General features: G+C 35.0%; 20 protein-coding genes and 1 long non-coding RNA gene across 44 annotated transcripts; 10 read left to right on the top strand and 11 right to left on the bottom strand.

Annotated features, from left to right (window-relative positions):
• Window positions 1-637: 637 nt before the first annotated feature.
• Window positions 638-13,140, bottom strand: LOC106172373 (uncharacterized). 3 transcript variants are annotated; one of them, XM_087004334.1, is made up of 13 exons: window positions 12,973-13,140; window positions 11,623-11,897; window positions 11,094-11,207; window positions 10,441-10,495; window positions 8,752-8,858; window positions 7,807-7,933; window positions 6,533-6,605; window positions 5,907-5,973; window positions 5,393-5,570; window positions 4,902-5,037; window positions 4,282-4,376; window positions 3,754-3,780; window positions 638-2,720 (listed from the first exon to the last, which is right to left on the bottom strand). In XM_087004334.1, coding segments are annotated over exons 2-13 (1,053 nt in total). In that variant the 5' UTR covers window positions 11,696-11,897; window positions 12,973-13,140; the 3' UTR covers window positions 638-2,719. The 3 variants fall into 3 exon arrangements, with proteins under 3 accessions (XP_086860460.1, XP_013408496.1, XP_013408497.1); XM_013553042.2 differs by lacking the exon at window positions 3,754-3,780; XM_013553043.2 differs by lacking the exon at window positions 3,754-3,780 and having other exon boundaries at window positions 12,888-12,990.
• A 10-nt stretch (window positions 13,141-13,150) lies between these two features.
• On the top strand, window positions 13,151-25,429 carry LOC106172371 (epsin-2). Of its 2 annotated transcripts, XM_013553040.2 has the most exons (9): window positions 13,151-13,326; window positions 14,778-15,331; window positions 15,982-16,069; window positions 16,532-16,728; window positions 17,582-17,620; window positions 19,259-19,523; window positions 22,636-22,878; window positions 23,343-23,492; window positions 23,798-25,429. In XM_013553040.2, exons 2-9 carry the CDS (start codon window positions 14,837-14,839, stop codon window positions 24,031-24,033), a joined length of 1,713 nt encoding a protein of 570 aa, XP_013408494.1. In that variant the 5' UTR covers window positions 13,151-13,326; window positions 14,778-14,836; the 3' UTR covers window positions 24,034-25,429. The 2 variants fall into 2 exon arrangements, with proteins under 2 accessions (XP_013408494.1, XP_013408495.1); XM_013553041.2 differs by lacking the exon at window positions 17,582-17,620 and having other exon boundaries at window positions 13,154-13,326.
• Window positions 25,430-31,699: 6,270 nt separating this feature from the next.
• On the top strand, window positions 31,700-37,900 carry LOC106172410 (uncharacterized). Its single transcript, XR_001239423.2, has 3 exons — window positions 31,700-32,120; window positions 32,352-32,460; window positions 37,863-37,900. It is a non-coding gene; the product is annotated as an uncharacterized LOC106172410 (long non-coding RNA).
• A 1,739-nt stretch (window positions 37,901-39,639) lies between these two features.
• On the top strand, window positions 39,640-42,702 carry LOC106172409 (galactosylceramide sulfotransferase). 7 transcript variants are annotated; one of them, XM_087005295.1, is made up of 5 exons: window positions 39,640-39,788; window positions 39,935-40,006; window positions 40,589-40,677; window positions 40,926-41,108; window positions 41,366-42,702. In XM_087005295.1, exons 4-5 carry the CDS (start codon window positions 40,966-40,968, stop codon window positions 42,486-42,488), a joined length of 1,266 nt encoding a protein of 421 aa, XP_086861421.1. In that variant the 5' UTR covers window positions 39,640-39,788; window positions 39,935-40,006; window positions 40,589-40,677; window positions 40,926-40,965; the 3' UTR covers window positions 42,489-42,702. The 7 variants fall into 7 exon arrangements, with proteins under 7 accessions (XP_086861421.1, XP_013408562.1, XP_013408561.1 ...); XM_013553108.2 differs by lacking the exon at window positions 40,589-40,677; XM_013553107.2 differs by having other exon boundaries at window positions 39,935-40,677.
• Window positions 42,703-42,874: 172 nt separating this feature from the next.
• LOC106172345 (sarcoplasmic calcium-binding protein-like) lies at window positions 42,875-46,519 on the bottom strand. Its single transcript, XM_087005293.1, has 2 exons — window positions 46,412-46,519; window positions 42,875-44,407 (listed from the first exon to the last, which is right to left on the bottom strand). Exon 2 carries the CDS (start codon window positions 44,405-44,407, stop codon window positions 43,862-43,864), a length of 546 nt encoding a protein of 181 aa, XP_086861419.1. The 5' UTR covers window positions 46,412-46,519; the 3' UTR covers window positions 42,875-43,861.
• A 9,025-nt stretch (window positions 46,520-55,544) lies between these two features.
• On the bottom strand, window positions 55,545-56,679 carry LOC106172344 (sarcoplasmic calcium-binding protein-like). Its single transcript, XM_087005292.1, has 2 exons — window positions 56,541-56,679; window positions 55,545-56,246 (listed from the first exon to the last, which is right to left on the bottom strand). Exon 2 carries the CDS (start codon window positions 56,244-56,246, stop codon window positions 55,704-55,706), a length of 543 nt encoding a protein of 180 aa, XP_086861418.1. The 5' UTR covers window positions 56,541-56,679; the 3' UTR covers window positions 55,545-55,703.
• Window positions 56,680-57,945: 1,266 nt separating this feature from the next.
• LOC106172408 (transmembrane protein 163a) lies at window positions 57,946-66,854 on the bottom strand. 5 transcript variants are annotated; one of them, XM_013553103.2, is made up of 9 exons: window positions 66,437-66,853; window positions 65,347-65,493; window positions 64,666-64,791; window positions 63,725-63,768; window positions 62,680-62,774; window positions 62,422-62,518; window positions 60,554-60,668; window positions 59,058-59,199; window positions 57,946-58,699 (listed from the first exon to the last, which is right to left on the bottom strand). In XM_013553103.2, exons 2-9 carry the CDS (start codon window positions 65,474-65,476, stop codon window positions 58,648-58,650), a joined length of 801 nt encoding a protein of 266 aa, XP_013408557.1. In that variant the 5' UTR covers window positions 65,477-65,493; window positions 66,437-66,853; the 3' UTR covers window positions 57,946-58,647. The 5 variants fall into 5 exon arrangements, with proteins under 5 accessions (XP_013408557.1, XP_013408556.1, XP_086861417.1 ...); XM_013553102.2 differs by having other exon boundaries at window positions 65,347-65,576; window positions 66,437-66,851; XM_087005291.1 differs by lacking the exon at window positions 66,437-66,853 and adding an exon at window positions 66,225-66,374 and having other exon boundaries at window positions 65,347-65,576.
• Window positions 66,855-70,428: 3,574 nt separating this feature from the next.
• LOC106172375 (WD repeat domain phosphoinositide-interacting protein 2) lies at window positions 70,429-79,885 on the top strand. 2 transcript variants are annotated; one of them, XM_087004409.1, is made up of 10 exons: window positions 70,429-70,638; window positions 70,796-70,878; window positions 71,172-71,338; window positions 72,928-73,122; window positions 74,331-74,423; window positions 74,664-74,734; window positions 75,040-75,147; window positions 75,567-75,731; window positions 76,109-76,506; window positions 78,362-79,885. In XM_087004409.1, exons 1-10 carry the CDS (start codon window positions 70,568-70,570, stop codon window positions 78,484-78,486), a joined length of 1,476 nt encoding a protein of 491 aa, XP_086860535.1. In that variant the 5' UTR covers window positions 70,429-70,567; the 3' UTR covers window positions 78,487-79,885. The 2 variants fall into 2 exon arrangements, with proteins under 2 accessions (XP_086860535.1, XP_013408500.1); XM_013553046.2 differs by having other exon boundaries at window positions 70,431-70,638; window positions 76,109-76,368.
• A 185-nt stretch (window positions 79,886-80,070) lies between these two features.
• On the bottom strand, window positions 80,071-87,584 carry LOC106172374 (nuclear protein localization protein 4 homolog). Its single transcript, XM_013553045.2, has 15 exons — window positions 87,416-87,584; window positions 86,954-87,037; window positions 86,649-86,761; window positions 86,053-86,265; window positions 85,762-85,810; window positions 85,499-85,593; window positions 85,133-85,256; window positions 84,422-84,601; window positions 83,933-84,094; window positions 83,380-83,506; window positions 82,684-82,844; window positions 82,222-82,395; window positions 81,659-81,775; window positions 81,023-81,134; window positions 80,071-80,858 (listed from the first exon to the last, which is right to left on the bottom strand). Exons 1-15 carry the CDS (start codon window positions 87,428-87,430, stop codon window positions 80,704-80,706), a joined length of 1,881 nt encoding a protein of 626 aa, XP_013408499.1. The 5' UTR covers window positions 87,431-87,584; the 3' UTR covers window positions 80,071-80,703.
• A 5-nt stretch (window positions 87,585-87,589) lies between these two features.
• Window positions 87,590-92,573, top strand: LOC106172376 (uncharacterized). The gene is made up of 9 exons (XM_013553047.2): window positions 87,590-87,786; window positions 88,376-88,808; window positions 89,166-89,370; window positions 89,680-89,706; window positions 90,082-90,173; window positions 90,391-90,461; window positions 90,816-90,918; window positions 91,325-91,358; window positions 91,813-92,573. Exons 1-9 carry the CDS (start codon window positions 87,735-87,737, stop codon window positions 91,963-91,965), a joined length of 1,170 nt encoding a protein of 389 aa, XP_013408501.2. The 5' UTR covers window positions 87,590-87,734; the 3' UTR covers window positions 91,966-92,573.
• Window positions 91,364-94,496, bottom strand: LOC106160934 (uncharacterized). The gene is made up of 3 exons (XM_013537738.2): window positions 94,207-94,496; window positions 93,415-93,763; window positions 91,364-93,136 (listed from the first exon to the last, which is right to left on the bottom strand). The coding sequence occupies exons 1-3, from the start codon at window positions 94,318-94,320 to the stop codon at window positions 92,634-92,636; spliced, it is 966 nt and encodes a 321-aa protein (XP_013393192.2). The 5' UTR covers window positions 94,321-94,496; the 3' UTR covers window positions 91,364-92,633.
• Window positions 94,497-99,276: 4,780 nt separating this feature from the next.
• Window positions 99,277-103,187, bottom strand: LOC106172412 (uncharacterized). Of its 2 annotated transcripts, none has more exons than XM_024077868.2 (4): window positions 103,059-103,187; window positions 101,109-101,654; window positions 100,599-100,725; window positions 99,277-100,268 (listed from the first exon to the last, which is right to left on the bottom strand). In XM_024077868.2, the coding sequence occupies exons 2-4, from the start codon at window positions 101,643-101,645 to the stop codon at window positions 100,216-100,218; spliced, it is 717 nt and encodes a 238-aa protein (XP_023933636.2). In that variant the 5' UTR covers window positions 101,646-101,654; window positions 103,059-103,187; the 3' UTR covers window positions 99,277-100,215. The 2 variants fall into 2 exon arrangements, with proteins under 2 accessions (XP_023933636.2, XP_086862247.1); XM_087006121.1 differs by having other exon boundaries at window positions 99,277-100,265.
• Window positions 103,188-106,560: 3,373 nt separating this feature from the next.
• Window positions 106,561-130,249, top strand: LOC106172386 (netrin-1). Of its 6 annotated transcripts, none has more exons than XM_013553066.2 (7): window positions 106,561-108,207; window positions 118,198-118,386; window positions 122,720-122,869; window positions 126,193-126,231; window positions 127,076-127,111; window positions 127,281-127,364; window positions 127,910-130,249. In XM_013553066.2, the coding sequence occupies exons 1-7, from the start codon at window positions 107,157-107,159 to the stop codon at window positions 128,236-128,238; spliced, it is 1,878 nt and encodes a 625-aa protein (XP_013408520.2). In that variant the 5' UTR covers window positions 106,561-107,156; the 3' UTR covers window positions 128,239-130,249. The 6 variants fall into 6 exon arrangements, with proteins under 6 accessions (XP_013408520.2, XP_086862885.1, XP_013408521.2 ...); XM_013553067.3 differs by lacking the exon at window positions 118,198-118,386 and adding an exon at window positions 117,963-118,151 and having other exon boundaries at window positions 106,605-108,207; window positions 127,284-127,364; XM_013553065.2 differs by lacking the exon at window positions 118,198-118,386 and adding an exon at window positions 117,963-118,151 and having other exon boundaries at window positions 106,613-108,207.
• Window positions 130,250-131,327: 1,078 nt separating this feature from the next.
• LOC106172406 (syntaxin-8) lies at window positions 131,328-141,639 on the bottom strand. Its single transcript, XM_013553100.2, has 9 exons — window positions 141,519-141,639; window positions 140,615-140,714; window positions 140,144-140,235; window positions 139,768-139,878; window positions 139,276-139,403; window positions 138,872-138,964; window positions 138,340-138,441; window positions 133,802-133,908; window positions 131,328-132,645 (listed from the first exon to the last, which is right to left on the bottom strand). Exons 1-8 carry the CDS (start codon window positions 141,572-141,574, stop codon window positions 133,832-133,834), a joined length of 759 nt encoding a protein of 252 aa, XP_013408554.2. The 5' UTR covers window positions 141,575-141,639; the 3' UTR covers window positions 131,328-132,645; window positions 133,802-133,831.
• A 538-nt stretch (window positions 141,640-142,177) lies between these two features.
• Window positions 142,178-152,706, bottom strand: LOC106172402 (denticleless protein homolog). Its single transcript, XM_013553088.2, has 15 exons — window positions 152,575-152,706; window positions 152,328-152,416; window positions 151,939-151,972; window positions 151,568-151,663; window positions 150,924-151,106; window positions 150,591-150,656; window positions 150,162-150,265; window positions 149,729-149,802; window positions 146,215-146,318; window positions 145,943-146,047; window positions 145,502-145,614; window positions 145,100-145,189; window positions 144,756-144,870; window positions 143,374-144,254; window positions 142,178-143,136 (listed from the first exon to the last, which is right to left on the bottom strand). The coding sequence occupies exons 1-15, from the start codon at window positions 152,630-152,632 to the stop codon at window positions 143,080-143,082; spliced, it is 2,169 nt and encodes a 722-aa protein (XP_013408542.2). The 5' UTR covers window positions 152,633-152,706; the 3' UTR covers window positions 142,178-143,079.
• Window positions 152,707-152,802: 96 nt separating this feature from the next.
• LOC106172403 (T-complex protein 1 subunit delta) lies at window positions 152,803-160,811 on the top strand. Its single transcript, XM_013553089.2, has 14 exons — window positions 152,803-152,976; window positions 153,509-153,561; window positions 153,979-154,068; window positions 154,410-154,518; window positions 154,750-154,895; window positions 155,221-155,342; window positions 155,577-155,712; window positions 155,896-156,035; window positions 156,211-156,307; window positions 158,691-158,798; window positions 159,055-159,185; window positions 159,496-159,730; window positions 159,985-160,098; window positions 160,382-160,811. The coding sequence occupies exons 1-14, from the start codon at window positions 152,877-152,879 to the stop codon at window positions 160,394-160,396; spliced, it is 1,596 nt and encodes a 531-aa protein (XP_013408543.1). The 5' UTR covers window positions 152,803-152,876; the 3' UTR covers window positions 160,397-160,811.
• A 1,235-nt stretch (window positions 160,812-162,046) lies between these two features.
• On the bottom strand, window positions 162,047-165,291 carry LOC106172339 (uncharacterized). Of its 4 annotated transcripts, none has more exons than XM_013552989.2 (2): window positions 165,032-165,291; window positions 162,047-164,332 (listed from the first exon to the last, which is right to left on the bottom strand). In XM_013552989.2, the coding sequence occupies exon 2, from the start codon at window positions 164,243-164,245 to the stop codon at window positions 162,737-162,739; it is 1,509 nt and encodes a 502-aa protein (XP_013408443.1). In that variant the 5' UTR covers window positions 164,246-164,332; window positions 165,032-165,291; the 3' UTR covers window positions 162,047-162,736. The 4 variants fall into 4 exon arrangements, with proteins under 4 accessions (XP_013408443.1, XP_013408444.1, XP_013408445.1 ...); XM_013552990.2 differs by lacking the exon at window positions 165,032-165,291 and adding an exon at window positions 164,774-164,922; XM_013552991.2 differs by lacking the exon at window positions 165,032-165,291 and adding an exon at window positions 164,640-164,758.
• Window positions 165,292-166,735: 1,444 nt separating this feature from the next.
• Window positions 166,736-181,258, bottom strand: LOC106172400 (pinin). The gene is made up of 9 exons (XM_013553085.2): window positions 181,099-181,258; window positions 180,651-180,731; window positions 180,386-180,451; window positions 179,574-179,646; window positions 179,137-179,234; window positions 178,617-178,692; window positions 170,071-170,226; window positions 168,619-168,757; window positions 166,736-167,978 (listed from the first exon to the last, which is right to left on the bottom strand). Exons 1-9 carry the CDS (start codon window positions 181,218-181,220, stop codon window positions 167,440-167,442), a joined length of 1,350 nt encoding a protein of 449 aa, XP_013408539.2. The 5' UTR covers window positions 181,221-181,258; the 3' UTR covers window positions 166,736-167,439.
• Window positions 181,259-181,369: 111 nt separating this feature from the next.
• Window positions 181,370-189,779, top strand: LOC106172401 (trafficking protein particle complex subunit 6b). The gene is made up of 7 exons (XM_087003660.1): window positions 181,370-181,545; window positions 181,955-182,016; window positions 182,349-182,466; window positions 182,797-182,880; window positions 183,024-183,117; window positions 183,379-183,466; window positions 188,583-189,779. Exons 1-6 carry the CDS (start codon window positions 181,465-181,467, stop codon window positions 183,408-183,410), a joined length of 471 nt encoding a protein of 156 aa, XP_086859786.1. The 5' UTR covers window positions 181,370-181,464; the 3' UTR covers window positions 183,411-183,466; window positions 188,583-189,779.
• A 1,195-nt stretch (window positions 189,780-190,974) lies between these two features.
• Window positions 190,975-204,312, top strand: LOC106172404 (eukaryotic translation initiation factor 3 subunit B). Its single transcript, XM_013553090.2, has 17 exons — window positions 190,975-191,155; window positions 191,640-191,835; window positions 192,262-192,381; window positions 192,572-192,629; window positions 192,846-192,974; window positions 193,234-193,391; window positions 193,928-194,059; window positions 194,203-194,269; window positions 194,511-194,795; window positions 194,945-195,017; window positions 195,195-195,317; window positions 195,553-195,631; window positions 196,018-196,156; window positions 202,549-202,674; window positions 202,884-202,961; window positions 203,168-203,276; window positions 203,490-204,312. Exons 1-17 carry the CDS (start codon window positions 191,008-191,010, stop codon window positions 203,585-203,587), a joined length of 2,118 nt encoding a protein of 705 aa, XP_013408544.2. The 5' UTR covers window positions 190,975-191,007; the 3' UTR covers window positions 203,588-204,312.
• LOC147763368 (uncharacterized) lies at window positions 196,211-199,994 on the top strand. The gene is made up of 2 exons (XM_087003658.1): window positions 196,211-197,311; window positions 197,588-199,994. The coding sequence occupies exons 1-2, from the start codon at window positions 196,573-196,575 to the stop codon at window positions 199,213-199,215; spliced, it is 2,367 nt and encodes a 788-aa protein (XP_086859784.1). The 5' UTR covers window positions 196,211-196,572; the 3' UTR covers window positions 199,216-199,994.
• Window positions 204,313-204,521: the final 209 nt, after the last annotated feature.

The following is a 204,521-nucleotide window of genomic DNA, read 5'->3' as shown; positions in this document are numbered from 1 at the left end:
GTAAATTTCAACAGTAAGTGAAATTAGAAGGGGTTCAATCATAACCTTTAACATGGTTTTTGCCAAGTTAAGTAAAGAAAAAAAAGGTCTCAAAAACATACTTTTATGTAAAGTCAATAGGGTGATAGATAAGAAGTACTTTAAAATGTCAGAAAATGAAGAATAATTTTTTAGTAATTTTTCCACGCAAAATACTATGTACCGTCTCTTTAATGAAAAGGTTAATTTTTACGTGATTGGCTTGGATTGGAGTTTCTGGGGTTTATCTGATCTTGAAACCTAATGATTTTTCCACCTGCAATACACTGCGAACATGCTTACATCCCTGTTTTTATGGGTACAATGCACATGTATGATCCAATTTATGAAATTGCAAAAAACGTATTGTAGATTCAGGGAAATGGATTTCTTCAGGCACTCTGACAATTAGTAATGGTTTGACAGTAAAGCACTGGGCCTGTAGATGACCATTTAAATGACCTTTTTTGAAGTGACCATGCATTGAAACATATAGTGCAATATAATACTGTAGTAAGGGTTAAAGGTTGATAATCTTTGGTCAAAATATTGTATATGACCTTATCATCATTCTATTTGGAAAAAGGGCAAAAACTAAAAATAAAAACAAATAAAAACCTTTCAACTTTAATTATTTATTTTAATTCACATAGTTTATAGTTTTTCTTCATCAGTGCAAAGACAACCAATGTTTTCAACTCCAGGTGGCAGTAATCTATTGAGCACATATGGTAGCTTGTTAAATGATAAAAGGAAATAATTCCATATGGTACTCATTTATCACAGTCATCTCCATGCTAATAGCTGAAAGTTCGTGCTTTGTGCTTCAGTGTCCATTCATCATAAAACTAATCTTTATGACTACCATTTTATTTTGATTGCAATTGTAAAAGTAGAATCCTAAAATCACCAACAAAGTAACTGCTAGACATACTGCCATGTTAAAATTATATAAGTATTCAAATAAGACAGACTGCATTTTTTACAATAAATTGAATAATTCAAAACAAAAATACTTTCACCTGTTTAAAAAAAACTCACTCATGCAATGTGTAAAGATTTGCATTATGCTTGTGCACGTGCCCTTTGTTTTTATCAACACACTGCCCACATGAACACTTGAATGTAGAATTTATAAATAATCTCAATAGTTAAATATCCACATTTTAGTTTATGCTTTAAAACAAATGATACAATAAAAGTCAAACAATCTCATAGTGCCAGGAAAAAATACTAAAATTGTAGGCAAAATATTTTAGTATTTTCATCAGTTTCCCTCAATTTACAGTTTGGAATGTTCTGCATATAAGGCATGCGGCTAATACATATGCACTCAATTGTACATTTACAACAAAAATAAATAACCAGCCTTGTATTGCAAGCTGAAAAAGTCACATTCAGACCGTTGTATATTGCAAAGAAGAAATATTATTTAATATAAAAGAAGAATAATTTTAAAATATACCCATGTTGACTATGTCATATTACTAGTGTCATTGCAGTGACAATATTTGATATATATTGCAAGGCAGAAAAGATTATAAAATATACCCTAAGTTGACTCATTCATATCAAAGGTGTTATTAAAGTAGACATTTGTGCGACAAACATTTATAAAAAGTTTACATTTTGACAACCTATTTTATTTAATCTGAAATTATCAGATAATAAACTAAGCAATATAAGCAATTTCAGCTCAGTAATCTAAAGAATTACTAGCATGTTATAAAATACTAGTGGAATGTTTTCTAACTTCAACAATATATCTGTAAAATATATTTCCTGTAACCATTCTCTACTAAATAGGAGATTCATACCGCTACTATCAAGAAAAATCACACATCTACAGCATGTACAGAGTGACCCAAGAGTTATGAACAATACAACGTTCTGCACGTTTTCAAGGTAAGATTATAAACATTTAAAAAAATAAAATTTGTAAAACTCTTTTTTATGTACAACACTGTATTTCACATGGGGACTTAAAAACCCATATACTTCCATGCATATAGCATCCTGCAACCCACTTTGTATTGGATTCACAAACAAATGCACTTACAAACAACCTGGCTGAATGCAAGCTGTACATAACTCCAAGTCACCCTGTAGTGGCATTGGCAATACTTTTACAGTGGGATCTACTCTCTACATATCTACACATTTTAATGACTGAGACAAAAGATGTTTTTATTTCCAATAACTATCAAGAATCATACTTTTGAAGTTTAACCAAGCTGCAAAAACATTCAACACAGGCATGACAAATTAAAATAGGTTGTTCTTCTTTGTGATTTGTACTAAAAAGTGCTCATTGCATTTTAAAAACAACTGTGTCCTGCACAGCTTGTATCTCCAGCTCCAGTGCACGGTATCCATGTTTAATATCAACGAGCTTAAAGCTTATTTTATTTTTTCATAAACTACAAAACCATCCATTTGGCAAAGGGAAATGTGATCTAATCAATTTTGACCATTTTATCACTGATCTGATATACTGTGACAATTGATTATTTGGCTACAGCAGAATTTGTGCTAAAATGACCTGGGCCAGCTTTATCAACCAGAGCAGCTTGAAATGCTACACTTCAATAGGAGACGTAGTATCCTCCAGATTAATTGGAAACTGTCCTGAATAGTCTGACATCTCATCAGAGTCATGGGAGTTCCTGGAGGAGAGGGACAGATGCAGCTTGTTCAGAGATCTGAAAAAGACAAAATTGCACAGTGATGTAACTTCAAAAGGCTTTCTATTAAGTTCATCCCTACAAGTAATTAATATTCATTAGATTATACTGTAATAATAATATTGCATAAATTCAAGACAAAAGACTTGACTACTAAAATGCTTTTATATTACACAGTAAACTATATTGTCAAGTTAGCAAAACAAAGTATGATGTAGGAGCTAATGTTCTCCCACACATAAATCAAATACAAAATTGAACCATAACCCAAATAATCACTAAAGATCATGTCTCACCTACCAACCATCCACCAATATTCACAATTAGAAATGTTCTACCATCTAAGCACCCTGAGTTTCAGAGTCTACATTACCACTATTATGCCCAAGACAATCACACGAATTAAAATGATGATAGCACTGGATAGAAAGTCACTGTCAGTGTTCTGAAACTCAGGGTGCTATATTAATGACAGATACAAATTCAAATAGTAAGTTAAGAGGACAGTGTCAAACACAGAGTAGGAAATTGAAATAAGACCCAATATTTCCATAAATAGCTATTAAATAAACACACATCCCTGAATATTTTGACGACTGCATGATTACACTTTCATTCCAGTACTCTGAATATCTGTCATCTTCATCATTCTTTTGTAAAACAATCAAAACCATTTTATCTGTCTGCCATCCTATCCACCATTAATTTTGCCTGTCCCAACCCCAAAAAATCTAGATTTGCTATCAATTTTTTGAAAATCCATTCTTTCCATCGTCACCTCATTTGCTATACCTCCAAGCAGTCAATGATGTTCCATGTCGCACAAAAAGTATTTAATACATACTTTACAAATATTGTAAATCTGATATCCATTAAGATGATTTGTTGTTGGATCACTTAAAATACATAGCTTATATTTTACTGTCTCAAGAGAGCTACATAAAAAACACATTACACATTGTAAAAAAAAAAGTCAATTAAGGGCAAATTAAATGCTGTGACAACATCACCACCTTGAAGCAGGGCCTATTGGGGACACCTAAACACTTACCACAGTTCAGTAACTGGTATGCGCACCCTATTGTAACGATTCCATGAAGTTATAACAGCTTACAATCATTTATAACAAATAGTTTAAGAGGAAAAGCTCATACTACATAATGACTTAAATGCTGGGTAATTAATATGTGGAATTTAATTCATTATTGTAAATACTATTTTTCACATATACAGTGATGCCTGTGTGCTCAAATTGACCTAACTGAAAAGTGAAAGAGAAAATGGCAATAAAACTCCACTCAGACCAAGAAAACTGAAACTTGACACAAAATGCATCATCGCACCAAAAGATAAAAGAGGTTTTATATGATGCACTTTCAATTAACTTCAAATTTCAATATAGTTGAATTGAGAACTAAGTGTTACGTGCTTTAAAAGGAAAACCATGAGAACAAGGAAGAACGTGAAATAGTTTAAACAGGTAAGTGCTCTGTAACTGATTGATATAGAATGAAATCAGGCAAGAAATTAAATTGCATGCACAAGAAATAATTTTAGGGTGTACTTAATTGAAACGTACCCATCACTGTATCCAAAAGTTGTAAATACTGTACCATGTTCACTGGTGTCATCTGGATGCTGTTTTCCATTGTCTTTGGTGTTGTTATTCATAGCCTAATATTTCAAAGGAGTAAAAGTAAATTTAAATTGCTTTCTCTTTCTTCTAACACTGTTACAAAAGATAAAACATTAAAATAAGAGAAAATTACTCTAAATAAATACTTACCAAAGAGGTTTTGTTTTCATTACAAAGTATTTGCAGTCCATAATCAAGTCAAAGTATTTTAAAATGTGTAATCAAATGCTACATGATCTTGCCTTACTGGGAACACAATACAACTGGTTGCACTGCACTGCATAAAAATATCATCAAAATATATAGTAAGAAAACCCCTTATATTATCCAGAAAGGGTCAGCCTACAGAGGGTGATTAAAACCAATCCTTTTGCAGTTAATAAAATGTGAAATGAATCTGAGCATGGTCACTTGTTGGGCAGGGTTCTCCCCCCAAGAAAAGAGAAACAAGATATGTTTAAAGTTACACCAAAGCCCACAACAAAATTCAACATTAATACCTATAGGTACACAATGCTGACAGTATGACCTCACGATGAAAGTACGAATAAAGAAAATCTTACCCCTCTTATAGCCAGGTAGTGTTTGAGTGTTTTGTCTCCCCATTGTAGAAGTGATAGCCCATCAGCAGGCATTATAACATCACGTTCATGTTTGTTAAGTAATGTTAACACTCGACACAACTGGTGAATCACATTTCTGAAATAATCAGGAAAATATGACAGTTTGTATTTTTATACCAGAGGCAGGCAATGGCTAATAGAAATGTAAGCAGTTACTGACATTACAAAGACCCATCTTGGAGAAGGCTGCCATGAAATAAAAAACCTGCCAAAACTGATTAATGCACTGCCTGTATCAATGTACCTTGTCATTTTCATTTTTCTGGAACATTAACAATTTAAAGATATTTTTCATTTTATATTTGCTGAACACTATCAAAGTTCTAAACAAAAATATTCTTTGTTATTCTTTTTGTTAAGTAATGCAGAGTCCTATGTATTAAAAAACTCAAGGCTTCTGACCTAGAGAACTGAAAATATTAGGTGCTTACTTATAAACCAGGACTTTGGGATGAGTATGTTGAATGCTTCTGTATTTGATTCTAGCCTCATTCAACATGGCCAAAAATATGTCAGTCTTTGATTTCAAGTTGAGTAAGCGACACATAAATTCCTCTTTTTCTGCCTCACTGATCACCACTTCTTCAACTTCTTGAGGCTCATCATATTCTGTAATGAATAGGTGGAAGAAATTCCTTAATTACATTATTCTTTAAAAAATCAACTAATCAATTAGGCTCAAAGTTAGCAAACTAAAATACTGATACATTCATTGAATCCATGAAAACTAGTTTCATATTGGCTGTTTGTCATATTTTAGGAAATCTCGCTTTACTTGCATATTTTTAAATAAAAGAATAAATTAGAATTTTTTGTAACAGTGACAGAAAAAAGAATAAACAATACACTTGCAATAATAAAGGGACAAGCATATGCAAATGCAACAGGTGAAATTAGAAACAACACTATCTAGAATCAGAAATGAAATGTTGATTCACATCTTACCAAAGCCTGGGTTTTCAAACACAGCAACATTGGGCAAATGGGTTTCCTTCTTCTCAAGAGTATCAAGCTGCAGAAATAGAATAATGTTACATTTTGGGCATAATATTTTTGTTTTAGCCTAATGATTAATTTTCACCAAATTTACAATAATTTTGTAAAAACTAATCAAAATAATGTTTTCTTTTGCACATAAACTCTCTTTAGCAAACTGTATATGTCACTTTTGGTGTGACCCCAAGTTCCATTAAATATGGAAAGCTACCTTTAAAAGTTAATATGAAAAGCAGGCATTTTACTTTTGTCCTGCAAAAATTAGTTTCAGTTTTCATGTTTTTATAGACAATGACATTTAAATGAATAATAAAACATTTGACCTGAAAATTGTCCTTATCCTGACTGACATTACAGGCCCGTAGCCAGCAATTTCAGAAGGGGGGTTCGTTTTCTGAAAAAGTGGACCTTTTACTATAAAATCCTCAAGTACATATATCAAATTTTACCCAGAGTGGACCTTTTCCAGCAAAAAAGGTGGTTCTTTCAAACCCCCCGACCCCCCCTGGCTACGGGCCAGCATTATTTAATTCTGAAAAGATACAAAAAATAGAGAAAGGGAAAAAATGACTTACCTTTTTAATAAACCCATTTTGATGGACATTTCCCATCTCAATGCTGCGGGTGGTGTGGTAGCTGGTCTTGGTCCTGTTATTAGGAAAAATCATCAAAACTAAGGTCAGCATTACACATACCTACTGAGAGTCAAAATTTTAAGGATACAGATATGTCAGTGACCACAAACCCTTCATCAGCATCTTAAAATTGTCTCAATAAGTGCACAGAAATTGTGAATTTCCCTACTTTAATATATATTTACTGTCCAATCCGTCATATTGCTCAATATCTAACCAAAATTCTAAAAACATTAAATCTGCATTAAATCGAAGAATACATTGTGTAACAAAGGCAGTCAACCACCCCTAAATTGGATTAGTTCCCTTTTTACCATGATACTGGCTTCCATGCATCATAAAAACAGCCAATAATGTATACAAAGAAAAATCAAATACAACATACTTTCTAAACTGTGCAGCCTCTATACATCTATGTTTGACTTCACAACATAAATAGGAATTATGAAGTAATCAATAGATTTCTTTAACAAAAATAATATGTTGTCTGTTCAAAGGCTTCAAAGGATTGACTTGGAGTAGTAAACCTTTCAAGCTTAAGAGTTTCCTAATTATGAATATCATGTATTCTTTGTTAAAACATATTTCTAGGTAATTTAAACATCAATAAATTTCACACCTTGGTCTGGTTCAAATGGAATAAAGGACTAAAGGACTAGTTCATATGCTTTCAACTATGTCTACATAGCCATGGGATGGTTTTACACAGAACTTCAGACCAAAATTTGGTTTGGAAATTAAGACCAATTTTTTTTCTGCTACTTCAATTCTTAATCAAAATAAAGTCCTGGTAATCCACTAAAATAAAATAATTATTGGTCAAAACTTTGACCCTTTCTTTCATTCCAAAAGACAAGTGCAATACTTCATTTAAGTACACCACAACCGGTTATTCTTGGGTCAAAGTAGAGCAAAGATTGTTTAAATTTCTTTTGTGAAAATGACCCTAGCTTACATTGACTACTGGGAGTGGTGTTCAGGTGTCAAATGAATTGATATTAAATAAATTAATACAGTTAAATTCTGTAAACTCTAAACAAGTTATAAAAGTGCCAAGGTGTTAGAGTGTGGTTCCAAACTGAAACCTCACAGTACTTTTATAACTTTAAATCCAGAGTTTATAAAATTTACCACTGTTATCCATAAATTTACCTGGATAGATTCATTTTCATGAGTCTGTATTGATTATACAATTCTATAAATGTAATGCTCACCCCGTTCTCTGAGACCTCCAATAAAATAAGAACCCCAATACCAAGAGAAGCACAACACATACAGATACAATGATGATGATGATGAGATACAGCTGCGGGAGAGCCTGGCCCTGTCGTGCTCCCGTGTCTGGGGACAGAACAGATAAAACAAAACATGCATTTCATGTGTGTTAAAAAAGCAAACTGAAGAATTGCATCAGAACTAATGGAATAATTTATGACAAAACTCATGCATGCATCTGTCATGGCTCGTAATTCACAGGAAACTAGAGAGCAACGATCATTATACTTTCATTTATCATATGTTTTTTTTTTTTTTTTTCAAATAAATAATGAATATAAATATAATCAGGATATGGGATTTTTAGTTTAATGCGTGGATCCTGATATCCAGGTGTTTTTATACCAGGAATCAATTTTCCATTTGGGAATACCAGTATTATAAAGAATTCTGACAATTTTTTCTTATTGTGATATTTCAACATGCCTCATTCAAAGAATGGGAAAATACTGCATATACCATCAATCCCTTACCCACTTATAGACTAAAACCAGATATTTGTGAAATCTGCATGCAGCAAATGAGTACATAAAAAATTGATTTAAAACTGGCAAATAACATCAAGCGTAACAAAAATCAAAATCGATAAAACTTCAAAAGGAGAAATATATACTTCATATCATTGAAAGCATTTACAAGTATAAAACAAGTAATGTACCCTATTTAACACAATATCATTATGTAATATGGATTGACAGATTATAATATCTAAATTTTAATAAAATTTTATTGTAGAAACTGTATTATTGACTTTCAGCCCATTGACGGTTGTAGTGATTAGATAAAAACAAGTTATTCAAAAAGAAAAAGAAAATCTATACACATATTATTCAAAGTAATTTCACAATTAAGAAGAAAAGAACACACACTATACCCTCACTTACCTGAACATATATATCCCAGCTGATCCCCACTTAGTGACAATACTTGACTATCTAATGGACAAGAATCTATACACTGACTAGTAGTCCTGACTATGAAATCAACACATCTGAAATAGACCAAATACAACACTGCAAATATAAATGCATTCAGTCATACAAAGATTTCAAAAAGGGCCCCATCTAAAAGAAAGTTAAACTTCCTTTTTGGCCAGACAAAATTGATAAGTTGTTTAACAAGCGGCAACTCTGAAAACAAGGTAGGTTGACAAAATGCATTTTTTAACACTTTGTGATGTTGAACAAGCTAAATTTTAGGCTCATTAATTAATTAGCTTTACAGCAAGTTTACAAATTGAGCTCCAAAATGTTTCTTTCTGGCACTGCATTACCCTACAGTGATTTTTTAAATTGATCAACACAGGGATGATATACAATTTCCAAACAGTGAAAACCTCTATGTGCCAGCACAGTACCAGGAAGTAGCACTCAGTGATATGTCGCTGAATTATCATGGATGTTAAAGGGTAATTAAAGTTAAAAGTTCAGGACATTTTTAACACTTCAGGTAATGTACAACATTCAAAGCTTCTGTCAAAAAATGTCTGTTGGCTATCTTAAGCAAGGGTTTCTCCAGGATTAGGGGTGCAGGGAGTCAATAATGTGAATCTTAAATTTGGTCACCAATCTGTGGGGAGTCCAACCCAAACAAGTCCCCAAAATATGCCATAAGCAGGGGAGGGAGATAAATTTTAAAAATATAAAAATTAAATAAAAATTACTAAAATTAATAATATATATTATAAATAATAAATATTACTTATGTTACGTTTATAATATTTTACTTTAATAACAATAAATATTCTTTTTGGAATTTTATATATATATATATATATATATATATATATATATTTTTTTTTTCTTTTTTTTTTAACTTAATTAAATCAGACATTTTTAAATTTCCCATTTTTAGCACATTTCAAACAAAAATTTCCCTTACATCAATATCACTCTTGATCAGGTACAAATCAGCAATGCAATTGAAGTAATTCCTGCACTTTATTTTGAACTTTGAATAACATAGTCCTACAGCCATTAAGTAAAACAGCTTACAAAGTTTTGGGTTACATATTTGCAAAAACAACATTTCACCTACTAGATCTATCATTCCCAAAAGTTCCCAAGTTTCTAATTTAAATGGTCTTTGAGGAGATGAAATAAATTATACTAGATTGAAAAGCACTATGCTGTCTTGACAACAAACCAGTTTTAACCAGTCTAGTTGTTGCAGTACTGTAGCAGTTGTCTGACTGCTACAAAGCTGCCAACATATCTTATGGTTTCTAATGTGGTAGAAGTCTGTACTTTTTGTATGAGGGATTTTTATCTAATTAATATTCAGGTCATACTACAATGGATTTTTATTCAACTAGGACACAGTATACGAGCTGGGTAAATCAAATGCTTCTTGATAATTTACTAGGCTCTCCACAGACTGTTCTGATGAACCAACCCGGCATTTCCTACAAATTTATAAGCCGTCCAGCCGTCTTTGGAAATATAAGCCAACTTTTGATACCAGTGGCTGTCCAAATGACAACTGGGTGGCGCTTTGGGGGAAGCCTTAATCTTGACTCTTTCAATACAAAAATTTAACATACATGTTGACAATAGATAAAATGCTTGTCTTACCTTCTACACGTCTGGTTTGTATCACATTCTATGCACCTTGCATCACCACAAGAGGCTGTAAAGTAAAACAAAACATACCATTGACCATTTGAAGAACCATTCATGTTGTCTAGTCTAATTTGAAAATATATGATAAAGTGTTCTATTCTTGACAATTCCTTAAAATTTCAAACAAACAAGGATATTGTGAGTAGCCATCTTCTTGGTATTTGCCCCTACCCCCTTCCTCCCTGCTCTCTTTCTTTTCAAAAAGGACCCCTCCACCTCCCAAACAAGTAGGGAATTGGGGGATTTGGGAAGGGAGAGATCCCCCCTCTCCGCCTTGAAGTCCTCCATCTACCAGTGCTGTGCAATCAATAAGGTGTACACATTGACCTTAAATCTGAATAAATGGTTGTCCTCTTAAATCAACAGTTCAGCAGACAGTTTCAGGTAAAAAAATGACAAATGCTTTTATACCAATTGCTATTTCATTTTTGTTGACTACTGTTAATCTCATCCCAAATTGTAGTCTACCAAATTTTTTATCCTAATTTCTTTTGAGAAATTATTACCTGCAGGCCTTCAAGATTATAATCATTAACCATAGCCTGAATTTCTATATAATGCACATGTACAGCATTATACAGGATTCAGTGAATCTCTTAACTTACGGTCTGTACAATCTCTTCCATTTGAAGCTGTTTGGAAGTTCTGAATACATTGGCACTGGTTGCTGACACATTCATTATTCCATCCACAGTCATATTTTACATTACAGACTTTACCTAAACAAGAATTAAGAATATGTTTTTACATTGGTAAAATGACACATATTCCAATTTTCAAAAGACTTAAAATTATCGTAGATATTTCAAAATAAAAACAATCAAAACTTTCATACCACAATAAATTATCACAATATTCTACATATGTTTTAATATATGTCTTTATTTGTTTGTTCATGTGAAGTTTGTGCATGTACTGATTTTCAATAAATTTAAAAAGTAGCTTAACAGCTTTGTAATTAAGGTGTGTTTAGCTGACAAAAATAAACTACCATCAGAGCAATCAATATTGAACATCTGACAAGGTTATATACCATATTCAACATACATGTACACTTCTAAAATACCTCATCAAAAAAGCACTTGATATTAATACCTAAACAGAATAAGCAGATTGAATCAAAATCAAATTTACCTATCACAGTTGGATTATAAAATATAAAGAGTAATAAAATGCTGGAAGACAGCAGTTCTGCAGGATACCCCATGTTGACATACTCTCAGTATTCACCACTGCAGAAATAAAATCCTATGGATTTAGAAGTCCACTTCTGCAGAACAACACCTTTTTAAATCCCTATCTTAATTGTTATTGCCTCTGTATGTTAGCCCTTTGGTGTGATGTGGGCACTAGTTGAACAAAGTGTATGGTTCAACATTTATCTTTGTATGTCTTTCTATGGACTGGTTCTGAAAAGGACAAATTTACTCATTTAATATCTGAAAAGAATACATATCATTTATGTCCAACCTTGATTAACCGTTTCCTGGTCAGTAAGCCTGGAAAGGCCCAATTGGGGAGGGGGGGGGTCATGGTCAGAAGTCCCAAAAAGGTCTGTGAAAATTAAGTCATTAAGGTACATTTAAATATTTATAATTTTTTACAGATTATCTCAAAATTTATCAATTTAATGCAGGACAGTCATAGATAACATGAAAGACAAAACTGTGCTGGGTCAACTTATCTTAAGCTACAGAAATTTGGACAAAACTTTGCAGCAAAAATGATACTACTATTTAATTCTTTGTTCTTCAATTAGTTATATTGATAATTTTTTTATTATTTGAAAGATCATGATTTCTTCTATGGATATTAATGGGACTCCATGTAAATTTTAAGGTGATAATTTTGGGGAAAATGCAAAATTGAGGAATACACTAGTGGTATGACAACTAAATGTTGATTTTTTCCAAACAATTTTGGAGTATACCCACATTTACCTGGTTTCTATTAAAAGTGATCGAAAATTTCAGGCTATTAGGATGAAAAATAAATATGACCTTTTTGTAATATGCAACATTTTCAGTGTCCTTCTGCAGAATTAATAGGATTCCCCAGGTGATGACTTGACCAAATTTTGTGACCAGGAAAGGGAAAACTGTAAATGACATATACAATGTACATGTCATGTGCAAATCAATTGCTACCGGTTGTGGTCAAATGAGCAAGATCTAGTTAAGTTGGCATATTTATTACCCACCAAAACTTAAAAACAATTTGATACTTCTTTTTAATCAACAATAAGCATATGTCAAGCTTTCAGTTTCAATGACCACCATAGAAATATACACGACATTGTGTGAAACATAAACTGTCACCCTCAATAGTCAACCAAACATTATCCCATAACATCTTTACAATCCAAATACAAGCAGTTATTAAGAGCAAATAAAACTTACATTACAGCAATTATTAAGCACTGCATGTCAATTACTTTTCACCGCATTCGACGCTTTATCAATGTTAATTGCAATTATGTCTTACCTGTGTTCGGGTGTAAACAAGCTACTGTTCCTTTGAACATCCGGGTGTTTTAAGCTGTTCTGTTTATCAACATGCCCCTTGATTTCTTAAAATTTCCATACAATTTTTATGAATTACATCGATTTTTGTTCTTTTTTTCGGGTTCGTTATATTCAGAAATTTATTCAGAACCTGGGTGTCTTGGTCTCGAATCCTCTGACAGCAAGTAAAGCAAAGTTCTTACCAAAGCGGAAGTTTGTTGTTAAAACCCCCTCTTTTTCAAGCAAATCTGTAGTCGCCATATTGAACAAGGGCGATAAGTATTTCTGCTGCTTTACAAGATTTTACAGAAAAGTTATACAATACATTTCGCCGGTGAGTATATCCAGTATTAACTTTTAATGAGATGTAGGTCCAGTGTAAACAGAAACAGATAAACGTATGAAAAAAGACTTATTGAGAAGCGATGAACTTCGCATAATCTTGACACAGTCACATTTCCTGGTCTTGGCAATTATTTTTAAAATGACAGTGCAATTTCATTTTGCCAGTAACTAACTAACTAACTAACTAACTCTCTCTCTCTTCTCTCTCTCTCTCTCTCTCACACACACACACACACACACACACACACAAATATTTCACTCCTTTATTAATAAATATGCAGTTACAGTTTTTCACAGTTTCATTGTATGGTAAAGGTTTTTGAAGGTAAACTTTGAAAATGAAATGTCAGTTTGTGTATTTTTGACTTGTGGTAATGCTATCACTGATATTTATATTTCAATTTAATTTTGGTTTACTGTACATATATAGTTAGGGTGTTCTTTGTATATGGTTGTCATTTACTGTCTAACGATATCCTTATTTCATAACTGATGTTTAGAAATAGTGATAGCTATAAATACAATAAGAAGTATGACCTTTGTCAGTTCAAAATCCCTCTGGGCTAATGTGATTAGTTAATAGAATTTTGTGTTAACTTTCTTATTATGCTTCACAGTTGCTTTACCATAGTCAAGAATCACTTTAGCAACTTGTCAGATGATTAATAGCTGCTGCAGCTTGCCCTTATATTTGTTAATATATTTCATACTTCTTTTGTCAGCTTATTATAGTAGTTAACTCATTTCTCTACATTCATATTGGTTAAAATTTCAATGAAATTTTCCTGGGAATTGTGTGACAAAACCCTATTCTGGCACCTGTTAGGGCCTAACTGTTTGAAATTAGTCATAGTCTGGGCTTAGTGAATAAATATATGAAAATGGAACTTTCAATCCACACACCAATAAATTCCATGAAAAAGCTAAGATCAATACATCTGAGCATTATTCACTGGCTGGTATATTTTGTGTTTCACTTATCTGCCCAGGCTGTTTAGTTTTTAAATGGCCCATAATTGGTGTCTTTGCTTTAATAATAATAAAAATGTTGATTCAGAAGAATTCTGTCAAAAATATATTTACCATGTTTCCCCAAATAACTAATTCCAGTAAAATTGTTAGGAAAATTCAGAAAGTTTGATAAAAGATTTTCCCTTGAGTAAAGCTGTAGTTAATTGTGATAATAGATTGCTTTTATTTGATATTCTCAATGGGATCCAAACTTATATCACTGAATTCATCCTTGTAAAAAAACTTGTGCATTGTGTTGTTTTACCTTCCCCATGTGTTTTACTGCTCCCCCTTTATATCCCTTCTCATAATTCTTTCAAATGTTAAGTGACAATTAGTTGCAATTAACCAAATGCTGTTGGGAGTATTTTTTATACAATCACAGAACTCCCAGACTTATTACAATGTGTTGTTTCTATTCACATATAGATTGCGCCCTATGATGCTGCTCTGACTGTCCAGTGAAAAAATACAGCATAGGAATAAAAATGCCGCCAATCAGAAGAACAATAAAAAATGTGGTGAAGAACTTCTCAGATCCCCAGATCAAAGTGCGGGAGGCAACCTCTAACGACCCATGGGGACCATCAAGCACTTTGATGGGAGAAATTGCGGACTTGACTTACAATGTTGTAGCCTTTACAGAAATCATGCAGATGGTGTGGAAAAGACTGAACGATCATGGAAAAAACTGGCGCCATGTTTACAAATCATTAGTTCTCTTGGAATACATTATAAAGACTGGGAGTGAGAAAGTGGCACAACAATGTAAAGAAAATATATTTGCTATTCAAACACTGAAAGATTTTCAGTATGTAGAGGACAACAAGGATCAAGGAATGAATGTGCGTGAAAAAGCAAAGCAGCTTGTGGCTTTATTAAAAGATGATGAAAGACTGAAGAATGAAAGAGCCAAAGCATTAAAAGCTAAGGAGCGTTTTGCTCAGAATCCGTCAGGAATTGGAAGTCAGGGTGGACAACAGGTGAATAAGTAGACAACTTTTTATGTCCTTATTTACAGATATTAAAAAGATTATACTAAAACATTGCCTTCTTATGTGTTTGGATCAGCACAAAGTTGGGCCAGAAAAAGACTTGTTCAGCTCACCAGATGGTTCAGATCACAATGGAACCCTATCATATTCAAATTTTCAAATCCCATATTTTGTAATCGGACTATGTCATTTTGTCTATAATGCAGTTTGGCTAACTTCTTCTGTGAATATGTCTTTTGAAATGAAATTTTGACTTTAAGCACTTGAAGATAAATGTCCTCATATCTTGACATTTGTTAGTAAGAGCTTGGTTCTGTTGCAGTAATATCACTTCATTTACATATTAGAGTAACTTGAAATTAGTTAAATGATGAGCAGTGATCAAAAGTAGAGATTGATGTTTCTTGACAAGATCACATATTGGGTAATTGATGAATAGCTATTCCCATAGAATTGGCTATGGCTGCATCAATTAAGCCAGCAAAAATGTGAAAACCGCAAGCATTAAACATAATCTAGAAAGAAATGCAGTAATATTGTCATGTCGTGAATCCCATTATGATGAGTCACAGATACAGGCATTGAATCATTCATTATCTGCATTGTAATGGATATGCATTTCTTCTGTATTTATCCAGGTTCAGTTTGGTAAAGGTCCTGGAACTAGTCCCAAACTTGAGACCACTGCTGGGGGCTACTCGGATCCCTATGGGGGTGCAACTGGAGGTAGGGAGACCATGGAACCAAGGTTATAGTTGAAATAATTGTTAGAGAGCTGAAAGCCACCCAGAAAGCAGACAGTTCAGTCATGGAGCATGGATATATGACTGATCTCAGTTCTTTTATGTTGTAGCTAATCCCAGTGTCAAAAGCAGTGTTTTTGTTTACAATTATTGGAATTTATTGTAAGTTCTTTTGGGATTGATGTTTGGTATACTGGCAATTAAGATTATCTATATGAAAGATTACCATAATCCTTAATGAGGTCATGTTTTCAAATGAGCAACAAAGCAACTGAAGTCATTAAGATAATATTTCTGCAGTAATGTGTACTGTAACAATCACATTCACCTAGGGAAAAACAATGTAAATCTTCAGGATTTTTAACATTAATGGGCCCAATCACATTCACCTAGAAAAAAAAAGTTTTGATATGCAATAAAATGGTTAAATTTTCTTGTTTTCTAGCTGCCTCATCTCCCAGCAATGAGAGCAGACTTTCCACAGAAATTGAGGCTGCACGCCCCAGTACTGTGGGAGAGGAAGAACTGCAACTCCAACTGGCACTGGCAATGAGCAAGGAAGAACACGATGAGGAGGTGCGAAAGATGCGTGGAGATGATGTGCGGCTACAGTTGGCCATGGAGGAGAGTCAAAAAGAAGAGGTATAAAATGTTTGCTCTTGGGAGGGGTGGGGTGATGTTGTCACTGTGTGCAATATAGGTACATACTTTTATGTGCTACATAAATTTTTATCCTCATATTTCTTTTACAGCCATATGTTACAGGTAATTTTCCTTACATAGGTTTTATCATTTCTAGACATGCTCAAACTTCAACACACATGCCAGGGTGGATAGCTGACAAATTTTAGGGCTGTTCACAACAGGACTGATTTGTACTAAAAATTTATTCTCCTAAAATTGACAGTACCAGAAGACCAGAATGTTTCACCAGTATTTAGTCTTAAAGGGATGGTTTTGTAATCAGATCGTCTTTTGACATCAGTCCATCTTTCAGTAATCTTATACATTCTGATGTGTATATGCCCTATAGTCTGCTGAGAATCCATATTTTGAGCTCTTCTAGAATGCAGTCAAAGACACTTTGCCCCAATGTAGAGGCATTTAGTAATAATTTAGCTGTACACATGAAGGAACAACCTGACACTTGGCTTAGCATGTATTTGTCAGAACAACATCATTTATGTGAACATGGATTATAAACAGGCATGCTGCATAAGAATTACATCATATTTTTGCATACGAGTAAGAGGCAATGTATTTCATTTAGGAATTATTATTTTCAAAGGTTTTGACTATTTTTACTTCTACTTAAAATTAATCAAGATTCCATTTTCTTTCAACATTTTTACTTTTTGTCTCTCTTGAGTTATCTCTTATTGATAGTTCATCCGTATACTGGGTAGTTTTCTTTTAGAAACATTTCTGTCAACAGGCATTTTAGGCATAAAATAAGAGACCAAAGTCATACAGAAAAAGACCCTGTTTTTTACAGGAGAAGCGGAGACTACAAGACACAAAACCTAAAAGTAAAGTAAGGCTTTGAGAGCATCAGATTAATGATATCTATTTGTATGTCAAACAGACTTAGGAAATAATTTTCTTCTACATAAGTTGTTCTGACCTTAGTTATATTAAGCTTTACCTTTTTGTTTCAACCTAAGTGAAAGCACTTTATTCTTTTAAAATTAAACTATTACTATTATTTATTTTGAATTTTGAATTGACTGATTTATGATTAAAGATGAGTATTTTTCATTATGAAGAAGCTTATTTCTTTCTTGTTCACACCCACACAGTGCTTACTAACTGCTGTCTTGTTACCTTGAGATCTGTCCTCATTGCCTTGTTGAAAGTAAATTGTCTTGTATATAAAAACATGGGGGTCAGTGGTGTATAGTAATATAGCAGCATGCCCAGTTTGTTCTGTTTTCACTGATATTTGTGTGTGTTGTTGATTATGGCCAATGCAGCAGTGTTTTATTGCACAATAAAAAGCTACTGAAGGCTAAGTAAAGGAAATTGCACCAAGTAATTAATAGTATTGTCAAGACATTCCCAGAATCCATGTACTTCCCATCTAATAGAACTCATTGGCAGTTCACACATAAATGAAAAAAAACAACAACATTTAATACGTTAGAAATTAAAGCTGTTAAAATAACATCTGGTAATATAGATGTGCACTTAAAAGTTAAAATATGCAGAACAGAGTTCAGAGATTATTACTTCTACTGCTTCAGCTCTATGAAAAACTCTTTATTAAGACCAGGAGCACTTGACCCCCCTTCCCAAAGCTTCCCCAGATTTATATATATAACACATCCACAGCAGAATATTGTTACCTTTATTTTTAAAGAGCACACAATTTTCACCATAATTGTTACAGAAACCAGATTAAATATCTTAATTTTTTATCAGTTCCTTGTGGAAATAAACCTTGGAAAGGTTAGGTTTAATCACAGGATGATCACTTTTTTTGAAGGGATAGTTAATTATAGGTTTTTACAAGGATGGTTTTAAAAGAGATTTTATGATATATATACAATTTGAAAGTTGTTAACCTATAGAATGGTTAGTTTGGACTTTAGCAGAAAACTTAAATTGCTGTTTTAATGTCAGTTTCCATTTCACAGTTTTCAGTGTTTTAAGCATGACGGCATGATGCCAAGATAGCCTGTTCATTGTTTTTCTGCATGTTTGCATTTTAAGTTGTCAATTTTAAAAATGCACAACCATTTGTTGAAACTGCATATCATATGCTTCTAGTGATCATGTTATTAAAAGATAGTTTGATCCTCTTATGTGACGTAAATTGAAAAAATTGCTATTAGTTTGACATGTTGTCTTTGATTGTAGAGTTTACAGTTCTCCCCAGTTTACAAAGTTTACACATTTCCCATCTTATTGAACCAGTTTTGCATGCTTCTTAGCTATAGTATGTTATATGTGCAGTTAATGCTGTAATTTATCTCTTCATTGTTTTTGTTAATCCTTGGAAATACAACATACTGCAACTGTGTTTAATTTTTTTCATGTGAAGAGTTCTTGTGAATTCATTACTATCGTTAAGACTGTCGTTATTAAAACATTCATTTTTCTCATGGCATGGTTAGTGTATGTGATTTTTATATTCTTATCATTAATAACAAATGAAATTTACACTTTGTAGCCGGTACAGGAAGGAGGTCTCTTGGACATAATGGGTCATACCACTCCACAGCCCCAGAAGCAATCTGTAGATCCATGGGGAACGCCCATCCCACAACTTCCCAAGCCAGCAGAACGTGGGGGTAGCCCCTGGGGAGAACCACCACCATCACAGCCACAGCCTGTGGCTGATCCCTGGGGTTCTCCTGCTCCACCCCCAGCAGCAGCAGCTAGTGACCCCTGGGGCACATCTGGCTCCTCCAAGTCCACACCTGCACATACCCCCGGTAAGGGTTTAAATAGTGATGTTGTAACTTTAGTATGTCTTGTTATTGTACTTTTTATGTACAGACACAGATGTGTCTGTACATATTGCCATCACCTGCGTCTGTCGTCGCCGATGCCGATGCCGATGCCGATGCCGATGGCGATGCCGATGCCGATGCCGTCGCCGTGCACTTTCCTTGTAAACACGATAAGTGGAAGGCAGTTTTACTTTTTGGCTTTATATTTACAGAGCTGATGAATATTCATAAAACGCAGGTCAAGTTCGAAAATCAGCATGATCGGGCCATTATTGTAGAAGTTATGCTGTTTTTTCACTTTTCAGCATATTTTTCACATTTCCTCAGATTCAATTCTTAGGCATGTTAACAGTCTCATTATTAAACTAATAAGATACGTAAAAGTTTTTGTTTGACATTTCCTGCATCTTTACAACATTGTTAGTTGATTTTGTAAAAATGATGGTAAACTTGTTATCGTGTATTGTGTAATAAAGTGTCAAAAATGGAAATAAACTCATATCATTGCAGTTTGTCAGATTCAATCATTCACTATGTTCAGAATCTCAGAATGGAAGAAATTGGACATTTAACACTGCTCTATTGATATTTTTCCCATCTCATCAATTTTCTTAGTTGATCATATAAAAATTGCAGTAAACTGTTAATTTTGTTTTATGTTAAAAATTGTTAAAAATGGAAAAAAAAAACATTTCAGAACAGTGCCGTCTTGTTTACATTTTGGCATTTTCAAGTTGTGACTTAGAGGTTCCATGGGCCTGAAGACCTTTGCTAGTCACATTTTCTGAATATCCATGATACTAATATTTTATTATTAAAAATTGATGGTCATTATGCTGTTAAACATAATGTAATATTGCATCAAAATTTGAAAAAAACCTATTTTGGGCACTTCTCCCATGATGACCATTTAAGAAAAACCATGTCACTTACTGTTCTCAAACAGTACAGTAAATATATATATATATAGATGTGTCTGTACATATTGCCATCACCTGCGTCTGTCGTCGCCGTCATCGCCGTCGCCGGTGCCGTGCACTTTCATTGTAAACACGATAAGTGGAAGGCAGTTTTACTTTTGGGCTTTATATTTACAGAGCTGATGAATATTCATAAAACGCAGGTCAAGTTCGAAAATCAGCATGATTGGGCCATTTTTGTAGAAGTTATGCTTTTTTTTCACTTTTCAGCATATATGCAACACTGTAAACACATTCCAAAGAAAACCGATAGGCCTGTTGTCATGAAACTCACAGGAGTAATCTATCTTACTAAAATGCAGGTCAAGTTCGAAAATCGGCATGATCGGGCCACTATTTTAGTAGTTATGCTGTTTTTTCATTTTTCAGCATATATGCAACACTGTAAACACAATATAAGAAAAACAGATAGGCCAATTGTCATTAAACTCACAGGAGTGGTCAATCTTACTAAAACGCAGGTTGAGTTCGAAAATCAGCATAATCGGGCCATTATTTTAGAAGCAATGCTGTTTTTTCACATTTCCTCAGATTAAATTCTTAGGCATGTTAACAGTCTTATTGTTTTACTAATAAGATACATAAAAGTGTTTGTTTGACATTTCCTGCATCTTTACACCATTGTTAGTTGATTATGTAAAAATGATGGTAAACTTGTTATCGTGTATTGTGTAATAAAGTGTCAAAAATGGAAATAAACTCATATCATTGCAGTTTGTCAGATTCAATCATTAACTATGTTCAGAATCTCAGAATGGAGGAAATTGGACATTTAACACTATTCTATTGATATTTTTCCCATCTCATCAATTTTCTTAGTTGATCATATAAAAATTGTAGTAAACTGTTTATTTTGTTTTATGTTAAAAAAGTGTTAAAAATGGAAATAAACCCATGTCAGAACAGTGCTGTCTTGTTTCACATTTCCTCAGATTCAATTCTTAGGCATGTTAACAGTCTCATTATTTAACTAATAAGACATGTAAAAGTGTTTGGTTGACATTTCCTGCATCTTTACAACATTATTAGTTGATTATGTAAAAATGATGGTAAACTTGTTATCGTGTATTGTGTAATAAAGTGTCAAAAATGGAAATAAACTCATATCATTGCAGTTTGTGAGATTCAATCATTCACTATGTTCAGAATCTCAGAATGGAGGAAATTGGACATTTAACACTATTCTATTGATATTTTTCCCATCTCATCAATTTTCTTAGTTGATCATATAAAAATTGCAGTAAACTGTTTATTTTGTTTTATGTTAAAAAATTGTTAAAAATGAAAAAAAAAAAAACATTTCAGAACAGTGCCGTCTTTGTTTACATTTTGGCATTTTCAAGTTGTGACTTTGAAGTTCCATGGGCCTGAAGACCTTTGCTAGTCACATTTTCTGAATATCCATGAAACTAATATTTTATTATTAAAATTGATGGTCATTATGCTGTTAAACATTATGTAATATTGCATCAAAATTTAAAAAAAAAACTATTTTGGGCACTGCTCCCATGATGACCATTTAAGAAAAAGCATGTCACTTACTGTTCTCAAACTTACAGGAAAGAAACATGGGACTAAAATACAGCTTCAGTAGGCAATGCAGTCTGTTTGGTAATTCTTACTGCCAGTTAAACGGTTTCACATATTGGCATTTTCAAAGTGTGACTTTGAAGTTCCACGGGCTTGTTTATTATTGCATCAAAATTGGCAAAATGACCTCTTTTGCATCCTTTTTTCTGTTATTTTGTCTGTACATTTGACAGCTTTGCTGCCTTGTTAAATATTTACTTACTATGGAAAGGTAATGCGTCTTTATATCTTTGCAAGTGTTTGTGGTTTTTAATGTTTCTAGCCAGTAAAAAGTACACATACAACATACAGTTACTTCTGTAGCTTGTCAGTCATTGTAAATTTCACCACACTGCCAACATTGTTTAAAGAAAACAAGTGTACTAGTACTGGCATGAGCAATTTCTGTTTCAAATGTAGTATTATGAAGACCAACCCATGCAGTGTGCTTGAATTTACATCATATCCATCTTGTGATAAACAAAATGGTTTAAAACCACTAGTGTAAACAGAGGTTAAGTTCATTTGATTATTCATCCATTCAGCACATGACCCATGGGGTGCACCCATATCAACAGCCGCTGCCCCTGTGCCTGCATCCAAAGATATCTGGGGTGCTCCAGCTTCTCCCTCAAGTGGTGCTGGTGTGGATCCCTTTGGGAGTAGTGCCACACCCTCTCACACACTGGACGATGAGTTTGACATTCTTAGCTCTAGAACCACAGCTGCTCCATCTTCAGATACCACCACCACCAGCACCTCTCAAGCATCTGGGAGCTTGTTGGGAGGTAGGGATTATTTTGACAGGTTTTGGAAATTGGGTCTTTGTGGCTGTTATGTAAGATGAATATGTTTGACTGCAATGGTGGACAAATGCAGTGCTCAACACAGAAAAACAGTTATCATCATGAAACTTGTTTTGCTTGAGATTATGAATTATGTTCTCTCTAATTAAGTGAGAAATGAGTGAAATATAAACTTGTGATATCTTTTGACATGTTGTACAGGCCCACAAGGAATCAGATATGTAAAATGTATCTGTATAAACCTGTTCATCATGTCAACAAGCCATGTAATAATTCTTTTGTTTGATTTTGTAAGGGCATTCATTTCTACTTTTTGGTTGTAACGGTTGTAAGTTATGTATTCCATAAAGCTTAGGGGAAATGATAATTATATTCTTCTCATTTCACACTGTCAGAATGCTTGCTTGGTGTTACGTTGTTATGATTTTTATACATTTTCCTTTCAGATTCAGATGATCTGTTTAATTTAGGGAGCTTAAACTCAGCTCTACCACCACAACAAGATAAAAAGAAGAAACCAGAAGATTTTCTGGGTGCAAACTCGAGCTTGGTCAATCTTGATGCTTTGATAGCTAAGCCAGAGGGAAATCCCTATGGTAAGCAATGGCAACTGTTATTTTACCACACAATGATCATAAGTTCTTTTCAGTAGCCATTTTAGGAAATTGTCAGTGCTACTAAATATTTAAACAGTACACCCAAAAATTGAAAGGGGAGGTAGAACCATTTTTTAAAAAATGTCAAAATGAGAGAAAAAATTGTCTGAAACTGGTTTTAAACAACTCACATGGCATTTTAAGTAATATTGATCTTTACATTTTTCATAACAATTAAAAATTTGGTCTACTTATTCTTCTAGTCTTAATACACCATTTGAGAGATGGATTTCGCTCTCTTTCAGGCACAACCAACCCTTTTGCTACAAATGGAATTGGAGGAACTCCTGATCCATTTGGTGTGCATGCACCGCCAGTGAGGGTCCCAATGGGGCAAATGCAGACCTCCAACAGCATGGGCTTCACCCAGGCCACAAACTCTACCTTACTTCCCCAACCCCTGATGCCCATGGGAGGCCCCCCACCACAGCAACCTGTGGGAATGGGGATGCAGTCTCAAGGCTACAACCCATTTTTATGAGACCAGGCAAGGGGAGTGGGGCTGGAACAAAGGTGACAGAAAGGCGAAAAAACATCATTAAGTGGAGCTGTAGTCTTTGACTTACAAACCTTTCTTTTTAAAACAAGAATACACATATTTATAAACAAATCACAGCTTAGGACCTCAGTACATATAACTTGTTAATGTTACCATGAAGACTGTTTGCTTCATCTTTCTCATAACCAAAATTTTGAGTAACAATTTAAAAAGGATCTGTACTTGAGGTTTGAGTTGAAAATGCTGTGAACAGATTGTTTTAAAAAGAAAGAAAAATTCATTTGCCTTCATGCTTTATGTACCACAGAGAATATTTAAGTGTTCAAGGGAGGGAGACAGAGAGATTCACGTTGTAAGCAAGGCTTGCAATAAAAATAAGCACGGGCAGGGTTAGACATTCTTCTAGCTACTTCCGAAGATGGTAGGAATTTTCCTGTAGAGAAATAACACCAAATAGTCGATTTAAGTTCTGTATTGTCTGGAGGTTAGTCTGGAAAGAAAGTTGTCAAATTGGACAGCTGCATCTGCCCCTGATTGGCATGCCATAACCAAATTTAGGAAGTATGTCTACAACACTTATACTATATATTTTGTCACCTGATATTATTAATAGCATTATTTTTATCATTATTAATATTAATAGTATTATTCTTATTGTGAAAAAGGATAATGAGGTCAGTTAAACTGTCATTTTTTCATCTGCTAGGTGTATGTGCTCCAATCCATTGTATAGTTATCATCTCATTTTAAGCCATATATTATTATAAAACTTAACACATCTTAAGTACTAGCATAGCACAGATGTGCCGTTAATGTGTGCTTCTTTGTCTTAAAGTGTATACTTGTATAACAGTTACTGATAAAGATATTGTGAATTGTTGATGTAACAAATATAATAAGACTGAGTTAAGGGAAGGGGAAATGACATTGTATACAAATTCTTTTCATTTCACTAATATTTTAATATAATTATTGCAATGTGACTGAGTTTGGGAAGTGTTTTCTTATTTCTCCAAAGAAGATATGAATAGAGTAGGTAAAAAATATTCCATGCCATTCTCCAAAGAATATAGAAATAGAGTAGGTAAAAAATATTCCATGCCATATGTTTGTGTTGCAGTGTGGTTTAGTTTCATGAACAATTTTTTAAAAAGTGCCAGACAGTTTCTTCTGCTCTGGACAGAGATTAAAATTGAACTACTCCAAGACAAACTTGAAAACCTTCCCAAAATAAAGTATGTAGTTCTACAAGGTGTGCATAATGCTGGGCGACTGTTTAGTTGTCAAGTTTATTAGCTTCTTTCCAAGCGGGCACAATCTGAAGCATGAATTGGATACCAGTAATTTAGGAATAAAATATTTATCTGCTTTCATAGTACCTTTGGTGATTTTGTGTTTGTTTCTTAGAGCATATTCAGAACAGTGGGCTAACAGATCCCCAGATCAAATATGGCAACCCACAAAAAACTTGCTGCTTAATTCAGGATTAGACACTGAATTGATTTCCTGCAGGGATTACACAACAAGTATTCAAGTGGATCAGCCATATTTGACCCGATGATCTGATAGTCCCCTGTTCGCAATGAGGCCTCGGGGCTGATTTGGAGTTGAATCGATTTATGTATACATATGGTGTCTATGGGAATGGGGTCTAAACACAATGTGACAGTCACAAAAAATGATGTTAAATGATAAATCCAAGGCCCTATGACAAGTTGCACTCCAGGTGCCAACTAGGTAATCCAATATTAACCGTCATACAAGGTTAGAAAAAGGGGCGAGAATCCTAATGTTCACTTTGAACCAATAAAGGTAAAACTAGGCGTTAAGAATCCCGTTTCAGAAAGCTACGCAAAAGTGACGCACAAAACATGGTTATTTCGTACTGCTTTAATTTGCTTTTTTAAATGTCCCAAAGTAATATTTTGGCTAAATATCCTGCAAAGTTACTCATCTTTCCCAGTTCAAACCGTACAAGTGACATAAACAAAAGTGGACAGCGTTATCAAGGGGATAAATCAGCTTATCCAGAGGATACAGTTGTCCACTCAAAATAGGTGGGATAAATCTGCTATCATGCCGTTTACACAACCTTTGTCAAACACAAATTTATACAGAGAATAACTATCCAGAGGATACCATGGATAGTATTTATACATTGACGAAACCGGGCCCAGAAAGACATCCGATGTAAACTCTGTTAGCTTGTATTCTCCAGTCTGCCTTTATTTCTGATCTCACTCTTCTCCTTCACGCAAGTTATCATGCGGAATGCGGGAACTCTGTTTTACTTAATTCTTGCCTGGATACGTAACATGAACAGGGAAAGAGCAAACCAGTCTTAATAGCATGACTGTACATATTTCTACCGATAGATGTCAGACCCTGGTCAGTCAGTTACAGGATTTAGCCGACTGAGTAGTGATTCCCAAAGAATCTTTAAACACTGCGTCTCAAAAGTAAGCACAAAAGCTTTGCCAACTTTGAGTTTGGACAGTTTTAGCCTCCCACTGACAAAAGCCACCGTATATAATTATTGTATTGATATTCTGTATTAGTTCAACGAGTCAATATGTTGTGATAAGTTTCATTTCAGAACTGTTTTGACAATTACACACTATTGCTTAAACAAACAGGTTGTCACACCGTCCATAAACCATTTGCTCTGTATATGGGGGTATTTTACCCGTTTTCTCTCCTGTAGGATTCACTGACCATTTGGCATTACCTAGGTCAAATGTGAGCACATAATACTGGATGGTGGTTCTATAATAAAGGTGATAGTTTCGTTGCTGGGCGATATGATTGTCTTGTTCGCAATATTGAGCAAAAGTTCGTACTAGCTGACATTGTCTTGTCAGAAAATGATTTCTTCTGCAGAATGATTAAGAAACCGTGGCTGCCGGAAGTTGTACATTGGGAAGCATTTTGCTTCAATGCTGTCCACGTGTTGGGTCCGCTGATCCAAAACGTAATGTGCAGATACATCCTCCAAAACTATTTGGTACCATTCGGTCAAAGAATGCTCCAGAACAAATTCCATCTGCAACACGAGAACGCAACATCTCACTCTTCTCTCCAGTTGAGGGGTTTCATCCACCAGAACCACATTCTGCTCGTGGAACAAACATCTTAAACCCCAAATGTGAACCCCATAATGGGCAGGGCAGTCCAAAGAGGAGATCCAGCATCAACCAGTTTTCAGGAATTGGCTCAGGCCTTTACCCAAGCGTGGCCCAGAATACCCAAGAACAGTTTGGTTGTACTTGTGGACAGCATTGCCTGTTGCGTTGCAGACACTATTAATGTTGATGGCTGTACAAATGTGTTATCAAATTAATTTGTATAAACTTTTTTTAATTAATTGTGATCTCCAGTGGAAAGTTTAAAATTTTTTTTTTTTCAAATGCAATTGTGTATCTCTGTCTAGCCGGTTGTCAATTAGCTTGCATAAACTACAAATATATATGTGCTATCATCAGTTATACATATACGCAGTACTAATGCTACGTTCTGACGTACCTTTCTATATAAAAGGCAGACTACTGTTAACTTAATAAAACACGAATGGAAATATGTCTATTATCGATTACACTGAATGTCTCTTTTATTTGGGTCCCACTAATATAGTGCTAGGGTATAAATATCAGTTAAAGTATAGAATCAAGTGTAATGATACCTATCATTTTGAAAAAAAAAACAGCCGACATGATGACACACACAGAAACCTCAGATAGATTATAATTACCAAAGTCAGCAGCAATGTGCGAAGTTTAACACCAAAATGACAGTAGAATCTCAGTTACTCTAAATCAAAATAGGATAATATCTCACAATACCCATAATAAAATTTTTCTTATTTGACTTTGATTATCTTGTTTAAAACATATTTGCAGAAACATTAGCGATAACTACTGACAATGTCATGGAGATGGCAATGGACAAACGAGTCCCATGGGCCGGTAGACCATTTCTGCTGTACACCCAACATTGGTTGTACGATGTGAAATGTTTATTTAAAAAAGATAAGCACAACATGCAGAGGCGGATTCAAAGATGGTTGAGCAGGAGGGGGCGGAGTGCATTACTGCATGTAACAGATGTTAAAGGCACTGGTACAGATTACTGGAATATTTCTTAATTAAAAAATATGTGATTTTCCTTGGTCGTTATCTTATATCTATAATATATAATATATAATATTCTTATTATGTTGCTTATCTTGTACTGTTGTCTGTACCTTTGGCATTATTCTTGTTGACATTTGCATTGTGTCACGGGACACATTTTGAACATTTACCTAAAACAATTTAAACTTGTATGAACATATGTATTGGACGCAAACGGGAATATTTTGATCACAGCACTTTCCTTTTATTTGTTTCATGCTATCAAGCGATACGTGGCTGACCGAAGATACCAGTGTGAGATAGAATTGATTCTTTCATTTATTTATCTAGTTATTTATCTATTCAGATGCTTTTTCAGACCCATTTTTTCTGCTTTTGACTCATTACGCAATTAATTGAGCGCGCTTGCCTAACTGATTGCCCTCTAAATTGAGTCTCAGTCCCAGTAGGTTACGCTAATGTTGTCATTTCGTCGAGTCAGTCATTCATCAAATTGGTGAAATCAAGAGTAAGAATTCGAAATTGTGTTGTGGACTTCAGATATGTTATTGGTGACTTCTAGCATCGATTTTCTGTCGCTTTCTATTTGTCTCAGAGCGATGCCTTGCTGATATTCATGAAACTGTTCAGCAGAACAGAGACGATTTTTTCCTTTTTTTTCTCTCGTCAGCGCGTCTCTGCTACATGGTGCCGAGTACGAATGTCTTTCTTTATGTAATGTTGCAAGATTTTGTCATCATCATTCCTCCATACTCAAATAGGTACTTCCAAAATAAGCTTATAATTGCATGATTTCCACATTTATTTAAAATTTCATAACCGGAGGATTTTTTCTTTCTCCTTTTAGCATAAAATGAATGGTGAGCTGGACTTTCTCTGTATTTCTTTGCTAGTTTTGTTTGATAACAATCTATGAAGTCGATTTGTCGGTAAGATCAGGTGGTTATTTATCCTATGAAGTGGTAATATACCAAGAAGTATCTTAACAAACTTACATATAATTTAGTGCAGCAGCACAATTGTACGAGACAGTATAAAATTTAACTAGATGAGTGAAAGCACATAACAAGCAGCCAGCGAAGCAATATTTTGATCGAAATGTTAATGTAGAAATACTTCCTGTGACTTTCTGTGACATCTATTCCAATAGATTGCTTTCCGTCCGTCATCTACTGATATGGTAGCAATGCTGAATTGTTTTCAGAAAATCCATTAATATAATTACCCTGGTCTTATTGCGAAAACAAGTATCTAGTTTAGATCTGACAGCTGAAAAATATCACACATTTGAACAAGGTACAATTAAACACTCAGCATACTGTTACAACAGCAGCCTAATTAACTTCACCCACGTGCCACGTGTGGTGGCTCAGATATCATTGTCTGTCTGTCTTCGCTTTCTTAGGGTAAGGTGCATCGATCATAATTTTCTCTGAAATGAGTGTGAAAAGGTTACAGAACGGCAACGACATGTGAACATATCAAATAATGGTTTTGTTTTGTTTTGAGACGAGAAAGATAAAAATCTCGAACCGTTTTCATGTTCTGTGTTACTGCCGTACGTTGCTAGTTTTACTATTTATGGTAGCCTTGGAAGAAACAGTTTTTAAAGTTAAACGGGATCTCCAAACGGGATAACCAACATTAGCAGGCTTTTAGGGGAAGCGACTTCGCTAACTAATGTACTTATGTGATTCAGGTATTCTATTTCAACCTAAAAATATACATAAGAGATCTACACTAATGCGGTAGGTAAAAATCATCATCGGTCATTCTCTGTCTCCCTCTCTTTCCAATGTCGCGTTTCATTCAAAGGCAAATAAGCCATGGTGCATATAAAATGCATAAATGTCCACATTCAGAAAGAAAAAATGCATTTCCGTGAAAATTACTTTCGGTTTTAAGATCCCAGGGGTAGAAAACACAGCAGTTTTTTACATTAATGTCAAAAACAGTTTGTGCTTCTGATTGGGGTTGACTTTCATGTGAGCATGTTGAAAAATCACTCATTTAGGAAGACCATCAGCGTTATGAGAATTGCTGGTTTACACTATGGGCTGATTGGAGACTCGCGTTAGTTTTTTCTTTGTTTCTTGGAACACTGTTACTGATTCAAGACTTAAACAATTGCTTTTCTGAAAAGTAACCGTGCTTCTTTTCATTTCATTACAAAATCCAACGTGTTTGTTCCGGTTGGAATGACGTTAATTTCCTATATTCAACAAAGCTTCTCAAAGACTTTAATAAAGACTTGGCATGATTTTAAGACCCCAAGAGAATTCCTCACAAAATATCAATTATCTAAAATATGAGTTAATCGATCGGGGCGTGCTTAATAACACAATATGAAAAGACTCACGGACATCGTACGACATTTTCGCCCCCTAATGCCAAAGGAGTTCTTGTCCTGGTTTGCTTTGTGCGACCCACGCGCTGGAGCGTATTAATGACTGCATCCTTAACATGTCTGCTCTCTAGGAAGAAACTTCATATCCTCAATTCCCCAGATACACGTCAAACGCTGATTATTTCTCAGTTTAGATAGACCTTTTAGGAAAATTCGATTTTTCATTTACTTGCATTTTTTCTTTAATTTGTATTGATTGCATGTCGTTCTTAAAGGGATAATAACTCTTCATATGAGATATATATTTCACAATAAAAACATTATGAGTTATTCACAATGTTTTTATTGTGAAATATATATCTCATATATATATATATATATGAGATATATATTTCACAATAAAAACATTGTGAATAACTCATAGAAATATAATATATTCCATTTTACCACAAAAACGGCAGTTATAGCTATTATTCTGATATCTGAGCTTGTCTTTAGACCATGTGACCTCCATTGATGGATATACTCTGTTAAAATCTCTTAAGAGATTTTAACAAAAAACCAAACTTTTTAGAAAAAAACCAGGGACTAACTTTGAATGTAAAAATAGATTCATTTACCATTGGTAAGTATGAGAAAATTGTTGTTTACTCCAGGAAAATTCATTTTTTGGCCGAAACGAAGAGTTATTATCACTTTAACATACGGAATATTAAAATGAAGCAATCTTTTTTTTTTTTTTTTTTTTTTTTTTTTTTTTTTTTTTTTGCAATATTAAAGTAGCATTTTTGACGAGTTGGTCTATTATTTACTCACGCTGTGAAGCACGACATTTTATATTCAGTTCTTTTTGGATTCTGTATTTAGAGTTAAAGTGCAATGTGCCAAATGAATCAATCTGTTTAATGGTTCTGTCGTTTAAAATTATTTTGAGCTTGAGCGTCATGCAGCACGTCCAGGTGGTGTTTTTTTTTCGGAAAGATATAGGAAAGCGTCGATTGTCAACTTTTACTTCATATCTGAAGCCTATAGGAAATCGAGCGCTAACCTACTAAAATACTGAAAGTGACATTCAGACATTCTGGTAATGGTATTGCAATGAAAGTGTCTGGTCGCACAGAAATTTGATTTGAAACTGTCTCCTTTATGAAAAAGGAGTGGTACATCACTAGATTACTGATAAAGGCAGATAAGCACAGATGGACAGCCAGACGAACAAATTTTCGGATGGGTCGGATAAAGTAAATCTGAATGTATTGAAGGAGGCAAGGAATAATATAAGTAATGTACATGCATCTTCTGTTCACCTTTTTATGCTCTCTGTTCCACTCACTGACGCGCCACTGATTTTATCATAATTATTTTACAGACCACGTGAAAACTATCGAATAAGTTGTCAATCTGGCGCTTGTGACATCATCTGAAACACCCTCTGCCGTCTCGCTTAAGGATTCCCAGTATTGAGTATGTGACATGCTTCGCAAATAAGTATGCATGAGATTTTTCCGATTTGTTCATTTCGACTGCAGACCTGCGCAGATTCACGTTGGGTTGACAGAACAGAAAAGCGTTTGAAGCAGATACGAGCAAAGGTAAGATCAGCGTTGTATTGGAGTATTGGATTTTCTGGGAATCTTTTTGAGCCAATACACAAGGAGCTTTGATATTAATTTGTAATTCGTTTGAGTTAAAGATTTGATTGTTTTTTCCGATACAAGACTCTAGGCTAGTCCATGTCAACCTTTTGGTAATCTATGTCTATCCACCAATGCTTTTTATGCATCTCCTTTTAGTTTCGGATAATATAACAAAAACTTTTTCAGAAATTGATGCTTAGATATGGTGCCAATAAGAACTACCTGTGAAACACCAGCAACTTAAATAAAAATATGAAGAGAAAATAGAGAGCAGACATTTCCGTCATAACACATTGTAAGTGATGGTTGTAAAGCTATCAGCAGAATGCAAATCATACAATTACCTTTTCCTTTTTCCGAAGGTGATATTCTAAGTAGCGTAATTTTGAAATATTGGCACACGTTGATATAGAAAGACTGATATAGCATATGGAAACAAAGTTACCAAGTGTCGTATCACGCTGATGCTTGATTATAATAAACGAACTGTTTTATTTAGTAATCTGAAAGTCAAACATGACTAAGTGTTATCGTGGTTGCCAGGTACATGTTATTTAAAGGGATAACAACTCTATGAGATTTATATTTCACCCGATTTCACTCGATGACATTGTAACAGCACCTTAAACTGAAATTTTCACATAATATTAAAGGGATAAACACTCTTCATATGAGACTCAGAATTCCACAATAAGTACTTTGTAAACAACAAATAGAAATATAATTAATTCCATTTTACCATCAAAACCCGCAAAACGGCGGTTATTGTAATTATTCTGAATTTTGTGATTGCCATCGAACCACGTGAACCTTCATAGGTGGCTACCCTCCGTAATAATTTCTTAAGAGCTTATGTCAAAGAACATATTTAAAAAATATCGAAACGGATTCATTAACCATTGAAAAGTATGGGAAAATTAACCTTTAACTTCTGTCTGTTTTCATCGTATTTTACAATTGCATGTATTCTATCACATGAATCATAGTGAAGGAGAACCTGCTTCTTGAAAAATAAAAGTAAACTGATAAAAGTAACATTTGATTTGAACAGTATAAGTTACTAATATTTTTTGCTGTGGGCTCATATCTGTTCGCATAAGCTAAGCAGTTCAGTTCTCATAAAAAAGCATGTACCCGTTTCCCACGGAAAATGACATGATTGAATTCATTTTATTATTGACGTCAAAGTGTTGCTGTACATCTTCGTCTTAAATAAACCCCACGTTTCAACTCACATTTCATTTTATTTATCAAATAATTGTACTCAGACTGACGCATGAACTCACATGGATTCGCTTCGTTTAATAACATAATGTGTTTTGCCTTGGACCATTTCAAAGTTTTACCTTCAGCAAATAATTTTGCTTATTCTGTTAGGGAGAGTTAATAATTGGAGTAATTGCTATTTTCCTTTTTTATTTCTGATGGACATGAAGAAATGCAAAGATCACGGGAGGGTGGAAGATGAAAATGTAGTGGTGGTGGTGGTGGTGGTGGTGGGGAGAGGATTTTTGTTGCCAGAGTAGATTTGATAGATCAAATTTCATGGAGCATCCTAGTCAGGAATAGTTACTCTTTTAAAAAAAGAAATAACATCAAACGAATACATGAATAGCTAAAACAGTTATTGAGTTTTTATCGAGAAATGGATGACTTGCTTCCTTCTATTATAATGTAAATTATTTTTTTTGGTTTAACTTCTGGGCTGTTTGTTCTTTTTATATTTGTTAAATGTTTTACGGATAGGCCATTCTCGACCAGCAATGGTCTTGCGCAACCTACTTCTCCAACAATCCCTATCCTGAGCCAGTCTTGTGTCCTCTACCATACACAAACCACATAGTGTTTCCATCTCATCACAATAGCGCGTTTTAGCCCGCCCTTTTAAAAGAATAAAGTAGACTAAATGACAGGTCTTTCTGTAGCCGACTTTCTTATATTTTCAGTCAGTTTATTACTTCCTAGTTCACAGAAACTCATCAACAATGAGATGGGGTATCTCCCCAAAAATTATTGTCAAATTCCCTTGTCCGTGTAACAGTAAGTATCCAATTTATATGAAAAGTGGCTCTATGAATATATTTATAGGTTGAAGGCTTTTGGGGATGTTAGCAATAAACAACAATGCTCAACAAGTTTTGTTTCCATCTTTTATTTTCTGAACGTCAATATAGAAATGCTGCCACAGGTCTTTTTGCCTCATAAAATGCAGCAGGGACAAAAGGAAAAAGAACGAACAGTTTCATGACCAATATGGCAAAATAACTGTATAATTTCATGTGACGTGAGAAGTGCAAGTGAAGTAAAGCTGGGTAGCTTGTGATGTACTTTAAAACCTGCAGGGTTTTTGGAATCATACGAAACTACTAAGGGAGTGACAGAAATTTGATTACTTCAGTTATCAATATGCGGATGTTACAGACAAAAACACACTTAAAACAATTTTGTGGCATTCTTGCTCAGTGTTTTATGATTACTTTTGACAACTACAAAATAATCAAGATTACTCTTAGATTATTCTTATATAACTGTTTTTGTAAATGTCTCGAGAGCCGTTCATTACCGAGTGCTGATGTCACAGTAAATGGCTCCATTTTACTAAAGGGTTGTCAGCTGGAAACAATTCCTATGAGAGTTAATTTACATCTAGAAATAAATGGGCTGACAAACTGTGTCGTTATTCTGGATATGTCTATGAATAACTTCGAAATAATGGAGTATAATTTCCAAGATTTCTCATCCATAAGTCGGCTTCACTAGCAATTATAATCTTTTTTATTATGACTGAAGCATTCATCTCTCCGCGCTGAACATGCATCAGTTGATTTCCAAAATTATGAATACTAACTTTCACCATCAATGATTAAAATTTTGAAGTTGGACTGCAAAAAGGCTTTAGTATGATTTTTTAAGTATGATTGTTGTTACTTTGTCTAAACAAGGAAAAGAAAGTACATGACTTCCCTGGTTAAAGCTATCCGAGTTGTTATCTATTTTGGTCACTTGATATTCAGAACTTTTCATGCGTGGATCATGTTTCATGTTCAGACATTATATACAGGCGTACATAATATTTGACTGCAAACGCGCGCGCGCACACACACACACACACACACACACACACACACACACACACACACATATACATGTATAGTAAATTCCATCGCTCTGTCAAATCAGACACACAAAAACCATTTCCAATTCATTTTCTTGAATAACCACATAAAATTCCTTCTTCCTGAAAAATCACTCAATAAGTCACGAAAACTTATCCTTCACAATTACTTGAATAATAATAATCATGCTAGTAACATTAGAAATTTAAAGAAAAGTAGGATCATGGTCAAAATGCATAGCTTGGAAAGTTGTGTAGTGGTTTAAAAATATGACGCATTACGACCCTTCCTCAAACAATGTGCAATTCATCATGAGAAAGTAATTAAGATATGAAGCCTTGGAGAAGTCGTAAAATCAATCGAAATCGCAATTTAACGACATTGGTGGGATGAAGTGTGTTAATTCTAGACCTCATTACATTAGATTTAGTGATGTATGTGTTAATCTGTAATTCATTCTCTCTCTCTCTCTCTCTCTCTCTCTCTCTCTCTCTCTCTCTCAGAGACATGCATATTTTACGTTTGCATAACTCAAAAATACATGGAGTAGGCCTACTGAATGCAGGGGTAGTTTTATATCATGTCATATATAATATTAGTACCATAAGAGACATGTCGGACTTTTTGTTGTGCAGAAAACATGCCTTTGTATCCTTTAGTGGGTAACAGTTTGGATAACATCTGATTATACATGTATATTATAAAAGCCCTCTGTCTTTTCACTCTCGTCATCTAAATATGGCAAATGCTTTTATTTTAATGTCGACATCAAAATCCTAACGATGTTGTATTTTTCAGTTTACGTTATTTGGATGGAATGAATAACAAGTAAAAATAAAGACATTATATACAGGCGTACATAATATTTGACCGCAAACGCGCGCGCACACACACACACATGTTACATACACATACACATATACATGTATAGTAAATTCCATCGCTCTGTCAAATCTGTTAAAGTTGGACACTGAATATTCCAGACTAACTGTGTTGTCCCTCGAGTACTTACTGGGCATAAAGGAATAAAACTAATTCGACTGAAATCTCATTGATTTGCCCTTACTTGTCCCTTAGAGATCAATGTTCTTCAGGCTGTGTCGAGCAGTGATTACTTAGAATACAGCAGCAAATCTTATGATGCTTACAAGAAACCAACTGCTTTGAACACAGTTCCAAACGAGATTGAAACAGTTTTTGTTAACATAGTTAGGCAATGTATGTCCATTGTGCCCTAGGTGGTTCAGGCACGAATAGTAACTCGGCCATCAAATTTGTTTAGGTTTAACGAGCAATAAATCTGAAGACATGTCTGTTGCAAAGCTTATAATGCATGTTAAGACGGAAAAAACAAGGTGGCTGCTTTGCTTCATCAGGATAAGACCATTTCTCAGAAAAAAATATGTTAAAATATCATCAGTTGAATTCTCTCTTCAAAGACCAAGAGCAAAGGGCATGAAACATTTTATATAGTTGAAAGGGATAACAACTGTTTATTTTGACCAAAAAATGGATTTTCCTGAGGTAAATGCTATTCAAAGTTAGTCTCTGGGTTTTTTTTCTAAAAAGTTCTTTTTTTTTTAAATAATCTTGAAAGGGATTATAACAGAGCGTAGCCATTTTTGGGGGTCATGTGGTCCGATGGCAAGCACAGATTCCGGAATAATTGCGATCACCGCCGTTTAAGTGGTAAAATGGAATTTATCATGCGTGTGTGTGTGTGTGTGTGTGTGTGTGTGTGTGTTGGCTGTTTACAATGTATTAATTGTGAAATATGGATTTCATACAAAAAGTCATTATCCCTTTAATATCTTAAAATATGCAATATTTTTATATCTTAAAAGACCAGTAGTATGTGTAGAAAAAAACAGATTTACCGATTGCGTGTTGAACGATTCGAGCTTGATGAGCATTAAAGGATCAAGTCATGCCGTGTATTAACATAACATAAATGCTCCCTTGATTTGGCTCCCATAAACATTTCTCATAATTTGAAGCCCTCTTCCCTTCTGTGGTATATACTATATACGGCACTTCTCGTCACGCAATTAAGTGATCCTTCTCATTCTGTTAGAAGCAGTCGAGCGGGTCGTGGCAGTATAGTCCTTGCTCGATAATTATTGCGCTGATTATAGTCATAGCGATCAATGCAAACAAGTGTTTGTCCTGATATGCTTACTGGATTCTAAGAACCTTGCATTCCCTAGTTTAGTACAGAATTATGGCCAAAAAATTCCACTTTAACCAATTGATTTGAATTTTAGCTCAGTTTTAAGATATATCATTGTACATATCTTTAAATATCCTTTGTAAAATTATAAATATGGTATTCAAGTATAGCCTACATGTGGCAACGATTGTTGAATTCAGCCATTAGACTATTTGCCATGTCACCATAAGACCAAATTTTATATGGTTATTACAAAGCTAGGAAAACCTAGGCTTGTTTAAATGTACCAAGCTTAGCTTTCTTGAAGTTATGTCGGTAACAAACGTATTTCCCTTTTGAGTAAATTTCGTACTTGTGCTGCACCAGTTTTAGTTTAATCATGTATAATTATTTCTTTTCTTTCCTGTTTAGAAATGATTACTGACAACAAGACCGCCTACTAGCATTGTCCATCGATTAAGTCAAGAGGGAGAAAGAACCTGAGAAGAATCATGGTGCAGTTATTCTACTACGAGAATCGCGGCAAGTGTTATAAGAAACTTCTAAAGCACGATGGATTTCCCTGTCGCGTGCTCCTGTTCCCGTTTGAAGGTTGGGCAGAGGCTGCGCTTCTTAGTCATTGGGTGCTGAACCGAACAACATGGTGGCCGTGCAGGAAGAGGTGTAAAATTGTAGAATACACAGGCACACATAAGTTCTCGACGATGGCAAAGCTATTTGACAAGGGCAACGGAAATATGGTACTAAAAGGAAAATTCAAATCTTCGCCCAATCCAGATTTCGTCCTTCGTTTGTCAACGAATGTGGCATTTCCCGACTTCCAAAAAGGGTATAGCTTCACAGGAACGTTGGAACGGGGAAATAAGAGGAAAGGGAAGCTCCAGCTTACACATTTTGCCATGATCAAGCGAAAGGGATACTAGAACTTTGAGAAGAAATTTGGTCGTCGTATGTTATCAATCATTCTCAAAGAAAAAAGACCGAACATTATTGCACCTCCAACTGAGTAGTTTTTCGAAAAAAATAAAGCTATTAGTGTTTTTCTTTTTCTTTTTTACAAGTATTAAGAGAGAAATACAGTAACACGAATACTTGTGGATTTTAACTGCTCCAAGTCAAGGTATTCAAATACCAACTACAACATGAACTATGTTGCATTGCCATGTCCGCTTTAGCCAGCGTTCACTGACACTGTTAGCTAAGTTTTCGGTGTTCGCTCGTCCTCGGGTGATCCCAAATATTGGGATAGACCGAATGGTATCACCGGTTTGTATATACTATATCGCCATGATAGAAAGAAATGTGATATTCACAAAAAGGCTTGCGTTTTAACGACAACCGTTGCAACAGCCTGAACAAGCCATCGATTATTTTGAGAAATTGCGGGAAGTTCCTTAAGTTAATTATAATGATTTTGTGATGCTTTACATTTGTGTCATTGGAATGAAATTACATCTCAACGGGATGGAAAATTTCTATATGAGAAAAAAGGAACAATTTTAGTCTAAAACGAATTGCATTTTTGCTCTCATGGTGGCAGATCTTTTACATTCTGTTGCGATATTAATACTTGTAACTGGAGAGAGAAAGAGAAATGGAGTGAGGTATAGTGCTTATATTGCTCAAGTAGTTTATATACTGTTTATTCGGTTGTATATGTATATTTGCGTATTAGCGAAATATTGTATATTAAATATGTTATTGCTTAAATTAGCGACTGCAGTTTTCAATTTTTTATTTTTTAAATTTTATTCATTTTTTTAATTTAGCCCAGTGCTTGCCAAACCTCTTAGAAGACGACTGGGTAGCTGATTCTTCTATCATTATTTACGTATTTGTGTTACAAAAATAGCTTCGTCGAATAGCTTCACTGGTCCCTGTGATGTCCCTGCTCTCGCACAGTCATGTACCAGTGGGAGCATAACACCGATATGACGTTGCAACGATCTGGTATAGATGTTTTGCGCGTGCGTTACTTTCGTTCAACTTGCCTAATAGCAGACGATTCCAAAGATGCGCAGTTCAGAGCAGCAGCTGCTTGGTTATATTTTACCCTTTTATATGTCACATAGAGATGCTAGGATCTATACCTAAATAATCACATCTATGTCTTTTGAATGACCTGTCATTTTCCGTAGTATGAAATAAAGCCTAAATTCTTAATTTATTATTTCCCCTTTCTGTCGGCTTATTTGGGTCAAGTCGCTGCGTATGTCGCCACACGTAGTTCATCTGTAGCCCACAGCTCTAGAACCAGACTAAAACACTAATATTGTGACCAGCACCTACTTTAATTCAGGAGAAATCTGTAGTAGTCCACTATGCACTGACTATGAGGTAAGTATTGGTCTATAACATAAGCCCTTTTTGAAAGAACAGGCACAATATTTCAATTAAGTCGACTACTAATTACTCACTTGTCTTGGGCCAGAGTAACTAAATATTTCAGCCTTGGTCTAATTCTTTTGTGCAACCGGTCCCAGGTGCCGGTGACCTGCATTGCTAGCTGATGACTTGAGAGGTCAACTGGGGGCACGGCTCCAAACAGGTAACAGGTAAGCTCCAGGTACTGTCATGAACTCTCTCCCAGTAAGCAGAGCGAGACCAGTTTAAGAGATATTATTCACAGTGAACTAGGGTGCTCGGATTCAACTCATTTTTGTCAGAACGTCATGCTTTCAGAGCATAGAAATTACATCAAATTGGTTGTCAGATATAAGGAAAACTAGTCTAATTTTTGAACCAGTTAAATGTCTTATTCATAATATTCACCAATGGCGGATCGGACACAGCAGACATCTCCCCCTTGGCTTCTAGATATGCCTATATTCTCCCCGTGAAAATACAACGAACAATCTGACAAGAAAAAACTGCACATAATCTATCATATCTTCTAGGCTAATCGCTGTGCCCTACATAGCCTATTATTAGTGAAATTGTCATCGCCTACTGTTTTGTATTTGGCGAGTGAAGCAAGAAAAAAATTGGTCTTGTTAGAAAAACCAGGGATTGTCAGTAGCAAATTTGAAATAGGGCTTGACGAGTGTCATGGGAATGAGTTCCTCGAGGTCCATTTTGTGTCAGGACGCGATGGAAATTGATTATTTACTGAGTCAGCTATATCCTTGGTTTGCCAGCTAATTCGAAAAGGATGCCGCCCTGCTGATACCAGCCTCTGATACTGCAACTGAAAACGACGCCCGTTTTATTTTATCGTCTGCGACTTGTGAGTAATGCATTTGCTACATGTTTTAAGTGTACTTGTATCACAGACATGTGTCGTTAAAGAAGATGAGAAGAGATTAACAGAATCATGTAGATATTCACATGTTGACTGTCGAAAAGACTATACAATGTACATGTACATGTCTGGCATGTAGAATTACTGGATGAAGGGGACTCCCAGTTATATGTAGTATATTACACAAAGGTTTTGATGCTTCTTTTATTTCGTCAAAGCACTTGTATTTTCAGTGCAACAATTGGAAAAAAAAGAAAAAAATAACAACAAAGAATGGGAAGATTCAAACTTATTGGTGTCATAGTTGTCATCCTCGTTACTTGTTGTTCTTATCTTCTGGTAATGACAGATCAGGCATCATCAATACTCAGTGGAGAAGTTTTCCGTCCACTCACAGCGTCTTCCAAGACCAAAATGTAAGTAAAAAACCTTGGGTAAGTGTTCGCGAGAAAAAATTTTTAATGAGCTGAGATAAAGGTCGCATTATATATATATATATATGAGTACATAAGTACTTCTATTTACCTATGATGATGCCGCAAGATCTGCCAGAGAGAGAGAGAGAGAGAGAGAGAGAGAGAGAGAGAGAGAGAGAGTTCTAATGGCAGCTGAATAAAAAAGGACATAAATCAAAACTGACATATACCATATAGCACTGATATTTGTTTTTCAGCTCTGACACTAGAAGTCTAGCAGACGACTATAAGATGTCCCTAGTATATCGATCAAGCTCCGATATTGCCCCTGTTCCTGAGTACAAGTCATTCCAGGGCGCCACTTGGCCAGGGAGGTGCTCACCCCACAGGCACATAGTCTTTGTAAAAATCCCTAAAACCGGTTCCACCACCGTGTCCAATATACTTTTGAGGTACGCGTTTCAAAACGATTTACGAGTGGCCCTACCTGCTGCTGGAAGACACAATTTGACAATAAGAAACTCCAATTATGATCTCCATGCCGATCAGTTTGACAGTACAAGTAGAGCAAAGTATGATATAATGGCACATCATAGCAACTACAGCAGAGAGGCAGTAGCTAGAATCATGCCGGCGGATTCCGTGTATGTGGTAATGTTGAGAGAACCGTTAACTCACTTTGTGTCAGGTTTCAACTTCTTTAAAGTCGGAGAAAAACTTGGACTAGAGGGTAGAGGGCAGTTACACACGTTTCTCAGTTCAAGAGATCTTTATAAATCTAGAAAAGTCCCCAATCTGATAAACGTTATGATAAAATATTTGGGGTTTCCTACAAGTCCCAATAAAAATATTACCTCAGTGAACGATTTCCTTCGAATAATTGATAAAGAATTCGATTATGTTTTGATTCTAAAATATATAGACGAAGGTCTGGTGATGTTAAAGCGCAGGTTATGCTGGGACATAGCTGATATCATATACTTGAAAATCCACAAAATTAAAGCAACAGAGTACCAAGATCTAAAGAGAGAGGGAGAAGACCCAGCCGTGTCTCAGCTATTACACAAACTGAGCAAGAAAGATTATTTGTTATATCAATATTTTAAGAGAAAATTTGAAAAAACACTTTTAAAGCAGAATGATGATTTCTTTGAAGAAGTGAAATTTCTCAAAGAAACCAATGAAAAAGTTTCTACATTTTGCAAAGCACGTTCCAAAGATTCAACCCTTAATATCCGAGCATGCAACTGGACGCGAGGCTTCACTATCAGAAAACCGCATTGCAAATTGATGAAGTTAACTAATGTAAAATTCTCTGTTTTATTAAAGAATAAGTTTTCTAAAAGCGTAAGAAACGATGTCACTCGTCGTATATTGTAATTCATTTACCTACAGGACTCATGAAGTCAAACCATTTTGAATCATCTTAGCAACTCACTCTTTGCACGTACTTTCGAGAGTCTATTGTAATTTCATCACAAGAGTACTGGAATTCTTCTCGGCAAAAGCAATTATATAGTAACTCCGGATTCGACTTTTTAAATATTTCCACATATTTCTACGATTTGAAAGAAATAAAATGTTCAAAAACTAACTGTCAATTGTTTTGATTTGATAAGACCATGTTTGCGTGTATTTTGCATTTATATTTTTGTATGTTTCCTTTGTAAAATATTCTAAGATTTTAAGACATATGGACATTCGTAATAAATTATTCAGACACGTTCAAAAAAAAAGAAGAAGAAGAAGAAAAATGACGAACGCCATTAACCCCAACCATATTTATTGCCACCCAAATCAGCATTTACTATGTATTCAATTAATATTTTTGGATTTAAGTCTCCATTCCATTTCGTATATTATTATAACGGCTCATGGTTGAAAAAAGCCTCTGCTGACGTTCACATTTTCCAAAAGTTTAATATTGGAATAAGGAGTAAAATTAATAATATCATTAGAAAAGACCTCTACTTTGACACAGAAATATAAACTTAACAAGATGGGTCGATGAATGAATATATAACAGTCGAAGTAAAATGTTAAGTCCATTATAACATTAAATTTTTTTGGATTTAGCTTATATTTTAAAGCATGTCTAACAGTTACATAAAAGCAGGACGACTTATTTTCAGGTACTGGTTTATGGGTTGTTGAAATAACGCCCGTGGAATTGTGTCATCTGCATGACAATTGACTACATGTATACTGACATTAAGATTGCATATACGTTGTAGCATTCGGAATATACGATATAATGCAAGTTTCGGTAAAGATTCTATTTTTGCTTTGAGGTTATGGTCTTCGTGCGTGTCTCCATCATAGAAGTCACCGAGGATTATTATTATTATTTTTGGCAATTGAACTCCTGTCTTAATCGGCATAGATATAGACCCCAATTGATCTTTTGAACAGAAGTCGGATGCTAGCCTGATCTTAAATGACAAGCCCACCCCATCTGTGACGTTCTCGCCGTCAAAATGCGCCATATCTCCTCACACCTGTGTGCATCTGGGGACTTTATCTTAGCAGAAGTTTTTTTTTTTTTTCGTTCAAAACCATTGCCAGTTAATGCATTTGGCTGGGTGTTATTTCCTCTTCTGTGTTTAATATCTGTGGATCCAAGGTGTTTTAGGTACAATTAATGGTATGATTTACATTTTTTAAATCACGTCTTTGTTGTACGCATATGGAGGTCATAGTTATAGGCCAGGTAGTCATTTGCAATGTTTCATTTAAGGAAATGGTATGCGTGTTTAGCAGAGGAAAGGTCCCCAGAAGAGTTTTGACGGGTTATCATCTGTTGTAACAAAATAATCTCTCCCAGCATTCGTAAAATCTTCTCTGCTAATCAAACCGTCGTGATTTGTGTCCAGCGCCTGGAAAGATGGCGTCACCGATAGAGGATGGACGCCGTAGCACTTCAGGAAGTCAGAGTATTCCTGAAGGGTGATAAACTCGTCGCTGTTTGCATCCGCGCCGTCAAAGGTCAAGTTAAACCAATTCTTGCAGGTTTCGGCGAATTTTGGGTCTCTAAATGTGCGCGCGTGAGATTGCATCATTTCCTCGAAAGTGACAGAAACTTTCCCTTCTGGTCCTCCCCAAAACTCGTTCCACGCTGCGTTCCAATATTCTTTGTATTTCTCCTGTTTGTCCTTTGCCAGAAATGACTTGGTTCGTTCCAGCACCCAGTCCAAGTAGTCTTCTTTTCGGACGATTCCGTCCAGATCGCGATCAAAGAGAACGAAAAAGGAGCGTATTTTTCGCACCCAAAATTCCGGCAGTGGAGCGTGGTCAGACATCTAGAACGACAACACAGTTTTGTTTTGTTTGAATAAGTATGCATTTGTTTAATTAAGAAGGCAGCTGTCATTGCATGAAAAAGAAAGTTATTATTGGACAATTCTACTTTCATGAATTTTCACCTCTCTCTCTCTCTCTCTCTCTCACACACACACACACACACACATACACAAATTGACGCCCGTGACACGCACCAAACTCAGTACAAATAATATATTCTTTGTATTTCTCCTGTTTGCCCTTTTGTCATATATATATATATATATATATATATATATATATATATATATATATATATATATATATATATATATATATATATATATACAGACTTGACATTTAATATGGAATATTTCAGTTTTAAAGGTATACCTAGGTAAAAATGCGTTCTTTATTGAAAACACTCAGATCTCATATAAGATATCTGACTGGGGAAGTATGAAGAAAGGTGTGTCTCTACCAATTAACTGCTTACCAAGTCTGATGCACTGCTGCATTGTTAAATATGGATTGATTTAACTGGGTAGTGCTCCTTTGGGCTGGTCAAAGCTTGGCTTTGGCGAGGGATGGTTCTGTCAAAAAAGTATCCATATGTCGGCAACCACTGCATAGAAGAATTTGAAATTTTGCATGCAAGCGGTCGGTTTTGCAGTGCGTAAAATGAGTTAAGTATTGTTTTTCAAAATTGTTAAAATGTGCCAGAATGGCGCGAAAAAGAAAGACATTGCCAGACAGATTATTGCCCCAAAAGAAACGGTCCGCACAATTTCACAGACTTATGCCCAGGCTCATGTACCCACACAGACACCACGTCCAATGTATCGATATCTTACCACCAGAATACAGGACTCAATTTCCTTCAGGATATGCTGCTGCAATTAAACCAAAACCACCCAGTCCGTTTTAAATGAGGGGCAAATTGTCACTAAAGCGCGTTTTTCAAGTCTCTTAGCGAACACCAAACTGGTTTAAGCAGATTAAGATACCAGCCCACCTCTGAGGAGGCCACTGTAAACAGCAGAACAGCGTAGTCTGCTTCTCTAATGAATTGGGGACCATGACCGTTTCTGGGTAGAACATTGAAACCGCGTTGTTTTCTTTATTGAGGTCAGATTTCGCCTGTACCGCTAAATTGGTCAAAAAAGAGTTTACAGACATCTTCAAGAGGTCTACGACAAGGTGTGTGCCGCTTCTGAAGTGACTAGGGCCATTAACAGCGTCAGTATTTGGAGTTGATACCACACTGGTGCCAAAACACCAATGGAAGTCATTGACTAAAACCTGAACCAGATCAAATAAAGGAATAATCTGGGAACCACTTGACTATCATTTGATAGGGGACACCTTAGGAACAGTTTTAGGTTGCACGATCAGATTGCTGGTTCACACAGAGCACTTTTATTAGCAGATAACTTACAGAACCAAGGGAATGAGCAGCTACCTTGGTCATCAAAATCGCCATATTTGATTCACTTTGACAATATGTGGTTAGGTCAATAGTCGCCAAATCAACGGCCAGCATGTCCTACAACAAAATTGAACCAAATTGGACAAGCTTTAACCGTTGCCTGGACTTTTATTCCAGATTAAATTCTTAAAAAACTATCGCAAGAAATGCCTTGCCTCTTGAAAGCTCTGGTAGCAGAAGGATAAGGTCAGGCATAGCGGCGACCGTTACTGTGACTAGACACTGACATGAAGGTTCTTTGTGGGTCGTGTAACTCTTTTAAAGACGATAATTTGGAAAATATGGAGATCCAAAATACCGCTTTCAATGGTTGTCGTATGACTTAAGATTGGCAATGTAGTTTTGTTTGCTTCATTGGCGAAGTCAATTAAAGAACTGATGTCACAATGACATGGAACAGTTTATCATAAGTTATTAAAACACGATTTTGATCCTTATTTTCATTTATCAGTCTGCAAAATAGGAAAAAAACTGATGAATTATGATTTGGAAAAAATATTCCATATTAAATGTCAAGTCTGTATATATATCGTACCTTTCCTTCCTCTGGTGTTCAGGTGGAAAGCCAGCCAGTGAAGAACAGCGTTATTATTCCCTCGTCAGTTGGTTTTCTTTCCGTGAGACATTAACATAAACTGCTACGTTGCACAGCACTATCTTTTTAGGTCAAGGTGCGCTGTAGATCCTGAAAAGTACCTGAAATCCTATCTCTGTTGCATACAATGTTTTCCACATTGCTTGAGTGCGAATCCGTCATGTTTTATTGAAAATTCCAAAAGCAAGGTAAAAAACGTATGGTGACATAGCATTGTAGGGAAGACCGGGGCTAGTTGGCCCAGTTAGACACTTTTGACCTTGTAGAGCCAACTAGGAATGGGTTAGAGTAACAAAACCGGTTTCAAAGTAAGCCCCATGAACTAAGCTACGTATGCAACGCCCTTATTTTTCAAATATGATGCCAGACAGATGGCTCACAATTTGACAAAAAACGCAGTTGACGTCAAGGGGGCCAACTTGCCCTGCCACGGGGCAAGTTGGCCCCAGGGTCGGGGTAAGTTGGCCCCCCTATACGAAAATGAAGTATATATCCCATTTAAACGCCTTGAAATACATTTTATACATTTTTAATTTATTAAATTGATTTTTGAGAGTCTTTGATGAATAAATAGTTCAAATGAGGCAGATTTATTGAGGTTTCCGTACGTCACGTTGTGTGTGTGTGTGGGGAGGGGGGGGAGTATGTGTTGCAAGTACCAAAAAATCTATCAATAAAATTTGTTTTGTTTTAATTAAGAATAAATTAATAATGCTATAAAGCAGGTTTTTAATGAATGAAAACGAATAATAAATTTACGTTTTAAAAGAAAGTAACAAATTCAGTTTTAAACCATTGAGTTTGTTTCAACAATGGGAGGGGTGGAAAATCCCTTTGAGGCGACATATAACACTATAAATACAATAAAATCACCTTACAATGAATTAAGGCAAAATAAATGTTTTTCTAAGGAAAGTCAAATGGATTTGCTTTCTAATACATACAATCAACAGAACATTTCTAATGTAGATTTTCGAAAAGACACCAGAGAGCAAATTAAAAAAAAAACAATCAGACGGTAAACACCGCCAAGCTTTGTCAATTTCACCAACTTGTTTATTTCAAGAAGTTAAAACTGCGTTGCGCGCAAAGGATTGTGGGTAATATGAGGGTCCAACTTGCCCTAAGTCAAGGGGGGGCAACTAGCCCCGGGTGCACATTATTTATTTTAAGGGATGGCAGCCATTTATGGTGCTAGAATGAGCAACGATGATACATCTCTGTGAAACTTGAAACATTGAGCTTCAGTTTGATGCCCTATACATATCTTATATTCGATCAAAAGCCTATGAAAATAGATTTTTTAAATCTCTTAAACAAAATTACTTTTAGGTGCAAAAATAGCTTATTTGGACTCACCGCTTAATTAAAACTTTTTAACGGCCGACACTTCCTTAGCATTGTAGGCTACGGTCACTTTACAAGAGTATGTGGCCAATTTTTTTACCTCGTAGTTACTTTTTCATAAAATGACGGGGGGCCAACTTACCCCGGGGTCCAACTAGTCCCGGTGTACCATGAAAATCTGACTCCCCTAAAATGTGACTCCCCAGTCAGCTTTTCATCATGAAAATGTGACTCCCCAGTCAAATTTTCATAATGAAAATGTGACTCCCCCTATGAAATTTTGACTCCCCCCCCCCCAAAAAAAAAAAAAAAAAATTCATTAATCTCATTTTATTTGAGTAAATGACTATGATCTTGTAGTATGCATAATGGAGGATACATTCGCACTTTTTTTTTGTAGTTTGCAGGTGAAAATTTTCATGAAAAATAAGAAAATTAAAAATGTGCACATAATGAAAATCTGACTCCCCAATGAAAATTTGACTCCCCCTCCACAAAACTTCATAAATCTTATTTCATTTTGAGTATATGACTGTGATCTTGTAGTATGTAAAATGGAGGATACATTGGCACTTTTTTTTTGTAGTTTGCAGGTGAAAATTTTCATGAAAAAATAAGAAAATTAAATGTGCACATAATGAAAATCTGACTCCCCCATGAATATTTGACTCCCCCTAATTGCAATTAACCATGTACCACAGGTAAGGCATGGAGCACTGAAATGCCTGTGGTCATTGTTTGATTGTGCCAATGTATCCACCATTTTACATACTACAAGATCACAGACATATGTTCAAAATAAAATAAGATTTATGAAGTTTTGTGGAGGGGGAGTCAAATTTTCATGGGGGGAGTCAGATTTTCATTATGAAAATCTGACTGGGGGAGTCAGATTTTCATGGGAGTCAGATTTTCATGTTACACCGGTCTCCCCTATAGCTGCACCGGTAGAGTGGAACAAGCTGCCTAAAACAGAAACAGGAATCTTTTTCATAAGAAATTGAAAAAAAAAAAAAAAAAAAACACAAAAGATCATTTTTTCTCGACTTTTGTTCATTTTTGAAAATTTACATTATATAAGCGAAATCCTACTGTTTAGTAGTCAACCTTTTCTTCCATTCCTTTGGAGGTGCAACCAGCCAAGGTTCAAAATTTTCTAGCGGCAGGAAAAGCAAATGCATCATTTCCAGCACGTATGTTTTCACGTCATTAGATGCTCTATTGTGGGGGGTCGTGCCATATGCTGTACGGTGCCTTTTGCGCAAGGGAATAGCATACATTATATTACAAAGCACAGAACACATTCTTCTCACACGTCGAGCACGCTGCGTTTGTTGCACCAATGCAAATCAAAATCCAAGATGCCATATCCCGAACATCATTCACCCAAACCCAATATAGAGGTGCAAATGATGTCACAGACATGTTCCTAAAAATATGTAGTGCACAGATTACAAACTATGTTTGATTATTTTAGGGTCCCACATAAAGAAGTCTGTATTAAAGTTTCACTTTCCTGGAACCACGAATAATAAAAAATAATTCATCATCTAACCCCAAAAAGGAACATACGTTACTGTCACAAATGCATAACGTCTAGCTGTGGAAACGTTTTAATCACTTTGAAAATTCGATCATCACGGGTTTTGTTCTTTAATTTATCTCCTACAAGTATAACGTTGTAAAAAATTACGAAAAGCTTCTTTATAGAGCAGTTAATTGTTTTTTAGCGACTTAAGTTTGCCTGTCACTGAATATTTAAAAAACGGGGAAAATACACCCTACCGACAGTAAAATAAGCATTTAATAAATTATTTTTCCCCTCGTGCTCCAAATATTATATCTGAAATGTCAAACTATCATGGAATCACTATATATTTTTCTGTCAGCAAAAGAAAACATTGTTTTTTCTTGCACCAAGTACTTGTGCAAAATAAAACATTTTGTCAATTTTCCTAGGGAACATACGTTATCTAGTATTAGCCATGACGCAGGCCCCATTAGTTACGGTTTAAATATTTATAAAAAACATCCTTACGTCATATTTAATTTAACATGATCGAATCACTTCATAATATATAAGAATACGTTATGAAAATAAAAATTAGGTGGCCTGGAACATACGTTACCGGAACATACGTTACCAGTGTAAATCTACTTGTGCCCAAAACTGGCTCCGAAAGAAAAACTAGCTTCTGTTTGAGATGTCAGGTGGTTCTTTCTGACGTCTGCTCGAGCTAAAGATTAGATGAGGCTAGTTACAAGTGTAAATAAATCCATAAAATCCTCAGTAACGATGTAGGCGAAGAAAATGATTTTGTCGTAATAAAAAAATTAATTCAAATACAGGAATGAATGTCAAAGACGGAAATAAATGTCAAACAAGACTAGGCAAGAAAAAAATAATCGCCAACGAGCGCAGTGAGCGCAGTGCCAAATACATTGATACCGAACGGAACATCATTATTTCAGAAAAATGCGAAAACAAGAGCTGAGATTAAAAAAATATATCGATCTCGTAAAAAAAAAAAAAAAATAGGGTGACGCTTATTTGGAAGCGATAGAAAACGGGCTCAAAATACTATGTAGGCCTACCTTCCGCCTCCCTGTAAATGTCTTGAAAGACAAAAGAGGCGTGCGAAGACTAAATCGCGAAAACGTAGACTTCACCAAAGGAAAGAAGAGCTCCTAGCTGCTATAGAAGTTGCCGAGGCAAGTCCACAGCAATCACCAGCTGAGAGATTTGTTGTGTGTGTGAGGTGGCCACAACGTGGAAACGATTGAGAAGAAACTGAAGGCAGTCACAATGAACAATTAAAGAACTACAGTCACAGGTTAATGCCATAAGAAAGAGGGAGAATGCTATCCGGCAACGATTTAGCCATTGTAGAACACGAAATACGGAACCACCTGAATTTCCCACATGCCCCAAAATTAAGACAGAACGCATCATACAGCAGATTATGGACCCTATCTAACACTGTGCAGTGTCTCCTCCATCCCAGTGTACCACAAACTTTCATAGTCTTATTTATAACAAAAAGAAGGCAACAAAGAATATCGATTGTTCAAGATTTGGTCAAACAAGGCCGCTTTTATTTCATAACCCCACTACCCTAATTATTTTAGCAATAATAACAATGTAGCAAATTGTTGCCTTTATCCTTAGGGATAAAAATAATATTATATACATATAATATCCAATAAGACTCATCATCCTAAAATTATGACTTATATAAAATGATTTTTTAACTACAGTGGGTCAAGTTTAACGAGTTACACCAAGAAGTAAGATGAAAATATTTCATAATATAGTGGCTGAGAAGATTGCGAACACGTACCGTTGTCTCAGATTTCTTTCAGCTACTACTGGCATTTGCCGGAATCATTGGTCGAGAACTCGCGAAAGGGGGATGAACTGGTCGAAAAGTCGACGGATGGGAGTAGCAGGAAAAAAAGGCAAGCTGTATACGTTTTTTTGAACGAGATGACTATAGTAGAGGCCAAGAGCGCCAGTAACAAAAAAAAAAAAAAAAAAAAAAAAAAAAAAAAAAAAAAAAATCATCCAGCACGTTGGCAGAGTAAAAACACAGTATGAACATCTAAGAAATCTCAAGGAAACTTACAAGAAATCATGCAGCCTATAATTTGTCTTAAATAGCGACTGATAAGGACCGTAGAGACCCTTGAACTCTAAAGTGATATCTGTTTCTTATACTCACTCAATGGAAAGACTTAAAAACGTAATTTTGTGAGCCACTTACTTTTTATAGATGGAACAAACATTATATATATATATATACATTTTTTTAATTCCCAAAAGTGCCGAAATCCGCAAGACAATTTAGACCTTTCAGAGGGGATAGTAAAGCTCATTTTGAACGAATTCTCTGCTGTATTGGAAAACCTATAGGTGTGTTGAAAAAGGCTTCGTTTAAAGAGGTGGTAGGTTAGACGTTTCTGGGATCTTCCTTTCTTTACATGCAAATAATGAAGACGTTTGATACGCGGATCGTGTTTTTGAAAATATGTTATCACTTTTGATGTCTGAGTTACTTTTAAACACCTCAATAAATTCTACGAAAAAAAAGCGAAAAAATATCTTATCAATATTTATTAAATTCGTGTCCCGTATCTTTTCTATGGCTGTGGAACATACGTTACATTACGGTATGCGAAGGATGCGAGGCGTAGTTGGTATTGTAACTAATACACCCAAAATTTGAAACTGCCAATGAGTTTTAAATTCACGACGAATATGACCAGTGGTAGATAACTTTTAGATAACAAAGTTTTCAATTCTCTATACAATTGACAATTACTGCTTTTGAAAAAGTCATCAACGTGGACATTGTAAAGAAAAATGATCTTTAGTTTGAAAGTAATTTTCCTAGAGCTGGTCAATTTAAAAGTATTTTCCTATCATTTTTCCATTATTAATGACTCATTGGGTTCTGATACTGTTTAGCTTGCACAAATTTCCACAGCGCTCAACTAATGATCGTGTTTGTATCAGGCGATTCAGTGGTAACGTATGTTCTTTCTTACGCTTTTTTCACTTCAAACGGTTATCAATTTATTTGCTTACAAAACAGAAACGCGTGGGCGTAAAATTGGGACATTTGTAGATTTTTGTTCTATACACATGTAAGTTTTAAAAAATTGGATAATACATCGAATTCATTCAATTTCATTTTTTGAGACTTGAACTTGAAATGCACCTCTATATTGGGTTTGGGTGCATTGTGTTAGACGCACCTCGATCTAAAACTACTTATAGTATACATGTATATACCATGACTGGTGTTGCAACTACACTTCAAGAGATACAACCAAAAACAGTGGCGGTTTTGATAAAGCTATTAAAATAGTAATAACACCTTTAACAGCTTTTGCATCTTTATCCTGTGTATTGCTGTACACGTACATTATCTGATAGGCTGTAGAAATATTTGTTTCTAAAAATGTAGAATCTGATAAAAGAAAAAAAAGCGACCAATCCTCTTTACTCTTTCCCATCTGCCACTGCTGAGTAACAGCAAAGTCCCTTTAAGGACGTTTGACCTGCAGACAGTAAATATTTATTTATTCTATTTTCATTGGTTGTATTTTGTTTTGTGGGCCAACACTTATGTTTTTGTTACATTAAAATAAAAGAAAACGAGACAAATAAGATTTCTTGCCTTTAACTATCTGTGAAAATTGTTTATATGATACATACGTTACCGATACATACGTGTCCAAATAATATGAATGTGTTGTTTTCTATATTCATTGATTGTTCTCTGTTGTCACGACTTTGTGAGTACGTGCGACGTTGTATATGTGCGCACGCATGTTTTTACGGCGCTCATTCTTCTTTGTTACGTTAGAATGATACATACGTTACCGATACATACGTTACCATACAAGTATATATATTGATGCATCTTTGAAGATCTACATACGTTACCGATACATACCGAGACATAAGTGTTGGCCCACAAAACGAAAGGCAACCAATGAAAATAGAATAAATAAATATTTACACGCTTTATGGTAACGTACGTATCGGTAACGTATGTATCATTTTAACGTAACAAAGAAGAATGAGTGACGTAATAACAAGCGTGCGCACATATACAACGTCGCACGCAACCACAGAGTCGCGACAACAGAGAACAAACAATGAAATCAGAAAACAATACCTGTTTGTGGGTGCTGAATATACAACATTGGTCAAAAAGGTTGTCCCACCTCCAGTTTCATGTGCTTTTATTTATAAATGATCACATCACAGGAGTTAATTAAAATGAATGGTGATTTTCATTCCAGATACCATAACTAACATGATAAGTGGTACAGAAAATACAAAATAGCGGTGAAGATTTCAATATTTAATGCCATTAATTCATATTTATTACATGTACCCCCTCTAATCCGATGTTTCACTGTCATTTCTACAGAGCTAAAGAGATGCCCATTAAATTGAAAAGGCACCACCAAATGTCACCACATTTACACACATTTAGCATTAGGGTGTGCTCGTTAAAGGTCACCTGTCTATTAGCGTGTGTGTTTACTGTGTGCTGCAATTACCTCCTGTAGACGGCTCCGCTGCCTTCAACAAGGGTAACAATTCTGTTTTGTGGGATATTGTCCCATGTTTCCTAAAAAGCTTGGCGGAATTGGTCCGGACTACTTGGAGTTTGGTTCTCCTCTGGATTGCACACTTCGATTCATGCCACGGATGCTCAGTGGGTTTATTATCAGGACTCAAAGATGGTTTCTCCAACCTCAAAACATTGGGTTTCTGCAACAAATCACGCACCAGACGAGAACTGTGAGCCAGTGTGCTGTCATGATGAAGCCTGTGTCAACCCCGAAGTCCTTTCTTGCAGATGGAATGAGGTATCAGTTGGTAATATTAGGTTCAGGGACCCCAGCACTACCAGAACGTGGTCAACTATCACTAGGAACAAGTTGGTTTTGCTGTAGAATCAAGGTATCTCTTGTATGCCTATGATGGTCAAATAAGGGCCCGTAGACATGTTGTAGAATACTTTTTGGAAGGTGTGTGCAGGATAATATCGTCTGAGGTGTCTTAATGTTACATTACAATAAGGGAAAACGGGACAAAAATGATTTCTTGTCTTCAACTATCTGTGAAAATTGTGCATATGATACATACGTTACCGATACATACGTGACCAAAAATATGAAGGTGTTGTTTTCTATATTCATTGATTGTTCTCTGTTGTCACGACTTTGTGAGTACGTGCGACGTTGTATATGTGCGCACGCATGTTTTTACGGCGCTCATTCTTCTTTGTTACGTTAAAATGATACATACGTTACCGATACATACGTTACCATACAAGTATATATATTGATGCATCTTTGAAGATCTACATACGTTACCGATACATACCGAGACATAAGTGTTGGCCCACAAAACGAAAGGCAACCAATGAAAATAGAATAAATAAATATTTACACGCTTCATGGTAACGTATGTATCGGTAACGTATGTATCTTTTTAACGTAACAAAGAAGAATGAGCGACGTAATAACAAGCGTGCGCAAAATTGATTTGCATTAATTGTGATAGTGACCCACCGCCGCAGGGTCGGACGGAAGCCGTCTTCTGGGTGTCTTGGAAGACGATCAAAAATTTCCAAGTTTAGATTGACTGTCATCTAATTTTTTCTGTCGGAAGTTGGTCAAAAGTAGAGGATGGTTCAACAAAGATAATTTGGAAGACTGTTAGAAAATACCTCTGAATCCGCCCAGACGTTTAACTGGGTTGGGTGATTTCAGTGCTTGCCATTTAATTGTAGGCACTACATTATTGTTTGCCTTTTTGTATAAATTATAGTTATTTACAAGTGTAAACATTTACTACAGTAGAAATAATAATTACGAGTAACAGTATTTGCTAATGCTTTTCATTCATCATTGCAAAAATAAGTTATACAACAACCAGCACTTTGCTGCTGTCTCAGTAACGTTTAATTTTATTGCTCTGTATTCAATCGAAAATTTAACATTTAGAATTGGAACAGAAGGTGAAAATAATTCAGCATTAGCAAGATGTAAATGTGATTCACATGCACGTATATATATGAATTTATCCGCACCATTACCCGATCGTGACACCTCAGGTATGATCACTATTGCATGTAGCCTACCTAGTTCAGGATTGCAACAATAATCAGAAATAATCGGTGCATTTTTAATCAGGCGAATTTAAAGCTTTTCTCATAAAGCAGGTTGATTATCAATTAAAATCATTTGTCATTGGAAATACAAGTATATGGATAAAACTTGCTTTAACGCCGTTAAACGTTGAATGTTATAACTTGCAATGCTTGCTCAGTAAGCCTTTGACCTTGGCCAATTGACCTCAGGCACGGAAGGGTCCCATAAACAACTTGGCTGGAGTATCAGTTGTCACTTGAAAGAACTCTTTCCCAGCATTGATGAACTCCTCCTTGCTAATAACCCCGTCTTTGTTGGTGTCTATGGCCTGGAAAGAAGGCGTAACGGAGAGAGGATGAATGCCGTAGCATGCCAAGAAATTTGTGTACTCATCCAGTGTGACAAACCCATCGTTATTGGCGTCCACTCCGTCAAAACAAACTTCCAGCACATTTTTGAGAGACTCTGAGAAATGAGTGTCGGTGAATGTGCGCGCGTGCGATCGCACCATCTCATCAATAGTAACGCTGATCTTTTTCTCTGGTCCTGCCCAAAACTCGTCCCATGCCTTGGCAAGCAAGGGCCCAAATAGTTCTACTTTTTCCTTGCTCAAGTACGTGTTGCCCCGCTCCAAAACCCAATCAACGTAGTCCTTTCGGTTGACAATATTATCCAAGTCACGGTCAAATATGATGAAAAAAGAGCGCATCTTGCGCACCCAAAACTCCGGGAGAGGCGCGTAAGTCATCTGTTATAAAAATATATATACATTTGGATCTTGGAAATAACAGTGTGTAACGAAAAGGGATAAATACACACAACATGACATTTATTCTTGCTAGGTTATATAAAGTAAAAAAATGCAATTAAAAGACCCAAAAATGCTTTCTACTGGTACAACAACTTGTGTAATCGAATAACTTATTTTTAGATGCTTCATTTTCATCTATTTTTTAAAAAATCAGTACCTCTTCCCGTTCCAAATATAAATTGAAAAACATCAATCGAACATCAAATCAATCGAAGCATGCAAAATACTTACCTTAATGTAGTGTTTTTAAGTTCTTAACGCAAATCTTCGCCAAGCCCACTGTGGGAGATACGAGAAGGGGTTCCAGGGTTCCTAATTAAAAACCACACTACCTATTTGAACTTTTGTAACAGGTGTTCAGCAGTTGCAAAAAATCAGGCGTTTCAGACTTAATGCTATGACTCTTAGGAATCCAAAGAAATGTATCACTGAAAGGGCAGGAACTACAGTACAATATTGACCTTTATATGGGCTATACCGATATATACAGACACAGAATTTTTGGTGCGCAAGATATATTATATTTCTCTTGGAAACGTTTTCTTTTTCTTACAGCGTGATGAGCATTTTAGTCACCCTGAAATCCAATGATTACTGGAAACTCGCTTTTACTTATCTTTTCGGTGGCATGCTGATGATACATGCTGATGATATAGTTTCCAGAAATCTCTGAAACCTAGAGCGCACTCAGTCAGAGAGCCGCTTAGCTTGTTTTAATTACTGGATGTGCTTGAAACCTTGAACCCTCGCTAAACCCCTGTTTAACAAATGATTATGTAATCGGTCCAAGTTGAATAAAAGATGTAAAAGTAAGAATGGTAATGATGTTATATTCAGTGATATAGTTATTATCAAGTGTTATCAGCAGGATGGTAGTGGGTTCTTGTTATCAATACTCTAGCGCTTTAAAATATTCTGTTGATAAATTGGATATTCATCTTACACCTTTGATATTTTCTTGGCCAATGAATAATTTGCAATTTTTCAAAAAATATTATAGCATAAAGTAATAAATGCCATCAGTCATTTACTGATCAATGTGAATTTTTGTCTATCAACAGTTCAAATAATTCAATCAAATCCGAATTTAATTTACTTATTTCTTTCTCATTACCAGGGGCACCTGTGGAATGATTCAAATATGAGACTAACATTGCTTACATGTGTGCCACAGTTGTAGGCAAAGATCCAATGAAAATTAAGCGACTTTTCCATTCATGTATTATTCATACGCATTACCAAGATTAAATTTTGTTTAAGCTAAGTCAATATGACATTAACAGGTGGTTCATTCTATTATGTGCTGAATGAAGTAAACAAGGTATATGTAATGTCATATAATCTGATTGAAGTATATCACTTGCCTCATTTTGACCAAAACATTGGCGCCAACTGGCCCTACCTACACTGTTGAATGGGTTGATAAAGATCGTTTGCTAGATGGAATTCACTTATGTGTCGCATTTCCCCCGTGGCCATATTTCTTTTAATTCTTTTTTATTTATTTATCATAATTTTTAGCCACGTTTGGTAAAATCAAAACTAGATAAACACACAAAGACTATTCTGAATTTGTCTATGAGCTCCGCAAAGTCATCCAATAAAATGATACTTTAAAGATAACAACAGATTTGCATTATTCTGTAATAACTTATATTTCATAAATCGACATAATAGTAAAACGATGTAAGATTGTTTCGTTATACCGGGGAATTATATCCGATATAATTCCCTGGTAATACTAATGCATTAAAAACCTTGGTTTAAAATACTACAGTTCTGAAGAATACAGCTCCAGACTTCTTTTACGATAATTTTCTCTCTTCGTTTACATTTTTATTTGCATGCAAAGATGTTGAAATAAAGGAGTTGAAAAAAAACTGCAACCCCTTTTTCCCTCTGACCCCCTTTTACTGTTTATATCCCATGCTTTATACATGTATTTTTATATAACAGTCCTTCGTCTCATATTTTAACGAAACAGAATCTTTATGCGTTCGAGTCATTATTGCACACGTATCCGGTACCTTTTAACAAATAATACATTAACGATTAACATTATTTACAACTATCACAAATGCTGTATCAGTTTATACCCCGTGCGTCTCTGGTAGTTTGTGTTCCGAATCCACAGGAAGCTGTAATGGAACGTGGATTTCATGCACGTATGTCACGGGCTTTATTTGCTGCACTGGAATTTGTAACAACTGAGTTTTGAAAATCATCATTCCCTGATCTATCACGTGTAGATTTGGACGTGATCCTCTGTTTAACATAGATGATAATAAAAAAGAGGTAAATAGCGGGTATTTTCCCCCTGACTGGACTCGCTCTTCACTCAGTCACTGGGCGGAGTAGAACTTCTGTCGTGGTATATGTGACAGAAAAGTCTGAAAATATTGAAGAAGTATTTTCAGATTATTTGAATGAAAAGGATTTTGATTCTCTCTCTCTCTCACACACACACACACACACACATACACACACAAACACACACACGCATCCCAAGTTTAATTAGTAAATGCATTAATTAATTATCAATAAATAATGACAAGTTATTCGTTTATAAATTTACTCATTAGCTAATGGCGGCCTATGTAAATTCCTCAGTATGCCCATCTGCGATTGATTCTGGAAACAGATAAGGATGCTGAGAAAAGAATAGTTTCCACTATCTACTAGCCTTTGAAACTCAGGGTAACAGCATGAACTAGCAGGTACAACTATAATCCATGCATTGCAACTTACTTTATAGCGTATCCTAGTAAAAGCACCGCACATATCAACCCCACCACGGAGTCTAAATACCACACCGCGTGGTTGTCTCTATATGCTAAAGCACTGGCCAGTATGGCAAACGACATTAGGGCTCCTACCAGGGAGTTGTAAGCTGAAACGATACAGAAGTTGGGTTTTAGAACTGTCGCATTGCGTGTAGCTTTGTCACAACTGTCGCAACATCGCTGTGCCTTGCCATATCATATACCTGCCTCATACATTAGAAAACTGCAACAGTTATGCGCTATATGCAGGCAAGGATTAATGATTGTTCGCTATGGGATAATTGTGTTATTATTTTTCTAATTTAACCTCGACTTGTCTGTTTGCTGTGACGGTACACTAGCAGAAATAAAATGACTTATGCAATTCAGTATTTCATAACATATTATTTTCCACTCGTAAAATTTGACCATTAAATTGTTATAAATTTTTTTAAAAAGATAACAGCTAAGACCCATTTTCGCTTAGCATTAAAGCTTTTATACATTGTAACATGCATGGGGTGCTCAGTGCAAAAATTATAGTTCAGAAACGCAGTGCAGAAATGAAACGTTCTGGAGAACCACCAGCAGTTTCTCAGAAAAAAAGGTCGGCCTTCCTTTGCATACTGGGCTCAATTTCTATAATAATGTGCTGGTGCTCTACATAAATATATCATTTCAAGATGCTGTATTGTGGCCTTTTTATTTGCTTTCAGTCACATTACGACCAGCATTTGATTTGTCCGCCAGACAATATCATAACTAATATTACAATACGGGAATCTGATCAAAGTTCGTTATGAACTCGGACAAAACCTGCTCAAATTATCCTGATTGAATATAATAATCAATCGGACAGAGCTCACAACAGAACGGAAAGCGACCATCTTTCAGGAAATAACAAAACATTTAATTCCAGTATTTCGTACTTTTGTTTTAAATGTAACGTGACTATTTTAATAGACACTTTGTCAAAACTTTGATGTGCCCAAGGTAATGTCACATTGGTGTATTCTAAGGAACTTTCTTAAATGCCTGTAGATGTCTTTTGAGATTTCAAGTTGAAATTTAAATCCTTTTTTCTTATACCCTACAAATTAATTAAACAAAAGCAACTTATAGATGTTACCGCTTACAGATTTATCTGTGTACCTCTACTGTAATCTGCCTTTCTATCATATCAGTTGGACTTCTTTCACTTGATTATAACATGTATGAATTAAGGGCTATTTGTACATGTACAAGTGTTAATCCTGAGCACGTGCAATAGAAAAATAGAAAACAGAAAACTACCATTCATTGACATTTGATCTTTGTCAAAAATATGATTCTACATATTATAAATGTATAAAGTTTTTTGATGGAAGGAGAGGCAACTGAATCGTTACACCACTGATGATGTATTTTTGAGTTTTCAATCCAGATGTATGGGAGATGTGACAGCATTTTTCCTCCCTTGAGAACGTAAAAATCTAAACTTACCATCGGTAATCAGGGCTCTACTCTCCAGCTTTAGACCCATGGCAAACTTTGCTACGGATAACGATGAGCAGATCACTCCATTTGCAATGGCTATATTCCACAAAATGCTGTTATCCTGTTTAATAGAAAAAAACGAATCGGTTATTTTTAAAAACGCGATGCCAGTCTTTTGAGCAAACACAAAGCTTCGTAAACTTTTGGCTACATAAAATACTTTTCAAAAAAAAAAAAAAAAAAAAAAAAAAAAAAAAAATATTGGCTATTTTATCTACTCATACATGTGCATCTATATTTTTTATGTTTTTAATTTCTCCGTGTGACACAGAACAACATTCAACTGTCAATAATACCAGTCAAATTTCGTGTATCTATCAAGCACTTATAATCAACGAAGCGTAAGTAACCAGTTGTATGGAAAAAGCTCCTACGCTTTGCCACCAGATTGTCATCATAACCCACCCAATCCAAATCCAGATACAGTAAAATATGTATACTGTACTTGTTGGGTGAAAATCGTTGTAAAAAAGCACTAGTACCGAACTTTAAAAACATATTGAAACCGAGGTTTCGATAAGGATAGGGTCACGATAACCAACCTCTGTCAAACGTGCATATTTTATTATGATTAATGACATGCCGCTATCACACTTGATTACTAAGCAATTGGATTTTGATATCTATCACGAACATTATTAATGATTCGGTGCTTTGTTTAAAATGACATGGTAGGTATGACCTAACCATATGCTGGTAATTGTGTAATACAACATGTCAAACGGTGAACAGAAACCTGAAATATTCAACAAGTAATCGTTCATTATATGAGGAAAATAAAACTCTGTAAATCTTTTAGTGTTTTCTCTTAAAATAAGAAGTTTTAATAAATAGCGTTTCTTATTTAATTAGCCTCAACCAATTACTTAAAGGTAGATTTATGCAATAAAACGGTTAGCTACGACTTCGGTTACATTAGAGATCGACTTTAATAATATACAATGTGCGTGTTTAAAAGAAACGAAATATTTTATTTAAATGAATTCGATTGCAATAACCGGACTTTTCTTTCTATGCCCAATGTCAGAATATTTTTTCTATTCAAAAACGCAAATATTATGCTATCTCTCGTCGTTGTAACTCCATATGCGTTATCTCCTATTTCAATGTTTCTTTCACAACTTATGCTGTTCGGTTTGAGGCAGTGAACGTCTGACTGAAGGTTAAAAATGTCAACTTTCCAACATGCACTCGTTTCGATCTAATTTACTATTGTAACGCAACGGTATGTTTGAAGAAATAATAACTACCAGGCCTTATAAACGGATAAAGCGTTTTCTAACTTGAGCCTCAGATTTGTGAGCACAAATGCCCAAATTAACGACTCCAATGTAAAATTACTTGTCACTAGCACAGCATTTTATTTCACAAACCGTTTAATCAGCTTATCCACACGTTCGGTACGTTCCGTATGAGCCTACCATTAACATAAACTAGTGCTGTGATAATCACAGAAGGAACAGAGTCAGGCAAATTCCAATAAAGCAAATGTAAAGCAACAAATACGCACATGCATCTTGCATCTATTTGTTGGAGTTATAAAACTCTTCAAATATTAACCACTTAAAAAGTTTTGTCGTGCTTCTCGAATAATGTTCCTTCATAGGAGCGGAGTGAAGGGACCTTTGGATTCTATGGAAACTGCTAGAGATCAAACAAATGTATTCCCCGGTGTCATTTTGCAAATCAAGGACAGTTAAAGCTAAAGCCACACGAATAAATGCAATTCCATTCTTAATAACAATTATTTCATTAAAGATAAGAAAAAAATCAAAACAATTGTAGTCTTAATTCATATCATGACAACAACATACCTCTCCTGGTCGCAGTTCCACTACTATTGCATGAATAGCTTTTGAGACAATACTGCTGGCAGATATTGTAAATAACACTCCCAGAACAAAACATGCTCTGAAATAAATAAATAAATAAATAAATAAATGGGTAGGGGACTGGATGATTGATTAATTGTAAAACCCGAACGCTCTAAAACTAAAAATAAATAAATAAATAAATAAATAAATAAATAAATAAACATCATCTGAGGCATCTTTTTTTTTTAATCAAAGTACCTTTTTTCTCTGCTTGTGGAATAAAGACGTCCCTCTCCAAACTGAAACCTCCATATCACCACTAATGAGCTCAGAGAATCAAGGATACAACTTAGCTGAAAAAAAGAAGACAAATATAAAACTATTGCTTTGCGTTAGAACTATGGCCGACATTAGCGTCTACATGGGATAAAAAAAATGCGCGTCCTTTTAGTAAAACACACAGTTGCTGTGATCTCTGGCCATATATGTTTACGTTAAGTTTTTCATTCTATAGTAATAACGTAAACTTGATCATTTATAGTTGGGTGAAAAACAAGAGGGTTAATTAACTTGCAGTATTCAAGTCGTCACTTTTTTCATAAGGATAATAATTATAGATATTAATACGCAGTGAGACAGTGGAAATACACAAAGTTCATATGGCTTATCTTAAAATGCGCGGCATATCACAATTTCAATGATCAGTATGAGACAATTATGTGCACCTGGGTGCCAGCAGCAGCCATTATTACAACCCAACCCAAAAAATACGAGGTCTATAAGACTATAATTATGTATGTCATTCTATTATAGATTTGGTGCTTTAATGATGGTGGTGATCACTATCATCAACGCCAATGGCCTAAAGTACAGTGCGCCTTCGAATACTGCATGACTGCAAAGGGTCGGTCCACAAACGAAATTCAAAGTGTGTTACAAAATACTTAAGCCTGTTCACATTTTAAAGTATGGATCCTGCGGGAATGGGGAATCCGCCTGATATGAGGAGGCGTTAACTTTTTAGCGATAAAAGTGAAAACGTATATGTGCTTAGAATCTTGTCTTAGAAAGCAATGTAAAAGTGGCAACCAAAACTTGATGAATTCGTACTGTTGTTCAATAGACTGTAAGTTTACAGAACCTAACACTTTTATTCGTTGTCACGCCGTAGTCTGCCATTATTGTTGCCACCATTCTCCTCCAAATCCTACAAAATCTCGCTTGACGTTGCTAACTCGTGAGACTTTGGGTAATCTCAAAATTTTTAATGTACATGTACATAGCACTACATTTGTCTACTCACCCCAAAAGCAAATAACGCTGGACTCTTCTCCAGTGCGGAAACCACTGAAAATTTAAAGTCAATTACTGAATTATTGATTCATGTCATTAGTTCGCGAAGTTAAACGTATCGCATACGATTGTCATTATAAATTATTGCTTATTTGCGCAACTCCTGCAACTTTTTTTAAAGATTCAGGTATCATAATATTTTTGGTACATTCATTTTTTGACAATTTCATAACTTGTGTTTCAACCTGTGTATCAGTGGGACACCTTGAACTGAAATTTCGATTTTAAATATATTCCAACATCCCATCCTATACCGTTTTTTCACATTGAATATTTTTACTGTGAAATAATATTTTAAAACTAAAACACTCCAATCCTAAAAGCAAATTTAGCCGTATCGGAAAGAAGTGGCCACGCTAAATATACAAAAAGAAAAACAAAACCATGAAAATATGTGGTAACAAGATGGCAGTAATTTCAAAATAAGCCATTGCATCCTGAAACTGAGGGTATCAAATTTGAAACCATTGAAAAAACGGTTCAAGTTCACAGCCTTCAGGAAAGGTGTGAAACGAAATGTGTAAATTAGTTCACTAGAGAGATACCATCTACATGTAGATCTACTGGACGGATGCACCATTATTTACTGTATCATTAGAATTTTAAGTTAATGCACAGGAAAGATACCATCAAAATCTTGTACACGCTCGTATATCTTATATCTAACACCTAATCATTTGGAAATACTGTATTGTCGCTGTCACGGACTTCAGAAACTACCCCGGTATGTCCGTGTTCTAAAATAGTCCAAATTTTACAAATCAATCTGACGTCACCAGATTACTTAACAAAGCAAAATCTCTCTTTTCCCCCCACTATGTGTACGCGATTGCGCGTATGCTATGCGTGATTGCCCCTGTATGTTTCCAGTACAGTGTACATTGTACGTACCAAATGCTAGCACGGAGAGCGCTGTAGTGACTATAACCGACGTCCAAGACACAACTAAAGCCCAGAACCGAAGACGGAGAGCAACTTCTAGGGATACTGCATGTTGCGGTTGATTGATTAAGTTTTCTGTAACAAACGAAATTAAATGTCATAGAAATGCGAACTAGACACACGAACAATGAGAGCATTTTATACTTAAAATTTTGAGAGAACAATGTAATTCTACAAAATCAGTTTACTGTCACTTTCAGCTTTATTGTTCATGGTGGCTATACAAAACAGTACCGCGAAAGAAACGTTGGGTGTCAAAATGTGATGGATTGAATACTGACAACACGTTCCACACCTATAAAACGTGCATCAGTGAACTGTATGTACTGGTATACTGGGCTTTGTTAACCTGTGGACATTCATAATAGTACCCCAAGTTTTTTATATGGCTGACCCAAGTATTTATAGAATGAAGACGTGTATATAAACATATGGATTGGTGTACAAAGCATGCCGAATGAGGATACTTTCATTCAATACATGTTAATATTAAAGATTGCAGTTATTAAATAAAATATATATCTTTACCAAATAAAAAAAAATTGGCAAATAGGCGACATTTGACCTTCCGTGAAAGCTACATGTAATACATAACGAACGAACGAACAAATGAATAAATAAATCACGCACCATGCTCCTTGTTAAATATCCCGTTCAAGTTATTTACCGAATCACGGCCATTCGGTATATTTAATTTTTCTTCTCCTGGCTGCCTCAATCCATATGAGTCCTCCCGATTTTGCATCTCCGTAGCCTCCATGGTCGTTTTTCATCTGTCTATAAAAGCCACAATTTTCAATGTTCACTACATCATGTCCCTGTGTTTTTAATGTGCTGGCGTTCCACTTTCTCTTCAGACACTGTGTAAATAAAAAAGTTATGTAATAAAGCAGATCCGGTCAGACCCTCATATGAATGTCAAGTGTCAAGGCCATGGTGAATTATCTGTGACCACAGCGCTAATTCTACCATCCAATCCTTCTATTTCCCTCCAATCATATGCAGTAATCATCATTTGTTAAAACAACCGCAGGATTACTAACAGCCAAAGGAGTGCGACATGTTATGAGATCTCCAGGTCAAATTGACCTAGGAAGACTATTGTTATAAATCTATATAAATCTGCTTTGAATAGGACATGGCAAGGGAAGATGCACGTACTGTACATACAAGTATACACAGTTAAACACACGTGTATGTCTCAACATCATAGTTATCGTGCACTGACTGCTGTGCCTTTGTCACCATACAAAATCTTATTCTGACAAAAAGTAGCTGGGACATGTAATAGCCAGTAGTTATTTATTTATACACACTGTAAGTTGAAAAGTAGGTTACATGCATAAACAACTCTTTAAACTTCAACTGACACCCTTTTTCTAACGGAACAAATTAGAGAAGTGCTACATTCTGTGCAGAAAACAGGATGACTTTGCGATAATATGAATTTGCACTGGGGAATGCTCCACAAAACAGCGACAAAACAAAATCACAATAGCAAAAAATACCATGAAAAGCTTTCCTTTCAAAATGGAGCAGAAGGTTGAAACCTAACTTGTAGTCCAATGATGGCTGCAATGACCTATAGCGAATAAAGAATTCTCTAATGATCTACTACTCGTTCTACTAACTACCCATGATGTCAACTAGACTAAGCGCGTCTTCAAGGTATTCTCTACATCTTAAGTACTAGTCCCAAGACAAACATCCAGGTACTTACCTAACTAATTATACCGATTACTTGCAAAGATGTCGGTTGTTTCACCTTCAAATCTGCCCAAAGCACAGTATCTTTTCGGTTGAAGAAAAGTCCATCTGATCAGTGTCGAGTACGTAGTTGATCTGAAATCAGTTTGAACCCGTGCACCTGTATTTGTATGTTAACCGCTTGGTATATAGCAAAATGATAGCTATAGAGCATACATAATTCACTGGCTTTGCACGTATTCTTTGCGGAATGTCACTGAGTATTTTTATCTGTGTGTAATAAAATGTTACACACCGTCACGCGTCATTCACTCCACAACCCCTGCTCGACAGCTTAGTAGAACAGAACAGTAACCCATCGGGAATAAGCCCTAACATATTTTTGTATTTCGCTTACGGGTGGCAGACTTCGCGTGTTTAACTATGGTGTCAAATTTGAACTTGATCCGCCGGATGCACCTAATGTGCATTAGGCCATACATCACTGTGATTTCTTAAAAGATAATAACCTATTATACAAATAAAATACAAATGTATAAAATAGGGAATCTCTGTCTTGTAATAGCGACATTGTTGAATAAAACTATTTAAATGTACTAGAAAGAAATTACGCATTAGTGTTAAAAAGAGTTACTGCTGAAGGATAAAAGCGGGATAAAATTGATAGATAAAAGTGATGGAGACACATAAATTTTAGGACTTTTTTAATCGTCACTAACTACTGTCTGGCTGTACAAGAGAATACTGAATTAGAGTGAAAGCTTTTTTATTGAACAGACGGTCAGCTGTTCTGATTAATGCTGCAACATGTCAAAGTGTCTGTCTTGTAAGGTTGTTATTGCTAAGATGCCAGTCACCCCTTTTTACCATATATGGGTGTATTTAAGTGTTACCCATATATTGGTCTACCTCGCATATGATTTTTTTGCCATATTTTTGCCTGTCAAGAAATGAATCCTTCTTGGTTTTGGAAATACAATAATTTCCCATTCTAACGTAGATTTAAATATAAAAAACAAACAGTGTTTCCTCTAAAATGATATTTTCAATTAACAAGATGAAATAAATTATTATCCCGACATCATCAGGAAATAATGACAGCGATCAGAAACAGATAGAACATAAGTTGAGACATTAGTCGCCGTCTAAGTGAGGTATCGCGTTTTTATTGTCTTTGTCCATTGTCTTTTTCTTTGTGGGAAAACATATATGTTTGCACCTTCGTTGTGCATTTGTTATCTGATTTCCTGGTGTGATAATAAATCATGAACTGATAAATATTCTACCCTAGTATCACCTGCGCGGGGACAGCTTATTGCGATAACCATATCATCTCAAATGCCTTCCTCTTTATTGAAATGACCTCGCCTTATAGTCGTACAAGTCTCTAACAATAATAATTGTAAAAAACGTGAGCATTTTGTGTAAAAACCACATACACCAGCAGGTTTTGCGCTGCATGAATGGTCACCATATCATTTCAGTGGCTATCAGATACCACCATAGGAGGCATTGTGTGGTTTTCACAAAGTGGGCGAATATTGTACAGGGGGTGACAAAAGCATTGCACCCTTTTTGTATAAATAGTTATCTTGGTGATATGAAGGTCCGTTTGTTCAACCTTTATTCCTATGTACTTTTGTTTACAAATGATCACATGGCAACTGTTAATCGTTCTAAACAGTTTTTTTAAATTCTATTTAACATATTTAACATGACTTAGGGTTAAGAAAAACCAAAATGCCGGTGTAGAAATCCATATTTGTTTTATATCATTTATTCAAATTAAGAGCATACACCCCTCAAATATGATTTTCCACAGTGATTTCCATACAAATAAAATGGCTATAAATTTAAAAGATAGCACCGAATGCCATCGAAATAATCCACAATTAATGTCAAAATGTGCTTTTTAAAGGCACGTGTATATTGTTTTTGATGATTCAATGTATATGTTTCCTGAAGGATATGCAGAGTTCAGGCCACTCCGCTAGTGTGTCACTTATTCTTTCTGGCATTTTGAGAGAATTAAAATGCATATGATATTAATGAAAAAGTGATGTACTATGAAATAGGTCAACATGCATAACTATTTAAAGATATTCATAAAATAATCTTAATGCAAAATATACAATTCCTGCCCTCGGGGACAGTCCCACCCCTAGATTCACTAAAATTCTGAAGAGCCCATATACTGTATATGCATGGTGGTAGGTCTATCAATCACCAACGTTTCAACTTCCTCATTCAAATGGTGCAGGGGAGAAAGCAGAAATTACGATGTAAACATCTAGAATCATTCACCCCCATGGACAGCCCAACCCCCAGATGCACTTAGATTCTAAAATTCCAAAAGCCCCTGCACGTCCAAAATGATAGGTCTAGTATTCCCCAACGTTTCTGGGTGTCAGAATCTATTGACAAACAACGGTAGTTTCTAGTTGACAAGTTCGTTTTTGAAAAACGGCACTATGTCTGGATGACAGAATCGTTTTTGAAAAATTATGTAAAATCATACTAAATCCACAGTACAGCAGGGGTGCCTTATATCTGTCTAGTATTTGTGATCATAAACACCGATCGCCGGTGGTTTAGGACTCCCTGCACGGCGAAGGGAGATCATATAACCCCCCAACCCCCCAACCCCCGGCTTCGACGGTGAATGCTACACTTTGCCTGGTCGCGGTAGACACTAATCGATGAGAGTTTCTACCTTTGTCCACTCCCTTTCCCATCCCAAAAATTGATTCTAGTTTCTGAACTGGACGTCAGACTTGTTTTTGAACAGTAGGCTACTAGTTTCTGGCTGCCAGAATCTTTTTTCGATAAAAGAAGAGGTTTTTGAAAAGTTCTATTAGGCCTACATTACATTTTATCCTCCACACAGCAAAGTAGGACTAAGACATTTCTCCACCCCCTCCCCCTGCTCCTGCCCCCTTCCTTGTTAGGCCTACTAATAATCGTCAGAATCGTTTTTGAAAAACGACACTAATTTCTGCTTGGAAACTTACGTTCATGCCAAAGGCAGAGGCTATTTTAAGGTCTAATGTGTTCATATAAAAGATATATTTACGACACGATTGTAGAATTCTGTTTTTAATTATTGATTGGTTGAGTGGCTCAATTTTCTTATACAAGTAGTGGTGCATATACACTGCATACGTTTTTTTAATAACCAGTGTTTGCGTTTTTCTTTTTACGTTGAAAATTGTGTTAGTTGTTATTTTGCAGCCGTTGTTTTCTAGACTGTTACCTCCGATCGGTAATTGCTAACACACCAACAGCATTCGTCAAGATAGAGGCCTACAACATAGAGCCGTCATAGCCTGACCAGGGGACATTTTATAATTAGGCTACATGGGGGTCTGAGTTACAATAACTACTGTATACAAAATCTTTTCTGAATAAAGTCAAGGAGATGGAAAAATATTTAGCATCTAAAAACCAACCCCCCAGTCGTAAAGAAGATATGAAACCAGAAACCAATTTTTTAAATTGGTTTAAAAAAGTCGAAATGGAAATCACTGCTTACGCATAAATGTTGGCTGCATTTAACACTGATTTACTTTTTCATAACATCAGATAGGCCTATTAACACTCATTAAATGTGCATCTTATATATCTTTTTATAGGCTCTAGTCATAGGCCTGTAGAACTGTTGTTATCAAAAATTTGATGATTATGATTATGATTTCATACATATTTTAAGAAGATGTGCTTGAAGTCTCGTGGGTCCAACCGCTAAACATTTGTTCTTTGGCACAGGATTCAATTTATCGTACAAATTACTCCTAAGCTTTCCATTTGTGTATTTTGGTTGATTGGCATTTGATATCGACCGAACTATGAATGATGCAAAGAAACTGACGTGGAAGAAAATACGAGTACATTTAAACAAGACTTAGCGAGGTATGCCCCTGCATTTCATCAGTCTCAACTATAGCAATTGCTATGACGTCATCTAATTGACCAATCATAAACCTCGTAAGAAATCTTTATGAGGCTACGCATGCGCATTTGATGTTTTGCTTCCAGCTGGAAAATGTATACAACAGAATGAGATTTTTGCTGATTATCTGACAGTTGCATTGTTTGCATAACGGAATACATTTACGAAGGAATTGGTCAAGGCTTAACCAGCCTAATGAACCTAGCAAGCCAAGGCGGAGATTCTGATTCCAACCTTCTCTTTGTAAATTTTAATCAAGACTGCACGTAAGTTTAATTTTTCTAGGGAAGTTTGCTTGTCATTTCCTATTTAATTTCTGCTAATGGTGAAATAAATATTGCATAAACGCTAATAAATTTCAGCCATACAGTTTGAAACGGACTGTTTATGTACCATTCAAAATATACAAATTGTCTTTTGAAGATCACTTGCCGTTGGGACCAAAACTGGCTACAAACTATTTTCACTGAGCTCCGCTGACAAGTTGGAGCAGATTTATGACAATGGTAAGTTCGCATTCAGCTCATTTCATCATTTTAACACTAAATGGCGCATAGAATAAATGCATTATGAGTTACATATTAATGTGAAGCACAAAATTTATGACTCTGAGATATTTCAAAACATTTATGAAAAGAAAAGGCCAGTGAAAACCACCCTGTAATGATCGTTGTAAAGGGTGTGGGTTCGAATGATGGAATGTCCAAAACAAACTTAACTTCACATCTGACAGGAGGTCGGGGAGGGGGTATTAAACCCTAAGGTAACTATGTGTTATTTTTTGTGTTTATATTTACAGAGGGAGAAGATATATGTATAGTGGAGAGGCTTTTTTCTAGCAGCCTTGTAGCTGTTGTAAGCCTTTCATCTCCACGCAAGTTGAAAGTATGTCACTTCAAGAAAGGGACAGAAATATGTAATTATAGTTATTCCAACACTATATTGGCTGTTAGGTTAAACAGACTGGTAAGTTGTTTTTGTTCTTCTTAATCTTTTCAATCAACAAATATTGAAGATGCAATGATTGGTTTTGTAATTTTGATATTTTGTTTAATGTTTGACAGGAGCATGTTATGTTTAGTTCGAACAATACACTTACCACTCCCAGGTTTTTTAAAAGTTGTATCAGTTGTATTAGAATATAATGTCACAACTTGCTACATGAAACAGACTTAAAATTTGTAATAATGTAATAATAAATTTGTAATAAAATTTGTAATAGTGTAATAATAAATTTGTAATAATATTCCCGTATGTAACTAACATTATGCTATTCTATATGTCAAAACTTTTCAGTTTCATGTGATCCTTGAACAATATTGACCATATTTGTTGTATTATTGTTTTTCCTAATTTAAAAGCCACAGTTGCATAAAAACATTTGTATTTATGTACACAGCATGTTATGTTTAGTTCGAACAATACACTTACCACTCCCAGGTTTTTTAAAAGTTGTATCAGTTGTATTAGAATATAATGTCACAACTTGCTACATGAAACAGACTTAAAATTTGTAATAATGTCATGGATTTTGCTGTAAAAAATTTCTTCTAAAATTTACATTCATTCTGTAAAAAACATGTACATGGTTAAACTGTTTAGTCACCCAGTTTCTACAATAAGTTGGATCACTTGCATTAAATGTGGGTGGGTGGGTGTCTGTGCTTTACTGTTGTACTAAAATGCAAGTATTTTTATGGTAATACTGTTCAAAAATAATTTTTGAAGGGCATCATATGCCATATATAGCTTAAGTCTTTTAGTTATTAAAAATGTTGAAAAGGCATTTGTATGAGAGGCAGATGTCCTCCCGAACCTGCCCTTCATTTCACCTTTTATTGTTCTGAAAATCCACCAAGCGTTAATACTACCTGAGGATATCAAATGGCTTTTACTTCCTTTTTCCTTATCTTCATCTCAATGGCTATTATACCTGTCCATCATGAATCTCTTATCACCATATAATTATATTATGCTACCTTTATTGTTGTTGCAGGTTATTGTTATAAGACTAAGAAACATATTTGTCAGGATTAATGGATTGCTCTATTAATATTAAATTTGCTGTTATGCACTGGGGTAGAAATACATATTATTTTAGGTGCCCCGTGTGTGAACTTTTGCATGTCTTGCTTAGTTCATAAAACCCATACATTATCTGAAACATGAATGTAACCTTTTAAAGGTGAAAAGAATAAATCAAAGAGTTCCAGTTTTATCTTTGAAGCCATCGTTTTTTTTTTTTTTTTTTTTGTTTTGTTTTTTTTTTCAAACATTTCACTCCTATTAGTAGTTTGTATTATGAACTGACGTGCAATGGCTTGTATTTTATCATAAACTTACAAATAGCCTTAGCGCTTACATCTGTTCAACAATGCTTGAAGAGTCCTATTGATTCTTATCAAAATACTGCTTTTGTTTAAATTGTCTGTAGAATAAAATGTAAAAGTGATAGTGTTACTCTTCCATTGTAGTTTCATCAAAATATAAGGATCTCATATATGATATATTTTATTTGTTTGTTTGTTAATTTGTTTATTTATTTATTGTTTCAGAGGTTAATAGTATGTCTGGAAGAGAGCTTGTATATTCACAATATAAGGGACATGAAGGTTCTGCACACCATCAGGGACACCCCACCCAATCCTCATGGGCTCTGTGGTCTCTCAATCAACAATGACAACTGCTACTTGGCTTATCCAGGGAGTAATCAGATTGGAGAAGTGCAGATTTTTGATGCTCAAAATTTGGTAAGTTATTATTATTGTTGTTCTTGTTATGTAATGTTCCTGTATATGTAATGTACTTTTTTGTTTTGTTTTGTTTAATATTGTATTCTGCTCAGAGACGGTTAAATAAAAATCTATCTATCTATCTATCTGTAATCATTAATATTATCTGTATCTTTGTTTTTCTCTGAGATCTTTCCTCATTTAATATCTTTTTACTTTTATTCTTACTGGCCTCTAGGGAGCTTTGCTTCAGTTCATTATATTTCTCTTGTGCTCAAATTGATCAATTTTGTAAAAGATATAAAAATATTTAAATCATTCTTGATTACTTGACAAAGTCAAAAAAGTTTTGATATGTATGAAAACTCTCTAGAATAACAATTATCCTGGGTCGTTGCTCATCTCTCTCAATGTATTTATGTATCCCCCTTAGGAAAGGCCCCATTAATTATACATAAATGTACACCTTGAAAATTACTGCAATAGACAAAGGACAATTACCTGCACAAGTGTCACTTTATTAATGGATATATAACTATAGTGGAGCTAATTGCCTGTAGTCAAATGTGTACTTGCATAGAATCATAATTGATTTGTGCATATCTTATCAGTGTCGTCATGGTCATTGTTACCACGTTTCACCAACAAAGAAATTGGAGAAATCAGACGAATGATTCTGAGATGTGTTTTGAGATTTAAGTTGGCCCCAGTAAGTAAACTAGTTGTGACATCTTTACTTGAAGAAAAAATCTGGAAGTAAATGTTTTGTACTAGAAGTACTAGATTGCAACTTTCAGCCTTAGGCAAGATATTGTGACCAGTTGTTATATGGATCTTTCAAAGCATATGTTTATATTTTTCTCTGTGAAGGTTCAGACCCAACACTAACCCTCCCTCCCCGCTGTAGTGTAAGTGGTGGTTTTCTCCTTTTGAATGACATCTTTCTTCTCATGTGTGAGGGAAAATGCTTGACTTTGTAAGATATATTCATAATCTCTTTCAAAATATTGATTTGGTGGTAACTTAAGGAGTAAGCACATTTGGCAAAGTTGTTTTTTGGCAAAGCACCCAGTCACACCAGGGGAGAGGATTTCAAATTATATGGGAAACTTTTTTGTTCCATCCAAGCTGAAGCATGTGAATCCATGGGGTTCTCTCTTGACAAGAATTGCATTTTATCACATTGGCAATAGCATGTTTATTGATGTCTTGCTTTGATATTCCAGAGAGCTGTCACTATGATTCCAGCACATGACAATCCCTTGGCAGCCATGGCTTTTAGCCCACAGGGAACAAGGATAGCCACAGCATCTGAAAAGGTAATAACAAGCATTAGGAGGGTGTGGTCAGATCCTGATGAATGTATTTTTGGTGATATTTTTCCTTAACTGGCATTTGATTTTTAGATCAGAAAGTCTATCTCACATATTAATGTGTTTGTCAAGTTATGTTCAACATTGTTGGTTTAATAAAATGTGGGAGTATTTTGAGGGGCGTAATGAAAAGTGGCACTCCTTTCAAGTAACATTTTTGCTAACTCAAATTCTGTTTTATTCCAGGGAACAGTCATTAGAGTCTTCTCAGTCCCTGATGGACAAAAACTATTTGAATTCAGGCGTGGTGTGAAAAGGTAGATAATACTTCAAATATGATTAGTTCTAAGGATTTCATTTTGTTATTTTAAGCTATTTTGTGTAAGAGATATTACATTTTAGAATTACGACCATTTATTGAAGAAGTGCTCTGAATGTTATGAACTGTAACATATTTCTGTATGAGGAAAAGTTTTTTTTTTCTGAAGCATGTATTTGCGTAAGGAAAAAAGTTTTGACCAGTAATGTGTGAACTGGAAAGAGGAAAAAGAAAAAGAAATAACGATAATTAGTAGGACAATATGAGCATTTTGATTTGAATATGATTAATATTTATTTTCAGATGTGTAACAATTAGTTCCTTAGCATTTAACAGTGATGCTGCTTTCCTGTGTGCCTCCAGCAACACTGAAACTGTGCATATATTCAAACTAGAAACCACAAAGGACAAGTAAGTACACTTATTTATGAATATATAGAAGTGAGATTATTGCAATTTTTTGGCCCCCTTATTGGGTAAGACATTGAATATGAGCACTATATGATATGTTGTTCCATGCTCAGCATTACTGCTCAGCTTACAACTGCCAGTAAACTTAAGGCAAGGTTTTCCACTAGATTTTGCAAGATGCACAGGTTTTATGGACATATGCTTGACAGAGTTTGCATATTCTTAATTGCCCTCATGTCTGCTCAAATATATTCTGTTTTTAAATATATCTTAAATCTACCACCTGTTTTCTTGCATTCAAACAAGTATACCAGGACTTGAGTGGCTGAAGCTTCTAGTCATTTTTTCTGGAAAACTTAAAGTGGTAACAGAAGCATGAAAAAATGAAAATGTTAGCAATCTGTTCGTTTACCCTGTAGGACTCAAGAGGAGCCCCATGGCTGGATGGACTATGTTGGCCAAGCTCTGAAGACATCTGCCCACTATTTACCTACCCAGGTGACAGAAATGTTCAATCAAGGCAGAGCTTACGCAACAGCAAGACTTCCTGTATCTGGACTGAGAAATGTTTGTGCTTTAGCTGCGTAAGTTGTATTAGGGTTCAATTGCAGAACTTTTGAAGTTTGTTTGCTAGGCTATCAATTCTTAGTTTGAACATTGAGTTTTGCTTTACCTGTGGTGAAATATTTATTTTTCTCATTAAGCCATAATAGAAAATAATTTATTTATTATTAAGGACAAGATCAGGGTTAAACATAAATATTATTTTTTGTCTAGTCAGAGGTGCAATGATAGTTATAAATTGCTACAATATGAAGTGATTTTGTTCGAGCAGAAATTCATTAGCAATTTTTGATTGATATATGCCAAATGTACACTTTTAGTGATTTAATTCCATTTTTGACCATCAGTAAACTAGTTTTACTCACAATGTATTCAGTTTTCCTCATTCATTTTCTAGGATTCAGAAGATGCCTCGACTACTGGTAGCCTCCCAAGATGGCTACCTATACATCTACAACATGGACCCAGCGGAGGGTGGGGAGTGCACTCTACTCAAACAGCATCGGTTAGATGGACGTCAGGAAGGGAGTGGGACCTCACAGGACCTAACTGGACATACACAAGACAAACCCCTCACACATCCAGGTAGTGCTACATATGCTGCCACAGTCAAACAGCAGCAAGTCCCTGGTAGTGCCCAAGTGTCTGCATCGCCAGGTAAGCACCTTCCGCTTACACCTGAATGGGGAGCAGAGAGTTTTGCAAATGTGTTGAGGAGGAAAGGAGGTGGTCCCCAGGCTATACCCCCTACTGAGGGTAGTAGCCCCAATGGATCTATCCCATTTTGTGGACAAGGTGAGGTTCTGACCAGAGCACTACACTGCACTGATGAAATGTCCCTTTTTAGGTTTGACTTTTGCACATAAGTACAGATATGCAAACATCTGAGCATAATGAACATGGTAGTTTGTAGCAGAGCTTTGTTTTGCTTTACAGAAAGGGAAATGGGGATATTGTTAATGGTATTTTCTTTTTAAGATGTAGTTTCCTAGCAATTTCTGTTGTATGTCTGTAAAAAGAGAGAAAAAAACTCCATTTCTACCTGTGCTTTCACCAGCCTCACTGTCTTTTAAAACAAAATTGATTTGGAAACTTTCTCTGTTTGAAGGTACCTCTATTTTTGCCTGTGACCTATTCTGCTTTTGACAGGTTTAAAAATGATTACTCTTTTTATGTTTTCAAAATTTCTAAACTTTTGCATGTATATTGATTAATATTATTATTATTCTTATTATTATTATTATTTCGGTGATGGTGCTGCTGTGCATGGTTCAGTTGTTGTGTATTAAGTGCTTGTTATATGGAAATTGCTTAATTTAGATGAAAAGAAAAAGTTGAGATATTAGAATTTAAGTAAAAGGCCTGGAAACTGCTTTCCTCCACAGCAATTATGTCAACAGTTTCTCTGATAACTCCATTTATGCATATGCTTCGTTTGGTTCATTTTGCTTGATATGGTAATGTTACCTTTTCTTCTTGTTTGAAATATAATTCCTTTGTGAACAAATTAAATCCAATCTGCCAGAGGGTGTTCACTGTAATACATTGTACCTCACTGGAAACAAGTAAAAAGGTGGGATATAATAATCTGATTTCTTTTTTTCTTCTTTTCTAACCTTCTAAATCTAGTCTTTTGAAAAGAATATTTTTCTTTACTTAGGAATATCTTTTTATTACTTTCTTTGTTCAGGCATTATTATAGTACTTTGATGATTTCATGCATCTTGCATGGCAGCCCAGTACATGCTTACTTACATTAATGATGCAACCTGATAACAAATAAACCAATCATGTACTCACACATGAAAATTAAGCCATTAATGCTCATAGCAATTATGACAGACTGTGCCAGCATGTGGGTGGTAAGAGCACTACCAGTGCTGTTCAATTCACTCATATAAAAGTTTGGTGTTTCTTCACCTTATACATTTATGTAATACAGATTTCCTTTCCTGTCAAATGTCATAACTCTGTTGAAAACCTTATGTACAAGGGGTCTACTTATATTTAAGCACAGGAATAATTTTGTAGTTTACCTGCACTCCTTCCATAATGACATTCATGTGCCCTGTTTTTCTTCAGTAGTGTGTTGAAAGGGAGTTGTATTACTTGATGTGTTTTCAGAGGTAGTGAGAGTTGATGTGTCTCTGAACAATTTGTGTTTTCTGTATTTCTATAGTAAGTGCTTCTCTACTCTAAAGGGACTTTGTTTCATAGCCAGTGCAAGCATAGGATTAGATGATCCAGTTGGCTTGTAGAGGAAGTGGCATGCTTGCTGTTCGTTTGAAAAAAAAAAAGAATTCAAAGGTTCTTGTTTTAAGTATGCAAATTTGAGGTGGCAGGCTCATATTTAAGGTGTGCTTTTGTGAATGATAAATACGTTTGTTATTTGGATTAAGGGAAATTGGTTTGTCTTGGTATCTTTGTAACAAATTTTTCTTGGATATGCTATCCCAGTTTCTTTGCACAAAAGGGATACAAAAAGGGTGCATTAAAAAAAAACAGCTTGGAAATATTTTCATTCTTTTCTTGAAATTCTTACCAGTGAAAGATTTTGCCTGAAAAAAAGTTGTTTCGTGTATTACAGGATCTGGATTTGGGAATCGAATGTCTTGCATCAATTAACAAGTTAACCTTTACCTTCTTCTAGATTCCCAGCCATACTTGGACGTGGACCATGGAGCTGTGGGGGGTAATGGAGAGGTTCCCAACATGGCGGCCTTGAAACTGGATGATGACAGTGAATTTCCACCAATGACACACAAGAACGAGTGACATCATTGTCAGAAGGGATTGGAACAAATCTTGGCTTCGGTATATATTAATGAATCTAGGTCAGCTGAAGAAATGATTCTGATACAGAGCAGAGTAAGATGTGAAATGAATTGCATGTGCTTTTTTGAAGGAACAGCTGGAAGAAATATCATGAGGTTTTTGTTATTGATTGTAAATAGAGTGCATAAATTATTTTCAATGAGTGAGGAATGGTAGAAGAGATTTCAGTGAGAAGCGAGATCTACTAAGAATATATTGGTGTGTAACATGTCGCTTTTTGTCTGATATGTTTGTAGTATTTGAACTTTGAAAGGTGCTACCATTGAAGCCTCTTTGAATGAAAAAAAATACAGGACTACTAACGTTTTCTTTAATAACTGTTGATTGTGAACTTCACATTAGTCACATAGTCCCATTCAGTTTTATCGAGTTTGGTCAGTAATTGAAGCAATGTAAGATTAAAAGGGAATCTTGATCTCTCAGGCTACTTTCCAAATGTAATCAAAGAAGATGTAAATAGTTTCAAAATAAGTGATGCGTATGAAATGAAAAAAGTTAAAAAGTCCATAGCTTAGACTATTGGAATATTAAATTGTGGTAAAGTAGGGAGGTTAATCAACATTTTTATTCAATAGATATAGAATCTTATTACATGAAAACAGAAGAAGGTGAATATCCATATTTTAAAAAGAATATGAACACTCAAAATGAACATATACTTTGAACAAAGTGGTAGTATTGATTAACCATGAGTACTTCATACAGATAGCTCAATCGACATAGTTAAAAAAATGGACGCAGTTTTAACTTGTGTCCTTTTGTCTTCTAGCAACCAATATGATATTTTGTGTGCTTTATGAAAACTTTAAGATGTTAAAAAAATTGCCTTTTTATATTCATGTCCTTGGGCAGTAAACCCCATATAGTAACAATTGTGTGATGTAGAATTTACGCAGGCAAAATTTTGAAAGTAGTGAGTACATTTTTTTCCTTATAAAGCACCCCCTTGGAGAAGTTCAGTCTGTGTTCAACTACCAATATTGCTTGCAGACACTTAAAATATACTTCTTATTGTGTTAAACTATAGATCTACACTGTTGTTGATAAAATGCAGCTGGTTTTATGTGAAGTCCCATTGCATGCTAGTAAGTTTAGCCTATTCAAAACTTGGTTTTCAGGCTTCCAAGTAAAAGTGCCACAAACATGAAAGAGGACATGGTTTGCAATTGCTTTTTCTTCTAAGGCAGATGCACATTTTTTTAAAAATCACTGTTGAAAGTAAAACAAGCACCATATCAGTTATTAAAAATTCTTTTTAATTCATCAAATGGTTTGGTTTCACCAAAGAACCATTGAAATTGATGTCATCAGCATGGTAATAAATTGTGATAAAAACTTCTATTGGAATTGATTGTAGTTTGATTTCTATTTTAGTAGTTTGTTAACTTTACATGCATCTTCCCCCTTCTGAGAAAGCAAAGTTATTCAAGATCTAATACCCCCTCATCCTGAATACTTTTGTTTTTAGTGATTGTACTTACTCCTCCCTGTATCTTTGGGAATTGAAATCAAACGGAAAGACAATTTACAATATCCATCTCTTTTATTGCAGATCAAAGCATTAATACATGCAGATTATCTCTGCTTTCTTAATAAATAACAGTAAACATCTTACCAACTTGAAGCAAACCAAACTTTTTTTTCAAAATTGAAGTTAAAACAAAATTGGCAGATGCATAAATGCCAAAGAAGTTGAAAGAAAAAAAAAACTGATTTTAATCTCAGGAGATAGGTAGCGTCCAGGGTCCAGTTTCATCAGCACTGGAAAGAATCCATTGGAAATAATTATCCTATGGACAGTTATCCTGTAAATAAAGTGATGTTTCACAATAATTGTACACTTTTTTTCCTGTTTTTGATGATACTATCCAGTGGTTATAAATGGGTGTTATCTGCAGTATAACTGTCCAGAGGATAAAAAATTATCCAATGGATAGTGGTATCCATAGGATATTATGCTATCCAGTGTGCATAAAAACTGGGTTCAGAAAGGCAATATAATCCCTTCCATTGATAGATGTATTTTATTACAACATGGTTTTCTCAGAAACATCCCAAATACATATTAAGCATTTGAAAATGACTTCGAAGTTTTACATCCACCAGAGAAAAGGTGAAGTAACGAAATGTCTGGCATCACTTAGCGTAGGGACAATTTCAACTTCTTGGTAGTGTGCACATTTCACACTCTCCCCTGCCTGGCTGGTTGAAAAATGTGCAATGTGCACAGGGCCATCCACGTATTGGTGGGAGGGGCTCAGCATTTGGTCCAACAAAAGATCCCTCCCTTGGCAGTGGGGTTGGAGATGGGACTGAAAATGATAAAATGCGATTACGAATAATGCAAAAAATTTGACTTCTAGTCCAGAGGTATAAATATAAAATACTTATAGATAATTTTCTGTAAAAAATCACATGGTGCAATATTTTCAATGTAGTAAAACTAGAAGACAGAAAAGGATGACCTAAACTTTACCATTTGCTTCCATCAGCTGTTCTACAGTTCCCCACTCTTCTGTTTTGGATAGGTGGTGTGCTAATGTCTCATCTTTGTTTCTCACTGCTTCTAATAAGCTATTCATGTGGTCCTGAAAGGAAAATTAATGCTTTTCTTGAAAACCCTAATATTAATGTTTCAATAAACAGAATGTGACAAGAATTGTAGCCCTAAAATTCTGAAATTTCTACTTTAAATCTTTAAAGTATAAGAATAAAGAATAAAATTTATCCATTTAGCAAGCTGTAAATGTGAAGAGAAAAACCCCTTCATTTTTCATGACACCATCTTATTAAAATCTTTCAACCCTGGTTTCAAACTAGTGTGAGCATTAAAAATATTCATTTTGCCAATCATAATCCCACTTCCTATTTTAACACAAAACTGAAGAATATAATTCCAACATAACAGCAATCTTTGTTAATCAGTGGAAAAATGGTAAGATTGTGCCCAAGTACACTACATTGTGATTGTTACCTTTGGTACAATCATAAACACAGGTATAAAAAATCAAGTATCTCACAACTAAAAATGAAAACAAACACCCAGGACAATACTCCCTCAGACTTCACATATGTACACTCCACAAATTTATGATCTTTCCTCTAAACCTACCTTCAGAGGTAGCATATCACAAGTAGCCAGGAAAATTAACAAATGGAAATCTGACATAGCATTGAGAAAATCTTCCCTTGTAAACTGGTGCATGTAGCTGGTCAGGGCATTAAAATCCTTAAAAAGTAAATTAAATGAAATAGAATGTTTTATAATAAATAATATATTTGCAATCCTATGCAACTAGAAACATTACACATTAAAAAAGAATTTTGTTCAGAGATAAGGAGCTTTGCATTATTCAAAGCAGTAAAAAGTAATGAAGTGAAAAGATGCAACAAAGCAATAAATGTTTCACTTCCTGCCTAATTTACAAGAAATATGAAAGCACAGGTGATTTTGCTGGTTTATAATCAAGTTACATCTGTTCCCGAATTCCACAAATACCCACTAAAAGATATTTGGGAAAAAATCAAAAGAGATGAAAAACAATGGACTTTCAAATGTTGTGTTATCGAGTATACATGATTTTTAAACAGATCATAATTATTTAGCACAAGCTGACAATTTTCTTTCTATTTAAAAGTGTTATTTTGAACATTTCTAAACCTCAGCCTCCTCACCTGGATCTCCCCCACTTCTGCTCTGTTCTCTATGGGGAAAGGCTTGATGCCATCTCTGTAAAAGAAAGTATACTGCTGCTCCACAGGAAAGGCTGCTGCCATGTCTATGAGAAGGTACTCTACTGGAAGAGGACGGGCAAGCTGCATCACTTCATTGCCGTATTCATCTTTATCCTGTAGGAAAGTATTATAAAGTTATCTTATGCATAATCCAGCATTTCTCATTAAATTGCAGTGTTTCTATGCAGCATAATACATTCTACAGTATGCATAATATATGTAATACATATGATGTTTTGGTATTGAGGGATAGCGAAAGATTAAGTGAACAGTTGAGAAATGTTTAGTGCATGATGATATATGTACATGTATAAGTATATGCTGCACAATTACAATTTACACAGGCAGCCATCTATGCTCTGCAATTTTTATATGCAAGTATTATTCAGAAAGTGCACTTGCCTTGTAAAACACATCTGGCACATACTGCTTGTTTGACGATTCCTTGATAAATCCCAGTTCTGGGGCATCTTTAGTGGGAATAAAACAGTCATCTCTCACCAAGGCCATGCATTGGTCTGACACCTGGTACCCTTCAAAATGAATCTGTCCTGAAGCATCTCCTGGAAGATAAATCAAACAAATATAAGTCAGCTTATCAGCTTTGAAATCAAATATAAAGAATATTTTTCATGAGTGTGGCCAGAGGTAGCCTGACGGTCAACTGATCTGAAGAATTTTAAGATACTTTTATCATGTTAAGTCTGACTTCATTTACCACTACTATCAGAGAACAGGGGTGATGTCCAAAAGGCAATCTTTGAAGTCAATTTGCCATCATTATCTGAGAAATAAAACTTAAGCTTAATGCGCCCTTATACTGCAGACTTGCACCCGATTATGTCCAATACCATCTCAGAGCATGCTTTTGGAAAATCATGTTAAATAGTGTAAGTGTAAAAAGTAATTAATTTTATAAAATAATAATAATAATAATAATAATAATAAAAGTATTAACAGTAAACTGATGGCAATTTGAAAAGGAGCCATGGACAAACTTAAAACTGGAAAAAGAAAAGATATTATTTTCTCAAATCAATTTGCTATCCAAAAATGTTGACGTCTACCTGCCCTGTAATAAAGAATATTTAAACTTACCTGTTACTACAACAGTGACAAATTTTGATCCAAAATGCCCATCTGGAGAAAGCTTACAAGGGTTGGGGTGTTTATTCTGAAACTCTGCAGCCATGATGCATTCTTCTGCACTTAAGAAATGGGTATCCTGGGGACAAAGCATTTACATGCGATTTAGAATGCAGTTGTTTTTATAACATACAGACAGCAATCCCCACTGAGCCACAACACATACTTCAATATGGTCAATGTTTGTGCTTCTTAATGCTACTTCATAGTGACTTTATCTCCTAGAAAATGGGCAATACGGTTTAAGCTATACAAAAACGCAGTGTTCAACATATCTGTAGAGGCGAAAACAGACAAATCAAATCTTGAATAATTCTTATTCTATTTGACAGCTCAGCCCCTCTATGAACATTACAAACAACTGCTTGCTGTGTTGGTTTTGAAACAGATATAAGATACAATATCACATTTCCAAAAAGGTAGACCTAAAGGACCACTTAGCTTAACAACATGACATGGTTTACATATTCATATTCATGCTTTAAAAAAAATTAATTAACTTTACCACAGTTCCTCTGTAATGCTTTACTGTTCCAGTCTTCAAGTCCTTGGCTATTAAATCTGTAAAAATCCACCCCACTTTTTGCAAGCCAAGCTGAGCAGCTATATTACTGACTAGTTCCTCTTTCTCATCTGGTAACAGCTCTACACTGTCTCTTCCACTTACCTATACATAAAATAAATTCTCCATCAATGAAAAAAAGAAAAATAATAAAATAGGTTAAATTCAGTTTTTCTAATTCTTAACAGATTACTCTTCTTACAATTAACTGCTGAAAGCTAATTGCTTTCACATGAAAGGACATCAATAAAAATGAGGCTATGTATAAATTTGGCATCCTTTTTAAATTTTATTAGAAAATTCGAAGATTCATTGGTCTGAAACTGTTTTTTTTTTTTTTTTTACATTTGTGCAGCAGTTCATTGCTCTGAATTTCAGAGGCAATTTCTATAAGAAAAAGCTATAAAAACATTTCTCTTTTAAATTTCATACTTGTGGTGGTTCATAGATGGCTGAAACTGTAGCTCTAATTCCTAGAGGAATGTCTTTATGGTGTTCATATTTCCCATACAGAAAGCCAATTCTTTGGTTGCCACTGCTGCGCCAATAGTTGAAAAAATTGTCTACCAGGGCATGGTTCTCAAACATAATGTAGTCAACATGCCGGAATTTCTGAAATCAACAAACATAAAAAAAATTCTAAAAACATGACTAAACATACTTAGTAAACATCAATCAATTCAGGTTTAAGCAGTAAAATAATCAATAGGAAACATGACTTATGATCACTATTTTCATTTTACCCTGCACTAAATGCCATTTTGAAAATAAAACTTCCCAAACAAGTTAAAAAACAGTGTACAGCAATTGTTGATGTAAGTTTTAAATGTGAACAATGATTTTATCTATAATATCTGTCTAAAAATTATTGGTGCACAGGGAATACATAACTGTGTCTCTCTGTTAAAACTACAAGGTGACCTAAAAAAAAAAAAAAAAAAAAAAAAAAAAAAAAAAAAAAAAAAAAAAAAAAAGAAATCGACCAAGATAACTAAAACTTTTGGGAATGATGATGCACATATTGAAGTTCAAGTCCAGCAAATTTCTTGAATGGGTTTAATAAAATTTTTTTTTTGGGGGGGGGGGGGGGGGGGAGGGGGGGGGCACCCTGTAGTTCCATGCAGAGTGTCTCAACATTCTCACCTGTCTGCTCAGAGTGACTGCACTGGGCTGACACTTTGTACAGATACCACCAGGCCAGGGTGGGTGCTCTTTACAGCCAGGCTTGATTTTACAACTTAAATTTTCCAAAGTTGCAAATTTTCCTCTGAAATAACAATGTTAAATATCTGAAAACTAGGCACTGAAGGAGCATATCTATCTTTTACTGTTTAAATGAATATAAGCAACATTCAATGAGTAAAAATCACAATATTTCACTTCAATGATGTACAGGTACTATGCAGGAAAATGGATGGATGTCCAACTGATAAATTAGGTTAAACCTGTGCATAAATTCACTTTTTTATCTGATATCTATCAAGGTTAATACATTGCAATGTCACCTACTTGTCAACTCCAGATTTCATTCTTCTTATATTTGAATGGAAAGATAAAAACTTTATAGGTGGATCTGCTTGTTTTAGATACTGCTCATCATATGGCTGAAAAAAGAACATGACCAATATCAAACAATGAGCATAAAATTCAATATAACTAATGATCGGATGTTTTTTTTATACCCAAAGAAAACATATTTTAAACAGACAATTTGAAAATCAATTTTTCTATTTTACTATATAATTACTGGGAAGTAACCCAATAAGTCATACCTCTAGCGGAACACAATGAAGACACTTCCCTGAGCTACCATGATGACATCTGGAAAGAAGAAAAAATTGTCACACCATGAGAAAATATAATACTTCAGAATCTACTAAAACACTGCAGAGGGTATAGAATCTACAAAGATTCGAAGATTCATTGGTCTAATACCTAATACAGAGTGTATAGTACAGACACATTAGTTAAAAACTTGTTCAATATTCACTTTCCAGCTAATTTCTTTCATGCTAGTTTAATTCAACGGTAACAGCTAATCAAAAAATCAGTTTTTAACTTACAACTGTTCATTTTTTGATCTGTATATCTTCCCATCCATTTTTTCCAGCAGCTGATCCACCTCATCTTCCACAACATCACTACCTAACACTGGCCTGCTGTCATCAGGGACATTAGCAGCAGGCACTGGGGAGCTGGAGACCTCAGGAAACGGGGTATGATCACCTTCAACTCTTGCCCCACAGGTAGGAAACAGGTAAAGCATATCCCCATGTCTGTAATTCAAACAACAGTTATATCTAAATAGCTGTAAATGGCCTCGATTTAGTGGACAACTCAGACTGAATATTTCATATTAAGCTATATAAGTGTACAAGTGAGCTTCCTGAAACTTGTAACTGACAGCCCATACTTTTGCTTTTAATTTCACATTCTGTTCTTTCTTATTTTCCATAAAATTTTCAAAAAATACAAAGGTGGTAAATAGATAATTCAAAAGCATTGTATCCTGGGAAGGGGGTGTTGTCTTGGGGGGGGGGGGGGATAGTCCTGGAATCGATAAAAACATGTAGTATCTAAATTGACTACAGTTATCTTCTTAACATGTCATGACAGAATTGAAGGAGTTAATTCAAATAGATATTTCCCATGGGCTTACTTGAGATTATATGAAACAAGACTTCTGGATCGTGAACCTTTCAATTCTTCTGTTTTGTCTCTGCCTTTATACACACTCCAGTCTGCTCTGGATACTCCAAACTCTTTGCAAACCTGTTCCAATTAAAATATTTATTTATGATTCAAATCCTTACTGAACACAACCCAATATAATGGAAAACATTGATTATGAAGATTTTGTCTACTCACAAAAGTTCCTTTTATCTACAAAAACTGTTCAATAAAACGTATTCCTCTGTTTAAATGCTCATAACATGAACTTGCTGTGTGATGTCATACACCAACCTTTTCTACAAAATCAATGATTTTCTCCGATGTTGTGACTTGAAGACGCTTTGTTCCATGTTCTGGTGACTGAATTCTTAAAATCTGAAGGAAAAATATACAAACAGAGATAGAAAGTCATTGATAACAAAATATTAATTTGCATCATGCTCAAAACATTTGACATCAAGTAAATGCCGATCATGACTATGACAATAGAAATACTGAAAAAGTACAATGAATGACACGTGTCTTCATAAACACCACTATATTGAGTAGAAGCCCCATCTTAAAAATCGATATGTAAAAGGGAGTTTTCCCGTTTTGTTTTACATTTGACAAATATATAAAACAGCTGATTCATTCAATCAATCGTCATCTAGCAGACAACAGTCTGAAGTAAACGTACACAATCTCACTGGCAAAAAAATCGTCCAAACCCTTTAAAGATAAAGTCCCGGTTTTCCTTATCTAGCAACTTACCAACTGTTTGCTCATCTTGACAGTCCAGTGTCTTCGAAAAACTACACAACGACATACAGGAAATTTTCTACTGCACTGACTCGGCCATGTTAGATCTCGCACCTGCTGGTATCGGTAAGACGTGAACTAGAATTTTTAGCTCCTAAATGAATATAATAACAATAAATACCGTGTTTTGTGATTTAAAAATATTTACTGCTGAATATTTGCATCAAAACCATTCCTGACAAATTAACAATTCATGTAAATCTGGAATATATGAGCTTATAATCATACTCGATATTGGGTTCGTCATGACAAGTTGCTGGTGTAAACAATCATGGCGGACACAGGAGCTATTTTCCTGGCAAAAAACTTACTTGAAGAAAAAGGTGAGGCCAGTATGATGGAAATAATATGATATAATGTACAAAATGAAAAGCAACTAAACTTGTCTGCTTTGTAATAATTTTAGACAAGGACAACTTCTAAGTATCTAGAAATGGGATTAAATCTTGTAATGTACATGTAGAATTTCCAGACGGGAGTAGTTTACTAGCACTACTGGTAGGTAATAGTACACGCCTGTAAGTTGAGGCTGTAACCGTAGGTAGATTCTAATCAGTACAGTTGCTTTGCGGTGACACCTCCGTCATTATACCCGGTAAGTGATTGTGCCATTTTAAGAACTTACTCTACTATTTACCGACAGATATAATGGCTTTGAACTGAGCCAAAGGATACTTTGTTTTTAATTCACTCTAACCGGGTAGTGGTCTTTATTATGTCCGTCTGCTTTACGTTTGTATTAATATTAATGGGTCCTGCATTAAGTATTACTCTTATGTCTTTGTACAGTAATTTGTTGACCCAAGTCATTTTCTTTGATAAAGCTACTATATACTAGTATACTGTATATAATTTCTTGTACTCTCCAGTACAAATACAACATATAATTTGTCTCTTTTAACTCTTTGTAAGTGTTGTTAAGAAGACCTCCATCAGGATCAAGACCAGGCAAAGCATGCACTTCTGCATATGCCAGAGAGCTTTCTTCCACAACAAAATCCTCAAAACTCTTCCAGACAAACCATTCTCTTCCACCAAGACCAGCCACTAAAGATGGCAAACAAACAAGTGATATTAAGAATATGCACACTGGGATGAAGAAAAGGATACAAAGTGCTCATCCAAAACTGGAAAGTTCCCAAGGTCATTCTGCATATTATGATACAGGACAAGATAGTATAGATGATAGATTGAAACCTAATGTGTACAGCCTATCAGAGCACAAGAAAGTATTTGGGAGTAATTCAGATCTAATAACTGAGGCAAAAGGAGAAAGATGTCCATATAAACTAGAGACATCACCAAGAGAATTCCTGCCAGGTGTTCTCCACAAGCCATGTTCAAGGTAGCCTATTGTGAAATGTTTTAGTTTTACTGTGAGCCACACAAATGTATCTTATTACAAATACCATTCCAATATTAAGAAAAACTGGAGCAGTGTATTAAATGTATTTCTTTATTTTAGTAGTCTGTAAGTAAATTTCCTTCAAATAACTTGGCATTCAATACATAAGAAATTATCGGTTAACAGCACAAAATATGATAGACTACTATAAAACATGCTTAAGCGAATTATTACATAAGAATACTCAGTAGGTGGTATTTTTATGCTTTTTCCACCAAAATGCTACAAGTAAAGGAAAGGTCAGTATAAATTTCTGTTACAGTGAATAATTACGCCAACGTTGATGGTATTTTTTAGGCAACTTCCATCTAGTTTAAAGCCATTGGCACCATGGCTCACACCAGAGATCCCACCTCGTCTTATAGGTATGAGTCCAAGGGATGGTTTGATTTTCTTACCAGGATTTCCTAATGACTATGAGGACCTCCCTACAGTTCCACCTGTACAGAATCCAGAAGATGATTTGCCATATAAAAGTAAAGTTAAAGAACCAGAACCGTGGGTAAGATTATTTAGCTGTAACCTTTTCAAAATGTTCCTTTATATTTAAAATGCAAAATAGCATATTATAATATATTATTTTGGATTTTTGATGACAAAATGATTATCTATTGACTTAATAGCTCAATGAACTATATACACATATACTGTATATGTAGCTCACTGATTGGCTTTAAAAGTAGAGATGTCATAGATTAAAAACATAATGTGTATTATGTAGTGTATTATGAATTTGCATATATAAACACTGGGGATGATAGTAGATAAATAGACAACTCTTTAAAATTACTTTAATCATTTGATGTTTTAGGCACCAAAGAGGTACAGATATTATAGGGTAAGAAGCAACATTTTTTTTCACTAATAATTTTTCTCTTAAATTGACAGAAAGTGTCTGGAGAATTCTGAAAAAGAAAAACTGGTGTTACTTGAAATGTAAATGGGTCTAAAACTTGTCATCTGACAACCAGTTTAATATAAAAGGAATTTTTAATTGAAAAATTTTGGAGTCTGATGGTTGTCACACAGAAAAACTTCAGACATCTAAATCCTGTTAAATAGACTTTTGATTATGTCTGCAGAGTTTTAAGTTAAATTTAATCTAAAAAGAAGAAACTTTATTTTTTAATTAATTAATTTTATGGTTATCATATTTTATTTGTTTAATTAATTATTTTATTGTTATTTTTTAACACTGCCTTTTGTTTTTCAGAACCCCACCCCGGTGCTTGAGGACTGGATGTGCAAACATGCTGGACAAAGACAAGTCAAAGTGTTTGCAAAGGATGGAACACTGTTACATGAGTGAGTTTTATCCCAGATTTAACTGATGAAATAAATTAAATGTAAAAATGAGAACTTATGGCAATTGTACAGTTGATATCTAGGAGGGCATAAAACATAACCTAGCTAATACACTAAAACCATAATCTTGTGCTAAGCAGCTTATGAAACCTGTATTATATTTTTATTGTGTTAGAATAAACTTTTTCAGGACACTAATGTTAGCTATTTTTATCAGGCGTTTTGAAGGGAAAAGGACAGCTGATGTGGTTAGAAAAGAAATACAGGAATTGGAGGACCTTATGAGGGGTATTTAAATTTGATTTTATTACAAGTATAAATCCATTTATTGAAAAACAATTCAAGATAGAGGACATTCTCCCCCTCCTTTCACGTCTGCTTGATCATATGGTACTTAGCAGAAATGTCCGTTGCATTCTATCATGCATAGACTGCTGTATATTTTGGTAGGCGATCAGGTGCAGATGGCCTTCATCTGGATATTTTCATCTCTTCTTTTATGAATGAATTTAGCTCCAGTAATTTTGATGCTGACATTTTGTGTGTGTGTGTGTGTGTGTGTGTGTGTGTGTGTGTGAGAGAGAGAGTGCGTGTATATATATATATATATAATTTCTGTCAAAATCCCACTTCCATTTGTAGGCATTGGGACAGAGGGAGGTACCAGTATTGTAGTGCAATATCAGGCTGAGATCACCAAGTTAAAAGAAATGGTGGATGATACATTAGCAAGGGTTATTCACAGGTATTTTTCTGTTAAGATCTGATATTGTACTTAGCAGTGGAAGTAGAAATAGTTGTTGTCATAGTGGTAGTGGTGGTACTGTAGCAGTAATAGTAATAGTAGTAGTTGTAGCAGCCACAGTGGTGGTAAATGGTGTACTTTTTCTTGTTGATTTAACTGTGGTATGTTTGTTGAAGAACAAACAACATAGAAAAGTTAACAAGAAATGGACATTTATTCATATGTAGTATGTTGACAATAAACCTGATCAAATGTTCCAATTGTTTTAAGTGAAATCTTTAAATTTTGTACTACAATTCAAATTGACTTTAAGATATAAATTGTAATACTGTCATGTTTATGGAATTGATAACTTTCTTTGTTTTTAATACCATATTAATTTGAGAGTGGTTTATTCCAATTTCAGAGATACAGAAACAGAACCTGAACCAACAGACTATGTGAGTAGAGATGGACATCTTTATTCTTAGCACTTGCCTGTAATGAACATTTCAAAGATAAGGAATATATAAGTTGAGGAAGAGAATTATAGAAAAAATATATACAAGTTCTAGTGTTGCTGGTGACTCGGCTAGTTATTACCTTTCATTATTTTTTGTGACTGAAGGTACCTATTCATCATATTATAATTATCAAAATGGAAGACAAAAACAATTATAAGTATTCAGCAATTTGAAATCAATCTACATTCCCACTTCATAGCAAACCAACACCTGAAAGCTTTGCAGATGGGACAGTATAACACCTGAAATTATGCACATTGAGAATGCGTGTCTTTATGTCTATCATCAAGGCAACCATTCATCAATCACATCCCATAAATAATTAATTTCAAGTTTTGATGAGAAATATTTCTAAAGAACATATCTAACTTCAGTAACTTTTTTTTTTCAGTGTGGTTTAAGAAAGTTTTACAAACACCATGATGCTGTAATGGATCAAATCAAAAAACAACATGAGCTGTGTGTGCAAGAGCTGGCAGAACTAGAGTCGGACATGGAGATGGAAGATGACAAAAGATATTTTTCAAAATCTGTCATGAGTTAAAAGTGAATACAGACACATAGTGATGACTTTTATGTAAAATATTTAGTTCTTGACAGTTCTTCAAAATATATTGCACCTCTATGTGCAAAAATAACACTTTATATTAAAATATAAAGAAGAACAATTTCTTTTAAAACATTAAATTATGATATTTATATAAATTGTAAAGCAATATTTTTCTCTTTCAACAAACAATTAAGGAGGACTTTCATTTAATATCATTTGACTGTTACCATTTACTGTCTCACTGGCACTGACACTCCATTATATCATTCCTTCATTTTCATTTTAATTTAAAAAAACAGATTGGTTAAACTGTTCATAATATATGCACCTTGATTGTCTTGTAACATATATAATACAGCTGACAGGTAAAAGAAAAACAAGACTAATAAAATAATCATATTCATTAACTTGTTTCATTAATCACAAACATCACCTACTTTAATTTATTAAATCATGTATTAATATATGCCCAAAAGGGGATAGTGTCACATATTTCAAGTGACAAGAGGCACACTATCAACACTATGTCAAAATAAATATTTCAATCATGTGAAGATTTAAAAAGACATTGTTGACAAACAGAAATATATTTCTGAAAATTGTTTCTGTCTTATTTGCTGCTTACATAGTATATGAAACCAGTAACTGTAGTAATTAGGATACTATTTGACGGGTACCTTTCCTTGAAGAATTGGTATCAGTTTATCCGTGTCAATGTTTCCTCCAGATATAACACATACAATGTTCCCAGTGCCTGCTTTCCCAGCCAGTGCTGCCGCCACGGGGGCCGCACCAGCACCTTCTGCCACTACACGATTTCTCTCCACCAATAACTTCACTGCATCTGCCACCTCCTGTAAGCTGACTACCAAAGAATCTATGAGAAGTTCCTTTACCATTGGCCACATCTCATCAAGTACGGACTTCCCTCCCATGCCATCCACAAAACTTGCCTTGTAATCACAGGAAGTAGGTTTTTGTATCTTGAATGACTCAGCCAGCGGTGCAGCAGTTTCTACTTCACAAGCATACATTCTGGCACTAGGTTTGAGAGCATGAAAAGCTGAGGCAATGCCACAGCTTAGTCCACCACCACCAAATGGCATTATTACAGCATCAACTTCTGGAAGGTCTTCTAAAATCTCAAGTCCAATAGTACCATTACCTATATCAGAAAATTAAATTGACAAAGAAATACAGAGCATATATTATTTTTTCATCGGGCTGGTTTCTTAGACAAGAGACTATAAAGATGTATTTGCATTTGGACTGATGGGAAAAGGAGATATATTAAATCAAGAGCACCAAGAAAGTAGGTTTCGGGGATAACTGAAAACAAAATATAACAGTTGATGTTAGTTTCCATTTATCTCTGATCGTAACACAAGGTGCAGACAACCAGTTTCCAATTATCATATCAAGCAATTTGTAGTCTTAACAAACCTGCCATGACAGTCTTTTCACAAACTGGATGAATGAAGGTCCCGGCAACTCCATCGTAGTGATGCTCCTGAATGACTGTCCACCATGTATTAAAAGGCACCTTGCAATACTTTCCACCTAGTCTCTCAATGGCATCTAATTTGGTCTGTGGTGCATGGTCTGGAACAATAGTATTACATGGTATCTTCATCTGCTTGGCTCCCCATGATAAACCCTGGGCAAAGTTCCCAGCACTGGCAGTGTAAACACCATTAGATAGTTCTTCATGTGGAATACAGTTGATAGCGTTGTAAGCTCCTCTCAATTTGAATGAACCAATAGGTTGTAGGTTTTCAAGTTTCAAGTAAATCTATAGTGGATAGAAGAAATTGAAAATGCTATCATCATCAGTTATTGGCTGGATATACTGGTACATGTTACAAAATGTACATACTGTACCTACATACTGTACTATGTAACCTATAAAAATATACGATGTCAAAACAGGTTCACCAGATACAGAGTACCCTGTATGTGTATTCTATTGTTAACTGCCACAAAGTCAAATGAATCTCCTGTACACTGACCAATTGAGTAACGGGGGTAGAGTACATGTACATGTTGCAGTTACATATATTGTATACCCCAGTAGCTGTTCTGGGTATGTCTTCCGTATAAATTTCCTCTAAATATATTGGAGGTAAATTACACATTTACATTGGCGCATAGAATAATCTCTTATAAAAAATTGCACATTTGTTTCAGTGAACAACAGTACAACCCGTACTAACATATGTTTAAACTACTACTTACCTTGATACCTTCTGAAGCAGAGTAATTCAACGGGACAAGCGGCGTTCTTAAAGCTGTCCCCTTTAATGTGGTTTGTGCCCTTTGGATATCTTTCAATGGAACTGCAAGCGACATGTTTTATTGCCTCTCTATTTAATCTAATAGTTCTTTCCCCTTAGTGATGTTGTTGGCGCTGTTGTCTGTGCTGTGCATGTTACACCCCTCCAACTATTGACACTTGTGACCCATTTTAAATGACCTAGTTTCAATGTCCAATCAAAAAGTTCCATACATACCCTCTAGCAAGCGCGTGTTGACATGTATCAGTGTTTCTGCAACGTATCTGATAATTGCAGCATGTGATTTCTCTAAAGCTTGATGTACTGTTGTAAACGACAACTTATGTTACAATAGATTATTTTGCTAATTTGTGTACTTATGAAGTTCGTTTTTACTGAGACAGAGAATCGTTGTGAGTACATGTAGTGATTAGTACCTGTAGTGGTACATGTGACGTTAGTACCACATGTATTGGTACCCTCTACCAGGGCCTCAGATTTACGTGCACTTTTCTCTAATAGTGGAGAAAACTTTCATGAATAAACGAAAGATATATCTGTGAAATATCTGGTGAAAAATCAGTCTGTGGTCCAGATAGTATGATAATACTTCCATTTACCCCCATATTATATTTATATTTTAGCAATTGGATTTTATATGGAAATGTTATCAGGAGAAACTGTATCTCTCCCTTCCCCTTACCTCATTGGAGGCAGCATCTCTCTTTTGCTCCTTGTGTTATGTATGAGGTTTCTGGTGAAGAGGATACCTGGATTAATCCACCTACATCCAGATGGTAAATCTGTGACAATATCACATCTAGATTGACTTTCTTTGGAAGGAAAAAGGACGTAACTTTGGGAATAAATCAACTTTCTCTGTTGACTAAGGATAAAAATGTTATAGATGCAAATTACATCCACATAAAAAGAATTGATTTAAATGAAAAGTACTTTTTAATGCCAAAGTATGCAATCATACAAAGGGAGTTTGGCTTTTTCTTGCAGTCTCTACATAAATGATGAATAATTAAAATTTATGTTTTGAAGTTTTGAAAATTATGCTTGTGTGCATTGTTTGTCTCACATCTGTTTATGCTACTTACAAAAGAACATTTGATCAGGCATAAGTTGTTTAAATTGCATGCTGGTAAGAGTACCAATTTTTATCACAACGGCAGGCTGTTCTTACACCAAAAACTTGTGGTAAATAAATTTATTATTAACAGTTGCATATTCCTACCTCTTTTAAAAGTACAGTAATGACTTGGTTGACTGTCTACATCATATTATAATAATTTCTTTCTTTTCCATGAGGAACTTTCATTTTAGTTCACCCCACGACATTTGAAAGGCCCTGCTACATCTCATCAGGGAATTATATCCGATATAATTCCCTGATCTCATTGAGTACCAGAGTACTATGAAGTAGTATGAAGTGAATTTTTATTGAATGACAAATGATAACCTTTGACAAAATTATTAAATCTCAATTCAGGTACATATTTAAAGATAAAGCTTTCTTAAATCGGGCAAGTAAGTTCCGTCCTTAATGTGACATTTCATGTGCTTTGTGCAAGATATATTAGTAGCAAATACTTCTAGCCAATAATGATACAGAAAAGGTTTCTTACTACAAGGAGTTATAACTCGTTGCTTACTAGTACTGTGCATTTCATGCAACACTATTTCATACCTTGAACTAATGTTTTATGTCAGACCACACATTTAAAAGACATGGTATGAATCATTTTACACATTGTAAAAATAATTCCCGTAAAGCTTTTTTTTTTTTTTTTTTTTTGCAAAATTGGTGATTAGCTACCTCCGCCAGGGAGGTTATGTTTTCACCCGTTCGTTTGTCTCTCTGTCTGTCTGTCATTAACATAACTCAAAAAGTTATCGACCGTTTTTGATGAAATTTTCAGGAACTGTCAGAAGTGGGCCAAGGAAGAAATAAGTTTTTGGTGGTGATCCGGATCAATAATCAATCAATAATCAAAAATATCAAAAATTTAGGGGTGAAATGGCATTGGATGGAGACTTTGCTGCCTTGGTGGAGGTCTGCGCTCTCTGAGTGCTTTTCTAGTTTTCAATGAGAAATAACAGGAAGTGCTTTGCAAAAGCTTAGCAGCAATGGAACTTTTACAGCCTTTCTTCAGAGTGGCTCCTCTCATGTTGTTTACCTGCCTTTGGTCAAGAACTTTCTAACACAAAAATTATGTTCAAGCTTTATTGTACTAAAGGTTTTCCCACAGCATTGACACCAACAAAGCTTTATTTCCAAAATGCAGTCATTTTTATTTGTTTTTCAGATTTATTTTTGTTAATAAAAGCCTTTTTAAAAATTAGTGTTTCTTTCAGCATAGTATTGGCATTTGTACAATTTGATTCTAGCCTTACTTTCTTTTAAGAAAGAAAAATCTTTTAAAAAAGATATCTATTAATTAATTTATTCTATTGGGCTTTGAGTCATTACAAAAAAAAAAAAAAAAAAAAAAAAAAAACTATTGATAAGGTCTACAAGCACATCTAATTTCAAAAGGTGTGATTATAGTCTTCTGTTACTGGCAGGTTTTTATGAGCTGTCACCTTTTTAATCCCTACCCTCACCCCGTTGGGAACTGTAACATCCTAGTATTGGCTTTGTATTTATTGATCATCAGTAGGTCATGACCCATGAGCAATAAAAAAAGTGAACATGGCAGCCATTCAGCTTCAGCCCCAGGCTTAAGAGCCATTCAATTGTCTCTCAGAGGGTAAAGAAAGAAGACGGGCAGAATGGCTATGGAGATTGGAATGTAATGTATTCAGTGGGTGTGGCATTGTAAACCATGTACAGAAGAAGGCCCTGCTGTTAATATACCATGGAAACAATCTTGATTACATCATTGACAGTTTTGATCAGGCTTTGTTAGAGAAGACGGCCTTCCATGTGCTGACCCATATGCATAAAAAACAGTTTCAGAGACAACAACCACTTGGCCTGAAGAGACTCACCGCCTCTGGTATTGCCAGATTCAAGGACATGAAAGTCAGTGAGCGACGAGACTCAGTAAAAAATTCACCGACTTTGTGAAAATTGTCTGATGAACAACCACTCCACCTTCAATTGTAGAAAGCCCTCCGTGTGCAGCATACCTGGGTGTGGCATGAAACACCAAATTTCTACATACATGTATCTCCAAGGAAGAAAACTCCATACCCAAGAAATCTACTATCAACAATTGCAGCTCAAGTACTGAGTTTGATGCACCATATCTTCCAGTTGTAGAAGTGAGAGTAAATGCCCAGTATTATTCATACACACTTTTAGATAGTGCATCTACCTCTAGTTTTTGTACAAATACAGTTGTATATAAGTGAAGACATTTGGATTGCAGACCAGAGAAGCGTCTTACAGCCTAAGCACGCTCAGCAAAGAGGATGAAGAAAAAAATACGAAATGTGTCCATTTAGAATTAGACAGCTAAGGATTGGCAGACACATGGAGAATGATGTTTATGAAGTAGAAAACATCCCAGCAAACTTGCCAACAAAAGAAGTTGATCATTTCCCAGACCTCAAGGGAATACCCCTCGCCAAGGGAAATGTCAAGGTTGAAATCCTTATAGGACAAGATAATTCTGAGGCTCTAATTCCACTGGAAGTAAGAAGAGGAAACAGTGGAAAACCATTTGCCACCAGGACCATACTTGGGTGGTCCTTGAATGGCCCAGCCAATATTCGACAGTAAATAAGAAAGTGACGTCACACTTCATTACAATACATACAGAGATAGGCATCCTACAGACAGATATAACAAGTGAGAAAACCAGAACCAAATTTTCAGGCAAACATAAGTCAGAATGGTGCCATGAAAGTCAATACTTTGAAGTAGATGAAGAAGATCTTGACGTCAAGGGAAAAGAGTACACAAGAAGTGTCCCATGGCTGCACTGTACCAAGACACCCTTGTAAGAAAACCAAGATTGAATGGAATCCAGTGCAGCGCATAGTTGACTATTACTCAAGCTGGTATAGGCTTCGTCACTTTTCCTGTCAAAAGAGGAAGATCTGAATTAAATGCTATGGGTATATCTTCACATGCCTTACAACCCGAGCCATACACATAGAGATACTTGTCTTGACACAGATTCCTTCATCAATGGTCTTAGAAGGTTTATAGCAAGATGAGGAAAGCCAAGGACAATTTCCTCAGAAAATGGAGCTGGATCAGGAGAAAATTATTGGAAGTCTTCTGAAAAAAGGGATTATTTGGAAATTTAACCCACCATTGTCGAGTTTCATGGGTGACAAATTCAGAAGATAAAAAAGACGCTAACCTGTCTCATGCGAGAGCAGCCGCTGAGTGACAAAACCTTGTACACTTTGATGTGTGAAGATGAAGCCATATTCAACAATTGACCCATCACTCCAGTGAGTGAAGATTCAAATGACCATTCAATTGCTCATGTTAAACGATGGACCTCTCCTTCCTCCATGTGTGACAGAACAGAAAGACGCAGAAGATGCTGGCGCCAAGTGCAATGCATGGCAGGTCCACCTTTTGGTGGCAATGGACCAAACAGTATTTGCCAGAATTACAATGTCATATGAAGTGGCACGCAGCATCACCAAATGTCTGAAGGAGATTTAGTATTACTGGTGGAAGAGAACATGCCCCGAAATCTCTGACCTTTGGGCAGAATCATGCAATTGAACCCAGGAGATGACAAACTAGTGCGTTCCGTAAAATTCAAGACAAGATCAATGCTCTTAACAAAGCCAGTTACAAAAATCGTAGTATTAGAAAGGGAGTTTTATTAGTTTTAATTTATGACAAATTTAAGGGCAGGAGTGTAACATTTTTGATAATGTTATAGTAGTTTAATTTGGTTTGGCAACAAACAGAGGCTATCAAGTCCAAGCATCACATGTCCAGCAGCTGAGCTGCAGTGCTTGATCCACTAAGTGCAAATGGTCATCAAAAGCTAATCAATCATCAAAGATACACATTTTTAAGAGTAGAAGCAATTCCACCCGTAGAGTAAAAACAACATCTAAGTTTATATTTATGAAAATCATATAGGCAACGACACCAGGAAACCAAGGACAACTCGAGATCAAGTGCACAAGGGCAAAAGGGGCCAAAGTTATTCACAGTAATTTGGTGTTTAGATACTCCGGTATTCTGGTACTATCTATAAAGGAATAACATTCCATCATCTAGTTATGTCGTCACCTCATCAAACGCACATGGGGTTTTTTATCTTTATTTCACTGTGGACCTAATGTTCTTATTAAAGCTTATTAAAATTTGTTATTGGTTGTGATTTTTTCAGTCCTAGTGTAGTTAGTAACTGATAAATTTTTCTAAAGGGGCAATGCGTGTTGTTGTTTAAATCTGGAATAAAAATAGCTGTACTTAATTTTACTTAAAATGGTTTACAGTTGTGATTATTTCCAGTCACATGAAAGAGGTGCAACAAGCTTTTTTATCAAGAGTGTATATCAATAGCTGTCACTCAATATGTCTGACTTCAGAAGCCTCTCCCTATGCTTCATATGTTTGTTATGTCACCAAAATACATGCAAAAAGCATAACATTTGTAATAATAATTTGATCTTGCTGATTTTCTTGGAACAATCTCTTTTTCTATCACACAAAGCCATCCAGTAAAATTACAGTAAAACAAACAATGTGGTTTGGCAATTATATGGTGCACAACTCACTAACACATCAGACAGCATCAGAGATGGTAATGACAAAAGACATACACAAGTGATCAGAATGCATACAGACAGATCCAATGGAGAGGGGAATTTAAAAAATGATAGCTCATAAAAAGTTGCCTGTGTAAGGAGGTTATCACACATTTTTAGAAACTAGAAATAAAGGCCTAATCAAAAATAACTTTATGCATTTATCTCCTTTTGGGTAATGAAAAATGTCTGTCTCCAAGCATTTATATTGTCTGAGTGTTTATAGTCAGCTTAGCATCTGCAGGACTTGTCTTGCTCGCATATAGCCCTCTTTAGCTGCTGTAAAACAAAGTGGAAATATATTTAATTAAAGTATAGTACTGCATTTCAAAAGTAATACTTGAACAACAACTGTATTAGAATTAACACTTTAAAAATATTTATAATGAAAAAAAAACAAAAAAAAAAAAACAACAACATAATTTAAGTAATGAGAAAGGTATTAGCATACTCAGCACATTTCTCATGTTCCACATATTTAATGACAATGTTTCATTTGTTTTTCAGTATTATTCTGTTTTTATTGTACAGTAAACCAATATAGTTTGAGAATAACACTATTGGTAGTCCTTATATAATTATACAATCTAAAAAGATTTCAAACTATACCTGTGTCATTATCTGTTTCTTCAAATTTCTCAATCACTACTTCTGCTTGTTTTATTGTATTCTCCCTTGCCTTCCCCTTAGAATTCTCCATGTATTCCAAAAGTATTTTAAACTCCTCATCTGGTACCTAAAAATGAACATGAAAGAGGTTTAAAAATGTAAACCTACATAATGGAAGTCATGGGTTGGGTTGTAAAAACTGAAAATCTTGAAAACACATCAGTAGCTTGCAGTTTCTCAAATGCATTTCGACCATATGAAAAAATGATCAAAATGAAGACCGAAAAACCAGGTCTAATCCTGAAAACTTTCACTCATGGGATTCTTGCCACATGATCACAGAACTTGGCCTATTTTGTATGTACTTTTTAAAGCAAGGATAAGTTAGGTGGCATACATGGTGAAAACCCTTAGAAGTGAAAGAACATTTGTTCATTTTATATAATAATCAAAATAATTACAGTAATTAGTAGTTACTAAAAAAACAAATGTAATATACATTTAAAGTACCTTCTGTGTATCATACATGTGTTGCAGAATCCACACCTGACGCACTTTCTGAAAACTCCACTGTTTTCTATTTTCATGCCACTTTTTCAGATATTCCAAAGCTAAGTCCCTAGCACTTGTCTTTTCACTGTCTCCTACAACCTTGTCTGTCTCAGAAGAAACCTTCTTCTTTTCTTTCTTTTTCTTCTTTTTTTCTGTTATTGTTTCTGTACATAATTGTTGTGATTCATTTGCCGTCCTTTTTTTGGTCATGTTCAAATTTTCATTGTTCTCTTCACTGATTTTATTCTTAGCTGAAGCTTCATCATTTGAGTTATCATCAGCTTCCACTTGTTTTCGCTCATCTTTGTGTCTCTTTCTAATTGTTACTTCATCTGATAAATATTTGTCATTATTAACCAAGTTGTTAATTTTTTCATTCTTTTTCTTGGCATCTCCTGATTTGGGAATCTTTTCTTTCTTTTCTTTTTTTGATTTTTTACTTTCAACATTTTGATTTGATGAATCATCCATTTTCCTTTTCTTTTCCTTTCCCATGGATTCACACTGCAAAGTAAAAAATATTATGATAACATATCACAAGATGCATTTTATTAAGACAGACTCGATGGCACAAATATAAGACATTATAGGTAGCTACAGTAGGGGCTAATCATTTAAGGCTGGTGTTCAAAAGGGAATTAATCCAGATGATAATGGATCAGGGATTAAAACAAAGAGCCACTGGTTCACAGGTACAGGTTAATTTGTTACCTACAACGATAGGCTAAGTTTCCACCCGCACACAGACAGTGAAGGAGACTAATTCAATTTTGGAGGTAATAAATAGAACAATTGTATGCTGGAACATACTCAAGGTACACTGCGTTAGAATATGGAAATGCCATGACTGACACAATTTTTAGGTGACAAACACATGTAAATAAGATACATGTAAATAAAAATTTAAAAGAAAGCAACAAAACTGTGTACAGAAATAAACAGCCACCCACACAGAAAAAGACTCAAAGAACTAAATCTGCTCTTAATGCATTATAGAAAGGCAAGTAGGGGCATGATTCAGGATCAAGATATTGAACAATACGAAGTTGACAAGTACTATGAGATAATTAACGATAGAAAAAAATTCCTGCATAAACAGACATCTGAAAGTGATAGTATGTTGGGGATTATTTCCCACCTGGAAACAAACTCTCAAGCAATCACACTGGACGAGCAACTTCAAGTGTACTGGTGCTGGAGTAGGTACATGTAGTGTACATCGTAGGTAAAAAGTTTGAGTCATTATTTGATCTAACTTGCACATTCAGAACTCAGTTCACAGTGGCTATTAGACCTGCATTTTTACTTTTAATGTGTAATTTTACAGCAGCACAACTGCCAGATAAGCAGATTAATTTTACTTTAATCACAGCTTTGTCAATAGGAAAACTGGTTGGCTTTACAGTAGTGTACAACTGGGGGAGGAGACGGGTAAGTTAAAGGTTTTAATGAGAGGCCGTGCAGCACAGTTGACGCAATAGCTGGCTGTCATTTTACAATTACAGATATGCGTATCTATACATTTCATACGTTAACACCTTAGTCCTATAGTACATATCACAATCAGACCCTATGAACAGCTGTGCCAACGTACTAGTACACAATGTAGATTTTCGTGCTACAGGTACGTGACTTACTACTACGTACTAATACTGTTCACACACACAAAAACTTTAAAAATACTAATAAAGTATTCTTTTTGTAAAAGAGTACCAAAAAATCGACTAATCTCTAGGGTAATTCATTTTATGTCTTTTAAAATGATTAGATCAGATCATGTAGTGCTGTTTCTAAATTTTCAAAACCTTATCTGTTATCCACTGGTTGTATACGTTTGCGGGAGTAAAAGCTCTTACTTTAAACTAATCCCATTTGAACTAACGCCAATAAAAAGGTGATTTGTTTTACCTTGATTTGCTAAGTAGGGTGTTTTCAGCGGTTATCAGAATACGGAATTTTGAATTAAATCTAGTCTGCTACTGTGCTTGAGTGCACGTGTAGACAGATGACAACTAAAGTGCTATAGATGGGGGTGAAATCAATACGCGCCGCATTCGCAGTCGTAACAGTAAAAAATTTTTTTGTTTGTTTGTTTGTTTAATTTTTTTTCTGAGTAGACCACTTACGAGGGGAATAATAGTGACAACATGCATAACATTAAAGCCATTAAAGCAGATGTCAAACATGAGGAAGCATTAGCAATACTCCTCAGTTAATTTTTCCAAGCATTTGATACATGTAGGCCTAGGGATCTTAAAGAACCCCGAGAACTAAGAACAAGTTGCCGAACACTGCCAAAACGATAGGCAATGTGTAAGTACAAACCGACGGGTGGTCATAATGGTAATGGCTGTTTCGTTTACAAATAGAACAACACATTTTAGTACATCATTTTATCTTTTGGTGTAGGCTAATAAACAGTAGGTCCAGTGCGTTATTGTAATTTGTGATAACTCAACAAAAGGTATATAAAAAACAGTAAAAAGAAAAATACATTTGTCTGGGTCGTTGTATTTATGATTTTCATGGCAGACGTGAGTTTATGGCAGAATTCAGCTTGGTTTATTCTTGTGGATCTGAAGGGAGCGTCCCTCTTGTTGATTTGTTGATTTTGTTGATTTGAGAGAGAGAGAGAGAGAGAGAGAGAGAGAGAGAGAGAGAGAGAGGCGGAAAACACTTTACAGAATAGTGTATATCTAAAATAACACACAGGAAGTCAACCATTAAATTTTATAAGATTTCGGTGTCATACAAAACTACATATAATCATATAATTAGAACTGTACGCCAATCTTATCTTCATTATTTGCCATTTTTTTTCTGCTAACAAACAAATTCTCAAGTAGGCGTCGTCTTCAAACTTTGCATTACCCAACATGATAAAAGAGAAAAACACTCTCTTAAATAAAACAGGTTACAGTTTTTGTCATTTATGTAGCTATTATCTGCAATCCTTAAACGTCTCATCAATGGGTCCGTGCATTATTAATATTTTGATGGGAAAACCCTGTTGTTTTAAAAGGCTTAGAGTTAAGAAAGAAGAAAACTAAGACTGAAGTCATAAAAACATGAGAATAATGAAAGAAAAAGAAGTTAAGTTCAAGTTACCATCGGTGTAACAAAAATTTGCATCAGAATCATTCTTACAAACAAAAGTGGCAACGTCTTAAATTTGCCCATATTGACAAATGTTGAGTTATTGAAATATATGCGAAGGCTCAAAACACATTATATTAAAATAACCTTTTAATAAACTTCAATTTCTATATGTGCAAAACGGGAGCTAAACCGGTTTTCTTTATCATCTTTCACATCGAAAAAAATATTAAAGTAAGTAAATAAAAAACAAATAGTAAAAATGGAAATGTCCCCGTTTATTCAACTGGACAAACTTAGCGTGTGCAAATGCAGTATTTAACTTTCAAGTAAGCACCATTTGGTCAACGAAAGAAGACATCGTGTCACATCAGTTTTAAGCTCAGGGGTAAAGACAGGTATCGAGCTGTAGAGCAGTAATGAGCTTCGCCTGGAATGCGGTAGTTGGGACGACGTTGCTGAACCGGCAAGTTATCATTGCGTTTTGTGAGAGAGGAACAGCTATCGCAATCAATGTGATTCCAGTTCATAGGCTCTATAGCATTATACAGCTGAATGAATGCCAACCGAGTCCAAATGCTGGCATTACCACGCCTTAAACACCAGGAAACCAAAAACAAGTAACCAAAAGCGCTTAATTTTAGATCATTCTAGGTTTAACTTTAAACTTTTGAATTAAAACTGCTTTCAGAAGTAGCCAATCGAAATTAAAATCTTGTACCGCAGCTGGGTATTTCTACACGATTAACTCAAACGTTCACCATATGGGGTTTTATTGTTGGTGGGCCTGTTACACAAATATAACTTAACAGCCCACCCATAGGAGCATAGACTAGTTACCGGGGCAACTATTATTAAAAGCTACGGGGTAGGGAGTTATGAAATGTCCTTTGCACCTTGTTTTATGCTGTAAGCTCACTGTAGCAAATTGATTCTGCTATTAAATATGTTATTTGGGTGTTTTACAAACACACCGAGTGGTAGATATATGTAAAAGTCCAAGACAATTTTCTCCATGGATAGCGATGTTCGACAGGTTATTTGGTCTGTTTAAGCGCTTCCATTTTTGAGACGCTTAGTGAGCCGGGACCCTTCTGCTTCCGAGTGCGAAGAAGAATTTAGTGTATGCTTAATTGGTTCTATTACACGGAGTCCTGCCAGACAATATTATGTTACTCCGCAGCAAAGTCAGGTGTGAAATCTCACACATAAACAGTAGATAATGTGCAAATCTAAATTCAATTAAACAGTGTAAAACTATCGCTTTTACACGTCAGCTCTGAGCCATTTCGCCCGTGGATAAGGAAAAATAAGTTTATCCAAAAATCTGAATCAGCACGAGCGTGATTGGAAAGAAAACCGCTCTAATTGATCATAGAACGGAGCACCGAAACAAGAAGGGTGATCTTTTATATAGCGGTATTTCACCATTCTCTCGATTTTCTTTCCTCATACATACATCCCCTCACAAATTTAGGAACAAAAATATTGACATAGCTGCTTTTCGCACTTGGCTCTAATAAGCGCAAATTCCCAACAGCATTGTAAAGCCGCAGTGTGTGTAACAAAAGCGGGGCCTTGTAAACAAGCTTATATTGAAACTTCGCGCTGTCGGCTCTCGGCTGTCAATCACAGCAAAAGAGAAATTGGCAATTCAATAGGTCAAAATCAAATGATCGCCGATTAGCAAACGATGGTATTTCTAAGTAAGAAATAGTTTAGTTCTCCCACAAGTCCCAAGGCGTGCACGCGCATATTACAACGCAATTGAACTCGCATTCATTCGCTCTTTCACAATAGCCTTACATTAAAACCCGACTATTAACCCACCGGCTTATACCAGCACCACAATAGTAAGGCGAAATGACAAAGTTAATTAACAGTGCGGTGATTTAATGACTAAAGTTAAAACCCTTTCACAACATACTTTGTCAAGTGATAAATCGGAATTTAAGCGCACATCTGGACTTAAAAGTTTTAAATCAAAGACCAGCAACGTGAGACTGAATTTTGATATCGAGTTATTATCGCTACTTTTTTCTATATATTCCTAAATCCGAATGTATATGTTTGAGTTTTAGCTTAAAGCAGTGGTTTGCATTCATCACAGACACAGAACGTTGATTGGGCAATAAAATTATCATTGGCTTTATTAAATTTGATTGACATATAATGGGGTTGGAAGAGGCGCATTTAACCAGAGGGACGATACTGCGATGTTTAACCCAGCGTGCTAAACAAAATCGGTTGTTTATGTGAAATAAATGCCACAGAGCGCAGATTTAGTGATGTTTCTCAAGCGGAACTAGTGTATCTTTTTTTCTTACATATCAGAGAGGACTGAGACCGACGAACTCCCTCCCACACCTACAGTTATTCCACGGCTCTCACTCGCTGAGATTTTGTATTCTAATTGGTAGTGACGTAGTGAATAGATATAAGCTCCGCCCACTCGTACACTCGGAGTGGTCGTGGAAAGCAGGCGAAGGTAGCCGCAGGCAGCTCATTCAGTTGGTCATCCACGTGAACCTAGACAAGCTGTGACAAGATTCAAATCACTGCAGTCTTCCCAGAGAACACCATCTCTTAACCAAGGAGCTCTCTGTTTTACTGGCACAAAAAGATTTGTGAGTGCTACCGATTTCTGCTGATTTCATAGTGAAACCGATATAGGATGTGGAAGTAACATTGCAATGCACGTTTGTCTGAAAGTAAGTAACGTCAATTAGCGCATTTTTATTGGATGCGTCTACACCCGTGAACCAATGCATAAAACATAAACAGAGCCAAAGGAACTTTGGAGATATTGGAGATTAGTGAAAGATAAGTTTGCAGCTGCAGTGGTAAGTCAGTGCTCTTTAATAGTCTAAGATAATTGAACCAGACATAAATACGCAATATCATTTCACGATGAACACGCGAGGAATAAAAACCTGGACTTTATCAAGGGATTTTCATACACAGGCCCTACTCGGCGTATTCCTGTTATTAACTTTGTTCAGCAAGGGAGCTTTAGCGTCAAGCTCTTTTCTAACTATGTTTGCTGCCCAGCAAAATCCACCCGATCCTTGTTACGACGAAATGGGAAATCCGAAGAGATGCATTCCAGACTTTGTCAATGCGGCTTTCGGTAAAGAAATCACAGCGTCCAGCACGTGCGGCTCTCCTCCAAATCGCTTTTGCCAAGTTTCGCCCAGTGTCGATAAATTCAAGGCTATGCATTGTGATATTTGTGATGCTAAACACCCTAAAAGGATGCATCCTCCGAGCTATCTTACCGACTTAAACAACCCCAATAACTTAACGTGTTGGATGTCCGAGCCGTTCGTCCAATACCCAAATAACGTCACCCTCACCCTGAGTCTGGCGAAGAAGTTTGAACTCACTTACATCAGCCTACAATTTTGTTCGCCGAGACCTGAATCCATGGCTTTATACAAAAGTGTGGACCACGGCAGAAGTTGGGTACCTTTCCAGTATTACTCAAGTCAGTGCAAAGAAATGTACGGCAAGCCCCCCAGGGGGATGATAACTAAGGCCAACGAGCAGGAGGCACTGTGTACTGATATTAACAGTAATTCCCCCGAACCCATCAGTGGGGGGAGAGTGGCGTTTAGCACCCTGGAAGGGCGACCCTCGGCTTATGATTTTATGAACAGTCCCGTGCTTCAAGACTGGGTTACAGCGACAGACATCCGCGTGGTTTTCAACCGCCTTCGAACCATCGATGAAAATGTCGACAAGGCAAAGGATAATTTCTACTACTCTTTGGCTGATTTTGCGGTGGGAGGACGATGCAAATGTAATGGCCACGCTTCGAAATGTAATATCAACCGAGACGGTACCCTTGCCTGCGAGTGTAAACATAACACCGCAGGGACAGACTGTGAGCGGTGCAAGCCTTTCCACTTCGACCGACCCTGGGCGCGGGCTACTGATCAGAAAGCCAACGAGTGTGTCGGTAAGTTCTCACTTTCTCTGTAAACCAACAATTCCATGAAAAGAATGTTAGTAAATATTCCGAATTGTCAGTAGATCTTATCCTTTACCTAGGTAAGGGCTTCATTTAACTCATCAGTAGGTGTAGATGGAAAAGATAAGAAGCTGTCAGAGAAACGGGTAATTTTTCATAATTTAAGTATCACCTATCGTTCGCGGCCTCCTCACTCATTCACGTTATAATAACTTGACCTCCCATAAAGCATGGAGTGTATTGCGAGACGACATAAACCTGCTAACTGTGGACAGGATGAAACAGTGCGAGAAAAATCCCCGAATTCCTCTCATAATTACACCAGTTCGCTCTGAAACGCGTGTCTAGGACTAAAGAAACATACCGCTCTCAGCTCATGTGGCCGAGTCGTACCTTTCAACAACCACAAACATCAAAGCCCCCAAACACCCCTTGCACATGTCAGTTCAGTCTTATTTATTACCGAGTTCTGTTCTTCATAAAATTTATTTATTGTGGATATACTATCCGTTGCTTTCAATTACTGTATGTACCTTTGTCTCTTACGACCTACCAGAGCTAAAAGAAGCCAGGGAGATGGTTCTTATTATCTCTCTATCTACGGCAGAGATTCATTCATTCAACTTCTTGTTTCCTCCCTGAAATCGGTTTCAGCTTGTTAAGATTGAAGATAGATTGTTATCAAGGGCCTGTCAATCACAGGAAGTGCTATTACTTTTCGGAATGTAAATTAAAGCATTCAGCAAAGTGCGAATTAATACAGAGACCTTTTTCATTTACTTCGATTTTTTCCTCCTTCCGAGAACATCTCTCATTGATTAAAACGCTGTGTAGAAATGTGAAGCTTTTCCACACATCGTTTTTCTCTCTGTCTTTTTTGTATAATTGCTTGTTGGGTTTGTCTGTATAATCCCCAAGTGTTTTCCCACATGGCTTAATCCCCACAGCTCGTCGCAGCTTTCAGTCAACTCATCGATGTATGTCCCCGCCAACTCGTACATCGCCCGATTGTCAAAACACCAACCCCTTTTCCTAACAAGACGAATGTGATGTTTTGTTTGTGGTTCTTTCTAAACGACCTTTTCACATCTCAGGCGTATGTCACTAACAAGAGCAGGGCGTTAAAATGTCTATTTTATGGAGCAAATACTAATGTATGAATGAAAAGTTTTTTTCCAACCCCTAGCTCTTTGGCCGGCGGGAATGTGCTCTTAATAATATCCGAATGTTTTCAGTAAAAACTTGATGAAATACGATACGCCTTGTCATATATACTCTAATGTCCCTAATCGTGATTGCACCAGCGATAGTTGTTTGTTTTCTTAAAATCGGGTTTGGTATAGGCATCTACCATCTACGTGTAAAAGAACTACGCAGACCTTGATGACTGAAAAAAAAAATTTTTGCGGACGAATTGTCAATCTCTGAAATCCTAAGCGTGCGTCGCTGAGTTGAACTACAGAAGTGATGAAATAAGATCTTGACAAATATGAAGTGGTTTGTAAGGATGAATACCAGAGTGCTATGGAGTCTCAACATCTATATTTTTGGGAAAGGTGTAATTAGAGCACACATGCAGTCGTTAAGCTCATTCTGATAGCATAAATGCGTTTTAGCAGTGGGGTGAACATTTTTGAATGAAAAAAGGGAAAATTTGGCTTTATCATTGATAACATTATGTCACTGCTCTCAGAGCGCACTCGAAAGCAGGAGATGAGATGATAGAAAGGGAGTGAACGCGATCTCGAAATTTAATTAAGCTCGCAAATATTGTCTCTTTTTTCACACATACTCTGACCCTTAATCCGTATAACTGGTTTATCCCCGACCATCTTGTTAGTAGTAGCTCGTTATTTGCCTCCGGACCAAGCACGAATGTTTCGTGTGTTAACGCTTCACGTGTTTCCTGACGTGTTAAAACCTTTGATGGGCTGGCTGCTAGTGGTAAGCGATCAGGCACCCAATTAATCCCCACAATTGCGGATACTTTTCCCTCCCTCTGCATATTTACTCCTGAACTTTCAACAGAGAGTTAATACCCTTCAATATTTATATGTTATGCACATCAACACACCACAAGCACAGATATCGTTCTTCACTCGTAAATCTTTACGGGAAACTACCGCTACTTCATCAAGTTAAAGAGGGATACTTGCAACTGGAAGCTTGGCGCTTACCTAAACTTTAAGCTTTTACGCTGGTATTTATTTGGACTATCGAGTAACACAGGGTAATGGTATAGCATACAAACGTTTTGGTTCAATTCAAAATGTATAGCTCAATTCAACTCCTTTTCCTCTTACTCATGGGTCCGCCACAGGCGGTTAACACTTCTTCACTAAGGGTGGGACAATTACCGTGACTTAAAAAGCGGAACCTGCACTTTTGGTAGCTTAAGGGTTCTAATGTGTTTGTCTGTTTGTCTTTTAATCATTCATGACCTGGAAGGGGCGGCTTCGTTGTTGTTACAATGAGACTTGGGCCTTTACCTTTTTCCCGGCTTAAAGCAAAAAAGAACACTGTTTTTTATTCTTTTTTATATAAAAACGAGCTATGCCATCGTGATCACCCCAACTTCAGACGGCTCAAATTACCTGTAGCATATGTGGATGATATTTGCAGGATTATATGTTGAATATGCCCAAAGCATATGAGAAATACATCAAAAGAATCACATCTCCTCCTACCAAATCCTAGTTGTTACCCCAGGCAAGAATATAGCTGCACTACGACATATCATTTTTATCGTCCAATTAGCATCGAGCTTAATTGACAGTGACAGCGTTTCACACCTACTCTAAGTGGCTAATCATTGAATCGGTAAACAGCAGCGATGGGCAGTCGATTGTGAAGTCATTAATTGAAAAGAATTCCTTAACAGGCGGTGATTGACACACTTAACACACGAGGGAAATGACCACTCGCCGAGAGACAGAAATCACTGAGAAAGGTGGCACAATCAAAATCATAGAGACGATAACAAAGAAATCTGTCTGCGGTAAAAAGTTAGTGGTGGGGCAAAAATGTGATGAAATGCGACTTGTGTCGCCTCTGTATTTTAAACTTTCAAGAAGTTTTGTAATCACGGGCGTCTTGATTTGACATCAATTGTACGACAAAGCCCTCTTTTCTTCTCGGATCCCGCAGTGATTTTCACGGGTCACAGGTGCACAGATGAACTACAAACCCCTGAACGTTCCGCTTGACAACCCCCTCAGTATCTCTGTCTATCTTTCTGGTTCACACCTAGTCGACTGTTAACATTATCAGCCAGCTTGTTAAGATAGAGCCAGTAACACATGCGTAATTTTTTCACATTATCTCTATTGTCTCCCCTTTACTTTACTGATTTCTTCCTTTTTACCTGTCACTTGACAAAAAAAGACGGTGCACCTGTGTCTCGGTTCATGGAATTCGGCCAATTTGGCTCATACAAGGATAGTAAAATTTGCCCTCGCGGTTTATAAAGGTATAAAAAGGCAAATGAGAGACGACGATAATTACTTGCTGTGTACTTTCTCCCGTCTTACAATAAAGATGGATTCGTGACTACACATCCCGTGTTAAATTTTAGTCTAGAGAGCATTGGAAAATAAATAATCGGGAGAAATAAAAATAACAGCGGCACGCACTATTCCCCTCTCTTCTTTTGTAGGGCAGATTGTAGTATCATTGTATGTTGTATTTGCCAAAACGATCGAGTGCAAATTTACACTGTCAAAGCAGTGACTTTGTGAAAAATTCTCCTGTGTGTTTTTGCCGACAGAACTTTTGTGCCCTCAGTGTCACTCGGTAAAAAGAGTCAATTAGAGAGTGCCATTAAATTCTTTATTGTTCGACACCTTTAACGTATCTTGCCCCCTATGATCGCCCAAGGCCAAGAAGTTGAATGATTCACTTCGTTCACTTTAATGGGAAGAGGAGATATTCTTACAGGGGATCAGATCATTCTACGCAAAAGAATAGTCGTTTAAGAGCAGGAAGGAACTCACATGGTGATTCAAAATGACGCGCCTTGAAAAAACATCTCTCAATACTAGTGAAAACAACCTGCAGTAATCTTCATTTCACTTCAGCATAAAGATAAATATATTACTTACAAAGCCTGTAAAGTGAAAATTAATTGCTGAATCAATATATGAATACCGACCAATCTTGCGGCTTGTATCAACATGTTCTATGCGGATCTGCCCTGCTGGAAAACAATAGGGTGACAAAAGTTAGTATTTCGATTACATGATATCAAGCATTTAAACTTCGCTTCACTTCCGGCCATCTGTGTCGTTCTCCCCCCAGCTGGCAGCGCGATTGCGGTGGCCTTTTGTTATGACGAGAAGAGATCTAATTTTTCGTAAATTCCAGTCTATTGTTCTGATCATTTATACAGGTGTCAGTGGAAGGTGATCGCCGGTACCCATTAAAGTAAGAAGTAAATATCTAATTTGACAGACATTTGCTTTTCTTTCTGATTTAAATAGTTGGTTTTGTGTCCGGTATAATGGACACATAACATAGCGTTTTCCGGCAATTTACTCGCGTACAAATTGATAAATACTCATAATTCATGTATAAACATTTAATACATATTTTGTAAATAGCTGTAAATCTGTCAATCTAAATTGTTATAATAGGTACATCGCATAAGACCCACGCCGTGGTCGCTCGTGAAATGTGGAGCTTGACAAAATGCGAACTGATCCAGAGGTATGTCGTATTTTTACGAGCAGCAGACATTGGAATAAATCACCTCCGTCTAGATTAACGGTGATATAGGAGAGATCTTTGTCGTAAAACTTTCTGCCATGGTTCAAGCACCAGACTTGTACTGTTTTTAAGTGGCGGTGTGCTCTCTTGTGTCTTTTCAAGGGGTGATGGTGGATATTTATTCCTTTCGCACGTCGACGCTCAGAACAAACGTTTGATGACAGAATCCTTTTCCAGATTCAAATTACACATTGCATAACGTTGGTCATACTAAATGTTCGACGTGCAAAGAAGTAGAGATGCAGGCATCGTATTGCAGAAATATTTGTCTTGAGCTCAAAGACAGGCATTTTTGCAATGTTTATGAAAATTATACGTTATAATGAAGTAGCGATTGATACCATTATCGGTTAATGTAAGCAAGAGCTCATGTCATCACCATTTGCATCCAATCTGGGTGTCGTGTTCGGTGCACGACCCGCGGGTCTTGTGTAACGGGAACAAACGTACTTTCATCGATAACATGATCAATCTTTTATTTCTTCATCAACACCATTGAAACCATCACGTGGAAGTATTTTTCGAAAACCAGAGTTAATTACAACTTTGAATACACGAAAGCTTCGGAACAGCAAAGTAAAGAAAAAACACCCATGAATATATTTTTCTCCGACCATACCAATTTCCTGCAAATTGAACTCTGAAATGTGTCAGTCTATTATATCTCACGACCTCGCCTCTATGTTTATTTCACAAATAAGAAGGTACCGAAAAGGTGTACGGTGCGTTCTTTAGAGGGATACAGAGAAGGTGGTTTTCATAGCAACCTGACTCTTGTTTTCTTTCTGTTATCGCACCCGTAGACTCACGCTCGACTTTCAGTTTTTCTATCGCAAGTAATTTTCTCCCGTGCGTTCGGTGATATCCTATTAGCTTCTTAGCAATTGTTGCGTCTTGATGAAAAAAAATATGCGATAACCTCAATTAACAAAGAACTCGGGCCACCGTTTCTCACACCAAACTGTGAAGATACAAAAGAGTAAATTTACAATCAAACACCGCGGCAAACTTAGAACTTAAGGCTTACTGTACTCTCTCAAAGGAAAGACATTCTTAAAAACGTTGCACGAAAGCAATAAACTGTTTTTCTATATATGGACGGGTGTCTCCCTTCACCCCCGGTCAAGCTGGGAGCTTGGTGCGATAAAGATCAAACGATTGTTAAGGTGTTACGTGGCGTTGGTCAGATCCTAAGTGTTGATACAGTTTGCCAATGATAGGTATTTACAATTACCCAGTTAAGGTATGCGCTGGTATATAATTATAAAGCCCATAAGACTTACTCGCTAACATCGAAGTGTCAATTCGGTGTTGCTATATTGTGTGGACGAAGTGTTCTGATTGTCAGCGTTATTGTAGCACTAATAACCCATACCCTTTTTATCAGTAAATCCAGGTCTAAACGTTTGAGACATCTGTTACATATTAACTAATAGACCTTTCTGAGGCACTAACAAATTATTAAAATATTTCACTTAAGACTTTCCTTTTTTAAAATGATTCGAAATATAAATAGCTAGATGTTGCGATATTTATCCCATATTAAACTGTTACCACGGCTTGTAGGAAATTAACGACCTTCGTATAATTTATTACTCCTGTGACATAAAATGCGTTCTGTTGTTCATCACATTCTCGCTCACGGCTAGGACCTACCAATGCCCGTCTTAGCTCACGGTTAGGTCGTGAGAGATGGCACTCTCTCTCTCTCTTTCTCTCTCTCAAACGAATGCAAAGATGCCCTTTGCATATTTCCGTGGCATAAAATAATTACAAGGCCACACAGTATAACAACGTATGTCCATAAATTTGCTTGCTTCATAATATCTTCCAAAGATTTTTATACATTAACTTCAAAGCATCTAGTAATTAAAGTTCCACACAAAAAATATGCTCCGTGCTCTATGCCAAAACTCCAATATATTTAGTATTTGAAGTTAGTATTCTTGAACGTAAGTCCAGTGACAGTGGTAATACTATGTGAGGAGTGATTGATTGATTCAACTTCTGTCCGATCCTTTACAGCAAACATAATGATTTTATACAGGGCGGAAATTTGAGCACATAACAAGGAATTTGGCCATCATCTTTCGCACTTACGAAGACTTGAAGATTGTAATAGTGAGCTCTCAAACGTGGCTATATTCAATACATCTACAATACCGCTTTCATACTTAACCCTCCACCCCCAGTTGAAATGTACACAAGAAATCTTTGTAACAATTTAACAATGGCCATACGTCGTGGTGTGGTGTCAAGCGGGTAGATAGTCGGCAAGTATATATTGCCATGGGAAATTTGAGGTTACCTTTTTCAACATCTCTCTATTTATTCAGCAATTGAGAGAAGGGAAATAACCCAAAATCCAAAGTGCAAATATTGCTACTGGACTGTTAATCCCCGACTGTAAATAAATCCAAATTTAAAGAATGTAACTGTATTTATTGTGAGAAACTTGCCCCCGACGCGCCCTTCCTGTGATAATGGCCTTACAACAATATCGTTTCAACTTTTTGCATATTTCAACTGGGACGGCAAAACAAATCTATATAATAATTAGTTCGTCAGTCTTACAGTCAGTTAACTCCGATAAAAACACCCCTAGCGCTGCTGATGGTGAGCAAGGTAAAATCACGTATACCGGTTTCACAATGGAGTTTACACACCTGCAAATTATCCCAGTTTTCAATGCTACTTTGATCTACTCATTTGAAATGTTTTCATGGGGAAGCAACCATGCCTTCCAGCGCCCAAGCAAAAGGGTATTTGATTAATACGAATATAATAATACTCGTTTCTGTTGACAACGACTTTTAAATCATGTACTTTTTTTTGAATTCATAGCTTTTGATAAATGATGTTTTCTTTATTTATCAATGCGATATTCTAGTTTTTTTTAATATAGATATTTATTGCCATGAGTGTATGTGTGTTTTACATATGTCAATATGTGCAATATGTTCCAATATTGAAATGTGAACATGTTGACATTTGTTGTCTGATGTTTAAAATATCTATAAACTCATATATATTATGTCTTGTGCAATTGTGTGCGTTTAAATATCTTTTTAAAAATCGCCAAAGTTACGACCAACTGGCTGGATAAAAAAGGAGAAATCCAAACACACCTTTATTGAGTTTTACTGCTTATTGGAACCGGGATTCTTTATTTCTTTAACCAGAATTCTTAAAAAACCAATAACAACCTCTTTTACTAATTTTGTTATTTTTAATATGCACCATGTGCTGCGCAGCTTTCACTCCATAACTTTTCTTTCTAGACCTACGAATAACATAACTAAAGCTGCCATCCGTTTCACCCAAAAAACATGCTCTGATCGTCTGCTCCTTTGCCCCGCCTGACAAGTCTAATTTCAGTTGCTTATAGTCTAGATTCTAGGCATGTCTTTTTAGCGCGAGCCAGGTGATAGTTTTGCTGTATTCAGACTAGCTGCTCCTCAATGCCAAAAAGGACAAATTTACTGCGCCCTTCCTATTTCTAAACCAAGAATGAAACAGTTTGGTCATGCATTTGCTTACAAATTCTAGTTTTTGTACCGAATTTCGTGGCTAAATTTTAAAATTGACTTTAATGAATTCAGGAAACTTTCGTAAATGTAAATTAATGCAAGGGTGTCGATTTTGCTACTTACGACCGATACCCGAAACGAAGCTGTCGCTAATGATAAAAAATTAATAATTATAAATTTGTTTTTCCAATTGTCTGTTTTGATTCATTATCAGACAGTTTGAAGTTATGCATTGATTTGCTTTATTTTCGTGATTATCAAAATCTGTGAAAGTAGTTTCTTTACTAATTTATTTTTTCCAAATTGACACCTTTTCATTTATTTTATTATGGAAATCTTAGTTGATTATTTTATATCTTTGTGTCGAAATCTAATTCAGAACCCTCATATTTCTTAAAAAGAAAAAAAAAACATCATGCGATTTTCGGATCAATTGTAAATCAACACCATGATCAACTTTAATGTCACGGAAAAGGTAGTCAGATACCACAAATTGCGTTGGATTCTTTTTTTTGCCAAAATTCACTCCCTTGTTCAGGACAGCTGTCATTATCAAATATGCCATTCTATCTCTTATGAAAATAGAAGCAAAATTCCATGCATTGATGTGGATATAATAAATCGATTTCTAGTATCTATGTCAACTGGTACAGTTATCAGACACGGTTTCCTTATTTGGCTGGGTGACATTGGCTGACCTGATTTCTGATGGAATAAAGAAGCAAAATAGTCTCTATCCTAGGACAAGTTTAAAAACAAAACTAATCTCTGCTAACTCGCACTTGCACTGTGACTAAAATTTGATAAAATGATCACTTGGTAATGGTTTGTACCTATTTTGTTTAATTCTCTTTCTCTTTATGACAGCATATCGAATTTTGTTTTTCAATTTAGATCTTGAAAAAGAACCTCATATCTTTCACCTTTTTTAATGTAACACACATTTTCATTGTTATTTTATATCTAGTCTCCAAAATCAACGTAGAATAACAGCACTCCTGAAACTATCAAATTGCTGAAATAAACATCTTTCTTAACAAAATATTAAATACAACTGCAGAGGGTCCCATATCATAATACACACGGTTTCCACACATCTTTTGAAAAATACTGTGACGCAAATTTATCATCACATGCAATATGTTCATCATTTACTTACACATTTTTAATATGGAATCTAGTGACAGCCAGTTGCATAGTTTAGTGCTAGTTTGCTATGACTTCATCCTTTTTTCTCAATTATAACATTTACTTCTAAAATTGAATGGATCTGCCATTAGTACTTTATTTATTTATTTTGTTGTGCACTTTTTGTGTGAAATGATTACCCTCAGTAAAAAGTGTGCCGCATTACTAATTTGTTTGACAAAATAATAATGTGCTTTTTCCACAAACTAACTGCACCTAATTTGTTTGTTAAGTGTGTTTCTACCTTCCATCTACTTTCAGCCTGTAACTGTAACCTCCATGCCCGGCAATGTCGCTTCAATAAGGAGTTATACAATTTATCTGGGCGCAAGAGTGGTGGTGTCTGCCTAAACTGTAGACATAACACGGCAGGACGCAATTGCCACTATTGCAAAGAAGGGTATTATCGTGACCCCACAAAACCCATGACCCACCGTAGGGCTTGCAAAGGTATAGTATGTTTTCTTACCACTTTCTACTCCTTCTTTTCTTGCAGCCTGCAATTGCAACCTACATGCTCGTATGTGTCGTTTCAACAAGGAATTGTACCTGCTGTCTGGGAGGCGCAGTGGTGGCGTCTGCATCAAATGCAGACACAATACTAAAGGACGGCATTGCCACTATTGTGTAGAGGGATATTACCGTGACCCTACCAAACCTCTGACACATCGGAGAGTTTGTAAAGGTAAACTGAAGTGTGTCTTTCACTGAATGCACCCATTCCGAAAACACTGCCGTGTGTTGCTTGTTTTCCACGTGGTAGAAAATTCACTGGCAAATGAATTCCAAAAGTGTGGGAAATATATTGTCACATATATATATCTACATACAAATAGTACTGCTACTGCTTCCTTCTAGAAGGTTTCAATGCTTCTGTCTATTCAGCAATAAAATAATATTTTTTGGGGGGATTTTATTTAATGGGCAGCAGGGTAACTTATCATGGTGGCAGGTGAAACACTGGTCTTGACATTAAGCTAACTTTATACTTAAATTTTATCAGGTGGGATGTGTGGAAGTTTTATCCACCCTCTGATGTTTATTAATTTCACATGTTGAGCCAGCAAATTAGGGCCCATATGGTTTTTTATTCCATGGTTAATGCTACTAAATGATTTTTTTTACATATTAAAAAAATATCCATTCATTTTATGGGACAGGTTGTTTTGCTGCAGCATTTTTAATACAGCATTTGCATTTCAAAAAATTAAATACTTTTATTATTTTAGGCAGGAAAAATTATACTAAAATGATTTAAGAGAAATTGATATTTTATGTTAAAGCAGGTGGCTAAATTAAATCTAAAAAAACATAATTTACAATGCCCCAATCTTATTTTGAACCTAGGGAATGAAACAAATTTTAAGAAATACTAAAACCCTTTCATTTTAAGCAAAAGAAAAAATTATAGCAACAAACCCAACACCTTTAAGGTAAAAAAGTCTTTCTTGCTTGTATTTTGAAAATACATGGTAAATAATGTTTGCAAATGTATATATTTATCTAGCTGCTGAAAATGTGATAAATCAACTTGTCCAGAAAGCTGCAACTCAGGATTTCTGTACACCAGTTTTTAAAGGTTATCTATCTATCTAGCACTGGGCAGAGCTTTCACCTCTGTATTACATTTAGAAAAAAAAACTTTCCCACATATTCTGAATCTGTATTATCAAAAAATAAAGTCCTTTGCACTGTATGTTGTGAATTAATACTGTATTTTAGTTCTTGTTTATCTTTATGAATTTTAGTCAGTATTTGCTGTTTAGCTGAAAAAGTTGTATAACCCACGAAGCAGCACTCTTTAAAAATGTTAAGGATTAAAAAAAACCTTGAACTCGCAAGAGTGGTGTTGTCATTGAGCTTTCAAACCAATTATAGTTTTGAACAGGAAATGCTGTGTCTCAGCAAGGTTTGAACATTTTTGTCACCTTGACCCTAAAGTACATTTCTTTAAATAAGTAACAAAATAATTGTTTATTTTTTTAATCACAAGACAAAATTCTCTGTTGTACACAACCTGAGTCTGTTCTCAAGTCTGTCTGGGGACAGGATACATTTCAGCAGTGGTTCTACCCTATATCTAATAAAATCTGACCTTAAAGTACATTTTCCTTAAAAAGATACAGCAATTTTGAGAGATAAAAGTGGTTTTAGTGGTTTCTTTGCTAAAGCAATTATGGGCTCCCCCTGATAACTTTGTAATTAACACATGTTTAACATGTAATTTGTACTGGTATTCCATGTACAGGGGAGTTTATTTGTTCAACAGATGGCAAAATAGGACCCAGAGAGTTGATGAAGAGCTCACGTTTCTCAGAGAAACATTTTCAATCAACCTTTTTCCTGTTGGAAAGAGTATTTAGCCTGAAACACTGAACAGCTGGGGGAGTGAATATTATTTTTACTCCATGAAAAATTTTCTCAATGACGAATATATATTAAAACATATCTTATTAGAATATGATTAAAAATCCTGTGGACATTCTCAGAATATTACCACTGTTTATTAAATATATATATATATATATATATATATATATATATATATATATATATAAAAGAAAAATTCAATTAAAAGACAATGATTTGACTCCTAAACAGTTTTGGTATTAATATAAAAACAACCATTAGCCTTCCAAATTATACTTAATTTAGTACTGAAAAATTTACCTTTTACATGTAATTTTGTGAATATTGTGGCTAGATGAATAATGCATAACAATAACTCTACAGGTTTAAATAAAACAGGGCGTCTTTTGTTAATTTGGCAAATTAATTTGGGCTAGAATGTGAAAAAAACATGAGTCAAATTTACTGTGCACCTTGCCAAAAAACCACAGCAAGCTGATCACTAATTTCACTAGTGATGAGCCACTCAAAACTGCAGGTGCAAGCACTCCAAAACTTGCCAAGATATTGTCATTCTTGAAGATGACGTTAATCTCCCATCCCTTATGTCTAATTTGCAATTACTTTTCAAACAGATATTATAACTAACTTTCAAGTGTTAACATCTGCAGTACTTAAAAGGTGGGTGGGTTTTTAATGGTTAAGAAATCTTTCATGGTGTACAGGTTGTATAATAAGGTATTGCAAATAATGGCATGTACAAAGTTATGGTAAGTCTTGGAAGGAGCACACACACATGGTTATTGATATTTATTTTATTAAGATTCCACCTGACAAATACATATAAATAGTAGCTGTTTTAGTACTTTATCAAAATATTCTAAAATTGGAAGAAGTTTTTGAGTATGAATCTGAAACAGCCAGACAGTTTGAAAATGAAAATGCATCTCAATAAACCTGACAAATGCAAACTTTAAATGTGAAAGAATCAATATGCTCCAATCCATGGTATCATACCCTTATAGCCCGAGGATAAGAAAACGGTGCTAAAACATGACCAATTTATGGTGTGGTGTGCTTAGAAAATTACTGCAGCATTATCATATAACATGGGTCTTCACAGGTGAGATGCTGGAATGAGTGTCACCTTGAGAGAGGGTAATGAATCCCCTTTGAACATTGCTACTCTAGTGTCTTCTTACAAGACCCTTCCCCAGGGGATATTTTAGTGAATTACAGGACCAAGATATTTGTTATGTAAAAGCAAACTTAATGATGGTCTAATGATGCAAGAAAATTATCAACCTTATAAGAATCTGTCCCAACTTAATTAAATGTGTGTGAAACCATTATGTATCTTTTTGTATGTGACCACAATGTATCTTTTCATACCAATGATTGTGACCATTTAAAGTTATCTCTGTTATCTCTGTGTTTATCCACAGTTTGAATTCACACATCTGTCCTGACATATGTTCAAGTTGTGGATCCGCAATACTCAAAATTTATGGACATTTTAGTCCTTCACCGAGTAGAACACATCTTTCAAATTAACTGTTTTTAGCAGCATTATTTTCAGTGTCTGGATTCTTATGCTGATTACTTCTCCATTAAGGTAAATTAAAGTTTCCACTAAATTCCTTGTCACCCTAAAGGTCAAATAAAACCTGTGCACAGTTGGTAGAGGATGATATATCATTTTCTTACTTTTGAACGTATTACTGAAACTTGGTGAAATGCAAATACCTGTGGTACAGTATTAATTCCTGAGTTTCATCGACCAGAACTTAAGTTCAAAAACCCTGCCAAGCAAAGGTTTTTAATGGAAAGTTTATTTGACCTTCCGGGATTCCCAACAGACTCATTTCAGCAGTTTTCAGAACCATTCAACATTGTTAACAACATTTTATACTTAAAATGTGGTGACTTTTGAAAATGAGTCGGCCTAAACTTTTCCATAGCTCATTATGGCTCTATATGATCAAAGAAAAATTTAAGATGTGAGAAAAAAAAAGCACCAACACCCTCATTCTAATGTTTCCTCATTTTTCACCATCAAGATGATGCCTGTCAAAAAAAGAAAGACCAGCATTGGGCTTTAAGAAATAATTTGGATAAAGGAATCTTCAAAAAATATTTTTTTAGTTTTTAGAGGACATCTCCCTGTGGGAGGTAGAGCCCAAAACTGCAAAACAGCGGTGGCCATTCCCAAATTAAATCTTTTCACTCCATGATTGTTAACTGCACGTTTAATTTGTTTATTAGACAGATTTTGGCCCATACATGCCTTGGGTAAATGTTGGGAGATAATGACTTTTCACCTTGCGTGCAGGAGCAGCATGTGTTGGGATAAAAAACTTAGTCAAAAATCCTCATGGCTGTGTCTATAGCACACAAAGCGGGGATTATAGTATTTAACTTCCCACTGAAAAGATTTTCTTTACAAGCTGTGTTACTCATGCAAGAATGTGGGAAAACTTCCACCCTTGTGAAGAAAAAATTACCCCATATTTAAATTCAAACATAGACAAAGGATAGAATGTACAAATATTTAACACATATAAGTAAACTCTAATACATCCAAATGTCTAACACACACATGTGCTCTACTATTATCATATTTTCTACCAAATATTATTTACATTATTCTCTTTTTTTTTTCTTTTCAGCATGTGACTGCCATCCTATTGGATCTTTGGGTAAAACATGCAACCAGACCAATGGCCAGTGTCCATGCAAAGACGGAGTGACTGGTATCACTTGTAATCGTTGTGCCACAGGGTACACACAGAGCAACTCTCCAATTCAGCCCTGCGTCAGTAAGTGCATTCATTTTCAACTTATTTTGCATCCCAGATTATGTTCTTCTCCATGCCAAGACATGCATGTGCATTGTAATATTACACAATATAGCTCCCTGCATCTCATAGTAGTTATGAATATTGACTTAAAACTTTTGGTAGCAAATTGTAGCCTGCATTCACACTTACCAACACAGCAAGAATGAGTAGAGCCTACAGTTATTTGAAAAATTGGATAATTGTCTTTTTTAACTTAGCAGGACATTAAATACAAACTAAACTGGGGTTGTATACAAGAAAGTGAGAAGCTTGTAAAGCTGCTCTAGTTGTTAAGACAAGATGCTTTAAAAAATTAAGGCTTATTGAAAATTAACAGCCTTTTAGTGTTATATGGTTCCTGAATTTCATAAAAGAGAAATGTTAATTTAAATGACCTAATTTTTTGGAGCAAAATGTGAAGTAACATAGATTTCTAGACTAAGTCAGGAACTGTTTGTACACAAAGCAATATGCGTAAAAACCACCCACTACTTCCATAAAAAAAGACAAATAGCAGTTTCTGTCAGTATATATCATACAGAAATAGCAGTTTGTAATGAAACCCATGTTGAAGGGAACAACATGGTGTGATTTTGCCCCAATTCAGTTAGGGAGTAGTTCCCGTAAATGCTAGATCCTTTGTGCATCCCTGCGGGTGTGCTTTGTTATTGGGATATTTAGCTAGTTTATAGCTAAATTGGCAGTTTAAAGGCAAGATTTAAAAAAAAAATCCATTTTATAATGATGTGTGAGAATATGAAGAAAGTTTGGAGGGTAAATTTATCTTTTGATTTTGATATAATATCAAATAAATAAGCAGTTTCAGTTCCCAGGATATGAAGGAAACAAAGTGAATAAAACACACAAATAGAATTTTTGAATAAATCCATGTAACTCTGTATAAAGATGAAATTAGTAAGTCTGCTCTTTATAGTAGTAGGATAAATTCCTGTTCTCATGACCAAGTGTGTAACCTTGGCATTACATGAGCGGGAATTCTAGCCCAAGTTTCTTTTCTTTCTAATTTTACTACAAATCAATCCCAGCCGTAGACCTGGGAAAAACTAATTTTCCAATTTGTATGTGGTGGGTATCCAATCCTCCCCATGATCCCCTTTCAAAGCAAAGTGGACCCATTTTCTGGGGGATTAACTCCACACTTCATAAGACAATTTGTATAGAACTTTATTAAAGGGATGGGCAGGTGGGTATTTTGATACAAATACAGATTCCTATCCGACTTACTCATCACTGTCATACAGCTTCAAGGGCTTGGCAGGATGATAGGCTGCCAAGGCCAATATGAGAAACTGAGGTATGATTCTAGTTATGTAGCTACATTCACTCTGAGAGATCCCTCTGAACAGATAATTCTATTGTGGCATGGTGATTTAATGATGTTGCAGTTACTACTGTGTAATGTATCCTGGGTGGGCCACCAGGACCACCTTTGCACTATATTCTGCCAAAAACAGACCACCTAGATGAAATTGTGTATTCAAGTGCAGAATTAATCTGAATGATTTTATCATAACAGCCAAGTTGTCTTACTCCAGATTCAATTTTTAACAATATATTTGTATTTATATGTTAGGAAGAATGGAGCTTTTTTATTATTGAAAAAAAGCATTTTAAGTATAACAAATATGACAAGGGGAACATTCAATTTTCATCCATCGACAGTTTTTAATTTAATTTGCCACACATAATTCAGAGCTGGTAATTATTACTATACTTCCTCTTCTCTTATTTGTTCCCAAATTTAAAAATATTATGTCCCAAATCTGTACCATAATAATTTTTATGTGTCATGAAGTCGTCATCTGAGAAGCTTTGAGAACATTTGGCCTTTAAACAAAAGTCTACTGGGAGGAATTTTCATTTCTTCTCCCCATAATATAATTGCTGAAAATTACATCAAGTAGACCCCAATTTCAGAACTGTGATGATTCCTATCACAAATTCACCTTGGGATTAAAAAGGAAATTGATCAAAATTATCAGCAGCTACTTGATATCTTATGACATTGTATTTAGAGTCAGTCTAGCCCAAGTAAAAAAGAAATATTTTCAGTGGCCACATGGTATCAAAACTGTTAGCTGGGGTAAGGAAGAAATATTTTGAATGGGCGCTCTTGCACAGTTTGATACAAAGAGGCATGGTGGTGAACTTCCTGTGAAGTGCACGAAATACCTTATTTGGTAAGGTTCATTAATAATCTTGTTTAACATTACTGGATAACATCTACAACAAGTAAAAAAAGTGCGAAGAAAATCACGAAGTACTGAGACAACTGCCAAAGTTACTTGTTCTTTCAATGAAGCATGCTTCCCTCTTTTTTCTGCATTTGATGTGTAATTTGTGCTTATAGGCCGCTTCAGTTTTGCAAATAGTGGTTGCCCATGCTATTCCAGTTAACAGAGACTTTCTGCATGCTGGTTTTAGAGAATCAAAGTAAAAATCATCTTGAAAAGTATTTGACTTAATCAATATAGAAAAATAATGACTAGGTAGTGGCAATGCCCCTTTTAATAGAGAAAAAGCATGAATGCTAAACTGTAGATACATTCCTTTGCATGTTTTGCTTGATTAGAACTCCATCCATGCTTGAGTTATTTGTCATATAAATATTATACCACAAATTGTGAGGACACACAGTAGGATAAAAAATACTTACGGTCTTTTGATGAAAATGTCATTTTGTGGCCATGTTTCAAAGCCTAGCTCTTCCTCTATCATATTTCTTGGAACCCTTCTGCTTTTTGCTTCATAAACTTTTCTTTTCATTTTTACAGTCAAAACCATTGAATAATTTTGAATTCAATTGAAGAAAAAGCATTTTAAAGTCCAAGTTTTGTTGTTACTACTGACAGCTCAGTTTCATGAATATTTTCAGAAATACTGTCAATCACTTGGTTTTTGTTTTTGTTTTGTTTTGTTTTTTTTTTTTTTTTTTGTAAAAAAAGAAGATATCAATGGCAAAATAATCTAGTAAAATTGTTTGGTGAAGATCAACCAGCATGAAATATACTTTGCACCACTTCTTTTTAAGTGATCACTTTTTTGGCGAAGAAATAAAAACAAATGTAATTTTAATTTTTACGTGTCCAGATAATGTCAGAAACAATCTGTGCCCATTTTCTGTACCAGGCAAATATCCAAAAGTGATTAACAGTCATACCAGGAAATATCAATGAATTGTGATTGACAGTAATTACTTTGACTCTGTGTTTCCGGGTGTCTTAACTCAAAGGTTTCAGGTGTTTCTTATTAACTTTCATAACTCTTTCATTTTCTTCCAGAGGCAAGTAACTCATCTGCAGATTCATCATTAACAACAAGTTAGTTCTATTTTTGTCTAAGCATGCAGATTAAATACCAGGTCTCCCTATTCATTGTCATGACTCTTTATTAGGTTTCATTTCTTCAATTCACCTGGTGGTGGTTATTTCTAGAGCACATTTTATTCTGATATTGATATCAAACTGACCGTCCTCTTTTGTGAAAACAGAGATATTGATTCCAGTATGAATAAAAACATCCAAAAATGCCAAAAGGTATCAAGACAAATGGGTGGAACTATAATGTTCAAAGTGTATCTGTAAGCCATTCCATGATCATAGTAATTACTGGCCACAGCTTGAAAGAAAGGGAAAAAAACAAGGTTCTGTCTTTGCCATCAGCCATGGCACAGTGACATCTGCTAAAATAAAATATGATTGAAGAAATACTAATGACTCTCTTAGACAAAGGTATTAGGAAATATAAAATAATTAAGTAAATCAACGCACACACACACACACAAAGAGAGAGAGATTCAGCTGACAGCTCAGCTAGAGCCAGTTGCAACATGTTTACATGTAACATTTCACCTTGATTTCCTGACAAATAAGAATTAACAGAGACAACAGGATATAGAAAGGGCAACTAGATACACACTTTACTGTCTAAACATTGCATACAAATACATTTTGACATGTTAATCATTAACGTATGGTGATGCTAAAGGATTTTCCCTCAATAGCATGCATGTAAAATGAAAACAGGGATCTATGGTTATTATAGTCAACCAAATGTCTGATATAATACAACTTTAAAAAATTGTCAACTCCGTAAGTTCAGTGTCTGAAGAAAGCATTTTCTTCAATTATAACACCTCTTATGTCTGAATTTTTTACTTTTTAGAAACTCACCAGCCTAAAGTAACAAGTCCAAAACCAAGTAAGTACCTAATGCCTTTCCATTTCTGTTCAGTGTCCATTGAAAGATGCATGCACATTAAAACAACAGATTTTATAAATGTTATAGAATATGGTCTCCTAAGTGAATCTGTTATGTGTTAACATGTTTAAACTAGTATTTAATTTTTTTTATGTTCAATTTCTTTTAGCAGAACCTGTTTCATGTGACAGAGACAAATGCAAAGCTGCTTCTAAACGCATCAGCAAGAAGAAGTTCTGCAAGTACAACTTTGGTGAGTTCCTTTTGCACTCAAGAACTAAGACATTTTTTAACTTTCAACTCAAATTGACAATCACCTTTTTTCTCCAAACCACCAGATTTTTCCTGAGGTTATTCAAGAAAAAAATTGATAGCAGAAAGTCGTTTCACCTTGTTAGGAAGAAACAATAAGAATGACCAATTTTTCAGACACACTCTAATTGTTCATAATTGCTGGGAAGGTGGCTTTGGCAGCCAAATAACTTGTCCTTGTCTGCTACATTAAACTTTAGTGCTTTTTGAAAAGTTGCACAAATAGTTCTAACAAGACACTGTCACATGTAGTTTCAGGGATCAGTGCTACAGAGGTTATAAGAAAACAATTGAACCCTTTACTATGTGGTTAAACCATTGATAAATCCTGAAACTTAGAGCACAGGTTGCCAGTGAAAAAAGAATTGCAGCATTAAAAGTTTTTGTAACAAATTTCCATCCCTTTGCTAATATCATCAGAAATTCTCAAATAGCATAAGTTGCCTCTAAAAATGCATTTCAGCAACATATTTTTGTCCATTTTAGCTGTAAATGTCCAAGTGATCACCAGAGAAAACATTGGTGAATGGGTGAAATTCACAGTAAACATCCTCAGCATGTTCAAGAGAAGCAGTTCCTCAAAACTACGCCGTGGTGAAGAGCAGGTTTGGATACAGCTCAGCGATGTTCGTTGCAAATGCCCTCGTTTAAAAGTCGGCAGGCGCTACCTGCTTTTGGGACATGATCACCAAAACACAAACATGGATGGATTAGTCTTAGACAGGAGGAGTATAGTGATACCATGGAAAGATGAATGGCAGAGAAGACTACGAAAATTCCAGCGATATGAACGTAAAGGAAGATGCCGGAACTGATCAAATCGCATATCTCTTGCCAGCCTATCGAAGGTTCTTTTTTATTTTCTCATGTGTGATGACAAAATGACAGCCTGTAGTGTAAAAAAAGTGTACAATATATTTATGTTGAGTGGTGATGTGTTACTCTATGGAAACCATGTGGGTGTTAATTTCTGCACTGAACCTCAGCACAAAAAGTGCAACCCGACAGAAAGAAGGGACACAAAAACTCAGCCCTAGTAATCGTTTCAGACAATACCAGTTAGGAAATCTAATATGTCTGCAATGGCAAACAAACTAGTTGAAAGATATCCTATATGGCAAAATTACCTCAGCAGAAGGTAAAAATGACATCTGATGTGCATTCCAACCATTCAAATCACAGTGGTGTGAGTGGTTGATGAATTTATCAAGGCAGAAGAATGAATTCAAAGTAGATTGAGTGTAACCACACATGGGACAGACTAAATGCTAAGAGGCTGAGGTGACTTAGACAAACTATCTGTCAATAACAGTATTATGCTTCGACTTACAAAATATTAAAGTGAGAAGTAAAGGGACCTGTATTCTGTGTATTGGGGCGTGTTCTTTCCCCTCATTGTTGCTGACCTTAAAGTAACAGATAGTTCCTTGTGTAAATGGATGGTAGATAAGAACAAAACCCTTCTCTGGAGTTCAGATGAGGGAAGCGTTGAAGGTCATTTAATCATGCGCAAATTGGAGGATACTTTTGCTTGCCACACTGAACTTTAGGAACAACCCACATCAAATGTGTATGTAAATAAATAACAGACAAAGATGGAACCTACAGCCACAGAATGTGTACACACCCTGCCCCTAAAATACTCTTCTGAATGGAACTTGGAATATTTGATAGTAAATAACAAATTTCCATGTACAGGATATTGTGAGGGTTTATACTGAGAATTTCAATACTTTTTGTGCATAATATGTTACAATGTGATATAATGATAATTACTGAATGATCCTGTCCTAGTGTGTAGGTTTTCATACTGCCTTTGTAATCATGAGAATTTGTTTTGTTTTCCTTAAAAATTCCACCCTCAGAACAACATGTTGTGTTAAATGAAAAAAATATGGGTGGAGAAAAATTAAAAATGACAGGGGTTACAGATAGATCATATACTAAACAATTGGGACAATTCTGACATTTGCTGCATTGGCAAAACACCAAAATGGGAAACTTTGTAGTATGGTGAATATGTACATATCAAGAGTGAATGAACCTGTTTGTTTTGAAACAAACCATAGGGTTGTGAAATTGAAATCAGACTCTTTATCATTTTTCTTGTAGAGACGGAAAAAATTATCCCTCTGGTATAAATTGCAGTATATCATGGCTTGCAAAAGTAAAATTAAAAATCTCAAACAAAAAGATGGATGGTATATAAAGCACTTCACAAAGTTTGTCTTTTCATTTTGGGTGGAAATGAACACAGGAGTGAAGAATTATATAGTATTGGTTGTGAATCTGGGCCTGACCTGCTTGGGTATATAGTCTAACCTATATCAAGTTACTTAATATTTAGTGTCTGTGTACATAAATTCATAAATACATTTTGAAACATGTTAATGTTACTCCTTTGTATAGTATGAAGGCAAACAGGTAACAATTCAATAAATAAATCAGTTCTTACATATTGTAAATACTTATTTATGATCAAATCATACTGTGTACATTACACTTAGAAATACATCAATGTCACAATCCCTTCTTAGATTGCATAACTGCATTTTTTAAATAACAGTCTTTCTGTACATTTATTTTTTGTATATCCACTTTTCCTTTTCTTTCTTTTTTGTTCTTTTTAGCTTTTTTTTTAATGAAAACAATTTTCTTAGTTTGACATCTTCAACTAATGAAAATTAGGAAAGAAAGCTATGCATTAACTTGCTGTAGAATAAGCCAATAGTAAATCTTGGGAGATATCAAACTACTCCTTTTCCTTCTCCTCTGTATATATATATTTGTTAGATTCGATGAATAAAATATTGATTTATTATAACACACTGGTTATTTAACCCACTTTGTTTGTACTTTTGAATAGATAGCATTACAGCAATGTAACTTTTCTTCCACATAATAAAAAGTCATCTCTAATATTTCTTACTTAAGTCAAATGATACAAGATGATTATTTCCAAGTCATTTTTATTTGAACCAAGAGAAAATTCTTTGAAAATGTATTTTTAAATACATAACCAGACAGAAAGAGTAAGCAACCTTCATCACTGGTAAGTGGTTTAATTGCTTTACAATCAGGCCAAAGGCAATTTATGTGCCAAAGTTCTCCCTCCAAAAACACATAGGTGGTTTTCTATGACACATTTTTTTTCTGACAGAGATGTTCAGTTTTCATTCTTGATGCCAAGTCAAACAACCATTAGCAGCTGCTAAGGCAGTTGGGTGTTGTAAGCCATTTTGCCAATGTTTTCATTGCTAGAAGCTCCAGCTGATTATAAGATCAATCCCCATTGGTATCTCTCCTTATTTTAGCCAATCTTTTCTTTGCACCTTACATTCATTTATAGCAGAAATAACAAACTTAATTTTGGGTTTCGTTTTGCCAGTAATGCCACCTGGTGGGCACTTCATTCTAGGTACAATTAATGAAAATCATGTGTTCTACATCACCGTTAAACCTAATTTACAAATTTTTTTCTATTTATTTTTAAACTGCTGTAACTGTGTGAAGTTGAAAAATTTACAGGACCAACAATGAGAACAATCTTCAAAGCAGAGTGCACAAAGGATGAAACGTCATAATGTCTGATCAATCTACCTTCCAAATGATTAATGATGTAACTGTAGAGTAATATTTGACTGAATGTTGTCTTTTCAATGAAATTTCTTTTAACTTAACTTTTCAAAAGTTTTTGACACTATTCATTCCAGGCCCGCATCTTATGGAAGACCACCGTTTTGTTATGTATTCAAATATCTCACAAAGGAGAATGCCTTTTCCTCTGTAACAGACTAAAACTCTGTCCCCTTAGAAAGTTAAAAGTACCTTTACATAAAATTGCTGTACTGTTGGTTTGTCCTTCTATAACTGGTACTATAATGCAGTCAAACAACAAAACAAACTGATTTGAAACAGTTTATTCCATATAAATTATTATTAACCAATTCATTGACCTGAGTTCAGATATATTCATTGGTCTTAGTCTCTTAGATACAGCAAGGTTCTAAGGCAGTTTTCATGGAACACGTCTACCACTACCTCACCAAATAAATAAATAAATAAATAAATAAATAAATAAATAAATAAATAAATAAGTTCATGTAAATAAAATGGTCACAGTATTTAAAAATGTTTGAAAACTTTTTGCCCTCATCTCAAGTACTATCCACACTTCTATTCCCAGTACTTGGATAAATATGACATGTATAATACAGGATACTTTTTATGTGCAAACTTTCAAAAATATTTCAACCAAGTACCATAAGCTGTTTTAAGGGAAAAAAGAAGAAATATCTGCACTGAAAATTACAAGATCTTTGTTACAATTACAGCCTTCACATACTCAGTCATGATGTGTAGACATATATTTAATCATGATACTAATAAAACATACAGGTTTATACAGAACATTGCTACAAGGTCAATTTAGACCAGGAAAACTTATTTCAAGAAACCAGTTTACAGAGAGTCCCCCCAAACACAATCTCTGTTCTGAAGTAAGACAAGTTTAAACAGTCCTTTATTTCTTTATTGTTGCCCTGTGTCAAACAAGGCAATAACATCTACATGGGAACCAAAGTAAAATGTCATCAGAGCATAAACCCCACTGTTCAAAGTAAAGACTCCTTTGAACCCCACACCATGTACTAACCATTACTAAAATTACTACATACTGAACCATGTTTTAGGCCATGTTCATACAAAACAATGAAATACCAAGCTAAATTTGTCTAAGCGAAGTAAGCCTCATCTCAGTACATCATTGCCATGTGAATTGCTAGCCACCAATGAGAAAAAAGAAAAAAAAGGCCAGTTCCTGAGATGGGGCACCTTGTAGTAGAATCTGATACAGCAAGCAGTGTTCACATTATTAAATCAGAAACAGTCCACCTGAGCCTAGTGTGAACATGCCTAAGTGCTATATATGTAAGTATAATATGGATATCAACAGTAGCACTGATCATGTAACAATAAGGATCAGGTTGCCATTAAAGAAAAGCTACAGAGCTAATGGGGATGATTTCATGAAATTTATGTGACACTTTGAAATACATGGCTTGATATAGTTTGGCATAAAGTTCTTATAGTCTTATAGTTTTTTTAAATCAATTCAGAAAAATTGTTACAGACCACAGTCAAGGAAGTGCTGAACATCTCGTGTCACCAGCAGATCTGTTACGTGTGAATTATTCCAATTCCTTGGAGCTCCTGCACCATTACTACAAAATTACAAAGGATATCAATAAGTCTCTGAGATTTTCTGACTGATTTAAAGATTGACAAAAACTGACTTATAAAAATGGTAAAAGATGCATATTTGATTTTCCACAAACAAACAAACAAACAAACATTTTCAGATTAAGATAAACTGGAAAAGGATGAAACATGACAACTGACGTTAAGAGGAATTTCTATTTCATGCTGAAAGGCAAGTTTGAATAAAATCCCTTTTTAAGTGGAAAAATTTGTTTCTGCGTGAAAGCACTTGGCCAATACACTTTGTTGAATAAGACACCTCAGTCCCCACCCAAGTTAAAGCCCAGAAGAGCTCAAATGAACATGCACGCACATGCAGAAGTTCTTCAAATTCTTATTGTGCAACAAAGGGCAGCATGCACACACATTCCATGGCTCATCTACTCTGTATACTTATGCTGAAAGGCCACACACATAGAGTGCAAGGACAATAATAGCAATCCCTCTCTCTTCTTACCCCAGGTGTGCAAAGCCACATCAACAACATTTCTAAGACACAATAACGCATAGATTAAAGGTATCATTTTCCTTACTTATATCTGTGTTTAAATGAGAGAAAAATCTAAGGGCATATTGTACAGTGGCTTTACAAGTTTTGTCCCAAAAATGACATTGTATACAACAGTCTTAACTCATTTATCTACATGTCTGTAATGTGCTCGGGATACAAATAGAGTGCACAAAAAAAAAAAAAAAAAAAAAAGGCAAGTGATAAAATCGGACAAAAATGCTATAGCTAATCAAGAAAGAATAGCTAATCATGCACAGCTCAACCCAAACTTAGTAACAACAGATTATAATAAAAACTACGATGCAAATTTCAGACCAATTTTAGTTGAATTTTTGCACAGAAAAAAAAAGCAATTGTCCATGTTGGCATTGGACATTGGGGCAAAATAGAACAACACATTTGAAGTAATTTAAATTGAATGACAGTCATTTTGAAAAATATTAACCTGGATGTGAGGGTGTGGGTCTGCATGTACTCCACAGTACATATGTTATGGTAACCAAAGATATAATTAACATGGAATTTTGGCCCCTGTTCTTTCCTGGTCCTTTAGTAATTAACAGTCCCACCCTTGTACCCTTCAAATAATCAGAGAGACACCCACTTACTTATTCCTGTTTCCATTTAATATCCGTGACTCAGGGTTTTCCATCGTAGGGAACAACTGCTATCACAACAATGGCGATAAATAAGAGGACGATCACCACCCACATCCCTGAAATAGAAAAAGAAAAATACTTTATCTCCCGATTACTAAGCAATTTCTGCCCCTTTCGTAATGACAACAATACCCAATTATATTTCTGCAATAAACAGAAAAAAAAAAGAAAATAATATATCTGTGAGTGAATGCTTCTTTATAAAGCCATGAAAGTCTGGTTTTCTGTTCTTGCCTTGAAAACAAATGGAAAGAGAAATGATTTTCAACAACCACCCATACTCCTGAAATAAAAAGAAACGAAGTAAATTTTTTGGTTTAATAAGTTATTTCTCAACAGATATCCTCCATGTCTTGATAAGAAGAAAGAGCACTGCATATCCCCATCAAGAGACAATTCTCTAATATCTTTGTAAAAATGCTACATCCTTCTTTTATATATATAATATAAAATACAAATAACAGGGAATGATTTTTATACCTTACAGACAGAGGATATTGTAATTTCTCTTTCAATAACTGGTAAAATCTTGGATTTTTATATTTTCAATTCAATTCAATTTACTTCTGTACTGGTACATAGATTGTCATGACCTTGTACAATATGTTATACTAGTGACGATACAATACAGTTATTGCATTACCATTTCTCTAGTTGGTGTTATGTTGCCTAACCATTTGTGAAGGAAAAAATAATCTTTATATAGTGAACATACGCACTGGTAAAATTACTCATAAAATATTCATTTATAGCACCTTTGGCTTTGAGGAAAAATCACAGCATACATCCTTCTTAGTCAAAACCAAACAATCTAAAATTAGGTATCTCTATTCTTAAACCAAATTAAAACAGGAATGACTTGTTTTTATATTCATCAATTGTATTTTTGTTTTAATTGATATAATTAGCATCAACATCCTTTTCACATATGTACTTATGCTTATTATAGATCATAACATGCTTATCCAAACTTGTAGAGAAAACAAACAGCACATCTTATAATGTCAACAGTACTAGAGAATGCTTCCATGTCATAGCTTTTAACCTTTGGGATCTTAGCGGTCACCAAAATAAAGGTCCATCAGAATAGATTTACATATCCTCAGTATATCCTTCACATAACAATTTGATATGAACATATGAACTAAGACTTACAATGGTTACTTTACTCATTTAGCAACTCTTTTAATCTTGTAATATAAAGATTCATGGTTTATAAAGTTGAGATTTTAGTGGAAGATAAGCTCTAAACAATAGCAGGTGCCTCGATTTATCCCCAGATTCATCTATTCCAATTTCCAAAGTCCCTGCCACTACATGACATATGTTCCCTCCCCCTACTAAGAGTTCAGACAAATACAAAAACTTTCCAAAAAAGCTCTCAATTTATATCAATTTAATCTATATTAAATGCAAAATGGTAGTTTTGATTGGACTCTCAAGATAAGCCCCAAAGTGTGTGAAAATTTATGAAGTCTAACTGTGTAGAAGACACCACAGGAGTAGCCCAATGGAGTTATTTAGTTGAAATTTATGTTCTCCGCTCCATATTTTTTATGTAAGTTGAGCTACACCCTGTTGAATTTGCTGACATTTCTCTCCGGGAATCCAAAATCAAGCTGCTGAATGATATGATATTAATTACAACTATATGCACTATATGGTATGATGCAACTTAAAAGAGAGTCTAAATCTAGATTTCAGTTTATTTATAGTATCTTTAAAAAACACTTCAACATCAATTATTTTTTTTGAAATCAAATATAAAAACAGCTCAGCAGGTTGCTTAATATTTTTCAAGCTGCTGCTCAAATTTCATGCAATATCTGGTGATAATTCGAATATCCTCAATAAAAGCTGTGATCTCTATCAAGTAGCCATGTAAAGGGCAAGTATGGTGTAGATGTTTCTATAACAATGGTGCAAAACCAATGTCAAGATATCACAGCAGCAGAGGGCAACATGAACATAAATCACGGAGCTGTTGAAAATGACACTTGGTCTTTGCTACTGGGTTTCTGCTGGCATTTTAAATACAACCATATGTGGGAAAAACTTGTACTGGTAAAAATGTCATTGTCACAACAGTGATTTGTACCATTAAGTTTGAACAAAATGTTTGTAAATTGGCCAACTACTTTGCTCTCAGTGCCCCTACAATCCAACAGCAACAATGACTTTTTCAAAAGTGTGCTATATGCACATACATGTATCAAATGAAATTTTTCCTTGGAGTTGACCATAACTAACAATCTAAATATCATGAAAACAACCCAAAACATCAACTAGCATGTATCATAGCTTGAAAGTTGTGTGACACTTGTGATCACGCCTAATAAAGGTTAGGTAAAACTGTCAAATTCAGTTGTAACAAAGGTAAGTCTGACTACAAGACGTTTCAATCCAGCTTTAATCCTAATCATGGGGTATCTCAATTTTCAAAAAGAAAATCAAATAAAATTAGTTGGTCAAAATGGTAAGATTAATTGAATCTTTCTACTTATGGTCCACTTTGTTTAGTCTTGTCAAAAATCAAAATAATCGTCTTTCTGTGAAAATTGTTTTCAAAAGAGAACCCAATATCACATAAGAAAATATCCTTGGTGACAGATAAAACTAGTGGGAACATTTCCATCAATTGTTTTCATTTACATTATCTAAGCATTAATTAGCATTCAATTAGTATGTTTTAGGATTTTCAACATTAGTGAGTCAATTTCAAGAAAATAAAAATTCTATAATAGAAAATGCTCACTCACTTATCTCAGATGCATAGAATATCAGTTATTTAGACTAGGGACTTATCTGCTAAATTAATAGAATAAATAAATAAGTCCTATATAAAGGAAAAAAAATCATTGAATGCCCACAGCATATACTGTTCTCAAGGACAAGGTTCTGAAAATGTCCCAATTTACACTAAAAAGTACCAAATAACCCTTCAGTCATGTCTATCCATCACCTTCTTTCAGCATAACTAATAAACAAGTTCCCTACACATAAACACCCAATGACCTTACTGCTGAGTTTCAAAGCAGTTTTTATATGTTTGTTTGTACATGTATCAATATTTTTTTATGTTCAAAAAGATATTATATATTCTAAATTGTGAAGTGATATGCAAGTCAATTTTTCAGATCTTTTATTGCATAATAACATGAACTTCTAATTGTTAAAATTGCTCATAGGCTACAGGTGTTATAAGTGTACATAACTGGATTATATCTCTTCATTTGCCTTCTGAAGTTCATTTTGTTAGCTGATATCATTTTAAATAGCAGTACAAATGATCTTTTACCAACAGGAAAACATCAATTAACAAAGACACAATTTGTCAACACATGAACTACCAGTGCCTTAAAATACAATTATGAAACAAAGAAACTACTGAAGTAATTCATGGTAATTAAAACTATAAATGTCTCTTTCAGGGAAGATATATTTTCTTTAAACACACCTTACTTGAATCGGAAGGTTTTCTTTAACAAAACAAACAACCATTTCCTCCATTCCTAAGAATAGTTTCACTCAACCTATTTATTATCTCTTTAGGTTAACAAAGCAACTTATTGTTCAGTGCTGGGATATTTCTCAATTAGCCACACAATTAATTTTGAAAGCCACTAGTATAATCAGACATATAAATCAAGCTCAAAATGTCACTGACTCATTAGTTATATGTATTTACCAATGTTGGTTCCTGCTCTTGAGTAATGTGATACTCCATGTAACGGTTTGATTAACCATTTCCATTAAAGTTAGTTATCAAATCACTACAGTTAAGCCAGAAACTAAAAACAAACAGAGAAAACAATGTCAACGAATTTTTAGTTGATTACATTTAATAAATAAAGAAACTATTATGAATGAATGAATGAAAAAGAGAGATATCAATCACAGCAATGATATGTATAGATTATTCACATTAACAGGACATAAAAGAGAACAAAAAGCATATAGAGAGAACAAAATTAGCATATCAAACAAGAGCAATTTTCTATCATCAAGTACATTTAAACACATGATGACTGAGACATTTGAAGAAATGTTCTTTCACTTTGTTTATGGTGTTAGTTACACAGAAAGGGGGTTTAGTCTGACATTGAGGCATACAAATAGGGACTGTTTACCTCAGCAGAAGACTCAAGAATTTCAATGATCTCCACATGTAAGTTGCTACAGCAAAAACTTATACAAGACAGAACTAGCAAATGCAGCAGTATATTTTAGAGTTACTCAACAGCAGTTTCCTTTGATTTGGTTGTACTCAAAATGAAATGTCTTGAAAGTTTATCGACCCAAAGCTGCTTGAAGAGGCACATCATTCAGTTCATATGATTGCATTCAGCAAGAGTCCATGCTGAGTTGGATCAATCTACATAGAATGATAGTTTCATTGGAATTGCACCCTAAGATATCTTCCTTTTAATGGAAAAATCAAAGAAAGCATAAAGTTATTTAACTTATTGAAAAGTTCTGTCACCTACCACATGCACCGGATTTCCTATCAACAATTCTTATATGTCTGGTTTCTGTGATCAGCCTTTGATTTGTTGTATCCATGTGGTCGTGGATGTCATCAAGGATCTCTAAAACAAATAATCATCAAATACCATTCATGACTAAAACCTATGTAACAGGACAGCTACAAAAACTTGCTGTGTTCATACAGTTTTACATATATAGAAGAAAATCACTAAAATATTCATGAATAAGAGACACTATATATATTATATACAAGTAACTATACTGAAATGGGGAGTTGTGTTTATAAGTCGTATAAATAAGTGTTTCTATTCAAATTTCTCACATTTTATTATCCAGGAAAGCAAAATGTTTACATGCACCATTATTTTTAGCTTAACAAACAAATTATTTCAACATTTTTCCTAGGCAGGATACCCTGACACTCAATTGTTTCAGTGATTTCTCCATAAATTGGATGATGAATGAAACTAAAAGCGTTCCTTTGTGTTCATAAATTCTTACATTTCTCTAAAACACTAAGGAAAATCTTACCATCCTGATGATCTACTTCATCTCCTATGTCTAAAGCTATCCTCTTTTGTTTGGCCACAACATCAGCTAAACTGTCAAGACCATGGTCCTGCGCTGAAATTGCAAGGAAAACACAATCATGATCTCAACTAAAACAATGAGGTGGAACATGCTGTAAAATGGCACATTTGCAGTATCAGTACAATTAGGACCAATACACTTTTAAAAAAATGCTTAATTAATTTGTAACATTTTAGTCAATTTTCAAACGAATACCACAACACAAATTGCTGTTGTCATGTCACGTATTCAGTTTTATAAAATGTTAACAAACCTCTCCACACAGGAAACAAGTAATTTGTTGCTATTGCATATCAAATTTAATAATTCACATGTAAGGCATTAAATAGTGTTTCACAATCAACCTTTTATAAGATGTTGCTGCTGCTGCCTAATTTCATCTACGGACATTCCTCTGATGGCTTCTGGTTCTTCCCTCACTCCCCAGGGGTCACTATTCCATCCTGCTGGCCCTGCTCCAAGAAGGGCTGATCTGAAAATACATGCAGCAAAGTCGTGACTATTTCATCTACACTATCCTATTCTTGCATGTTTGTCTTATAGTGATTCCAATGATCAATATATTGCATTTATATGATAAACTAGAATGTTAATCTGGATTTCATAATAATATCAGTCTTTTTTCCACATAGATCATTTAAATATGATAAAACAATTTAACATATGGACATTTAATATACTAATCATTGTACTTGAAGGTAGTCACAAAATATTTCAAAATCTTGACAAGGTCTTGCTTTTCACCTGAAATTTGGTAATAAGATTGGTGTCATGGTCTGGTTTTGATGTATGGATGAATCACAATTGTTGGGTTGGTAACAAATTATAATACTCACCTTCCAGCACCAGAATCCTGTCTCTGCAAATTAAATGCTTGGTCAATCTGTTTCTCTTTAGACATAAGTTCGTCAAGGCTGGACTGACGTCTTTCTTTTTCTCTCTCTGTTCTGGTATTACAGTCAAGGGATAATGTAATACAACTCTTGGAATTTGGATTCATCAGGCCAACAATTCATTACACTTATTGGTGATATAAAGTTTTTGTATTTGATATGAGTGTTTGTTGTTAAGTTTCTTGATCTATAATGTGTATTAGTACTATTTATCATCATTATGAAATATTAAAGCAAGATTATCGGACAGTGAGCCCAACTTTTATCAGTAAGGAAATATTTTTGTAATGTGTAGCAAACTGATCAATAAAAAGAATACAGTCCATACATTGCTGTCCTACTTAAGTTTACTTTCAGTCTGTTTAAATCATTGGAAAATTGTCTTATCATACTGCGAATCTGGCCAGACAGCTGAAATACATAAGAAGGTTTACAAATATAGCTGTGAGCAATAAAGGGAAAAGTACTGTTAACTCAATCAAAAAGTTTCATAAATTATTTCACGCCATGATAATCTAGGAACTAGCACAAGGTTATATGCATGAAGAAGTACTTTTACGCAGCATTATCTCTATATGCTTTTTGTCTTATCTAAGGTCATGATGATGAGATACCTAACTCTTAATTTTTTTACTAAAGTATCCTATACCAATACTGTCCATGTTACAATTAAAGCAGAAGATATTAAAAAAGTGAAAACTTTGGATGCTGGTATATAGTAACTGTTGTGGACAACAGTGCCTCAAAGCCCCTTTTTTTTATATGGCAATAAGCCCAACACTGGACATACCTTAGTGTACTGTGCACTGGTCCTATCATGTCTGTTTCTCTCATTGATTCTTTGCAGTATATCCTGTGCCAGAGCAGCACAGCTGTCATACTCTGAAAGCCTGTAAAAAATCATTATTAGTTTTTCATGTTTAAGGGCATATTTCCAGAGCTTTTAGATCGATCTATCCCCGCGGGGAGTCTTACTAGATTACTGTCAGATAATCCGGCTTAAATGTCCGTCCCGCCTACTACAAGCTGTAAGGGGGTAATTAACTTTCGTGCCCGCTCGGCTGACAGCTATTTAGTTAGGTCGATCTAAAGTAGATCGATTTAATCTCTGGGAATGGGGTCTAAGTGAGCCTCTGGAAATGCTAGCTATTACAAATAGCATCTTAGCACAAACAATTGCAGTTACCAAAAATAGTACATATCTGAAACTGTAAATATGAGCGCTAACACAAGAAATTTCGAGCTAGTGGCATTTTTGCTTTAGAAAGTTACATGTATTACAGTAAGAAAAATTTCTAAAAGTGTTTTTAGTCTGTGGTTACACAGGGTGCTATTTCAAACAAATAATTTATCCTGAGCAGTCTACCTAATCATCGGGTCTAAACGATAGGAGACAAAAATGTTATTGCCACAGCCATTGTTTAGCTTCTAAGTTCTAGTACTACTACTGATTATAAATACTATTATTTATGCATGTAATGTCAATATACTCGGAACACCACATCATACTGTACAAGAAATGTCAAATTAAAACGCCGGTTTAATGAAGACCTTTTGCAGTCAAATCGCACATTATGTATACATAAGACACTTAAAGCAGTTAAGTTAAGTTCAGTTCAACAACACAAGGTGTTCAATGTTTCTTAATCAGGGAGGTTTCACAACTACAAACCAAAATAAAGACCGAGACGTACCACATATCTCCAGCCATGTTGATCCCAGTTTGCGGAAGTTGATCGGCACGTGACATAGTGGATGACCTTTGACCTACCTTGTCGCACAGACGAGCGGGCTTCGAATGCTCTTTCGTTTCTCTAAATATCTTATATTTCGTTTCTTAAACTTTAAAATACTTAAAGTTTTTTGGATATGTAACTGGCAGCCAACTGTCCCAAGCACCGCGGATTTTTTTTCTTGAGAGAAGGGGGAAATGAGCATGCCAGTATAAAATGGAAAGGCAGTAAAACTAGAAATTTCACAGACATACCGGGTACACGATATAAATCACAACTGACGGAAGCAGTAATCACACAGACGCAGTCTAAAATGTTGAAAAATCAATTCAGCTTTCAAAATGCACAAAATTCTTTTTGTCAATTTGTTGTAACGTTAAAACGATTCATAAAAATCAGTTACTGTAAAAACTCAAATAATGTAATTACCACTATACTTACATGTAGTATTTAAACCAATGTGGGAATTTCAACTTACACATAGAAAAGTGTTAAAAATAAGAAATTCACAAAAAGGAAAAAAATCAATCTCAAGTAAAAAAGAAAATCAGGCTGACATTATAATTTGAACTGTATTTTAGGTCTGTGAATAAGTCATGTAAGTTTGAGAATAATACATATAACATTTTTTACTTTTATTCCTAAGTAAAAATTCCAGGAGTGTACAGAGATAGATGGAGGTGTTGGCTGTTTAGTCCAGATGTAGTGTCTGTCCATACAAACTAGTGAGATAATAATTTTCTATGACCAAATTAATGTTTCTCTCAAAAAACATTCACATTATTTGTCTTTTTTTCCTGCAGTTTTTAATTTAAAAAAATGGTTAGAAATACTACCATTAAGTAAATAAAATAAATAAATTTTGAATGATAAACAACAGTTGCTTTTTTTATCATTCAAAACAATTTATAAAGGGGTAGAAAGAATCATGTATTTAAATTAAGAACTAATTAAATCACATTATTCTTAAATTGACTCATTCAGCAAAGTTATCAATTTCAGCTAAGCACCTAATAAGTATATCATAGATAGCTACAAAAAGTGTACCTTTGCATGCATTTACACACACAAAAAAAATTCAAATATCTTAGCATTGCAAATTCACTAACAGTTGTTCATAAATCCCACCAAACCATGGCACCAATGAAAGATTCTAATTTGATAACAACATAAATTTATGATCAACTCTGTTCCAATTCCTATACATGCATGTATATCATCCAACCAGTAAGACACCAATTCCAATCTCCATTCATCATATAATTAGAATCTTCTCTCCAGGTTTACAACAGCCGCAGGTCAAAAAAACTTGCAAATATTTTTTGGATTTTTTTTTCAAATTTTTATCAGGAGTAAATCAGTTCCACAATTTTTAATCCCTGATGCAAATTCTTTTCTCTAAAAACTGGATATTTCAAGAACATCAAATGAATGTCTGATTTCTGCCGCCTAAAGATGATGTCCGAAAATACCAAATGTCCATTTTATTTGATTGTTACTGAAACTTGTCTGCAGTTTGTTACTACTTTGGTTTCTGCTTAAAGAAGGATAAGATTGACCGATTTCTTGGTGATGCAACCTGAAAGAAAGAAGCAAAACATTGAATAAAGGTTATTGATTGATGCACCATTTTACTTTATATAACTGTTTTTATACTTATGGCTTGTCTCTCAGTGATTAACCAGTGATTAATCACATTTTATTCAACTGTTCAAAAATTACTCTATATTAAAAGTGGGCTACTAGCAGAACAGATCCAGAACCAGAAAGAAGTATTTTATGGGTAAAAATGACTGAGAAACAATAGTTTACTTACCAGTGGTGAAGTTGGAGAGGCTGAGCGGCTTACAGATTTTGGACTTCCTTTGACTTGGTCCACTGTCTCCTCTTTAGAGAGAATTCTCTCCTTCCTCACTTTGAGTTTTAATTTTCCACATGCATTATCCACAGCTGTCTTTTTTCCAATTTCTCCACTCTCTAAGGTTACTGAACCTCTTCGCTGTAGACTTATTTTTGTTAGCCAGTCTATAGATTTGGGAGAGTTTTCTTTATTTTGAGGGGCTTGTGGCACCCTTGGTTCTGGATTGAGAACCCAGTTTGGGAGATTGCTTGTTGGGGAGCGGGTCAGAGAACTTTCAATTGTTTTCAGTTTGTGAACAGTTTCTCCTTCTTTAAAGTCTGAAGAGAAAAGCTGTTTTTTTGCCCCTTGAGGTGTCTTTACAGTCTCACTAAAACATAAATCACCACTACTGTCTTGATTCACTTTTTCTGGACTATTATAGTTCACTTCATCTAAAGCATTCCCATACTCTACTTGGCCATTTGTCACAGTTTTTGCCACCTTATTTCTTTGCATTAATTCTCCACTGCTGTGTTGCCTCTTTATCCCCACACTTCTGACAGGTGTTGGAACAGATGGCCTTTTCATGGGACTAATAATTAATTTTCTTGGGGATGGTGGAGGTGGTTTCCGTGGGGAAGTCATAAGTGCACTGTCAACTTTTCCAGTCCTATTCAGCCACTTTGTTAGGGTTACTGGTACCAATTTAGCTGTCATATTCCTAATGTTACTCAGGTTTGCTGTGACTGATAAAGTGGTCGGATTGACATTAACATTTCTGACAACTCTGGAGTCTCTGTAAGGTGACACTTTTTGTCCTGATGAGGATGGAGGCTTCAGATTTTTAGAAGGTGAAACTAAAATGAAATGAAAGATATTAGCTGTCATTTACAAACAAAGTACTATAATACTAAATAACTTTTCAATATACACAGGAAGTAGCAAAATTATTCCAATATACCATTTAACATAAAATCAGACAAACATCAATTTTTGTTAACATTAGGAAGAAATGTAACAATTCAATATTTTTACGTGTACAATTTTGCGCAAACAAAGGGACTTTTTTAAATAATTCATACCAAACAAAACTTTAAAACTTTTCAAGACATTCACATTTTAAAATTCTTTCTTCATGAGACACTATTTTCATTTTACATCACAATAACAGCTAAGCTTCTGATATATTTTATAAATAAAGAGCTATCCAAATGTCCCCTAGGTTCACAATATCAAATTTTAATCAAATGGTTAATCTCTTGCAAAAACTTATCATAAAATGTTACACGCTATGGTGAACTAAGGCAATGTATACAGAAATAGCAAGCTACATTTTTCCACATAACCAATGTACTGACCCCTGGTTTGGGGTGCCCTCTCAGCATGTCCAATGGTCACCCTTTCTGAGTCAGCGGTACTGTGCCTGTACAACCGCCACACACGCATGGTGCTATCATCACTTAGGGTCACAGCCTGAGAGAAGAGAGGGGTCATTTGAAAGAAAAGTGAATTTTGTGGTATGGCTGCTACTTAGTTGACAGCATAACTTAATAAAATAATCCTCTTAGCTCCCAATAATTAAACAACATCCAATTATTAAAGTCTCTATGAAGTAAAAAACAAAATGCACACTTGCCATGGCATATATAATTTTATCAAAATAAATTTAAATTATTTTATCCCAAAAATATTTTCAAAATACCTGTGTGAAGTCAGAAGGATTCCATGCCACACTGGTCACCTCTCCCAAGTGACCCTTCAATAAAACTGGACTGGACAATGGATCATCAATCTGATAAAATCACAATGTACAAATTACTGAATTTTTAAAGCTAAAATCCAACTTAATTGGTACCTTAAACTTAAGATCAAAATATTTTGAGTTATTTCCTAACACCATATCTGCTACATAAAAATCAAAAATACAAATTTCTGTCAGCAGAAAAGTACAAATTCAAACTGCCAAAGGGAAAAAACTTTTGATCAAGAACCTCAAAATTTATTTATTTTCTTAAAAATGAGCTTGACATACCTTTATATAATAAACAGTTTTACATGTGACTAGTAAGTTATTCCAGTGTTAATTTAAAAATCTGAAACCAACCTTCCACATGTAAGCATTGTTATCACTGGATCCACTGAGGAGAAACCTGTCATCTGGGCTGACACAGGCCTTCACATAGAATGTGGAGTTCCTATGCCCTTTATACACACCCTCTGAAACAATACAAATCACAACTTTTGAAATACCTACACTTACATGCTTCATTACTATTATGATGGTCATATAATGCATACAATTCTTTTCAATCATAAACTTAACACAATTTAAACATTTTTTTCTTTTAGAAAAAAAAAGACAATATTTTCAGCTTCAAAATTGCTTGGTGGAGGGATAAACACATGGTTATATTCAATCCCTGCTGATTATCAATCTTTAGTTTTCTTTTGTTTATTCCAGCTGATTCATTGGTTGAAAATACAGACATTCATTTCTTCTACTTATTATTCAGATTCAGATAATGTAAAACACATAGATACTTACCTGACTTAGAAGTGTAACTGGCACAGTTATACTGGTAAATATGATCATCTGTACAACTTGCAAACAACTTTGTGCGGCTAGAGTCAAATGCAAGATTAGAGAAGCCTAAAAACATTAAATGGAAATGATATACTCTTATTGTATACAAAAAAATCTGTACACACAAATTCCTTCACATAAATGCGAAGAGTTGAGCAAAATGTTATAAGATGCAAAACATGAATATCAAAACAAGTCTAATATTGGTCCAAAAAGTTCAAATTAACATTTACCATGTTTTCTGATGCTTGAACCATTGTATGGAAAGTTGTGCATGGGTTGTGCCCCCATCTTCAAAACTGAGTAGTTCTTTCTCATGTCCCACACTTTCACTGTCCTGGAAACATACAAACAAAATATACCAATAAATTGCCAAGATATAAAATACAATCAATACTTAAATATAACAGAATGATATTTTACAAAATCTGTAAGAAAAACTTTTAAACAGATATTGCAGAACACGGGGGATATATAATCCACAAGCAAAGTAGAAAACTAACCTACTGATGAAAATCAATGAGTAACTTTTCTATTTTGTGTTATTTCAAAATTATACAACAAAGTAAGCGCTTGATAATCTATATATGGGCATTTTTACAATCCCTGGCACTTTTCAGATATTCCCACATATTGCTAATTAACAAATTACATACATATGATCAAAGAATTCTTTTATCACTATGTTAGAGAATGGTGTAAGTGAAGATAAAAACTGAAAATAGAAACCAAATATCACCACCGAGTCCGAAGTTATGCTAAAGCAAAGTCCGAAAAATGACCAAAAATTTTTCCCGTTTTAGTGATATGAAATAAAAAGCAATCTGAAACAAATTAAAACAGTGTTTGACATTGCATTTTTTGGGATTATAAAACACTCAGTAGTATGGTGGAAGCAAAAAAGTTTAAATATTAACAAGAGAGAGGTGTATCCTAGAAAAAAAAGTCTTTTAATAGCATGCTGGTATTTCCGTTAAACGAAATGTCCATTCCGAAACAAAAATAAATTACTTTCAGAAAATATATCATAAAACATACAGTATAATTAACCATACTAATCATTATTTGAATGTATTGGTATTGTTTGTATCAAATAATGAAATCTGTGCGATGATCCTGGAGCTTGACATGGAGTGCAAAATAACCCTACTGTGCTTTTCCGTTAAATTTGTCCATTCCGAAACATTGGGTTTCTCTTACATAAAAAGAACATGTTGACACCTAGCCTGTAACAATATATATTTCTCTAAAGCCTAGGACATGTGATATTTATTTTTATATAAGAAAACCCCAGTGCACAGAAACACATTTAATTGTGGCCTTTTTTGAGATGCTTGTTAAAAATTGTCCATTCCGAAACAAAGTACCTTTACATTGCCAATGTTATAAACAGAGAGAATTCTGTCTTTAATGCTGTATGTTTCACTTGACATAAGCAAATTACTGTTGGAGCATCATGCATATGACATAAAAAATAATACAAAAATATTTCTTCAATGGCATCTTTTTAAATTTCTATATATATCCTCAACAAAAAAAAATCATTTTTGCAAGTCAGCATATTTTCTTTGGATCTACTAGAACTTCCCAAAGTTCATGTATTTCAAAGTTAAATTAACAATTAATTGAAGAGATTATATCAGTTTAAATAGAAATAAAGGCAATTTGGATGCTTTGTATCGGAAAGGACATTTTTTAACAGATTGTCTAAAACACTTGTTTACTCTTTGGTCTGCTCATTTATTTATTATTCATGAGGAAGAGGATGATGGGAAGCACATCAAATTTATGTAGAATATAATTTTGAATAATATGGCTTACCTTACTTTAAATATTTCTTACTTATGATGTACATAAAAGTATTCAAAAATAGTTATGAGGCTACACATGTTAAAGTTGCGAGAGTCAGTTCACTGGCATGGTTAACAGAGGCGCTTGCAGGCAGACACAGGTTATAATTAACTTCCTGTGATTATTTATAACATATACATACATCATGATGCATACATATATACCATTTAAGCAATTTCGTAAATGTTAAATAAATGTCCATTCCGAAACACAGGACATGCCTAAAAGGACATATTTAAAAATGTAATTTCTTAATTTAAAGGGATAATAACTCTTCGTATGAGATCTATATTTCACAATAAAAACATTGTGAATAACTCATAGAAATATAATATATTCTGTTTTACCACAAAAATGGCAGTTATAGCTATTATTCTGATATCTAAGTTTGTCTTCAGACCATGTGACCTCCATTGATGGCTATGCTCTGTTATAATCTCTTAAGAGATTTTAACAAATAACCAAACTTTTTAGAAAAAAACCAGAGACTAACTTTGAATGTAAAAATGGATTCATTAACCATTGGTAAGTATGGGAAAATTGTTGTTTATTCCAGGAAAATTCATTTTTTGGCCAAAACGAAGAGTTATTATCCCTTTAAACATGGACTTGTCAAATAATATTTTATACAGCTATGAGCTGTAACAAAAGGAAGTAGAATAGGGTATAATGGAGTGTAGAAGACTCTATTTTATGTCATGATCAAATACTAATGGAGTAACATTTCAAAAAAGAATCAAAAACTTTCCAAAATGACCAATTAATGTAATAAAAACAGCTCAGTTTTAATCTAGTTAACTCATATTGTCCAATGATTGCTTCACCTCTACCTTGTAAACCAACGTACTATGAGATCTTAAGGAAATTTCATAAATGTTAAATAAATGTCCATTCCGAAACAAGTACATGTCTAAAAGGACATATCTTTAAACATGTCTTTACTGTTGGTAAATCTGACATTGTCAAATAAGATTTTATACAGCTATGAACTGTAACAAAAGAAACTGGAATAAGGTATAATGGCATAAAGAATACCTGGAATATATCTCAGAATCAATATTTTGTAAAATAAAATTCCAGTAATGAATTACTAGTACAGAATAGACAAAACAAGCACAAAATGTAATAAAAAGACTTCAATTTTAGTTCAGCTTCCACCTATTTTGCCCAGTTATTCATAGACTTTACCTAAAACTTATAAACTCAAATACTACAATATATTACAACAATATCATGAATGTTAAAAAAATGTCCTTTCCGAAACAAGGATGTTTCGGAAAGGAAATTTATTTTAACATGACACTGCAATTAGCACACATGTCTGTGCAAAATAATATTTTACACAATCATGAAGCATAACATAAAGAACTAATGCAAGGTAAAGTGAAGTACAGAAGTCCTCAGAATATCTCAGAATCAAAAACTTCATGGAGTCACATTTAATACTGAAACAGGAAAATTACAAAATATCATTGATTCGTCAAATTTTGGATATTTTCATCCATTTTTTTTGCAAATACATCATAAAAGAGCAATACTCTCTGAGTAAATCTAAGTGGTTTTTTGGAGATCAATACCTTAAATAATTATAAAAGTCACACACTTTAAGGTTTAGCTTATGAAAATTAAAAAAATGATTTTCAAAATTCAAATAATTATATCTTTATACATACACAAGGTTTTATCTCAGGATTGTCATTTCTTATACCCTTCAGGTCTATACTTTCAAGAAAGGTACAAATTTCAACACAATAATGATTTCTATTTTTGACCCTTGGTGGGAAAAAAAGGAGCCCAGGATTGTAAAAATGCCCATATCAATTTAATGAACAAAACAGACAACTACATAATTCTTTTTTTGCAGAACCCAAACCCAAAAAAAGTGCAGTAACTTACCCATCCACAGCGCCTGCTGAAACCAAATGATTCTCATCTTGGAATAAAACAGATGTCACACTTTGCTGAGAATCCTGAAATAATATTCATAAAATAATTACGATATTTTTCTCACATACCTTCAAGATAATCTTCATCTTAGTTAGGACTTAAGTTTCAAAAATGTTCTCAAAACAACACTTTCAAGTTGCAGTACAAAGAACATAGGTTAAAACATCCCTCATTTGTCATAAAATCACATCGGGATTGTGACAACAAAATCAAATATATATTAAGTAGAAGCAAATAATTATATTGCTATACATACTAGGTTTACTGGAGTTAATTTTTTGTTTAGGTCAAATAGGACATTTTTGTTTTTGCTAAATCATTGAGAAACTGGCAAAACACTGTGAAAAAATTTAACTTTTTTTTAAATAAATGTTATGTATACCTGAGCTGTGCCAAGTTTTGTTCTTTTCTTTGGTTTGGGTGTGGAGCCTGTACTTGTGGTGAGGTGAGCATTCCTTACAATGTTAACAGATGGGATGGAACCATCTAAAAACAAAAACAGCAATAATCCATGAGTTTCCTTAAATCTTAAACCAAGAATTAGAACTAAGTTACAGTTTGTTACAGCCAAAAGAGCTTGGAAAAGTGTTCTTTTAAACCCAAATGGAACAGAATACTGTATGCACATTACCCAAATTTGTAAACTTATAATTTCTGATCCATTTAATTACAAGGCTCCCTGGCAACACTTTTCTTCCCAAAGATTCAAAATTAAGCAAATAGCTACATATTTTTATCCCAGTTAATCAATTTCAGCTACAGAGGAAATTCTCATGGAATTCATTGCAAAGAACCACTGTTTATCACTGACCTTTTTTACTGCACCTAGTATCCCAGAGCATGATATGCCCATCTCTGGAACCTGAGCTGAATATGTCTGAAAAATTCAAAAGTAGAGGATATCCCTTTAAACATGAGTAAATACATCACTCTATAAAGAGCATGACAATCAACGGGAACATAAAACCCTGCAGCCTGCTAAACAGCTATATTTTACAAGCTTAATTTTAACTTGTGTAAATGCTTATATATGTATAAACTGAACTGAAATGAATTGAAAATTGAAAATTAATTTAAATTACTTATTTCATGGTATCCCTGGTTAGTGGGACTTTCTAACATAAATCTTACTAGATTTACTTACATGGATCATTCCAACGTGAGCTGATTGATTTGACACTACTAGTGTGACCACGAAATACAGCCAGTTTTTGTGAAGTTTCCACATCCCACAAAGCTATTGTTTGGTCTCCAGATGCTGTAAGTATCTTGTTTTCACCAATGACCCAACTGACATCAAAGATGGCATTGGAATGGGCTGACCAATCTGAAATAAAGTGCACAGGTTATTCCTGACTTAAGTTTAACTATTATAATATATCTGGATATGAACATGCTAATTACTTACATGTATAAATTTTCATGACAGTGCATAGATACTTATACCCTATCAAAAAATCTACTTACTCACAAAATTGCATGAAAATTCATAACTAAACCACATTGTGATGTAGTTGTTTAGTAACCTTTAAGTACAGGGGCGGATTTAGGCCGTCTTCTGGGTCTTCCAGAAGACGGTCAGATTTTCAAGTTTACATTAAAAGGTATCTTATTTTTTCTGTTGGAAGACGGTCAAAATTGGAGGATAGATCAATAAATATAATTTGGAAGACTGTTAGAAAATAGCTCTGGATCCGCCCCTGAAGTATTCCTTCAAGCTTACACAATTTCTTTCATAAGAAAAAGAAAAAGTTTGTCAGGAGGAGAAATAAAACATGAAGGCATTACCTTTAACAACAGCTTCAGTTCCTGTTTTATTCAGGTTGTAAAGCACCACTGTTCCATCTTCATCTGCCACAGCCAGAAAATGCAAACTCCCTGGGACTTAACACAAAATCATTATACATCAATATGTATGCAATCAAATATCATAAACTTAATACTTTCATGGCTTTTGAGCAAATATAGCATTTTTTAAAGTTTTAAGTAAGTGAGGCAAGTATACTGTCAAATGTGAATAAAAGTTATGAAAATGTTAAATGAAAATCAATCTAAAGGATCTATAAAAACCTTTTAAATTTACACATAAATTGCTTAAGTTTTTCACAAAACAACAATCAAAATATCTCAATAAGTGAAAAATATATATCACTGCTTACCTTTGCAGAAACTGCATGCAAAAGGGGGGATAATCTGTAATGAAAAACATTTTTTTTATTTTAACTGTATGAAAATTGCAACAATGCACTAAAAATACAAGCTTTATTGCATGTGTTGTATCAATGGAAGTGTTGAGTACAAAAAAAAGTATGTTGCCATGCATCATCTACTCCTATAAATTGCTGGTAACTAATGAAAGGATAAATACACACACAACTATTTTCTGGTGTTTTCAAAGGTGTTCTTTATCAGTATATCATTATCTATTCACCAAGAACTATTACGCTGTGCAGTAATTCTAGACACCCAAAGCCTTGCTCAAGTTGCTGCCTACAATTTAAATGCATATTCAGTGATAGTGACTAATACCAATGAGTACAGAATTTACCTCATATTCTTGTCCTTCAATCAGGTGCTGGTCAAAGCTGTAGCACCTGAAATCCTCTGTGATCCGGTCTAAGCAGGACGTTAAGGTACCTGGAATTGAAGTCCAGGGCAAAAGATTTTCATCTAATTATAAACACTCGGTAACTAAATCAGCACTGCGATAAGTCTGTCTTAGTCCTGTAGACAAGGAGCGAAGCACTGACCACAATGAGCAATCTCTAATGTTTCAAATGCATTTATGAACATACCTTCTTTACCAAACGATGCTGTTGCCTCCCTTGCAAATAATCGAGACAATAAAGCCATGAATATAACTTCTTTGATGGAAAATACTGGAAAATAAGCTGGTGTGAATTTTAACAACTTCCCGCCATGTACGTCATATTTGACCTAATTCAATTGAGGAGATCTCGCGTTAAGTGGAAGCCATATTGGAAGCACAGATTTACTAGAAGGTTCAGTCCCAAAATCCAGTAAAATCATTAGATTTTTAAGAGCATCGTACCCTTTATTTATTTCAGTTACACATTAAAAGCTTTGATCTTTCACCATGTCGAAAGGGAAAACGCAACAACCTAGTAGTCGGTCAGAATACAGGGACAGAGAGAAGCCAACTGCAGTGAGGGACAGTAATATTACTGCAGCGAAAGGTATGGCATACGAAAAATAAATTGTAACATAAAAATTTAGTTAAGTTCAACATTTTGATGCGTTTCTCTATATTGCATATTTTAATATGAAGGTTTTTTTTTTTGCTATTGTGTGTGAAAGTACCAAAGACTTGGACATCACATTCGAAGCAAAGCTCTGATACTGTACTGAAGTAAATGGTAGTTTGCCGAGTCTTGTTCTCACTCGTCGACCATCTCAGTTTGATGTCAGTTATCACAGAGTTTTGTAAAAGCCTAACGTTGATTCGTTGTCTGTACTGGGATCTAAGATTTTCAGTCCCTGATCGCTTTTTCCTATTGCTCTATAAATGTAATAAAATTATTTTTTGTAATGCGAGCATTCCAATTTCGGCAGCTCCACAATTTTCCTTTTTGAGGTTGATTTTGATTGTTTATCTGATACGATATAATTAGATAACTGTTAATATCTTCAAAAGGGCTTTAATTTATTGCAAGAAATGAATCTGCTGTCAAACATGATATAATGACATTATTGAACATTTGTTTGCAGCGGTTGCTGATGCCATCCGAACAAGTCTAGGCCCAAGGGGCATGGACAAAATGGTAAGTTACTCTTGCACATTTTACTTGGTGTCTAGACAGAAACGTACTTATATCTAAGTTCAAGCTTGCATTATTGAAAATTTTTACCAAATCAGAAGTACCAAATCTTAGTAACAGTATTTATCATAAAGCAATTTGTGAAACATTTTGATTTGTGCTAAATTTATCTATTTGTTTGTTGGAGAGAAAATTTATTCCAGATTGAGCCCAGAAACTGTTATGTTACCAGGGCAGGGCAAACATATATGGTTTAGATCAGTCAGTTTATTTAAGTAATTATTTAAACTGATTGAAAGTATTTTATAACTTGTTTGCAAAAGAATTATTTGTGGGATTGCAGATATAAAAATGCACAAAAGCAGTTAAAACCATATATTTGAAAACGAAAGGCAGTTATATTTGCAAATGTTACTTTAGATCCAGTCTGCCAATGGAGATGTGACCATTACAAATGATGGGGCCACAATTCTGAAACAAATGCAAGTGTTGCATCCAGCAGCTAAAATGGTATGTAATGTAAATAATAACTTAATCTATCTTTATCCAACAAAATATAGTATACAGAATCATTTATAATAAATATTGTGAATGTATCAAGGTGTTTGGAAAGAAATTTATAAAAGTCAAATACCCGACTTTTCTTTATATTAGTACCTTCATATTGTGCCCTGAATTGATGAATAAGGTTCATGGAGTTTTGATCACGTAAAAATGCCATTTACTCTGAAAGAGTCATCTGTTGAGTCATCAATAACATGTAATCTCAGTGTGCAAGTAACATCTAATTACTGCCAGCTGTATTATTTGCTCAAGTGTAATACTGTGAATGGTGTGGGTTTGCCTTGCAGCTGGTGGAACTTTCCAAAGCCCAAGATGTTGAAGCTGGAGATGGCACCACATCTGTTGTTGTCATTGCTGGAAGTTTTCTAGATGCCAGTGCCAAGCTATTAGCCAAAGGTGAGATGATGGCAATTTTACATCCATATCTGATAGTAATACTTTTAATGGAATCCATGTAGAATGTTCTGAGCAGCAGTTTAAAATTAAGGCTAATTAAGGCTAAGGCTAATTAAAAGGCTAATTGGATAATGTCTTATTTGGAAGAAAAGAGCTTAGTTATTGAGTGTTATTTATTTTTTTCAGAAATTGTTTTTACAGAGGATTATAGTGTTTGATCATTTTTGTCAGGTATCCATCCAACAACTATATCTGAAGCGTTTCAGTCGGCAGCAGTAAAATGTTGTGAAATTCTGGAGTCCACAATGGCAACAAAAGTAGAACTAAGTGATCGTGCCTCTTTACTTAAGAGTGCCTCCACTTCTCTCAATTCTAAGGTGAGCAAAAATGGAAGTGGTGTTTTGCTTAGTATGAACTAAATGTGTGAGAATACCCCTTTATCTTTAGATGATTGAGATAAAATATTATCAGTAGTTTTGTGGTGTTACGGGTTTTATAGTAACCAGAAAAACTGTTATACTGCTAAGTGCTCTAAAAGATATTTTCAATTATCAGTTTTAGTCCTTGTGGTCCTTTCTGTGAAAGAAAATAGAATAATGCATTTTGCATAATTTTTCTTTTTTAGTGTAAATTATCCTTTAAGTTGGGAATGTTTTATTACAAGTTATATGACAAACGTGCAAACCATTTCTTTTATTTCAGGTTGTATCACAATACTCCAGTTCCCTTTCACCAATTGCTGTGGATGCAGTTTTAAAAGTGGTAGACCCAGCATCAGATACAAATGTAGACTTAAGGGACATCAGGGTTGTCAAAAAGCTTGGGTGAGTTGGAGCGTTTTACATATTTTTGTAAGGGATGTTCTATTTAGTCCAGATATTTTTCCCCAGCTTGATTGGTCTAGAGTAAGAAAATTTAATTTTTTGTAGTATGTAAATGTTTTATTTTTGAAATTCTATCCCAATTGATAATGAAATTGTCTTCTTTTCATGTCCTAGCTGTTACTGTTAGATAAAATATGAATTTAATAAAATCTCATCTGTTGATATACTTTACAGGGGCACAGTAGATGACACGGAGCTCATTGATGGTGTTGTCTTTACACAGAGAACTGCTGGCAGTGGGGGTCCAAATAAAGTGGAAAAAGCAAAGATTGGTTTAATACAGTTTTGTATTTCACCACCAAAAACTGATGTAAGTCATTAATGTATTGATTCCTGTTATTTGAATTATTGGGTCCATATGTATGACATCAGTGTTTTAGAAATAAGACGTGTAACTATTCACTTTTCGTTAGAGTATATGAAATATTGATTTGATAATAAAGTTATAAAAGGGCTTCAAATTATATAAACAAATTTCTAATATTTGTTGCAGATGGAGAACAATGTGATTATTTCTGACTATGCACAAATGGACAGAATAATGAAAGAAGAGAGAACATATATCCTCAATATTGTAAAACAGATAAAGAAAGCTGGCTGTAATGTCCTCCTAATACAAAAGTCCATCTTGAGGTAAATAATTTATCTGTCACTCAAAACTTATGTAATTGGTTTGCTGTGGAATGCAATATATTTGAAATGTGTACTTGTTAAGTTTTAAAATAAATGTGATGGAAATTATTTCAGTCTTTAAATATGTCTTTTCATTATTCTTACTAGTTATCTTCAATGTGTATTATATTTCCAGGGATGCTGTAAGTGATTTAGCTCTACATTTTCTGGCCAAAATGAAAATCTTGGTGATAAAAGATATAGAAAGGGAAGACATAGAGTTTTATTGCAAGGTGAGTGTGTTAACAAAATTTACCAGTTAAAAGTTTTGTGAGTCATGGATGTGAAAAATTATATCTTATCTAGTAGGAAGTAACACTTTGTATCATTAAAGGAAAATTGAACTTTGAAAATTTGGGAATCAGAACAATGATAATAAATGAGACAATATTGTTATGCTTGATTATTGTACCACCAGCGTAGGCGCTGGCGGTACACATGGTTTTAGTCCCGACCCGTATGTTCCGCCGGCTCCTGCGGCTCCTGCGGCTCCTGCGGCTCCGCCGCCAAGTCACCGTTACCGCTTCTCCTCCTAGACGGTAAGGGCCTCCATACCCATCTCTTGGATTTAGGTCACCTATAATCTCAACTCGTTCCACGTAAAATTTGGGCTTTGTCGGTATTGGGGTCTAGGTGTGGCACTCATTGCAATGCACCCTTGTCCAAAAATGGCAAAATTAAATGCTAATTATCTCCCCTACAGAAGGAATTATGGGAAAAATTTCTACAGACAGCTTTCCAAAAGTCATATGTGTAGATTTCAAATATGCCCTTGGATTTGACCTTTGACCTTTATTTTAAGGTCAAACGGGCCATGATTTTCAAAAAAACAAAATTTTTGCCGAAAAAAAAATTATTTGCGGTCTTATTCAGACACCACACAGACTTAACTAATAATATTAATGGAAAGTGTTACCCTTCAGGTCATCTTTCATCTCCGTGAATTTGGGGTCAATCGGTGCATTTTCACGGGAGTAGCGGCCATAAGATATCGAAACTGAAAACTGTCTCTAATTCGGGAACCGTTAATGCTAGACACCCATTCTTTTTTGCATTTTGTAGAGCATGTAAAGCCCAACACTGGAAGTGGTCTCCGTTTTTTTGTATTCCATACGGTTTTCGAGTTACGCTGTATCAAAAAGTACATATTGGTGGTGAAAGCAAAATGTGCAGTACGGTAATGGATAATAAATTTTGAACTCCGGAAAAATAAAACATAAGGCTTGGCAAAGCAGACAACTTGTGGTCAAAAATGACATTATTTCATCAAATTTGAACATCTGGAACTTCAGAGCACCTCCCATTTCAAGAATTTTGACCAAAATGACCTTTTCTTTATTTTAATTAATTTTTTTTGTAGGAAATTTATGGCACATTATGGTAACTCCAAAATTATAACATTTAGTCCCTTATATCTCCAAAACTGGCAGAGATAGGTCCATAGTTACTATTGAACTTGAATAGGAAGTCATACACTGGCAATCTAAATGTGACCTAAAAATTGACCTTTGACCTACTTTTCACCATGAACTGAACTTTGCAAATTTTGCTTCCTTTTTATCTCCAAAACTGGCAGAGATAGGTCCATAGTTTCTATTGAACTTGAATAGGAAGTCATATACTGGCAATCTAAATGTGACCTTAAAATTGACCTTTGACCTACTTTTCACCATGAACTGAACTTTGCAAATTTTGCTTCCCTTTTATCTCCAAAACTGGCAGAGATAGGTCCATAGTTACTATTGAAGTTGAATAGGAAGTCATATACTGGCAATCTAAAGGTGACCTTAAAATTGACCTTTGACCTACTTTTCACCATGAACTGAACTTTGCAAATTTTGCTTCCCTTTTATCTCCAAAACTGGCAGAGATAGGTCCATAGTTACTATTGAACTTGAATAGGAAGTCATATACTGGCAATCTAAATGTGACCTTAAAATTGACCTTTGACCTACTTTTCCCCATGAACTGAACTTTGCAAATTTTGCTTCCTTTTATCTCTAAAACTGGCAGAGATAGGTCCATAGTTTCTATTGAACTTGAATAGGAAGTCATATACTGGCAATCTAAATGTGACCTTAAAATTGACCTTTGACCTACTTTTCACCATGAACTGAACTTTGCATAGTTTGCTTCCCCTTTATCTCCAAAACTGGCAGAGATAGGTCCATAGTTACTATTGAAGTTGAATAGGAAGTCATATACTGGCAATCTAAGTGTGACCTTGAAATTGACCTTTGACCTACTTATTATCATGAACTGAACTCTGCTAATTTCTTTCTCTTTTAACTTCAAACCTGGCAGAGATAGGCCCATAGTTACTATTGAAGTTGAATAGGAAGTCATATACTGGCAATTTACTGTGACCTTGGAATTGACCTTTGACCTACCTTGCGATGAACTTAACTTTGATTGTACCATTTTTAGTAATATATATATTTTTTGCATATTTTGAAAATTCTTGTTGATTGCATTTTTATAGCTTGTCAAGCACAAGACTGGTGGCTGTGTTCCTTATTTTGTATATGTGGGGGTCTATATGAATGCGCTTGCTCCAGCTGGTGGTACAATATTCGGAGGCGGTATCGCCTCTCTGATCCTCTAGTTGACTTTCAGAGTTTGGGCTGCAAACCAATTGCGAGTCTCGATCATTTCCAACCTGATATGTTGGCTGCTGCAGATCTGGTGGAAGAAGTCCAAACTGGAAGCAGCAAGATAGTCAAGGTACTACAACTGTTTCTTATAAGTGCAACAGTGCATTGTGTGTGTGTGTGTGTGTGTGTGTGTGTGTGTGTGTGTGTGTGTTGTTGGGGGGGGGGGGGGGATGAAAGTCTAATTCAGTAGAAATGAAGAGCTCTGAAAGAACGGTGGGACCTGTTTCACCTTTTTTCTTCCCAATTGAAAGTCAAATGTGAAGACGTGTGTTTTGTCAAAGGTAGTCAAGAATGAATAATTTATTACTTTTAACAATTTTAACAAGGTCACTGGCATACAAAGTGGGGGCAGGTCCGTCAGTATTCTGGTCAGAGGGTCCAACAAATTGGTCTTGGAGGAGGCTGACCGATCAATTCATGATGCTCTCTGTGTCATAAGATGTTTAGTGAAGAAGAGGTATGTAAATTGCTCAGTTCATAACAATTGTCGGGTTTAATTGAAGCAGTTAATTAATTAATTTAATTTAATTCTCAATTGATCGTTAACGATTTGAATAATAAGTTAATTGCTACACCCTTGTTAAAATTTAAGCTAAGTAAAAATGCTTCAAAACAAAGGTTACCATCCTGCAGCATCTTGTGTGCTTTTTAATCTCTCTGAAGATGGCAAATTTGAAAAGATGTATACTGGGAATGTGTGTACTGGGAATTGTAGAAAGTAGTAGTTGCCCTTGTAATACAATGTTTTTTCTACTATTTGCTTCCAGAGCCCTTATAGCTGGTGGTGGAGCCCCGGAGATTGAGTTGTCTCTGAGGTTGAGAGAGTACTCCCACACCCTCACTGGCATGGAACAGTACTGCTTCAGAGCATTTGCTGACGCCCTGGAGATTGTTCCCTTCACTCTTGCTGAAAATGCAGGTCTCAATCCCATTGCCACAGTCACAGAGCTCAGGAATAGGCATGCACAGGGCGAGAAGACAGCTGGGATAAATGTCAGAAAGGTATGTTCACATAAGGGTGTTATTGTAGTTTTTTGATGTAACAAATGCATCATCAGTAACTGACAGTGATCAGTGGACAGGAGTTTTGGTAAAAAAGCCTTTCTTCCATAAGATACCCTGTAATCTGAGTATGCCCAGTACCACTTGCTGGAATTATATGATTCCAAGTTTTGCAAAAATTGTTGGGGAAAAGGATAATAAATCCAAATTCTTTACTTGGATTGTATTACTAAGTTCATTGGTTTTGTTCTTAGGGTTGTATAACTAACATCCTTGAAGAGAATGTAGTTCAGCCTCTGCTGGTGTCCACCAGTGCAGTGACATTAGCTGCTGAGACGGTCAGGAGCATAATGAAGATTGATGACATTGTAAGTAGAACTCAAAAATGATGTATATTACTATGAAAATATTTCAGAATGAGAGAGGCATTAGCAGTACTAACAGGATGAATATATCAAGTTGTGTAGTAAGAATTATAATATACAGAAGTACCACATTCTTCATGGCCCAAGTCTTTACTGTTTGACTTGGTTTGACTTATACTAATAAATCAAATTATGGTGTTGTGTTATATCATATTTTATACTCTGGGTAACTCTGATGCCATTTTCCTACACAATTTCTAAATTTTGACATGTTCTTTAACTTCAGGTAAATACAAGATAACAAAAGGATGGATAATTTCGGCAGCCTCTGATACAAGGACCACGGCCTGTGAACAATATTTCCATATTTGAAGTGGGATTATTAGGCTACAGTTTCTGTCATTCAAATTAATTTCACCTGAATGCAAAGACTTCAATGGCCGACCTGCTTTACTGCCGCTCAACTGACATTTATTCCAAGAACTAGTGCCACATTTTGATTTGTATTGCCAAGCAGTGGTGTTGGTTTGGCACATGTCCATAAACTTTTGTTTTATACAATCATGCTGAGCATAACATTCGTCGATCAGTTATTGCTTTATATTCATTTGTTATTACTCGCCTGTTATAATAATTCTCCAGGTTTTGTTTGCATAGTCATTGTTTTTCTTGTCTAGTGAAAAGTATCTTTGCAGTGTAATAAAGAAGCAAGTCAATATTTTCTCTTGTTATTCGACGTCAAATATATCAACTCTTGATTTGTTTTTCATCCATAGAAACCAATTTTAAGCGCAATGAAATATATATGATTTATTCAAGTGCCAGGGGAAATGCTCTTGTGGTAGGGCCTTGTCAGTAATACAACTACTTCAAATGCATTAAAAAATCGTGGGAAGGGGAGACGATTTCCGTTTACGGCACTGTTGTATTGTTTATTCGTAGTGATGTTTTTAATTGCTTTTCGTTTTCCATTTCTCCTGCCTGTGATTTCTTTATAAACAAATAATAATAATAATAAACGTTTCGCGCGCTTTTCGGCAATTGGTCTGTAATAAGTTTAGGTCCGGAGTCTGTTCTTGTATTATGTACATTCTGAGGTGCATTTCTAGTAAAAAGTAAATATTTTTGTTTACTTGTCAATATTTCCCTTTTCACGTGAAATATTGCGAGAAACGGGCGAATAATTTGTCAACTTTACGACGAACCTTATCGAAGGCTTCCAGAAACGTTTTTGCGACCAATTTCGAACATTTAAATGAGTATGACTGCTATATTTGAAGACTAAACTCTGCCCTTTAACACATTAGAAGCCAGTCAAAGTGATAATGATCAATTCTTTAGTTTGTGCAATTTTATTTTGCGTGGACTGACATGGGGACAGTCCGCCTACCTTCCAACACCAGCAAGTGTATAAAATTGATAATCATCAAAATAGGACTTCTTTTAATAATTATAAGGTAATAACTTTGATTTCCACTACACTCATGGAATAACTTTATCAAGTGATAAGTGGCGGCCAAAGATAGGGAAACTGTTGGCGTTCGTGAAACCCTCCTTGACCAATCTTGGAAAGCAGTCGTCCCTGAACTCGGGCCTACCCAACTACCAGACTCACCACCGAACGATAATGAATTCACCGGTATATCGGACCACACTACCCGTTTTCAAGGTGTGTGTCAGTACGCGCTTCAGAGTATCAGTCGCGCCTAGTACGCGATGTGAAAGTGATGATTCTCAGCGGGGTTGGAAAGTAGTGCACCTCATCTCAAAATATGTTCCGGGGTATGATACTGTGAAATGCGTACTGACGCACACCGGGTGGTGTGGTCCGATCTACCGGTGAATTCAGAATCATTCGGTGCCGAGTCTGGTAGTTGTAGGCCTGGAACCGCAGGCAGGACCGTGATTTGTGCGGTGCTGAACACAGACTAAAGAAACAACAAGGCAGGTATGATTTACAAAAACTATCAAATTCAGTGAAGATTTGTTTTATTCATAAGTATCGCCTTGCATCAATATCTTTACACTTACATCATTCTGACTAGTTACTGTCCTTTGAGCGATAATGAGCGTCACTGGCAAATAGCAATATTTGTCAGGGTTAATCAAGCAGTCATTTTTCCAGAACATTACATAACTGAAGATTTAAATAAAAATCAAGTATTAAACTCTAAAGTACAAACATTATAAAATACAAATACAGGTATTTTGATCTCCTTAACACTGCAAGACAACAATACTAAAAAGTGGTTAAAACGCGGCAAAATTACTAAAAACAGATTTGCGTATTCTGCGTATGTGTGAAAGAGGTTTTGTAAATAAAATTTGGCAAGATAGGCTAACGTGAGTTACAGTGTTCTTTATATAAAAATGCGTACAAATATGTTACACTTGCTAATATTTAGTTAAGTTTTCGACAATAACAAGTGCAAACAAATTTAAAATTGAGCGGGGTAGCTTCATAAGTCCAGCAGTGCGGCCCGACTAGACAGTTTTGATTCGTTGGCTCTATCTGTAAAGGTGCAATACGTTGGAAAAAGTGTTTTTCCCAGGACGTTTTTCTTTAAAAAATAATTCGGAAAATGTTTTGCCCTGGTTATTTGACCCATCAATATTTTCTTTGATTTTGTTTTGGAGTTCATTACGTTGTTGAACCGTCGGAGGCGCAAAAGCTGACAGCGCCCTCTGAAATTACGGAAAGTTCCGAAATAGCACCTAAGGCTCGACTCGACGGTTTGGCCTCGTCGGCCACATCTTGCTTTTCCTGTTCAATCATATTATTCAATTTGTTTGCCATAACAATCGGCAACTTATTATCCAGTTCTCTTGGTAAGACTTTAGAAACGGTCCCGGTTATGTCACCAGGCTTTAGAATTTTCGCTTTTATTTTATTTTCAGATGTCCCGAACGTATTCAAACCTGCTGTTACTGGGCGAAGCTCTTTGCTGAGTTCTCCTGGTATGGTAGACTTCTTGGCCTTCCTGTCAGCAAAATCAAAGGAACTCTCTCTGTTTAAATTAGGCGTCGAGGTGACTTGCCAGTCGAGGTGCACGCCCTGAACTTTTTTGGGTTGATTACCTGGAAGCCAGTTAAATTTAAACGAAGGCCGGGCTAATTTAAGATATCTGCCGGCATCTATCTTAAATGCCCCGATAGTCCCATCGCCGCGATTTGTGTTTTGACTGACCGAGGTCCTCGTAAACTGAGACTCCATTGTTGCAGGTGCGCTTTTTGTCACGTAAACGGGGCGCTTCAGTATTCCCTTTTGACCGTGGATTTGATCCACTCCTCTGTATCTTACGCCGTACTGTGGGGTGTGAATAAACTGCCTTGGGTCTCTTTGGACGGGTTTTGCAAAATTAAACTCGCTGTTCATCCTTTCTAAGTATGCTTCCTTTTGAGAAATTCTGATAGCTTCGATTGCCTTTTCAACGTTCATCTCCTCCAGTTCGTCACTTGAGGCAGTGGAGGTAACACTATCCGTGGCAGGGGTTTGAAATCTAACTTTCAGTTGTTCGTTAGTTATTTCATTTTGCTCTATCGCTGGATCTATTGAGGGAGCACTTTGTGTATTTCGGGACACCGACGTTGGGGGTTTTGACGCCGTTCCGGGAGTAGTACACACACTTGGTAGTCGAATGGTGTCTATAGATTTTGATCTACCTTGAGAAGACAATTTTTCCTTTTTCAGTCGACTGTCTACGGAATTTTTTCTAAGTCTCTGCTGCCTTTTGAGAATTTCATGTCCCTCGGTTTGTAGCATATAATTCTGTCTGTGCATTTCACTCTCAAGTTGTTTCGTCAGGGCAGATAATCTGACCATGTCGCGCATGTTTTCCCGCTTTATCTTGTGCATGACCACCGCATTGTTGATAAGCTCCCCAGGCACGGCCCGACGCAGACGTGCACTCAGACTGTTACTGAGTAAATTTGTATTGAACCTTGGTACGGTATAATCTGTCAACCAAACACCTTCTCGCACTAATTCTTTAGAGTGGGGCTTTTTGCGTATTTGCCGGTTTTCCTGTTCATCTAACATGCCCGGTATGCCGATGAGTTCGGAGTCAGAGTTGTCATTTTCTGGAGCAGTGCTGTCGCTTGTCACGCTGTGTCTCCCCGTCATAATGCCAGCCACACTGCGTGAGTTCATCGACGATGGAATGTAGTATGTGCACCTTGCAAAGGCGGCGTTAGAAATTCTTTCTTTGCATGCGTAGGTCGTTTGGCATCATGCTTCCTGAAATGTGGAAAATATATTGTGTCATAAATAAAAATTGGCAGTTATGCATTACATAAATCAAAGCAAGTATTTTTTTCTCAAGCCCATATTTCCTACCCCGAAACGTGTCAACAAGGCCTCCGAAACGTAAAATTATGAATACTTTGCGAATGCTTTTTACAGCGTAGAATATAATACAGTAGTTCAATCAACACAAAAACCCAAAGGATCGTCTCTCTGAAATCCTATACCGTCATGCACGGATTTTGTTGACTTATCCAACATTTCGAACGGGCTAGAAACTCTCACAAGAACATAACCTTACCTTAAGAAACTTCCATCGATTATTATTTATCACGCTCACTTGGTTTACAGATAGAGATAGCGTTGTTTGGACGTTCTCGACTAGGTGCATCGTCAGGGAGACAACTCGTAAGCCTACGGGGACATATGACTTACCTAATATTGCCATCTAATGTTTTCTAACGTCTTGTTGATAAAGCGCTTACATACATTGTGCTGTACAACTATGCTCAGATTCCTCTCGTCTGACCCCATTGCACTTAATTCAAATCTCCTTGGAAACCCTGACGTGCCTTAAAAAACACTACGATTACACCGACAGCGAAATAATACGCATGGTGGATTTTATATTCCAAGAGACTTGTATCACTCTTATTTTGATGATAATTGTTAAGAAATGACTGTAACAATTACCTTTTCTTCACAATGTTGCCCACATGGTTTTCTCTCATCTCTCACACCAGGCCGAGTATCGACTGCCTTCTTAAGGACCGGCAGACTTTCATATCACCGGAAAGTAAATGGTCGGTATTTGAGTAATGGCCGTCATGAAGTCACACAAAACCTAGCAACCCGGTCGCCGTTCGCAAACTCACTGTTAGGCAAACGTATAGAGGAAAATCTTACAAAGCGACTACTATCGGATTTCTATGCGTGAATATATGCATTATAAACCGTGTTTGGACTGCTTTCAATCCAATTTCATTAGAGCACACAGTTGGCTTTGTTACATTGTAAAGGTAGAGCCCCCGGTTTGATGAAGGCTTTTTATTTATTGAAGTTATGTTGACATACGTAATTCATATAAACACAATTTGTTGTATATATCAGAATTAAGTACTCGGCAAACCCGATTAAGCGCCTCATAAGTAGAATCGTATTAATCAAATTGATATAAAGTTGGTTATACAAAGACTGTGTCGGATTGAGTAAAGAATATTTCCTAATCGAGACATTGTTGATACTGCTCCAGTGGCGGAAAGGTAAACATATCAATCTACTTTCATTTGAAAAGGTTTCCACAGGGCAATCTGTTCGCTTTTTGTGTTCTATCCCATGATTGTGCAGTAAGATTTATTCTTGGTCATTTGACAAAATAATATATTTCATTCTTGGTTTGTAACAAAATACATATTTTATCCGAAATGCTAATACAAATATACCAATACTAACATTTTAGGCTGAACTTGTGAAAAGTATGTAAGCTTAAATTTTCTCGCGCATGTTAAATGATTGTCCATTTCTTGTTCATTGCTTTTTTGTCGATATATATATCGCCGTTTATGTAATTGATAAACCTTACATGACCTAAATGTGTCACGTTTTAAACATTGAAAGGGGAATCGGTGTAAAAATTACCGAGATACGAGACCACACGCAGTGGTTTAAAAAAAAAAAAAAAAGAAAAAAACGGTTCGGTCAACCCAGTTTTAGAACATGTTCTACGAAACACGTTTGCATGCGGTGAAATGAATAACAGGGATGATGTGAAGTTACCATTGATCGATCTGCGACATCTGCGGGAGAAATAAAAATTTATCAGCTTTTTGTAAAATATTTCCATAAGGTTTTTCCTTCTTTGTCTTTGAAGAGATTGTTGGTTGTACGGGTTATCTGTATCATCTATTATTCGGCAACATGTTCTTTCAATACATTTCATCATTTTACAACGCATGATTACGTTGACTTTTACATCCACTTATGCGAACATTTGAAATAAAAAGTTGGAGTGGCATCCTCATTCTCGCCGTACGTCCTATCGGCCAACGACTTGTGTATTGTGATAAAAATAATGAGGAGAAAAATAAGAATTTATAATTGTATATATCGGCGATTTGCAGGTTGGAGAAGCCGCCGGTATTATAAAACTTGGGCTGGTTATCCCTTGCTTAAACAGTGAAATTCTTTAATAACAAGAATTACTTTTTTACCAAAAATTAAGCCTCTCAACTTTTATCAACACAAAGCAAATTCAGTGTTTACAACGAAAGCACAAAAAAAGTCAATAAACAGATTGCAAATAATGCAAAAGTGAAGAAAAAGGATTCATAATCATGAATCTTTTACATGAGAGAAAATAATACTTTGGACCTGGTTCAATCATAACAAAGAATAACATTAATTCAGAGTTAGTTTATTCAAAAATAAGCAATGATGTACAGTTCTTTTTTTCATTTTTGGTAATAAACCATAATGCCTTTTTAATATATGAGTGTATTCTTAAAATCTGAATGGGAAAAACTAGATGAAATGGAAACCAAAATAACTGCTGAAATAAAATTACTGCTGTAAAAAAATCAATAAAACAAGAATTTAAAAAAATAACAATAAAAAGAAAGGAACAGACATACACAAAGTTTTCATGATATCACATATATGAATACATGGAATAACTGCTAACACCATTACCAGAGCCTGAAAGTGAATATCCAGTCACAACATGCATAAACTTTAAATTTTGGAATCCCCACCCCCCTTTCCAAACTTTATAGGGTTCAACTTCTGCACCAATTTCGTAACCAAAAGGTCATTATAGTAAATTTCTCTTCAGCATTTAATTTTTGAGGAACACCAGGAATACTTTAAATGGGCAATTTTTTTTAATCAAATATTTCCAATTTACACAACGTCCTTCTTGAATGAACTCTCACCAAAAAAGATCTTAGGACTAGTTACCCCCAAATTCAATGATTAAAACCCGGCAAAATACAATCCATATATATACATTTTGATTTGAATGAGTCCCAAAAAAAGAGGTGTCCCCCCTCCTAATCATTATGAAAATATATTAAGATGCCCCCTCCCAAAAATATCAAGCTAAACTATTCCTTCATAGATTTTTCTTCCACATCACTCTTTATTTGCCTTTCCTCTCCGTCTTCATCATTCTTTATATCTGACTTAATGTCATCCATCACCACTCGCCTATCTTCAGACTTAAAATCTTCCACGTTCATTTCTACTTGCCTTTCCTCTTTGACGTCATCATCAACCTGACCCTCTTCCCTCTCAGATTCCCATGTTTCTTGTTTAGCAACCTCCCCCTCCCTATCCTCAGTCTCCTCTCTTTTCACTGGGCCCTCATCCTCCCTCTCTTCCCTACCCTCCCTTTTCTCATTAACTTCACCCCCCTCCCTGTTATTATCCTCTGCCATTTCTACATCATCCTCATCCTGATCCCTTGACCTTCTGCTGCTCCTCCTGTGTGACCTCTTGACCTTTGTGTCATCCCCTTCATTTGTTTCTCCCTTCTCCATCTCTCCTTCAACCTCCATCTCCTCTTCGTTCTCTTGATTTTCATCTTTGGCTGTCAGGGCCTCCAATTCCTCATCAAGTTTCTTTTTCTTTTCCTTTATCAGGTCTAAAAATATCAAAAGAAATAATGTTCAGGCTACTGTGTCATTTCTTAAATCAAGTCTAAGACACTGAAAGTTAAGGAATATGTATAACAAAATGAAAATATGTCAGAATTCCATGGCAATATATGCAAAGTAATACATATTTATGATGTTCTTTTTCTATACCACCCAATTGTGTTTAACATATTGTGTTATAAGTTATGTTCAGAACACAAAAGCTGGCTATTCAGCTTATTTGCAAGATATATTCAATTTCTGAATTAAAAGTATGTTGCAAGCATTAGACCAGTAACATTCTATCCCCTCTTACAAACAATTTGTTCTTTCAAGAAGCCTTTTCATTTACCTAAACACCTTTTAGGTTTTTTTTAACGATAAAACACATACAGACACTGAATTGCAGACTTACTGGGGTCTTTATTTTAGATGATTATCATAATTATGCAGATGCTAGATGTACCCCCATCCCCCTACTCCAGAGTCTATTTACATGGAGGAAAGTTGTAAAAACTGAAAATGTAGCTTGCAATTTTTCATCGCATTTTGGGGGAAAAAAAACTACTGAAAATCCTGAATTCTGGCATCATCCTGATCCTTAAAACTTTCACCCACACATTTACTGACTACTATGTTGAAGCTCACCTTCAATGACCTTGGCTGTCTCCTTGATTTGCTTGCTGGTAGTGGAGGTAGACACTTTTGGCATGTAGAACAGGTGGGGTTTGGCTTTGGTTCGTATGAAGTGCTTATAGTACTCTGTCTGCTTTACCCATTCCTCATGCTGAAAAAAAATCAATTCAATATGATAATCTGAAATTATTTCAATATCTAAATTAAGAAAACAATGATCAAGTAATAATAAGAACAACTTCTTAGCTTGTTTGGTTTCATATCGACCAATTTTTCCATAAGGCCACACTTTTTTATTTTTATGGATGACATCCTCTGGGTACCCCAAAATCGGTGTGAGAGGGTGAAAAAAAAAAAAAACGGTCCAAAAAAAAAAATACTGCTTAAGTAAAGGAATGCTGTCAGTACACAGCTGGAAACACAAATTTTACCACAGAAACACGTATCAAACTAACAATATGTCTTTATCCATGCTCTCAAAATATTAAAGCATTGTGAATACTTCGTAGAAATGTAAAAAAAAGTCATGAATAGATATACTTCTTATTACAAAATCTATTAAGGTTATTTCATGCATTTTGTTGGTATAGCAATCAATAAAACAAATATCAAACAAACAGTGTGTCTTTATTTGTATTCTCAGAATATTAAAGCATTTTGAACACTTCACAGAAATGTTTAAAAAATGATGCAAAGATATGCTTAATACTACCAAATCTATTAAAGGTCATTTTGGACGATGCCATTTTGTCTACTTCGACTCACACGGCCAAACTGTCAGGTGGCCTGTCCGACCTTCAGCCCACCAAATATACCTCGACGCCCTTGTCTACCCTTTTTTCGCTACAGAAAACCTGGTAGCCTATGTGCTGCTTTGTACAGAATGTCACTGAAATTTTTCGGGCGATAATCGCTGGCAGCCGCCAGCCTTTCGCACAATTGTAAAAAGGTGATATCTCCATGCCCAATATCAATGGCATACCAATCCAAAACGACGGCACCCATTCTCTTCATGACTTTAATTGTCGTGTAATTTGAAAGTAATCCTAGAGATGAATTTGACGGCAAAGCGGCCACATTTCCACGTGGCGATAATACGCATGCGCAGAAGGCTCATTTCCTGGCAAATTCAATAACGACGTTTGCGCCAACCGACTTCGTTGGGGGCTGGGGGGGATTTTTTTTTTTTCGGAGAACGGGCGAAAATCGGTGCGCGCGCAGGATGTCATCCATAAAAATAAAAAAGTGTGGCCTAACGTGTCATTTGTGAACTACTTTAACTACTTCACAATACTCTTAACAATTTGTACAGTGCCACAAACATGCAAATCACTTAAATATTTTTGCTTCTTTAAATAACTTATTAGTGTAAAATTTTGTAATAAAATCCAAAACTCTCTTATTGACACTCAACATGTTAATATCTAACTACAAAACGGTTCAATTAAGTTTGTATTGCCATACCATTTGTACCATCTCCATTTTCTGTTCTAATCTCTGAATTCTGGCTTGTTGTGCACGGCGCTCTTTGAACAAAGACTGTCGCTCTTTTCTTATGTCATCTTTCTCTTGTTTTTCTCTGTCTTCCAATTTTTGAAGTATTTCCTGTCTGTGTTGTTCCTAAAATAAATATAACATGTTGTTTTATCATATGAGATATATGAACCACACATTCCAATTTGGTATCAAAATATTACAATGTGTGTGTGTGAGTGTGTGTGCTCTTGTGCACGCATTCTAACCGAGGACACACACCCGCCCGAAACCCACTAACCGAGGACACACCTCCAACCGAGGACGTCCTCGGTTGACATAAGCAGTGGAATGCATAAAGGGGCCCATTTCAAGTTAGGTGGTGAAATTTGACGCTATTCTGAGCCAGTCCTCGGTTATGCTGTATAGCGCGGGCCAAATTCCCGCCACGAGTGTATCAGAAATACTGTCCAACTTTTTTGTCTGAAATCGGGCTATACACACGCGTCCTCGGTTGTGCTGTAAAGGGCGGACCAAATTCCGCGTCCTCGGTTGTGCTGTAAAGGGCAGACTAAACTGAAACTAATGTTATATCTCAGATGTCTATATATTCAGTAAGTTCATATTTTTAAACTAAAGGTCTTTTTTATCAAATTAAGCTCTCCTACTCTGAAGTATCAAATAAACGTACCGGTACGTTAATTAATTTTCCAAATATCTTCCCGCCGGTACGCTCCATTTTCACCCAGTAGCCTACGCTTATTAATTTTTCAAAAATCTTCCACCCGGTATGTTTATTAAATACCTATTGTACCGGTGGGAAATTACACAAGTACAAGTCACGCTTTTTATTTTCTTAAATTGAAGTATAATGAGAAGAAAATCGAGATCTCAACTCATTACCTACTGTTCCACAAACAGCACTGGAAAGTAGGTCAAGCGGAAGTCGCTCTCTGAACACAACAGTACATGCGTTACCTGATTTCAGTTTCTATAAATAGACGTGCTTTCCCTTCAGCAGTGACAACTACTCATGTATATCGATCGAATGATGCAATGTCGCAAGGTGATAGGATCATATTTATAGCTAAGGAGGTCATTTCAAGTGCAGCAAAGAAGTTGTGTCTGTTTTCAAACGTCAATTATTTCATGCCGATTTATGATTTAAACGATGTTAAATCACATTTCTATGTAAGATAAACCCTTAGGAGTTTACAGGTATGCAAAACGAACCTTATATCTGAGAATAAATTTACTAGTATGAACCGTATGGCTCTCGGAGGCGGCTTAGGTGCGATATATCTGGGTCTTCGGCCCCTGACAATTATGAAATTTAACTCATCCCGTTTTTAAGATAAATTTTAATACTGAGTGAATTTTACCTGGTGAATTTTTTTTTTTTACAATGATCAATAGCTAGCTTTTTATGTACAGACACAGAAGTGTCTGTACATATAGCCGTCATCTGCGTCTGTCGTCGCCGTCGCTGTCGCCGTCGTCGCCGTGCACTTTTACCGATAACACGATAAGTGGAAAACTGTTTTTTCTTTTGGCTTGAAACTTACAGAACTGATGAATATTCGTAATACGCAGGTCAAGTTCGAAAATCAGCATGATCGGGTCACTTATAGGGAATTTATGCTGTTTTTTCACTTTTTTCAGCATATATGCAGCACCGATAACACGATAAGTGGAAAACCATTTTACCTTTTGGTTTCAAACTTACAGAACTGATGAATATTCATAATACGCAGGTCAAGTTTGAAAATCAGTGTGATCGGGTCATTTTTAGGGAAGTAATGCTGTTTTTCACTTTTTTCAGCATGTATGCAACACCTTTGTGCTATATCATGGTACTGTATGGATGGCAGTATATAAAATTGTCCCTTGGGTGATCACTAATTAAATTAAGGTCTATAAAGTCACTTGCCTACTCATTAATTTTCAATTGGCCATTAAATGAGATTACATAAAACACTCCTTGAGATTTCCCTGTAAAGTCCCATAGGTTTAGCTCTCTTAACTGTGTCACAAAATTAGGATTTGGTGATAATTGTGCAGATAAATGGTGTTAAACATTGCAAATAAATTTACAACAAAAAGAATGTGTTATGCCAACATGCTATAGATGAATAACAGTGCTTTATTTTTCTCAAACTTGGTGGGGTTATTAATATCAAGTTAATACAGCTAGATTAAAAGTTTGAATAGCAGCTTTATTGAATTTTTTACGTTTTTTTTAATTTTTTTTTTTAATTATTTTTCAAACACTAGCATCTTCAAGATGTGATTTTTTACTCCCATCCACCAGAAGTGCTGTGCATTTTCTGTATTTTTGTATATAATTGTTATTTCTTCAGATTTAATTCTTAGGCATGTTAACAGTCTCATTATGGAACTAATAAGTTATGTGAAAGTGTTGTTTTGACATTTTCTGCTTCTTAACAATATTGTTGATTATATAAAAATGACGGTAAACCTATTATAATATTGTGCATTGAGTAATAAAGTATAATAAATGGAAAGGAACTCATCATTGCAGTTTGTCAGATTTAATCATTCACTATGTTCAGCATCTGCAAATGGAGCAAATTGGACATTGAAAATTGTTCTATTGATAGTTTTCCTATGTCAACAATTTTCCTAGTTGAACATTTAAAAATGACAGTTTATTGATCATTTTGTTTTAAAAAAGGTGTTGAAAATGGAAAGAAAATCTTTTCAGTACAGTTATCTCTTGTTTACATTTTGGCATTTTGAAAGTGTGACTCTGAACTTCCATGGCCTTGAAGACCTTCCCAAATCACATTTTCTGAATATTCATGATACTTTTATTTTTTTATAAAAAATTTGATGGTCATTATGCTGTTAAGTATTATGGTTTATTGCATGAAAGTTGAAGAAAACCCTATTTTGGACACTGCTGCCAGGATAGCGGTTAAGGGAAAACCATGTTACTTACGATACTGAAACTTACTGAAAAGTTTCATAAGACAGAAGTGCAGCTTGTGTTTGAAAACCAGTGTGATTGTTTTCTGTTTTTGAGGCAATGCAGGTTTATAGAGTGCTATACTGGCATTTTCAAGTCGTGACTTATCACTCCCATCTGCCAGGAGCCCTGTACTCTTACTTTGTAACATTTTCTGTATTTTGTTAAGTTACAAGAATGATTCTTAGGATTGACATACAGCAAAAAAAAAAAATTAATAATAATAATAATAATAATATATATATATATATATATATATATATATATATATATATATATATATATATATATATATATTTTTTTTTTTTTAATGAGTTTAAGCAATTTTTTTTTGTGTTTCATTTTCACTGTACCTCATTCTGGCATTTCCAAAGTTTAACTCTTATCAGCCTGACACCTTAGGGACTATTTCCAGACCCTATCACGCTAACTGTGGATCGATCTATCTCCATGGGAATTCTCGCTAAATTGCAATCAATGTAAGTGGCTTAGTTGTCTGTCACGCCTACTGAAACTGGCATGCCAGAATCCTAAGACTCTCAAACTGAAAGCAATTTAGTGAGAAACCCCTTGGAGTTGGATTGATCCTGTTAGATTGATCTAGGTATGGGAACTTAGTCTAATGCTTGATACACATTTTACTTTCATCCTAATCCAATGTTATGCAGAATAGGAATTTGATTTTGGCTATGCATTTACAGTTAGCATAATACATTAGTTCATCAGAGTTGACAGTATCCTATTTCCTGCGTTTTTATTTTCTGGTTTTTGTCTGTACATTTGACAGCTTTGCTGCCTTGTTTCTTTCTCTTCTTCTTCTTTACTTTTATTTATTTATTTCATTTTTTTTTTTTGTTGGGGGGGGAGCAGTGTAAAGGTTTTTTCCACCCAGTACTTTTATTCCATCCAGTACTTTTATTAAATTTCGAGATTTTTTCCACCCAGTACTTTTATTCCATCAGTACTTTTATTAAATTTTGAGATTTTTTCCACCCAGTACTTTTATTCCATCAGTACTTTTATTCGATACTTCAGAGTAGGCTTTTCATAAAACTCACAGAACTGATGATTATAAGTAAAAGAATGGTCAAGATTGAAAATCAGCATGACCAGGCCCTTTTCTTTCAAATGTTATGCTGTTTTTTTTTTTTTTTTTTCAGCATATAAGTAACACATTTCAGGGAGAACCAATAAGCCTGTTTTCATGAAACTCACAGGAGTAATCAATGTTATCTATATACAAATCAAGTTTAAAAATAAGATTGATTGGTTGAGTTTTGAGGGACTTCAGCTTTTATTTGTATATAAGTGGTTTTCCTCAGATTTGATTGTCAGGCATGTTGACAGTTTCGTTATTGAACTAACTAGATATATACAGTGTAAATATGTTAGTGTTTGTCTGAAATTTTCTGCATCTTTACAACATTGCTAGTTGATTAAATAAATATGACGGTAAACATGTTATCATGTACTGTGTAATACAGTGTCTCAAAATGGAGGAAATGGGGTGATTATTTTCAAAAGTTTTGCATTTTTTTTCTCCTTTTTTCAGTGTACATGCAACACTGTAAACACACTTCAAGGAGAACCAATAGGCCTGTTTTCATGAAACTCAGAGAACTGATGATTATTAGTAAATTAAAAAGAATGATCAAGATTGAAAATCAGCATGACCAGGCCCTTTTCTTTCAAATGTTATGCTGGTTTTTTTTTTCAGCATATATGTAACACTGTAAGCACATTTCAAGGAGAACCAATAAGCCTGTTTTCATGAAACTCACAGAACTGATGATTATGAGTAAAAGAATGGTCAAGTTTGAAAATCAGCATGACCAGGCCCTTTTCTTTCAAATGTTATGCTGTTTTTTTAAGCATATAAGTAACACTAAGCACATTTCAGGAAGAACCGATAGGCCTGTTGTCATTAAACTCACAGGAGTAATCAATGTTATCTATATACAAATCAAGTTTAAAAATAAGATTGATTGGTTGAGTTTTGAGGGACTTCAGCTTTTATTTGTATATAAGTGGTTTTCCTCAGATTTGATTGTCAGGCATGTTGACAGTTTCGTTATTGAACTAACTAGATATATACAGTGTAAATATGTTAGTGTTTGTCTGAAATTTTCTGCATCTTTACAACATTGCTAGTTGATTAAATAAATATGACGGTAAACATGTTATCATGTACTGTGTAATACAGTGTCTCAAAATGGAGGAAATGGGGTGATTATTTTCAAAAGTTTTGCATTTTTTTTCTCCTTTTTTCAGTGTACATGCAACACTGTAAACACACTTCAAGGAGAACCAATAGGCCTGTTTTCATGAAACTCAGAGAACTGATGATTATTAGTAAATTAAAAAGAATGATCAAGATTGAAAATCAGCATGACCAGGCCCTTTTCTTTCAAATGTTATGCTGGTTTTTTTTTTCAGCATATATGTAACACTGTAAGCACATTTCAAGGAGAACCAATAAGCCTGTTTTCATGAAACTCACAGAACTGATGATTATGAGTAAAAGAATGGTCAAGTTTGAAAATCAGCATGACCAGGCCCTTTTCTTTCAAATGTTATGCTGTTTTTTTAAGCATATAAGTAACACTAAGCACATTTCAGGAAGAACCGATAGGCCTGTTGTCATTAAACTCACAAGAGTGATCAATGTTATCTATATACAAATCAAATTTAAAAATAAGATAGATTGGTTGAGTTCTGAGGGACTTCAGCTTTTATTTGTATATAAGTGGTTTTCCTCAGATTTGATTGTCAGGCATGTTGACAGTTTCGTTATTGAATTAACTAGATATGTAAATATGTTAGTGTTTCTCTGAAATTGTCTGCATCTTTACAACATTGCTAGTTGATTATATAAATATGACGGTAAACATGTTATCATGTACTGTCTCAAAATGGAGGAAATGGGGTGATTATTTTCAAAAGTTTTGCATTTTTTCTCCTTTTTTTCAGTGTACATGCAACACTGTTAACATATTTCAAGGAGAACCAATAAGCCTGTTTTCATGAAACTCACAGAACTGATGATTATTAGTAAAAGAATGGTCAAGATTGAAAATCAGCAAGACCAGGCCCTTTTCTTTCAAATGTTATGCTGTTTTTTTTTTTTTTTTTTTTCAGCATATATGTAACACTGTAAGCACATTTCAAGGAGAACCAATAAGCCTGTTTTCATGAAACTCACAGAACTGATGATTATGAGTAAAAGAATGGTCAAGTTTGAAAATCAGCATGACCAGGCCCTTTTCTTTCAAATGTTATGCTGTTTTTTTAAGCATATAAGTAACACTAAGCACATTTCAGGAAGAACCGATAGGCCTGTTGTCATTAAACTCACAAGAGTGATCAATGTTATCTATATACAAATCAAATTTAAAAATAAGATAGATTGGTTGAGTTCTGAGGGACTTCAGCTTTTATTTGTATATAAGTGGTTTTCCTCAGATTTGATTGTCAGGCATGTTGACAGTTTCGTTATTGAATTAACTAGATATGTAAATATGTTAGTGTTTCTCTGAAATTGTCTGCATCTTTACAACATTGCTAGTTGATTATATAAATATGACGGTAAACATGTTATCATGTACTGTCTCAAAATGGAGGAAATGGGGTGATTATTTTCAAAAGTTTTGCATTTTTTCTCCTTTTTTCAGTGTACATGCAACACTGTTAACATATTTCAAGGAGAACCAATAAGCCTGTTTTCATGAAACTCACAGAACTGATGATTATTAGTAAAAGAATGGTCAAGATTGAAAATCAGCAAGACCAGGCCCTTTTCTTTCAAATGTTATGCTGTTTTTTTTTTTTTTCAGCATATATGTAACACTGTAAGCACATTTCAGGGATAACCAATAACTTAAAGCCTGTTTTCATGAAACTCACAGTACTGATGATTATTAGTAAAAGCATATTAGTAACACTGTAAGCACATTTCAGGGAGAACCGATAGGCCTGTTGTCATTAAACTCACAAGAGTGATCAATGTTATCTATATACAAATCAAATTTAAAAATAAGATTGATTGGTTGAGTTTTGAGGGACTTCAGCTTTTATTTGTATATAAGTGGTTTTCCTCAGATTTGATTGTCAGGCATGTAAACAGTCTCATTATTGAATTTACTAGATATGTAAAATGGGTTGTTTGACAATTTCTGCGTCTTGACAATATTGCTAGTTGATTATATAAAAATGGTGGTAAACCTGTTATCTTGTATTGTGTAAAAAAAGTGCCAAAATGGAAATGAACTCGTATCATTGTAGTTTGTCAGATTCAATCATTCACAATGTTCGGAATGGAGGAAATTGGACATTTAAACTTGTTATATTGATATTTTTGCCATCTCAACAATTTTCTTAGTTGATCATGTGAAATGGCAGTAAACTGTATTATTTTATGTAAAAAAGTTAAAAATGGAAAGAAACCCATTTCAGTACAGTGCTCTCTTGTATACATTTAGCATTTTCAAAGTATGACTTTGGAGTTCCATGAACCTGAAAACCTTTGCTAGTCACATTTTCTGAATATTCATGATACTAATATTTTATTATAAAAAATTGATGATCATTATGCTGTTAAGCATTATATAATATTGCATCAAATTGGAAGAAAGCACAATTTTGGGTGCTGCTGGCATGATGTCCTCAATTGTAAAATTGTGTACTGTTCAAGTCTGTATCCAATGGATGACACTTTGTGTTATCAAAATACAAAATTCATGATAATAAAAGAGTGCTAAATAGAAAATAAGCATTATGAAAATAAAATGTTTGAAAACGAATTTCTTTGGTCTTTTATTTTATTTCATCAGTATCCTTTCTTTTCCTAAATTAATTGATGTTTTATCTCATAATCTTCAATTCTAAAAAAGTGGCAAAGCCCAGCATTAAATATTGTATAACTGTTCATTTAATCATCACCTCTGGTGTTATTTTGGAATTTACCTTAAATATGAAAGAATTTCATAAAAATGTGAATTGCTGCAAAGTAACGCTATATAAAATTTGCTTTGCATTAAAAGTACAATCATTATTACATGTAGATGCATGCATGTCCTCGGTTGTAATGTGTAGTGTCTGTCCGTGTGTGTGTCCGTGTGTGTCCTCGGTTAGAATGTAAAATTCTTGTCAGCAAAAAATTAGTTTTTATAAAAAATTAATTTATAACATTCATACTCGAATAGATTTTACCCTAAATTGAATGTTTTTATTTTGATTTAACCAAGGAATAAGATGTCCTCGGTTGTATGGTGTTGTGCTGATGTCCTCGGTTGGTACACATAGACAAGTATGTGTGTCTGTGTGTGTGTAAACCTTTTGTTATACTTTATTTCGCATGACAGGTCACATTTATAGCTTAAAAGTACAAAAATAATTTAAATTCCTTTGAGTTGTTCCTGACCTTTTTCATATTAAAATCACTTTAACATGTTATTAAAGCATGTTGATGTAATATTGTATTTCTTAAGCAACCTATTTGCAAATATATGTACATATCAATAGACAATACCACAAACACAATGCCAATTACCTTGTCTGTCTTTTCTTTGGAATCTTCTTTAAATCTCTGAAGGGTTCCCAGTAGCAGACCAAACATGCGTCGGTTCCTGCGTATAAAGAAAATAATTTAAGTATTATAACAACAGAAAGATTAAAATTTCATTATGGCTCCCTCTATGTCATATTAAATTCAACCATAAAAGTAACTCACTTTGCTTAAGCAAAATAAGAGTTCAAAACATTTTGGCAAAATGACCATTTACTTAGCCAAAGCTAAAAATGAAATTCCAATGGCAAAATAAACAAAATGGATTTCAGACTTACTATCAGAAAACAACAAAACAAAAACACACACACTTTACAGAAAAGAGTCATTCCCATTGCTGCATTTTACCATATTAAACGGGCACATTTTACTGAACAATATTAAAGAACATTAATAAAAATAATCCCATCATGTCGATTTTTAAAAAAGAACATGCCTCATTGCAAAACAAAGTCACTCAATAAATTTTGAAATTTTTCCTGCACTATACATTATAAAACCCTACCTCTGCAGTCCTTTTTTGTCACTTTTTTGTTCCTTTAGACTGTCTTCCCTGGTGCGGGATTCCTTTGGGGTGGCAACGACTGATGACTGGATAGTGGGCTGAAAAGTGAATGATAAATTCATGTATAATAGTACAACATAACCTTGGGTTGTGTTTAATCAATACTTCTTCAACTGAGTAACGCATTTACAGCAGCTACATAAATATTTATATACTATATATAGCTTATGTAATGAAAAAAAGACACACCATTAACATGACTTCTAATTATACATTTCATTATAATTTTTTCTTCATTAGAAAAAAATAATAAATTCTTATTTGTCTATTTGTTATGTCAGCAATTCAACACAAGACAGAAGGAAAGAACTAAATAATATTATATCCCCAAAGTTCAGATTAAATTTCTCCAGTTGTTGAAGTATTGTCCTATTTACCTTGTTTGGCAGCTCCTCCTCGTCCCCACTATCCGGCCTAGGTGGTCTTCTTTCTCCTACCCTTGGACCCAGCCTGAAGTATAAAGATAACTTCATATCTATTCATCATAATTATTTTTGGTAACTTAAATCCTACCAGTGCAGTTTGTGCACCACAATTGTTTTATTGACTTTCCTGAATGAGAAATGGAGACCACAGTAAATCTTCATAATTTAGCAATATACTTCTCAGAGTTTTGTCTCCTTGATGATGTTGGGTATCAACAAAAGTATGGTTACAAACACATGGTTACAAACCATGGTTCTAAAATAATTTAAGTTACATGCAAAGTAAAATCTTTGTCACTAAAAAGTCTCAAATGGCACCACTTACAGGAATATCAGAGATCATTGTCTCTCACTTCCTGAAAAGCTGTATTTGAACAGATATTTTGTCTTCTCTCTACATATAATCTTTGGTCAGTTCTGTCCCTCATTCTAATATTTATGCTTTTGCTCTCAAAGCAGTTATGCGTCATACATAACTACGTCATTTTGGCAGACTAAGGAACTGGAAGGGTGGATTTATAAACAGGTCGAGTTTACAACCAGAAATTTGAAAAAGGTGCAGTTTTACAGCTATTTTTCAGCTGAGAGAGTGATTAATTTGGTTCAGCTTTTATTTTGTTTATTTATTTTTTTTTGAGTCATAAAAGAAACGAATAGAAGTTGTTTAAATATGCATTACAAGGAATCTACACTTGCTCATATGTAACTATAGGGATAGACATTTTACACTTTCCAATAGCTAATAAAGTCAGATGAGCTGTTACCTGCTAAATGCTCCACCTACAGGCCTTCGCTTTGCTGGGGGCATATCACCGTCACTAAGACCACGCCTGGAAGATGAATGTTGAAACGTTCTTGATGAAACTTCAACAACAGTTAAATAGCTCCAATAATTGTAAATTATATCACTTTTTATTTCAGAAACAAATAAACTTACCATAGTATTTTTATTTCATTGTGCTATGGCACTATTACATAAAATATAATACAATATTTTAACCCATTGCATCTCATAATTCAAATTCTCACCTTGCTCCTGCAAAAATACGGGCACCACCCCTTCCAGGAACCGTTCCTGCACTTGCTGAAACCCTTCTTGTTGGTCCAGTTCTAAAATGTACAGACATGAAAATATATGGATATTCTCACTCTGATGTATATATCTACTTGTAGATTTGTCTTTGACTTTTTACTTCATTCTTTCTTAACCCAGGGTATTACCAACTGCAATTTCCCCATCCACAGTAACCGGCGACTGTAAAAGCTGCTGATTAAAAAATGGCTAGTAAAATGGTTCTTCAATAACTGTATTAAATATATATTACCTATGGATACCTCGATATACTAGTACAAACGTGATTTCATTGACTTTCGTATTCGGTTTGCGGTTTTTATTGAGACTATTTTTCAAAACTTTGGCCACTGTGAAATAACATTGAAAGTACATACTTTTGATAATGTGTAAAGATTATCTAACCTGCCTGGTCCTGGTTCTCTTCCAGTTTCTTTCTTGATCTTTTCATCCACATTTTTCAGTTTTTCCCTCTCTCTTTCCAATTCCGCCTGCAAGTCGCTCACGCCATGCACCTCCACCGCCATACTTGAGGTCGATAATGCGCATGCTCAATGACTTTCTTCCGGTTGTGAATCTGTGCCATTTTTAGACGAAATATAGAAATATTTATTCATTCCAAAACTTTAAAAGTTATGGAATTCATATTTCAGCTGTTAAATCGAAGAAAATGCGCATTTTAATGTTTTGAATTGTCTTCCGATACTTGTGTCAAACTGACCTATTTACTATCCTCTATTACCCACAATTCCTTGCATCAAAATAAGAGGGATGGCAGACGAGGTTCTGTTTGAGTTCTTTCACATGGAAATTGTTGGTCAGTTCTTACAGTCAGCGAGAAAAGATGAAAAGGTACATATGGTAAAAGTGTGTGTTGCAATATCATTCTCATGTTATGATGACCTTTGCAATAGCTAACGTGAAGACAATGAACTATTATAATTAAAATTAAATGGGTTATTTGTTATATGCATGGTTTCTAGTAAGATATTAATGGAGCACCATAAGCTTATTTAAACCAAGGCCCTTCTGCCTCCTTGCAACTCTGTGAAACCGACAGTAAAAGTGGGGGAAAGGCGGGTCATGATTTAAGGAAAATGTCAGGATGGATTACTTTACTAGTAACTGTCAGTTAATTTTGTTTTACATTTCTTTAAAAGTTTAAATCTCGTTTTAAGTACATGTAGGTGTCCTCCCACCAAAATTGCAGTCATTCATACTGGTGGTGAGCAGCTTCTTTGGTCAACATTTTATATTACAGGAAAGTGCATTCACCAAGCTTGAATTCCTTGGTTACAGAGTGGGCCAGAGACTCGTAGAAAGGTAAGTCACATCCTTCCTTTCCTTTTCTATTAGCCACACTGACATGTTGATAAAAATGGAAAGGAGGATAGACCAGTAAGAATGACAGGTGAATTTTGTAAGCTCCCCCATCTTAAAATCCTGGATATTTTCCTAGCATTGTGACATGTGCTTGTCATAAACAAAAATGTGTATATTTATTTCATCTGTACAGAGTTGAAGGCACTAAGTTTTTATTAAAAATTTTTTTATATAAATGTAGCGAAAAGAAATAATAAGATGGTTGTGTATTATTTTGATAAATACTCAAATAACTTATTAAGATGTATTGATTCCAGCAAGTTATTTTTCAGATTTACAAAAGAAGTTCCACGTTTTAAAGATGAATTAGACACCATGAAATTTATATGCAAGGACCTGTGGACATCTTGTTACAAAAAACAAATTGACAATCTTAGAACAAATCACCAGGTTGGTTTTAACTTATTAGGTCACTCTATAATATGTTTCGAATTGTGCCAATTTAACTAATTTATTCCCAAATCAGTTATAGATTTTTTTTCAGCTTTTAATAAAAATTTTATAGAACCATGAGCCTATCAATTATATCATTGTCAATAAGAAATACAGAATTATGTAAAGCTATATTTTAGTAACAAAATGTGACGTCATACTTAATTTATCGGGATGGGTGAAGTGCTCATCTAAGCAACTTCCAATTTATTATTATACATTTAATATGACTGAATTCAACATTTCAAAAATATATAACGGTTTAATAGTTGGTTTTTACATTTTCAGGGTGTTTATGTATTACAGGACAATAAATTTAGGCTACTTACACAAATATCAGAGGGGAAACAATATATGGAGTATGCCCCACAGGTAAAGTTAATCATGTAAAATAGAAAACAGTTTTTAGATTCTGTACATTTTCTTAAAATGGGAAGAAAAATGGTTTTACAATATTTTGCTTTGCTATGTTTTCTATCTGAATTACTTAACTATGATTTGCATATCTTTTTCAGTTTTTAGCCTTTCCCTGTGGTTTGATCAGAGGTGCTCTGAGCAATCTAGGAATTGCTAGTAATGTTACTGCTGAAGTTAGTGCAATGCCAGCTTGTAAGTCTCATTGTTTCAGACAAAATATTGACGGGTGTATATAACTGTATTTTCTATTATCGTTCTGTTTGAAAAATACTGTGTTTGTACACATGTTAGTGCCAATGTGTTTTATCTTTTTGAAAATATTTTGTACAGCTTAAAATAGGGATATATTTGGTTAAAGATAGTGTAAATCCCAGTAAAGTGAAGTGAAATGAATTCTAAGTTATTGCCATAATTTAATTATTTTCTTCCATTCATATGGTCTCATTTTTCCAGGTAAATTCCAAATTCAGATCCAAAGGTTATAGCAGAGTTTAGCCTGACTTAATGCTGGACATCAGACTGAGTGTATTAAAGACTTTTTATGTACAGACACAGATGTGTCTGTACATATAGCCATCATCTGCGTCTGTCGTCGCCGTCGTCGCTGTCGCCGTCGTCGCCGTCGCCGTCGCCGTGCACTTTTACCGATAACACGATAAATGGAAAACTGTTTTTTCTTTTGGTATGAAACTTACAGAACTGATGAATATTCATAATACGCAGGTCAAGTTCGAAAATCAGCATGATCGGGTCACTTTTAGGGAATTTATGCTGTTTTTTCACTTTTTTCAGCATATATGCAGCACCGATAACACGACAAGTGAAAAACCATTTTACCTTTTGGCTTGAAAGTTACAGAACTGATGAATATTCATAATACGCAGGTCAAGTTCGAAAATCAGCATGATCGGGTCATTTTTAGGGAATTTATGCTGTTTTTTCACTTTTTTCAGCATATATGCAGCACCGATAACACGATAAGTGAAAAACCATTTTACCTTTTGGCTTGAAAGTTACAGAACTGATGAATATTCATAATACGCAGGTCAAGTTCGAAAATCAGCATGATCGGGTCATTTTTAGTGAATTTATGCTGTTTTTTCACTTTTTTCAGCATATATGCAACCCCGATAACACGATAAGTGGAAAACCATCCTACCTTTTGGCTTGAAACTTACAAAACTGATTAATATTCATAATACACAGGTCAAGTTCGAAAATCAGCATGATTGGGTCATTTTTAGGGAATTTATGCTGTTTTTTCACTATTTTTCAGCATATATGCCGCATGATAACACCATAAGTGGAAAACCAATTTACCTTTTGGCTTGAAACTTGTAGAACTGATCAATATTCATAATACGCAAGTCAAGTTCGAAAATCAGCATGATTCAATTATTGTTAGGGAATTTATGCTGTTTTTTCACTTTTTTCAGCATATATGCAGCACTGATAACACAATAAGTGGAAAACTGTTTTTTCATTTGGCTTGAAACTTACAGAACTAATGAATATTCATAATATGCAGGTCAAGTTTGAAAATCAGCAAGATCGGGCAATTTTTATGGAAGTTATCCTGTTTTTGTTTTTTTTTTTCAATTTTTTCAGCACTTTTATAACACCGATAACATGATAAGTGTAAAAATGTTTTTCCTTTCCTTGGATTGAAATTTACAGAACTGGTGAATATTTATTATACGCAGGTCAAGTTTGAAAATTGGCATGATTGGACTATTTTTACAAAAGTAATGCTGTTTTTTTCCCTTTATTCAGCATACATGCAACACTGATAACGCATTTTAAGGAAAACCAATCAGCCTTTTGTCTTGCAACTCACAGGAGTGATCAATCTGACCAGTATACAGATCAAGTTTGAAAATAAGCTTGATCCGTTAAGTTTTGATGAAGTTATTAGCCTTTTTGTATATAAGTGGTTTTTCTTCAGATTTAATTCTTAAGCATGTTAACAGTCTCATAACGGTACTAATTGGATATGTTAAAGTGTTGTTTTAACATTTTCTGCTTCTTAACAATATTGTTAGTTGATTATATAAAAATGACGGTAAACCTATTATCCTGCATTGTGTAATAAAGTATCAAAAATGGAAAGGAACTCATCATTGCAGTTCGTCAGATTCAATCATTCACTATGTTCAGAATCTCCAAATGGAGCTAATTGGACATTATAAATTGTTCTATTGATATTTTTCCTATGTCAACAATTTTCCTAGTTGATCATTTAAAAATGACAGTTAATTGATGATGGTTTTATGTAAAAAAGGTGTTGAAAATGGAAAGAAAATCATTTCAGTTCAGTTATCTCTTGTTAACATTTTGGCATTTTGAAAGTGTGACCCTAACTTCCATGTCCTTGGAGACCTTTCCATATCACATTTTCTGAATATCCATGATACTTTTATTTTTTTATAAAAAATTTGATGGTCATTATGCTGTTAAGTATTATGTTATATTGCATGAAAGTTAAAGAAAACCCTATTTTGGACACTGCTGCCAGGATAGCGATTAAGGGAAAACCATGTTACTTATGATAATCAACCTTACTGAAAAGAGTGAAGTGCAGCTTGTGTTGGAAAACCATCGTAATTGTTTTCTGTTTTGAAAGCAATGCAGTACAGTGCTATTTGGTGCAATAAATGTATATGGATAGTAGGCAGTTAATTCAGGGCCATAAAATAATTTGCTTAATTGATTTTCAAGTTATTTCAGGGTTATAAAATAATTTGCTTAATTAATTTTCAAGTGGGTATTAAATGAGATTACATAAAAACACATTGAGATTTCATTGTAAAGTCCCATCGGTTTAGCTTTCTTAACTGTGTCACATAATTAGGAATCGATGATTATTATGCAGGTAAATGTTATTTAATATGGAAAATAAGTTTACAAAAAAAAATTTGTGTAACGCTTACATTAATGCTAAAGATGAATAACAGTGCCTTATTATTCTCAAACTCAATAGGGTTATTCATATCATGTTAGTAATTGTACAGCTAGATTAAAAGTTTGAATAGCAGCTTTATTGGTATTTTTTGTTATGTTTTATTTTACATTTTCTTTTAATTTTTTATGCTGTTTTTTCACTTTTTTCAACATATATGCAACATTAATAACACAATATAAGAAAAACAGCTTAGCCAATTGTCATTATACTCACAGGAGTGGTCAATCTTACAAAAATGCAGGTTGAGTTCGAAAATCAGTGTTATCGGGCCATTATTTTAGAAGTTGTACTGTTTTTTCAAATTTCCTCGGATTCAATTCTTAGGCATGTTAACAGTCTCATTATTGAACTAATAAGATACGTAAAAGTGTGTGTTTGATATTTCCTGCATCTTTACAACATTGTTAGTTGATTATGTAAAAATGATGGTAAACTTGTTATCATGTATTGTGTAATCAAGTGTCCAAAACGGAAATAAACTCATATCATTGCAGTTTGTCAGATTCAATCATCCACATCTGCCATGATGACCATGATGGGAAAATCGTGTTCGTTATGATTGTCAAACTTTCAAAAAAGAAACACAGGACTAAAATGCAGCCCAAGTTGGAAAAGCAGTCTAATGGGCTTCTTTTTCTGGAAGTTATTCATTTTAGTGAAATATTCATTATCTTTTTGGCATATTCATTGTGGGACTCGGAGCTCCCATGGACATGAAGCCGGATGGTAATCAAATTTTCTACATGTTCATGCTATTTATAGTCAATAATCAAAAATTGGTGATAATTATTCTATAATTTATTATGTAATGTTACATCAAAATTGACAATAATCTTTTTGCACTGCTACTGCAAACATTATGAAAAGAAAACTGTGTTATTTATTATTATATTTAACTTAAGAGTATGATTTTTAGGATTGGCATGCAGTTCAAATTAGAAAGCCAGGTCAATTGGGTTATCATTTATTATTGAATTTAATGCAATTTTGTGTGAAATTTCATTTTTCTCATTCTGGCACTTTCTAAGTATAAACTTGAACTCTGATGGGCCTGAAGCCTTATGCTTTTACTCTCATCGGTGTTACCTGTTGTGCAAAATTAAAATTTGATGTTGACTGTGCAGTTAAAGGTACATACGAACCGAGCATCGGTGGAGTGTGGATTCCGAGTAACACATGTAAACCACTTCTACTAGAATCTTATATGACTCAAATAAATTTGACAAGCCAAGGGATAAACTGAATAGATCACTCGATCAGCCAAAAAAGACCTTTAGACTGCTCCTTTCTTTAAATTTATGGTTGTAAATTTAACCTACTTCCGTGACCTACTTTCCTGCCCCATTGACATACAGCTTAGAATGCCAGCAGAAAAATCTGTTCAAACATCATTTTCGGGTAAAATTAAACAATGCTTTTTGGTAATTCTCTTAGTTATACTACTTGAAACTATATCCTGGCATTTGGTTGGTTTTTGTGACAAAAAATTGACTTTGTATGCATCTTTAAACATAATGTATTATTGCATCAGAAGTGGTAGTCTCCTATTTTGTGCATTATTGTTTTGTGCTCTTCTTAAGTTGTGACTTATGGGCCTGAAAGACCTTTGAGAGGGTCAGTCTATAAATTTCCCTTGGGTATCACTTCGCTAATTTCAGTTATAAAGTAATTTGCCTAATTGATAGGCTACATAAAGCACACTTGTGATTTGAGATTACATAAAGCACACTTGTTGATATTTCCCTGTAAACTCCCATAGGTTAAGCTCTCTGCTAGATTAATAATAAGGAAGCAGTGATAATTATGCAGGTAAATTTTGTTTAATATTGCAAATAAGTTATATATATATATATATATATATATATATATATATATATATATATATATATCAAACTGAAAGATTAAAAGTTTGAATAGCAGCTTCATTGGAATTATATTTACCTCTGCCAAGGAGGTTATATTTTCACCCCTGTTTGTCATCAACATAACTCAAAAAGTTATGGACCGATTTTGCTGAAATTTTCAGGAACTGTCAGAAGTGGGCCAAAGAGGACAAAAATCAATAATAATCAACAATTGCTACCTTGGCAGAGGTCTGCACTCTCGGAGTGCTTTTCTAGTTTTGTTGTTTTCCTTTATAATTTTTTCTCAAACACTTGCATTTGTGACTTTAAACTCTCATCCGCCTGAGACTCTGACATTTCTGTTTTTCCACATAAGCAGTTGTATTGTTTTTTATGTCTTTAAACATTATGTTACTTATGTAATATTATTTTATGCACTGTCATCATTTTTCAAATATTGAGACTTACATCATGTGAATTTGAACTCTCATGGTCCTGAAACTGTAATCTTATTGAAAGGGTAGATTGAGACCATCTTCTGGGACTTCCGGAAGACAGTCATGCAGGTTATTAAGTTTATATTGCCTGGTATCTATTTTTTCTTCTGTTGGAAGACCATCAAAATGGAGGATGGATCAAAATAGATACTTTGGAATACTGTCAGAAAATATCTGTGGGTCCGCTCATGTTATTGACCATTTTACCTGTTGTGCATGATTAAAATTCAGTGTTGACTGACAGTGCTATTATAAGCATTATTTATTATTGCATCAAAATTGACAAAATGACCTATTTTGCATCTTTATTTTCTGTTTTTTGTCTGTACATTTGACAGCTTTGCTGCCTTGTTTTATCTACTCAAGCAAGACATGGTGGTTTTTAATATTCATTTTGCTTATTGAGAGACACAAATTGTATAACTTTTGCCACCAAATGTGCTCTTCTGCCAGATGAAATGGGTCAAATGAAGACTTCTCAGCACAGAAATTCACGCTGTCATATGAACTGAAATCCAGGAAAGTAGATGGTGGAAATTGTCTGTAAAACACATTTAAAAAGTCGAATGAATGTAGGTGTAGAGTAGTTGCTTGAGATGTATAATCCAGGAGACAGAGTATAGATTCTTGGCAGCACATTGTCTGAGAATAACATTTCTGATGATTCCCTTTTCTAGAAGAGCTAAGGAGAATCTCAATCTGAATGTGGAATGCATTGAGTTGCAGAAATCCCGTGAGGCCATACAGTGCTGTTAGTGCTGCCTTATCTGGGATATCAATAATACAGCAAAGAGACTTATTGTGGCCATTTCCTGTTCCTGAAACACCAATAGATATCAAGATAGCTTACAGGCCATGTGTAGCTCTTATTGAGTTGCAAGTTTTCCTATTTGTTCATTGTTGAGACCATTGTTAAATGTTTGTGTGCCAGTTAGAACATCCCAGTGGGTCATGTTTGGAATGAGACACAGATGCTCCTAATGTAATTATCCACCCCCTCTGTGTACTAGCTGGTGTACGTATTCTAGTCCTCAGGACTAGTTACAGTAGCTTTCCTTTACTGTTTTTTTTTTCTTATTATAAGTCCTTTGTATGCCTCACTGTTTAATTGCACTCTGGGTTTCAGGTTTTTTATAGATAATTAATTTCCTCCCTCCATCTCTAAGAGCTTGTCCAGTACGCTTTCATGTTAGGGGCTGTCAAAGTCCTTATCAACATTCAAAGTGGCCTCAAATATAGTTTTCTTTGAAGTTTGCAATAGCCCCTATCAAGAAAAAGGCTTTTGTCTTATCCTAATTTGCCTTCAGCGAACCCATAATCTTGTTGGTGATGCAGTGTGTTGGTGGTTTAAGAAGATTCCATCAATAACTCTTAACTATTATGGTAGGAGTGATTGTGATAGTTCTAGTTCCCTGGAACAGAGTTCTCCTTCCTAACCAGCTGATCAACAAAAATTGTCAATGGTATTATTTTTTAGATGAAGTGTAATTAGAAAGACAGATTTTGCTTGTTTTCTTATTGTAGTTAAAATAAAAATTTGTTACATTGTTAGACATTGAATTAACACCCCTGCTGAAAAAAATTATTGGAGAGAAAAAACAGCAGTTCAATGACATGTTTAATTACTGAAAACCAAAGAAAATTTAGAAAAGTTATCTCAAAAAAGGAAAAAGAATGTTGTGCATTTTGGGTTGTATGGCAATATGCTGATGGAACCAACAAAAAACTAACAAGGAAAGAGTTGAGGTAATTTACATATACGTATAATGATGTACGTGGCTATATATACTGACGTTTTACTGTAAGCAAGTAATTGTTTCGATGACTGAAATTAAAAAAAAACAAACTGCTGTTTCGTCCTTTACTTGAAAATAATTAAACGAGCAATTGTGCAAGGTAGAGTAGAAAACAGCAACCATGTTTTGTCACTATGTATGGTACATGTGTAATTGAAATTAAAGAGAAAATGTTGTAATATATTATTTATGAAGATATATAAAAATATATATATGTACATTGGAATGTTTCTGTTATTACTGACACACATTACTGGAAACCCCAAACCTGAGATAAGACGTTGGGTAAGCACATCAAAGCGGTAGCTGCGACCAATATACATTTATGCCATTGATGTCCCTGGATTTATTCCCACATAATTCAATCCATCAACTTAAATATCCATTTCATTCAAAGAGGTGGAGCCTAGAATTTGATCCTGATACCTTTATGACCCATTTTTTTTATTAAGATACTATTCAGATATAATCAGCAATATATAATTCTAATAATAAACAAAATTTCTTGTTTTGAGAAAGATGGACATTGTACGAAACTAAGGCGCATAGCAAAACATTAGCTCTATGGCTGTAGGACACGTGCTTGTCTAGAATCCGCGGGAGTCATTGTCATCCTGACCTGTGACTACATTCCCTACCCTTCTTGTATACACAGAAGAGCCATAACCATCAAGCAAAAAATACACTAAAATATTGACTAAAGATATTTATGCGTTTTATAACGATTCCCCTCCATCATTTGGACGTAGTCCCGCCCCGCATCCTCGCAGCTCAAAAAATATGCTGAACAATGTAATCAAATTATTTATATTTTAAATAGAAATAATTGAGGGTTGATGAACCTTTCGTTGATTATCTATTTATACAAAAAAAAAAACATTTTTATGACGAGCCACGTGCCATCATTTTAAACTCACTAGCAAAAGAGCACATCATGTGGTACGTCATGATCTTTACTTCGGTCCTTCCCTCACGTTTTCAAGATGGCCGAGGACAAGCCCGAAGGTGGCGGCAAGAAAAAGTCTCAAAAAGACAAAGAAAATCAACAGGCAAATGCTGTTGACGATGACACTGATGACGAAGAAGATTTCAAGGATCCAGAGGGATTCGTTGATAATATTACAGATGAGGGTAAGTACATCAAGTTTACTTATTTTCGGACCATACTTAGGGCATGTGTTTCATTCGCACTCTATCATTCCATATGGACCTCCATCTCAGGCCGGTGCTGAAGTTTTAGCATTATAATTGTGAATTTCTTGCGGTTGATTACATTCACGGTATCAGATACCAATTTAGTTTTATGTACACTGCACTTTGACAGTGGCTTTTTGATGAGAACAATTTCCTGGTTAAGTTTGAGGTACCAGACGTCACGTTGATGACATGTGTTATAAATTGCATGCACCTCGCAATTGTTTGAAAAATGATTTATATAAAATTAAATCAGAGAATTTAAATATATCTTTAAAAATTTACTTTAATATAACTGAATATATTGATTTAAATTTTAGTTTATTTGTCAAAAAGGGACTTGCATCAAAATGTGTGTTGTAATGCACTGTAGTTGTGTATTGATTTGGGATAATTTTGCAGTTTGTTTTAATTTTTGCAGAATTGCTAGGAGACCTTTTACGACAAAAGCCCAGGGAAGCAGATGGTGTTGAATCTGTTATAGTAGTAGACAATATTCCTCAAGTTGGTCAGGAGCGCTTAGAAAAACTCCAGAATGTTATCAGAAAAATATTTTCTAAGTTTGGAAATATAGTGAATGAAAACTACCCTATAGATGAAAGTGGCAAGACGAAAGGGTAAGTACAACTTAATTTTGGTATATGAAAAAGTTTCAGCTGAAAATTTGTATATATTTTTTTGTTCATTTGATAAATTATAAATAAGGATATTTTGAACTCTCTTTGTAATATGTGCATCATATTGTGAATGCATATGTAAAATTAAGTATTAAAATGGAGTTAGATTCAATCACTTAAACCTTAAAAATGAATATTAAAAATAGTGTTCTTTATAATAGTTCATTGATACATGTATTAGCAGATCGGTGTAATGTACAGCTTAGTCCAACACTTTCTATAAGATTGTAGCCCTTATCCAGTCCCTTTTACAAGCACATTAAATATTTCCTTCTTTTGTACTTTGTAAATCTGTGGTAATTTTGTATTTTACTTATTTACAATTAAATGTACAGTTACCATAATTGTTTCCAATTTCTTTTCCAGGTACATTTTTCTGGAGTATTCCTCTCCTGCTAATGCTGCTGAAGCAGTAAAAATGGCAAATGGATACAAGTTAGACAAACAGCACACATTTCTGGTCAATTTGGTCTCAGATTTTGACAGGTAAAAGACTCTGACTGGCTAAAACAAGATCTAGTTGTTGAAAAATTGACTAAAGAAAATTTACAGAATATATATCCAACTGATGATTTGTTTTAGCTGTATATTTTATCTTTACAAAAAAACAGTGTTTTTAGGTGGAAATCATCTTCAACATAATCATAATTATTATTTTTTCTTTGACATTTGCTAGGTATGTCAATGTTTCTGAAGAGTGGGAACCCCCAGAGCCACAACCTTTTAAAGATCCAGTAAGTATAGTTACAGAAGGATCACCTAATGAACTGTATATATCAGACTAATGCAGGTGGAGAAAATGACTGTAACAATGTTTTAATTCAGAATGAGAGAGTGCTGAATGTAAAGTATAAGACATTTTAGCAAAAGGTAAGAAAGAAAAATTAAAAAAAAAACATGAGAGTGGTAAAGATGAGTGGTAAGAGGAAGAAAATATTACATCTTTTCAGGGCAATCTTCATCAATGGCTTCTGGACGCCGAGTGTCGGGACCAGTACAGTGTTATCTATGAAGGAGGAGAGAAAACTGCTATTTATCTAAATACACCAGGGGAGCCTACTTGTCTAGATGAAAGAGTGGTAAGTATTTTACAGAGATAAATATACCAACCTGTCACATTTTACTGACCAGAAATATGGAAAGAAAGTTCAGAATATCACCAGCAATTTTGTGACTTAAGTTATATACATAGTCTAAAGCAACACCAGATATTGTTGAACAGTTAACAAATTCAGAATGCAAGGAACACTAGGGATACAGGACAGTAAATAGTTACTGCACAACAAAAACAGTATGTTATTAAGATGTATATCTATAGATGAACACCTTTTTGTTCAGCGTTGGACAGAAACCTATGTGAGGTGGTCTCCACTGGGTACCTACCTGGCAACTCTACACCAGAAAGGTATAGCTCTGTGGGGAGGGGAAAAGTTCAAGCAGATCATGAGGTTCAGTCATCCAGGAGTTCAACTGATAGATTTCTCACCCTGTGAAAGGTAAGAAGAGGGCTGGGTTGTCTACTGGACATCCTTGGACCAGAAACTGTATAAAAATCACCCCAGATGCACCAAACTATAAGCTTTAATGTTGCAATGGAAATTTGATTTAGATGTGGCTTTTTTTCTTGTCAAAAATTTTAATTGTTTCTTATGTAAACCAGTTGGTTAGTAAAAATGACCAAATTATAATTATGAGTTTGAATATGTTGTTTGAATTACACCATTGACAAATGAAAAAACATGATATTTAAGAACAATTTTTATGATTTTAGAATCGCCCTTTTACATTTTGTTAACTAGTAACAGTGAAGGTATTTAAGGGTTCCCAGCATGGTTGTACGTTTTGGACGGTCACAAATAAAACTTGACGATTTGCCTATCATTTCAATATGGTAAACAAGTTCTTGAAACTAGAACTCAAAACTAAATAGCAAAACTAAAAGATTATCACCTTAGCCAGTAGTCTTATCACCAGGGAGCTGCTATTGAAATATCATGTAAGTCAAGTTTTGAGTTGTATATTTGTCTTTCAGCTATGTGGTTACATTTAGCCCACTCCCAGGAGATAGGGAAGATCCAACTGCAATTATCATATGGGATGCACGCACTGGACAAAAGAAGCGTGGTTTTCACTGTGAAAGCGCCTCTCAGTGGCCTGTATTTAAGTAAGTACCTAAAAGATTGTTTTATGATCTTTGGATGTTTATTGATGGTCAGTTCATATTTTTATGATCTTTGGATGTTTATTGATGGTCAGTTTTTAACATAATCTACATTTTGTATTTTAAATTCAACTTCTGGTTTCTAGGTGGAGTCATGATGGAAAATACTTTGCTAGGATGTCACATGACACTCTTAGTGTGTATGAAACTCCAGTAAGTAAAAAGATATATTTTACTTATTAAATTCCATTTGTGAACCTATTTATTTCCTCATTACTCTCTACCATTCTTTAGTTATCAAAAGATACAGACGTCTTTCTAAGAAGTGTCTCTCACCCAAGAAATGTAGGGATAGTATCCAGCATCCAGTATAATTGTTTTGATTTTACCTCATAATGTTACATGTTTGATTTTTTTATGTGCCCTGATCATCTCTATTTTCTTTTTCTTTAAGTCTTTTGGTTTGCTAGGGAAAAAGAGCATCAAGGTGTCAGGTATCAAGGATTTCAGCTGGTCGCCCTCAGACAACATCATAGCATATTTTGTACCAGAGGAAAAGGATGTGCCGGCACGTGTTGTTCTGACGGAGATGCCGAGCAGGGGGGAACTGCAGACAAAGAATTTGTTCCATGTTGCAGACTGCAGGATGCACTGGCAAAAGAGTGGGGATTATCTGTGTGTCAAAGTAGATCGCTACGCCAAAAAGAAAGAAGATAAGGAGCAGGGGATGAAATATGTGGTATGTTTGCATCATCTGACATCTTTGTAATTAACAGTAAGAAGTGATCATATACTGTTTTTTTTTCTTTGTTTTTTTTTCTAGCAGGTAGACTAATTCAGAAATATTTAAAAGGTTTATCATTTAAGGAGATATGCTGTTTTTTCCAGGGTATCACATATTACTTTGAGTTGTTCCGCATGAGGGAGAAGGAAATTCCGGTTGATCACTTAGAATGCAAAGGTAAGATCTTAATACTGTTAAATTTTCCAACTGTTATTGCAATATCCACATGCAGGTCATATATATCAAGTGATTTATATGGATTTTTTTTAAATTTCATTTTGGAGATAGTGCTTTGAGATGGCCTTAAGAATATTCAAGTTTAACTGACACCCGTCATCTTACTGTACATTACAGAGAATACCTTGGCTTTTGCTTGGGAACCAAATGGCCACAGGTTTGCCTTCATTCATGGAGAATCGCCCAGAATATCTGCTAGTTTCTACATCATGAGACCCAGTGGGAAAGTAGAATTGCTGAGTAAGGCTGTTTTAGTATTTTTGAATTTGAATAATAAAAGTCAATTGTCGGCTTAGATGTATGTATGAAAATGTTTAAAAGAAGAGGATATTTTGTGAATGTTTTATGTATTGAATAAAGAGCTTGATTGTATTTTAAGCATCTTGTATTTTAATCATTGTTTATGCATCTTCTTTATGCTGTGTTTAGTCTTCATAGCAATATTGTGATGACAAAATCCATTTTTTTCTCACAGAAACTATGGACAAACAGTCTGCCAATCACATCTTCTGGAGTCCCAATGGCCAGTTTGTGGTGCTAGCAGGATTAAGGAGGTAATGACATTTCACTTTTGAATTATTGGAATTTGAGAGCTGGCAGTTTTATCTCATTTATTCAGACATTAATTAACTCTGGTAAAATTAGACATTGAATGGAACAGATATTTCTTTTTACTTGACTCCAGTTCAGTTAAATATCTTCATGTACTCCTTAATGCTGTTAAATGCTCTGGAGAACAGATTTTAGCAATGTGCCTCATATAAAAATTTTTCATAGTTCTCAAACTTGCCTACTAGTATTCCCATTTGTGATCCCATTTTTGGTACACCCAGAATGCTTTTTATCTTTTACTTTATAAACAACCCTTTCTCTTTCTGCATTAAAATATTGTTACAATATCTCTGATGTCTAAGTATAGATCTGTTCTATGCTGTTCCAGTATGAATGGCACTATGGAGTTCATTGACACATCTGACATGACAGTGATGAACCAGGTGGAGCACTATATGGCCAGTGATGTGGAGTGGGACCCCTCTGGACGCTATGTGGTCAGTGCTGTCAGCTGGTGGGCACACAAGGTAAGTCCATGGATCTGATAAATGACTGACCCTGCAAAAATGAGGCATTACTTGCATGGTTCGCACAAATCTGGAAAATCCTGGAATTTAGATAAAATCCTGGAATATCCTGGAATTTGCTTGTGCTCCTTGAATAGTCCTTAAATCTTTAAAGTAGTCCTGGAGAAATCCTTGAAATTTGAAAATTATTACGTCTATTCGGTAGTTTTCTAGTTAGTTTACGTGAAAGACGCAGAGTAGTATTTCGTGTTATTGTGTTTGTTGAGCATCGAGCAATTCGGCTGTTTCCGCGAAGCAGTGATAGAGTCGTTTTAGCCAATCACTGTTGATTTAACATCGACTGTTCGGCATCGAACACGTGTGGCCCAGCATGCGCACGGTGCGAGACGAGTGGCTCTGTGAATGATTAACCAAGCATGTCAACAACAAAAGGTATTTGTGTATTTAACCTTGCGTGGGAACACGACCCGGAATTCAAACAGTGGGTGAAACGTGTGCCGAATGACAAGAAAAGAGCTAGCTGTTCAGTTTGCTTCTCTACATTTGATATATCGAACATGGGTGTTTCTTCACTGAAATCTCATGCTAGAGGTATGAAACACCGCGAAAATATGAGATTGACAAACTTGAATTCCTGTGGACAGTTATCGCTGAGTTCGTTATGGGGAAATACTATGAAATCACCTGGAAATAGTTGTACTACACTCACGCCTACATGTACCACTACGTCAGCATCAAGCAAGTCTTCATGTACCACAATGTCGGCATCAAGCAAGTACGCTACGTTGGACACGTTCGTTTCAAAAGACGATGTTGTCAAAGCAGAGATTCTGTGGACATTGAAATTAATCACAGATCATCAGTCGTACAGGTCTTCACAAAACATTGGTGAATTATTAAGGAGGATGGACCCTAACAGCAAGGTTGCACAACAATTCACTTGTGGCGAAAAGAAATCTGCTTACTTGTGCGTGTTTGGATTGGGGGAATATTTCGCTAGACTCCTGAAAGAAAGTGTAACTGGGCCATTTGTTATTTTGTTTGATGAAAGTCTGAATAAGAAGATGCAGAAGAAACAGATGGATATACATGTGAGATTTTGGAGTGAGGAGTGCCATAGAGTCGTGACAAGATACTTCACATCTGAATTTCTAGGTAAGTGTCATTTGAAATTAAACTTTTCCACTCTTAATACAATAATAATGATAATAGTGTATATATATATATATATATATATATATATATATATATATATATATATATATATTAGATGCTAGACTTTATTGTCATAAGGTTAACTTGTCGTAATGATGTATTTCAGTGAAAATTTATTAAAAACATGGGGCATATATATATATATATATATATATATATATATATATATATATATTTCTGAATAAACAGCTTATATATTTTATTTTATTTTTTCAGGACATGCTACATCAGATGACATGGTCTCACATTTTAGTCAATGTGTTCTCAATAGTGGTCTACCAATCAAGAACATGTTGCAGATTAGCATGGATGGACCAAATGTGAATTGGAAATTCTATGACACAATATCGAGGAAAGTAGCAAATGACTATGGATCCTCTCTCATCAACATCGGGTCATGTGGTTTACATATAGTCCACAACAGTTTTAAAGCAGGAGCAGAGTCCACAGATTGGAATGTAGCATCATGTCTTTCAGCCCTGTACTACCTGTTCAAAGATTCGCCAGCTAGGGCTGAGGACTATGTCAGAGTGACTGCAAGTAACATCATGCCACTGAAGTTTGTAAAACACAGATGGCTTGAGAATATTCCAGTATGCGACAGAGCTTTACTGATATGGAACAACATAGTACAGTATGTCGAAGCAATCGAATCTAAAAATCTCAAGATGCCAACAAACATCTCGTACAAAGTTGTTAGCGAATGTACAAAGGATGAGCTGTTTCTTGCGAAGATGAATTTTTTTAAATCTGTCGCTTTGCAGCTAGAGCCATTTCTAACTAGGTATCAGACAGACAAACCTATGATACCCTATTTGAGTGATGATCTCTGTTCTATCCTAAGATTGCTAATGAAGAGATTCATCAAAGATGACGTGATGCAAACAGCAAGAAATCAGGAAAAACTAGTCAGAATTGATGTAACTGACAACAAGATCCACCTGGATTATAATAAAGTGGATTTGGGATTTTCAACGGATCGATCTCTAAGCAAGATTAAGAAAGGAGCAGTCAGTGAAAGAGGTTTAATGGAGTTCAGAATGGAGTGCAAGATGTTCCTAGTTACTGTTGTTGAAAAATTGCTCAAAAAATGTCCTGTGAGTTACAGTTTGGTAAGGTATTTGTCCTGCCTCAATCCTGTCAAAATGTCATCCGATGCAGACAAGGAGAAGTGTATTTCCAGCTTCAAAAAAGCTCTGTCAATTCTATTAAACCATAAACTTGTGAAAGAGAATGAGTGTGACAGACTTCAACAACAATACTTCTTGTTTCTAGATGAAATCCCTGTCATAGGATCTGCTGAATTCAAGCAGTATGATTCACAGCATGCCTGCCAAAATGGAATTGATGAATTGATTCACAGAACAATGTCCACCCCAGATGGCAGATTCAAAGATTTGTTGAAGCTAGTAACACATCTTTTAGTATTGTCTCATGGCCAAGCCTCAGTGGAGAGGGGTTTTAGTGTCAACAAAGACGTGGAGGTAGAGAACATGAGAGCTCAAACCCTGGTTGCACAAAGGATTGTCTGTGACCATGTGGCGAAGGTTGGAGGAATATTTGAGGTCAATATCAACAAAGACTTGATACTGTATGCCAAGCAATCAAGGCAGAAATATGAACTGTTTCTTCAAACAGAAAGGGAGAAGAAAAACAGTGAAGAATTACAGAAAAAGAGAAAGTGCATCTTGGATGAGATTGATGATTTGAAAAAGAAGAAAAAAAGAATCCAGGAAGATATTGACAATTTAACCAAGGCTGCAGACAGTCTGTTCTTAAAAGCTGAGAAAACTAGGAAAATTTCCTTTGTTACCCAAGCAAACTCCCTTTCGCAAGACAGCTGAGGAGAAAAAGAAAGAAATTACTGATATTGAAAAAGCCTTGGCTTCTTCAGTGGAAAAATTATAAACTTAGTTCAGCAATTCAAGAAGCAAAACAGACTGTTTAACTACATTTTCATAACAGATTAAACTGTTATTTTTCAACAGTGCAATATACATCATGAACATTTAGACTCTTTAATGCATGATATATTGATTCATAAGACTAATAAATTCTAGCTGTGCCAAATATTCTTGGTTATATTTTTACATATTCATATTGGATGGTTTACAAATAATAATTGTACCACCAGCGTTAGCGCTGGCGGTACACATGGTTTCGGTCCCGTCCGGATCGTTCCGCCGGCTCCGCCGGCTCCGCCGGACGGCTACCGTTACCGCTTCTCCTCCTAGACGGTAAGGGCCCCCGTACCCATCTCATGGATTTAGGTCACCTATAATCTCAACTCGTTCCACGTAAAATTTGGGCTTTGTCGGTATTGGGGTCTGGGTGTGGCACTCATTGCAATGCACCCTTGTCTAAAAATGGCAAAATTAAATGCTAATTATCTACCCTACGGAAGGAGTTATGGGAAAAATTTCTATAGACGGCTTTCCAAAAGTCATATGTGTAGATTTCAAATATACCCTTGGATTTGACCTTTGACCTCTACTTCAAGGTCAAATGGGCCAAAATTTTCAAAAAAATGAAATTTTTTACGAAAAAAAATTTTTTTGCCCTGTTATTCAGACACCACACAGACTTAACCAATAATATTATTGGAAAGTGTTACCCTTCAGGTCATCTTTCATCTCCATGAATTTGGGGTCAATCGGTGCATTTTCACGGGAGTAGCGGCCATAAGATACCGAAACTGAAAACTGTCTCTAATTCGGGAACCGTTAATGCTAGACACCCATTCTTTTTTGCATTTTGTAGAGCATGTAAAGCCCAACACTGGGGGTGGTCTCGGTTTTTTTGTATTCCATACGGTTTTCGAGTTACGCTGTTTCAAAAAGTACATATTGGTGGTAAAAGCAAAATGTGCAGTACGGTAATGGATAATAAATTTTGAACTCTGGAAAAATAAAACATAAGGCTTGGCAAAGCAGACAACTTGTGTTCAAAAATGACATTATTTCATCAAATTTGAACTTCTGAAACTTCAGAGCACCTCCTATTTCAAGAATTTTGACCAAAATGACATTTTCTTTATTTTAATTAATTTTTTCTGTACGAAATTTAAGGCACATTATGGTAACTCCAAAATTATAACATCTAGTCCCTTATATCTCCAAAACTGGCAGAGATAGGTCCATAGTTACTATTGAAGTTGAATAGGAAGTCATATACTGGCAATCTTACTATGACCTTGAAATTGACCTTTGACCTACTTTTCACCATGAACTGAATTTTGCAAATTTTGCTTTCCTTTTATCTCCAAAACTGGCAGAGATATGTCCGTAGTTACTATTGAACTTGAATAGGAAGTCATATACTGGCAATCTATATGTGACATTAAAATTGACCTTTGACCTACTTTTCACCATGAACTGAACTTTGCAAATTTTGCTTTCCTTTTATCTCCAAAACTGGCAGAGATAGGTCCATAGTTACTATTGAACTTGAATAGGAAGTCATATACTGGCAATCTAAATGTGACCTTGAAATTGACCTTTGACCTACTTTTCACCATGAACTGAACTTTGCAAACTTTTCTTCCCTTTTATCTCCAAAACTGGCTGAGATAGGTCCATAGTTACTATTGAACTTGAAAAGGAAGTCATATACTGGCAATCTAAATGTGACCTTAAAATTGACCTTTGACCTACTTTACACCATGAACTGAATTTTGCAAATTTTGCTTTCCTTTTATCTCCAAAACTGGCTGAGATAGGTCCGTAGTTACTATTGAACTTGAATAGGAAGTCATATACTGGCAATCTAAATGTGACCTTAAAATTGACCTTTGACCTACTTTTCACCATAAACTGAACTTTGCAAATTTTGCTTCCCTTTTATCTCCAAAACTGGCAGAGATAGGTCCATAGTTGCTATTGAACTTGAATAGGAAGTCATATACTGGCAATCTAAATGTGACCTTGAAATTGACCTTTGACCTACTTTTCACCATGAACTGAACTTTGCAAACTTTTCTTCCCTTTTATCTCCAAAACTGGCTGAGATAGGACCATAGTTACTATTGAACTTGAAAAGGAAGTCATATACTGGCAATCTAAATGTGACCTTAAAATTGACCTTTGACCTACTTTACACCATGAACTGAATTTTGCAAATTTTGCTTTCCTTTTATCTCCAAAACTGGCTGAGATAGGTCCGTAGTTACTATTGAACTTGAATAGGAAGTCATATACTGGCATTATAAATGTGACATTAAAATTGACCTTTGACCTACTTTTCACCATAAACTGAACTTTGCAAATTTTGCTTCCCTTTTATCTCCAAAACTGGCAGAGATAGGTCCATAGTTACTATTGAACTTGAATAGAAAGTCATATACTGGCAATCTAAATGTGACCTTGAAATTGACCTTTGACCTACTTTTCACCATGAACTGAATTTTGCAAATTTTGCTTCCCTTTTATCTCCAAAACTGGCTGAGATAGGTCCATAGTTACTATTGAAGTTGAATAGAAAGTCCTATACTGGCAATCTAAGTGTGACCTTGAAATTGACCTTTGACCTACTTTTTATCATGAACTGAACTCTGCTAATTTCTTTCTCTTTTAACTTCAAACTTGACAGAGATAGGTCCATAGTTACTCTTGAACTTGAATAGGAAGTCATATACTGGCAATTTACTGTGACCTTGAAATTGACCCTTGACCTACCTTACAAAGAACTTAAATTTGATTGTACCATATATATTTTTTGCAATAGTTTAAAAATTCTTGTTGATTGCATTTTTACAGCTTGTCAAGCACAAAACTGGCGGCTGTGTCCCTTATTTTGTGTATGTGGGGGTCTATACGAATGCGTTTGCTCCAGCTGGTGGTACAATATTTGGAGGCGGTATCGCCTCTCTGATCCTCTAGTTGTCCAGTGTAACATACTCCTGGAAAAAAAAATTATGTCCTTGAAAACTCCTGGAAAACTCCTGGAAATTAATTTTATTAAAGCTGGCAGAACCATGACTTGTGTTGTCTAAGAGTTATTTTAAACCAGCCATGGGGAATGTGTTTTCATTTATTGCGCACACAAATTGGATCTGAAACTTAGAGTAATTATTTTCTTCTACAAATATTTCTTTTTGAAGATTTGAAAGAAAAGAACTTTAAATCAGGCGCAAATTTGATGAAGTTGTCTGAAATAAGTATCACTGATTGTTCTGTCAGGTTGATAATGCCTACTGGATGTGGAACTTCCAAGGTCGTCTGCTGTCCAAACATCCATTGGAGAGATTCTGTCAGTTCTTGTGGAGACCAAGACCACCAAGTTTGCTCACTCCCGAGATGATAAAGGTATTGCCAATACCTTATTATGTGAGATGATGTATAATATTTTTTTAAGTCTTTGTAATATTTCCCCGAAAAGGTATGTTTGGTTTTGGTTGTGGCAAAAATTTCAGTGCTTGTCTGTAGTTCAGGAAGTCAAGTAGATATGTCTGAAGTCTAAATGTTTAAAGTGTACCATTCATGCTAATTAATGTGGTGTATTTTTTTCTTTGCAGGATATCAAAAAGAACATGAAGAAATACAGCACTCAGTTTGAACTGAAGGATCGTATGACACAGAGCAAGGCGTCAAAGGTGAGTTGGTTTTGCACAGGAAATGCCCAAAATGTGGATAATTCGTATTTTGGAAAAAATATTTGTAGCTAATATTTCATTACATAAATAAATTAGCAGTTTTTTTTTTCACCAATAGCACTTCACATAGTTTTAACACATTATGTAAGCGAATTGTGAAGAATTTGCTTCAAAAATGCTGACCATTTGAAATGTTTTTTTCTTAGGAACTTATTGAACGTCGCAGAAAAATGTGTGATGATTTCAACAAGTATCGAGCCAAGTTGCAGGAGGTGGTAAGAAACCAGAAACAAGAGAGGCTTGCACTGCGCGATGGTAAATATAAAACTTTTTTTTCGTAAAAAGTTTTGATATTTTAAAACTCTCTATTAAAAATGTGCTTGTTTTGTTTGAAAATAATTTAGTTTTGGAATGCCATGTTAATTTTTAGGTTTTAAGAAAATTTTTAATGTGTCAGCTGTAATAGATATTTAAGTAAATCATTGTCATGAATGATATTTCAAATATTAAAATATTGCATTTCATTAGGAATTGATACTGATGAACTTGAGGCGCACACAGAAAATTTTGAGGAGGAGGTCATTGAATTCTTGGAAAAAGTTGAAGAAATCCTCATTGGGGAGTAATCATCAAGAGCACCGCGTGCACTGACATCTGCTCTCCAGGTCTGCCATCTTTGAAAGAACATCTGCCATCTTGAAAATTGGGGTGAATCTACACACACACAAGAAGAATATATACATATATCATCAGACTCGACTAGTGTTTATGTTGTCATATCTAATATTTATTTCAAGCTTATAGGTCACCATTGGTAAAAAGTTGCTCGCTTGTAATCAAAATTCTACAAGTGGATATTTTTTACATACATTGTAATACTACGGAATGGGCAGAAGATCCAAAGTCAGTTTTAGTGACTGGTTGATCAATTTGAAGTTTACCGTTTTCCGTTTGGTCACTAATGGTGCCAATACATTATGCATTAGCCTATGCTCTATGAAATGTCATGTCTTAAGCAATGCTAGTATATATGGCCACTTTTGTGGTTACTTTCCTGTACCTTATCGACTGGAAGATGAATTTCTTTTAGTCAATTTTGTGTGTTTTCTAGATTCCCTAAAATTAAACTTTATTGTAGTAAAGAAAAAGATCCTTTTTACTTTATGCTTTATGTAGTAGTTTATGGTGAGAAATGATTCAATATTACAGACATTTTTCACGAGCTGCTTTCAATAACAAACCTGTTACAAAAAGAAAAGACCAGTAACATTCTCGAGATATTGTAAAATTCCGCAGTGTCAGTTAAAAAGAAAAAGTGAAACAAAAATGAATAAAAAGTGGATTTGAAATATGTTGTTGTTGGCTTGTTATCTATGTGTGGGTGACTGATGTGAAACGAAGCAAAATGTTGAACTACCCGTGTCTCTAGAACTATATTTCGAGACGACTACTTAAACAAAATTGTTCTTTTTTAAAGTGGGGCATCGTCCTTAAATTACGGACACGTATTCTGGCATATATTAGTGGGATCATATTTTAAAATTGAAGAAGGTATTGTTG

The sequence above is a fragment of the Lingula anatina genome, chromosome 2, assembly GCF_051362555.1.
Source record: "Lingula anatina isolate TDL-2025a chromosome 2, LinAna3.0, whole genome shotgun sequence".
NCBI classification, from domain to species: domain Eukaryota; kingdom Metazoa; phylum Brachiopoda; class Lingulata; order Lingulida; family Lingulidae; genus Lingula; species Lingula anatina.
This window is presented reverse-complemented; position numbering and strand designations above follow the sequence as displayed.

What these genes read in the sequence shown, in the direction of transcription:
- LOC106172373 (XM_013553042.2), bottom strand. Translation starts at nt 11,695, where the DNA reads ATGGGGTATCCTGCAGAACTGCTGTCTTCCAGCATTTTATTACTCTTT. An exon ending in AAAATGGGTTTATTAAAAAG is followed by an intron (nt 5,974 to 6,532) that starts GTAAGTCATTTT and finishes CTATTTCTGCAG; the next exon opens with CTTGATACTCTTGAGAAGAA. An exon ending in GTTTGAAAACCCAGGCTTTG is followed by an intron (nt 5,571 to 5,906) that starts GTAAGATGTGAA and finishes TATTCATTACAG; the next exon opens with AATATGATGAGCCTCAAGAA.
- LOC106172371 (XM_013553040.2), top strand. Translation starts at nt 14,837, where the DNA reads ATGCCGCCAATCAGAAGAACAATAAAAAATGTGGTGAAGAACTTCTCA. An exon ending in GAAGTCAGGGTGGACAACAG is followed by an intron (nt 15,332 to 15,981) that starts GTGAATAAGTAG and finishes GTATTTATCCAG; the next exon opens with GTTCAGTTTGGTAAAGGTCC. An exon ending in CTATGGGGGTGCAACTGGAG is followed by an intron (nt 16,070 to 16,531) that starts GTAGGGAGACCA and finishes CTTGTTTTCTAG; the next exon opens with CTGCCTCATCTCCCAGCAAT.
- LOC106172409 (XM_013553110.2), top strand. Translation starts at nt 40,966, where the DNA reads ATGGGAAGATTCAAACTTATTGGTGTCATAGTTGTCATCCTCGTTACT. An exon ending in GCGTCTTCCAAGACCAAAAT is followed by an intron (nt 41,109 to 41,365) that starts GTAAGTAAAAAA and finishes TTTGTTTTTCAG; the next exon opens with CTCTGACACTAGAAGTCTAG.
- LOC106172345 (XM_087005293.1), bottom strand. Translation starts at nt 44,407, where the DNA reads ATGTCTGACCACGCTCCACTGCCGGAATTTTGGGTGCGAAAAATACGC.
- LOC106172344 (XM_087005292.1), bottom strand. Translation starts at nt 56,246, where the DNA reads ATGACTTACGCGCCTCTCCCGGAGTTTTGGGTGCGCAAGATGCGCTCT.
- LOC106172408 (XM_013553103.2), bottom strand. Translation starts at nt 65,476, where the DNA reads ATGGAGGCTACGGAGATGCAAAATCGGGAGGACTCATATGGATTGAGG. An exon ending in CAGCGTTATTTGCTTTTGGG is followed by an intron (nt 62,775 to 63,724) that starts GTGAGTAGACAA and finishes TCTTTTTTTCAG; the next exon opens with CTAAGTTGTATCCTTGATTC. An exon ending in TCCACAAGCAGAGAAAAAAG is followed by an intron (nt 62,519 to 62,679) that starts GTACTTTGATTA and finishes TATTTATTTCAG; the next exon opens with AGCATGTTTTGTTCTGGGAG.
- LOC106172375 (XM_087004409.1), top strand. Translation starts at nt 70,568, where the DNA reads ATGAACCTAGCAAGCCAAGGCGGAGATTCTGATTCCAACCTTCTCTTT. An exon ending in GGAGCAGATTTATGACAATG is followed by an intron (nt 70,879 to 71,171) that starts GTAAGTTCGCAT and finishes TTATATTTACAG; the next exon opens with AGGGAGAAGATATATGTATA. An exon ending in TTTTTGATGCTCAAAATTTG is followed by an intron (nt 73,123 to 74,330) that starts GTAAGTTATTAT and finishes TTGATATTCCAG; the next exon opens with AGAGCTGTCACTATGATTCC.
- LOC106172374 (XM_013553045.2), bottom strand. An exon ending in AGATCAAAAAATGAACAGTT is followed by an intron (nt 85,811 to 86,052) that starts GTAAGTTAAAAA and finishes TCTTCTTTCCAG; the next exon opens with ATGTCATCATGGTAGCTCAG. An exon ending in TGTCACTGTTGTAGTAACAG is followed by an intron (nt 82,845 to 83,379) that starts GTAAGTTTAAAT and finishes TTTATCTTCCAG; the next exon opens with GAGATGCTTCAGGACAGATT.
- LOC106172376 (XM_013553047.2), top strand. Translation starts at nt 87,735, where the DNA reads ATGGCGGACACAGGAGCTATTTTCCTGGCAAAAAACTTACTTGAAGAA. An exon ending in AGAGGTACAGATATTATAGG is followed by an intron (nt 89,707 to 90,081) that starts GTAAGAAGCAAC and finishes TTTGTTTTTCAG; the next exon opens with AACCCCACCCCGGTGCTTGA. An exon ending in GATGGAACACTGTTACATGA is followed by an intron (nt 90,174 to 90,390) that starts GTGAGTTTTATC and finishes TATTTTTATCAG; the next exon opens with GCGTTTTGAAGGGAAAAGGA.
- LOC106160934 (XM_013537738.2), bottom strand. Translation starts at nt 94,320, where the DNA reads ATGTCGCTTGCAGTTCCATTGAAAGATATCCAAAGGGCACAAACCACA. An exon ending in CTGCTTCAGAAGGTATCAAG is followed by an intron (nt 93,764 to 94,206) that starts GTAAGTAGTAGT and finishes TATCCACTATAG; the next exon opens with ATTTACTTGAAACTTGAAAA. An exon ending in TGAAAAGACTGTCATGGCAG is followed by an intron (nt 93,137 to 93,414) that starts GTTTGTTAAGAC and finishes TTTCTGATATAG; the next exon opens with GTAATGGTACTATTGGACTT.
- LOC106172412 (XM_024077868.2), bottom strand. Translation starts at nt 101,645, where the DNA reads ATGGGAAAGGAAAAGAAAAGGAAAATGGATGATTCATCAAATCAAAAT. An exon ending in ACATGTATGATACACAGAAG is followed by an intron (nt 100,726 to 101,108) that starts GTACTTTAAATG and finishes GTTCATTTTTAG; the next exon opens with GTACCAGATGAGGAGTTTAA. An exon ending in AGAAACAGATAATGACACAG is followed by an intron (nt 100,269 to 100,598) that starts GTATAGTTTGAA and finishes TTTGTTTTACAG; the next exon opens with CAGCTAAAGAGGGCTATATG.
- LOC106172386 (XM_013553066.2), top strand. Translation starts at nt 107,157, where the DNA reads ATGAACACGCGAGGAATAAAAACCTGGACTTTATCAAGGGATTTTCAT. An exon ending in ACATCGGAGAGTTTGTAAAG is followed by an intron (nt 118,387 to 122,719) that starts GTAAACTGAAGT and finishes TTTTCTTTTCAG; the next exon opens with CATGTGACTGCCATCCTATT. An exon ending in TCCAATTCAGCCCTGCGTCA is followed by an intron (nt 122,870 to 126,192) that starts GTAAGTGCATTC and finishes ATTTTCTTCCAG; the next exon opens with AGGCAAGTAACTCATCTGCA.
- LOC106172406 (XM_013553100.2), bottom strand. Translation starts at nt 141,574, where the DNA reads ATGTCACGTGCCGATCAACTTCCGCAAACTGGGATCAACATGGCTGGA. An exon ending in AGGACAGCAATGTATGGACT is followed by an intron (nt 139,879 to 140,143) that starts GTATTCTTTTTA and finishes CTGTAATACCAG; the next exon opens with AACAGAGAGAGAAAAAGAAA. An exon ending in CAGGATTCTGGTGCTGGAAG is followed by an intron (nt 139,404 to 139,767) that starts GTGAGTATTATA and finishes ATGTATTTTCAG; the next exon opens with ATCAGCCCTTCTTGGAGCAG.
- LOC106172402 (XM_013553088.2), bottom strand. Translation starts at nt 152,632, where the DNA reads ATGGCTTTATTGTCTCGATTATTTGCAAGGGAGGCAACAGCATCGTTT. An exon ending in TTGAAGGACAAGAATATGAG is followed by an intron (nt 151,973 to 152,327) that starts GTAAATTCTGTA and finishes TTTTCATTACAG; the next exon opens with ATTATCCCCCCTTTTGCATG. An exon ending in ACAATGCTTACATGTGGAAG is followed by an intron (nt 145,190 to 145,501) that starts GTTGGTTTCAGA and finishes TGATTTTATCAG; the next exon opens with ATTGATGATCCATTGTCCAG.
- LOC106172403 (XM_013553089.2), top strand. Translation starts at nt 152,877, where the DNA reads ATGTCGAAAGGGAAAACGCAACAACCTAGTAGTCGGTCAGAATACAGG. An exon ending in GAAGCAGCAAGATAGTCAAG is followed by an intron (nt 158,799 to 159,054) that starts GTACTACAACTG and finishes AATTTTAACAAG; the next exon opens with GTCACTGGCATACAAAGTGG. An exon ending in CTGGGATAAATGTCAGAAAG is followed by an intron (nt 159,731 to 159,984) that starts GTATGTTCACAT and finishes TTTTGTTCTTAG; the next exon opens with GGTTGTATAACTAACATCCT.
- LOC106172339 (XM_013552989.2), bottom strand. Translation starts at nt 164,245, where the DNA reads ATGAACTCACGCAGTGTGGCTGGCATTATGACGGGGAGACACAGCGTG.
- LOC106172400 (XM_013553085.2), bottom strand. Translation starts at nt 181,220, where the DNA reads ATGGCGGTGGAGGTGCATGGCGTGAGCGACTTGCAGGCGGAATTGGAA. An exon ending in CGTATTTTTGCAGGAGCAAG is followed by an intron (nt 180,452 to 180,650) that starts GTGAGAATTTGA and finishes TTCATCTTCCAG; the next exon opens with GCGTGGTCTTAGTGACGGTG. An exon ending in AAATGGAGATGGTACAAATG is followed by an intron (nt 168,758 to 170,070) that starts GTATGGCAATAC and finishes ATTTTTTTTCAG; the next exon opens with CATGAGGAATGGGTAAAGCA.
- LOC106172401 (XM_087003660.1), top strand. Translation starts at nt 181,465, where the DNA reads ATGGCAGACGAGGTTCTGTTTGAGTTCTTTCACATGGAAATTGTTGGT. An exon ending in GGCCAGAGACTCGTAGAAAG is followed by an intron (nt 182,017 to 182,348) that starts GTAAGTCACATC and finishes GTTATTTTTCAG; the next exon opens with ATTTACAAAAGAAGTTCCAC. An exon ending in ATCTTAGAACAAATCACCAG is followed by an intron (nt 182,467 to 182,796) that starts GTTGGTTTTAAC and finishes TTACATTTTCAG; the next exon opens with GGTGTTTATGTATTACAGGA.
- LOC106172404 (XM_013553090.2), top strand. Translation starts at nt 191,008, where the DNA reads ATGGCCGAGGACAAGCCCGAAGGTGGCGGCAAGAAAAAGTCTCAAAAA. An exon ending in GAAAGTGGCAAGACGAAAGG is followed by an intron (nt 191,836 to 192,261) that starts GTAAGTACAACT and finishes TTTCTTTTCCAG; the next exon opens with GTACATTTTTCTGGAGTATT. An exon ending in GTGCTAGCAGGATTAAGGAG is followed by an intron (nt 195,632 to 196,017) that starts GTAATGACATTT and finishes ATGCTGTTCCAG; the next exon opens with TATGAATGGCACTATGGAGT.
- LOC147763368 (XM_087003658.1), top strand. Translation starts at nt 196,573, where the DNA reads ATGTCAACAACAAAAGGTATTTGTGTATTTAACCTTGCGTGGGAACAC. An exon ending in CTTCACATCTGAATTTCTAG is followed by an intron (nt 197,312 to 197,587) that starts GTAAGTGTCATT and finishes TTATTTTTTCAG; the next exon opens with GACATGCTACATCAGATGAC.